The 288,358-nt window shown below is 42.9% G+C and overlaps 2 protein-coding genes and 2 long non-coding RNA genes across 23 annotated transcripts; 1 reads left to right on the top strand and 3 right to left on the bottom strand.

Moving 5' to 3' along the window:
- Positions 1 to 52,277: 52,277 nt before the first annotated feature.
- On the bottom strand, positions 52,278 to 69,274 carry LOC103347906 (uncharacterized). Of its 3 annotated transcripts, none has more exons than XR_007918985.2 (5): positions 68,952 to 69,274; positions 59,747 to 59,850; positions 59,099 to 59,132; positions 53,084 to 53,176; positions 52,278 to 52,760 (listed from the first exon to the last, which is right to left on the bottom strand). It is a non-coding gene; the product is annotated as an uncharacterized lncRNA (long non-coding RNA). The 3 variants fall into 3 exon arrangements; XR_001793222.3 differs by having other exon boundaries at positions 59,081 to 59,132; positions 68,952 to 69,273; XR_011389423.1 differs by lacking the exon at positions 59,099 to 59,132 and having other exon boundaries at positions 68,952 to 69,272.
- Positions 69,275 to 127,739: 58,465 nt separating this feature from the next.
- NR3C1 (nuclear receptor subfamily 3 group C member 1) lies at positions 127,740 to 261,346 on the top strand. Of its 17 annotated transcripts, none has more exons than XM_070074975.1 (9): positions 127,740 to 128,168; positions 161,226 to 162,413; positions 235,228 to 235,391; positions 241,335 to 241,451; positions 246,174 to 246,452; positions 247,187 to 247,331; positions 251,054 to 251,184; positions 256,878 to 257,035; positions 257,272 to 261,346. In XM_070074975.1, exons 2-9 carry the CDS (start codon positions 161,239 to 161,241, stop codon positions 257,422 to 257,424), a joined length of 2,322 nt encoding a protein of 773 aa, XP_069931076.1. In that variant the 5' UTR covers positions 127,740 to 128,168; positions 161,226 to 161,238; the 3' UTR covers positions 257,425 to 261,346.
- LOC127490646 (collagen, type I, alpha 1b-like) lies at positions 157,472 to 160,512 on the bottom strand. Its single transcript, XM_070075913.1, has 4 exons — positions 160,508 to 160,512; positions 159,507 to 160,311; positions 158,933 to 159,298; positions 157,472 to 158,845 (listed from the first exon to the last, which is right to left on the bottom strand). The coding sequence occupies exons 1-4, from the start codon at positions 160,510 to 160,512 to the stop codon at positions 157,472 to 157,474; spliced, it is 2,550 nt and encodes an 849-aa protein (XP_069932014.1).
- LOC138850174 (uncharacterized) lies at positions 199,832 to 287,995 on the bottom strand. Of its 2 annotated transcripts, XR_011389784.1 has the most exons (3): positions 287,508 to 287,995; positions 209,697 to 223,885; positions 199,832 to 208,594 (listed from the first exon to the last, which is right to left on the bottom strand). It is a non-coding gene; the product is annotated as an uncharacterized lncRNA (long non-coding RNA). The 2 variants fall into 2 exon arrangements; XR_011389783.1 differs by having other exon boundaries at positions 199,832 to 223,885.
- Between the last annotated feature and the right edge of the window lie 363 nt (positions 287,996 to 288,358).

Genomic DNA, 288,358 nt, shown 5'->3' with positions numbered 1-288,358 from the left:
CCACTTCCAAACTCAATAGGAACATTGGAGAGTTCATAGAAGTGACTCAAAACATTCTATCAAATGCTGTTTGGATTCAATCAAATGTAGGAGATGGTTCTCTAGGAGAAAAATGCTTTTTTAGTTTATGTTTCACCCCTGTCTTATTGTGTCTTCCTGCTTCTTTCTCTCATATGTCTAAACTAGCCAGTGCTTCTCAGGGTAGTCTCCGGACCATCAGAGCACCACCTCCGAACTCTTCAGAAATGCACATTCCCAGGCCCACCCTGGAACCCCCTGCGTCTCTCTGAGCAGTGCCCAGAAATCTGCTTTGGTCATCTGTGTAGGTGAATCTGATGCACACTCAAGTCTGAGAACCAGAGAACCCGTGGTTTAAAGAACTCGTCTTGTCCATGATCATTCTCTTTATCTCACAGGTTTCTATCCTCTATTATTTATATAACTGGACAGAGGTTTGGTGATCATACTAATAGATACATAGTCTTAAAACTAAAATCTTTGAGATGAAGTCAGAGAAAATGTCAGCCTCTGAAAATGCAGTCCAAAGTCACCAGTAAGACGTCATAAAGAGGGTATAGGATCAGTATCAGACAGCTGTGCCAGGTGTTCAAATGTACAATTTGCTGGTTGTGGGGTTTGGGGCTAATTCTTTACACCTTCTGGACATCATCCAGAAAGTGAGATGAAAAAAGATCAGTGCTGTGGGGTTGACACGATGATGAACCGAGGTAGCACATGTGAAGCACACACAGTAGGCCCCGAGGAAATCCATGTCTTCCTCATCACCCCATCTCCATCGAAAGACTAGGAAGGGCGAGATGAGAGGGGGCACCTCCCTTGTCTTTCTATTTTACCTCATCTTCTGGTGACTTATTAAAGAGGGAGGAAGGGGGTGTGAAACCTGGAAAAGGGAGATTTGGCGTTTACGAGTGGATTAGGATTCATCTCAAACCATCTAACGGGAAGAAAGTGACGCAGACTTTATCAGACAGATGCAGTGGTGTTAGCCTCTAAAGAGGAGCAGAGAAAGTTCAAAGATGTCTATGGTCCGGACAAAAAGAGTCCTCCACAGTGGCTCAGTCCTTTTGGACTCGGTCTACACTGAGAGCTGAGTGTGTGCTGACTGCTTCCTGGATGCCTGAGTCTGGGCTATGAAACGCTGTGCGCGCTTCAGTGCTGAGTCCTCCCAGGGCATTACCATCCCCCTCCTCTCATGGAAACAGGAGAAACTTCGAAGCTGAAAACAGCTTGCATGATATCACCAGGGCCTGGGTTCTCAGGCTCTACCCCAGGGTCTGTGCTCAGAGCCGCTGAACTCCTAACCGCTAATGCAGCTTCTCCCCAGCAGCTCATGCCGGGGAGTAGACCTTCCGGCAGAGTGCTGGCCAGGTTCCTACCTTTGGAAAGGTTCGCGCCCCTGTGACAGACCAGCCTGCTGACTTTCTAATTTATCAGTCTGCCTCCTGTTGGTTTCTGTATGACTCAGTGCCTGGGAGCTGGATAATAAACCTGGGGGGACAGCTGATGGAATGAAGTTTCCGAGAGCACAAATGGGGGATCTAGACCCTGTCCTGAGTTTACCTCCCCAAAGAATTGCTTCCCGGAAGAAACCTGCTGGAGCCGGCCGGCCAGCCTGCCTGCCAGTTGTCTTCTTTGATGCCACTTGAAATGCAATCTGATTCGATCACAGCGCACAGAATACAAGACAATTCACAGAAAAACTCAGGGTGATTATGTTGGCAGGAGCAGGATGTGAGGAGACTTAAGAATACAGGAGAGGTAAATGCAGCCAGAAATTCTAAATTAAGGATGGCTAATAGGTTTCATCGTTTGTGACAAATGGATCATTTTGTGGTAGCGAATGCCTCAGGCCCTGCATTGAGAAGGATTCTGCAGCCTCTTGAGGGTATTTAGTAGAGAATATCGTCATTGATTAGTAATGTCTGCCATGATCACAGTAGATGGGCGTGGAGCCCATCTGCCATATGTTTATCATCCCTTCCTGAGTGCTAGAATCTCAGATGACAGTGACAGTTGTATTCAATGTGCCGTCTAGTTGCAGTTGGGTAGAAAATAACATATTTTGAAAAATAGCTGTTAATCTTAAATTATATGAGACCACTGGACTATGAGAGGATTCCTGATGGTTCACGGACAAACTTAATTACTTTTTAAAGCATTTCTATCTACAAAGATCAGTTTCTACTTTCACATGATAAAAAGAAAAACTTTCAGTATAGGAAATTTGAGTTTTCACTTGGGAACCAGATTTTCTTATGACACACAAGTAGCTGTTGTTTTTGGGACATGGTCTGTTTATCCAACATAATCACAGAATCGTTAAGTTAAACATTTTAATGGAGTAAAAAGTCCTGTTTATTTTTGTTGTAATGGGAGACATGTCTGTTCCTGAAATTGAAATGTGATTCAAGTCCCTCCAAACTGCATTTGAACATCATTATTTACAGATGATTGTTCACAGAATTTTTTTTAAATTTGCAGATAGGTTAATAAAATTAATAGCTGAATTTAGCAGGACACAAAAAATTATATTTCTACATGTTCATGACAATTAGAAAGTAAACTTTTAAAAATACCATATGTAATAGCTTCGACCATAAATATACAAGCAAGGAAATATGTAGTGAAATATGTATAAAACTTTAACACTGAAAGCTACAAATCATTCCTAAAGATAATTAAGAATACATAAATAAATGAAGGTTCTACCACATCTATTGATTAAAAGACTCAGTATATGGGGCCCATGTTGTAGAGCAGCAAGTCAAGGTGCCACCTGCGATGCCAGCATTCCATATCACCATTGGTTTGTGTCCCAGCTTCTCCTCTTCCAATCCAGCTCCCTGCTAATGCACCTGGGAAAGCAACAGAAAATGACCCAAGTACATGTGTCCTTGCCACCGATGTGGGAGACCTGAATGAAGCTCCCAGCTTTGGCTGGGCCCAGCACTGGCCATCACAGCCAATCCCAGTGCTGGCCATTGCAGCCAGTTGGGAAGTGAACCAGCTAATGGAAGATCTTTTTCTCAGTCTCTAACTCTGCCTTTCAAATAAATAAATATTACAAGAAAACACCCAGTGTTTTCTTCCCCAAATTGATCTGTAGAATCAATACAATTTGAATCAAAATCTCAGCAGTGCTGTGTGTGTGTGTGTGTGTGCGCGCGCGCCCGCATGCATGCATGTGTAAAATCGGCACATTGTTAGTTAAAACGACCTTGCAAAACAGAAAGCTGTAAGATTTGCATGGCCAAACCCTGAGATTTATTATAAAGCTACAGTACCTAAGCATGTGCCATGATGGCGTGAAAACAGACTGGTAGCCCACTGGGTCAAAGCACAGAGAAGACTCCCATATACTTGGTCACCAGATTACTGACCATGCCATTACTCTGCCATGCGGAAAGAATGGCCTCTATCACAAATGGTGCTCAATCAACTGGATTCCCCTGTGTGGGGAAAAAACAGAATCATGACCCCCACCGTACGACATTCACAAAAATAAACTTCAGATGTAAAAAGAAAAACAATAATATTTTTAGAAGATAACAGGAAAGTTCCTTCATCACCTTGGGATAACAAGTGATTTCTTAGACAAGACATTAAAAGCACTAACCGTGAGAAAACAATGGAGACATTGAACTATTTCGAAATTAAAAACTTCTGGTCATCAAAAGATACTGTCAAGAAAATGAAAAGGCAAGCTACATAGTCAGGAAAATATTTGCATATATGTGAGTGCCTTCAAAACATTCATGGAAAGTTGAGTTAAAGGTAATGTACATTTCTATAAACTTTTTGAAGTAACCTCATATAGCTAGTACAGGTTGTTGTATCCAGAATATATTTTTTAAACTCATAGAAGAGAGCCCAATAGAGCCTAACATAAAAATGAGAAGATATTTCACAAGAGAGATGAAATAATAACTCAATGTCTTACTCATCAGAGAAATGTAAATTAAAACTACAATGAGATAACACAACACCCTCCAGACTAGCTAAATTTTTAAAAAGGAACTTGTGATCACAAGTGTTGGTGAGAAGGCAGGGGAGCTGTCATGGAAAGTGGTACGATTTGAAGCTCTAAGCCTCTAAGACAAAACACATATAGAATCTCAAATATGTAAAAAGCTATGTGTATACATGTTCACAAAAAATCTGCACACAGCAGTTTAGAGAGCATTATTTGTAATAGAAAAAGACTGGGGACACAAATATTCGTCAATAATCAAATGGACAAATATTTCATGGAGCATTCATATGGTGCTACACTGCGCAGGAATGAGAGGACAAGAGTGTCTGCTCCATACAGCAGCGTGGATGAATCATTGCACAGCAGATGTGAGACGAGAAGCCAAGCACACAAGGGCACACAGTGTCTGGTCTGTTTAATTCCATTCACGAAAATTCAAAAGCAAGATTTATGATAGTGAGTCTAAAGAGCAGTTCTTTGTCAGTTGAGTGGGAATCCAATTGGGTTCATTAAAATATTTTAAGAGCAGGTGTTCAGCCTGGTGGTTAAGACCCTGGCTGGTCTGCCTGAGTCCTGGGTTCAAGTCCTGATTCCTCTCTCAATTGCAGCTTCTTGCTAATGCAGACCCTGGGAGGCAGCAGGTGATGGCTCAATTAGTTGGTCGCCTGACACCCTCATGGGAGAAGAGGACTAAGTTTCCAACTCCTGGCTTCATCTGGCCCAGTCTGGCCATTCAGAGGATGGGTGTATGTTCACTCTCGCTCGCTCGCTCTCCACATCTCAAATACAGTTTACAAATGAATAAAATATTCAAAGGATTTGCTTGGTGGTTAGGATGATAATTTAGCTTAAAGGCCAGTCTGTGATGATGACCATGGGGGACAGAATGCAGTGTGGCGGGCTCACAGGGACTCCAGCTGAGCATTTTGGGCTGCCCAGAAATGGAGGCAGTGGTCAAATGGGCACGTCCACTCTGCGTGCTGTCATCAAACTCCCCACTTCTGCTCCTCTCGGCGTGGGTTTTGACCTCGTTGAAACTCATTTTTAGCAAAGCGCCGTATTTGAGGGAGAGACAGTCCTGCATAGTAGGGACTGAGCAGGTTCGCTGGTGGGGAAGATAGGAGAGAACTTTCAGTGCCCAGGGAGTGTGCATCAGGCACCGGCGGAAGCACGGGACGTGGACGATTTCACAGAGCCCTCACCTGCCCGGTGCAGAAGGGCCTGACGCCGAGCCCCCTTTACCCACGCGGGATCTGGGGCTCAGCAGCCTCCAGGGACTCGCCCAACCTGGGGCAGCTAACACATAAGTAGCAGAGCGGCTGGTGGGCGTCCAGTGCGAAGGTGGACTTCAGTTACTGCGCGGGAAAGAAAGAAGGGAGGAAGAAGAGGGGAGGCAGGGAGGAGTGTGACCGTGGCGCCTGGTCACCCGTGCCCGCAGGGGGCTGGCCGCCCGCTGTCCACCGCCCAGCCCCTCGGCCCCAGGCGAACTGGCTTTTCCTCCGCGCCGTCAGCCTCCAGGCCTGACGAGGGCTGGGAATGTTTGCCTTGGATCTCAGAGAAATCCTGCGGCCGCTGCTCGCTGGATTTCCTGTCACTGGAAAAGAGTGAGGTCATGGCGTTCAGGGAGGGTGGAACGCAGCCCTCGCGGGGAGCCGCCGTGCGTCGTGCCCGGCCTCAGGCCCTACCCCAGGAGTCCCTGGCGCAGGCGCCCCCTGCGACCGCCACGAGTGAGAACACTGACGCGGGCTCCTGAGCGAGCGCTGCCTCCACACTGCTCCTCCAGGAGCGATATTTTCCTGGTCTGAGCAGAGAGGTGCCGCGGGGCGCTTTCCCTGAAGCTCCGCGGGGCTGTTCTCAGGGACCTGGCAGTGCGTGACTGACAGCTGTCATGTTTTCAAGACCTGAATTCAAGCAAGGAGGACACAGCAGGGTTCCAGGGGCGTGGGCGGGGCTTGGTGTTCACAGATCAGGAACCTCTAAGTCCTCGGAAATAGGAAGGTGGGCGTGACCTTTGGGCAGCAGGAGAGACAGGGCCCGGACACCCCACCGTCCCCTACTGATCTTCTTCCCGGTGTCCTGGAATGACTCTCTGAGGTTCTGCTCTCCCTGCCTAGAAGGCCTAGTGCAGGTCTGCTCTCAATTTCTAGAAAAATCACCAAGACCCTTGGGGTCGGCGCCATGGCGCACTGGGTTAATCCTCCGACTGCGCTGCCGGCATCCCATGTGGATGCCGGTTCTAATCCCCGTTTCTCCTCTTCCAGGCCAGCTCTCTGTGTGGCCCGGGAGTGCAGTGGAGGAGGACCCAAGTGCTTGGGTTCCTGCACCAGCATGGGAGACCAGAAGGAAGCTCCTGGCTCCTGGCTTCGGATGGGCACAGCTCTGGGCTCAGCCACTGGGCGAGTGAACCAGTAGAAGGAAGACCTTTCTCTCTGTCTCTCTCTTTCTCTCAATGTCTGTAACTCTGCCTGTCAAATAAAATAAATAAAATCTTTAAAAAAAGAAAAAAGAAAAAAAAGAGAAATCACCAAGACCCTAGAGTCTCCTCAGCCACAGATTGGTCACTTGTTTCCTCTGCATGGACCCATTCTGGACAATGTAGGCACCCGCTCCTGTTCTGTCAGTTCATCCACTAGCTTACTCTCTCAGTCATTTAACGAACATTTGTTCAGCACCTACTGCGGGCTGTTGGGGAATCAGCTGTGAACAGGAGACACTTTTCTTCTCTTGGCGAAGTTGCACAGTCAAGTGTTTCCACCCTATTTTATATATAATTATCAATCTAGATGGCATTTTTAAGCACTTAGTATGAACCAGGCACTTTTCGAACCATTTTACACTTCTTATCTCATTAATCCCTACAATGCTTCCAGAGTATTTCTCTTTTATAGGTGAGGACATTGAGGCAGAGAAGCTACAACTGATTTGCCTTGGGCTCCACAGGCAGGCTGTCTTATTGCATGGTCCATGCTTTCAACCACTTCCTTTGTCTAGAAAAAGATCTAGAAGGCTACAGGCAAACAGCAATTGCAGTTGTTCTGTTATTTGGAGGTAAGGAAAGGGTTGAACAGCTAATGATCTTTATTGTGTTGTTTATCCTTGCTATTCTTGATTTTCTTCTTCTCTCCCAGTTCAATTTTACTTTTATCATCCTGAAGATTCAATCAAGTTACAAAAGCTTGTACACAGAGGATTTCTGGGAGTGACGGGCGGCCAAGGTCCGACAGGTCCTCTGTCCTGAGGAGCTGTGGAAATGCATCTGGCTCCTCTTGCCCAGCCTGGAAGCCTTTTCAGTGACATGGCCTGGTGTTTCTGAATCGGAGGGTTCTGAGACAGGTAGGATTTTCGTGACGGCGTTGGCTGTGTGAGAACAATGTGTGCTCGGGGGACAAACATGTTGCGTAATCGCTGGCCCAGAGAGGGTTAGCTGCACAAAAATACCTGCTGCAGATCGAGGCTTGATGTCAGCTCAGCCTCTGTGACAGCTTCCCAGTGACCGGCTGCAGGTGCCCCCGCGCCCCAGCCACTACCCTGCTGTGGAGTAAACAGTGATGGTGTTTTCATTCCAGTGACATTTTCTCCTGTTGCCATGTCAGCGCGCTTGTTTATTTATAGCAGTAAAGGATGAGTGCTGTCTGCTTTGCTCAGAGGGAAGAACGGCTAATGAAGCGTTTGTTTGGTCTCAGGTATCATGCTCTTCCGGTCACGTAGTCTCCGGAGCGATTGTTCGGTGTAAAATAAGATCATCCCCATTGTGCAGAGGAGAAGACTGAAGCTCAGGGAAGTCAGACAACTTGTCCACTGGCAGTTTTCCAAGTGATGACTTGATCATTGGAAGGAACTCGATCTTCTAAATTGTGCAGTAAACTCGAAAAAAGTGTTGGAACAAAACATCTCATCCGCCACAAATGTTGAAGAGGAAGGGTTTGGGGAGGGCACCTGTTCTTCTGAGAGTTCATTTGCTCTTCATAAAGTAGATCTGATATATTTCTGTTCACCTGGTGATGTTGGCAAACCAAAATGATGCCCTCTGAGGCTCAACGTGCTTAGGGTTACGTTCAGAGACCATTTTATGTTAAGCGAAAGGAAAAGCCACTGAAAGGTTCTCGGCTGACACCGATCTGGTCTGACCTGTGCTCGTAACCATTGCTGGGTGATAAGGGGACAATGGACTGGGCGTCTATCTGGCTTCCCAACTACACCGTAGACACTGTTAGTGTTGGCTGTTTATTCTCTTACATCTATCTGTGTCCATTCAAATGTCAGCTGCATGGAAATAAGGACCTTGCTTGCTTTTCTCACTACTGTGTCACTGATGGCTGAAACGGTATCTGGCCCAAAGTAGACCCCTGCTAATTACTCGATGAATGAATGAGTGGATGAATGAATTAAAGGACAAATGAAAGAAGTAAGCATACGTGTGAACGCTAGTGCAGTGAGTGCTGTGGAGGAAGAATGTGCCCAGAACACCCATCGCGGGGCTCCTTCACTGATGAGTGAGGGGTGACAGAGCTGGAGCTTGGACACAGAAGCAGCAGGAAATACATCACAGATATGTGCAGGACCTGAGGTGAGCAGGACTTGGTGATGCACCAGATGTGGGGCTGGAGGATTGCCTGAGAGACAGAGGGGAGCTGCTGGTAACTCTGTTCCCCAAGCTGGAGAACTGAGTTCCATTGAAGCTGTGTAAGTGGCTGTTTCCAAGTTGCTTGTTACTTATCCATACAGGAGAGCTCCAGGAGAGCAAGCCTAGTTTTTCCAAATAAGGCGATTCTCTCGCTGAAAACATAAAGATAAAAGGGATTGTTCTTACAGTGCCTGTGGGAATCAGGCGGTACAGGCTATGAGACTTTCTCCAACATTCCCCCTATTAACCTCCTCATATGTCTAGAAAGTTTCCATGGCCCAGTTTCCATGGCCCCAGAACAGTTTTGTCCAATCAAGAGAAGAAGGGACTTACTCTGTGCCTGTGTGAATGCACCTGCTGTCTCTCCCCCAGCACTCCCACACACTCATGCACAGACACTACTGCTCCTGATGGCACGAGGTGCACAGATATTTACAGCTCTCCATGGACTTGCCTACTTGGGTTAAAGTAGCTCTCATATCTTACAGACTTTTATGGACTACGTGATTAATATTCATAAAGAACAAGTTCAAAGTTAAGTGTTCTTCACTCCAGAGTGAAGACTATAAAAGTGATTCCCTTGAGATTAGTTGCTAAAGATGAACACTATTGTATTAGAAATTGCAAATAAAATTCCTTTCATCCTATTGTCCCCAAAGACCTCCTGTCACTTTTCAGTCCTGATTTCCAAAGCTCCAAAACAGGAGATGGTTTTCAGGTATGTATGTGAAGCGTGCATTTTCCTTCCCCCACGCCATTCTCCTGGTTTGCAATTTGTTGGTGAGCCAGCACTCCGGAGTTTGCCCCATGAAAGATTTTACTGGAGATTCCAATATCTTTGACACAGATGTTTGAGCTTACAGAAGATTCTTTCACAAGTTTTGGAAAGTCTTCACTTTGGGATACAAGTTGTGCTGGCCCTTCTGTGGTGCAGTAGTCAAGTGAACTCCTGCCATGGTGACTGCTAAATGCAGATAGATCTCCATCAGCATTTTCAAGGCATCAAGCTATGATGACACCAACAATAGGATGTGAACTCAAGCACAGCCTGCTTCCTCCTCTGACTGTAGCCTGCTGGCTTTCCTTGGGTGGAAGCATTTGTGCACAATGGACTACTCTTAGGAAAGCACTTGTGAGCCCTTGGTATCTGCTCAGGCCAAATGCAGTAGCTACTTAATACACATCCTAATCATCAAAACTCTTCATGAACCACACAAGAGGGGGAATGTCCACTGGGCTCTCTTTCACCACAGACTTTCCTGGGGATCTCAGGACAGTTCTCACTCAATGTGCAACACATCCATCTTCTATTGGCCTTCACATTTTTCTCCATAAATGTGTGGCTGCAGCATCTTTCGTAAACACACACAAAAAAGCCCAAACCAGGTCTGAGCTAGGGCAGTCTTGGTTTCCAGCTGGGAATTTTGCACCTACCTTCCTGGTATCTACAGGGTGGTGATATACATTTAATTATCTCAGTTCCACAAGGGACTCAATACTACAGTTCACAAAAATTAAGGAATGCTTCATTATTTTTTGTTTTAAAAATCTCTTTTGGAGTTGTTCTCCATAGTGGTCTCTGAATCAAAATATGAGGCAATGTTACTAGCCTGGCATTTAACATGTCACAGTTCCCCAGGGACTTTTGGACATGTGACTTGCACTGTGTATGATGTGTGTTAGGGAGGGGAGAAGAGGAACACATCCGATCAAGCTCCAGATGCTTCAAAGCCATCCCATTGCAGGTATTTCTTGCCATGGCTTCCGCTGTGCTGAGTGTCCCGGGCCCTGCTTTTCCTCGTTTCAAGCTTAATCACTCAACCCTGTCATTTTTTTGATTGCTTGACACCTTCCCTTTCTTCCCTCCTTGAAGCCTTCAAACACGTGCAGACCGCTACAAGGGAGTCACTCCGTGCACACCTGTGCACACACACTCACCAACCCCACACATTCATCAGTCCTTACCCTCTGCTGCCCACCCCTCCAGTCTCAACTCAAACGCCACCCTTGCAGGAAAGCCCATGCTGGGCCCCAGGTGAGATCAAGGTCTTACCTTAGGCTTTCTGGTAGGACCTCTTCAGAGCACTTGAACTTGGTTGCCAATTATATAATCATTTGGATAATTCTCTATCAATGGTAGTCTCCATCGTAAGTCTCGCAAACTGAGAAATTGGGCTGTGAGAAGGCTCTGGTTCTGCCCTCAGCCACACACGCAGAGCATGGCATCTACGTACCGGCTGAAAGAAAGAATGTATGCATGACTAGGTAAATGAACACACAGGAGTGTGACATGTGTGTGCATGTCTGTGTGTATCTGGGAATAGCAATGCTGCTAACGTAAGTTACAGAATCTATTTTCAGTTTCCGCTAATTCGGGCTGTTCAGATAAACAAAAAGTGGAGATGACAGTATTCTTCAGATGAATCCACTTTTTTGCGAAGTCTGCTGAAGGAATCAGCATTCATTCAGTCACATAAACATTATGAATGATTCATGTGCCTCTGCCTGGCATTCGAGAAAGAAAATCTATTTATGTAGCTTACAAATATCGTGTAAATACCATGTCTTGTTAACTGTGTATCTGTGTTTGTTTCAACTTCATCAGAGAAACAGCAATCATTTCTCTCTAACGCCATGAACAACCCCCTAATGTGCCAGAGAGGAATGACTCAAGCAACAGATGTTTAAATGCATTAACAGTGACCCACTGAGTGCTGGGTTGTGCACTCTGGTCATGGAGCACCAGTCACCTTCGTTATCTGCCCTTTCCCATTTCACCTGCCCACAGGAAGAGCCTGTGGAATTTGGGACGACTCCAGACAGACAGGATGAGCAGTACAGATACATACGCAGAAGCTTACAGAGAAACCATGGGAGAAGGCCCTGTTACCCACTGCTGACCGGTACAATACAGCTGGGAGTGCATTTTTGATCATGTACCAGATAATTCAAATACTTGTAGAATGGAGAAAGGTTGATAAGAAGCACATGGGGAATCAGAGAGCTTAAAATAGCCAAGATCGCATACCAAGGCCAGATTCGAGGGCTGGCTACTGGCAGTTCCTACCCATCCAGAAACTGGCTTGGGGAGAAATCATTAAAGCACATTTCTACTGATAAATATATTTAAACATAGAAACTCAGCTCTTTAAGAATTACCTTGGGGCCAGTGTTGTGGCATAGTGGGTAAAGCCACTGCCTGCAATACCAGCATCCTATATGGGCGCTGGTTCAAGACCCGACTGCTCCACTTCCCATCCAGCTCTCTGCTATGGTCTGGAAAAGCAGTGGAAGATGGCCCAAGTCCTTGGGCCCCTGCACGTACATGGGAGACCTGGAAGAAGCTCCAGGCTCCTGGTTTCAGATTGGCTCAGCTCCAGCCATTGCGGCCATTTGTGAAGTGAATCAGCAGATGGAAGACCTTTCTCTGTCTCTCTGCCTTTTCTTCTCTCTGTGTAACTCTTTCAAATAAATAAGTAAATAAATCTTTTTTAAAAATTACCTTATGCTTTGGGTTCCCGCTAGGTAGTCTGCGCTTTCCTCTAGAGCCCAACATGGAACCATGGGAAAGGCGCTGTGGTTCATGAGCAGCGCTCTCCTGCAGGACATGTTCTCTGAGGACCGTGGCTGTGACTCCGGGGAAATAAAAAGCAAATGTGCATGACACAGCCCTGCACTGCAGCTTCTAGTCTCCTTTAAAATCTGCCAAACTCAGAATGGTACTTCTTTACTTACTTATTTGAAAGGCAGAGTTACAGAAAAAGGAGAGAGAAAGAGAGAGAGATCAGTGTTTCATCTGCTGGTTCATTCCCCAAATAGTTGCAATGGCCAAGGCTGGGCCAAGCTGAAACCAGGAGCCAGGAGCTTTCTCTGTGTCTCAAATGTGGGTGCAGGGGCCCAAGCACTTGGGCCATCTTCCAGTGCTTTCCCAAGCACATTGGCAGGGATCTGGGTCAGAAATGGAGCAGCTGGGACTTGAATCAGCACCCCTTTGGGATGCCAACATGGGAGACAGCAGCTTTACCCACTGTACCACAGTGCCAGCCCCAGAATAATATTTGTAAAGACTATATGACTGTACGTGGACTTGCCATCAGTGAAATCATTCTCCTAAACTTATTGTTTTGGATTTTTTTAAAATAAAAACAATATATTCCCTTTGAAATGTTTATCAGTATTTACATATAGGTGTATAGATGTGAATATAAATATAGAAAGAGAACTACATACTTAGTATAAATATTTATAAATTTAAAAGTAAAGGTTTCTCATTTTCTTTTTATGATGCTTGTTGTACCTCATCCCCAGAAATATGTGTTGCTAACAATTTGATGTGTTTGCTTTAGTTTTCACAAACATAGAATCCTCCCATACACAAGAATGCTTCAAAAAGTTCATGGAAAATGGAAATAAAAGTTACATTTATCTTTATTACAAAAAAGTTTGAAATTCATGCACAGGATTTTGATGATGTATCTTTCCATGAACTTTTTGAAGATGCCCCCCATACCTTTCTGCATCCCACTCTTTTTAAGACTTTTTTTTGTTTTGATTTTTTTTTTATTTGAAAGGCAGAGGGATAGAGACACAGATGTCCCATTATCATTTCACTCTCCAAATACCTGCAACACTCAAGGGTAGACCAGGCTGAAGACAGGAGCCTGGAACTCACTTCCGGAACTCCCACATGGGTGGCATGGGCCCAATTACTTGAACCGTGACCTGCTGCCTCCCACACTGCACAGTAGCAGGAAACTAGAACCAGATGCAGAGCCAGGACTCAAACTCATCACCTGGATGTGGGATGTGGACGTTCCAAGTGATGTCTTAACTGGTTTGCAAAATGCTGGCCCCAGGATGCTTTCAGCACCATTGGAGGACAGAGCTGAAGCGTATAGGAAACTGTACTATTTTTTTCTATGTCTAATGAGTCCATAAGTTTTTTGACGTTTTTTATCCTTGAAATTTGGCGTTTTTGTCTTTTTATTTATTTATTTTTAAAAGATTTATTTATTTTATTTGAAAGGCAGAGTTACAGAGAGGCAGAGGCAGAGAGAGAAAGGTTCTCCATCTGCTGGCTCACTCCCCACGTGGCCGAACAGCCAGAGCTGCACCGATCCAAAGCCAGGAGTTGGGAACCTCCTCCAGGTCTCCCGCACGGGTTCAGGGGCCAAAGGACTTGGGCCATCTTCTACTGCTTTCCCAAGCCATAGCAGAGAGCTGGATCAGGACTTGAACCGGCGCCTGTGTGCAGGTGGCAGCTTTACCCACTATGCTATAGCGCCGGGCCCATCTTTTTATTTTTAAATACTTCAAATAATTCAGAAAATTATAAAGAAGAGTTCATTGAACACGCATATATTTAACTTTTTAACATTTTTCCATCTTCACTTCATGTGTAAATATATGTGTATACATACTGCTTTTTTTAAAAAAAAGATTTATTTATGTATTTGAAAGAATTACACAGAGAGAGAAGGAGAGGTAGAGAAAGAGAGCGAGAGAACAAGGTCTTCTTTCCACTGGTTCACTCCCCAGTTGGCCACAATGGCCGGAGCTGTGCCGATCCAAAGTCAGGAGCCAGGAGCTTCCTCCAGGTCTCCCACATGGGTGCAGGGGCCCAAGGACTTGGGCCATCTTCTACTGTTTTCCCAGGCCATAGCAGAGAGCTGGATGGGAAGTGGAGCAGCCGGGTCTCGAACCAGCACCCACATGGGATGCTGGCACTGCAAGCAGTGGCTTTACCAGCTACACCAGAGTGCCATCCCCATACATACTGCTTTTTTAAAAATGGATGGAAACATTAATACCACATAATGTGAAATTGATGACAAAGATCATGACATGAGGAAAGATGGGTAAATTATTATATAAGGCGTGTAATTCAGTGAAAGCAACATGATAAGTATCTACATGCCAAATAATATGGCACCTACAAGTTTTTACTAAACATATAGTAAAGTATGTACTAAATGGTGTGTGCACACATTCCAGAGAAAACCTTGTGGTTTTTACCTTTCTGTATGTGGTTTATTTCACTTAGCATAAAGATCTCCCATTCCATTCATTTTGTTGTGACTCAGGACTTCTTTTGTGTGTATATGTCACATTTTCTTCTGTTTCTTTTTCTTGGCTTCAGTTGTTTAAATATGCAACTGCAAACTGAAATAGAATTAAAACATTTGAAATGAACAGGAAGTATTTACTTTTTCTTTTTTAAATAAAGGTTAGTTAGTTAGAAAGGCAGAACTATAGAAAGGGAGAGACAAAGAGAGATCTTCCGTCCACTGGTTCATTCTCCATTTGGCCACAACGTCCAGGCCTGGGCCAAGTCAAAGCCAGGAGCCAGCAACTCCATCCTATTCCCCAACATGGGTGCCAGAGGTCGTCTTCCACTGCCTTCCCAAGCACAGCAGCTGGAAGCTGTATCATAAACAGAGTAGCCAAAGCACCCACTGACACTCTGGTGTAGGATGCCTGCGTCACAAGCTGAACTTAATTCACTGCACCACAGAGCTGGTCTCACGTTTTCTTTATCCATTCATTCATTGAATGACATCTAGGTTGATTCCGTATCTTTGCTATTGTCAATAGTGCTGCAATAAACATGGGAGTGCAGGTATCTCCTTCATACGTTGACTTCATTTCTTTTTGGATATACAAATATTTTTAAATATTTTCAAAACAATAAGCTATTTAATTTTTAAAATGTGTCGTAGAGGGGCTGGTGCTGTGGCACAGTGGGTTAACACTCTGGCCTGAAGCGCCGGCATCCCATGTGGGCACCGGTTCTAATCCCGGCTGCTCCTCTTCCAATCTGGCTCTCTGCTATGGCCTGGGAAAGCAATAGAAGATGGCCCAAGGCCTTGGGCCCCTGTGCCCGTGTAGGGGTCCTGGAAGAGGCTCCTGGCTCCTGGCTTCGGATGGGTACATCTCTGACCATTGCAGCCATCTGGGAAGTGAACCAGCAGACGGAAGACCTCTCTCTCTCTCTCTGCCTCTCCTCTCTCTGTGTAGCTCTGACTTTCAAATAAATAAATAAATCTTTAAAAAAAAATGTGTCGTAGCTTATAATACTGCATTAATATATTCCAACTACTTCATTCCATTAAATAGGTTACTATAGTATTTTATTGTTAAGGTATACAATAATTATTTTAATTAGTCTCCTACTGATGGACATGTAGGTTGTTTTACAGTCTTCCAATATGACAATAATAACAGAAGACAACTTTACACTTTTACATCCACTGTGACATAATTAGGTTTAAACTCCTCACCTGCCTTGATAATTATTATATAACAAAGCATGTATCTGAACTTAACAGTCAGAGCTGGTGCTGTGGCACGAGGGTTAAATCTACAGCCTGCAATGCCAGCATCCGATATGGGCACCAATTGAATTCCTGTCCGCTCTGCTTCTGATCCATCTCCCTATTAAGGTGCCTGGGAAAACAGCATAGGATGACCCAAGTGCTGCACCCACATAGGAGATCTGGAGGAAACTCCTGGCTCTTGTTTTTGACCTGGCCCAACCTTGGCTGTTGCAGCCAATTGGGAGTTAACCAGTGGAGAGAAGATTCTCTCTCTCCCTCCCTCCCTCCCTCCCTCCGTGTGTATGTGTGTTTGTGTGTCTTCTCTCCCTATAACTCTACATTTCAAATAAATAAATCTCAAAAAAAATAAAAAATAAAAAACTTTGCAATCTATGGTAATGGTGTCAGGAAAGTTTTAGTATTAGCAGATTTACATTTTTAAAAGAAACATCTAATTAGACTATACAGAAGCAAATTACTAAAAAGTTTGTAAAAGCAGGAGTTTAGCCTGGCTATTAAGAAATCCAAGTTCCACAGCCAAATGCCTGGGTTCAGTTCCTCGCTCCAGTTCCTTAGTCCAGCTTCCTGCCAGTGAAGGTCTGGGAAGGCAGTGATGGCTTTCCTGTCTCCCACGTGGGAGACCTGGATTATTTTCCTGGCTCCTGACTCCAGTCCCAGCCAGGTCCCTGCCATTGTGGGTGTTTGCGCAGTGACCGGGCAGATGACAGCGCTCATTCTGCCTCCTCCTCTCCCTTCCTCCAATCGTCTCCCCCTCTCAAGTAATTTTTTTTTTTTAAAAGGAAAGTCTGTGTCTACTCTTCCAAAGTTGCTTCTGCTTTGGAGCCACACTCTGTCCTGGAGGGTGCACAGGGTCACCAGATCCTTCCCACATGTTCAAAAGGCAATCTGAGGCCAGCGCCACGGCTCAATAGGCTAATCCTCCACCTTGCGGCGCCGGCACACTGGGTTCTAGTCCCAGTCGGGGCGCTGGATTCTGTCCCGGTTGCCCCTCTTCCAGGCCGGCTCTCTGCTGTGGCCCGGGAGTGCAGTGGAGGATGGCCCAGGTGCTTGGGCCCTGCACCCCATGGGAGACCAGAAGAAGCACCTGGCTCCTGCCATCAGATCAGCACAGTGCACTGGCCGTGGTGGCCATTGGAGGGTGAACCAACAGTAAAGGAAGACCTTTCTCTCTGTCTCTCTCACTGTCCACTCTGCTTGTCAAAAAAAAAAAAAAAAAAAAAAAGGGCAATCTGTGGGAGGCTTCCAGGACTGAGCAGTCTTGAACCTTGCCACAGTCAAACAGAATCATCTGTAAGTTCATCCCAGTGTGAAGCCAGACTTACTTTGAATGCTAATATTTGTCATTGTAACACATATCCATTTTGGTATTATTAATGTACTTAGGTGCCCTTATGTGCTGGACATTATGACATAAGTATTAGAATTTAGAGATAATTATCGTCACCTTGGTAGCTTCAAAGCACGCTCTAAACCAGTAGTTCTTCACTTCTTCTGCAGTCGTGGATCCCTTGAGAATCTAATGAAGACTAAGGAACTAGAAAAGTGTGCATTTGAAATTTTACAAATGATTTTAGCCGGCACCTAAAAGTTGGAAGCCAACTATTAATCCGTGGACCTAGGTGAAGACTCCTTGGTCTACCACAAGTGCAAGATGGGCACAGGAAAACTGCAAGCATCCAGTGGAAGCATCCACAGATGAGGAGAGTAGCCATGCCTCCCGGCGCTTCTCGTTTTACAGAGCTTTTTTCATACCGACATCCTGCAGTAACCTGCTCTGTTTCTCTGAGATGAGGCAGAATGGTGGCATGTTAGCCCCACGCACCCAACTAAAAGTAGGCACAACTCTGACCAGCGCCTAGGTCTCTGATGCGTACTCTGTTTTGCCAAATAGAATAGATGGCAAATATGATATACCGTCATCAAAGTTAAAAAAAAAAAAAAATGGGCCTGCTCCATGACACAGTAGGTTAATCCTCCGCCTGTGGTGCCGATATCCCATATGGGCGCCGGTTCAAGACCTGGATGCTCCACTTCCAATCCAGCTCTCTGTTGTGGCCTGGGAAAGCAGAAGAAGATGGCCCAAGTGCTTGGGCCCTGCACCCGTGTGGGAGACCCGGAAGAGGCACCTGGCTCCTGACTTCGGATCGGCACAGCTCTAGCCGTTGTAGCCATTTGTGGAGTGAACCAGCGGAAGGAAGACCTTTCTCACTGTCTCTCCCTCTCACTGTCTATAATTCAACCTCTCAAATAAATAAATAAAATATTAAAAAAAAAAAACCTAGTGAGAGGGAGTGGGAGAGGGGAGTGTTGTGGGTGGGAGGGAAGTTACGGTGGGGGAGGAAGCTATTGTAATCCATAAGCTGTACTTTGGAAATTTATGTTCATTAAATAAAAAAAAAAATACCTAGTGTCCATCAAAGGGAGATGACAGTTCTAACCAGTCGTCAGTACTTTGTGTATAGATTATTGTTAAAGTTTAGCAGCCATCTCTCTTTCCATGCTTTCTTATAGAATGAATCCTCTCCACTCAATTATATATACCTTGAAGACAGAAACTATAGCAACTTGGACTGAGGTCCAACTTGGACTATAGGTCCATTTCCAATTCTTCAGCACCTAGCAAAGGGCCTGGCATGTAGTTGACCTTCATTGTCTGCTGAAAAAATTGAAGTTTATTATTCAAAGAAAGAGACTTAGAAACAACTTCCCCTATATATGTGCCTCAGGTTGTGTTCTGCCTTCAGATTATCTCTACGACATGAAACTTGTCTTCTCTTCATTGCCATAAGTCTTTTTGTTTCTCCTACATTTTTTCATTCTCCTCCCCCTACTTTTTGTCACTATCTGCGGTATTTGATAAGTGGAACTAAGCTGGGTTGAGTCTACTTTAAACATTAATACTAAGCAGTCTTTCAGTTCACATAATGAAAAAATTTTCCACAATATTTGCCAAAATAGAAAAAAAAGTAAGCAATAATTTAATTATTTAAATTAGTTGCAGAATTTGAATGCTTTTAGCTGAAAGCTTATTGAAAAAAAAAAAAAAAAAACCGGAAAAAGCCAAACAGTAACTTACCACCCAACCCAAGCCAAATGACAACTTTGGAAAGCTATGTGGTTGCTAAAGCAATAAATGAGTGGCTTAGCCCCTTTTGGATCCTGGAAACTGTACCCACCCTTGCCAGGAAGGAATAAAGGAACAGGTCTGTGTTTCATTTAATTTCACTGAACTCCCTGAGGGCAGGGCCTATTCCTGATCCATCTTTGAATTCTAGAAAATTGTCTGATACATAATGAATACTCAGTAACTCTTATTAAACTTAACTGGAATTTTGCAAAATTTACATATATTTAAAATATAATTTTCTATGTGTGTAAATACTATATAAATATCCTCTGTAGGTGGGCATCCTAGTATGGCAAGCTATGATGGTATCTGCCCATAGGAATGTTGCAAAAAGCCCATAACACTCATTTCTTTGTGACCACAGGTAAACTCAGTTGCATTAGAGAATTTCACCTAGAATGTGCCTACTCTGGTTAAATAATTCCCATGCAGCAGAAATTCTTTTTCAGACTGTCTCTGAAATGTTTTTTAGAATAAATAGATAATGACCAACTTCTGTATATAACTAATGTATGCCTTTAAACTCCAGCCAGGACTGGAGAATGTACTCCCCAGGCTCAGCCAGTAAAGTTTCAGTGCAACACAGCCCACCTTCACAGTCACGTGGGCTCCACTGTGCCATGCCGAGCTGAGCGTGGTTCTACACCGCAGGTTGTCATCCCAAGTGAATGGCCTCTTCCTGTCATTCATTTTAGCCTTGGTCCCAGGGATGATGAAAGTGGCAGGTGGCAGAGCTGCCCTGACTGCAAGAAAGTAGAGGGAGGCTGTAACATGACGTGCAACACTCAGAACAGAGGACTGGGGCCAGCAGGTGACTGGGTATTACGGAAGGTACAGAGCAGAATCAAGAGCCTGAGAGGCCGGCACCGAGGCTCACTAGGCTAATCCTCCACCTTGCAGCACCGGCACACCAGGTTCTAGCCCTGGCTGGGGCGCTGGATTCTGTCCCGGTTGCCCCTCTTCCAGGCCAGCTCTCTGCTGTGGCCCAGGAGAGCAGTGGAGGATGGCCCAAGTGCTTGGGCCCTGCACCCCATAGGAAAACAGGATAAGCACCTGGCTTCTGCCTTCAGATCAGTGCAGTGGGCCGGCCACAGCACGCCGGCCACAGCGGCCATTGGAGGGTGAACCAACGGCAAAGGAAGACCTTTCTCTCTGTCTCTCTCTCTCACTGTCCACTCTGCCTGTCAAAAAAAAAAAAAAAAAAGTCTGAGAAACACTGCAGGAGCCTCGGAAGACAGCCTGCAGTAGAAACAAGTATGGCCCAAGGTGGGGCAGATCTCAGAGGAATTACAGGAACTGGGAGAGCATCTGTGAAAACCCAGTCCTGGGAACATACTGGAACAACTCCTTTTTGAGCCAGTTCAGTTGAAATTCCCACTTTCAGGAATACAAGGCATGCTTATAGGAGGACATTCCCTACAACTTGGAAATACCCAGTGGTTCAAGGAACAACAAGCTAGCCTGAGAGAAGGTTCTTCCTTTTTAATCTAAATTACCTTTGTGACAAGGAGAGCTGAAGTGAGGTGAACACTTGGGGTCATTGTCAAGACTCAATATGTAATAGTCCCACTTTCTCTAATAAAAATGCCCCCTTCCACCTAGGGAGTGAATCTCGAGGGCCTTCAGCAAAGGAGACCATACCAACTCCACATCTCTCTTCCACCTGCCCTCTCGACCCACACTGGCTGGACAAAATGTGGTCACTCTCTTCCAGCACCTAATTTAGCACCCTAGTACTTAATAAATATTTAGCTCTATCAAATGTACTTAGAGGAAACAGCTTGCAAATAAGTTGTCTCATTTTAAGCAGCTGCTTGAAAATTGTGCATTTTGCAAAAACTGACCTGACTTGTTCATAAAAATAAACGATTCCATGTGTTACTTGATATTCTTTTAGTGTCAGTTTCAAAGCCACATGCCCCAAAAGGTAGCTCCCTTAGTAAGAGAGAATCACTCAATTTTTAATTAAAATGGAAGTAAAATTCATTTATATAACCACAAATGTTTGAGCACCTATCATGTGTCCAATCTGCTATGAGCATTGAAAATGCAGCAATGAACAAGGCAGATGAGTTTCCATGATGACTGTGTTCTAGAAAGCAAAAGGAAATTCTCAAATAAGCAAATATATGCCTTTTATGCCATGTCCTATAAAGAAAAAGAAAGTACAGCAAAGGGATAAAGAATGATGAGAGATGCAATGTTACAAAAGGTAAAGAAGTAGAACAGGAGATGCTCAAACAAGAGAGCAGAATGGAATGAGAAGGCAAAGCCTATGGAATCTGGAGAGAGTTCCAGGTAAAGAGATGAGTTAGCACAAAGGCCTTGAGGCATGAACATGCAGGCTTGGCCACAGCCAAGGAATGGCAAGAAGCCACCATGTTTGGATAAGGGAGGAGGAAAAGGAGAGGAGAGGAGGTTGGAGAGGGAGCAGGAAGTCAGATTTTGCCAGACTTCACAGGCCGTGATGAGGACTTTGGATATTATCCTAACCAATCTGGAAAGTTACTGGAGGCATTTAAGTAAGGCAAGATCAGATGGAATACCCCCAACTACATTAAAATGATCCAAGTAAACACTTCTGTTTTGAGTCAAGAGTGGGTTAGATATCCAGAGAATCCCCTGAAGATACAACACCCCTCAAAATGTGGCACACACACACATGGACACACACAATGTATGTACCACGAGCTGGCAGAAATGTCAGAGGAGTCCTTGGAGGCTAACAATGTAAGTCCAGAGGGTTAAGCAAGCCCTGGAGTGGTATTTGTCATGGGATTATCTACCAATCCCTGGTGACCAAGAATCTGGATTCCTTTTTTTATTCTTTTATATAAGGTGAACAGAGTTCATGCATTTCCTATATGCAGATTTAGGAGCATAGTGATACCCCACCCCAGCCTTCCCTCCCTCTCCCCCACGCTCCCACCCTTCTTCTTACTTACTTTCTTATCTTTCTTTTACGTTTTACAATGACAAACTTTAAGTTTAGTTTATAATCATAAGATTAACCCTCCACTGAGTAAAAAAATTCAGCAAATAGTAAGAAGAGAAAAACACTGTTCCTCAATAGTAGAGGCAAGGGCTGTAAACAAAAATCACTTCTCCAAATGTCAATTTTGCTCATAGGCACTGCATTATTTCGTACTCTATTAGTTACCAAAGATCAGAGAAAATGTATTTGTCTTTTGGGAGCTGGCTTATTTCACTAAGTATTATAGTTTATTTTGCATCCATTTTGTTGCAAAAGACAGAATCCCATTCCTTTTTTATGGCTGAGTAGTATTTCATAGTGTATATATACCACATTTTATTAATCCAGTCATCAGTTGATGGGCATATGGGTTGATTCCTTAACTTAATGATGGTGAGCTGAGCTGCAATAAACATGGTGGTACAGACAACTTTTTCATATGCTGGTTTCATTTTTGGGGGGGTAAATTCTGAAAAATGGGATGGCTGGGTCATTCATTAGACCTGTTTTCAGCTTTCTGGGGAATCTCCATACTATTGTCTACAATGGCTATACTGGTTTACATTCCCACGAACAGTGGATCAGGGTACTTTTTTCCCCACATTCTCACCAGAATTTGTTGTTTTTTGCTTCTTGTATGAGAGCCATTCTAACTGGGATGAGGTCAACAATCCTTGTGGTTTTTATTTGAATTTCCCTGATGGCTAGGTCCTGTGCATTTTTTCATAATCTGTTGCTCATTCGAATTTGCTCTTGTGAAAAGTGCCAGTTCAAATCCTTGGCCCACTTCTTAACTGGATTTTGTTATTTACTTTCATGACCTCTTTAAAGATTCTGGATATTAATCCTTTATCAACTGCATAGTTTGAAAATATTTTCTCCTATTGTGTCAGTTGCCTCTTAACATTGCTGAGTGTTTGCTTTGCAGTTTGGAAGCTTCTCAGCTTGATGTAATCCCATTTGTCTATTTTTGCTTTGATTGTCTGTGATTCTGAGGCCTTTTCCAAGAGGTCTGCCTATGCCAATGTCTTGCAAAGTTGCCCCAGTGGTCTCCTCTCTTAATTTGATGCTATCAGGTCCTAGATTTAGATCCTAGATCCATTTTGAGTTGATTTTTGTATGAGTTGTAAACTAGAGGTCTTATTTCATCCATCTTCATGTGGAGATCCAATGTTCCTGGAACCATTTGTTGAAGAGACTATCCTATCTCCAGGGATTGAATTTAGCTTCCTTTTCAAAGATTAGTTGGTAGTAGAAGTGTGAATAAATTTCAGGGTTTTCTATTCTGTTTCATTGGTTGGTCTACATACCTGTTTTTGTGCCAGTACCAGGCTATTTAGGTTATAACTGTCCCCTGTAGTATGCCTTAAAACCTGGTATTGTGATGCCTCCAGCTTTGTTTTTAAGATTGCTTAAATGATTGAGTCAAATGTGTTTCCATATGAATTTTAGCATTATTTTTTCTACATCTGAGAAGAATGTCATTGGTATTTTGATCGGGATCATATTGAATCTATAAATTGTTCTGGGTAGAATGGACAGGTTGATGATATTAATTCTTCCAATCCACAAACATGGAATTTTTTTCCACTTTTTTGTGTCTTCTATTTCTTTCTTTAATATTTTGTCATTTTCATTGTAGACATCTTTCATATTCTTGATTAAATTTATTTGAAGGTATTTAAATTTCTTGTAGCTATTGTGAATAGGAGTGAACTTTTAAGTTCAGACAGTATAGAGATTCCTCAGAGATCCCATTCCTGGAAATTTACACAAATGAAATCAGCATATGAAAGAGTTATCTGGGGGCCATCACTATGGCTTAGTGGGTAAAGCTGCCTGCCACCTGCAGTACCAGCATCCTACGTGGGTGCTGGTTCAAGTCCTGGCTTCTCTGCTTCTGACCCAGCCTCCTGCTAATGCACCTGAGAAAGCAGCAGATGATCCAGGTGCCTGGGCCCCTGCATCCATGTGGGAGATCTGGAGAAGCTCCTGGCTCCTGGCTTCAGAGCAGTCCAGCTTCAGCAGTGCAGCCATTTGGGAAATGAACCAGTGGATGGAAATTCCTTGTCTCTTCCCCTCTCTCTCTCTGTAACTCTGCATTTCAAATAAATAAATAAATAAATCTTTCAAAAAAGAAAGAAGGAGTTAACTGCACCATCATGTTTATTTCACCTCAATTTACAATTGCTAATTTATGAAATCAACCCAGATGCCTGTCAGCTAATCGCTGGAAAAAGAAAATGTGGTATATATATGGCTACAGGGATTTTCTCTTCTTACTATTTGTTGAATTCTTTACTCAGTGGAGGGTTAATCTTATGATTATAAACTAAACTGAAAGTTTGTCATTGTAAAACTTAAAAGAAAAGGAGTAGGAGGAAGGGTGGGAGTGTGGGAGAGAGGGAGGGTAGGGGTGGGGTGGGGTATCACTGTGCTCCTAAATCTGTATATAGGAAATGCATGAACTCTGTTCACCTTATATACAGTTTTTTAAACAGAACAATAATTCAGGGTAGAACTAACACTGCTTAAAACAATAATATGTATGTCACAGCTACCAAAAGAGCAGTTAAAGGAAAATATTATGTTTATCTTAGAAAAAATAAAAGGGCTGTAAATCAGCTAAATATCTGTGTTTGTGTTTAGGGGAATGAAAGAAGGAAAGAAAACATAAAGATAGCAGTATTTTTCCATAGAATATATACAAATTGCCAACAGATACATGCAAAAGTGCTCAGAATCACTAATCATCAGGGAAATGCAAATCAAAACCACAGCGACATGTCACCTCATTCACTAGGATTCCTGTTATCAATATAAAATTACAAACGTTAAGGAGGATGTAGAGAAAAAAAGAAACTTTGTATACTGTGCAAATGTAAATTTTTACAGCCATTATGTAAAATAGTATAGTGCTTCCTCAAAAAATTAAAACTAGAACTACTTATAATGCAGCAATCATATTTCTGGATAACACAGGCCCTCTTCAACTTACAATGCTTAGACTTAAAATATTTTGACTTTATGATGGTATAAAAGTATACTCATACAATCATGTTGTTTTGCAATTTCAGTAAGCATTCACTAAATTATATAAGGTATTCAATACTATTTTAACATAAAATGCCCTTTGTGTTTGAATATTTTCCCCAAATGTAGCCTAAAGAAAGTGTTCTGAGTCCATTTAAAGTAGGCGAGGCTAAGCTTTGGTGTTTGGTAAGTTAGACATACTAAATGCATTATTAACTAAACAGATTTTTATTTTACAATGGATTTATTGGAATATAATTCTACCATAAGTAAAGAAACATCAATGCTTACATATCCAGAGGAAATATCAATTTCTTTTTTTAAAAAAATATTTATTTATTTGAAACACAGAGTTACAGAGAGGCAGAGGCAGAGAGAGAGAGATCTTCCATCCGCTGGTTCATTCCCCAAATGGCTGTGACAGGCAGAGCTGGGCTGATCCAAAACCAGGAGCCAGGAGTTTCTTCCAGATTTCCCACATGGTTCAGAGACCCAAGCACTTGGGCCATCTTCTACTGCTTTCCCAGGCCATAGCAGAGAGCCGGATTGGAAGTGGAGCAGCTGGGTCTTGAACTGGCACTCATATAGGATGCCAGGACTGTGAGTGGCAGCTTTACCCACTACACCACAACATCGGCCCCAGAAATATCAATTTCTTGAACAGATATCTGCACATCTGTTTGCACTGTGTTATTCACAATAGCCAAGATATGGAAACAGTCTAAGTACTTGTCAATAGATGAATAGATAAATAAAATGTAATACATCTATATGTACTATATATATGATTATATTAGAAAATATAAAATGGCTAAAAATGAATACTATATGTATATAACTATAATTGAATACTATTTAGCCACAAAAAGGAAGACCTTCCATTTGCAACAACACAAATGAGCCTGGACGATATTATGCTAAGTGAAATAAGCCATATGAAAAATATAAATACTATGAGGTATCACTTATATGTAGAATATGAAAAAAAGTTAAACTCATGCAGAGTAGATTAGTGATTACTAAGAATGGAAAAATGTTGGTCAAAAGGTACAAAATTATAGTTTTAAGATAAGTGGATTCTGAAGATCTGATGTACATCATAGTAACTGCAGTTAATATCGCTGTACTTCATTCTCAGAATTTGCTCCGCGTAGGCTTTAAATGTTCTCACCAAAAAAGAAAGAAATCAACAATGAGAGACAATGCTTAATTAGCTATGTTAATATAGAGTTAACCATATTAATTAACTTTATTTTAATCATCATTTCACAGTACATACATAGATCAAATCATCATGTTGTATACTTCAAATATACATAATTTTATTTGTTGCACTTCAGTAAAACTGGGAGGCAAGATGAGTGAAAAAAAAATAAAACAGCATTTATTAGAAATTACCAACAAGGGCCGGCGCCGCGGCTCACTAGGCTAATCCTCCGCCTAGTGGCGCCGGCACACTGGGTTCTAGTCCCGGTCGGGGCGCCGGATTCTGTCCCGGTTGCCCCTCTTCCAGGCCAGCTCTCTGCTGTGGCCAGGGAGTGCAGTGGAGGATGGCCCAGGTGCTTGGGCCCTGCACCCCATGGGAGACCAGGAAAAGCACCTGGCTCCTGGCTCCTGCCATCGGATCAGCGCGGTGCGCCGGCTGCAGTGCGCCGGCCGCGGCGGCCATTGGAGGGTGAACCAACGGCAAAGGAAGACCTTTCTCTCTGTCTCTCTCACTGTCCACTCTGCCTATCAAAAAAATAAAAATAAAAATAAATAAATAAATAAATAAATAAAAAGATTAAAAAAAAAGAAATTACCAACAAGACCAAACATTGGCTCTGTTAAAGGGACAAATAAAATTTCCAAAACTAATCTTAGAGCTGGCGCTGTGGCTCAGTGGGTTAAAGCCCTGGCCTGAAGCACCAGCATCCCATATGAGCGCCGGTTCGAGTCCCGGCTGCTCCTCTTCTGATCCAGCTCTCTGCTATGGCCTGGGATAGCAGTGGGAGATGGCTCAAGTCCCTGGGCCCCTGCACCCATGTGGGAGACCCAGAGGAAGCTCCTGGTCCTGGCTTCGGATCAGTGCAGCTCCAGCTGTTGCAGCCATCTGGGGAGTGAACCAGCAAATGGAAGACCTTTCTCTCTGTCTCTACGTCTCTCTGTAACTCTGTCTTTCAAATAAATAAAATTAACCTTTAAAAAAAATCTTAGAAAGACAGAAAACTTGATCACCCTATCACTATTATTGAAAATGAGTCAATTGTTAAAAATCTTCCTTTACGATAACTCAGGATCCAGTTTTAGAGACTTTGCTTTGACTGTTTTCCAGCATCAAGATTTAGCAAAGAGAAAACACTTCAAGTTTGGGATGACTCTGGAGTTTGCGTAAACTGTCTTTTGTGATGGTCAGTGTGCCTGATTCCTTCCCTGGAGATAACAGTAGGACTCTTGAATGAAGCTTTGTTTTCCCTTGGCTCGTGCCCCATGCATGTCCTTCAGACCCTGTGGCTCATCACCTGTCCCTTAGCCCCACCCATTAGTCTTACTTCCTTAGAAGCTAGCCAATGGTGAAATATGAAAACAGATTTTCAGGACAATGAGTGAGTAGATGAGCCACTGTTAGAACATGGATTTAAACAAGCAGCTGCTACTGGCATCCAATTAAAAGTCACAGACTGGCTGAATGGATTAAAAAACAAGATCCATCTATTTGCTGCCTACAAGAAACACACCTCACCAACAAAGATACACACAGTCTGAAAGTAAAAGGATGAAAAAAGATATACCATGCTAATGGAAAGCAAAAACAAGCAGGAATACCCATCCTAATATCAGACAAAATAGACTTTAACACAAAAACTGTGGGAAAAAAGGCAAAGAATGGCATTGTATAATGATTAAGAAAACAATTCAACAGGATGATGCAACTATAGTAAATGTATATGCACCCAATGCACCAGTGACTGGCTATATAAAACAAATGTTAGTGGATCTAAAGGGAGACATAGACTTCAATACATTAATAATGGGGGACTTCAACACCCCACTTTCATCAGTAGGCAGATCAACAAGGTGAAAAATTAACAAAGAAACATTTCATCCCACAGTTACAGAATACACATTCCTTTCATCAGTGCATGGAACTATCTCTAGGGTAGACCATATACTAGGCCATAAAACAAGTCTCAACAGGTTCAAAGAACTGAAATCACTCCTTGTATCTTTTCTGACCGCAATGGAATGAAGCTGGAAATTAACAACTTAAGAAACTCTAGAAAATATGCAACTACATGTTCACATCAGGCTGCTGAAAGAACAGGAGATCATAGAAGAATCAAAAAGGAAATAAAAAAATCCAAGAAGTGAATGGAGATGATAACACAATGTATCAAAACTTAAGAGATACAGCAAAAGCAGTGTTAAGATTGAAATTTATAGCAATTAGTGTCTACATCAAGAAATTGGAAAAGCATAAAATAAATGATCCATCTGTGCATCTCAAGGACCTAGAAAAACAAGAACAAACCAAATTCAAATTTTGTCGGAGGAAAGCAATAATTAAATTAGAGGAGAAACAAGCAAACAAAAAAAAACACATGCAGAAGATCAGTGAAATAAAGAGCTGTGGGTTTTTTTTTTTCTTTTTTAATAAGATAGGAGGTAGAGAATTGAAAGACTTTATTTTTTTTTTTTTTGACAGGCAGAGTGGACAGTGAGAGAGGGAGACAGAGAGAAAGGTCTTCCTTTTCTGTTGGTTCACCCCCACAGTGGCTGCTGCAGCCGGCGCACTGCGCTGATCCGAAGCCAGGAGCCAGGTGCTTCTCCTGGTCTCCCATGCGGGTGCAGGGCCCAAGCACTTGGGCCATCCTCCACTGCACTCCCGGGCCACAGCAGAGAGCTGGCCTGGAAGAGGAGCAACTGGGACAGAATCCGGCAGCTCAACCGGGACTAGAACCCAGGGTGTTGGCGCCGCAGGCAGAGGATTAGCCTAGTTAGCCGCATCGCTGGCCGACCTGTTTTTTTGAAAAAAAAAAAAAAAAAAAAAAAAAACTGATGTACCAGTGGCCCAACTAACCAAAAGGGGAGTGGGAGGCCCAAATTAATAAAATCAAAGATGAAAAAAGAGACATTACGACAGACACCACAGAAATAAAAAGAATAAGGAATTACTACAAACAACTATATGCCAACAGATAGGAAAATCTAGAAGAAATGGATAGATTTCTGGACACACACAACCTACCAAAATTGAGTCATGAATATACAGAAAACCTAAATAGATCAATAACCAAGAAGGAGATTGAATCAGTAATACAGACCCTCCTAATAAAGAAAAGCCCAGGACTTGACTTCAGTGCTGAATTCCACCAAACCTTTAAAGAAGAACTAATACTAATTCTTCTCAACCTATTCAAAACAATTGAAAAGGAGGGAATCCTGCCAAACATGCTTAGTGAAATGAGTCAGTCACAAAAAGGCAAATATCATATGTTTTATCTGATATGTGGCAGTTAATATAGAATACAAAAAAAAAAGTATACGAATGAAATGGACATCTTGTGATATGATTGCTTTTAGTCCTTGTTTATACTCCTGTGGAACTCTGGTCTTCCTACTTTTTACTTCTTGAATATTATGGTTAATAGTGAATTGAAATTATGTCTTTGCAGAAATTAAATAAAAAAAGAATGAGGGGGATTGAGGAAAGGAGATAAGGAGGAAGGGAAATATGATTATCTTCTTAGAACTATATCTATGAAATATACTAAATCTATTCTCTTTTTGTTAGTGAATTTTTTATCTTTTTAGCCTTTTTTAACTTTTAGCCTTTTATTTATGGTGTACAAACTTCATATATTTCATATATACAAATTTAGGAACATAGTGATTGTTCCCACCCTATCCTCACTCCTGCTCAGACTCTCACCCTTCTCCCTCCTCCCTCCCTATTCCCATTCTTATTTTTTACAAAGATCTATTTTCAGTTAACTTTATAAAAATTAACCCTGCACTAAGTAAAGAATTCAACAGATAGTATGAAAAAGAAACTGTTCATCAAATCATCATCTCAAAGTATCAGTTTCACTTGTATAGATTATCTTTTAGGTATTCTTTTAGTTACCACTGATCAGGGAGAACACAGGGTATTTGTCTTTTGGGGACTAGCTTATTTCACTAAGTATAACAGTTTCCAGCTGTATTCATTTTTTTGCAAATGACAGGATTTCTTTTAGTAAAGAAATTTTAAAAGAAGTTAAAATGCAGCACTTAGGAAAATGCCTGCTGAAAGAATTAGTGTACAGACCCAACAAATGTACATTCAAATAAATAAATCTGGCTGTTTTCATATTTTTTTTAAAAAAATTAGGAAAACCAACAGCCAGCAACACATTCAGTGGGGAATCTTGCAAGCACTCATATTTAAATCAGGAGTAAAACAATGATGTTCTTTATCACCATTTCTGTTGAATACTGTCTTGAAGATCCTAGCCAAAATAGCAAGAAGAGAAAAAGATATAAAACATGTAAGGAAATGAACATGCATTTACCAATTGCCCTGGCATTTTAGGATGTATTACGCTCTTTTGTTTGCAGCTGATTTGACCTTTTCTGTCAATCTGTGTCTTCCTGCTCACCATTCCCACTCATGCAGTCAGCTTTTCATTTTTACCTGCCTACTGTTGCAATGGTTTTTCAACCAACCTTCTTGTCTATACTCTCCCTGGCTCTAACATGTTCTTTCCATTCTAGATGGAGTAGTAATTCGACATGTAAATGTGACCATGCAGTTACTTTACAATGTAATTTGCATAAAACAAAGCATGCCAAAATATAGAAAAGAAAGAAGAGGGAAAAAATTCCCAATTGATCTAATTCTACATGGACAGCACAAAAGCATAGTCAGACAAATGTTAAAATTAATAAGGGGTGTTGGTGATATTTGGGGGTATGATTCATATGCCAAATTCAATTGCAAATCTAGTTACCCACCATAGCAGAGAGAAAATTTGTGTTTTAAAAACCTACCACTCTAACACTGAAAATATAAGGTGTTGAGGTACTAATCTTGTATGTAGAGAAGTATGAAAACTATTTGAAGATGCTGTGCTAGGTAAAAGCACTAGAAAGACAAAGGCTAGTAAGGCATGTCCCTTCTCTCCAGTGCTGACAGCCCAGCAGGAGAGACTGGTGCCCAAGCAATTTGAGACAAGTGCAATAAAAGTACTGTTGGATACAGAGCCATGCATGAGTTTTGTCTGAGAGGGTCAGAAAATGATTATACAAAATTGGAGTTACTTTTAACAACATTTAGAGTGTGTAAGAATTTTCCAGAACATCAACAAGGGACAGGGAGTAAGCAAACTTGCCAAGCGAAGGAAACAGGATGGGGTTAGGAAAAGGTGTGAGACAAAGAACTCTGCTCTCCATGGCCAGTCACCTGGGCTGTGTTGACGATGTACTAAGTTGCCTCAGCTGTGACCTTTTGGGTTGTCAGATGTGTCCCATCCTACTCGTTCCATCTGTGTCTAGTAGGCTCTCTCCTGGTCTTGCAGTGGAAGTCGAAATGCTTTCCCTATGTCTCCACTCCACCCCACCTTCCTCTCTATCTCTGCTCTGATATGATAGCACCTTGCACCTGTACTTTTACTTGAAGGCCAGAGCATTTTTTCTACTTACCAAACAGCAATTCAAGTATTTTTTTTTTTTACTATCTTTGCAAAATAGCAAGCAGATAATAGAGTGAGCAATCAGCAAATATGTTTTAAGAGGACTGTCATTGTTTACATAATGGGCTTCTTTAAAGCTGCTCCTTCCAGTAGATTGTGATCTGAAGGAAACCTGCCTTGTTGTTGGTTTTGTTTCATTACATGACGCCACAGTGAATGGCCATTGTCTAACCAACAGGAAGACCAAAAAACAAAATCTGTAAAATATAGTCTCTCAAGTAAGCGTCACCATGTGTCCGGCCAGACATTATGGAAATCCCACCTCCTCCCACCTCACTGTCCTCTTGAAGCAGAATTTGCAATACAGGAATGAAGCAGAATTCCTGAGTGGTGGGCTGCATGCTGCTGGGTAGACACTAGTTTGCTACAAAACAACTCATCAGAACTCTACAGAACAAGCTCATCTGGACATGCACAGGATACAGTGCTGGTGTTTCTGCTGTTCTTTCCTTTCTCTTGACATGAAAATCAATAGTTTTGTACAATTCCAAGTTAGTAATGTTGTACCCCTGCGGCGGTGGGGAAGCCTGGAGTGGGAGGAACAGCACTGAGTTGCAGTCCCCAGAAGATCTACTGTGAACTTGGGAAAGTTCCCTAAATCTTTAGAGCCTCACTTTCCTGTCCTCAAAGGAGGTGATAATACAACTTACTCCTCTGTCTCATTTGGCCATGGGGCCACCGGCTGTCCCAGCAGCGTGGGTGACATCAGTCTCCCTCCCGATGCTAGGTGCTGTCATTACTGGTAAGAGTCAGCCACACGAACTAATGAACATTTCCCTTCTCATGACCTTGGCGCCTTTGAAGCTGTTGTTTATTTCCTTGAGAAGGCTTCACTCTTATGAGACGTGAGCAGAAAGTTCACCGAGGACGTCACTGGTCTTAGGCTAAGACCAATCTACAAGTGAAATCTTTCATCTCCCTCAGCATCTTTCCACATCACCCCAAAGTCTTTTAAAAGACAACAGCTTTCTTAAACAAACACAGTCATGTTTGTGTCTGCTCCAGTATCTGGTGGCACTATTTGCAGTGCAACAAATCATCAGAATGTATCCTCTGCGTGTTTCCAGAGTTCGATCAAGGTGAAAGATTGTACAGTCAGCAGCTCTTGGTTTCTTCCCTGCTTGTCAGCAGTCCCTCCTCAGTGGGTGCGTGTCTGCAGAGGTGGGGCTTTTTTTTTTCATTGCAGGATACATTCTGGCCTTTGGAGACAGGCATTGTCTCTTGCCTCTGTATTACATTCTTCAGGCAGTGAAATACATTCATTCAGGTAGCCTTTTAAAGGATGATGGGAGCGTTTATGCTCATGGAGGGGAAGAGATTCGTCGTCTGGTTAGATGCTAAATGTTTTAAAATAGCGTGTTACGAAGCAGCAGTATGTTGTGATCCTGTTCTTGTCATTAGAAAGGTGAGCTTATCTCATCACATAGCTACAAGTGTGGATGGAGCCGACGTCAACTGGTGTTTAAGTGCGTGGACATTAGTTTCACGCCGACAGGAATTCAGACCCATTCTCTGCCTGAATGAGGACCTGGGACAGATTGTTTAATCTTTCTCAGCCACACTTTGCTCTTCTTTTAAAGGAAATAATAATGGAATTTGCTTCCTGAGGTGGTTATGAGGATCAAGTGGACAACGTGTGCTAAGTATTTAGCATAGTGCCAGGTCCACAATAGGAACCCATTAGCGGGGCTGTGATCATCATGATACATGAGAAGACACAAAAATGCCAGTTACTACACCCTCCGGCTGTACACCCAAGAACGACTTTTCTCTGCACAGCTCGGGGCTCCATTTCCATCTTTGTCAACCATTTTAATGAGTTATACACACCTATTGCAAAACAGGTGTTGTAATGTATTTTAATTACCTGAAATGATCTTAAATGTCATTGATACTTTTTTCACCCGGCACTATGTTTTTGAAAATCCATCATCCATCTGTGTTGCTGTGTGTACAGCCGACCCGATTCCTCCTACACACTGCCGGGTGCTCCTGCATGTGCGTCTGCACCATTTTACCTTCTCTCTCTGGTAGGCCTCCGGTTGCTTCCAAGTCCTAATCGCTGTAAGTCATGTTTTTAGTGAATATCCCCATGCTCATCTCCTTAAGAATCCATGAGGGATTCTGCTTTTGAAATACGTTATCTATTGGGGAGGGGAGGGTTGCTTTCTCATCTATAGAGTGCGTGTATTCTCAATTTGATTAAGTCGTGCAAGATTCTCTCCAGAAAGGCTACAGCAACTGTGAGGTTCCCAGAGCCCCATCTCTCCACCAACATTTGGCATTAACCGTCTTTCTAACTGTTGCCAATTGGATGAGTTTAATGAGATAACTCATCGTTGTGACTTGCACTTCTCAGATTACACATGATGTATGCCATTGCCTGTCTTCCTGCATTCACTGTAATTTCAGTCTCGCTCTCTTCTAAATCAACTGCTTGTATCCTTTGCCCACGGGATTGCTGCCTCCCTCTTAGTGATCTGCAGCAGCTTCTTGTGTTATTCATTGAGCCCTTGTGCGTGTGAGCCATTTCTAATATTTTCCCCGTATTGCCATCTGTGTGATAAATTTGCCCATGATGTCATCTTTGAATAGAAAACCTTAATATTTATGAATACAAAGTCATCAGTACTTTGTCTTGTGATTCGTGCTTTCTTAAATTTTATATGCAAAGGTGTATCCTGTTGTTGGGCTGCCAAGATCCTCTCCTACATCATGCTGCATTAACTGTGAAGTCGCCTCTCCCATCTTTGTGTGTCACGTGAAGCAAGGGTCCTGTGTATTCTCTGTACAGGGAGCCACTTAACCCAGTGTAACCTCTAGAAAATGCCTTGTGATATCCCTCTTTATCATATTTATATTTCCACCTGCACAAGCATCTTAAGACGTTCATAGACACAAATATTCTGAAAACTTTATGAAGCATTTAAAATTTTTATGCTAAAATAACTTTCTAATTCCATTATTCCATAAACTTTTCAAAGTCCTCTCATTGATACAGCTGCATCTGAGCTTGTTGTCCTTTTTTTATGGGTTCACTTTTCTGGTTTTTTTGTTTTGTTTTTTGCACCAGTCTACCACACTTCGCTACATGTTTCACTATCTAGTAGAACTAGCTTCCTCTCTATTCATGGTTTTTCAGCTTGAGTTACCCACTCATAAACTTTTTATTTCTAAAAATAAATTTTAAAGTAAGTTTTTTTCATGTTCTTCAAAATAACCTAAGTAGAATTTGTGTCAGATTTATGGATTAAATGGCAGAATGTATATCTTTCTAGTATAAAACTTTTTTCTGTCAGTACTCTGACATACATAAATAGATTTTCTACATTGCATCGTGTTTGTGCAAGGAAGACAAGGCTATAGAAAAATGAAATTAGGAGAAAGTTTATGTTGATGCAAAAATGAAATCCATGTATATTTTTTCAAAACACACATTTTCTATGAACTTCCTGAAGTGTTCTAGTTTGTCTGAGATAAATCCTACTTGATCCTGAGATGTTATTTTTAAATCTACAGTCAAGTTAGCTACTGTACTATCTATGATTTCTCATACATGTTAATAAGTGAAATTGGGCTGCTATTTTCTTGTGTTGTCCCTGCCTAATTCTGGAATAAGGTTATGCTTATTTTACATAAAATGTGTATAGACTGTGCCTGTTTTCTGTTTTCTAAAACAACCTGGATAATAGGAATTCACGTTCCTTCACAGTTCAGTGGAACTTTGTAATAAAACCATCTCGGCCTGGAGTCCTTGTGAAGGAATGGTCTCTCAAATTGTTTAATGCACATTGACGTATTCAAATTCCACATTTCTCTTTTATACTAGTTGGTGAACTTCATCTTTTTTTCCTAGGAAGTTGTCCAGTTTGGTCTTCCCCAGGTTTCAAGGGTGAAATCATAACTGCTATCTGACCCTGAAGTTCGCTGTGCACTTTCAATATCTCATAAATAATAATTAATAGGCACTGTGTAATGATAGAAATGTTCTGTAACTTTCAAGATTATCTCTAACTGTGACATCAAGGGTAACTTCTGTATTCCGTGTTCTTTCTGTTACAGTCTAACTGTTTTACAAGAGCAAGATACTGCTTTTATTTTTTTAAGATTCATTTTGTTTTTTTATTGTTTTTTTGTGTTTTTTTGTGTTTTTTTTTTTTTTTTTTTTTTGACAGAGTGGACAGTGAGAGAGAGAGACAGAGAGAAAGGTCTTCCTTTGCCGTTGGTTCACCCTCCAATGGCCGCCGCGGCCGGCACGCTGCGGCCGGCGCACCGCGCTGATCCGATGGCAGGAGCCAGGAGCCAGGTGCTTTTCCTGGTCTCCCATGGGGTGCAGGGCCCAAGCACTTGGGCCATCCTCCACTGCACTCCTGGGCCACAGCAGAGAGCTGGCCTGGAAGAGGGGCAACTGGAACAGAATCCGGTGCCCCGACCGGGACTAGAGCCCGGTGTGCCAGCGCCACAAGGCGGAGGATTAGCCTAGTGAGCCACGGCTGCGGCCCATTTTGTTTATTTTAAAGGCAGAGTTACAGAGAGGGAGGGAAGGAGGGGAGAGAGAGAGGGGAGGTGGGGAGAAAGAAAGAGAGAGAGAATTTTCTATCTTCTAGTTCACTCCCCAAATGGCTGCAATGGCTGGGACTAGGTCAGGCCAAAACCAGGAGCCAGGAGCTTCATCTGGCCTCCTATGTGGTGGCAGGGGCCCTAGGAATTAGGCCATCTTCCTCTGCTTTCCCAGGTGCATTAGCAGGGCACTGAGTGGGAAGTGGAGCAGCCTGAATTCGAACCAGTGCCTATGTGGGCTGCCGGTGCTACAGGTGGTGGCATAACCCATTTCCCCAGAACGCCGACCGCAAGATACTGCTTTCATAGAGACAAGAGCACCTTAAACTTTTTGTTTTGTGCTGACATTAATCGCAAAATCTGCCTAACTTCAGAAGTTATTTTCAGTCACGCAGGCCCCATGAGATGTATTAGCTGAATGTACCGGCAGACATGCATTCCTGGGTACTGAGTTGACCTGCAAACAAGTAGAGCATCAGGGAGGGAAATTATAAACTGCACTTGGCCTTGAAACTCCCTGTGCACTTTCAATATTGTGTAAATAATAGTAATTAACAGGCACTAGCTAGCCCTCTGGGATTTATACCAATTCATTTCAGCCTAAAGCACATTTAGCCAGATATGGGCACATTTTTATTTTCATTTGCGACTGAGCTCTGGGAACACGAGTTGCTTGTTCTGCCTTCCCTCTCCACTCAAGTGTGGGTTTTATTAAGCTGTGTGTATTTCACTTAAGGCTTCCAGAATGTACTTTTTGAGAAAAGGGCTTTTCTCGGTATTTGGTGGTGAGTGGTGCCTTGTTTCTGTTTGGTCTTTCACGTGTGCTGCGTGTGGGCCCGGAGGATCAGCGAAGCTCTTTTCTTGTGAAAAGCTGTCAGACAACACAAATCAAATCCAGTAATTGAACAGCCACAGCCGAACAAGTTCCGCTAGTTCACATACATCCGAAAGCAAATAGAGAGAGAGGGTAGGGAGCGGTTTTTTTTTTTTTTACCACGGTCCTCCTTCCTCTGCAGGTCTTCAATTCTCCAGGGAAATGTGCACAGCAGTTCATTGTGAGACTCAAATTAGCTCGAGGCTCTTACCACAGTTCTTGGCACGCGGTGGATGCTCAGGACAAATGAGCCATTACTACCTGGACACATCTGGGGTGGGGTTTTCACATATGTTTCCTTAGCTCCTTTCCCCTCTGGGTGAAGGGCAGGGCTCTAACCGTCTAACAGTTGGATGATCCTCTGCTTGGCATGCATGCCCTGGTGCCTACTCAGCCACCGCCCGACTGGCCGACCTTCCATGAGTCTAGATTTTCACTTCTTCCAATGCTGCTGCAACACCCTCGTCCCCTTCCGAACCGCAAGGGAGCCAGGCCTGCCCCTCCCCCTTTGCTCAGAAACTGCCCCCCTGCCCCCAAACAAGGATTTTCCTGTGCAGGTCACTTCACCTTCCCAAGCCCCAGCAAAAACTATGCAACCACAGCTGGCGGCTGTGCTGCCGAAGCCACAACTCCGGAGACCCGCCGTCCCGGGGGCAAGCTGGTGGTGGAGGAGTTAGGGCGAGGCAGGGGCAAACCTTCCAGGAAGGCATGTCCATGGCGATGAGGAGACAGGCAGTCAGCTTGACGATGTAACCCATGTGCTGTGACCCGGTACTACGGTAGCAGCTCCAGCCAGGGGACTCCTGGGAGCCACAGCTTCACTCTATTTTAGAAATTCACCACTAACACTGATACCTTGTATTGGCACAGCGACTTAGAATGTTCTCAGAAGATTGTCCTGGCTCTGCCAAATCATTATAGGTTTTTCTGCTGAGTTAAGTGACACCCTGGCTCAGATCAACCTTGCTGTGATTTGGCTGTGCTGTTGGGCGTACTGAAATCTTAGATCTAGCCGCCTCTTTGCCTGGTGCTTTGTCTTGGAAAGGCTGTTTCAATTGCTCCCTTGAAGTCCCCAGCTTATTTTACTCCCCTGGAACTGAATGTGTATGACTCACACGTGTGCCCGTTGCTGTTCATATGTTATCTGACACTCAGTCCTCCCAGAGGCTGGGCAGTTATCCTCGTTTGCAAAAAGAGGCCACAGAGACTTGGGGAGGCAAAGTAAATTGCCAGAAACCACTCACCTTGTCGAGAATACAGCTGGAATTCAAATCCAAGTTCACAGAGCCTACGTCCTCTCCCCTCCCCTGCACCCACAACACAGATAAACCCGGCAAGTCCGATGGTTTGAAAAATTCCAGCTGAAACTTTGTAACAGGAAAGGCACTATCTAACACTTCTAGTTGCCATTTAACAGTTCTATCAGAACTTCTAGATTCTATCTAGATTCTTTCTAGCTAGTTTTATGCACCTATCCATGCAGGCAATTATAAACACAAGGGTACTTTAAAAAAAATCCTTGGAAAATGGAATTAAAAGATATGCTTATTGGGGTGCAAACATTTTGAAATCTGTGCAGACTTCTTTCATAATATGAATTTTCCAAGTACTTTTGCATACCCCACCTTTGCATGGATTTAATTTTTTTGCAACAAAATGAACTTGTTTGTTACACTGCTGTTTTTCTGTGAGCTTTCTGATCCGCCCTTGTGTGACAGTAGTAGTGATGTGGTGATGATGACCGCGGCCGTGTACTGAGCTCTCCTTGCACTGAGCACCTGGCTTAGCACTCCGCCTTCTCACAGGGACCCTTCTCAGCTTACAAGAGGAATCTTGCCCAAGTGTCCAGATGTTCCCAGCTAGGATTCGACACTCATGCTGTGGCCTGAGGCCCTGCCTCCAAATCCAGGCCTCCTCGCTGTGGCACTGCCCTGCCGTGGCAGTGGAATCCTGCACACGCGAGATCGTCTAACACAGGGTTCTGATCAAAGAACACACGTATTGGAAATACTGTGCCAGCCCTGATAGCTCTGCCGGTCGCCCTTAAATGTACACAGTTTATTCTCCAAGATACAGAGGTATTTAGATACGTTAAGTTAATCATTACCTGTCCCAGTGTGTCTGAGCTGTCACCTGTCGGCAAGCACATGGAGACGTCAGGACCCAATCGCCCTCTGCTTCACATCACTTTTTTTCTTATTCTGCAGAAATAATATTAATTAATGAACTCTACTGCCAGGGGAAGGCCATTTTCTGTGGACGTGAAGGCTGTGCAGGTGCCTGACCTAAAGTAGCTGCATAAGGAATTGCCTCCGTCTTTGGTAAATCATCATCACAGGCTCCCACATTTGGATAGGGGTCGCTTGTGGCTGCTATGACGCTGTGTCCTCCAAGAAGAAACCAGGCAAGAGCAAAACCAAAACCTGCACAGGGCCCATCAATCCCTCAAACCTGAACTTGTAATCTTCCCCCCATGAATTGCCTCCCCCTGACTGGAGCAGAGCTGACAGCATGGTTACCCAACTCTTCACCTCTCTATCAAAGGTCATTATTATAGCGATGTGTGCCTGCTCTGTGCCAGTTGCTGTGGGAGCCAAGTTGGCAGCCGCAGCGCATACCGATGGCATGGCGTCTCCGCTTGGACTGACAGTAGCCTTTATATGAGGGAATTGTGGCTTCTTATAAGCTAAGCTACACACAGCCTGCTGCAGTCGGTGTGAGAACCCACTATCAATTCCAATCAGCATCACTTTTAGTTGGTGTGTGTTAGACAAGGCCCCTCAGAGAAACAGAACCAACAGGATATGGATGTACTTAAGATTCATTATAAAGAATTGGCTCAGTGAGTATGGAGGCTGAGAAGCCCCCAGATATGCCATCTGCAAGCTAGACACTGAGAAGAACCAGTGGTGTTGTTCCAGTGCCAGTGGGAAGACCTGAGAAACAGAAGCATTGATGAAGTTAGTGCTAGTGTGAGGGCATGTGCAGACCGATGCCCCAGTTCTAGTAGGCAGAGAAAGAGAATTCTCCCTCTTCCACCCTGTGAGATCACAGGCCCACACTGGGGAGGGTCATCTGCTCACCCAGAAACTTGCTCACAGACACATCCAGAAAAAATGTGTAGCCAACTCTCACAGCCTAGTCAAGTTGATGTACAAAATTAAGCATCACAGCTAGCAAGTTGAGAACTTCTCCTTCACTAAGGTAAGGTAGCGCTTGCTAATGCTACCTTTTACCAACGTATGTCCATGGGTGCTGTCTGCTGTAGGATCAGGTAAGCAGGAAGGAGGAAAAACTTCAAACGCAGGTGGAAAACCACTACGTACACCCTACTTTGGAGCATTACCATATGGATTAGCATATTAAATGCTCTGAAGAGTCTTGCAATAGGAGTACAGATCAACTTTGCTTTACTCAGAGTTTCCCAACCTTATCTTATCATCCAACTCTTTTTAAATTTTTATTTATTTATTATATTTGAAAGGAAGAGAGAGACCGGCAGAGAAAGATCTTCCATCTGCTGTTGCACTCCCTATATGCAACAGCTGGGGCTGGGCCAGAGCAAAATAAGGAGCCCAGAACTTAATCCAAATCTCCCACGAAGGTGGCAAGGACCCAGCTGCTCATGAACCATCACCTGCTTCCTCCAAAGGTCAACATTAGCAAAAAGCTGGAATTGAAAGTGGGGCCAGGGGCCGGCGCCGTGGCTCACTGGGCTAATCCTCTGCGTTGCAGCGCCGGCACACCAGGTTCTAGTCCCGGTCAGGGTGCCGGATTCTGTCCCAGTTGCCCCTCTTCCAGGCCAGCTCTCTGCTGTGGCCAGGGAGTGCAGTGGAGGATGGCCCAAGTGCTTGGGTCCTGCACCCCTCGGGAGACCAGGAGAAGCACCTGGCTCCTGCCATCGGATCAGTGCGGTGCGCCGGCCGCAGCACGCTGGCCGCGGCAGCCATTGGAGGGTGACCCAACGGCAAAGGAAGACCTTTCTCTCTGTTTCTCTCTCTCTCTCTCTGTCCACTCTGCCTGTCAAAAAGAAAAAAAAAGAAAGAAAGAAAAAGAAAGTGGAGCCGGGACTTGAACCCAGGCACTTGTGGTGGGTTTCGGAACTGGCATCCTAACAACTACACTAAATGTCTGCCTCCCTCACTCACCTCTTCTTGTGGAGGGGAGTACTATGATGGCACTAAAGTCGCATTATCACTACTAGCCATAGACTCTGCATTCTGATGTTAAAAAAAAAAATAGGAAATAGAGAATGCAGAGGTCCATAGGAAGTGAAGAGATTTCACTACCTTCATGGCATCCTGCCTTCTCCACCTTCAGAGTCCTGCAACAGCCCAACCCACAAAAGTTTTCACAAAGAATGTACAAACCTCCAAAACCAAAGCAATGGCCCAAGATCTCATCCAAGAATTCCAGCCTGCTCCTGGCGTACACTGTGCCTCCCGGTGTCATGGTGAAGCTGGGGAGAGGGCAGCGGAGCTGATCAAGGTGGCAGCAACCTGAGTGCTCAGAGATCTCATCTCTTCCTTTACTTCGGTCATTTGCTAAATCTCCAAACTCCAACGTTTAAAGACAAAGGACAGAAAGCATACATTATTTACCTTCTACCTATACCCTTATTTGCACAGGCCCAAAACAAAGTCTTAGAGATAAATCTAACAAAATAGAACATGATTAAAGGAGAGGGAGGCTGCTAGGGGACCCACTGGAACCATCCCTCCTTGTCAGCTCCCTGTTTGGGACTGAAGATAGGTGCAAAGTTCGTGAGGTTTCTGCTCCCTTGGAGAGGATGACTAATTCCATTTCAGTTTCTGGCTGATATAGGATTTTTTTTTTTTGAAGATTTATTTATTCACTTGAGAGACAGAGAGAGAGAGGTCTTCATCTGCTAGTTCACTCTCCAAATGGCCACAACAGCTGGAGCTGGGCCAATCTGAAGCCAGGATTCAGGAGCTTCTTCTGGGTCTCCCACATGGGTGCAAGGGCTTCAAGCGCCATCTTCCACCGCTTTCCTAGGCCATCAGCAGGGAGCTGGGTTAGAAGAGGACCAGCCAGGACTCCAACGGGTGCCTATAGGGTATGTTGGCTCCACTGGCAGAGGCTTTACCTGTTGGCGCTATCTCCTATCTAACTAACTGCTCTAGAACTCAACAGAGAACTCCTTGGAATTTGATCCAGCACTAGAATTCCACAGAACCCAGTTTGAGGACCATTATTTCACTTTACCTAGCCCCAAAGCTAAGAATTCTGTAGATATCTTAGTTTAGTCTTAGCTCTACAATAAGGTCCCCTGTGGCTAATGTCTTCCATCTCAACCCCTTGCACATCTTCCCAAAGATGATGAAGTTGATGACATTTCTAACATCTCCTCCTTTACATATACGTGACACACACATTAACAGTTCAGGTAAAATAGTTAACATGGATTGGGATTTTTTTTATGTTAATGTTATTGTACCTAAAACTTGAGCATTTTTTCAGCACTGATGTGTAGTTAGTCGTTCCTTTCAAATGCTCTGTGACATTTCCTTTTATGATTTTACCATCATCTGCTTCTCTATTTCCAATCCATTATATCTAAAGCTCATTTGCAGGATAGGCTTCTTAAAAGCACGATAAGTCTTTGTCCACAAGCCTCTTCAATTCACATGTAAGATATGACAAGGGGAGCTACCTATAGAAGGAACTGCTGGGACACAGGGTGGAATGTTATTTTCAATAGATGTTGCCAAGTTTTCGGCAAAGAGTTCTCATCTGCAAGAAAGCCAGAGGAAGCAATCTGCACAATGACTCCAGGAAGTCAAACAGGGAATGCAGGAGGTGGTTGTACCAGCTGCTTCCGAAAAGCCCCTGGGGTTCATTTTCGTGCCAGCAATCCCAAAGCCCATTCACTGCCAAGGCTAAAAGACATGGTTCCTTTTTTTTTTTTTTTTTTTTTTTGTAACCATTCCAAATGCCCAAATGCTCCCTTCTGCCTTTCATGTTTCTTCTCTTCTAGTCTGTCCTTGGTGTTGTGTTTAATGTGGTATTGTCAGCTTAACTGCTGTACAATGCATCTGGACACGAGTCGGGAGGACAGCCATTTTAACAGCCATTGTTTACCAGTGAGTTTTCTTACCTGGAAAACCAAAATGCTCTTGTAAGTGTCAGCCTATCCCTATCCTATAAGTACCTCACGCTACCAATTGCACCACTGGAGCGCTCCCTATCCCATTAAATGTGTAGAATGTATGCAATCCCATTTCGCGAAAGATAGGCAGCTTGTGAAACTTCAGTTGTAGTTTTTGAAACTTGGAGTCCTTGGCAAAAAGGAGTACAAAGAGAAATCTAGTTTTCGTTATCTATCTTCTGTGACTCTTCATCCTTTAAAATCTTGCCCATGTGTTACTTTTTAAATTACAGAAGAATACTAAACACCAGGAGGGTGTTTTTGCCAAGCTCTTAAGTAGTGAAGCTCGTGGTGGAAATTTCAGATGGTAACTTCTTGTCGTGGTTTGCTGTGTACTGCCCCTCAAATTACTCTGTGTGCCCTCCATGCTGGCTAGGTGTGCCAAAGCAAAGGCTGCAAACAACACCCTGGGTTAAAAGCTGAAGTCATAAACCATTGCTTCTACCTCCTCGACTTTTCTCTGAACTTCCCTTTCATACACTTTGCTCGTTGTGTTACTCTTCTATTTTGTGCAGGGAATGGAACAAGCTATCTGTGTATAAAGATAGCCTTTGTTATATGTGCAGCAAAGATTTTTTTCCTAGTTTATCATTTACATTTTTACTCGGTTTATGACATTTCTTAGAATACTGAGTTTTTAAGCATGAAGACAGATGAAGGTATAGTGCTCTCCTCTGTAACCACTGCAATCTAGTCACTGTAGTTAGAAATGTGTTCACCTCTTCTTCTGAGCTCTGCAGCACTCATGACTCCTACTGTGCATTGTGCTATTTGGTTCTTACTGAGTGCTCCTATGGACTCGTATTTAAGGTAACCTTCACGTGCGTGTGTATGTGTGAGTACATGTGTATGCATGTGTGTGCGTTAACCTCACCAACTCGATTAAAACTCCTTGAAAGGCTGGAGCAATCAAATGCTTCTTTATATTCCCCAATATGTTCAATATCCAGTAATGGAAATATTTGGAGCTGGGAGAATTCCGAGTGGAAGCACTTATTTTTTTAATGATTTATTTTATTTATTTTGAAAGTCAGGATTACAAAGAGAGAGGAAGATCTTCCATCTGCTGGTTCACTCCCCAGATGGCCACAATGGCCAAGGCTGGTCCAGGCAAAGACCAGGAGCCAGGAGCTTCTTTCAGTTCTCCCACATGGGTACAGGGGCCCAAGCACTTGGGCCATCCTCCATGCTTTCCCAGGTGCATTATCAGGGAGTTGGATCAGAAGTGGAGCAGCCAGGACTTGAACTGGTGCCCATATTGGATGCCGGTGCTGCAGGCAGTGGCTTTACCTGCTACATCACAGCACCACCCCATAAACAGAAGCACTTCTAAAAACAGTACTAGGAGAACCCAGAGAGGCATAGACCAATTGACAAACCGACCCAGACAAGGAGTAAAAGTCCCCAAAGAAGATGGGAAGGAGTTCTTGATCTTTGAGAAGTGGTGGTTGTTACTTTCTCATGTTGGTGCCCCTGCCACTCTCCAAGTTTGCAGTGTGCCAGTCTTTCCCTTGGTCTTTATATCCTGCGACCTTGGCCTTCTGTTTGTGGTTCAAATACATGCCAGGTTGGTTGTGACGCAGGCTTTTGCCTGCTGTCTTCCCCTTGATTTCACATTCCTAGCCCCGTTTTGTCATTCAGACTGCGGCATGTTGGGTTTTCTGAAGATGATTACACCGAATATATCCTATCCTATGTGCTCTTCTCCTGATGGAGGTGGAGCTTATAACCATGTTAACCAGCTGAGTGTGGCTGAAGTGACACTATGTGACTTTCAGAGTTAGGTCATAAAAATCAGTGGAACTTCCACCTGACACACTGTATCACACCCTGGGACACTCATCCTTGGAACCCAGGCACCAGGTCATGGGGAGAGACCCCACACAGGGCCTCACTGGCACTCTGTGCGATCCCTGGCAGCCAGCATCACCTACCAGAAACATAAGAGGGCAAACCCTCAAATGGTTCCATGCCCCTTCCTTCCTGTCTTCCAAGGTCCCAGACTCTGGAAGGCAGAGACAAACCACATGCACCCCACCCAGGTCTGAATTCCTGACCCAGAGAATCAAGAACATGGTAGTTTCACCCCACTGCAGTCAGGGCACGCAGCCACTGTAAGTAGAATGAGACTCGGCTTCAGGGTCCTCAGAGAAGTCTTCCCTGAACACTCATTCTCAAGCTGACACCCAACTGTCACATCACTTTCTTTAATTTTAGTTCCCTGCGTACTCCTGCTGATAGCTTCCTCATGTGTTTGTTTGATGGGCTTCTTGTCTTCCTTCTGCCGCTGGAAGTGAAGTACATGCCAACAATGACCTTGTCTGTCTCTCCTACCTCCAAGTCCTCAGCACTCGCAAGAATGTCCAGCACAGAGCAGGTGATCAACAAATACCTTCTGAATCCGTAAATGCATAAGTGAATGTTTCTACGCAATTAGGTTCTTCCATCACATCTTATTTTTGCTACTTAATATGTGAAAGTTACTTTTATTAGTATCTTCCTGGGTCTTTAAGGGATGTGTTGTACTTTGCTACACTGCGGCCATGTGTGTACTTCAAAGAAAAGCCATTTAATATAAATAGAATTAAAAATAATAAAAAAGAAATATATGTGATGATATTTTAATTGGGCTTAGAAATGGCAAAATAAAAAAAGTTGAGAAATAAGACAAACCCTTAAATATTAAAAATGAAAAAATTAGTTTGCTCTAGTAAGTGATTTTCAGTCTCAAACAAAAGTGAATTCTAGCACTGTGATTTAATTTGAACATTTTTTTAAAACAATACAATCTTCTTTATTTATTCAAAGAATACCACCATTTTGGTCAAAGAATGAATTAGATAATATGGGGAAAACCATCTCTTTGAAATATGATTCTTTATGTTTGGATAGAATGTTAAACCAAAAACCTTCCATTTTCCCCTATTTACGCTGCCTTTGTTGCCCCAAATGGGTTGGAATCAGTAACCAAACCAATGGAAGAATGAAAGAACCCACAGTGCGCAAATAGAACTGAGGTTTTTTAAAAACTTTGAAACTCATTGCTCTTAGAAATTACCCATGAAGTTAATCCGGTTGAGCCAGTTACCTGGGAAATTTCTTCCTGAGACAGTGGGGTTTTGCACAGCTATATATGTATGTCTCATTTCCTCCCTTGGACAAGCTCCATTTGCATTTTTGCTTTCAAAATCAGAACCATCCTTGCATTGTGTAAAATGCTGGAGCCAATTTAATGGTTCTATTGGCCTTCAAGAAAGCCTTAGAGTCTCAGAAAGGAGCACAGAAATAGAATATATAAAAAGTTGCTTGGGTCACTAGGCGTTTTTATGACATCCTTAGGAAAATAAATACCTAACAACCATGAACTTGCAACTTTATCGTGCCTGTTATAACTAACAGCTGAAAAAAAAATGTGCAACATTCTTTGGCCAGAAAAAGCATAGGAGATGAGGCATGACTTGTTTGAAGCTAACTATTCCTCTGGAAGAATAATACAGTACATAACAAATAATGTTTTCCAGAGGCTGCTGTGGTTAAACGAGAGATGCCAGTTCCTCTTCTCTTCCCTGCCACCCAGCGCTTAGATATTGTTCCACAGTCCTTCATTGCACCCACCAAAATGCCCGTGATGAGATGATTTGCAACCAGCCACACCTTTCCTTCCAACTTGACACCTATTCTGTAACTTTTACAGTGGATGTCAATGGAGTGAAAATTCCTGTAACCCTCGCCTTGGGTATGGGTTGGAAAATGTAAATATAACAACAGCTATAAAGTAGAACTGTTTGCCCCCTCAGTTGTCAAACATCACTGGTAGAGTCCAAAGACAACTGGAACACTGCCCTGACAACAGGCCTAGGACCCATCTTCATACCCTGTCTTTAAAAGACCAAAACAGTGTGTCCAAGTCTACAAATGGGTTAATTTTACATACATGTACAGCATGCTGGATAGCATTTCTGCAGTCTTCCTTCATGTCTTTGGTGGGAAGGTAGTTAAATGAGGGGGATATAAAAATTAGCAAAAACAAAAAAATAGCAAGTATCCTCTACAGACATATTAGAAACTTATGTTTCAACCTGCATTTGCTATATTAGATTATGGTAGCTTCCCATTCCCTCTTGTTAGGAGGATGTCAAACATGGTCCCTGGGTGGAGGCTACAAAGCCAGCTCTTGGCTTCCCCAGCCTGGCACCTGCCTTCTTGTAAGAGGAAGACTGAGAGGGAGCTAATTAGATGGTTTTTTGCTTAAAAACTCTGTTCACAAACTATGTTTTTTATCTGAAAATTTAATGTCCTTTATATGTGCCAATGCTTTTATCCCAACTACCACTGGCTACTTTCTTTCTCTTCCAGTTATTATGCCTGCTCTATTTTTGCCATCATAATTATTAGGAAAAAGTTAGTTCCAGGAGCAATCAGAAAATAACCCAAACCCAATCAGATGATTAACCACAATCATCAGCAAGCATCGGCATCAGTCATCAGCTTCATTATCATTATCCTTAAAGAAGAGTGGCAAAGGTCAACCTGGTTTTAAAAGAATAGATTCTAGCAAACTTAGAACACTTGCATGGCCTCTTTGTCAAGCTCAGACTGGAAGAATCTACCTTCTCTTTATTTCTTTGACCAAACTCCATATCCTAGCTCAAGAAAATAAGCTTTTGAGAGGTGGTTTTTTTTTTTTGGTTTTTTTTTTTGGAACAACTTAAATGGCAATTTGGAAATCAAATGGTTCTGACACAATAGGGGTTTTGATGAGTTAACTTCCAATGAATATAACATATGGATGAAATTCTTCCTGAAGTACATGTGGGTGTGTTTAAGGATAGAGCACATGGGGCAAAACACATTTCATGCTTTTCAAAGACCCATACATTTGCAAAATCATTTGATGCATTTTCTTTTTACTGGTTCCAAATCTGGCCTGTTTCAAAAATAAAGAGTTCCTGGTCTTTTCTAGGCACCTTCCCCCTTGGTTCCCATATGGACATGCTCCTGAGTTCTCTGAGAGAGAATATCCAACTCTAGAAGGAAGAGACATTCTAAAATTCAGTTGCCACAGAATGGTTAAGGTTGGGCTAGCCTGTTTAACTCTAGGAGGCCCCCAATGTTCTAGGATACGTTGTACCCACACCATCCTCTTGAATCATATGGAGCTTAGAGTCAAGTCATTTTTCATGAATTTCTATCACATCAAGTTTCCCCAATCCAAAAATGTAACCTATCACTGATTTATGAATTTAAATTCAGGAATACATAGTTATTATTAGTATTTATCTTTCATGTTTTGATTCATTGCTCTTGCATATCAAGATTATTTTTATCCTAATCCAATCAACAGTTGGAAAGTTACACAGAACAAGGAATTTGGATCCAACATCAGTATAGTTAGGGTTTAATCTGTTATCAGTGACATTCTAGATAAGTCTCAGGATCCCACTCAAATAGTGCTACAGCTTCGGCTGCCACTCTGTCTGAGTTGGTATTTGAGGTTAAATCTATTCACCGTGCCTGCTGGACATGTTCCCATTCCTCTTCCTTAGGTTTATTCATATGTGTGCAGTCGTAATTAGCATCTTGGGTGCCTAAATTTCTTTTTAGTTAGCTCTTAGAATTTCTGCACATAACAACCTTGTCTGAGTCATTTGAAAGCTATCTTCCCACACAGCTCATACCCAGGACCCCCAGCTTTATTCACCTGGGTTCTCACCCTTCCACATCACTCATCAATGGCCTGTGGCTCTTACGGAAAACAACAGTAAACTCACACCTCAAGAATTTATCAAGATAGAGAGGGAAAAGAAAAGGCAACAAAACATTAACAGTGTTTGCTATTGGTATCAGGCTGGGTGGAAAATGCTTTCCTAAAAACAGATTATGTAGCAAAGAAAAGAGAATATTGCTTCTACCATTTCATGTTCCAGCCAAGAATCTCATCCAACAGTGTGTCAACAATACCTGTACGAGTTCTTGTTTTCTTGGGCCTTAAGCTAAGCTGGGTTTTTTGGTTACCTCTGAGTATTTGTATGCATAGCATCAATTTAGTGGGGGAAGGGTTTTCAACTCATATTCTTCTGCACGCTCCCAGTGCTGAGCATGGTACCTACTATGTATGAGACATTCAATAAGAATTGATTTGCATGCAGGGCTCTTTACACTGCTCCTTCCATATCTCTCATGCCTAAGAATTGTTTTTGCTAGATGACCAGTGGTGTAGATGAGGTCTGCCAGTCAGTTCTGGAGTTCTTCAAGAGGAGCAAAGTGGCTCACATAAAAAACACAACCATCAAATTAGTGTTGCTGGCAGGGTACCAATCCAGCTAAGTATCCATTGGCAATCTCAAAACCTGCTGCCATGCATCCAAAACAATGCCTGATTCCAGAAGTAAGAAGAGAAAATGAAATATTTCTGCACCATTTACCTTTCAAACCCAAGATAACATGTAAGCTAGGATGCAGTATGAAATGCACAAGTTTAATAAGATCACAGTAGCTAAGTGACTTTGGGTACAAAGCGTATATTTTTTAGTGTACTTGGTACTTTCAAATTGAGACATTATAATAACAGAAAATGATAGGGCTGTGAAGGAGCCTCAAAGTTAACAGCACAGCTTTTGAAGTTATAGACCGGAGTTTGAGTTCCTGCCCTGTCACTCTCTTTCTGTGTACCTGGCGCAAATTATTTAATCTGTCCTCATGTTAATTTCCTCAGGTGCAAAGGAAGATGTTACGATTTCTATTTCACAGTGTTATTGTAAAAGTTAAATGAGCTAACCCATGTAAGGCATTCATGCAGTGTCTGGCATTGAAAAGACCTAATGAACATTTACTTTTAGTCATGAATCTTACAGGAACTTGAAAAAAATTAATTCGGCAGAAAGTTTGATGGATTGGAAGAAATAGCTCAGAAGTATCTTTTCACCAGACACAGCCTCTCTGAGAAAGTAGCCAACCAGCAAGCCCAGTAGCCAATTCCAGTTCACTCAGAAGGAAATGAGAACAAATATGTTATCCTCGAAGCAGGATAGAGAATTGCTGATGTGGACGGAAGCCATGATGAAGAAGAAAAGAGGGAGGTAGCAGTGAGAACCCTGGCCAGCAATCTTCTCAATGTCTCTGTGGCTCCACCTAAAAGCTGAATCAGAGCCCTGACAAGCTAAGGAACTGTCATGGGTCCACCCTTTGGTAGCCAACAAGACAGTGCATGGGGAGACAGAACTTCCGCTTGGGAACTGGCCAGGCTCCTCTGCAGGACACATAGGAGAAAGGATTGAACTTACAGCTGGGGTTCTCCAGGGTGCCTGAGAACAGGCCTCCAGTGTAGCAGGCAGGTGCGTGCTTTGTTCATTTCGTTCAGGTGAGCTCTTGTGGACCAGCGCACGACCATGTGGGGTGATGGGTACCCTGGCAGGAGTGTCATAGGGTATTTGTGGAACTCAAGACAGAAGCAGGTGGCTAGTCTTGAATAGGGTTAGAAAGGCAAGGGAGCTGGCATGGGGGAGATGCTCCAGTCCCAGGGAAGAGCAGGGCAAAAGGCCACCGGACGATCGCAAGGCCTGTGTGGAGCGGTGACAGGAGGCTGTGAGGCTTTGCAGCAGAGTGCAGGGGTGCGGGACATGTGACAAGCCCTGTGACAAGCAGGTCTCCCAGGAGAACTAAGTCACGAAGGCTGCACAGTAATCCCGAGAGCTGGGGACTATCGTTCACTGCATGTTAGACACACTGAAAGGTTAGGATTCAAGAGAGTTCCCAGTCTGCTGTCTGCCGCAATGCGCATGCGCTGGGATTTTGCTCCTGGTGGTGTGGTCCGAGGGCTCGCACTCTTAACCTTTCCTCCCCAAAGGTGTGGCTCGCACTTCCGTGGGGCAACTCGCCTGTGGGACTCGGGATTGGAAAGTGTTTTATGTAGCGCTTTATGTTTATGATTTGCCTAAAGTTACATCAGAAGAACCTTTCCATAAAGAGAAAAAGCAAAAACAAAAACAAAATCTCTCCAAATACATTTCTGAGTACTAGAAGGTGTGACCAGAAGTATTTACCTTTATGTGACTTTTATGTAGATTTCACCTAGACAGGCTCCAACTCGTGTAGTCTTGAAAATGTTTTGAAAGACTTTAAGTAGGAAAACTGCCCCATTTGAGAAGACCATTGCATCTCAGGCTTAGGCAAAGCTTCTGAGTGTGCCTGAGACTGGAATTCTACTCAAATACCAGAGGAAGGAAGATCTGAACCAAATCTCTGAGTTTTTTTTTTTTTTTTTTAAGATTTATTTATTTACTTGAAAGGCAGTGTTGCACAGAGAGAGGGGGAAAGAGGGAGAGATTGTCCATCTGCTGGTTCACTCCCCAAATGGCCGAAACAACCTGGACTGGGCCAGGCCAAAGCCAGAAGCCAGGAGCTTTCCCTGGGTCTCCCACATGGGTACAGGGGCCAAGGACTCAGGCCCCCACTGTCGCTGTCCCAGGCACACTAGCAGGGAGCTGGATGGGAAGAGGAGTAGCTGAGACTCAAACCAGCACCTGTATGGGATGCTGGCACCACAGATGGTGGTTTAACATGCTATACCACAGCACCGGCCCCACTCTGAGCTTTTAGGAGACCACTTGAGGAAGAGGAAAACTTACTATGTGTGTGTATACATATATGTCATCATATACCAATTTCTGTTACTGCAAAATTAATATGATGGCAAAGAGAAGAATTTGTATGTTCATGTTCATTGTAGCATTGCAGAATTATTCCCAATAACCAAAAGGTGGAAGCAACCCAGGTGCCCCCCCACTGGTGAATGAATGGATAAACAACACAATACTAATATTGAAGTTTTAATAAAATTTAAGGTGGTATATAACAGGGTACTTCAAAAAGATTTTGGAAAAATTGAATTAAAAGATATGTTACTTTTTGTGCAGAAAGGTGGAAATCCATGCAGTTTTTCATAATATACATTTCCTGTGAACTTCCTCAAGACCCCTCATATGCATGGACTTCAAAATATTTTTGCGCCAGGAGCCCTTTATTTGGTAATTCCATTTTCCACCAACACTTTGCGGGACAGGAGTGCTGACACGTGCTGCAGTATCAGTGACCATGAGGACATTATGCTAAGTGAAATGAGCCAGTCCCAGAAGGGCAAACAGTGTGCAATTCGGCTCCAGTGAGGTCCATAGAGCAGATAAAGCCGTCAGGACGAAGAGCAGAGTGATGGATGGTGGGGGCTGCAAAGGGGAGCTACTGTTGAATGGATTCAGAGTGGCACCAAATGAAGAGTTCTGGAGATGAGCGATGGGAACGACTGCAGGGCAGGACAGGAGCCGTGAGTGCTGTTGAATTACACACTTGACTGATGATGCTTTTCAGTATGTGATGTGTATTTTGCCAGAATTTTAGATCGTTTTTAAATGAAGAGAAAATAAAAACATTTTGAACAAAGAAGCCAACTGAGTTATTATAGTGGGATGATAATATGATATTAGCATGTTATATTAATTATATACTTGATGTAAAGTAATTAAAATGTACATGATGATCATAGTTAATATCTATACAATATATGATAATATAGCAATAACAAGAATACTGTCATGTGTTGCTTAGAGACAGGGGTACATTCTGAGAAAAAAATGGATTGTTAGGTGATTCTGTCATTATGCAAACATCATAGGGTGTACTTACACAGACCCAGGTGGTGTGGGTCAGGCACTCAGTGTGGCCGCTTGATGTAATTGTACAGCAGACGTGAGTCTGCTTCTGGAGTAACACGCGAGCCTGTGTTATAGTAAACATTTTTTAATAACTAAGAAGGCATACACTCTAAAATAATGATAAAAACTGTAGTACAGTAAATATACAACCCAGTAGCTTAGTGATTTGTCATCATTATGCAGCAGTGTTTACTGTACCTGGTAGTAAGTGCTATACTTTTACATGACTGGAAGCAAAAGAACATTATGAGTAACACATTACACAACAGCATTAAGGCTACGACAGCGTCACCCGGCAACAGGAATTTTTCAGCTCCATTATAATCTTAGGGGATCAATGTCGTATATGCAGTCCCTCATTACCTAAGGGTCATCCTCATGGCGCCTGACTGTCATTGTTCTTCTAGAGCGCGTACCACGTGCCCAACTCTGTTCTAATTACCTGACGCTTTCTGTGCTGATAGCAATAGTAGGCGGTAACTACTGTTTCCTGTTTACAGATCAGGAAAGTAAGGCACATGGGTGTTAAGTAACTCTCCAAGAGCACAAAGCTAATAAAGTAGAGAAAAGAAAGAGCCGCGAGGCATGGTGGTGTTGAGGACTCGCAGCTGCTGAGGCTGCTCGGTGAAACTGACTGGCATTCTGGATTAGTCAGACCAGAAATCCCAAAAGCTTCTACTGCTATGCCCACGCTGTCCAGCAGATCAGTAACAGTAGCAATACAGGGAACCTCAAGATAACGGCTGCTAGAATGAGGGCGTCGGAAGCATCATTTGTCCAGTCTTCCCAACGGTTCGAGAAGGTGGATGGTGCTCTAAGCTCTTTTTATAGAAGATGGAAGCTGGCACCATGAGGCTAAGACGCTTGCCCAGTCTTAAAGTGGTAGAGCCAGGATGTAAAACCAGGGGGTTTGAAGCTAAACTCAGTACACTGACCACAACACAATTATTTCTTGAACTCTGCTCTGATAGCTGACTTTTTTAGTTAGTTATGACAGCTGGAGTAAGAGTTAACACTTTCTGGGTACTCGGCGTCCACCGGGCTACATATATCCACTATATTATGTCCTGTGGGCACCCCAAAAAGGCCTTGTGAGGGAAGTAATGTCACTAGCCCTGCTTGACGAGGAAGAGCCCTGTTCAGTTCTCCCCACCAGCAAGGGGTGGAGGCAGGATTTCAGCACGGATGGTCTTGCAGGTGGAGACTCCCGGGGCGGGGGGGGGGGGGGGGGGCGGGATGCAGGCTTTTGCTCCCTACTCCAGACAGAATGAATACAGATCTGCATCTGAGCAAGCTCCCAGGTGATTTGTGTGCACACTGAGGTTTGACAGACGCCACGCTTAAAAACAAGGCTGTGGTAAGTCTCAGCATGGCACACATCCTGCCTCCTTCTGCCTCCAGACTGGTGGAGAAAGGGGAAAGCTGTCAAATAAAGAAATGATTCTAATAAAGGGTTAAATGGGGTGGGAGGTGCCTCGGCGGATGCCATTTCCTGGTCTTCCCCCTAGACTGACTAAGACTGGGTCTCTAGTGGAAATCCAACAAGGTGAGCCTTTTGCCATCTCAAGTGCAAGAACCACTTCTCTTAAGACTCACAGGAAGAACCAGAGGCGAACATGAGCCTCTTTCCTAGTCTTCTTACAGCCGGGGAGGTGGATTACAGGCAACCGCGCCAGGAGGCGGCCAACAGGCAGTCTGTGCATTGATTTAGAACGCTGAAGCCCAGAGAGCTATGCAACGCTACTTAATGTGGGGCACAAGGCTGCAGGCACTCACAGTTGAGCCTGAGGGAGATGGACTAGTCCCCATGGAAATGGACTCTGGCTTCTAAGCCTGCCCTGCAAAGACCATTGCCCCAGCACCCCTGGGACAAGTCTAACAAGACAGCAGCAGCCAGGACCTAACACGAGCACTAACCAATGCCACAGGCACATCCCAGCTGGAAATCGATTCTCATCTGAGAAGCTGGCCTGATGCCTGGCTCGTAGGGAGTCTCACACACAAATCATGTGTTAGCAGCTCTGATGTTCTCCTCTTACTGACAGCTGCTAACCAGGCCCAGCAGAAAGGACCAGGAAGAGAAATACAAGACTTGAGGTTTGGAAAGATAAAATCAAATGTATCAAGAGAAAGGGAATGAGATAGAGAATTTGCCTTTATCCAAATAAAATAATCATAACTAGCATGTAGAGTAAGCGCTTACTACACGCCAGGCACTGCTCTAAGGGATCGATGCATCTCATTTAGTACTCCCATCGGCCCTACAGAATAGGTATTTTAATTATTCCCATCTGCCGCAGCGATGGAAGGCTGTCAGTTCACAGGAAAACTGAGAGAGAGGACGGTGAGGGGAGAGGTGGGGCCAGGAGGCAGAGGGGAAGGAGGGAAGGAGGAATGAAACAGGAAGAGTGCCAGAGCTCAGCTTCCTTCTGGAATAGAAAGGACAATGCCTGTGGAAGGCCCTCAACAAAAGGAGCAGGAGTGATGTGAATGGAACCTGACGTTTACCTTCATTTGGAACAATTAAAATACTCAAGGGATTGACTTGTTTCGTGTTCTGTAAACTCAGATAAAAATAAGCAAGCTGAATTTTAACCACGCCTAAATAAAACACACACACACACACACACACACACACACACACAGTGTTTGTTTTTCCTAATTATGACTTCTTGGGAATGAATGGAAAATTTGGCAATCTGATTAACTGTAGCTTACAATAAAATAGCACTAAAGGGGGTTTTATATGCCTTTGTTCCTCATTTTCCTTGGAAGATTGTCAAGAGTTTAATGAAACTAATACTTTGGGCTTTAGATCTCACGTCGTCAGAAACCAGAGGCTCTCAAACACTACTAACTGAATGGAACCACGTTCCTGGAGCTGGTGGGCCGTGTGAGGCCCTAGGTTCTGTGCTGTATATGCATCGTCCCAAGGAATCCTCTCAGCAACCCTGCACTGAAGAAATGACTAGTGGTTCCATTTGACAGAAAGAGCTGAGATTCAGAGTGCTCGTTTACCTTTCCTAAGTGGTAGGTAAAGGAGCTAGAAGTGAAACCAGGCAGTGGGGCTCCAGTTTCTTCCCTCTAAAGTATTATTTTTAATTTCACTCATATAGATTACATTTCTTTCTTTCTTTCTTTTTTTTTTTTTTTTTTTTTTTGGACAGGCAGAGTGGACAGTGAGAAAGAGAGACAGAGAGAAAAAGGTCTTCCTTTTTCTCCATTGATTCACCCCCCCAAATGGCCGCTATGGCTGGTGCACTGTGCCAATCGAAACCAGGAGCCAGGTGCTTCCCCCTGGTCTCCCATTCGGGTGCAGAGCCCAAGCACTTGGGCCATCCTCCACTGCCTTCCCAGGCCACAGCAGAGAGCTGAACTGGAAGAGGAGCAACCAGGACAGAACCAGCACCCCAACTGGGACTAGAACCTGGGGTGCTGGCGCCACAGGCGGAGGATTAGCCAAGTGATTTCTCTCTCTTTTTTTTTTTTTTTTTTTTGACAGGCAGAGTGGACAGTGTGAGAGAGAGACAGAGAGAAAGGTCTTCCTTTTGCCGTTGGTTCACCCTCCAATGGCCGCCGCAGCTGATCCAATGGCAGGAGCCAGGTACTTATCCTGGTCTCCCATGGGGTGCACTTAAGCATCATTTTAAACACCAAGCCCTAGCAATGTAGGTTCACAAATCTATTCCTTATATCAGCCAAACCAGTTGCTTGGTATTCTGTGGAAATGCCAAAAAAATGCAGGTGGGCTAGCTGTTCTTAGTGGCTTTATGGAGAGAGCCTCAGGAAGATGTCATCCCTCCCTCCTCAAGGTGGGCACCCTCACTCAGGAGCTAGGGCAGTGTGAGGTTCCAGAATGTCAGCAGGGAGCCACTGTGCCCACTTCATTATCCCACCTTGGCTCCGAGCCTCCGTGAGAAGTGCACATTGGCCTCCTGGGTCCCTTGGGTGTGGCAGATTGCACGTTCATTCATTCTATAGATTTTAACCACCAGACTGTCATGTGCCAAACACCACCCCAGGCGCTTCAATGAGATTATTCCTTAACTCTCACAAAGTCCTGTGATATAGATGCCATTGTCATCCCCATTTTATGGGGGGGGGGGGGGGATTTACAAGGATGCAGAGTGGTTAAATATAGCTGGGATTCTCACTGTCTGTGGACTCTCGGGGCTTCTCTCTCAAGCCATGTATGATAGTGAGCAGCAAGATATAGGCATGGCACACACTACCACTCCAGTAATGGAGATGTACATTGAGCTACTAATTACCCAAGTAATTATCTCATTACATCATGGGTAGTCCTCCATAGCTGGAGTCTAGGGCCCCACACGTATTTAATAAGAGAAATGAAACTGAGGGATCAGGAAATCTTTCCTGAAAAAAAATGATGGTTCAGGGGAGAGCTGGAGAGAATAAAAGTGAATCAAGAGAGGAGAAAATGGAAAAGCATTTACGACAGAGAGAAGCAGCTTATTTGAAGGCTCTGGCATATTAATTTTGGCGTGTTGGAGGAGAAGAGTGACAGAAGAGGCAAGAATCTGTTCAAACAACCATTTCCTGTCCTTGTCCCTTCTGTGGTCCCTCCTTGTTTTATTTTGTCTACCAAGGACAGAGATGGCCTCAGGTTATACATCATCAAATTCCTCACTGTGTCTCCAGTTCTGCCTAATAAATATGAAACATATTGTTAATAAATGAATGACACAAGGGAAAAATTCACAAGAACTGTTTGATCCAAATTCAAACAATGACCTGGGGAAGAAGAAAAATCCATAGTGTCGATATTTTTTTAAAGATGTACTTACTTATTTGAAAGTCAGAGTTACACACAGAGAGAAGGAAAGGCAGAGAGAGAGAGAGAGAGAGAGAGAGAGAGAAGGGTCTTCCAGCCATAGTTTACTTCCCAGTTGGCCACAATGGCCGGAGCTACGCCGATCCAAAGTCAGGAGCCAGGAGTTTCCTCCAGGTCTCCCATGCGGGTGCAGGGGCCCAAGGACTGTGCCTTCTTCTACTGCTTTCCTAGGCCATAGCAGAGAGCTGAATCAGAAATGGAGTAGTCGGGTCTCGAACTGGCGCCCATATGGAATGCCAGCACTGCAGGTGGTGGCTTTACCAACTATGCCACAGCGCCGGCTCCAGTATCAATATTTGATATCACAAATATATGCACTTAGTAGCTGATTTTTCTCATAGTTATGTATGATTTTTAATATTGTGTGAGTTAGTAGAGGAAGAATAATATTTTCAACAATTATGCTAGAGAAACTGGATTTCTACACGCAAAAGAATAAGGTTTGACCCTTTCATTACATCATACACAAAATTAATTCAAAATACATTACAGACTTAAACAAAACAGTTATAACTCTAAAACTCTTGGGAGAAAACATAGTTATTAAATCGTTGAAAGACTGGCTTAGGCAATTGCTTCTCATGTACGGCAGCTAAACTAAAAGCAATTTAAAAAGAAACAAATTAGCCTTTGTCAAAATTAAAGAGCAGTTATGATTTAATGGGCACCATCACAAATGTGAAAAAAAAATCAGAAAGGAGAAATATTTGCAAAGCTTATATCTGACAATGAACTTGTATCCAGAATATACAAGAAATTTAACAACTCGATAGTGAAAAATAGTATATTCTTTAATTAGCAAAGAGATTAAATAGACATTTCTCCAAAGCCTTTATAGAAATTGCAAAGAAGTGCCTGAGTACATGCTTAACATCGTTAGGCATTAGGAACACGAAAGTCAAAAGCGCAATGAAATACCACTTCTCAACCATTAGCACGGCTGCAATAAAACAGATAGTAGATGTTGGGCATGTGAATAAAACCCTTACCTACCGCTGGTGAGAATGTCACATGATGCAACTACTTTCTGCTTGGCAGTTCCTCTGTGGCCTGGGTAATATGGTCAGTTACCACTCCTAAGTGTCCGTCCACCTAACAGATATAAAAACTTACCTCCACACGAAAACTTACACATCAGTGTTCATAGCCGCATTATTCACAATAGCTAAAAAGTGAGAACAATATGTATCTCATTGATGGATGAATGGATAAACAAAACACAGTGTATGTGTAGCAACGAGTATCATTCATCAAAGAAAGGAAGGATTGACCCATCCTGTAATATCACTGAAACTTGAAATTGTACTAAGTTAAAGAACCCGGGCCCCAGAGACCATATGTTGCCAGCTTCCATTTGCATGAACTGCCTACAACAGGCAAATGCATAGAGATGGGAATGGGCTTAGTGGCTGTCTGAGGTTGGGCCAGGAAGTGAGGTTTAGAAAGGGGAGTGGCTGCTTATGGGCACGGGTTTCTTTTGGGGGTGATGAATGTGTTCTGCAATTCGTTGTGATATTTGCACAACCCTGTGAATATACTAGGAACCTTCCATTGAGTCACGCACTGTAAATGGCATATTTTAGAATATGTGACTTATATATCAATTAAGGTATTACAAATTTTGAGATGAACTAGAGCTAGTGTCACAACCCTCAAATTTTCCAGAATCATATTGTTTTGTTTTACTTTGCATTGCTTCGGTTTTCACCGTCCCGAGGGAAGCCTTGGATATGGTCTTTCTACCCACCCCATAACAAGCACTATTTCCAAGATACGTACCTAGTGAAGAAACAGTAAGCCAGGTCTTCTCAGCTTCCTTCATCTACAGGCCTAACCACTTCCCATCATCTCTCTTCTGATGAGCTCTGAGGCCCTGGAGAGTCCTGGATTATTCAAAAAAGATGACAATATTTTCCCTCTACTGTATCACCAAGCCCTGCCCCCAGAAAAAGTCTCAGAGCAGAAAACTTGAAATAATTTTTCCCCTTAACAGAAACAACAATAAAACCAACCCATTCCTCAAGAATTCTAGTTATGTAGTTTTTTCCCTATAGTTGCAGCACCATCATTTAGACAGACTTTCGCTGCATTGTGAGGAATTTAGGTTACACAAAAGTCATTTTCTTAGGAACATAGCTGAACAATGGGCTATTGAGTAAACATGTGAGTTTCCCATCTCTGGACACTGGCATTTTTTTTCACTTTCTTTAAAGATGTTTATCTATGAGCTCCAAACGCTGGTAGGTTTAGTCTTCCCATAAAGCTAGAAAGCTAACAAGATTTCTTATAATCCTCCTCCGTTTCTACTACCTATAATAGTTAATGGTTTCCCTTCAACCCCATCAGCCCCTGTAATTCTTTCCCTGTTTTACTGTTGTTCCTTTTCAGCTTAATAACCACATCATTCTATGCATCATCTCTCTGAAAATTTCAGAGAATAGCCATGTAAGAGAAATGCACTCTTTGAATTTAGAACAGTACATTATGTGTATGCTCTTATATTATGTTCCATTTGTGCTACTCCAATGGCATTGGCCAAAGTCAATGGCAAACTGAAATGATTGCAATGTTTTCCATTTGGAAAGGCAGACCTATTTAGCAGCTACGTAATAGTGTTTATTTTCTTTACCATTAGACAGAGTTTGGTGTCTTTTGTCCCCCAGACCAGCTCTATGTACAAGCTACCAAGTCTGAGCTATTTGTTACAGCCAAGAAGATTATAACCTCAGTGGTTTTCTTTTTGTTTGTAATTTTTACTCATTTATTTGCAAGAAAGAGATAGAAGCTGAGATGGAGGGAGACAGACGAGCAGAGTTGGCATCCTCTGGTTGATGCCCCAGATGCCCTCAGTGGCAAGGATGGGGCCAGAACTGAAGCCGGAGCTGGGAACCCCAGCCATGTCTCCCACACAGCTGGCAAGAATCCAATTACTTAAGCAAAACCACTCCCTCCCAGGATCTGTGTTGGTGGGAAACTGACATCAGGAGCTAGAGCCAGGCAATCAAACCCAGGAACTCCAATATGGAACACACTCATCTTAGTAACTAGGCTAAACACCTGCTCTCTTACTTTATTTGCTTTCTTAAACTCTCTTATCAACACTAAAGACTCATAAATGTACCAGAAGAGTTTTTCCCTTACCCAAGTTTTGCAGAGCTGTTATTTGTAGTCTATCTGAGAGTAATAACAACAGCTAACATTTGTTGAATTCTTACGTTGTACCAGATGCTGTTCATCGATGTAGATATAAATGTAGCTACATGGAGAGAAATTCTTAGGCCCCAACAATGATCCTGTGAGACAGGTATTGCTATCCCTTTGTTACAGATGAGGAAACAGAGAAAGATTAGGAGAAAGAAACTTGCCCAAGATCACACGACTTGCAAGTAGAACTGGAATTTTAAACCCAAACAGTGGTTCCCAAGCCACCATGCTATGTTTCCTGGCAGCAGCCACTTAATAAATCTCTTTGAGTGAACAGTGGAGGATAGAGAGCAACAAAAGGAATCCATGACAGCAAAATTCCATGTACTCGTCTCCACCCATCTTTTCCAGGCATATGTCCTCCAGGAAGCCTCTCAAGACGTCTAGAATAGAAGGACATTGTTCTGTCATTCCTCCTCCCTGCAATTTTTCACCTCCTCCTCGATGTAGAGGGACCTTTATTCAGAATAAGTTTATGGAAAGAAATGTAAATTCACAAAGCAAGCCAGTTCCCAGGACCCAGACATAGATGTACAAGTACACAAAGTAAATCCAGTCTTTGACTCACTATGACCATAAGGAAAAAACAAGCAGTTTCTGGTAAAGCAGATACGGGTAGCAAAAATTCGGCAGAAAGAGCTGTTTTTGTAACTCAGAGTTCCAACACTGGATTTTAATCTCATCTGCTCTTAGCTTTGCTTGAGACCAAGTTTGCATGGTTAACATGCGACTTCATAAACAAATTTAAAACCCTCTCTTTGTTTCCTTGCTAATGAATTAGACAAATGAGCTCAGCTACCCTTTCTCAGTTTCCAAACTGAAGTCAGTACTTTCAAATCAAAAGCGTTTGGCACATCGAAAAGGTTTAGTAGTGACAGCATTCTTTGTTCACTGAACATGGCTGCCTCGGTCATTTCTTCACGGCTGTCAGTAGACACATGATACCTGCTGCTCCTAACATAATGGCTGCACCAACATTTTAAAAATATGAGGAGAGTGAGATCAGGTAAGAGGAGAAACACGAAGCCCAGCAAGCTTACCTCACCTGTTGGGAAATCTTAGCTACGCCTGGTTTCGAGCCACATCCCCTAAAGGGCCAACCAAGTCTGCCGAGTTTTAGTAAATGCTCTTTATTCTTCCCAAAAAGGCTTGTTAGGCTGTCTGGTTATCCTCTTCAGAGAGAAGGAAAGTAGCACCAATATGTGGACCCAGGTCTTTCATGGTCTAAAATCTGCATTTTAACCGTTACAACTCTCTGTCAGCACACATCTTGGCATGAGAACAAACTGTTAAAGAAACTGCCTCTTTTATAACCAATTCAGCTCATTTCAGCAATCTCCCCATTCAAGTTTTATCAATAGGAGAAACCCATGGATCCATCCATATTTCTCTCAAGAACCTGATTTTCTTCCAATCTATGCTTTGGGAGTGAGGAATCATTTCTAGAATGCCCCCTATTAAATGTACATAAACGGTAACAACATGTAGGCTCTAACAAGCAGAGGAGATGGGTGACAAATGGTTTTGTGTTCTTGTGGTGGTGGTGTTTTGCTACAGCTCTTTTTGTGTTATTATGCTTGGGAAATTCATTTTAGTTATTGATGTTCCATTGTTGCACAATATATCAGATTTCAAAATCTTTTCAGCAACATTATTTCATTTGATCATTATAAAAACTTTGTGAGGTGGATGGAAGACTGTTATCCCCACTGTACAGAACTGAAACTGAGATTTTGTATTCCCAGTGTTAATACTGCCTCAAAGCAGTAGAAATGGTACTGGAATCCACCCTTGTTTGACTTTCAGATCAGCATTCTTATCACCATTCCATGCTGTTTCCCACAAATGCACTGATACCCATTTTTTTGCACAAGCATAATGTGATTGCCACCTGTCTCCTATGTGGATTCCAGAGGTCCAGTACAGGGTATTTTTGACTGATGAATAATCCAACATAGTAGATACTTCAGTGTGATCTAAAGGAAGAAAAATATTGGAAATACAAGGAAATCTATGGCATTTTGTAACAGCAAAACTTGGAAAATGGCCCATCAACAAGAAAACAGATTAGTAGTGGAGTGCTCATACAAGGCAATGCTACACAGCAGTGAAAATAGTAACCTCTAGCTAAATGCAGCAGCATGAATGCCTCACACGAAGGCTGAAGGAGAAAGAAGGCAGCACAGTGTAACACTCGTGTAGAAACTATGAAGATAGGCAAAACAATACTAGAAGTTGGCATGTGTGTAGTAAAACTATTAAACAATGTATGGGAACAATCACAAGAAATTAGAGAGTGGTAAACAGAGACTTGAGAGCAGGTTGCTATTGCTTGTATTTCTTGATCTATAATCGACACTTGGGGGTTGTAATAGTTTTCTTTACAGATTTATGTATGTCTTAAGTATTTTATAATGCATTTTTTTAAAAGAGAAGTAAGAAGAAAGCCAGTCATTCTACAATGAATTGACCAAGGGCCGGCATTACGCCAGGCATTGTGCTGGGTGTTGGAAGATCGTGAGTGAACAAGTCAGACTCTGTACTTGTGCCCCAGGGACCTCTGATGAGCAGGGAAGATGGTAAAAGCATGTTTAGTGCAGGGAAGTGCATGGAGTCGTGGGGTCATGAGTCAAGGGGACCTCAGGGAGTTCAGGTGACCTAGGAACCCTTCCAAGAGAAAATACAGGTGAAGCTGAGACTGGACAATGAAAAGTTGTAGATTTTAGGAAAAGAAAAAGCCTACATTTGTACTATTCATGATTTTCATTTGTTAAACTGTGCTTTGGAACAAGCAAGGAAGCAGCACACAGCAAAGCTGGACAGAGACAGGAGCCAGCTCATGCAGAATTGCCCGTTCATTCCTTGCTCAAGTTTGACTGGACTGTCAGTGTCTGTGGCTGGAATACTGCTAAACCATGACAAGTGCAAGATGGGGTGGGGAGGGGAGGGAGGCAGGGTTTCCTAGGATGCTTCAGCGCCTCCACCCTCTTGTGAAATTCAGAAGAGTTCCCATACTCTGTGCTAGTGCAGAAGCAACTTCGGCAGCTGAGGGCAGAGAGGCAGAATGTGAGTGGGACCTAGCTAAGGCTCCCTCCAGTGCCTATGGAGGAACTACTCCAGCTGACTTCCACTTTTTAGGTATTTTAGCACTTGTCATTGGTAAGTTACACAACTGAGTTAGTGATTAAATTGCCAAGAGAAGCACTATTTGAATAGAGAAGGTTCAAGGTTGGTTCTTGCTCCTGCACTTTGGCTTAAGTGGAATTGGATTAATTCTTTCTTAATCTCCTTGTTTAGAAGAGAGAAAAATAAAAATTCTTTCTGGTGTCCAATAGACGGCATAAAAAGCAGCATTTGAGCTCATTCATCAACCACTAAGGGCCCCTGTGTCTAACCTTGGTCCCATGTTTAGATTTATAAAGTGTGAGATCATCGTCAGTTTCATTTATCTATGTTATTAAGTTTTCTGAATTTCCTTCAAATGACATTACCTTCCTATCTAATTCAAATAAATGTCTTACCCATGGCTAGGTTGTAGATGATGAGATATTGTTAACTCAATAATTGAGATAATCTCATTGTTTGGCTTCACTAGGAGAATCTTGAATTGATTGCTTATGCCTGGAATTCCACTCAGTCTCAAACTTGTCTTAAAACGACTTGAGCATTCTCCAAGTACCCGTGATTCTGCAAGGATGGAGCATTCGTGCCCTATTCTTTCATTTATCTTGGTTTGTTTATCTTATGAAACCTGTAAAAGTCTTCACTTGTGTTTGACATTTGTGTATATTTTAATTTGTTATGATTAAATATACTGATAGTGTAGCAGCTAAAGGGAGAGGTTCTGGAATAATTCCTAAGTTTGAACCCAAACTGTGACCTACAGTGAGTTAACCTCAGTGTACACATCTCTAAAATGAGGATACTTATAGCTGCCCAGTAAGGATGCTGTGGTAATCATCTGAGTTTGTTTTCAGTGCATAAGGATACTTCAAAAATTCCTGAAAAATGTAATTCAGAAAATAAGTTTATTTTGGTACAAAACTTTTGAAATCTCTGCATCTGTTTTCCATTCTACAAATTTTTACAGATCTCTTTTAAAGCAGGGGTTTCAAAAGTTTTTGCACCAAAAGTAATTTATCTTTCAATTACATTTTCCATGAACTATTTAAAATATTTTCATTATATCAGCGCTGGAAGGCTCTTACTAACAATTCAGATTTTAACCACATAAAAGAAAGTACTCTACTCTGTATTTAGTTTCATTGACAATCAGGCTTATCATTGAAAGGTATGAACCAACCTCCCAAATTGTGACTTGTGAATGGGATGCTCTTTCTGACTTATCCCTTTCTGCACGTAGAGGTTTTGTATCTAATGATCAGTGCTTCCTTTACCATGTAGATAGCCTAACATCTAAATTCATTCTGCTTGATTTGGTTCTGTTTTCGTGGTGAGTTTGCCAGTGATCAGAGGTGGAAGTCTTCTGGTAGGGGTGGCAGCCAACTGGCCTTCAACACCTGCTACAGGTGATTATTACAAAAGAGAACATTGCAAGTCCCGACTGTAGCAGCCCCAAGAACAGCAGCCTGCACAACTGGAGGAAACCAAGATAGCGGAAAGAGATGGGCACCCACACGGAGCCCGACACAGCCATGCTGCCACGCCAACAGCCCTACGTTCTCTTGCACTCAGGGCTTTGTGTGTCCTGTTCCTTGTGCCTGGAACATTTTCCCTACCATCACCCCTTCTCAAGGCTAATTCCTCCACATCTCTCAGGTCTCAGTTCACATGGCAGCCATCCCAGGGAACATCCTCTAGCTCCACGGGCCGGGAGGGGCGAGTCTCTACTATGCTTCCCCGTGGTGTTTCCGACTTAGCCCTATCATGTGCAGGCAGTCCTTATTTACACAGCTCTGGTGTGAGTGGATTTCAATGACCATGATTTGTTTAAATAATGCCAGTCCTCCAGCAGCAGAGTTCAAATTTCAGTTACCACAATCTATGGACTGAGTAATTATATAAACGGAGAGCCGCTTGCTCTTTGGCCCACATATCACTTTGTAAATAACAGGTTCACATCATGATCAGTAACTTCTTCCAAAGTCTATCGGTGGTGGTTTGTTACTGTGCGTTTGCTATTCAGTTCACACACAGCAAAGCCAGTAGCTATGTTGCTTCCTTGGTTTTTAGTGGTAAATCCATATGAGGGGGCCGACGCTCTGGCATGGTGGGCTAAGCCTCTGCCTGTGCCGCTGGCATCCCATATGGGCACAGATTAGGACCCCAGCTGCTCCACTTCTGATCTGACTCTCTGCTGTTACCTGGGAAAGCAGTGAAAGATGGCCCAGGTGCCTGGGCCCCTGCACCGGTGTGGGAGACCCGGAAAAAGCTCCTGGCTTTGGATCGGCTCAGCTCAGGGTATTGCAGCCGTTTGAGGGGTGAGCCAGTGGATGGAAGACTTCTCTCTCTCTCTCCCTCCCTCCCTCCCTCCCTCCCTCCCTCTGCCTCTGCCTCTGCCTCTGCCTCTTCTGTAACTCCTCCTTTCAAATAAATAAATAGATCTTTTTAAAAAAAAATTTACTCACCTTGTGGCCAGGTTATCTCCATGTTTGTTTAAAAAAAAATCCACATGACACTTGACAAATACAGTTAATCAAAAGAGACAAGTAGCAAGAAAATATGAAAGTATAAAAAGAATTGAAAACTGTTTTCCCTGAAGGTAAAATTCAAATCAAATGTAAGTAAAGGTAGTGAAGAAATAGCTGACCATGGACTGCTGACAGCTTTCACTGTTGGATATACTCTATGCAGCCAGAGGAACTTGGTGCAGGCAACCTTAGTAATAAAAATAAGCAATGTGGCTATGATAAAAAAAAATGAATATGTCCCATAGGAAGTAACAGCTCTTGGAGATATTTCACAATGACATAGTAAGAGCAAAGGGAAAATGTTAGAAGCTGATCCAAACTTCTACAGAAATATGATAACTTGGAAAAACATAGAAAAATGTTTATTCCATATCATAAGTTTTTTGATGAGAAGGCAAGCAATGTTTAAATTATTTGATAAGTATTTTACACTAATTCTCAATGTTTCTAATGTTTTAGATTACCATGTACCCAGTAAATAATAGTTTGTTTCATTACATTTTTCATTGCCCTGAACATTTATAATCAGCAATAAGAGTTTTTAAAGGTCATAATAGAATAATTATAATTTTCCCATTGTTTATGATGCTTCCTGGACAGTGTGGCTTAAGCAAAGTCAGGACTGCCTATACATGAACATCAGACTTGCACCTGCAACATTGTGCTTGGTTGCTAAACACACTCATGAAGAAGGATACAATTTTAGGTTTGGGTTAATGAGTAATTGGGAGAATAAGGAAATGAATTCAGCCGGCGCCGCGGCTCACTAGGCTAATCCTCTGCCTTGCAGCACCGGCACACGGGGTTCTAGTCCCGGTTGGGGTGCCGGATTCTGTCCCGGTTGCCCCTCTTCCAGGCCAGCTCTCTGCTGTGGCCAGGGAGTGCAGTGGAGGATGGCCCAAGTGCTTGGGCCCTGCACCCCATGGGAGACCAGGAGAAGCACCTGGCTCCTGCCTTCGGATCAGCGCGCTGCGCCAGCCGCAGCGTGCCGGCCTCGGCGGCCATTGGAGGGTGAACCAACGGCAAAGGAAGACCTTTTTCTCTGTCTCTCTCACTGTCCACTCTGCCTGTCAAAAAAAAAAAAAAAAAAAAAAAGGAAATGAATTCTAGGTGGACTGAACCTACAGGTGCACAGGGATAAGACACTAGAGTTAAAGGAGGGTACTTTCTTCCTCCCTGATGCGTATGATTGGCCATGATCCCTCCTCTACCTGGATACTTAGCACATATCCCAAGGAGTAGACCTGCTCTGTGGTCACATTCATTTGATAGCCCTAATAATTGCCCCAGCCCTAAAATGGAATCCCCAGCAAGCAGGCCCACACAGCAACTTCATTTGGTTCTGTTGGGCCCAGGCCCAAGGCCAGTCCCAGCTAGCCATATCACTCCCACTGTGCCTCCATCTGGAGTCAGGTGAATGAGTCAAATACTCCCAGTGTTAGACTATGGTTCGAGGCCACAAGGGTACTTTAAATAAATGAAAGTTAGTAAGGTAAATTTATCATAATACAAACTTTAGCCAAAACTTTTAAATCCTTTCCTCCAACATCTTTACTAGAACTGCTAACAAATATCAAGATTTCATACTCATTTCTTCACACTGAAGAGATGAAAAATGGCCATGATGTCAACATTGCCTTGACAACCCCTCAAAATCCATAAATATAATCTCAGGATAACTGGAAAGCTAACTCTTCTGATATTCTGCCCGTGATTTTATCATTACAATCCTATTGAAAATGCAACTGGGGAAAAAGCATAATATGAGGGACAATATTCTCACAGCTTTGGATGTCAGATGGGCGATCTCATTAAGACATTTCCAGGAAATACCACTAACCAACTTATTTATGTTCCCTTTCCTCCTGGGATTTTCTGAGGCTGTTTTAAAAATTGAATTATCCTCTTTCCAAAAGCCTTAATAATTTCTCATTCCATGGGTGTATTAAAATGTTCTTGCAGACACAAGCAAACTACTACCCAGGAAGCGCCTTGGTGGCCCAGTCATGCCTAGGGTTCAGCGCTCTTACGGCCATGACCCAAGTTCAATTCCAAATACGTTACCCTGGGCTTGACTGGGGTCCCATTCCTTCCTTTATTTATTCGGCAAACATTTACTGAACACCTACTCTGTTCCCGGCATTTTGCTCAGTCCTGAGGTTGCTCTAAGGGTCAGACACAGGCCCTTCTGGGCCTTGGAGAATGATGGCCGAAAGAGACAAGTTAAAATTATGGAAAGAACTTGGGATCGAACTCGCGCGCCGCATACTGTGACGACAACAGCGAGTGTGGAGGGAGGGACGGTACCTGGAAAGACTGTGCAGAGAAGAACTCTGAGCTGAGAAAGAAGTTCCCCCAAAGGAAAACCTGCCAATGGGCTTGGAGACAGGAAGAGCCTTCAGTGCTGACGGAAATGTACAGGAGGAAACCGGAAGTGGTGCTCCTTGTTGTATGGAATCGAGGTCCATTTAAGGCCGGAGTCGCTGGTGTGACTCTCCGAGCTGGCCTTCTGCCACCTGCGAGCCGCCGGCTCAGGCTGAAGGCGGGGCCGCTACAGAGCCTTCCGCAGGGAGCCCTAGCGTCCCGCGCATCTGTTTCCTATTTGCAGCAGGCCTGTCCGGATCACAAGTCACGCTCCAAGGCCCCATCCAAGCCTGCCTCTCTCAACTTGCTGACCTTGACTTGGGAATTGCACTAAGGTTCTTAGTGGCAGGCTGATCTCTCTGCAAGTGCCTCCTCTATTAACCACTTAAACACAGCAGTTTTCTTGTCTCTTCACCCCGCCCGCAGCAGGAGGCTGAACTCTGTCTCCTGGGCGGTGGCACTGACCTTGGCAAAGGGGCTCTCCTGGCGGGAGCCTTGCTGAGGCTGATGGAGGGGACATTGGCCCTGGGCCAGCTCCGCGTGGGAGGGGACTGTGCTTGGTAGGGGTGCAAGCAATCATCACGGCTACTTTTCTTGACTTCATGGCTTCAGGACTTCAAAGAAGAACAGCACTAAATTTTTAAATCCTGTGAAGGCACATAATCGAGAAAGCTTGTGATTTTGATCTGAGCCAGGGAACCCATCATCATGTCATCCAAGAAAAGCTGTAACCATATGTGGAGTAATGTTTCTGTAATCCATGGTAGGACTTTCTTGGCTGTTTAATCCAGCTATTCACAGTGACTTTGCAATATTTATCTCTGTTATTACCACATTTTGGGGGAAATGGTAACGGATAAACCAGCAAGTCCAAGAAATCACTCCTCTCTCTGATCCTGTTTCTGTATTAGTAAAAATGTGATAAATAGCACCACTGACCTCCTAGGACCATTGAGAGAGCTAACTAAACCGACATGTGTCAAGCTCACGGCCCAGGGCCTGAGTCTTGCTTAAGCTCATACATAGTAGCTATCATCATTTTATAATGAAACTCTCTCTCTCCTTAAAATAATCCTCTAAGTTTTTTACCACCCCATAAACTCTTCTATCAGCTAGGACCAAGCAATGCTTTAGTCCATGTGCTTGCTATCTTTCTGAATTTTTATTCTAAGTTTTATTAACAATTTCCATATTACAAATTGAGTCTTTATGCACTGGACAGCACAGTTCAGTCCCACCGAGGGCAAGTCTGAACCACATGGAGTCCAGCCCATTGCCAGTTAGAAACAACCCATGGCAGCAGTCTTGGCTGCCTTGAAGATAACAACACAGGACCTGTGCTGTATTTGATCCACTTCATGGGCAAGAAATACTTTGATTCTCATTACTCCCTAGAAGATTCATGATCTAGACAGAAGGGGCTAATCTTAAACATCGTCACTGCCTATTTTCTAGTTCTGCATGCATTCCTTCAACATCAGCCCTGTGCTGGCTTCATCCTCTACGATTTATAAGGCTCCTTCCATGTAACCATGTATTTGTGCGTGAACTATTCCCACCCTCTCCTGGCAGGTGAGAACTGTGAGGTTTGCAGCCATCGGCTGTGTTGTAGAAGATTACCCACCTCTTGGAGACTCAGGACAGAAAGTCAAGTGTCTGCTATCTTCCCACATTTTCTAGAGGAGAAATTGCTGCCATTCTTCGAGCTAAATGTGATGGACGACAGTACGGAGTCCCGGGCACACCACATCACCTCTCTGGGCATCGGTTTCCTTATTACTTAAAAAGGGAGCATAAGCGAACCTACCTCAGAGAGCTGTTGGGAGGATTAAATGAGATAATGGGTAGAAAGCCCTGAACCAGGAACAATTGACCTCACCCTTTGGGAATCTCCTTCCCCCGCTGGAAGATCACACTTGAGTTTATCAGAAAGAATTTCCGCAGATGGTCTGGCCTGACAGTCTGTTGTTCGTAGCCAAGGCCATGTTCCGTAACGCGCCCCACCGCCCTGTTTGGTTTCCTCGGATAGAAGGCTTACTTTTCATGCTCATTATTACAGCTTCCGAAATCAGGACCATTTGATCCCCAGTTCCCTAAGAAATAGATGTAGTCCCAAAGTTCTGCTCCTTTTCTGAGTAAGATTTGACAAAGCTCTGGAGTCGCATGATTCTCTGTTGCCAGCCTCCCTCATCATGGAAATAAAACCCCAAGGAATTATGTCAGGCCGGCAAGTCAATCACTGAAGGATATGCCTTGGAGGAGGATTGGGATCATGTCTCTGCTGTAGCCACACCATACGAATCAGGGGCTATGCACCATGCTATGCCCTCTCCCTCTCAGTCTCTCGATCTCCCTGGCCCCACCATTCTGTCACCCACCCAACTACCTACCTTCAGTCTCTCTGTCTCCCTCCCCGCACCAATCTGTCACCCACCCACCTATCTAACTGTCTTTTCATACAACTTCCCCCTGAGAAAGTGATTAAAATGTGGGCTCTAGAGCCAGCCTTCCTGAAGGGTAAATCTTGGTTTTCCACTTACCAATTGTGTAACCTTGGGCAAACAATAGCACCTCTCTGTGCCTAGTTCCCTCAGCTATAAGAGGGAATACTAACAGTACTCACTCACATCATAAGGCTGAGTCCAGCACCTCCAACTAGTACTGGTACATACCTAGCTGAATAAATTATTGTTATTGTTTCACCTAAATGTTGACGGCTTTGAAAAGTTAGATATTCACCCCAGATCACACAGGCCACAAACTGTAGACTTGAGACTGGCTGATTTCAGGGTGGCGCATGGCCCACAGTGCTACCTTGCTTCTTGGTTAGCATGCACCACATGTTCATCGCTCAGCTGAAGTTGTCTTGGCATTTGGGGATGCTCAAAAGAGGCCAAAATCCCCATTGAATCAACAGTCTCACTTCCAAGAATGTGAACCCACCTGGGGCAAGTATACCAAAGCATAGGTGCAAGGATGCCCATTGCAACGTCACTTGTGGTGGCACAAGGCCAGAGACAGCAACAACACCGAGCAGCTCGGGTCTCAGCAGTTAAACTCTCCTGCGTCCACAGCACGGTCTCCACATTGCTGTTTAACCGGTGAGGGAATGCAATATGCACTAACAGAGAAGATTGTCAAGTTCTGGATCTAGAAGAAACATCAGGTACCAAAATAAGGATATAGCCATCCACCAGGTTATAGCCAACATCAATCTAAGGAAGCATTACAGGAACTTCTGCAGTCGTGAGCCCTGGGGAGGAGAGCTGGATTCCTTGGAGTGGAGGTTTTTTAATCTTTTTTGGTTACTTGGACTTTTGACCTAAATACTCTTCAGTTAAAAAGACTAGAATATTAAAAGCCTAATTTTAAAAAGGATTAATTTTTTTAAACTTGTTTTCTTTTTTATTGGGAAGGCAGAAGAAGAGAGATGGAGACACACAGATAAAGTGAGATCTTCCATTCTCTGGTTCAGTTCCCAAATGCTGGCTATAGCAAGGAGTAGGCCAGGCTGAAGCCAGGAGCCCAGAACTCAATCCAGGTCTCCCACGTGGGTGCCAGGAACCCAAGCACAGCAGTCATCACCTGCTGCCAATCAAGGCACACACCTGCAAGGAGATCAGAAAAGCCAAGGCTCAAATGAGGCACTTGGCTACGGCATGTGAGCACCCCAAGTAGCATCTTAACTTGTGCCCCGAACACCCACCCCAAGGCTGTTCAATCTAATACTAACTAAATAATGACTGTTTCTCTATCTACAAGGAGTCTTCAGAAATTCATAGAAAACGTGTGTGGTGTGTGGAAAAATATGAGTGGAGTTCAAATCATTTTACACACAAAAAAACTTATCTTTTAATTCTATTTTCCAAAAAACTTTTTGAAGAATTTCATATGATCTTTTGAACACGAAGTTTAAGGGAAAATTTATAGTTGACTTTTTATTTTTTTTAACTTTTATTTAATGAATATAAATTTCCAAAGTACAGCTTATGGATTACAATGGCTTCCTCCCCCCCATAACTTCCCTCCCACCCACAACCCTCCCCTTTCCTGCTCCCTCTCCCCTTCCATTCACATCAAGATTCATTTTCAATTCTCTTTATATACAGAAGATCAGTTTAGCATATATTAAGTAAAGATTTCAACAGTTTGCGCACACACACAAAAAAAAGTGAAAAATACTGTTTGAGTACTAGTTATAGCATTAAATCACAATGTACAGCACATTAAGGACAGAGATCCTACATGAGGAGTAAGTGCACAGTGACTCCTGTTGTTGACTTAACAAATTGACATTCTTGTTTATGGCATCAGTAATCACCCTAGGCTCTTGTCATGAGTTGCCAAGGCTATGGAAGCCTTTTGAGTTCACCGACTCTGATCATATTTAGACAAGGTCATAGTCAAAGTGGAAGTTCTCTCCTCCCTTCAGAGAAAGGTACTTCCTTCTTTGATGACCTGTTCTTTCCACTGGGATCTCACTTGCGGAGATCTTTCATTTAGGTTTTGTTTTTTTGTTGTTTTGGTTTTTTGTGTGTGTTTTTTGTTTGTTTGTTTGTTTGTTTTCTTGCTAAAGTGTCTTGGCTTTCCATGCCTGAAATACTCTCATGGGTATAGTTGACTTTTTAAATATCTGGAGGAAATAGGCTCTTGGAAAACTTTCACTGATTAGACGAGAGAGAACCTGAACAATTTTGGAAATTCTTAGCAGGGCAGCAGTTGTAAATTGTTCACAATGGTGAGTTTGGAGCCTGACAAACAAAATGTTAAAGCTTGGGTCTACCTCTAATCTGCTCTGTGATCTTTGAGTATCCGTTTCCCCATCTGTAAAATGGGGTAATAGTGCCCATGTTGTAGTCTGAAGCAAAGACCAAATGAGACACAGCATTAGCAGAGAGTCTTGTAGAAGTGAGCATTTGTAACTGGATACAGCCTTCTGCAGGTAGATAGACGAGAGACAGAGATAGATGGATAATTGCTAAACATTTCTAAGTCCTCAATCGTTCAGTCCTTTCTTGGTCCTCTCCTTTCTGTCTTCCATCAGCCCAGGGAACTGCAATCCTCCCTCTGTTGGCCAGATAACATTGCCATCATGGTACTGGCAAGCTGGCAGCCCCACAAGCCGGGTTTGAATCCCTGTACTACCCCTAACTGGTGGTGACCTTTGGTAAGCTTTAAGCTCTCTGAGTCTTTGAAAAATCATAGTAGGAGCAGCTACCAATTAGGGATTTTGTAGACCAAAGCAAAATAGTCCTGGTATCTTAGTAGTATATTAGCACGGCTGTTCTATGAGCTTCCTCCAGAGACATTTGTAACTCTTCGTGCCAGTATCTCTCCAAGAAAGACACGTAAGTACTGTGGACTTTTTTTCTAAGTGACCGAGCTGCTCTTTTACCAAACTGTAGTAGCTTTGAAGTCCCAGGTGTACGCACTTGTCTTCAAACTACATCCATCACGTTCACGTCTCATTTGAGCAAATGACACAGCTAGAATCAGTGTTGCATTCCCGAGCTCTCATTCTCACGCCTCCCTCTCTGCTCTCTCCATAGTTATTCAGCTCAAACTATCAAAGTGCTGCTCAGGTCAGGTTCCACTCCGTGAAGGGGTTCAGCTCAGTTCCTGATGGGGAAGAAAGAGTGTTTCGCTCTTCCCTCCCAGCGTCACAACGAAAGGCTGCAGGGATGGTCTCTGATTGGCCAGACTGAGAGGGGCGGAGTGAGAAACGTGAGGCTGGGGAGCACGCAGGCAACTGCAGAAGAAACTGTTTCGCTCCACTCTCCCTTCCCAATTTGGCCCTTCCACTTAGAAAACAACCATCAGGATAGCCCACCAAAGGATTTGGCTTTTTCTTATTAAAAAAAAAAAAAAATTGTGGTGCAGCTTAAATTCACCTAGCGCATAGTGCACTTCCCTTTGCATGTGTAGACACAACCCTTTCTAAATCTGCAGTAAAAAATAGAATTGGCAGTGGCTTTTGCTCCCACTTGAGCTTGCCAAAAAGGTTGGAAATGAGCGTGCTTCTTCCTGCCGGTCTTGGCTGTGTTCCCTATTAGAAGTTAGTGGAGACGGAATCCTCGTCTTCCTCAACTTTCCCTCAAGCAGTAAGTGGACTAAGGGTGGGGTCTGGGAGAGGGCCTCCATCTTTCACAATCGAGGAGGTGGTGATGTAGAAATAGCAGGTGCTGGCAAAAAGGTTTGGAGCTTCTGATCAAGTTCCCATGCTGCTGCTTAATCCTTAATCATCTCTCTTGGCATACTGCCCGCTGCTACTGCTTGCATAAAATCGGAAGGGGCTAATTGCCTCAATCTGTATTTTCTGTACGGCTGTGCTTAATGCAGAACCCACAGGGGCTCCCTGTGTGTTCATTTTGACCTAATAGAAAGTTTTATTTGCTTCCAAGAAACCTGTCTATCTTCTTCTAACATTCTAAAATTTTCTTAGTCCCCAGTGACAGTCAGCAACATGGGAGAGATTTAAACATTTCCTGTAGAAAAACAAGATGTTAGTTGAATTCCATACCCAGCTCTGAATGGGGTTAATCATCAATGAGGGTTGTTGCTGTGCACAGAGGTCTTTATGGAAATTAACTATTTTGTTTTTCCATCCAGTGACAAAGAACAATCACTGCTCTTCGAAACTACTACACCAAGAAATAAAATGTCAGACCATTTCAGCTAATGAAAATTGATATTTGAGGGCTCTTGTGATCTAAAACTTGTCGCTCACTCAGAAGGCTCTCTCAGAAGAAAAAGTTCACTGCACTCTTTAGTAATGAAAGAAAGTGCAACATCCCTGCAGCCCATGCTGTGTGCAGGGGGTTAAGTTGCCACCTGCACTCCCAGCATCCCGTATCAGAGTGCAGTGCAAGTCCTGGCTGCTCCATTTCTGATCCAGCTCCCTACTAATGCTCCAGGGACAAGCAGAGGAAGACAGCCCAAATGCTTTGCTCCCTGCCACCCACTGGATGGGGTTCCAGGCTCCTGGCTTTGACTTGGCCCAGAACCAGTCACTTCAGCATTTGGGGAGTGAACTAATAGATGGAAGATCTCTATCTTTCCCTCCCTCTCTCTCTGCCTTTAAAATAAATAAAAATAAATGTTAAAGAATTACAACATCCACCTATTTTGTTCCATAAACTAAAATGCTGAAGACTAGCTCCATAAAGTGTTATAGCCGACACCTTGGGTATTGTCACTTTGCTACCAGAGAGGCACTTGCCCTAGAACCTTTCTCTCTAATGCTTGAATTCTACCATTCATGACAACTGCCTTAAAAACTCCAATATTCCCAAAAGGAAAAAATGTAACTAGTCCCTAATAGCTTGCAATCAACTTGTTTGTTAAATGTTTCTCTACCTTGGAATTTACAGTATTATCTTCCCATTGCTTTCGTTTTGTAGATCTTACAGATGCATAGACATGAGTATATGTTACTTAGGGAAAAAAAAAACACTTTGTCCATGGTAAGAGATGTGGTAGCACACCAGTCCTTCAAGGGAGGAAGGAAGAAGAACATTAGGTTGAATGCAGAGACAGAAACTTGACAGCATGGAGTGCTTGCTGCACAGTAGTGCGGGGCCAGGATGGGGCAGGTGAGGTGGCAGCGTGGCACGTGGTGGCCACAGCAATCTGCAGAAGCATGCTCCACTCTCATCCCTAACGACCTGTGCATACCAGCTCTATGAGATAAACAGGTCCCTGAAATAATATTTGGACTGAGTCTCATTCTACATCCATTGCAGTAAATTCTTTAGAAATCAGAGCCAGCTTCCAACTCTGAAAGCATTGAGCCAGTTTCTGATCTGGAAAGCACTGCAGAGAGAAAATGCGATTAGCCCAGCTCCAGACATGTATTCACACCTGGGCCCATCAGCTAGGAGCAAAACTGCAAACGTGGGTATAGGCTGGCCCCCCAAGGAGACTGAGTCCTTAGAGGCAAGAAAGGCCAAGGGAATCCTGGGGCTTGTTCAGCTTAGGGAAAGCAGGCTCCCCTCTGTGCACCTCTGCTTGTCCATAATGGATTATACATCCTACTTACCTACTGTAAGGGACGCCTCTTCATGAGCACTGACCTAGTAGCTAACAAGGCTGGGACCTGAGCTGACAGTAAGTTGAACATGAATCACCTGTGTTATATAAAGCTACCAAAGCAGCAAGTTGAATCTTGAAGCAGGGTCTCATGAATATGTACGTTAAAAATGAGAATGGTGATAACCTCTCTATACTTGATAAGAACCTGATTTCCCGGGAGTAGAGCCTTCAGTGTGAGGCACTTCACTGAGGGGATATTGACAAGCTGGAGCAGGATGTGGGGACTTAGTAAGGACTATCATGGTAGCGAGAGTGGTTTGTTTGTTTGTTTGACAGGCAGAGTGGACAGTGAGAGAGAGAGACAGAGAGAAAGGTCTTCCTTTGCCGTTGGTTCACCCTCCAATGGCCGCCGCAGCCGGCACACTGCAGCCGGCGCACCACGCTGATCCGATGGCAGGAGCCAGGTACTTTTCCTGGTCTCCCATGGGGTGCAGGGCCCAAGGACTTGGGCCATCCTCCACTGCACTCCTGGGCCACAGCAGAGAGCTGGCCTGGAAGAGGGGCAACCGGGACAGAATCTGGCACCCTGACCGGGACTAGAACCCGGTGTGCCGGCGCCGCAAGGCGGAGGATTAGCCTAGTGAGCCGTGGCGCCAGCCGAGAGTGGTTTTCACGATGGCAATCCATGTGATTGGAAATGGTGCTTACTGGTCTTTGTGTAGCACAGGCAGTTTCTGGCATTGAGTCAGTAGTGCCGTGATGTCAGCTGGCATCTCTGTGGCCCCCTTGGCCTTTTCCAAACCTCGGAGTTGCAAAGTGCCAGTCAGAACTCTAGACATCCCACCCAAGTTCTAAGCAGGAAGAGGAGGTAGAAGAGTGCAACCATGTTGCTCTGTCCATGGTGACAGGGAGAACACTATTTCTGAAAGAGCTCCTAGAAGACTTTGCTGACAGCTCATCCATTAGACCCATGTCTCCTAGCCATCTTCAACTGCATCTGAGGCTGGGAAGGGGCATATCAGGTAGCAGGTAGCCAGAAAGAAAGGGATCAGTCATCGTCACATTCAGGTCTACCACCATTGTCATTATTTCCTTTCCTTGGAAAATGGGATATTTCAGATAAAAATATATTTATTTATACATTTTAAAAATATTCATGTTCTGGGCAGCTTTATCAGAGTCCACCCACTCTCAATCCAAGCAATTTGGGCCCACATACAAACAAGGTTACGGGCGACTCATTAATATAAAAAACATTCATAACATGCTTCCATCTGACCACACCCAGCTGGAGTGCGGATGAAGCTCCCTGCAGCTCCCTGCTCTTGCACTTGCTTGCACTGGCCCTGTATTCGCTGTTGTGGATGCGACACCTTGCATCTCCATGCATATCTTCCCTTTCTGTGGTTATTTGCACAATATTTCCAAGGTAATTTCAAGACTTTATGAAAATAATACTGCAACTTAGCCCTTTTCAAGTTGCTTCTTTTACTTATGATTTTGACAGTTATTCTTATTTGATCTGGCTCATTCAATTTTATAGTGGGATAAGTATTACTGAGATGATTATAACACAATTTGTACATCTATTCTTTCATCAACAGACATTTAGATGTTTTCATGTTCCTTGCTATTAAAACATGGCACAAGGAACTTCTTGTACATTCCACTTTCTTCAGACAGAAAGTAACTGAGCTAAGGCATCCACCCAGAAGTGGAATGGCTGTGTCTAAGACCCTGAACTCTTCAGCTTTATAGAGTACTGTCGCATGGCTCTCCAGACTGATTTATCAATTACCCGCCACCGTGGTGCGTCACTGTTCTAACTGCTGCACATCATCTTTGACCCTTGGTGTAGTTAGACTTCTGAGATCTTGACAATGTCAGGGATGTGAACGGCATCCCATTGTCACTTTAACTTAACAGTTCCATGATTATTAGTGAAATTGAATTTTATCAGATGCTTTTGGCCATTTGGCTTTCATCTTCCATTAATTTCCTGTGCTATCATTTGCCTGTTTTGTAGTGGATTTGCTGCCTTTTCTGGATCATTCATTTCTTTTCATGTCTGATTCTCCCTACCAGATTGTGAGCATTCTAAGTTAAGAATCATGACCTCCCACGTTCATTCAATTAATATTCATTGAATGTCTAGCATGTGCCACATACTGTGGAGGCATCAAATATACAAGGAAAGGGCACTGGAGCTGTGATTATGTCTTATAATCTTTTTGAGTATGTCTAGCACATAAAGAGATTTGTTGAATGAATGAGCAACAAATAAACCCAGTTCTCAGAACTGTCACAGTTATTCTGAGTATCTTAGAGGGAAATTGAATATAAGCAGTTAAATGCTACATGAAAAGAGATGCTAACATAACAAAAACTTCCTAATTATCAGATGTCTTCAAAGATAAGGTGGTGAGTACCCTGTCAGTTGGGGCATTCAAGATTAGCCCCATTGACTAAGGCCTGCTGCATAGGGGATGGAACATTAGGTGAGGGGGTGGACTAGTTAAGTCCTCCTCTAGTTCCTGAGCTTTAATAGCGTATCATTTTAGTTAACTTAAGATCCCACTTTTTCAAAACCTCTCATTATTATGTATAAAATTCACATCTGCTCATCTGATGATTTTCACATTTAAAATGCCCATAATCGCTAACCAAATGCCATAAATCTGACTCTGTCTTATGTCTGTGGTTGGTTTCATAAATCATTTTGTTTATAGCCTTTTCATCTTCCATATGAAATCATTTTGTTTATAGCCGTACATCTTCACATTATGACAGGATGGACTCAACCTTCTATTTCATGCAAATGACCTTATTGCTATGCCATAATGCTTGAAAAACCAATGAAGACGTGGTGCTTCTTGTCCCAGGGCTACCCTATGAGGAACAAGAGTACTGAAGCCAGCCCCCCATTACCATATTTGCACGTGAAACTTAACTTAGAAGCTTACTGCTTGGAATTAGGGTCTCCATCAGTCTAAAAATGCGTGCATTTTCTAGGGTCACTTATTTATAAGCAAGAAGAGACCTTAAAATGCTTTACATTTACCGAAATCAGGCATCTGGTGTTGCACAGCACCAAAGAATCAAAGAGAGGTCCTCTTCCACCTTCTGACTATCTTGTTTGTACATGGTAGGTTACTATATAGCTACTTAAGCAATCAGTAAACATTTGTTGAGTGCCTGCTAGGAATGTGACACTATGCTAACGTCAGGGATTGGTGTGCTATGCAAAAGGTAGGGTCTCTACTTTCCAGGAACTTGGAATGTTATTGGGGGAAGAGATCCTGGTTACACAGAGAACTAAGACAACAGAAGTCACGTGAGTCAAGCCAGAGCAGGCATCAGAAAGTATCTCTGTAACAAAGACAGCCCAGGATGACCCCCAGAGTTCTGGCTCCTAGGCTTAGATGGTTAGTTGCAATGCCATTTACAGACAGAGAAACATGAGAAGGGGCAAGATTGAAAGTTGGGAAAGTATGGCCAGCACCGCGGCTCACTAGGCTAATCCTCCGCCTGCGGCACCAGGCACATCGGGTTCTAGTCCCAGTCAGGGCGCCAGATTCTGTCCCGGTTGCTCCTCTTCCAGGCCAGCTCTCTGCTGTGGCCTGGGAAGGCAGTGGAGGATGGCCCAAGTGCTTGGGCCCTGCACCCCATGGGAGACCAGGAGAAGCACCTGGCTCCTGGCTTTGGATCAGCATGGTGCACCGGTCGCAGCGGCCATTGGAGGGTGAACCAATGGAAAAGGAAGACCTTTCTCTCTTTCTCTCTCTCACTGTCCACTCTGCCTGTCAAAAAATAAAATAAAAAAAGAAAAACATTATAAAAAAAAGTTTGGAAAGTGACAAAGATGGGGAAAGATCATGAATATTGGGGGACATCAAGGAAGGAGGGAAGTGAGATATAGTTGTGAGTCCAAGAGGTAGACACAGGAGATTAGAACTCAGAGGAAAAGGCTGGGATGAAGCAAAAATTTGTGAGTCATTTGCACCCAAGTAAAGAATGAGTGGGGAGAGCCTAGGGCCCTGTTTATAGAAACACACACATTTAATGGCTGGATAGTGAAGGACAGGTGGGTGTCATGGAGACCAAGAAGACAGAGAGGTCAACAAAGGGACAATGCTGCTGGGGACGGAGAGAGGACTGTCGGCTTCCAGGAGGGCAGCTGGGGGGGATTTGGTGGAGAAGTCGAGATCGCGCTGATGGCAGAGGAATGGGGTAGAGGAAGGCGCTCAGCCTTGAAGATGAGGGAGAAAGGCAGCGGGGCTGGGGGAACAGCACTACCCAAAGCGCAGCCAGTGAAGTAGTGGGCACGGAATGCTGAGTGTCACGATAGAAAGTTCCTACCTCGTAGCTTTCTGGAAGAAGATATTGGAGGGGACGCCTGGGCCAGAAGTTTGGCAAAGAACTTGGATTTTCCTCTCCAACACTAAAGAGTTTCCTGTTGTCTCCTAGCCTAGAAATGATTGTGTGAGGCCATGAGCAAGGCCTTGCAGTTGCAGGAGCTGTGATCCTTCTAGCTAACTGCGTGGGGATCCACTTCAGAAACACAAATGGAAGCTGAGATTCCATAGCAAAGGATAAAAATATACTTTTGATCAGGCAGATTTGTTTTGCCCTCCTATAAGTTCACAGGTGAGAACCCTCCCCGGGGAGGAGGGGAGAACCACTATTTGAAAGTCAGAGTTTATGGGAGGAGAGCGGGGCGGGGGGGAGGTCTTCCATCCGCTAGTTCACTCCCCAGTTGGCCACAACAGCTGGAGCTGGGCCGATCCGAAGCCAGAAGCCAGGAGCTTCTTCCAGGTCTCCCATGCCGGTACAGGGACCCAAGGACTTGGGCCACCTTCTACTGCTTTCCCAGGCCATAGCAGAGAGCTGGATTGGAAGTGGAGCAGCCGGGACTTGAACCAGGGAACCCCTATTTAGAGGTGTTGTTACCATGCTAACGGTCACCCCAGGGCATGAGGAAAAAACCAGAACCTCCAGGCAGAAAGTGGGGAGGTAGCAACTCCTTCACTCCTAGCATTTCTGACTTGGGGAGTTACATAAGGATGAGCTGTACCAAGTCCAAGGAGTGGAGCTGCTCGTGTTCCCACGGCACAGACTCCGTCATTTCTGCCTCCAGAACCTGGGTGAATTTTACGAGTGTGAGGTCTCTGCTTGCTCTGATAGACTCATGGCCCTCCGGGCACTGGGGGCAGGGATTCACATGTGTGTGCTTTAGAGTCACTGTGACCTGACCCCTCTTCCTCCCACCTCCTGTCTCTGGCAGGAAAATCAAAGAGATGAGCGAGACAAAAAGTTTAGGAGGCTTTCTGCAGCTTTACCAGAAGGGGAGGTGAGAGTGCGAGGGAAGTGAACAGAATTAGCAGGACAAGAAGAAAAAGAGGGACAAGCAGTGACGCGGATTCCTCTCTGTGTGCCTCCCGTCCACTCCCGATGCCATTTCTTATTTCATTTATTGGTTGAGACTTCCCTAAGTGCTCAGCACCCCCTCAGCAGCAGGGGATGACCCAACGACCAGCCCCAGACAGAGGTTCTAGAAGCACTCCCACACCAGGACGTGTGTTTGCAAGCATGCTGAGTGCGGTGAGGGACAATTGCGGGAAACAAAAAAATAGGGGACCCCATCTGGACCCTGTCGATGAGCAGGGAAGGGCTGGGAGAGATGGAGTTGTCAGATGCTTAGGAATTCAAACAAGGACTGGGAGGAGAGTCAGGAAGAGACGAGAAAGAGGGCCCAGTGCCTGAAAGAGAGCAGAAACGAGGAAGAAAGGCCAGACACAGAGGGAGGCCCGGCCACTTTAACAGAGAACAAGCCACCCAGCCACACCCTTCTTGACACCCTTCCTGAAAGCAATGGGGAGAGTGTTTTTGAGCAAGGAGTCATTGATGAGACTAGATAGATGTGTCTTTGAATCATCACCTACAGCAAGACAAATAGTATGACTTTAGACTCTAATGTTGTGTACACATTAGGATTTAGGAAAGCGCTTCCCCACCCTCCCATCCCCAGGGTCCATCCGTGACCCTTGCCCTTGTACTTTTGCCGGGGTCATTGGATTATTTGGCTGATGCCGAAGGAGGAGGAAGAGGCAGCCGGCAGATGTTCCCTGGAGCAGTGTCCAAGAGAAAACTGCTCTCAGGCGGCTGGCAGGCACTGAGAAATGCAAGAGTCAGATAAGGGCATCTTGGAACCGTGCGGAGGTTAGTGTAGCCTACTTAGGAGTGATGGGCAAAGGGGAAATGCCCAGGATACACTGGGCAGTGGAAAAAGCCAGATAAAGCAGGGGAGGTGGACGCCAGCGCCCTGGGTTCCCTGTGTACATGAATACATCTACGTGGAGAAGAAGCCAGAAGTCCATCCACAGAACCTGTTAACAGTCATTAACCTGGCACAGTGGGACTAGGGCAACGTTTCCATTCTTCCTGCCTTGCCGAGTTTTCCCATTTTTCTCCTGTGACAGTTGGTGAGTGGGAAAGAAGGCAGCTTCGTGGCTGTGGCAGGTGCCGGTCTTGCATCTCCTGCGCTTCGTGTCCCCAAGCACCTGAGCTTAGCATCAGTTCTGCCTGTGGTGATCTGGACAAGGACACCTAGCCCCATTAGCCCATCTCCTCTCTGATCTCAGCTACAGTGGAGAGAGACCATGAAGGGGGCTCAGTTAGCCACGACCTCAACCAACCAATAACTACTGCCTGGCTCCCCCGGCCAGTAGCAGTAAGATAAGAAGAAAAAGAACCCAGGCTGCTGCTGTCCCCTTTGCCTCACCCTTCTGTGTTTTGCAGCCTGAGTATTGAAGCCGACCACTGAGCAAAACTAATAACCTATTTACATTTTCCTATTACCACAGTGAGTTGGTCCTGAAGGTCAGGGCTGGTTTTCTGAGTTGGCCCAGTAGAAAACAGTCATCCGTGAGATATATGTGCTCAAATGTGCTGCTCCACATAGCTGCCATGGAACTTGAAATCTCCATATGGATTAGGAAGCATTCAGAACTGTGTCTTGATGTACTGGTTAGAAATCTTCCAAGAGCTGATGATACTGGCCTAAGTAAAAAAAAAAAAAAAAAAAAAAAAAAAGGATTCCTACATATAACTAAAAAATCCAGGGCAGAGTGGAATCTCATTGGCCTGGCCTGGTCACATGCTCATCTCTCGCAGTCACTTTCCTAGGAGGAGAGAATATACTAATTAGCAAGGTCTGAGTGTGATACCAACCCTGGGGCTCAGAGAGGGGGCTGTCCTTCCTTGAAAGCTCCCATGGAGTGTGGGATAGGGAAGGTTCCCAGAAAAGGAAGTAGGAGTGGTGTGACCATCAGATAAAGGAGGAGATGCCTACCAGGCAGAAACAATAGATGGCCACAAAACAAAGGGCTTCTGTTAGGCTGTTCTGGAAGCATTTGCTTCCAGCTGTGTCCACAGAGGCAACGTGTGGTATAGTGGGTGGGGCCCTGGTTCACAAGGAAGAGACTGGGGTTTCGCTGCTCCTGGAGGACCCTCCAATCCACAGGGGCCCCCCCAGTGATGCAGCTCACATGCTAATCTAAGGCTTTCTCAGCTTGGAATTCCTGTGGCACCCCTTCCTCTGTGCCCCACCCCCGCTGCCAGCAGGATCCAATCCAAAGCCTTTCAGTGGCCCACAAAGCCTTCTGCCGCTTTCAAGCCTCCTGTCCCCTGAGCTCAGGCTGTGAGCCCAGCCACACCGAGCTACCGAGCTCCTTGTCATTCCTACTCAAGCACAAACATCAGGCTGAGTCTGCCTTCCGGCCTCTGCCCGTGCCCTTCCCTGGTCATCCCTTCCCTGGCCTTGCCCAGTTTTCACCAGGCTGAGTCCATGCCATCCCTTACAGCTTGGTAGACATCATCTGTCCCCACCCCACACTGTCCTGATAGCCCAATAATGCCCTCAGCCTGCCTGTATCTTTGTACTTGAAGTCTCCTAATCATCTACTTGTAATTACATCCCACAAAGTGATTATGGGGGTGGGGGTGGGGATTGTGTCTAAATTACATGTGCAGCCTCACCTCAAATGCTGGCACACTCCATGTCCCAAGTAATTTCTGCTTCAATGTTTGTGGAACTGAACATTTTAGGGCTCTGTTCCCTCAGATACGAGATGATGAAATCGGAAAAGACCCCCTAAAATTTACCCTGAAATGTGGCCCCTTAAAGTTCCATAGAAATGCTATCCGGGTTGCCACATGCACTACTGGAATTTGGGGTGCCTTACAATTTCACCACGGGCTTATTACTAAATCCCCAATATTAATAAGCCCGAGAGGGTTCTTGCCTAACATTTAGAGAAGAATTCTAAATACCGGCACAGATAAACGAGGCAGCATGGTACATTTTAAGCTTTTATTTAGTAAGAAAAGTGCATAAGAGAGTGAGAGGTAATTAAGGGTTCATACCAAGCACCAGGAACCAGCCACATGGAAGAGCATTTAGGCCAGGAAGCCTAGAGCACATGGCCCGGAGGCCATGTGCCCTGGAGGCTCCAGGCTACAGCAAGCCCCTTCCTAGCAAGAGGCCAGGGAAAAAGAGCAGGCCCAGGCACACTGTGCCCTAGGCTTTTAACCCACTCCAAAGAGGAGTGCTTACTTAACCTGATTGGCTGGTGGGCACCCCAGTGTGGCCAGGTAGGGGAATGAGGCCACATAGGGGCGTGGCAAAGGCATCAGGTAGGAGCATGAGGTCGCACAGGGGTGTGGTCTTCCAGTTCACAAATCTGATCAATTTTAACCTGTATGCCTGCCTACTTCATTGAGACTGTTGAACTTCAGGAGTTATGAGACCTAGAAGGTCATGGATCGGACTAGCTCTTGTCATTTGATAGCAATATCAGGAGGGAATGAGATGTTGAGATTGTAAATTTTGATTTGGGGAGTCACAAATTCAGAGCAAGTTCTAATGAAAGGGAGAAAACCTAGCCAAATTGGACAGCCCTAAGTTGAGTGTGATCAACAAAAAATTAATGGTGTCCATTTGGCCTAGCAATTTAGAGGCTGCTTAGGATGCCCATATCCTATATGGGGGTGCCTGGTTCTAGTCCTGGGCTCCACTTCTAATTCCAGCTTCCTGCTTGTGATCACACTGGGGGACAGCAGTGTTGGCTCAAATATTTGGGTCCCTGTCAACCTGGGAAACACAAATGGAGTCCCCAGCACCTGGATTCATCCTGGCCCAGCCCTGGCTGTGGCAAATATTTGGGGAAGAGTGAACCAGAGGATGGGGAATGGGAGTGTGTGTGTGTGTGTGTGTGTGTGCGCGTGTGTGTATGTGAGAAGTCCATTCAGATGACTCAAGCTTACTAGTACTGAAATAGTCCTTCCAGACAGGACTCCTTGAATACTCATAGGAAGACTCACTCATATAAGTTTTATCACCAACTTCTTCGGATTCCTCTGCTGTTCTTTTAACATCTGGTAGAGATTGATTTTAGAGACAGATTGGATTTATGGTTAGTGGAAAACACTGTGAAAAGAGGACAAAAACGTCAGAATTTCATCATTGTTAGGCAGAACAACTTTCCCAAGAGCTTTCCCATTTTTCAAAAATTGTAAGTCAGTTTTGAAAGAAGGGAGGAATATAAATTCAATTTTATGAAAATTGCATATTTTAGGATGAAGTCTAATAAAAAGTTTTCAGGATACATTTGCATAAAAATAAACTTAATTCTATCTGATCGACCCAGCATTGATTTCCTAACACTTAGGGGAGAGCTTATTTTGGGGAATGACCTCATCATTTGCATTGCCAGGGATTTTTTTGTAAGGCTCTGTGAATTTGTGCCAAGAGATGTGTTTTGTCTCATGACCCAGGTTTTGGTAATATAAATGCACTTTGCTTTAGATAATGTATTCATTTAATTTCTGCTTGGGTGATAGTTGTCTGTCTTTCCCCCTCTCCTAACTCAGACTTCCTGACAATTTTATGTAGAAAATTAAAGCAATAGTCTTTCCGAGCCTGATTTGATTTTGCCCAGGTCTTGTTTCAGAAATAATAGGAAAGAGAAATAATAGACTCAAAGACCTTGAATTTCTCAAATTCCTTCTTTGCTGTCTGGCCTGAAGCCATTATATGAAATCAGAGCATTTTTCCCTTCTGCTCTTCATCTCCCACATTTGAAGAGTAATCATTTGACTCGTGTCACTGGTTCGTAGGACTTTGTTGTTGCTGCTGAAAATAAATCAGCTCAAGGGCTGGCAATTAAATCATCTGCTTATATTTTTTTTTCCCCTTTAGGAATCACACAGAATTAGAAAAACTTGTCTCACCATGGTTCTGGGGGGCAGTGGAAAGTGATCTTGGACTTGGGGCTCTTGAGATTGGAGAGAACCCTGAAGGTCATTAAGTCCAACAAGATGGAGACAGTGGGAGGGGTGGCTGGCAGCGACTCAGCTACAGTCTCCATGTGACGGATTTATTTGGCCTCATTTATTCACATATTTGTCCTGTTCTTCCCTCTCTCTCCTTCCCTCCCTCCTTCCCTCTCTGTCTCCGTAGCACAGAGCAAAGTAGGTTGGTGAATTAGCCAGAATAAACAAGCACATTTGAGAAAGGAAGCCCATCCCCACCTCCACCCCTACCCTCCCACTCATGCTAGGAATTTGCTCATTTGTTCCCATAGATGACATCAGGCGAATGACGTCCAGGTCTCTATTCTAGGATATGTAAATGCAGCCTTAAACTTGGACGGTATTCCTCCAATACGGTGTTGATCCGAATGCTGTTGGACCGCACGATCCAGGGCCTGAGCATCTGTTTGAGGATTGGGATTTGGGAGAATGAAGTTTTAGATCTGCCACATTCTCTACCCAGCTGTGTGACGGGTGAAAGCCCTTAAATTGCATGGATCTCAGTTTCTAACCATGTAAATTTGACCTCAAAGCCTTTTGCAGTTCTAACATTCCAGCGTCTTTGATCTCCACTGACTATATTCTCTAAATCCCAGTATTCTGTTTGCAGCCTTTTTATGATACACAAGTTTAAACTATTCTTAAAATAAAGCAAAAGTGCATTAAAGAATGTTTTTTACTTTGATCACACATGCTTCCTCTATAATACCCATAGGAAACATGTGATAATATTTATGGATTCTGTCAGTTGCCAATGTAAAGGTCCTCCTAGTCAGGAGAGGGTAGGACGTGCTCTGTTAGAAGCAGCCTGAAAGGAGGCTTTCTGCAGCTGCGCACTGACTTGGGCTTCCCTCCTCAGCAACCACGCACATCAGGATGGGAGGGCTTGACTACCCAAAGGAAGAAGAGGATTTCTAAGCTACCCAGGAGGGCCCAAAGTCAAATCAGAACCCAAACTATCAAGTACTATCCCCAGAAGGCTCTCAAGCACCTGCAGTGGGAATTAAGAGTGTATATGTATAAATTACAGATAGATAGGTGGGTAGATAAATTTACATATGCATAAAATGTGCATCAACTTTCAAAGACTTGAGATGAAAACACACATGTAAAACATCTGAAAATCTTATAATGATCCTATATCAAAATGATAATACTTTGGATATATTTTATTCAATATAATTTTATCAAAACTCATTTACCTATTTTTAATTGTGTAATATGGCTATCAGAAATATTGAAATAACGTATGTGGCTCACATTCCAAAGAGACACAGAGGTTCCTCCTACTGTGGGTGGTAATGGCTGCCTGGATCATTCCATTGGCATATGTGGACACCTCATGTGAGAGGACCATGGTCAGTTAAAACATTCTACCATGGGTAAGTAGCCAGGCCCAAGGCCTGTGGCTAGTTAGACTCTAAGTGGTCACGTTTCTTTACACTAGGCAGAGAGAGGAGGCCCAACACCCCAAAAGGAGAAAAATGTTTCTCAAAGCCAAGTTACATAATTTCTTTCTTTTTTTTTAAGTTTGACAAATTCACACTGATTTCAGCACCAGGAACACTGCCAGTTTGGCAGTTCCATACTGAGTTTTCTCTCTGATCTGAGGTACAAAGTTCCTGGACTATGTAAGTTTTCCTTCCTGCTGTAGTACTTCTGACCTGTTTGGAAAGGTTACCATCAAGAACTTAAAACGACAGCAAGGAGATTGCATTATGATGTAGGAGAAAGTTTATGCAAGTGAAGAGAAAGCAGAACCAAAACAGGCTCATGCAAACAGGAAAAAAATATGTATACACACACACAGAGAGAGAGAGAGAGAGAGAGGGAGGGAGGGAGTGAGGGAGGGAGAGAGGGATTTCCTTTTACAAGTATCATTCTCTCTAAGGGGTAATGTCTTTTCAGCAACACATTTCAAGACTCTCCAACATGACATATGCTGTACAGCCATCTTAACTCCCTATCACCTACAATCTTCCCAGGCTACCTTCCCTACTAATCTCCCTTCCTCACTGCTGCAGCCCTACTAAGCCGCTCATGGTTTCTCAAGAGTTTCTCAGTTCCCTTGGTCTGAGTGCTTTTCTTTAATTCCCTCCCTCCACTTGGGAAAAACCAATATATCCTTCAAAACTTGGCTCAGCCTGTGTCTCTTTCTCATGCCTTGCCTAAACTGCAGGCCCTGCAGGTGTTTCTGGCCCCATGCGCTGAACTCTGCACCATTCTTTACGGTGATCACATACCTATCCTGCTTGGTAATCAGTGCTTGTGGAAGAATGAATGAATGAATGAATGAACAAATGAGTGGATGAACACTTAGTTCCTGTTGCTTCAGTATAAAAGATTGGAATTATTTTAGTAGCAAGATAAAATTTGTCATTCTGCAATGTTAGGATTAACGGTGTTCACTTTTGAACTCGAAGCCTATGCATGAAACAACTCCAAAAGACAGATAGAGATGACGAATTTCTCATTGTTTAATGTGTGCTTATTTCTGCTTTCCTAGCAAGCGTCCTGTGGCAGTGGGGAGAGATGGGCCATCTTGGATGCATTACCAACCAATCCTTAGGACGCACACTTTGACTTCTTGGTCCAGGGGTCAGAATGAGTATGGATTCATTCATCCACGTTCTCTTACTCAGGCCCCAAGTAATCAGTAAGCTGTGTTTTGCAGAAGGTTGGATTCGTGAGAAATCTATTTTTGTAAACCATAGAAAAACAGAATAAAATCAACTAATCCAGACCAAGGTGGAGGCCATGACTTTTGCCTTCTGACAAAGCCCCCCTCAAAAATATCCGCTACTCACTCATTCATTTCATATAAAGCAAATCATGATGTGTATTGGCAAGGACAGCCAGATAGAAGCATTCTTCTGCTTTTATTCTTTCTTTCTTAGACTATGTAAGGGAAGATAAATCTGTAATTTGATTCACTAAACAGTGATTACCACGAGAAAGTGGGGCGTAAATGTCTGTACCAGCGAGATGAAGAAAGACAATTCCCTGTGCAAAAGTACCCAAAGTACTCCCGGAACTGGGTGGTGCTGAGAAGAGCACGTGATTGTTAAATATATTCTCTTCTATAGACGAGATTGTTATGATGCTATTAACCTTTACTTTCTCCCCTGCACCATTCTTGGATGCAAAATTAAGACAGGCAGTCTTTTTTTTTTTTTTTTTTTTTTTTTTTTTTTTTTTTTTTTTTGACAGGCAGAGTGGACAGTGAGAGAGAGAGACAGAGAGAAAGGTCTTCCTTTTTTTTTGCCATTGGTTCACCCTCCAATGGCCGCCGCGGCCAGCGCGCTGCGGCCAGTGCACCGCACAGATGCAATGGCAGGAGCCAGGTACTTCTCCTGGTCTCCCATGGGGTGCAGGGCCCAAGCACTTGGGCCATCCTCCACTGCACTCCCTGGCCACAGCAGAGAGCTGGCCTGGAAGAGGGGCAACCGGGACAGAATTCGGTGCCCCGACCAGGACTAGAACCTGGTGTGCCGGCGCTGCAAGGCGGAGGATTAGCTTATTGAGCCGCAGCGCTGGCCAAGACAGGCAGTCTTTATCTCAAGAAGAAGCCAAATGATCATGGAAACAGTTTTCATTCCAAGAGCATCAAAACTAAACCTGGAAAACCGTGTTCCTGGGAAGTGACCACACTGGAGGTCTCTGCAGAGTCCATGAGATAAGAAAGAAGAGGCTGGTTTCAGTAGGGAGAAAGCAGCTGGGTCCTTGACCCGTGTGACTGGTTTCCTGTCTGTCTTTCCTACTGAGAAAAGAGAGTTCCAGAGAAGGTTATGCCAAGTTTCTTGCATTTCCAAGTTATTTGAACCTTTCAAAAGCACATTGAAACCAGAACTTCCCAGGGGCCAGGGGGCCAGGGGGCTATGGGGAGTGTTTCACAGAATGGAAAGTTACTGTCTTGGGGCCAGCACTGTGGTGTAGTGGGTAAAGCCACCGCCTGCAGTGCTGGCATCCCATATGTGTCCCGGCTGCTCCTCTTCTGATCCAGCTCTCTGCTGTGGCCTGGGAAAGTAGAAGATGGGCCAAGTCTTTGGGCCCCTGCACCCACATGGGAGACTTGGAAGAAGCTCCTGGCTCCTGCCTTCAGATCGGTGCAGCTCCAGCTATTGTGGCCAAATATGGGAGTGAACCAGCAGATGAAAGACCTCTCTCTCTCTCTCTCTCTCTGCCTCCCCTTCTGTCTCTGTGTAACTGTGACTTTCAAGTGGATGGATAAATCTTTAAAAAAATAAATAAATAAAATTTAAAAATAAGAAAGTTACTTCTTTTTTTTATTTAATGAACATAAATTTCCAAATTACAGCTTATGGATTACAATAGCTTCCCCCCCATAATTTCCCTCCCACCCACAACACTCCCCTCTCCCACTCCCTCTCCCCTTACATTCACATCAAGATTAATTTTTCAATTATCTTTATATACAGAAGATCAATTTAGCATATATTAAGTAAAAATTTCCACATTTTGCACCCACACTGAAACACAAAGTGTAAAACACTATTTGAGTACTAGTTATAGCATTAATTAAACACCTAAGAGTAATTGTGTATTAATTACAGAGTTCAACCAATAGTCTTAAGTAGAACATAAAATGCAACTTTTGTATTGTTGTGGCTTCCCCCCCCAACCTCCCTCCCTCCCATGGCCCTCCCCTCTCCCACTCCCTCTCCCATCCCGCACTTCATCACGTTTCATTTTCAATTACCTTCATATACTGAAGATCAACTTAGTATATACTAAGCAGGGATTTCAACAGGGTGCACTCACACAACCGAACCAGGGATAGGGTATTGTTCGACTAGTAGTGTTGTTTTTGAGTTTCATAGTTAAACACATTAAGGACAGAGATCCTATGTGGGGAGCATGAACCCAGTGACTCCCGTTGTTGATTTAACAATTGGCACTCTTATTTATGATGTCAGCAATCACCCGAGACTCTTGCTATGAGCTGTCTAGGCTATGGAAGCCCCTTGAGTTCACCGACTCTGAACTTGTTTAGTCAAGGCCGTATCACAGTGGAGGTTCCTTCCTCCCTTCAGAGAAAGGCGCCTCTCCCCTTGATGGCCTGTGCCTTCTGCTGGGGTCTTGTTCACCAGGATCTTTCATTTAGATTGCTTTTTGCCACCGTGTCATGGCTTTCCATGCCTGTGAGACTCTCATGGACCTTTTAGTCAGATCCGAATGTCCCAAGGGTTGATTCTGAGGCAGGAGTGCTGTTTTGGGCGTTTGCCATTCTATGAGTCTGCTGTGTGTCCTGCTTAACCCGCAGGATCATTCTCTCCCTTTTAATGCTGTCCTTCATTATTTGCTTACACTGGTCTTATTTGTGAAATCTCTTCGACACTTACCCTATCTTTTTGATCGGTTGTGTATTTATACTTATCACTTTACCAAGTGTGCTGGCATTGGTACCTGCCTCCTTGGTAAGATTGAGTTGAAATCCCCTAGCACATTTCTAGTTCCACCATTGGAGGTAAGTCTGAGTGAGCATGTGCTGTCCTATATATCTCCTCCCTCTCTTTTAAAAATAAGAAAGTTACTTCTTAAGGAGACCTGGTGCCAGGGTTGTGACTGGGTAGAAATAATGAGTTGGCAAAGAGCAGTAATTTTTTTTAAAAAAAAAGCTTTTATTTAATAAATATAAATTACATAGGTACAGCTTTTTGATTACAGCAGTTCTTCCCCCCATATCCACCCTCCTAACCCCAGACCATCCCACTTCCTACTCCCTTTCCCATCCCATTCTTCATTAAGATTCATTTTTAATTATCTTTATGTACAGAAGATCAACTCTATACTAGAGATTTCAACAGTTTGCAGACTCACAAAGTATAAAGTACTGTTTGAAGACTAGTTTTACCATTAAATTATCTTGTACAACACATTAAAGACAGAGGTCCTACATGGGGAGCAAGTGCACAGTGATTCCTATTGTTGATTTAACAATTGACAGTCTTCAGGGCCAGTGCTGTGGCGCAGCAGATTACGCCCTGGCCTGAGGTGCCGGTTCCAGACTCGTCAGCTCCACTTCCTATCCAGCTCTCTGCTATAGCCCGGGAAAGCAGGAGAAGATGGCCCAAGTCATTGGGCCCCTGCACCCTTGTGGGAGACCTAGAAGAAGCTACTAGCTCCTGGTTTCAGATCGGCACAGCTCTGGCTGTTGCAGCCAATTGGGGAGTGAGCCATCAGATGGAAGACCTCTCTCTCTCTTTCTCTCTCACCTCTCCTCTCTCTGTGTAACTCAGACTTTCAAATAAATAAATCTTTAAAAAAAATTGACACTCTTATTTATGACATCAGTGATCACTGAGGCTCTTGCCATGAGCTGCCAAGGTTATGGAAGTCTCATGAGTCCACAAACTCCGACATTCTGTAGACAGGGCCATAGTCAAAGTGGAAGTTCTCTGCTCCCGTCAGAGAAAGCTACCTCCTTCTATGATGGCCCCTTCTTTCCACCAGGATCTCACTCTCAGAGATCCTTCCTGTAGGTCATCTGTTGCCACAGTGTCTTGGCTTCCCATGCCTGAAATGTAGAGCAGTAATTTTTATCAAACTAACTATGCCTTTACTGTTATTCCAAAGTTAGCCTCATATGCAAGAAAAAAAGTAGGATCAGCACATTTTAATTAAATGTGAATATCCAAAAACTGAGGACATTTTGTAGAGAGGATGTCTCTCCTACCTTCAAAAAATCTATTTCCAGCCTTGTCCTCATCCTTGTACTCCTCCTCCTCCTCCTTCTCTGCTTCCTCCTCCTCCTCCTTTTCCATAGGTCTCCAGCACCTTTAGGAGTCACTGATTGCAGCTCCCAGCTAATGTGCACCCCAGGAGGCAGTGGTGAGGATTTAAGTATTTCCCGCTATCCACATGGGAGGCCTGGGTTGAGTTCCTGGCTCCTGGTTTCTGGCTTGGCTCAGCCCTGGCTATTGCAGGCATTTGAGGATTGAATTGGTGCTCATTCTCTCTGTCTCTCTCTCTCCCTCCTTTCACCTCTCAAATAAATTACAATGAAAATTAATTAAAAGTCTATTTTAAAAGTGTAGGAATGCTCATACCTGCTTGCCTGCCATGTGTGGTTGATAAGAATCTTAGACAACACACAAGTGTGAAAGCACCTTCTAAACTGCAATGTACACCACAAATGTAAAAGACTTTAAACGTTACTTTATAATAAGACTATTGCGATCTTTACTTTTTAAAAATTTTATTAATACATTTTAAAATATTTACAATCATTCTTGTTATGAGCATGCATGGAGGTGGATTAAGAGGCCCCAAGGCTGTGTTAAAAGTTTGGATTTGACTGTGACGTTAATGAACCATTAAAGATTTCTTAGCAAACAGGGGTGTGGTTAGATCTAAGCTTTAGGTCTGGCAGTGGGGGAAGCCTGGCACTGTGGGATTTGTTGACGTCTGGGCAGAGATCCCCAAGATGGGGCAGAACTGGTGCAGCGAAAACTCCTATAACAAAACCTGAGCCTCGAGCGAAACCCCCCAACCCTGACTTTCCAGGGGCAGTGCTACTTTGTTATTATTTTAGTGTTTTTCAGGAAGGAATGTTCATTAGTTAAATAAGCCAGTATATGTGAATATTCATACTTTATTAAAAGACATGCATAAAACGCACAAACCTTTTGTCATCGCACGGGTCTGCTCTGAGTTTGGACAGACTTTATGCTTGTGAAGCCGGCCTAGGAGAAATCAATTGTGACCTATTCATCCTCGGTTTCCTTCTCCGTAACAAGGGTGACCTCAGAGCTTACTTCCCAGGCTGTCGTGAGAGCAGAGGGAATGACACAGAAGCACGCAGCTCATCGCCTAGCGTGGAGCCAGCACATGGCACATGGTGGCTGGCATTGAATACAGGTGGTGGAAGAAGTGATGGCCTCCTTGACACAGCTCAGGAAAACTGCTCCGTGTAGTGAAATAGCTCAGTTCCCTGCTACTCTCCCTGGAGCACTGCTCCGGTGAGTAGCAGCTACATCAGTCCTAGGGAGTGTCCACAGTTGGGAGCATCTACTCTCAGTCACTTTCCTCTTGAGCCTCATATATAAAGGCACTGTTCACGTGCTCTGTGCACATCATCTTCATACATGCTAAGCACTCAGCACAGCAGATGTGCTCAATAGGATGTGCGGGCCAGGTTCCTGCAGTAAGGCGGTCCCGCGGTCTCAGCTGCCCTGGGGAGCCACAGCCCATCTCTTTGAATGCTCCCCCACCCAGGAGCCTCAATATATTCCAAAGAACCAACTTTTTATGGCAAATGACCCCTCTTATACCCTCCCAGCTTCAGAAAAGCCTATCCAGCTGTTTACCATGAGGGGACGACAGGCAGATTGACAGAAACTCCATCTTTGGAGCATCAGTTGAACAGATTCTCTGCACCTGCTCTTGTCTTCTTACTAGCCTGTCTGCAGATTCAGCACAGGCCCCTGACCCACCCACTGATTCTCAGAGCTCTGCCTCCAGCCCCAGGAAGCACCACCCCTCAACCTGGCCGCCCCTGGGCACGGGGGTACAGCACCACCACAGCAAACCTCCTGCCTCCCCAGTCTGACCTGGAGTTAACTCTCTCTGTGAAACTTAGCCGCCTCTCACAGTCCCATTTATTTTTTAAAAGAAATGAGGCTATTTTCTTCCCTACTCCACCATTCCAGGAATCTATCTGAAGTTTTTTTTTTTTTTTTTTTTTTAAGGTAAGAGCTATCTAATAATGAGTAATTTCACTGGTCTATATTTAGCAGCAAGAAGGGTTTTTTAAAAAAATTTTAATAGGTCATTGCAGGGAAGTTCTCATAAATGGCAAGTTTGGAAGAGCTGATGGAACTGAATGTCATATGGCACTTCATTTTCCTTCCAAGAAGTATTCGTCACCAAGAACCAGGCCCCACAGAACAGACAGCAGAGACTCAATTTGTCCATCAACAAAATGGGCATCACAGGACTTAGCCTGTAATGTTACCATGAGTAATACACAAGACAGTGTGAAAGCACTTAGCTCAGCGCTCCAGCACTGCTGGTCATCTCCATTTGTCCGTGTCCCCCTCAGCCATCATCCCTTTCCCTCCTCTGCTAGGCATCTCATAGGTGGTCCCCTGCTGCTTAAGGCTCTCTCTCTGATCCACCAGCTTGCCTTTCCCCTTCTAACGGCCAGAGAGGTCCTGTTTTCATCAAGCCTGTGTCTTGGTTTCCTCATCTATAAACTGTGGATAATGCACAATTGTGCACATTGAAAATGCACATTGTGAGACACCGAAACACACCTGGTTTAGTGAAAGAAGCCAAACAGAAAAGGCCCCATGTTCTCCAGTTCCTGCTACGTGACATTCTGAAAAAAAGGCAAAACTCGGGAGACAGTGAAATCATCGGTGACTGCCCAGAGCTGGGCCTGGGGGAGGGGGAGGCGGGAGAGCAGGGAGGAGTTTAGGGCCAAAAGAACGCCCCGCACGATCCTGTAACAGTGAACACACATCATTACAGGTTTTTTCAAACACACAGAATGTGCAACACCAAGAGGGAAGCCTCATGCCAACTGGCTGATTATGTCATGTCAGTGTAGGTTGACCAGTGTAACATCCGTCCCACGTTACGGGTGTGTTGATTACAGGGAGGCCATGCCCACGAGGGAGCTGCAAACAAGTGAGAAATCTCTGGCACCTGTGTCCACAAGCGCTTTCATGTTGTCTCCTTCAAAAGGTAGAGGCTTCATGTTCTCCCCTTGAGTGTGGCTGTACTCCCCGACTCACTTCTGACAAGCAGAAGGTAACAGGTGTGACACCGAGTGACTTCCTCCTCCTCTGTCCCTTGCTTCATCAGCTGCCATGTTGAGTGCACAAAAGCAATAGAGGGCAGTGTGTGGCCAACAACTGCATCCTCCAACAGATAGCCAGTTTATTTAGTGAGTGAATTTATATAACGCTATTAAATAGCACCACAGTAATATAGTAATAGGTATTGTGCTTGTTGTTTTGAAATCTTGTAAGTTTTAAAAAAAGTGTAGCACATAAAGTCACAAATGTCCATGCCTTGACATTCAACTTTATCAAATCACAGCTCTAAACCATATTGTTTTCATATATTTTAAAGATTTATTTATGGGGCCGGCACTGTGTGTAGCAAGTAAAGCCGCTGCCTGCAGTGTCGGCATCCCGTATGGGTGCTGGTTCAAGTCCTGGCTGCACTTCTTCTGATCCATCTCTCTGCTATGGTCTGGGAAAGCAGCAGAAAATGGCCCAAGTGCTTGGGCCCCTGCACTCATGTGGGAGACCCGGAAGAAGGTCCTGGCTCCGGCTGTCATGGCCAACTGGGGAGTGAACCAGCAGATGGAAGCCCCCCCCACCCCGTAACTCTAACTTTCAAATAAATAAATAAATCCAGATCTCCCACATGAGTACAGGGACCCAAGCACTTAGGCCATCTTCTGCTGCTTTCCCAGGCCATAGCAGAGAGCTGGATCAGAAGTGGAGTATCCAGGATTTGAACCAGTGTCCATAGGGGATGCCGGCACTGCAGGCAGCGGCTTTACCTGCTACATCACAGCACCAGCTCCTTTTTTCACATTTTTAAAGTCAAATGTTGTACATGAAGTTGAAGCCCCTTCCTCCACCCCATTACCATCCTTCTCTTTATAGCGTAGTTTCAATCCCAAGTTTTGTATTAAGTGTGGTTTTATTTCCTCTATGTTGTATCCTAAATTTTATTTAAGTGCTATAATAGGGCCCATAGTGCTTTTCACATGTCTTCCTGGTCCACATTATGTGTGTGAGATTTATCCATGTTGAGGCATCTAACCTTATTCACTCCCTTTCATTCCTATGTTGTGTTTGCAGTATACAAGTGTTCCTTTACATTTTCATTCCACACATAAGGAATATTGATATTGATTCCAATATCAGAGGTAGAAGAAAACTTAGAGATCATCATGCAGATGAGAGAAACGAGACTGACATGAAGGGAAGCGTCTTGGCCAACGTCATGCAGGAGATGGTGGGGCCAGGGCTTTAAGGGAGATGGCAGTGGCTCCTGCTGCCTGTGCAGTCTGCCCGCCCATTTGCTTTTCCCGGACACCTTTCAAGAACTCCTCCCTCCTCCCGCGAGGCCCTGTTGAGAAGATCAGCTACTCCCTAACCAACCAGCCAGAGAACCCACCGGGGCTTTGTCCTCACCGTGCAACATTCCTTAGGACGTAATGATTAGCTCAGGGAAGATTAGGTGACTTAAGCAGAGCTCGCATGATTTCACTGAGCTGAAAAAAATGTAAGAATGGGGTTTCCAGAAATTATGTTTCCTACCGTGTGGGGAGAGTGTACCTCCAGCAGAGAGAATGAAGCCAACACACAAAGGAAAGCAGCCACGGAGGAGGGGAGAGAGAAGATACAGCAAGACTTAGCAATATTGTGTGAGCGTCTGAGTGCAGTATCCCAAAGCTTCTCATTCATGAAATCTGCCTTTAGCTTTAGCTTTTTGCTCACTTGCAAGAACCCTGTCGCTAAGTTCACAGTTCTTTTTAACTCTGCCACAACTCCACCCACTAGATGCTAAGTGAGCTTTTAACTGCAAATGACTATCTCAACACAGCCACAGAACTTCTACTGACTTTGGACTTTAGGAGACACAAGATTAAGTGTGGTTGAAGTGGCACACCCCTTCTCTTAGGTATTTTACCCTGATGTATCATCCAGGCATTCAGCACATATGTATCATGTTTGTCCTGTGTTCCAGGAAGAGTGTATGTGACGAGAATATTACAAAGGATATGGAGGTAATGGAATGTTTTTTAGCTATTTTGTACAAAGTGGAACAATATTAATTTTAAACAGACTTTCATTGATAAATAGTACATATTTTATTTTAGTATCTAGAGACAAGACCAGAAAGCCAATAGAGAAATTAAATATAATATTCAAAAATATTTGATTAGCCCCAAAATAGGAAAGGACAAATAGATGAAGAGAGATACACAAATGGAAAATAAATGGCAAGATAATAGACAACCCCAATATTATCAGTAACTACATTAAAAATAAATAGACTAAGTCTCCTACAAAGAGACAGAAATTTCCAGAGTACATAAAAAGCAAGACCTAACCTATATGTTGTTTACAAGGCACATACTTTAAATTAAAAAAAAAAAAGTATTTTGAAAGAAAAAGGACAGGGGGAGAAAATACCACACAGACCGAAAACATGAGAGAGCTAGAGGGTCTATACTGGTATCAAACGAAGATAATTTAACAAGCAGTAGAAATAAAGACACATGTTTTATAATGAGGAAAGATTTGTTTCATTAGGAAGACAGGACGATGGTAAGTGTGTTAACCTAGAAATAGAAGTTCAAAATGTATGAAGCAAAAGCTGACAGAATTAAAGAGAGAATCAGACAAATTGACAATTATAGTGGGAGATCCTAACTTCTATCAGTAATGGGTAGATCAAGTAATTGTATATGATCTATGAACACTGTCAATCACCTGGACCTAAGCGATATTCATAGAACAAATGAGACCAAGCAAAAACATACTATATTCAAGTGTACATGAGCCAAGGTACTTCATATCTTAAGCTACAAAATCAGTTTCAATATTTTTTTTTTTATTTTACAGGTAGAGTTATAGACAGTGAGAGAGAGAGACAGAGAGAAAGGTCTTCCTTCTGCTGGTTCACTCCCCAATTGGCCACTACAGCCAGCACTGCGCCAATCTGAAGCCAGGAGCCAGGTGCCTCTTTCTGTCTCCCATGCGGGTGCAGGGACCCAAGCACTTGGGCCATCCTCCACTGCCTTCCTGGGCCACAGCAGAGAGCTGGACTGGAAGAGGAGCAACCGGGACTAGAACCCAGCGCCCATATGGGATGCTGGCACCACAGGCAGAGGATTAACCAAGTGAGCCATGGCGCCAACCCCCAGTTTCAATAAATTTTACAAGATTGAAATCATTCAGAATGTATTCTCTGACCATATGAAACCAAATTAGAACTTAATACTCTAGATCGAGACTTTCTAGATCTAGAAAATCTCTAATGATTTTACAACTGAACAAGCACCTATCAAATAGCACATATATCACAGAAGAAATTATTAGAGAAATTGGAAAATACTTCAAAGTAAATGGCAAAGGTGTGACAGCATGTCAAAATGTGTGTTATGCAATAAAACAATACTTAGAAGATTTATAAGTTCAAATGTTTGTATTAGAAAAAATGGAAAAGAGTAAAAAAAAAACCAGTGATCTCAGTTTCTATTTTAAGAAGCTAAAAAGAAGAAAACATTAATAACAAAATAAAGAAAAGTGAGAAAATTAATAGAATCAAATTCAAGTAAATGAGGAAAAACAAAAATTTAACAAAAAATGTATTCTTTGAAAACATTAATGATTGATAAGTTCTAGGAAGATTGATTAAGGAAGAAAGAATGAGAACACAAATTACCAACATTAAGAATCAAAAAGAGGATAGAACATTACTGCTCCTACAGACATCAAAATAATAAGGAAATATAAACAAGCTTTGGCCAATAAAACTTGATGCCTTATGTGAATTGGACAAATTCCTTGAGAGGGACAGATTCCTAAAATTGACACAGGAAGAAATAGAAAGTCAGAAAATACCCAATTAAGAATATATTCTACCAGAATCAAGTAGTCAGAACGTCCCCTACCATAATTTCAATGAAGACATTAAATTCATTGTCAAAACCTCCCTGCAAGGAAAACCCCAAGGCCAGATGGTCTCATGGGTGAATTCTATAAACTATTTCAGAATCAATCCTATTCCTAAATACACTATTTCAGAAAATATTTCCAAAATTCAGTGGGAGGGGATTCCCCACAATTCATTTTATAAGGCATAAGCCTGACAACAGAAGCTGGAAGAAAACACAAGAGGGGCAGGTATTTGTCACTGTAGTTAGGATGCTCTGGGCTGCCTGCATCCTGTGTCAGACTGCCTGCTTAGAGTCCTGCCAATCCCACTTCCAGTGCGGCTTCCTGCTAATGCGTACCCTCAGAGACAGCAGGTGATGGCTCAAGTTGCTGGGTCTCTGCCATCCACATAGCAAACGTGGTTTGAGTTCCAAAGTCCTGGCTTCAGGGTGCCACAGCCCAGGCTGTTGCAGGCATTTGGAGAATAAACCAGTGTATATGGAAAAATCTCTTTCTGTCTTGGTCTCTCTGCCTTTCAATTTTTTTTTGTTGTTCCAAGAAAACAAAACTATACAACAATATCTTTAATGGACCTAGATAAAAGAAAATCCTAAAGAAAAGATTAGCAAGTTGATTGAAATAACATTAAAAGATACTCAATATCACCATACATTAGAGACATATAAATAAAAACTATAATGAGATACAGCTATCTATTAGAATGACAAAAATTTTTAAATTGACAAATCCAAAAATGAGAAAAGATGTTGTTCAACTGGAGCTCTCCTACATCACTGATATGACGCAAGTTGGTCCATACATTGTGGAAAAGTTTGCCAGTTATAAAATTAAACATGGAGTTACCACATGACCCAATAAATCTGATGTTAGGTATTCAATCAAGAGAAACCAAAATTAATATTCATACAATTAGCTGCATGAATCATTATCTTCAAAAACTGGAATGTCCACCATCTGGTCAAAGGATAAGCAAATTGTGGTACCTTTATATAATAGAGCACAATTCAAAATAAGCAAGCTACTGATAATGAAAAACTGTGGGTGAATCTAAAGACATTAGGCCAGTTTAAAGAAGATACTTCATTTGGAAGACAGGCTGGATAAGGAAAGTCCATGGGAACAGAAATCACTACACTGTCCCTGTCCCTTCTCTTGCTCAGAACCTAGCTCCTTCACCTCCTGTTTTGGAACAGTCACCATCTTTCTAGCCCTCTCCCCCTGTTCCGGTGTTACAGTATGACATCACACACATGGCAAGTTCCTCGGGAGAGTCGCAGGTACCCAGGTGATAGTCCACAGGTGCTTCTCTGTACTCTTATTACTTAACTTGTGAGTATTTTAAAAAGGAGTTTCCAGTGATGCCTCTCCATCTTTCTTTTTCTGCCTTTCCCTCCCGCCTTCCCCTACCACTGCCCTTAAAGACAACCCCTGTTCCTCCTCTATCTCTCTGTAAAATCTATGTATATGCTAATTTCTCTCTGTCATATGAAACGTAGCTACTATAACTGTGTGCACTTTGGGGTTTTTTACCTGATAATATATCTTGAACCTCTTTACAAATCACTACTTAGAAATCAGTCACAGAGTTTCTCATTTATTAATGAGCGATAGGTCATTTCCAATCTTTTGCTGTGACAAACAATGCTACAATGAATAACTTTTTACATAGATCCTTCACACGTGCACTACTAGGGTAAAGGATAAACTTTTTAAGGATTTAGTTATTGACTTGAAAGGCAAAGTGACAGAGACAGGAGGAGATAGAAGAGAAAGCACTTCAGCTGCTGGTTCATTCCTGAAATGGCCACAACAAACAGCGCTGATCCGGGCCAATGCCCAGACCCAGGAGCTTCATCCACGTCTTCCACGTGAGTTGCAGGGACCCCAGCACTTGAGTGATCAGTCTGCTGCATCCCATATGCATTAGCATAGAGTGGAAGAGCCAGCAGCCTGACCCACTGTGCCACAGTGTCCACCCTAGGTTGAGTTCTTCAAAGTGGAATTGCAACAGTCCAGCTGTCCTCCTTAGGACTGTACCAACTTAGATCCATGAGTAGTCAATGATAGTGCCTGTTTCCCAACAGTCTCACCAACAAATGAGTGATCAAACTCACATTTCTCCCAATGCGATAAGAAGAAAATGGCATCTCCATGTAGTCTCTGCTATAAAGAGTGAGGCAGGGGGAAGGCATCTGGCCTGACAGCAAGACTCTGCTTGGGAAACCAACATCCCATATTAGAGTGCCTAAATTTAAGTCCCAGCTCCTGCTCGCAATTCCAGCTTCCTGCTAGTGTACACCCTGAGAGGCACTAGGTGATAATTCAAGTATTTGGGTCCTTGCCACCCATGTGAAAGGCTTGGATTAAGTTAAGGGCTCCTGGCTGCAGCCTTGCCCATTTAGGGAATGAACTAGCAGACAGCAGATGTTTTTCTTTCTTAACTCGCATTTGCTTTTGTTCAATGGAGTGGTTGTTCCTTCTTTTTTATCAATAAAAAGGCATTCCTGGGGCCGGCACTGTGACACAGTGGGTTAACGCCCTGGCCTGAAGTGCCAGCATGCCATATGGGCGCCGGTTCTAGTCCCAGCTGCTCCTCTTCCGATCCAGCTCTCTGCTGTGGTCTGGGATAGCAGTGGAGGGTGGCCAAAGTCCTTGGGCTCCTGCACCCACATGGGAGACCCGGAGGAAGCTCCTGGCTCCTGGCTTCGGATCAGTGCAGCTCCGCCGTTGCAGCCATCTGGGGAGTGAACCATCAGATGGAAAACCTCTCTCTTTCTCTGCCTCTCCTCTCTCTGTGTAACTCTGACTTTCGAATAAATAAATAAATCTTTAAAAAATAAATAAAAAATAAAAGCATCATGGTGATAACTACTTTCTAATATGAATCGCGATTATTTTTTCCCAAGTGCCATTTGTGTTTTGTCTCCATTGTGGTGTTTCTGCCTTATAAAATTGTTTTAATTGTGTATAATTTGCTAACTTTTTATGAATTTAGATTTTTGAGTCATTGTTAAAAATGACTCTGTACTTTTTTTTCTAAAAAAAAGTTGGCTGTTACATTGTACACCAGATCATATTCAAAAACTGTTAAAGATTTCAGTGTAAAAATTGAAACCTTGGGAGTATTAAAAGACAGCTGTGTCTCGATTTGAATTCAATCTAATTTAATTGACACATTTTGGATATTTGGAAAAACACTTAGCTCCACATTGGATTCATGGAAAGAATTTCACTTGTCTCTCTGAGGTCGTTACCTTTTCTTCATCCCATTTGCTGAGATATTTAACAGAAAGCCTCAACTATCTGGAGCACTAACCAGAAACTCAGGTCTCTAACTCTGGATGGGACCCAGACACTGTTTCATCGTAAGATGCTGTTGTTTTGTTTCTCACAAGCAGGAATGACAAGCTGTCAGCCACAATTATTCAGAAACCCTTGTAATTGCCTTTTTCTGTGTGTCACTAAGGGACAGGATAGGGGACTTAGATCATTCATTGATTCATCCAATAAATATATTTATTAAGCATCTGTTTATATACAAGCAGTGTGCTTAAAGCTGGAGCAGGGATGTTGGGGAAAAGCTCACAAAATCACTGCCCTCTTGACACTGATACTCTAGGAGGAAAACAGACCTTAAAGACCTAATTACCAAAGTTATTAGCAGAAGTGCCAGGAGAAGCATGGCATGTTGTGAGCATTTGTAAGAGCCTTTGACCTTATCTGAAAGATCAATGGTGAAGTCCTGAGGAAGTCACATTTCTAAAAGTTTGTTCCAGGGGTTGACCAGCACTGTGGTTCAGCAGGTTAAGCTGCCACCTGCAATGTAGGCATCAACCAGGGGCTACACTTCTGATACGTTGTGTGTCACTCTGCTTTTCAAATAAATGAAATAATCTTTTTTAAAAATTTTATTTCAGGGGTTGGTGCTGTAGCACAGAGGGTTAAAGCCCCAGCCTATAGCTCAGGTATCCCATATGGGCACTGGTTCAAGTCCCAGCTGCTCGGCTTCTGATCCAGATCCCTGCTAATGCTCCTGGGAAAGCAGCAGAGGGTGGCCCAGGTGCTTGGGCCCTTACACCCATGAGAAACCTGGAAGAAGGTCCTGGCTATGAGCTTTGGCCTGAACCAGCCCTGGTCATTGCAGTCATTTGGGGAATGAACCAGCAGATGGAAGATTCTCTCTCTCTCTTTCTCTCTCTCTCTCACTCACTCACACTCTCACACTCTCGCACTCTCGCGTAACTCTGCCTTTCAAATAAATGAAATAAATCTTTCCTAAAAAAATTTTATTTCAGGACAGAAAGAGAAAGTGCTCATATCTACTTGTTCATTCCCCAAATGCTAGCAACTGCTAGGTCTGGGCTTGGAATTAGGGACTCACTCTAGGTCTCCAGCATATATAGTAGGGACCCAAGCACTTGAGCCATCATCTCTGCTCCCAGAGTCTGCGTTGACATGAAGCTGAAATTAGGACCTGGAGCTGAGTACAAACCCAGGAACTCAGATGTGGGACATGGGAATTTAGCCAATGTCGTAACTACTAGGCTAAACCCCCACCCCCCAGAAAGTCACTTTTGAACTGAACTCTCAAGGATAAGAAGGAACTAACCAGGCTAAGAGCAGAAAGATTTCCAGATAGAGAGTAAAGATCAGAGCAACCGCTGTGAGGCCAGCAGGAGCACACACAGTACAGGAACTGAAGTGTGAAGGTCTGGGTTGGACAGCAGTGGTGTAAAGGTAGATAGAGGTTGCCGTCGCCATTGGGTTCCCTGGTTCTTGGGATCACCAACAATGGGGAAAAGGGAAGAATTAAGATTGAGCCAAGGCAGCAGCTGAACTAGAGAGCAGTCACAGCAAAATCTTAGTCAGTGCTGCAGGGAGCTCTGGACTAGAAGGCCCTTCATGGTTGTTCCAAGCTGAGACAAAGGGGCAGGGCACAGGCCTCATGTCCCCATATTGAACATCCACTGGACATGGGCTAAGCTAAGGCCAAGAGGCAGGAGCTGTCAGGCAGCAGCACGGCCACCAGGGGGTAAAATAAGTTTTTCAGTCCTGGCAGAGAACCTGGGCGGCAAGGCTCAGCGCCTACAGCATGAGTCAAATCGTTCTGGGCCTTGTAGGTCAGAAGGAATTTGAGTTTCATTCCAAGTGCAGGCAGAAGCTAAACAGAATTTTTGCAAGTGAAAGAAATTATCTAGTTGACCTTTCTTTCCTCCAGACAAGCATGGAAAAAGAGAAAACATTTAAGAGGCAATTGCATTAGTGGTATGGACTTAAGGGGCAGCAGAAGACTGCAGTGGGAGGCAGGAAATTGTTTGACACAGTTTGGACAGAGTGTCAACACAATCTGCTGATGGAGTGAAGGTGGGTTGGTGATGAAAAAGAGGGGAATGATAGATGATGCCTACGTTTTGACTTAAACAATCCATAGATGATGGTGCCGTTTAATGCGATAAGAAAAGTCAAAGAAGTGTGTTGTACACTATCTCATTGCACATCCCAGGACATGCACTTGATAATGAGATTGTCAGCTATCTGTGTCTCTGTGCTGTTCCTACACTCACAAGGTACATTGCCTATTCTTTGGGCTGTGATTTTCACTTGAGACTGTCATTCTTATCCTTCAATGTTCAGATTAAATACTACAGCCTCTGCAAAACTTTCCTTGATAAAACATTAGGAAAAATAACACACACACACACACGTGCATGGGGGAAAGAGAGATTAATTCTTATATTTTATAATTGTGGAAACTAGAGACAGGAGAGATTACCTGACTTGCTCAAGTCTATAGTCCTGAATATCAACAGAGCTTGAGACTAGATATCAAGTTTCCAGAATACCTACTTAGTGGCCAAGACTGAATTAAACCTGAGGAGAACAGAAGGCCAAAAAGATGGATAGAGTGAGTGCCATGGCAGTCAGGAGTTTATAATAGAAGTCCAGGGAATAGATTATTGTAGCTTGGGCTAGAGTGGGAGTAGAGAGATGACGTGGATGTTATCTAAGAGGTTTCTAGAAAGCGCAACTGCCAGGACTTTGTGCTGGTTATATACAGATGGAGGGAAGTGAAGAAGATAACTCCTTGGGTACCTTGATGTCACAGAGCTTCAGGGACCACACCCTGGATTAGAAATCAGAAAACTGAGTTCCATTCCAGCTGTGCCATCAGCCAGTAGTATGAACTTGTCACTTCATACCTCTGAGTCTCTCTCCTCCTTCTCCTGAAGGTTGTTTACGCTTAGATCCTTTCAGAACCCTTCCACAACACCATCCCTGCATGAGATTTGCTGCATCTCCTGTCGCTCACGTAAATTCCCCTTCTACTTTCTTTTTTGCCATGTCACCTTTTATTGAGAAATAACTCATAGATGTTTGAAAGCACAGATTTACATTTTCAGCTCACTGAGCCTTGACATTATATATGCCCTCGTAATAAGCAGTCCAAACAATACACTAAACGCTTCTTCCTAGAAAGTTTCCCTTCCCCCTTTCAAACAAAAATCCCATACGTGGAGCACATATTCTCCAATTTCCTGCTCTATAAATGAGATTTCCTTTCCTTGGGCTTTATACAAGTGTAACATGCAGCATGCATCCTTATTTTCTAGTTTTTCACATTTGTAAATGTACAGGAGTACTTCAAAATGTTCATAGAAAGTGGAATTAAAAGATATGTTGACTTTCGTGCCAAAAACATTGATATCCATGTATGTAAGATAACATAAAATTTTCCATTTCAACCATTAGTATACAATTACATAATACAATGACATTAAGCACATTCATAGTGTTGTATAATCATCACTACTGTTTGTCGTTTCATAGCACACTTCATTCTTCTAAACTACTGACCAGCGTGAATCATCCTACTGGGGGTTCAACTCAAGGTTTGAGGTTATATCATATCCCAGTAGTTATCATGTAGTAAAAATCAATATTTGTTGTTTGTTTGGCTGGTTGGTGGGTTGGGTGGATGAATGAATGTCTAAAGTCCCACTGAATGTCTCTTTCTATCTAGGAATTATAATAAAGTCATCAAACTCCTCATTTCTTCTCTTCTATTTCTTACAAGTTGACTGTATATCTGCAGGGTATCTGTGCTCACTCTAGAAATTGAAAGATGACCTATACAAAATTCCAGCCCACAAGTCCACATCCAAGATAGGGATTCAGACCAATAAGTGACACCTAATGAAACATGAATGCTTAGAAGAATGCTGGGGTAGGAGTTCCGGGTGCAGAACTGGGTTAAGCATTACGCTGCCTGCAGATATTGCAGATATCAAAGAGGCTTCCTGGAGCTGCACAAGCAGAGTTAGCATCGTTGGGTGGTGGATGGGAATGGAGAGATCTGGGGGAACCGCAGAATTCTTCAGGTCCAGAGCCTGCTTCCTTCCTGCTCCTGAACAGCCAGTTTCTGTGTTATCCCCTGAAACTGTGTTTGGCAAAGAACAAAGAGGGCTACACAGATTTTTGAAGCATGATGAGCTTTGTTTGCCTCCTCCCTTAACCCTACTTCTCTTAGATTCTTTCTTACTTCTCAGTGTTTCCCTTGAGGTCATTTCTCCTCTTTATGTATGCTCTTCTTTAATGAGCGGCTTTCATTACTTGTGACTTCTCTCTCAAAGAGTCCTTGTTAAAGACCCTGGGCTTATGCTAGAGAAATCCAAGTGAATCTGTAAGACAGCATTACACGTTTGTTAGTCTTCTGTTCCCACAGCAGCTGCTGGATGGATGTGTACCTCCTTGCTAATGTGCATACTCACATTCCCCCAAACTACCTCCCAAGTTCCTGTCCCCAGCTCAACACATGCCACCATCATTCTCCCACTTGCGTATAACATAAGAACTGAAGCCACCAAGAAGCAATTGTCTTTGATCAAAATGGTGATACTAGCCTTTAAATAACTTGATGACCAAGACTTCTATTCAGAGACCTGGATGTTTGGATGGATGGACAGACAGGCAGGTGGACAGACAGATGAATAACCATAACATTCAAGCTTCTAAAGTTTTCTAAGGCTACCCATGATAACAACCCTTGGTAGGAAACTCGAAAAGACCGACAATAATATTGACGACAGTGTAACCTGTCAAGTGGTATGACAGACAAATGAAAAAATGTAGAAGTGAAGGCTGTGAGATTCCAGCGAATTAGGCAGGGCTCAAGCTTCATGATTTCTGTCTTCCACTCATTAAACAAATAGCCACGGCACAGTCTTCCTGGGGATCCCCTTTCACTCAACCCCTGCTGTGCACTGTATAGTGAACACAAAAAAAGGACCCTTGGTACCCTCCGGCTTCAAGAGCAACTCATTTGTGGCCTAAAGTAAGGCCTTCCCTTCCTGTTGCTAACCCTAAGTTAAGTCATTTGTTCTTGTAAAAGGCATGGGTGAAAAGATCCTGAACTCCAAAAGACAGGCATCATCCAAAAGCATTTTTCCTTAAGATTTTTTTTTTAATTTTCTACTCAGTAAAATGCTAAGTAATGATAAGATATTACCCTCACTGTGTCTCTGCTCCCTGCTTGTAATTTCCTCCCACGGTTTGAGAGGCCCAGACAAGACTGTACCCTATTTTAGGAAGCACAGTCAGAGAGAACTGAAAGCCAAGCTCAGTGGAAATGGCAGGTGGGAGGGACAGCGGAAGGCTGGCCTACCTTTCTCCGTCACTCCCAAAATGATTGACAAAGAAGATCTTAAGTGCTCTTTCTTCTTTTTACTGTAACGAGGCTAAGTTATACCTGACAGTGGAATGGCCCAGGTGTTGCAGTATCATGCAATTCAAAACTCCACCTTTTTCCTTATGAGGGAGGGATCCTTATGTGTCAAAACGCAGCTTTCCAGAACATGCAAGGCCTTGGCTGAAGGCTTTCGCTCCTGCCCGAGATGTCTCTAGATGCAGCATTGAGAATAACTCTGCGGTGGGCATTTAGCCTGGGGTAAACACGCTAGTCAAAAGGCCTGAGTCTCAGATTAGGTATCCAGTGCAGTCTTCAGCTCCAGTCCCTGACCTCATCTCCCTACTAATGTAGATCCTGGGAGACAGCAGCGATACCTCAAGACCTGGATGGAGTTCCTGGCTCCAGTTCCAGCCAAATCCAATCCCAGCCATTGTGGGCATTTAGGGCATGCCCCAGTGCACGGGAGCCCACTTGCCCTCTCCTTCGCCTTCTCTCTCTCCCTCTGCCATCCCTCTCACACTAACAAAGAGGAACTCAGAAGTCTGCAAGCCTAGGTTTGAAAACTAAGCTTACGGGCTGGCGCCATGGCTCACTAGGCTAATCCTCCGCCTGTGGCACCGGTACCCAGGGTTCTAGTCCCGGTTGGGGCACTGGATTCTGTCCCGGTTGCTCCTCAAAGGAAAAAAAAAAAAAAGAAAAACTAAGCTTACCTAATTGCCTTTCCTCCTTATGAGTATGGAGGAGGAAATATTGGAGAATAAGGCTGCAAGTGGAGTAGCAGGAGCTGAAAACCCAGAAAGGCAAACACACAGGTGAATTTACACTTGAGCAGTGGAAGCCGTGAGCTCACTCACTGTCCCTGGAACTTATTTTCCCATGAGACTGAGTAATCCTTTGAGGTTCCTGAAGCAGCCCTGTCCGCACCCCACATTCCACACCTGCACCCCACTGAGGCAGGGTCTCCACCCAGATTCCTTGTTGTGAGCTCTTTTCACATCCCGAGTTCTTTTCCCCTTGCCCTTCACCACAGCTGTGATGAAACCGTCCTCATGAGACTTGGTGGCCTCTCTCCTCCATTCTGCTAGAAGCCCCGTGAAGACAGGGATGGACCCCCATTGCTATGACTGTCCAGTGCCTGTGTTATGTTAAAAACTAAGTGATTGCCTCCTGAGTAATGTGACAGGAAGGAGCATTTTCTTCTGCAGAGGGCCCAGGCTTGAGCTAAAGCCTGGGAGGAAGAGCCTGACCTCGGGGCATGGGTGGACTGACCTTGTGGGGCCCTTAGGTGCCACCCCCTCTCTGCACTAGAAGTCCTGGGTCTCAGGTGCCCAAAGCCCCGAGAAATAGTAAGGCTCTCATGTCTCAGTGTGTGTTTCCTGATATTTAAGAGCAAAAATAATGAATTCTTGGTTACCCACACATGTCCCCAAAACAAATAGCAGAGAGCGAGAAGCGCAGAATATGTGCACGTCAGCGGAATTCTCTCTAAATGGAATGCTTCTCAAAGCCTCGGAAAGATGTTGGTGAGTTAAAGCTTTCTATTAACCTCATTTCATACTTCTTTGTGTTTACAGGAAATTGGTTTAATTTTTGTGCCCATCTGTTTGATGTTCAGTCCACTGGCTGTGTTAAAGCTTAGCTACATCACTCCATTGGGCTCTAGGTTATTTATATAGAAGAAGGACTCCAATTGATATTTTATTAGTTGTGGTATAATCATTTGTTTCCAAAATACCATTTTTTTCATTTAGGATATTCTACAGGCCTTTCTTATCTGAAAGTGGGAAAATTATTTTTTAAGAACATCAAATTCAAATAAATAAATAGGCCAGCGCCGCGGCTCACTAGGCTAATAATCCTCTGCCTTGCGGCACTGGCCCACCTGGTTCTAGTCCCAGTCAGGGTGCCGGATTCTGTCCCGGTTGCCCCTCTTCCAGGCCAGCTCTCTGCTGTGGCCCAAGTCCTTGGGCCCTGCACCCCATGGGAGACCAGGAGAAGTACCTGGCTCCTGCCATGGGAACAGCGCGGTGCGCCGGCCGCAGCATGCCGGCCACGGCGGCCATTGGAGGGTGAACCAACAGCAAAGGAAGACCTTTCTCTCTGTCTCTCTCTCTCTCACTGTCCACTCTGCCTGTCAAATAAATAAATAAATAAATAAGTGAAACATCACTTCATTTCAGTGGTTCTACACATCTCATCTTGCTGTTTAGGATTGATTTAGATATCCTTGTTTTTAGCTGTGTTTTCTTTCTGGAAGAATACAGTTTTTTTGGACAACCATTACTTTGAAGCAAGATGTTTGGGACTGGGTAATTCTTGGCTATTGGGGATGCCCTATGCACCAAGAATACTTAATGGTGTTCCTGGGTTCTACCCACCTGTTGCCAGTAGCAGGCACCCAGCCCCAGTTATAAAAATTCTCTAGGCATTGCCAAATGTCCCGAGGGGGAAAACAAGCCCTGGCCTAGAGGGAGTTAGAGACTGGACAGCCAAGACTGCCTCCTTGTTTTTGAGGGTGAGGCAAGGCCATCACTGGCCATCTAAGTATTGTTGCTCTCCAGTCACCAGTTCGGTCTCCCTAAACCACTTTGGACCAGGTGCCCAAAAAGCTGCATCATCCTGGGGTGAAGCTATGGAACAGAATGCGTCTTTCTGGAATCCCTTAGACGGTTCTTTCCCTCCCTGTACGGTGGGGGATCCACTCAGAGCAGCAGCCTGCCCCTTATTACCTCCGTGACCTAGAAGGAGTCTCAAGTTCCTATTTTATACAGTAGAGAGACATTACTTGGCCTGCTATGTCAATGAACAGTTGGAAAAAATCAACTCAAAACATGCCCAGTTTTATTTTCAGTCAACGGGCAGAGTCATACCAACTAATACTTGCTCTTGTGTTGTCTTTTCCTGACAAATTGATTTTATCCTTACACAAGGAGTAGGAGGCAGAACAGAGCACGGTTACAAAGGTCTAGTCTTTGAATTCTAAAAACCAAGGCTCCAAGCAATTATTCCAACTTCCCAGCCGTGTAGGTGGTATACAAACTAGGGCAGATAATTTCTGAGTTTCTTTTTCCTCATGAATAAAATGATATATAACACCTACTGGGTGGAGGGTTCTGGGAATAATTTTATTGAATATATGTAAAGCATTTTGCAGTATGCAACATAAGGAAAGTACCCATTAATTGTGCTTGTAATTATTGTTATTGTTGTTAATAAACACAGAAAGCACTACATGTTCTTGGGCTGGTGGGAGAGCCATTTGGGAGCAAAGTTTACTATAGCATCCCCCAACCTGATCTTTGATGGGAACTTATATTTCTATTGCTTTGCTTATGGCCAATAGCACTGACAAACATGTTAGATTATCCAGGGTTCAGCAGCAAGAACTAGTCTCTTTCACATCTGCCTTCCAAACTCCTAGGACATTGGAGGCCGAAGCAGAAGCGTTCTCTCCGATGTCTGACAGATACAATACTGAGCATCTACTGTGTCCCAGAAACAGTTCTAGGCTCTTAAGGAAGTAGCAGTGATAAACATATAGAGGTAAGACCCTCAGACAGCTTACAGTTCTATTACAAAGACTGCAAATCAAAAAATGCACCGAGCACAAGCAGGTGCCAGCAAAGCCACATACCCTTTTTGATCTTTTTAATTTTTCCAACTATGATAGACATATAGTTATAGAGAAATAATTCCCCACTTTTGGGAAAGCAATATTAGAAGAATGATAGTAATTGGTAGGTGACATGGTCTCACTTTTGGAGAAAGGGTTAGGATGGGTGAAGCCAGAGAGAATGGCACTGCCGACATATGATAAAGGGATACATCCTCCAAGTAGTTGGGAATTTCTGACTCGTAAGAGGAGAGCTGATTTTTGACTGTGAATTGTTCACTTGCACAGGGGGTGGTGGGCGGATACAGCAGAGATGGGCAGGTACAACCAGGAGACTGGGCTGCAGGAGCCAGAGTCCCTGAGTCTCCTGTTCCAGACGAACACATGATAGTGGAGGTGATGTCACACAAGTAGCAGGTAGATAATGACAGCCTGGCTCTTTTTAAAGAACTTTTAAATATATATATATATATATAAAATATATGTATAGATGTGTGTGTATTTAAATATATATGTGTGTGTGTGTATATATATATACATATACACATATATATCTTGGAGATAGAGGGGGAGGGTGAATTACCTTTTTCATTACAGTATTTCCAGAAGAAAGAAGATTCCCTCTGGTTGATTTTAAGCACCTGTCCCTCCAGCAAGAGGCCAGTGGGATCAAGCATTACTCTGCTCCCATCAACTGCTAGTCCCATTAGAATGGTTCATTGATCACAGGACTTGGTAACCAGCTTGGGATGGTCTCATCCTCCTTGGTGCCCATGGCTTCAGTCTGGACCCTTTATGCTGTTCAGAAGGAGGATCACACGGGATGCCCAAAAGATATCAGGACCAGGCTGTACCCAGATTTTTTTTTTCTTTTTTAGGCCAAAGACTCTCTGGAATGCTGGAAAAGAGATGAGTAGAAGGAAAGAATTGTAGGGAAAGGCAAAAGGAGCTTAAGAGACATTGAGGAAGAAAATTTCAAAAGGGTTTTGGGATATGACAGTCTTCAAAATAAATACAAAACTGAATTCCCAAACACACATTTTTTTACTTCTTTTTGGAACAATAGCCAGGAGGTTTTTAATAAAAAGTCTGCAACATTTTACACATAAGCAATATACATTTTGTGGTCTTTATCACACAGGTTTCAGAGTTGTCTGCTTTTCTCTTGGCACACATACAAAAGCAAGTATAAATTGAATGCTATTTTAATAACCCCTATGGTACAGTATTATATATTGGAAGCAATTCATTGTTTCCTACCCCATATTTATTTCCCATGGCACACCACAGCTTCTATTAGACAGTCTACCCTGTAGGGAGAGAAATGGGTCTAAAACACAGCACAGAGCTAGCCCTTTCTTTCTGCAGACATCTTGTAATTAGCCGGAGTCTGCTTCTCTTCACAGCAAGCTCTTGCCGCGCAGAACAGTAAAGTTTTCTTTTCTCAACATGCTTCTGCCAGATGTTTCCACAAAAAAATGTAAAAGTTTTTTGTATGCGCTGGTGTAGATGACTTCATCCTTAATGACTGCTTCAGAAATACTCCTCCTCTTTAATTAAACTCATTAGCTCTCCCTCAGTCCCTTTGTGAAGAGCATCTACTGTTGCGTCTTCACAGTCTCAGCAGTTCAGCCATCGGGGTTGACCTGTGGCTTCAAGAGGAGCCAGCTTGTAGCTCGGTTCACATTTGTTCTATATTTCCTGCACAACAAACCCAAAAGAAGCACTTTAATTAACTTTTTTACCAAAGAAAACTCGATTTTTTTTTTTTTGACAGGCAGAGTGGACAGTGAGAGAGAGAGAGACAGAGAGAAAGGTCTTCCTTTGCCGTTGGTTCACCCTCCAATGGCCGCCGCGGCCGGCGCACCGTGCTGATCCGATGGCAAGAGCCAGGTACTTTTCCTGGTCTCCCATGGGGTGCAGGGCCCAAGCACTTGGGCCATCCTCCACTGCACTCCCTGGCCACAGCAGAGAGCTGGCCTGGAAGAGGGGCAACCGGGACAGAATCCGGCGCCCCGACCTGGACTAGAACCCGGTGTGCTGGCGCCGCAAGGTGAATTAGCCTAGTGAGCTGCTGCGCTGGCCCAGAAAACTCAATTATTGCCAAATTAACTTGCGAAACTCTTGGTGTAACTGAAATAATTTTACATTTTGGTCTCAGAGACAGTTTTTTGACTGGGTGTTGGAAATATTATTATAAATTTTTACCAGTATTAGCAACTAGCCTTTATCTCTATTTTATTTGAGAAATCAGTATTTCAACTTGGGTAGAGAGTTTTTTTTTTTTTTTTAATAATTTTCTCTTTCTCACAATCTCACCTATCTCTATCACCCACACAAAATTTTGTCGTGTAGGTACCAGAGATGGCCTTTGGGGATCTCATCTTATTCTGATACTTGGGGAAACATTGACCTAAGAACACACTTGATTAGTAAAGATTTCTTTTTTAAAAAGACTTGTTTATTTAAAAGGCAGAATGACAGAGAGAGGCAGAAAGACAGAGAGCCAAAGAGGTCTTGCATCCCCTGGTCCATTCCCCAAATGACCTCAATAGCCAGGATCAGTCCTGCCTGAAGCCAGGAGCTAGAAACTCCAACTGGTCTCCTGTGTGGTTAGCAGGGATCCCAATACTTGAGCCATCACCTGTTGCCTTCCCAGGCCAGCTGGATTAGAAGCAGAGCAGCCAATACTCGAACAAGCACTCTGATACGGGGCACGATCGTTGCTGGTAGCAGCTGAACCCACTGCACCACAGTGCTGCATTTCCTGGCCCCTTGCAGTTAAGCTGGGATTAGAGTAAGACCAGTGAGGTGCCATGGCTTAAAAAAAAATTAAGAAGTTCTTGTCTTAGACAAAGTCACATAAGTACCAACCATATACTTGCCCAACTCCACGAGCGAAGGCATCTTAAGCTTTCAAGCTCTGGGTACCTCATTCTTTCACCCTTGTCTCAACTCTGGGTGAGACTCTGACAAGGTCTTGCCCACCAGCTGTAACTCCAGGTGGCTCTCAAGGGACAGTATTCAAGGCTCCATGCTGCCTTCCATCCCCATAGCAACTAAGGAAGTTGAATGTTCTAGATGGTGGTGGCAGTGCTGCGTGAGGCAGGGGCCCTGCCAATCCACGAGGACAGCAAGCTAAGCCGCTGCTCAGGACACCTGCACCCTGTATCAGAGTGCCTGATGTGAGTCCTGGCTACCCCACACTTCTCATCCAGCTTCCTGCTAATGTGCCTTGGAAGCAGTGAATGATGACCCGAAGTCTTGGGTCCCTGCCCACCCACATGGGAGATCCAGAGTCTATTCCCCACTCTCTGCTGTGGCCTGGCCTAGTCCCAGCCATGGAGGGCATTCAGGGAGATGAACTAGCAGACAGGAGCTCCCTCTGCTTTCTCTCTCTCTGCCTCACTGCCTCTCTGTTTAAAGAAATGTATTTTTGTCATACAGAGCTACTACAATTTGGAGATTGTGTGTGATTACAGCAAAACCTATACGCTTGTTGTTATTATTGTTATTAGCATTACTCCCAAGCAAACTTAATCCATCTCTTCTTGCTCTCACAGTATCAGGCCACAGGGTTCCTGTGTGGGTAAAGTGGTATCCTAGTTTGTTGGGAATGGGCATGTCTACCCTTAGAGGCTTCACTGAGCGGGGAAGACCTCAGGCCCCCAAGGCCTGGCCCATTGTGTGGACATAGCACAGGTATTTCATAGGTGCTTGTTAGTTAAGTAAGAGAAGACTTTGGTTCCCAGTTATAGGAAATTTTCTACAAAGCAAAAGCTCTGAGCCAGCAGTGAACCAAGAAAATGGCCCAGTTTTTTTCCTGTTTCTCTCTGTGAGTCTTCTATTCTTTTGGGCCTGCATCAGCTGGGTTGTCAAGGTTACCTCTCATCATCTTTAGAATATTATTAGATTTTGACCCATATTGTGTCAAATTATACACAGACCTTGATGTGTGTTCACCTCCCCTACTGTTCTGACTCTTAGCACTCTCCTTTCTGATCTGTTTCCCTCATTCTGCTGTATTCAATTTGGTGAGAGAGTTTACAGTGCGGCTGTTATTGAGAATGAGATATCATTCTACATTGCGCTGACTCAGTGGGAGTGCAAAGAACTTAGAGATTCAAACCAGGAATAAGAACCCAGATTCTTTTCTTGGGACTAAGTGTAGTTTTTATCTCTTTGTTCTGAGTCCTCAGATACCACATGGAGCTCCCCTCACAACTCTGTTTAGTTTTCTTGCTTCCTTCAGCTTTTATCATCATCCCCACCATTGTTGCTATCACAAACTCTGTAGCTTAGCGATTTAGTCCTATTTTACAGATGAGAAGACTGAGGCTTAAAATAATAAATAACTTACCCCAAGGACACTAAATCCTAGGCATCAGAGGTAAGATGACTGTTGTATTAAGAGATACCAGTGAGGGGCCGGCTCCGTGGCTCACTTGGTTAATCCTCCACCTGTGGCACCAACATCCCATATGGGTGCTGGTTCTAGCCCCGGTTGCTCCTCTTCCAGGCCAGCTCTCTGCTGTGGCCCGGGAGTGCAGTGGAGGATGGCCCAAGTGCTTGGGCCCCTGCACCCGCATGGGAGACCAGGGGAAGCACCTGGCTCCTGGCTTCGGATTGGCACAGTTCCGGCCACAGTGGCCATTTGGGGAGTAAACCAGTGGAAGGAAGACCTTTCTCTCTGTCTCTCTCTCTCTCTCTCTCTCTCTCAAGGTCTATAACTCTATTTGTCAAATAAATTTTAAAAAAAGAGAGAGAGATACCAGTAAAAGAAACCCCAAAGTAGCCCAGTTTTTTCCAGGTTTATTTTGCTTTTGAAAAGAAGAATGAAAAAGAAAGAGGGAGGGACAGAGAGGAAGAGATCTGTTTACTTCACTTCCCTAAATGCCTGCAACAGCCTGGGAAGAGCCAGGCCAAAGTCAAGAATTCCAAGTGATCTCCCACAGGGGTGGCCGGAACCCAAGGCTGTGAGCCATCACTCACTGCCTCCCAGATGCGTCCGTCCGCAGAAACCAGCATCAGAAGCAGAGGCAGAGCTGGACCCCAGGCATCCTGGTACAAAATGCAGGCCTCTCCAGTGACCGCTGACCTGCTGCACTGCGCCACTCAGCCCTCCTGCCCGTGTTCAAACAAATCCTTGAACCAGGATAATGACACCTAGTATTTTGAACATTTCAATAAAAAAGGAGGGTAGAGGAAAATAGTTAGCAAATCAGTCTGGCAGAATTTGGCCTACATAAAACAGTACTCAGAAAATACCCTCAATTTCCTTACAAACTCGAGTTTTATGAGAACAGGGGGAGAGAGTTATTTGGCAAAAACTGTTTATTGAGAGAAAATATTTCTAAAGTCACTTTTAAGTATGCACAGCACAAAGTTAAGGAAGAGAAAATATATACTAATCTTGTTTTCTGGGGGCTGTTTGAAGCACTATATGTTGTTAAAAATGATAACCTTTCTATTTTTAAAATGACTCTAACTGAATTTCTTTAATTTTGGAGGTTGAGCATCTTGTATATGTTGACCATTTTTATTTCTTTCTGTGTGAATTATTTAGTCGAAAATTTTGCCCATTTTCTTTTGCATGTTATGGAAATTAGAACTTTTTTTATTTTAAAGATTTGTTTATTTGAAAGTCAGAGTTACACAGACAGAGAAGGAGAGGCAGAGAAGGAGAGAGAGAGGTCTTCCATCCCCTGGTTCACTCCCCAGTTGGCCACAACGGCGAGAGCTGCACCAATCTGAAGCCAGGAGCCAGGAACTTCTTCCCCGTCTACCATGTGGGTACAGGGGCTCAAGGCCTTGGGCCATCTTCCACTGCCTTCCCGGGCCACAGCAGAGAGCTGGATTGGAAGTGGAGCAGCCGGGACTCAAACCGGAACCCATAGGGATGCCGGCACTGCACAGAGCAGCTTTATCCACTAGGCCACAGCGCCAGCCCCGGAAATAAGAACTTTGATTATCATTAAGTTGTAAGCATTTTCTTGTTTGTCATTTATGCTTTCTTTGTTTATGGCATTTGCTGTTGAAAGACATTTTAATTTTTAGGTTTTCAAAAAGTAGCTTTGATGCTTCTTACAGTAGGCAAAGAATTTGGATGTGAAAACCTAGCTTCACAAATCTGTTTCATGCCAACAATGAATAATTTGTGAGGCAATTTGCAGAAGGCTTTCTGGTAGGCTCCAGGCATCATGAGAGAATGGCCGTGTGCTGATTTGGCAACTTTCCACGCAAGGCCTGAAGGTCATTCTATCAGCACTCCCATCAGTTGGTGATGCCTGGCTGGCTCTCACAGGTGCTAATGGCAGCCCGTAAAACTGCTACCCCTGGGTGGATTTGACATGTCGAGTGATTTGCTGCTGAGAGAAAGAGTGAAAGAAAGCTGGAAAGGAATGGCAGAAAAGATGAAGAGGGAAAGGAAAGGCAATGAAAGAGAGATGGGTAAGAAAGGCATTGAAAGAAAGAGGCAAAGTGAGGGAGCCGGAGAAAGAATTGAAGGGAAAATAGGGAGAAGAAAGCCAGATATAAGTAAGGGTGGAAGGAAGGATGAGAAAGGGAGAGAGGGAAGGAGGAAAAGAGAAGAGGAAGAAACAGAGGAAGATACGTCAGGCTGCATGCATTTCAACGTAGCAACAGATTACAGATCTAGCAATGAAAGAGGATACAGGGTGCCTTGTATCTGCTGTTCTCATTTTCCAGGTAGGAAGCCTGGAGCCCAGCAGTGGTGAGGAACTTGCCTGCAGCTCACACGGGTTTGTAGCAAGAGAACCAGATAGCAGCCAAGTCTCCCAACTCGCAGCCTAACCTACCCTGTCTCATGCAGCGGTTCTTCTGTCTCTCTGAAAGCCTGCTTTTGGTTTCAAGTGATGTCCAACATAAATAATATTTTATCCAAGAACAGCTTTCAGCTAGGCCAGAAAAATCTTACCTAGTTAGATTTTTTTTTTTATTATAGCACATTGCCATAACAGAATTTAACCTAGAATGTGTAAACTTTAAAAAAGTCAAATGAACTAGCCATTCTTTCCTAAAAAAAGAAAAAGAAAAGGAAAGCAAAGTTGTTAATTATAATAGCCAAATGTATTTCCCAGGGTAGATATGTTCCTGGCTTTCTGATGACCCTCCACACTCTTCTCCATGGTGGCTGCATTAATTTGCATGGCCACCAACAGCGTGCATGAGTTCCCTTTTCCCCACATCCTTGCCAGCAATTGTTATCATTTGTAGCCATTTTAACTGGGGTGAGGCCACATCTCATTATGGTTTTGAATTGCATTTCTCGGGTGACTTGTGGTACGGGACATCTTCTTCTTGTATGTACTTGCTGGCCATTTGTGTTTCCTCTTTTGCAATGCATCCAGATCCTTTAGTCGTGACCCAGATGTCCCATCTCTAGATATTTGCCTGAAAGACATGAAATCAGCATATCGAAGAGATACCTGCGCTGCCAGGCTCATTGCAGCATTTTCACAGCAGCCAAGAAATGGAATCAACCCAGCTGTGCGTCAGTGTGTGAACAGATAAAGCAAATGTGGCTGTTATACACGTCCCCTTCAACCCCCTCCCACACGCAATGGAATATAACTCAACCATAAAAAAGAACTAAATCCTGATGTTAGCAGCAACATGGATGGAACGCTAGGTCATTTTATTAAGTGAAATAAGCCAGGCACAGAAAAACAATTCCCACATGTCCTCTCTCATTATGGAAGTTTTAAAAAGTTCATCTGAACCTGGGAGAGCCATTACTAAAGGGTGGGAAGAGTGGAGGGAGAGTGACAGGGGAGATGGGACATGGAATACCAAAACACTGCTAGATAGGAACCTTCAGTTCTGGAACCTTCAGTTCAGGGTTCCCATTACGGTATTACACGCTTCCTGAAGAACTGGGAGAGAGAAGCTGGTAGGCTCTGAAGACAAAGGAAAGGAAAGGAAAGGAAAGTTCTGACTGCCTGATTGGATCCACTTGTGTTGGGTGCAGGTGTGGAAGTCTTGCACTGTAACCCATAATCACTTGGCTAACATAGCGAAGGGCTAGTCTTCAGTAGCGTTTGCTAGAAGTTCCATGCGTGGCCATAGACAACTGAGGAACTCAGTACTCTTTCCTATTCCTCTTTGGGGCCAGATAGTGAAAACAAAGAAGAGCAGGAGTTCTTGTAATTGCACTTGGCCTTTCATTTCTGTGGGCGTGATTTAAGGGAGCAAATGACTTTCCTAAGAAGAGAAGTGGGCGGCGAGTTGTTGTACATCAAAAGGGAAAGAAGTGAATGACCAGAAAACCAAGGCATTTCTCCTAAATGTCCTTAGCCACAGAAAGGACCCTCTGACCCTGGTTTGAATGTGCCCGCCCTCCTGTGCTCCAGCTCCAGGCAGAATAGAGCTCCCACGTCCCTGGATCTGTGTGATCCTATAGTACAGTAAGACAAACAGAAGGAACCTTTGCCCTGCTTAACTGGTTATTGCTTTCATTTTCTGTCTTGCTTTGGCAATGGGGGCCTTGCTTCACTGTATGAATTTATTTTGGATGACACCCTGCTTTATTAGCTTAGCTGTTTAGAATCAGTGCCAAAGAGGCAGGGGTATTTGGTTTCTTCCTTCCATTCAACAATATTTATCGAGCTAGCTACACCCCAGGTATGCTTTAAGGTGTCAGGCATACAGCACAAGCCATATGAACAGAACTTCACAGAGTTTGTTAACCTCGAGGCCAGGAGAGGAGAGGAGTTTATAGTCTCAAGCGGGATAAGCTGCAACTTAGGAGGTGGCAAGTGTTGTGAGAGAAACGGAGGAGGAAAGGGGGAAAGAGGGCAGAGCCAGGTGGGAGGAACAGGGAGTTACCTGGAATTGTCTGTCAGATGAGATCAGCATTCAGCAAAGACCTGAAGGAATTAAGGAGTAAGGGGCGGGGGGAGTGAGGAACTGAGCCCCCAACGGGACCATCCCTGAGCTCAGACATGAGGACATGAGGGAGGCCGAAACATGGTGAGCAAGCAAGGCTGAGAGACAAAGCAGGCCTTGTCAGGGCTTCTGCTGTACTGTTGTTGTAATTTCATTTGAGAAAGAGAGCAGGCAGAGGTCTTCCATCCACTGGTTCACTCCCCCAGATGCACGCTACAGCAAGGGCTGGGCCAGACTGACGCCAGGAGCCTAGAACTCAATCCAGCTCTCTCGCATGAGTGGCAGGAACTCAATCCCTTGGGCCATTACCTGCAGCCTTCTAGGTGCACATTAGCAGGAAGTGGAATCAAGAGCAGAGCCGTGGGGCTGGCACTGTGTTGTAATAGGCTAAGCAACTGCCTGCAGTGCCGGCATCCCTTACAGGTGCTGATTCATGTCATGGCTGCTCCACTTCCAATCCCGCTCTCTGCTGGTGGTCTGCAAAGGCAGTGGAGAATGGCCTAAGTGCATGGGTTCCTGTAGCTATGTGAGAGGCCTGGCTCCTGGCTTCGGATTGGCCCAACTCTGGCCAATGCAGCCATTTGGGGAGTGAACCAGCAGATGGAAGACCTTTCTCTCTGTCTCTCCCTCTATCTGTCTGTAACTCTACCTCTCAAGTAAATAAATAATCTTAAAAAAGAAAGAAACAGCACCATGACTGAAATGAACCCAGGTGTCTTAACCACTGTGCCAAATGCCCACCCCAGGATGTTGGCTTCAACCAAGTCAGGTGGGACATGGGAAGCCGTCTCTTTTCCACAGAGGTTGTACTTTCATGCAGTCCCATTGGCTGCTAGGTGCAGAAGGGCCAGCCCTGGAGGACATTGCTGGTCACAGGTAAGAGGTGACCATGCTTTGGGTCATACTAGTAGTGGAGGAGGAGGTATTTGTTGGATTCTGGGTATACTTTGAGGCTGGAAATAATAGGGTTTGTGGATGGATTTGATGTGAGAGGAGTCAAGACTGTTCCAGAACTTTAGGCCCACACAGTGGGGAGGATGGCACTGGAGAAATGAAGTGGAGACAGTCTCAGAAGGAGCCGCGCTGTTTGTTGTGAGTGGAGTTTAGGAGTTAGGTTTTGCAGTGGTGTGAATGCCTACTGGATACCAATCAGGACGTGAGGAGGCTGGAGTTTGGGAGAGACATGCTGATTCCTGATAGGAGGATTGGCCTTCAATGGGAAGATTCTAGCTAAAGCACTTGTGTAAGTGAGCTTCCCAAGCAGGGATTCATAGAGAAGAGACATGACCCGAGGACTGGGGCCTGATGCAGTCCTGTGTGATGGCATAGGATGCAGAGCCAGCTCAGGAGGTGGAGGAGCGGCTCGTGCAGTTGCTGGGCTAGCAAACCAGCATTGCCTGGAAGCTTATGAGAAATGAGAAATGCGGGTTACTTGGCGTCACTTCACTCCCGCTGAGTCAGAGGCGCCGTGTGGAACTCTGCAGTCTGTATTTTCACAAGGCCTTCCAGGTGATTCTGTGGCATACTACAGTTCAAGACCACTAGGCTAGGGGCTGGCGCTGTGGTTCACTTGGTTAATCCTCCACCTGCGGCGCCGGCATCCCATATGGGTGCTGGGTTCTAGCCCTGGTTGCTCCTCTTCCAGTCCAGCTCTCTGCTGTGGCCCAGGAGGGCAGTGGAGGATGGCCCAAGGGCTTGGGCCCCTGCACCTGCATGGGAGACCAGGAGGAAGCACCTGGCTCCTGGCTTCGGATCAGCACAATACCAGCCGTAGCAGCTATTTGGGGGGTGAACCAACAGAAGGAAGATCTTTCTCTCTCTCTCTCTCTATCTCTCATTGTCTGACTCTGTCAAATAAAAAAATAAAAAAGACCACTAGGCTAGAAACTGAAGGAAAAACAGGGTGTGGGGTACACTGGAATCCGAGGGAAGAAAGCGTTTCAAGAAACGGCAAGAATGAGCTCCATCAGATGCTGATGGTGGACAAACAAGATGAGGCCTGGGAGTGGGCCACTGAGCTAAGCAGCCTGTGTCACTAACCAGTCAATGGTGGTTTTGATAAAAGCAGTTCAGATGGAGTGATGGTGAGGATAGCGGGCAAAAGCCTGAATATAGTGGGTTCAAGAAAAGGCGTGAGCCAAGGAGTCAGAAACTCCAGATGCGGATAACTTGTGCTACAAGTCTGATTGTGATTTGGGTCTGTTTATCTCCATTCTGCTGTGTATGTTCAAATATTTCCCCAGCATCTCCTTTCATGCTCTTCTCCACCTGCACCTCACCCCAGGTCCAGTTGTCTTTACATCCAGTGCTAATACCAGTTTCTGCTGCTAGGGTTTATACAAGATTCACACCCAATTTATTCTGATTTTCCCCTTTACCTGAGTCAACAGGCATTCCAGATTGAGTTTAAGATTACAGTAATACCTAGGTTTTTTGTTGTATTTGTTTGTTCTTCCTTTTCTATTGTGTCCAAGGTTTTTTGTGTTCTAATGACCTTATTATATATCAGTTTTGGTTGTTACTTGTATGAAAATTTATTTATTTAGTATTTATTTGAAAGGCAGAGAGAGAACAAAAGAGAGATCTTCCATTCATTGGTTCACTCCCCCAAATGCCTGCAATACCTAGGGCTGGGCCAACCTAAAGTTAGAAGCAAGAAACTTGATCTGGGTATCCCGAGCATCGAGCCATCATCTGCTGCCTCCTAGGGTATGCTGGGATCAGAGGCAGAGCTGGGACTAAAACCCAGATTCTCTAATAAGAGATGTGGGTATTCCAAGCAGCTGCTTAACCGCTCTGCAAAACTCCTGCCCCTGTTGTTCCTTTGAAATTTTGGAAAGCGCATTTATGCAGGAAAGGGAGGTGGGAGCAGATGGAAGGAAAGCAGGAGAAAGAGAGGGGCAGAAAAAAGGGGGAGGAGAGAGTGAGACAGTGAAGAAAGGGCTGGCAGAGACAGGGAGGGGTAAAGAGAGAGACTACAAAGTAACCAGAAACATGAGGCGGAGTCTGGGCAGACAGAGATGATGGATCAGGACAGGGTAATCACCCCTCCTGGGACTGTCAAAAAACATCCGCACTCACAGTGAGGCAGTGGTGTCAGTTCCGAACCATGAGTACCAGAAGGGAAGGTCATTATGCATGTTTATTTCTTTTGAAGTAAAGGATTTTTAAAAAGCACAAAATACAAAAGTCTAAGAAGAAGTTCAGTACAGGGTAATTCAGAGAAAATTTGACTGTTTTTGAAACTTACAGCAGGAGGACAACATTGTTTTCATTGTTCAGAAAAGATAATGAGTTGGGATAAATCATGGAACCAGGGTGAAGATTCTGGATGTGTTACGCTTATCCCTTTGAGAACAAGCTTATTTATATGTGCATGTGTTATCTCTTTCCACGACAGCTTTTAAGAACACATAGAATGCAAAGGAAAAAAAATGTGAAAGGATCAGAGTGAAGAGAAGATACTGGGATGGATGGATGGATGGATGGATAGATGGATGGATAGATAGAGTGAGCTAGCGAGCGAGTGAGCCACAGACAAAAATGATAAACCCTACCCTCCCCCAAAAGGAAGAAATTGAAACATTAAGTTCTGTGAAGTCACTGGAGTTTGTCTGTAAATTGGGCTCTGAGCTTCCTACCAACCAAAGAGGCAAATACAATCGTCAGCAAACACCTACAGTTTATCAGAAGTTTGAAACAAACCAGCAGTGTTGTGGACACTGTCAGTAAAATCTAAAGAAACTATGCCCCATGGAGCCACATAGTAGGAATGAAGACCTTGACAATATTCTTCCAACAAATACAATAGCCAGTTTCTTACCCCAGTTTTTCTGCTCACCTTCTTAATGAGCTGTAAGTTTTGTCCACATCTAAGACAAAGCATCACCACTCAATCCTGGTAACTTTCATTTCGTTTTAACTTTTTTTTTTGCACGAATGCAAGTGTATCATAAAATGATCCTTGCCACCAGGGTAACAATTTAACCTGTTGCTTTGTACACACCAGTCATTAAGATAAAAAGGCAACTAATTTCTCCAAGTAACGTCTTCAGATACTTTATGTAAAACAGTGACATGCTTTGCAACATCTGCCATCTGAACCTGTCTTAAGCAAGCTTTCTGGGAAATAATCCATTGGAAAGATTCTGCTGTGATTAGAATTCAGTGTAACTGAATGCACTAGATGAAAATCTTGATTGGGGCCAATGAGGTCAAGAGTATTGGTTCTCCTGTGAGTGTTTTGCAGTCCAGATGTCTTGGGTTAGAACAATTCTGGAGGCCACCATCATTAATGCCAATTTGACCATGTAATGCAACTCTTACTCGCTCAACTGTTATAAATATGCTTAAAACTGAGCTCATTTACAATCTAAATACATGTGTAGGATGGTAATGAGGGCCCTGTACTAATTTAAGTATCATGTTTTAGGGGAAACAAAAGGTATGCTAACGTTTTATTCATCTTCAAATTAACTATAAATTGTGCATCCTTGTATAGATCCTTCTCAGGCAAATGAGGAAGTTCCCATTGTCAGAATGAAGGCACAAAATCAAAATTTAAAAAAAAAACCATTCTTCTTGGCACCTGCTTGATGACAGAGAATTCTAATCAACAACTAAATTACCCTTGAAGCCCAAGTTTCCATTTCCTTCCTCTGGGTGGTCAGAGTTTATGTAAGATTTCCTCCCACCCCTTTCAAAAGGTCCTTTGTCCTCTTCTCTTGCTGGCTCTCACCTTCTTTCTTGTGGTTGTGCACACATTTGCATGGAGCTAATCACTTTCACTTCTGCTGGGGAAATTACAACATACGTCTTTAAATGGTAGAGGGAAAGAGGCCACTTAGCTCTTCTGAGAATCAGTCGCTGGACCTTGGGGCATCAATCAGCTTTCAAGCCCAGCAGGACCATAAAGCACTCATGTATCCAAGAGAAGCGATTAGGACAGGAGTGGTGAGTGGGAAAGGAGCAGAAGTCAAGAAAGGACCAGGAGAAGAAAGGGAAAGTGGTAAAGATGTGTGTGTGTGTGTGTGTGTGTGAATATTCATGCATTTTTCTATTCTGCAAATCCTCATTGTGCACGTTAAAATGCCTGACACCAACCTCGTGTGTTGGTTTCCATATGGATCTGACCCAGGGAATATCTGCTGAATCAGTAGCTCTGAGTTAAATCAGGAAATTCACCAAAAGTAGGAATCACAGTATTAGTCAGGGTCTCGAAAAATAAAAAAAATAAAAATACAAAGTAAAAAGTGTGTCCCAAGGACAGGATCCTCTGATCTTCTCCCCTTGTGAAACGCTCTGCTCCATCTTCAAAGCTCAGAGCACACCAGCGGTAGCTGTTTGTTCCTTCAGCATGGTGCAGTCGGCTTCTTCAGGGAAAAAAAAAAAAAGAGTCTGCGTCATGTCATGTCGAAGTCCGATTCTGTTCTCCTGTGGCCCTCCACGTGGTTAGCCCAGAAAAGGGGCTGGCTCTGTGACAACCACGGCTGCTGCAGGGGCAGGTGTGTGTGGCTCCCACAGATGCGAACTTGGAAAAGCACTCTATGTGCAAGAGCGCAGAGGGAGGAAGCACAGCTCCTACCCTCCTGGGGCTTTCCTTGTACCCCAGCCATGAGAATCTTGATCTGTGTGGCTCCTTTCCTTGGAGAGCGAAGACTACATTTCAGAATCTGTTGTATCCAAGTATCTGGGAAAGAAGGTAGGTGGCATTTCTCTTCCCATTCTGCAGCTGGGCACAGCGAATCCTAAGGAAGTGACCTGCTGAAGGGCACACAGAAGTCAGAGCATCAGAAAATGAAATGATCACAGATTGTTGTTGTGTGCCGGGCAGTTTAAACTGCAAAGGAAGAAAACATTTTTGTGGGCTTACGTAAAAAGAAGTGCGTCGCTGAGTTTCTCAGTTTCATCTATTCAGCAAGTGTGTGCCAGGCGCTATTCTAGGCAATGAGGAGAGAGCAGCGAACAAAACAAAACTGCCTAGGAGCTTACATCTAGGGAGGAGAGCCAGACAATACATTTAAAAAAAAATATGAAATGGGTTTGGTGAAAAGAGCTATGAAGAAAATGAAAACATAGTCGGGGGATGGAGAGTACCGGGAGGGGACGGTTCTGAGGAGGTGATCTTTGAATAGAATTCTGGATAAAGCAAAAGATCGAGGTCTGTGGCCACATCCGGGACTCCGAGGAGGGAGCAACGAGAAGAAAGGGCCTGTGCTAAGAAGGTGCTTGGCGAGGGTGAGGATTAGCACATGGAGTAGCGTGACTGAAGCTAAGAGACTGGGGCAGAGTCGGGGAGCTGTGGCCAGCAAGGCAGCCAGGAGCCCGGATGTGGACTTTGGCTTTGAACTGAGGGAGACAGGGAGCTGTTTGTGGGTTTCAAATAAAGGACTGCCATGCCCTGGCATCAGTGTTAATAGGATCCCTGGGCTGGTGTGGAGGAGCAAGTACAAAATCCAGGGAGCAGTCAGGAAACTGTTGCAATCTTCTGAATGAGTCCTGGGAGACTGAGATGTGGGTAGTGGTGGAGGTGCGGCCGGGGCGTCAGAGCCAGCATTTGTTTTGAATGTGAAGTCAACAGGACTTGCTGAAAGACTGCATGTGGGGAATTAGAGAAGGAGAGGCTTACTAATCAGATCATGGGAGGGAGTCTCAAGTCCCCTGCAGCTTATTATTTATTATTCCAGGATACCCGTCAGGGCCGAGGAAAACCCCCTTGTCTTGGACACTCTGCCTTTGCCTGCCCTGCACAAGGTGACTGTCTCTGGAGCGCCAGTGCTGCCAGTGAACAGATAGGGCAGATGAGGGGCCACCTCTAACCCTCAGTGTCTCAGCTGTGAGTTAGAGATGATCACTGGGCTCTGCCCACCTCAAACGTGTTGAATAAAACTGTGGTGTCTGGGCAGTGCAGGCATGGGACTGACAGTAACACCCTCAACACCTCTGGAGTGAAGGTGATGAGTCAGTGCAGTTGCTGTTGGGTGTATCATTAACAGACTCCGGGAATCTCCCCACTTAACAATCTCCCCTCAGTGACTTGTCATGGCGAAAGAATTTCACAGTCAACCTGATTCCTTTCTGTTAAGGCTCTGTAGACCCCAGATGTACACCCTTCTTTAAAACAGAAGCTAAATTGAGCTACTGTCAATCATTGGTCGCTGTGGGTGATCTTACGATTGCTTCCCTACCATGTGCGAACTGAAGTCTGAAAGGGAAGGATGACTGGGGGGCACGGAAGGCAGCAGTCGAGGGGTGGCTCAGGAAGCTGTGCATAGACCGGAGAGGACCCCTGGGGATCCTCCAGCCATCAACTGTCTGCTGCAGGCACTGGCCAGCTGGACCGCAGGTCATGGTGTGTTTCTCACCCCTAATAAAAAGGAGGTTCTAAGGGAAGCGCCTTGATACCGTGGGAGCCAGTAGCCACAGTCAGACGCTTCAGAAAAAGACTGTGCCCGTGGGGACTCACAGACCTCTGGGCCTCTCTGGCTTGCTGTGGTTAAACAACATCATCCCGAGCTCATCCCACACTGGACTAACTGTGGGTGTCCCTGCCTCAACTCTGCCTTTTAAAGAGTCCCTTTCCCCCGATATATTCCTTGAAGCACCTAGAGGGCTGATGTGTGGCTGGAGATAATTCTGTTGAGAGTGTCCCCACAGCAGCAGGAGCCTCGGAACCAGACTTCCACAAAGATGCCCTCAGGGTGGAGCTCTGTCCCCGTCCGCATTGCCACCCTAGTCCCTACCACCTGGAGGTCCTCCAGGCCAATGCTGGTGAATGTGGAACACCTGCATGTTATCCTCAGCTGGACACGCAGAGCAGGATGGGAACATTCAGCTAGTGCCCCAGAGGAGCCGTGCTCCATCTCAGGTGACCCAGTGACTCCTGGAAGGGCTTCCTCCTGGAGGCATGGGCCTCCAAGCAGGGCGAATGTCGTCCTGATGTGAGCACCCTACACATGCAATACTCCCCCCACACCCACCAAGGACAATTCTGTCGTCTTCGCAGCCATCATCACCACCTCGAGGAGAGTCCTCTGTGCACCCATGCCAGCATAACCGTGCGTCAAAGTCAGAGGACTTAATTCCTAGAGTAACGGCCATGGTCCCCTCAGCTCAAGGTCCCATTGTGGAGCTGTTTGAGCCCCAGTGAGTTACTTCCTCAGATAGGGGTTTGCAGTGCGCTGCATGGCACGATTTCCATCTTTCCTCTGGAGGTTCCTAAACCCTGTTGAAAATCAGGAGGTACAAATGGCTGCCCTGGGGAGCTGTGGGGCTGGAGCTGCCACAGTCACTTTGATATCCTACACCGTGTCTGAGCCTTTTCCCTCCCCTACCCGTGAAGGGAACCAAGAATACATTCACAGAGATCAAACCTTCTGCCCTCATGACTTCACAGCTCTACCCAAGTAACATTTGTGGCTGATTGAATGCAAGAAGTGTTAGGCTGGTCGTGCTGGTTAACTGGGCGTTCCTAAGTAGCATTCAAAATTCCTGCTCTTGTACACCCTGACGGGCAGCAGTTGATGGCTCCCTTTTACCCACATCAGAGACCCCGACTGAGTTTCCAGTCGTGACTGCATCCTGGTTGTTAAGAGACCCCTGCCTGTGCTCTTACCGTGGAATGTGTTTCCAGTGCTGCACGGGGAGGCTCACACTCCCAGCCAGGGGAGGGCCTCGCTGAGGAGGCAGGCTGTGGACGGCAGGGCCCAGTGCCTTTCCCTATGTAACACGGGTCTCAGCCTGTGTGGGCTGCCATGCGGAAGTGCCCTAGCCTGGCTGACATGGATGTGCTGATGTGTTACCCACAGTACAGGAGACTGGAGAGACCACGGTCAAGGTGCTGGCAGATGTAGGGGGGAAGGGTAGTCTGCTTCACAGCCAGCTGGCTTCTTGCCACGTCCTCAGGTGACAAGAGAAGTCACGGGGCTCTGCGGAGTCTCTCTCACAAGGGCGCTAATCCTGTTCAGGGGCCTCCACCCTCCTGACCTGATTGCCCACCAGAGGCCCCACTTTCTAACATGTAGTTTTGGGGAGACATGTACAGTCTATAGCAACACACGTTGTGAGACACTTCTCTGGAAAAGTCATTTCTCTTCACCAGAGAAAATAGAAAAGTATAGAAAAATAAGTAGAAAAAAAATTCACCATCACCCTCTTCCCATAAATAGCCACAGTCAATATTTTAATGCATTCTCTGTGCTGCTCTTAAACATAAATTAATAAAGTAACAATTTAATACAAAAGCAGTAAATTCATGAAGATGTACTAAAAATGAAGTCAACATTACTATGTGTATGCATATGTGTTTATATATATAAATGCAGAAAAAACACATTTTGTATATGTTTTCCTATACTGATAGAAAATCATGGTTTTTGATGGCAGCATTCTATCTTATGAATTGAATATAATTAATTTAACCATTCTGCTAATTAAAAGTAAAGTAGCTTGCAATTCTTATTATTACTACATTGCTTCTCATTTCCTTAGGACATTCCTAGGGGTAGAAAATCTTTCATAAGAGATACACACACACATACACACGGGAACTTCAAAAGTAATATTGGAGTATGCATATTATGAAAATGCAAAAGATGCAAAATATGGAAATGCATATTATGAAGTAATGCATATTATGAAATGCATATTATGAAGTTATGCATATTATGTATTTCAAATATTTTGCACCAAAATAAACATCATTTAATTTCATTTTCCTAGAAGCTTTTTCTGAAGCCAGTGTGCACATGTGTGTGTGTGTGTGCGCGCGTGTGCATTGGCATTGTTATTGTTTGAATGTGTGAAGTAGCCAGAGCCCATCCAGATAGCTTGTATAGTTTGGAACGCACCATGTTCCAGGTGCATGGCTGTGTCGTGGCAGAGGAAGGTGCTTCCGGTTCCACTGCAGCTCTTGCTTGTGAGAGGAGGAACCCAGAGACCCAGTTCCTAATATTTTTTGCCTTAAAACTGCTGCTTAACCTTGCCAAGGCAGTGAACCTTTTCATGTCTGGGTTACTTGTCTGCAAAATGAGGATGCTGTCGTCTGCTTTGTAAACTATAAAGCACTATGCAAAGGTGATGCGGTTACGCAGCTCAAGTGAATTAATTGGTGCTTTGGTGTCAGGCTTCTGGCCTTAAATCCAGGGTCTCTCATTCATTTCTTATTATGGCATAACTTGGGCAAATTATTTGCCTTCTCTTTTCCTTAGCTTCCTCATCTATAAAATGAATAGCAAAAGCAGCCACCTCACCTGTGAGAACTAGACAAGGTGGTGCTACATAGGAGGAGCATGTTACTATTATTATCATTGCTACTCATTATTAAGCAGTGCACTCAGACTTGGTGTGACATGGTTGAGAAGTCACTGACTTCCTGTTGAGTGTTCTTAAAGCACCAATGGTATCAGCATGTCTCTATCATGTCAGTGTAACTTTAATCAAAATACCAAAGTAGTTTTAATCAAAACGCCAAATCAAATTAGTGAAGTCAGCATTTTGCAAGGTCTGTCAAGTTCAAGAGTCAAGGTCTGCAGGGTGTGCCCCAGGGACCTTTGCTGGGAGGTAGGCTGCCAGTAGGAGCAGTGAGGACCAGAGGAAGTGTCAGAGCCCCAACACAAATACCTTTGCTTTTATAGCAAGAATTGTCAGCTGAAAAACTAAACCATTCCTTCTTCCTGGGTACACAGGAGATGTCCTTTCTCAGGTCCAGGCAGTTAACTGTTACTGTGTGGTTGCTTCTGGGCTATATGGTATCTATTCCAGCCACCAGACTGTGCCGTGCAACCTGAAAGCAACCATGGGCAACGCTTAAGCAAACAGGTATGATGTATTCCAATAAAACCCTGCAAATCCATGCCGTAGCCAACCCCGGACGAGAGCGCGGTGTGACAAGGGACAGTTGTATGATGTGGCTGGAAGGCAGAAGAGAGCCCAGTGGGAAGGGCCTTGTGGATCTGAGCACCAAGCGTGGATTCGCCCAGCAGCAGAGGAAGCTGACAGGGCTTTCAGAAAGGGGTGTGGTTTGTTCTCCATGAGCCCACTTCTCAGAAGATCGGTATTTCAGCTTTCACTTGCCAGCTGAACCACTGATGCATCTTATTACTTCCGCTAGAAATTCTCCTCCTCGGGAAATGAAAAGCAAGCCCCTGACTGCGACAGCGTCATCAGGGACAGAGTGGCAGGCAGACCCCAGGGGGCTTCACTACGTGCCGTTTGCAACTTTGGTGAATTTGCCGTGGCCTTGGCTGTAAACCACAGCCTAGCCAGATCAGAAACCCGAATCTGTCAGCTCACCATCCTGCTCTTCCTGTTCAGGTGATTAACATATTCAGTCAAAAGCTCAACTTAGCCATTTTCAGCAAAATATCATTGCTACATGCAAGCAGCCTGTTCTAGCCTCATAGACAAACTTAACCCTGGAACCACACTAACAGGGACGTAAATGCTTAGCGTTTACCAACAGCAATGTCGAGCCACGGTGTGAAGCATTTAATCCTCACGGCAAGCCTAGCGCGGAGGAACTGCTTTATAGATCAAGTCAGAGGTTATGTGAGTGATGGAGATGAGGGCTGAGCCTACATGACCTGGACCGGAACCTGAGCTCCTAACCTCCACATAAAACACAAAACCTATTCAGAAGGTTGCTGGTCCACCTCGTGTCCAGAGAAAAGGAAGGCAAGTGAATCTGTGATGTCATCGGGCTGGCCTGGCACAGCCGTCTCACAGCAGAACAGTTCACCAGTAAGCACTCAGCTCATAAAGGCTTTTGCTTGCAGCTCTATCTCCCTCCATCCTGGTGCTGGCTTGTCCCGCTAGGTTAGGAACTCCCGAATGCTGTTATCGCCTGGGTGGTGTGGAAAAGGCCCCACCTAGGTTCGTTTGGCCAGCTCTTTTCTTCTGCTTCTTACCCTATTTGCCATTCTGCCCTGTGGAGATGACTAGATGGCTGTTGATCCATTCTGTGTGAATTTCATCATTAACCTCTGAGGGTAATTCCCTGTGTACCCACCCCCATGCACACACACGCCGCCAGGGTCAGGGCAGTCCCCAGCATGGCTGCTGACTGATGCACACTGCTACAGCCGAGTGCTTCCGAATCTGTGTTTCTTCACTGGCAGAAAGCACGCTGATCTGGGAGTGCTGTGGTCAGGAAGAAGGCAGTTTGTCCCACCGAGTAATGAAATCCTAGCCTCTTACTGACCGTGGGAGCCTGGCTCTTCCCTGAGCATTCAAACATGGGAGTGATGGCTCAAGTACCAGGGGCCCCACCATCCTGTAGGAGACCTGTGAGTTCTAGGCTCCTGGCTTCAGCACGGCCCAGCCCGGGCTGTTCTGTGCATTTGGGAAGTGAACCAGTAGATGGAAGGTCAGTCTCTCCTTCTCCCTCTCCCCCTCCCTCTCTCTCTCCCTTTCCTTTTCCATCTCCCACCTCTCTCAAATAGAGGTTTTTTGAAAATAGAACTTGACTAATTTATATCTGTGAGACAGGATTTGACACTAAATATCATACCATATAGTCTTAATAAAAATTGTTTTTTCCAAAAGTGATGTTTAGATGATCAGAAGAGTTACCATGTGGGAGTTTAAAAAGGAATCAGTGGAACCTTGACAACCAAATCCTTTGAACTTGACCTTCCCTTGGCCTCTGACTACCCTTGACACAATCTGAATAACCTTTACCTTCTTACCTAGAATGAAGCTTATGTGTTCTTTATAAAACAAACATTAAGGATATAACTCATACTTTATTATTTTAGCTGATTTTCATTAATGTATCAATGTTCCAAAGAAAATAGAAAGCATATGTTGGTTGTTGATGTATTTTTATAATTACTATCAACATATAATTCACATGAAATAGACTTTACCATTTTAAAAAGTACAATTCAGTGGGTTTTCATATATTCTTGATTTTTTACAACCATCCCCACTAATTCCAGAGCATGTCAATCATCCGAACAATATACCCTGTGCTTTTTTTTTTTTTTTTTTTTTTTTGACAGGCAGAGTTAGACAGAGAGAGACACACACAGAGAAAGGTCTTCCTTCCATTGGTTCACCCCCCAAATGGCTGCTACGACCGGCGCACTGCACCAATCCGAAGCCAGGAGCCAAGTGCTTCCTCCTGGTCTCCCATACGGGTGCAGGGCCCAAGGACTTGGGCCATCCTCCACTGCCTTCCTGGGCCACAGCAAAGAGCTAGACTGGAAGAGGAGCAACCGGGACAGAACCGGTGCTCCAACTGGGACTAGAACCCAGGGTGCCAGCACCGCAGGCAGAAGATTAGCCTAGTAAGCCGGGGCGCCAGCCTACCCTGTGCTTCTTAGTAATTACTCTGAATTCCCCTTTCTCCCAACCCTCTGACAGCCATTAATCAACTTTTTATCTCTAAGGATTTGCCAGTTGTGGATATTTCTATTTTTTAAAGATTTATTTATTTATTTATTTCAAAGCCATAATTGGAGGAAGAGACAGCAAGATCTTCTATCTGCTGGTTCACTCCCCAAATGGCCACTTCTAGGGCTGGGCCAGGCTGAAGCCAGGAGCCAGGAGCTTCTTCCAGGTCTCCCACCCAAGGACGTGGGCCATCCTCCACTGCTTTCCCAGGCTCATTAGCAGGGAGCTGGATTGGAAGTGGAGCAGCTGGTAATCAAACCAGTGCCCATAGGGGATGCTAGCACTAAAGATGGCAGCTTAACCCACTGTGCCACAGCACTACCCCCAGATATTTCATACAAATGGAGTCACACAACACGTGGTCTTTTGTGTCTGGCTTCTTTCATATAACAATTTGTTAAAGGTTTGCCTACGTTGTAGCACAAGGCAGTTGGTACTTGCTATGGCTGAGTAATATTCCTGTGCCAGGATCTATCATGTTTCATTTAGCTATGCATCCACTGATGCACATTTAGGTTGAAGCCAACTGGGGGCTATTATGGAAAATGCTATTATGGACATGGATGTATAAGTTTTTGTGTGGACCAATGTTTCACTTAAATGTATATCTGTTTCCAATAGTTAAATTATTGGGTCACAAAATAACTGTTTAACTTTTTTAAGAAATAGCCAAATTGTTGGGTTTGTTTTTTTTTTTTTGACAGGCAGAGTGGACAGTGAGAGAGAGAGACAGAGAGAAAGGTCTTCCTTTGCCGTTGGTTCACCCTCCAATGGCCACCACGGCCAGCGTGCTGCGGCCGGCGCACCACGCTGATCCAAAAGCAGGAGCCAGGTGCTTCTCCTGGTCTCCCATGGGGTGCAGAGCCCAAGCACTTGGGCCATCCTCCACTGCACTCCCGGGCCACAGCAGAGAGCTGGCCTGGAAGAGGGACAACCGGGACAGAATCCGGTGCCCTGACCGGGACTAGAACCCCGTGTACCAGCGCCGCAAGGCGGAGGATTAGCCTAGTGAGCCAAGGCGCCGGCCGAAATAGCCAAATTGTTTTCCACAGTGGCTGAACTATTTCATAATTGCATCAGCAATGTGAGAGTTCTAGTTTCTCCACATCGTCATCAATACTTGTTGTTTTCCTTTTTAAAAAAATTCTAGTTGTCCCAGTATATGTGAAACGCTACTGCCTACATTTTTTATTTGTATTTCCCTAATGACATGGAACATCTTTTATGTGTATATTTTATTTTTTTAAAAAAAGATTTATTTATTTATTTGAAAGGCAAAGTTACAAAGAGAGAAAGAGGGAGAGAAGTTTGTAATTTTGATGAAGTCTGGTTTATTTTTGCCCTAGTTCCTTGTGCCTTTGGTATCATATCCAAAAAACTATTGCCTGACCCAAGGTTATAGAGACTTACAAGTATGTTTTCTTCTAAGATTTTTGTAATTTTAGTTGTTTATTAATGTATATTTGTTTGTTTGAAAGGCAGAGTGGCGTAGAAAGAGGGAGTGAAAGAGAAAGAGATGCTATCCACAGGTCACTACACCTAATGACTGCAATAGCCAAGGCTGGGCCAGGCTGATGCTAGAAGTCAGGATCTCCATCTGGGGCTCCCACATGGTGGCATGAACCCAAGCACTTGAGCCATCATCTGCTGCCTCCAAGGCACATTGGCAGAGAGCTGAATTGGAAGCAGAGTAGCCGGGACTTCTACTGGCATTCTGACATGGGACGCTGGTGTCACAAGCAGCATTTCTAACAGGATGTACCACAATGCCCACAGCTCTCAGATTTAAGTTTTTAATCCAGTTGTGTTCATTTTTAAATAATCTGTTGCATGTGGCTGTCCAGTTGTCCCATAACCATTTGTCTTGACATTCTTGTGGAAAATCATAGAGGGGGTCTACACTCTCAATTCTAGTCCATTGAGCTAAACACATATCCTTCAGCAAGTTCATATTGTCTTGCACACTGCAGTTTTGAAGCAAGTTTTGAAATTGAGAAGTCTGGGTCCTCCAACTTCATTCTTTCTAAATATTGTTTTGTTATTTTGAGTTGATAACCTTTAAAAAATCAAGTTGAAAATAAAGCAACAAGTCTAGAGGAATACAATTCCAAGAGAGCCCTGTGACTTGTGCTTGGTGTATAGGAGGTGCTTTTGAAAATGTTTATTGCATGAAACGGGTTGATTTCATCTCTAGTCTAACTGTGAATGCCAAAGTCATTTTTCCTTTGGAGCCTTTCTTCACTCTTTTCTCCTTTTTAAGAAAACCAGTAACTCCCTCATTCACAACTTGCCTGTCCATCAGAGTACCTGCAACACAGGTTTGTGTGTGTAGACACCATTGGACTCTAATGCCGTAAAGGACTGGCAATAATTCTGATTCAGCTCTGGATCCCCAAAGCCATGTCCTCAAAGGACCAATACTCATACATTTTTGTTGGAGAGAGAGAAGAGAGTAATAGAGACAGCATATGGTAAAGAAAAGGGAAAGAGAAGGATAGAAGAAACTCTGAAGGCTTATCATGCGTTTACAATGTTGCCAGCATTGTCTCAGAGACATGTCATCGCTCCCTCCGCACCTTCCTGTGTATTCCAACATTCTCCTGTTTCAGTCCTTCTGGGGCTGCTTTTCAACAACAGATTTTTTTTTCTCATGGTTCTAGAGATCAGGATGTCCAGGATGAAGGCACTGGCATGATTCATTGCCTAGTGAAGGCCTGATTTCTGGTTTATAGACAGACAGACAGACAACTCTCTTCTTGCTGTGGCTGGAGCCACTGCAAGCTTCTTTTTGATGGCACTGATCTCATTCACAAGGGCTCTTCTGGAAGGTCACACCTCCCAACGCCCTCACAGGGGATTCAGATTTCAACATATGAATTGGAGGGGGGATAGTCATCTTGACTACTGCACCCTCATTTTATGGGGGAGGAAGGTGAGACACAGAGAGTGAAAGGATGTGCCCACCATCACACAACAGGCAGGTAGCCCGGGCAGCTGTCTCCTGGTGCTGTTCTCAAACACTTGCCATAATGTCTCTCAAATAGACTAAAACACATGTCTTTGTGTTCTACCCTGAGAACTTGATTCAGGAGGTTTGAGGTGGGGCCCAGATATCTATACTTGAAGCAAATTCCCAGATAATTTGATGGACAGCTCAGATGGAAATCATTGCTATAAATAATGGCCACATAAAGCAAATTGGGGGGAGACCCTGGGGAGATGTCAGACTTTGGAGGGACAGCCAGCGAAAGAAAGCGAAAACCGAGTACCAGCAAAGATGAGGATACTGGGAGGATAACCAAGAAGTGGGGATGACTGAGTAATGACACCTGCTACCATGGCCCAGCCAGCCCTGGCCATGTTACACATTCCACATCAACAAACACCTTCCACCAACTCCAAATCATCCCTAAAGTCTCTGCACTCTGAGCGAATGAACAGACCACAAAAGTGAGTAGGAAGGAGTAATTAGAGAAACAACTATCGTTTATTTGTTGCTTAGTGTGTATATGCCAGGCTCTATTCCTAGAGCTTTACACATAAGAACTCAATTAATTCTCACAACTATCCCACAGGTAGGAGGTATTGTCTTCTTCCACCTGCCAGGTAAAGAAGCGGAGGCGCACAAAGGCTAAGAGGCTTAACAGAACCAGATGCAAACCCAGATAGTCTTGCCCCGGAGCTCAAAGCTCTTAACCACTATGTTGCTTCTGCAGGAAAGAAAAAAATGAAGGATGAAAAATGAGACCCATCAACATTTCCATTTAGAAAAGCTAATTGGAGCAAATACCCATGTGAGAAAAATAAACACACAGCCCCACTGTGGATGCCCCAGCTCTGGCAGGAGTGTCCCGAATACTGAGACTGTGAGAGCTCAGAGGGCATGGAGCCCTGCCTCCCAGGGGCTGCAGAGGCTGCCACTGGGGGTCCAGTCCATGCATCTGTGCAGGTGCATAGCAAGCCAAGGTCACTGTCACTTTCTCTCCTGAAGTCTCCCCAACAAGGTTAATCCAGCCTTGTTTTGGTGAATTTCATAGAAAGTATCATCTTGAAAGAGAAGGTATCTGTCCTGAGTTATCCATGTCTGGGAAAAGGGTAGAAAAAAGTCTTTCCCCAAGAATTTGGTAAAATACAAAAAAAATTCAGTTCCACCAGGTGCTCTGAAAGACTTTCATTCTTCAAAGGAGATGTTGAAATGTGTAAAATGCCCATAGAATTCACTTCCATGGCTGAACCTAGGATCTGCAGGAACTCTGTCCTTGAGGACAGGTTTTTCAGCCTCAGCACTCCTGACATTTGGGGCTAAATAATTCCTAATTGTGGGAGGCTGTCCTGTGCTTTTGTGGATGCCTAGGAAGACCCCTGACCTCTATCTGTTACACACCAATGAGAGCCCCTCCCCGTTCTGGGAAAGTCACAGATGACTCCACTCACTGCCAGATATACCCTGGGACCCAAATCAGCCCCGACTAAGAACTGCAAGTCTAGGGAAAACAAAGACAGGTAACGACACCACTGGGATCTCCTCGGAGAATTGTATGGAATGCCACTTTTTTTTAAAAAGTGTAGTAATTCGGCCGGCGCCGCGGCTCACTAGGCTAATCCTCCGCCTAGCGGCGCCGGCACACCGGGTTCTAGTCCCGGTCGGGGCACCGGATCCTGTCCCGGTTGCCCCTCTTCCAGGCCAGCCCTCTGCTGTGGCCCGGGAGTGCAGTGGAGGATGGCCCAGGTGCTTGGGCCCTGCACCCCATGGGAGACCAGGAAAAGCACCTGGCTCCTGGCTCCTGCCATCGGATCAGCGCGGTGCGCCGGCCGCAGCGCGCCAGCCGCGGCGGCCATTGGAGGGTGAACCAACGGCAAAAGGAAGACCTTTCTCTCTGTCTCTCTCTCACTGTCCACTCTGCCTGTCACAAAAAAAAAAAAAAAAAAAAAAAGTGTAGTAATTCAAATAGTTGGTTGGGTGTTATTAAAACTTTATCAATAAAATACGTTTCCTAGTAGGATATAAATCTATGTGTGTCCATGGGAGAGGGATGGAGGAGGTAGCACAGTGGGTTGGAAGTGAAAGTAAATTGGCAATAATTCCGCTGTTACTATTGCAGATGAGTTTAAAGTGCTGTGCTGTACTTGGCATAGGTCGTCTCGCTGAGCCCTCACGGCAGCCCTCAGAGGGGATCTCATCACGTGGCTACTGGCACCACTGTGCGCTTCTCAAAGGCTTCTAGGGAATGCCACTTTTACTAAAATCACACGAATTCAAATAGTTGGTCCATCATGTCTATTGATTAGATGGGGAAACTGAGGTAACCAGGCAAGATCACACAACAAGGAGCCTCGGAACCTGGATTCTTTCCAATTCTGCCCTCATCTAAGCCACTTCTTTGACAATTCTTCCTCTGAGGGAGACCTTTGTCATCCCCCAAGGCTCAGACTATATCCAGCTGTTCCCCATCCAACACCAGCAATTGCTCATCCTTCAACCCCATTCTGCTTCCCCCAGAAGCCTTCCTCGATCCCTGCCTTCACCCTTAACCTCCTGTTTGTTCATCACTCGCTGGGCACCTGCCACAGGCTGTGTACATCTCTGTTGCTGCGTTTGTTTACTGCATCATTTGTTGCTGTTTCCATCTTCTCACAGCTGGGAGCACCTTGAGGGTCTGTCTCACTTTTCTCTAGCTCCAGCACCCAGCATAGAGATATACAGCAGCCACCCAATGAATATGGGTATCTAGCCAAGCCTTCGGATCAAAGTAACCAGAGGAATAAAATCACAAGAAGCCCTCTGCATCTGTGAGTTCCATCAAAAATATTCAGGGAAATAAGTGTCCTGTGCCAAGCATGTAAATATTTATTTTTCTTTTTGTCGTTTCCTAAATAATGCAGTAGAACAACTCTGCACATTGCAGTTGCATTGTGTGGAGTATTCTAAGTAATCTAGACATGATTTAAAGTATATGGGAGGATGTGCGTAGGTTATATGCAAATACTACCCCATTTTACATAAAACACTTGAGATTCTGCAGATTTTTGTATCTGCAATCAGCCCTGGAACCAACCCTTTGCAGATACCAAGGCATGACTGTATTTCTGTGTGGGTGGACAGAGCTGGGAAGGGAAAGTCCAGAGACCTAAGCAAAGAAAGGCAAATAGCCAGAAAGAGAAGCACCATACTCAGGATCATGCAGTTGGAGGCTGAGGCAAAAAAGGGACACAAGACCAAGACTGAAACCCTGTTTGTGCTCCTGCAGCCCAGTGCTTTGTCCACGAGCTTATACAAACTTTAATCATGCAGTCAGAGTTCTTGATGGAATTGATATAAGCAAACAAAGGAATCTGTGGATTGACACATGACCAGCAATAAATCCATAAAGGTAAATATTGATGTCTAAAGATTATATACCACTGTGTGCAGTGTGTAGATAACCAGAGTTAGAACTTGCAGGTTCATGTTGGTGCCCAAGCAAACCCTTGAGTCTCTAGACAAATCATCCGGTTTCCCTGTGTTTTTACTTCTTTCGGCCGTGGTATTTTGCTAGTCACAGAGCATGTGATCGACTTCTGTGCTTTGATTTGAGTACGCTCAGCTGGATGCGAAAATCTCCAATTCTCCTGTGTTCCCTGAAGATCACATCCCACAGTGATCTGTAATTTGTGTGGTTTATAGAATTATAGGCCCCTGAAGCTGTGAGGAGCCTGATAAATCATGTAGTGAGAATTTCCAGCCAAGGCCTGGATTTCTTCTTCAGAATCCCTGGCAGATGCTCAGTGAGCTTCACCTCACAGCGCAACATGCAGGGAGGAAAAGGGCTCAGTGTGAGGAAAGCCAGAGGAGTGTGTGTGACCTTTCCGCCCCACGGGCGGTCTCACTTTATGCAGAATACCGACAGCTCTCACTTTACCACGCACGTCCTACATGTCAGAGATGGTACTAACTGCTTTTAAAAATCTTTCAATTATTTATCCCTTTTCATCTTATTTGAGAAGCAGAGATGTGTGTGTGTGTGTGTGTGTGTGTGTGTGTGAGAGAGAGAGAGAGAGAGAGAGAGAGAGAGGGAGAGAGAGAGAGAGAGATCTTTCATTTGCTGGTTTCCTTCCCTGATGCCTGTATCAGACAGGGCTAGGCCAGGCCACAGCCAGGAGTGCGGAACCCAACCCACGTCCCCCACGTGGACAGCAGGGCCCCGCGTACTTGAGCCATCACCTGCTGCCTTCTAGGGTGTGTGTCAGAAAGAAGCTGGGATCAGAAGCAGAGTCGGAACCAGTACTGTGCCCTGCATTATGGGATGCAGTTGTCTGACACGGCATTTTAATTACTGTCAGATGTTCACCCTACAGGTAATATCTTTTAACCTATGTAAGAACATCATGAGGCAAATACTTGTATGAAATGACCTTTATTTTTCAGATAAGGAAACTAAGACTCAGAGAAATTAACCAACTTGAAAAAATACATATCTACTAAGAGGTAGAATCTCAAGTCTATTCCAATACAGAAATGTTTATTGAATCTAATAATGTTCCTATGTACCATCATGTCTCATCATTACAGGTGAGGCAGAGTATAAAGTTCATGTTCATACAACAGGAGCAGTACTTAAGGATTGTGGATGTAATTCAGCTATAGGTCTGACTTTTTCATATCAATGAAGTTTTTTCTTTAGCTATCAGGCTTTAAGAACATAAATGTTAAGAAGGTATTAAAATTTTTTAAAACATAATTCTACAGGACCACATGTACAGATGCTGTCTTTACAGTAATATATTATCAAGTCTACTACAAACAAAGCAATAAAATATAAGACTGGATCAATATGTAAAACAGTAATAATTTAGGCTGTCTAAAGAGAAACTGAGTGAGACATTTCTCTTGGAGGACTGCTACATTATTTTTCTTTTTTGAAAAAACAGCCTAAAATAGAGGAGCAATTTCTATATTAATAAAAAATGGAAATCTGAGGCAGATGGAGCCAGAATCAGCGAATTCACTGGAGGCTGATATTCTCACTTGCGTATGTATATCTTAAATAAAGAAGGAGTTTGACCATTTCACCTAGTTAATCATTAAGAGGAAACTCTAGCCTGTGAAGCAGGTAAAATTTATTTTTAGGCATTGAACCAGTTTCTCTTTCAGGCTTCCCTTTTTCTCTTAGGGTCACCCGGAATGCCCAGTTACCTTAGCCTGCCCCTCTCTCCCAGAAGCAGTGCCCGTGGTTTCAGACCTTTTTGGAATGAAATGATACAGGAGTATCGCAGACACAGTGTTAGAGAGCTAACTCCAATTCGCTGGAGCAAAGAGGGGGAGGCGGAGGAGAACCACTTAGTGTGGCGCGTGGTAGTGAGGTCTGGTGCAGCCCGAGCCTCAGGATCTAGATGTTCATATTATATAATTGAGAATCTGTCTATCTCCAGATTTCTGTGCTTTTTCTTTTTTGTCAACTTCACTCTGAAGGCAGCTCTAAGTGGTAGCTACAGCTGCTCTAAGCTTGCATCTTATCAGCTTAGCTATTCTTGTTGGAAAGGGACAAGCTTCTGAATAGCTCCAGCAGGCCTACAATTATGGCTCATTTGTACGTGTCATGTGCTCATCTCTGAACAAATGTTCTGACAGGTCAGGCAGGGCCCATTCCACAGAGCCGGAGATGGGATTAACACCACCACAAACCTACGGGCCATAGTTAGGGAAAGGGTAGTTTTCCAAAGGAAATTTTGGTTGCCAGTCCCATGTGTGGTGAGTGAATGCTTGGTCCCAACACAGTATCCACCCACCATGCCGATTTGACAAAGGGCATAACAGCTAGCTTGATGGGTGGAGGTTGATCATCAAAAGCAGTAGAGTGTCCTAAATGATCCCTTGTGGGTAGCTAATTGGCTCACAGAAAGACCATCCCTCTTGAATTTACGGTTAATATAAAGACAGATTCAGCAAAACTGTCCATAAGCAAGACACAGTTGTACCTTGTACTGCATAGTCATCCATGACTCTTGCTCTAATTGAATTTTTCTAGAATGCCTAAAGGAAGATTAAAGTTGAAAATGCACAAATATTTTAAAAATAAGTCCATTAATGTGGCATCTTTAAGTGCTTAGCAATTGGTATGCATCAGGGGCTGGTGCCATGGCTCACTTGGTTAATTCTCTGCCTGTGGTGCTGGCATCCCATATGGGCACCAGGTTCTAGTCCCGGTTGCTCCTCTTCCAGTCCAGCTCTCTGCTATGGCCCAGGAGGGCAGTGGAGGATGGCCCAAGTGCTTGGGCCCCAGTATCTGCATGGGAGACAGGAAGAAGCACCTGGATCCTGGCTTCAGATCGGCGCAGCACTGGCCATAGCAGCCATTTGGGGGGGTGAACCAGCGGAAAGGAAGACCTTTCTCTCTGTCTCTCTCTCACTGTCTATAACTCTACCTGTCAAATAAAAAAAAAAATGGTTTGGATCACACTTGCCTGAGAAATTCCAGTGCTACCCTCTTTGAACAATGGTGTGAAGCTATAGATACAAATATATATTGCAGCATGAGTTACAATAGTAAAGAATTGGGGAAAAAACTAAATATTAATAAGGGAAAGATTAAATAAATTATAATACAGTACAACAATACAACAATGTATTCCTATTATCTGAAAACCCTGATGAAAAGGCATCCAAAAAATTTGACAAAGCTGAAAAAAAAACACAGTAGTAGAATCCAAATTTTGTTTCTAAAAAGCTGTATGTTTGTATGCATGAAATCAAGCATGCACACATCCATGTATAGGAAAAAGGAATCCGGATGCACACATCCCAGCCCTAAAATATGGTGACATCTATAAAAGGGGTTCATGGGGAGAGAGTTTATTCTTGATTTGTTTCTGATTTCATATGCTTGGATGTTTATAAGAGACGTGCATCATTTTCTGGCAATCTGTTATTTCTGAAGTTTTTTTTTTTTTTTTTTTTTTTTTTACAGGCAGAGTGGACAGTGAGAGAGAAAGACAGAGAAAGGTCTTCCTTTGCCGTTGGTTCACCCTCCAATGGCCGCTGCGGCCGGCGTGCTGCAGCTGGCGCACAGCGCTGATCCGAAGCCAGGAGCCAGGTGCTTATCCTGGTCTCCCATGGGGTGCAGGGCCCAAGCACTTGGGCCATCCTCCACTGCACTCCCTGGCCACAGCAGAGAGCTGGCCTGGAAGAGGGGCAACCGGGACAGAATCCAGCGCCCCGACTGGGACTAGAACCCAGTGTGCCGGCACCACAGGTGGAGGATTAGCCTATTGAGCCGCGGTGCCGGCCTCTGAAGATTTTTTTAAAGCAGCATTATTATTGAAAGTTGTGCTTCATCCCTCTAGTGCTGTCCACATGAAGGTGACCATTTCTCTTGGACATCTCCCTTCCATCAAACCTCACATTTCATTTGACATATCAATAACTCATGCCTGGGCCAGCGCAGTGGCTCACTTGGTTAATCCTCCGCCTGCAGTGCTGTCATGCCATATGGGCACCAGGTTCTGGTCCCGGTTGCTCCTCTTCCAGTCCAGCTCTCTGCTGTGGCCCGGGAGGGCAGTGGAGGATGGCCCAAGTGCTTGGGCTCTGCACCCACATGGGAGACCAGGAGGAAGCACCGGACTCCTGGCTTCGGATCAGCGCAGTGCCGGCCATAGCGGCCATTTGAGGGGTGAACCAATGGCAGGAAGACCTTTCTCTTTGTCTCTCTCTCTCACTGTCTAACTCTGCCTGTCAAAATTAAAAAAAAAAAAAAGTAACAAAAAAACCTCATTCTCTCACCTCTCACAGCTCTCTGTTGGCTCTTCTGAATGAGCCAAATGAGGACTTATAGCCTTGTTAAACCTTACTTCCAATAGGAAAGACTGACTTATAAAGCAAATGTGGAATGTACTGATATGCATCAAGCACAGAATAGCCATTCAGTAACCTGTATTAGTCCCTTTTTTTCAGTTTATCCTCTCGTTCCAGAGAGGACTTGAACGAGTTCATGATAAAGACAAATTTAAATGTTGATTATAGATAGATAGACAGGCAGACAGAAATCTCTCAGGAGGGGCGAAATTGAGTAGTTAGAAATTCATCACGGGAGGTTCTGTAGGTCTTAGATGATCAACAGAAACAAATGTGATGAAATCACAGAGAGGTAAAATAGAAAATGAAAATCAGGACCCAGGAAAGAGGAATAAAAATATGCTGGACATCATTCAATAACTATTTGCTGATGGTAATTATAGGGATGGAAAACCCATCAGGCCTATGGAGCTAAAATTAATCAGCAAGTATTCATGGAGTGCCTCCCGCTTCTATTATGGGTCCTGGCTTCCTGCCTGCCCAGTGCCCAGGCTGGAGACATTTGCGTGACATTCAGCTTGTCAAGACAGAAGGAGCAAAATAGGCAGACAGTGGCTCACAGGCGCTCACAGCAGCCGTCTGTACCCGTCATGTTTGTGGGAATCACAGTCAAGCGAGGTAAATCTGTCCTGCACAAGAGCATAAAGCTAGTTTAAGTGCTGTAACATCACTACATCACCTGGAAAGAGTTCATTTAAGTGGCAATACTATTTTTCCAAAGCCATAGTTAATTCATTCTTGTCTCATCTGAAATTTCAAAGTACAAATGCACATTCTATTTCTATTAAACTCAGGAAGTGAAACCACCAGGACTTGTAATGACTATATTTCTTATTCAGGGTTCTTTCTATTGCTGACAGACATTTTAGCTCATGACGAATCCCCTTAAAATGTAAAATAAGATGTTTATGTCATTGTTAACATTTTGATGAAATGCTATTGTAGTGGGCATCTGCACATCCAGCATCTCTTTCTCCTAAAATAAAATTCTCAATATTTTGAGGAACGTCTCTTTATCTCTCCCTCCCTCCCTCCCCCCCCCCCCACCTCTCATATGTACCCCAGTCTTAGGTGTCAGTGGTGCACAACTGACCTAGTCTTTGCCAAGTGGAGTAGACCATAGTACTTCAAAAAGTCTGTAGAAAATGGAATTTTAAAAAATAAGTTTATTTTGGTGTAAAAAATGTTTGAGATCTGTGTATATGAGGCCTTCAAAAACTTCATAAAAAATTCATAATATGGAAGAATCATGCCAGAATTTAAAATTATTTTTGCACCAAAAATAAGCTTATCTTTAAATTCCATTTTCCATAAATTTTTAAAATTGTTTTAAGAGTTATTTATTTATTTGAAAGGCAGAGTTATAGTGAGGCCGAGGTAGAGGGAGAGGTCTTCCAACCACTGGTTCACTCCCCAGTTGGCTGCAATGGCCAGAGCTGGGCCAATCCAAAGCCAGCAGCCAGGAGCTTCCTTTGGGTCTCCCACATGGGTGCAGAAGCCCAAGGGTTTGGGCCATCGTCTACTGTTTTCCCAGGTCATAGCAGAGAGCTGGATCAGAAGTGGAGCGGCTGGGACACAAACCAGCGCCCATGTAGGATGCTGGCATTGCGGGTGGTGGCTTTTCCCTTCTACACCACATCACCGGCCCCTCCATAAATTTTTGTCTCTTCATACAACTCATACATCCCTTGGCTACAGTCCTGTTTCAAGGATAAGCTTGTGATCTAACCTGACCAATGAGGCCCCCTCCCCCCCGGAATACCTACTGAAATTATTAGAGAAGAACTATCTTTCGACTGAAGTTACTAAGCTGAGTGGATGTCTTGTATCCAGCTGCCTCAGGCTCTCTGGTAGAGATAGCCTTACCAGGAATAAACCAAAGCAGGAAAATAAGCTCAGATGATTCAAGCCCTTTTGATGTGATTGGACCCAGTGCATCCAGTCATGCCTGAAATTAAACTTCCTCTGTACTTATAGGGAAACCAATAAAGTCTCCTTTTGCTTTAACAGTTGGTTATCTATTAAATGCACCAAAATCCAAATGTCCTTATAGAATAATATTGATAAGCTTCCATTAAAAGAGTTACCTCGATAAGAAATAACCAAAGAACCTGAAAGAGACCCTTGGTAATTCAACTTAGTCATGCTTCCCCCAGATAACCCTCCCTGACCAGCATCTCCATATGCACCGCCACACACATACATGACTTCTGTGTGTGCATAGAGTACCACATGCCTATCCTCACATTTCTGAAGTTTGCACTGTTTGATAGACTTACTGCTGTAACTATCTCCACTTCCTCCAGGGTATGGACAGCATCACAATAATTTTTAAGTGATTTATTTATTTGATAGAGAGAAACAGGAAAAAATAACTCCATCTGCTTTTTCACTCCCCAAGTGTCTGCAAGGAGCAGGACAGGGCCAGGTGAAAACCAGGAGCCCAGAATTCAATCCAGATCTCCCAAGTGGTTTCCAGGAAGCCAATCACTGGAGACATCACCTGCTGCCTCCCAGGGTACACATTAGGAGGAAGCAGGAATTGGAAGCAGGCCTGAGACTAGATCGTAGTTACTTTGATATGGGATGCAATGTCCCAGTCAGTGTTTTAACCACTAAGTAAAACACCCTCATACTCACTTTTGTAGCCCTGTAGTCCTATATTGGGACCTAACAGAATAGTTGCTATTTTGTTGAAGGCATTTTTTGTTGTTGAAAGCATGAATGAATGGGTGAGAAAATTAGTCCCTTCCATTAATAAATATTCTATGATTAATTGAAACCATCTCTAAATTATCAGAAAACCAAAGTAAACCAAATTGATTAAAGAACGCTACATTCTGAAAGTGTCAGGCACTGCTAGCTGGGATAGTTGAGAATTTTTCCTTTCTCTGATCACTGAGATTGAGGGGACTAGTGAATGGAAGAGGTAGTTCTTTATTTTGCAAAACACTTACTATTTTTCAAATACCATGAAATTGAATAACTTCTCTTGTGAAATATTAAAAGCAAAACATGTAACATATAAGATCCTGAGATTGTAGGTTGTAATGGAGGGAGCAGAGAGAGCCATAGCTGTCAGAGGTTTGCAGTAGGGTTGCTTATGGTATGGCCCATCTTTATGGCAGAGCAAACGAAAACTAGGAATGATGTGGTGAGAAGTGTCAGGAGAGGCAGCACTGTGTCGCACAGCATGACTGAGAGAGAACAAGTTTTACAATTAAAGTGGGCAAATGCTAGGCGGAAAATACACTGTCAATTAGGATAGGATCAAGGCTTTGGCATGAACAAACAAGCCCTTTATGAAGGCAAATATCAATAAAACCTCTAGAGGAGTGAGAAAACTTCTGGAAGCGGGAATTTAGCCTACTGGTTAAAATGTGCATATCCCACATCAGAGAGCCTGGGTTTGATTTCCAGCTCCAACTCCTGATTCCAGATTTCTGTTCATGTGTGGTGATGGCTCGAGCAATCAGGTTTCTGCCACCCCCAAGGGAGACCTGGATTATTTCCCCAAGCCCCAGGGCCCTGCCCCTGTCCACCCCTAGTCATTGTAGGCATTTGGAGAGTGAGACAGCAGAGGAGGGTTCTATCTGCCAGTTTCTTTCTCTCTCTGCCTCACAAATAAATAATAAATAAAAGAAAAAAAGTTAAGTGAAAACTTCTGAGTATGTGAGTACTCCTTAGGACTTTAGGAGTATTCAGGGTTTCCCTTCTCCCTCTATACGTCCAGGCAATTAGATAGTTCACTAAGAATCAAGCCTCACTTCCTCCATGCGCTTCAATGGTATTTATGTAGAAACCCTACAGCTTCCATTCCCCCACTGAGTTTTGCCAGATGATCTCTGCCTAGGAATGGCAGTTCTTGAGAGGCCCTGCTGCCATGGGGCTGTTGGGTGACGGGTGTGCCTCCCCTGTGCAACCACAGCTCCCCACATTAACTGCCACCTCCACTGCCATCGCCCAGTACAAATCTCATCATCTTTTCACGGACCGGCATTTGTCCGACTCACTGCTCTCTCTGCTTCTCCTCTTAGTCCGTTCAACCCATACTCCACATCACAGGCAGAATGGTCTTTTCATACAATAAAGCAGATTGTGTCCACTTGTAGATGTTTAACAGCCACCAGGAGGACGGCAGTATCTGGTATAAATTTTAATGATCTCAAGGATGGACAGCACACAGTTTAGAAAAAGTCATGCAGTCTGTGACACTGCTTACTAGCAAGCTCTGCATAGCCCATTTTCACAAAATGGTTTCGGTGACTTTTGCTGCACTCTGCACCCAACCGACAACTGTAATTCAATGTTTGGCAATACCAGACTACAAATAAAGATGAGATTAGTATTCGGTTCAGCAAAGAAGTCAGTCATGTTTCTGACGTTCCAACACAAATATTGGTTGATCTTTTTACGTTGATGAGCGGGATGAAAGTGAAGCAACAAAATGTGTGTTGGCACTTGATGCTTAGTAATGACATGAATGACTTCTACTGAATCTGGTAACAAGTTTCACATAATGGGAAAATCGTTCCTCAGCTTTTTGTAGAAACAACTTTTAGAGCATAGATAACAGTAAAATGTAGTAAGATAACCAGGAAGTGAAGTTTTGAGTAGTTACTATATTTCATTACAAAATTATGAAGAATTACCAATCAGCTCTTGCAAGCCGGGATGGCTGATGCTAACATACTACTGAATTGTCAGTGTCCTGTCAGAAATTCTAGATCGCTCATTGCACTGGTAATCCGGGAAATATTGAACCTGCTGGAATAGCTCACAGAACATTTCATGTGCATTTCATGTGCTTTACAGTTTTGTTGTGGTGAATTGATTATGCAAAACTTCTATAAGCCTATCCCTGTTTTCCAGACAAACCCTAGTGTGTAAAATCCACTTTTGAACATGATCCCATTTGACCCATCCCTGTGAGATATATGGGGCAGGTACCAGTATCCTTCCTTTACCGACAGAAAAATAAGGCTCAGAAAAATTACATGACTGGTCCAAGCTCTTCCAGTAAGTAAATGACAGACCATGGTATGAAACCCAGGTCTTATATCGAGCATTTAAAAAGAGGCTTGAGAAAATTTAATAGACTCATACATGTTTTAAAAATTGTACCAAACGAACTTTGTAATATTTTCAGAGTCTGAATTGATAGATTTATAAGCACCTCTGTTTTTTACCTGGTTTAAAACAATACAAACAAAAACCAGCATGACAGAAGTAACTAAGGAATAAATACCTAAATGAAAATGTAGTTTCTCAAAAATGAGCTGACAGATTCCACCTAGGAATGGGGAAGATTGAAACACTCTCTACCTAAGGTGCAAGCGATACAAAAGGAGATTAATTCAGAAAAGGGAGAGAGCCAATGACATGATGGTGAGCCACAAATGCCACAAATGAAAAACAATGTTCACTGTGCTTGCTACAATTATTCGCTTGCTCTCACATCTCCAAACATGGAAAACACTAGGTTCCTGCTTATGGCAACATTCATCTCTTTCAGATATTTCCTTCATTATTGAATCATGCATTGCATAAACTAAGTTCTGCCAGCATAAAGAATATTGAACCCACTGGAATAGCCCACAGAGCATTTCATGTGCATAAGCACAAACTGTGATATTTTAGGTTGCTTGTGATGAAATCTTTGAAAGCATCATGAGAAGCAACAAAACACTGGGGAGGCTGGTAACAATTTAGCATTTCCCAGTTCATGTGGCAATCTTAGATCCAATTACAAAAAGAAGTACTGAAGTGGAATTAATTAAGGACTTGATGTACTAGTGTGAATTATTTATTTTTAATTTATTTTCATCTACTTGAAAGGCAGTGAAGGGGAGAGAGAAAGAGAGAGAGAAACAAACACTTCCATCTGCTGATTCACTCTCCAAATGCTCACAACAGCCAGGGCTGGGCCAGGTGGAAGTGCACTTCCATCTGGCTATGCCACGTGGGCAACAGGGACCAGGGGCCCAAGCAATTGATCCATCCTTCTGTGCCTCCTGGGATGCATGAGCAGGCAGCTGGATCAGAAGCAGAGGCCCATACTATACATGGCACTCTGAGAGAATAGAAGTGCTTCCCCAAGTGGAGATATTACTGTACAGCCATCTTTTCTGATAGCTACAGAACCTTAAGCAGGTTCAGACAAAAAGCAACAGCTGTTTGTGTTGGCTCAATATAAGATTAGCATATTCAAAATTAAGGCATACACCCCAAATTTATTTGATTCCAATTTATGTTTAAAATCATGGATTTAAAATGGGCAAAGAATCATGGGCTACAAGAAATTAGGTCACAAAGATATATCCTTCTGGAAGACAAAATCTGCCTGTCAAACACCAGCAGTGGTAGGGAGGAATGTGCATACTGTGCCCTCTCCTTAACGGACACTTGTCTACATGTTTACCTCAGCTGAGCCCGATTCTGCACTCTCTCTGGAAAACACAGACTGACTTCCAGAGCACACAGAATACTGGTGCCAAAGGCGCTTCCTGTGCTCCCCACATGTCTGCTTCCCCCAGCTGAGCTACTAACAGTTCCTCATGCTTTTCTTCCCCTAAACATGTTGATGCCATTTGTGCTTGTGGTGGTCATGACTTAATTAACTATGAAGTAAAAGGATGAAGTGAGTATAAAAAGAAATCATTGTTGTTCTCTAAAATCTAAGTAAAAGAACCCATGCAAACAATGGCAATCAAGTAAGAGGATGTCAAACAATTTTATAAGATTGGGGTGGGGGCAGGAAGGAGGAATCATAAAAATTTGGAAATCTCCACTCATTATTTTGTAAGTGCCTTTAATTTCTTGCTCCATTTAAAAAAACACACTAGGGAAAATAGCAATACTAGAGATGAATAATAATTGCTCATGATGATGGAACACTTTAGATGTCTCAGGAATCAGTCTACTTCATATATTTCAAAAATGTTTAATCTTTGTAATAACAAGTTATACTCTTATTACTCCCATCATGCAGATGGTGAAGACTGAGGCACAGAGAGAGGGCGCTTGCCCAAGGTTACCTTCCTCAGAGCAGTGGAGACTGGGTTCGGCCCCAATTGCCTGGCCATGCCATATCCATGCTCTGTAAGTTTAGCCTGCACATGAAAGAGGACGTGGAACTCCAGTCAGTGGGTTTCTAGAAGCTTTAGAACTTCTTTAAAAGATTAGCAAATAAGCATTCAATTATAGTTTTAGGTTTCATAAAATGTGACGTTTGCAAGTTAAGTTAAAAAAAAAATTCCCCTTGCTTTAAATCACTTAAATACTAGTCCAATCACATCAGCTAGCAGGCTTCATCTTCTAGAAAGGGGCAAGTGAAAGACTGACTTCAACATCAGGCTGGAAATTGGGATCTGGATGCCATTGGAATAGGAGTTACTATATGGACTTAAGCAGCATCTTGTGGAGAGCTAGTCTGGCAGTGTGGCTTAGGACCATTTTAATGGGAAAGGAGATGACAAAAGGAGATGAAGAGAATGGGAGATCTCACTTGGATGACACAAGTATACCTCAGAAAGTTCACAGAAAATGGAATTTCAAGGTACGTTTATTTGCATGCAAACATATTTGAGATCTATGCATAGTTTTTTGTAATATGCATTTTCTAGGAACTTTTTGAAGTACCCTTGTGCATCACTTGTGTAAATGTCAAAGATGGTTTGTTTACTATTCAGCCTCAAGGTTTTCTTGGCCTTGGGAAAGTATCTAAGACCATATTCATGCATTCAATAGACACCAATGGAGCCCACATCATATACTAGTCAGGCACTGAACAGACATACATACGCCCTGCATTCATGGAACTTGTGTTCTAGTGAGGCAGACAGAACTTAAGCAAATGAACACAAAAATAATGGACTATCATTGAAATGTGCTGTGAAAGCAAAAATATGTAAGACGCTATGAATACACAAAGGGTTTAACCTTTTTCTTTTTCTTTTTTTTTTTTTTTTTTTTTTTTTGAGGGAAGCACAAGGTGTTTAAAACCATCACAATAAAAACAAAAGATCTTCACAAATATTTTCAAACTTTTTATTACCTCATTTGGTAATGGCAACAACCCCGGAAAACTGATACTGTGTAGCTATTTGAGTCAATGTTGTTATTCTAACATTGTTAAATATTTGCCAAGTGCCTACTATGTAAGGTGTCTGTTTCAGGAGTAGAACAGAAAGCTATGAGCAAGACAGGGAAAGCGTTTGCCTCAGAGTTTGAATTCATCATCTTCAGTCCCACCTATGCTCCTGGGGGCAATAGGATACACTTCTCAGATAGGGATTTAGCCTCTCTCTTATCTCGCAATCATGATAACCTCCCAGAGTTGTAGATCAGTAAATGTCATAGTTAAAGATTGGAGATACGGTGCACAGAACATGTTTAGCCCTGCTTGGCAGACAGTAGATGCTCAATGAATGTTAACTCTTGCTAGAAACGTGTTCTTATAATGCTTGATCTCTTCTTTTCCAAAACATTGGATTTCTTCCTTAAATTTTACACTCATTATTGTAAATCGAAAGGGTTGATAGACTACTCTGGAAGTTATTAGATCCTTGAGGAAAACGTCTTTAATACTAATTCCAGCCTCAGTCCTCAGGACAAGCATCAATCCCTGTAAGCCTCAGTTTCCTGATATTGAAAAATCAATAGTAATATCCATCTCATCAACTGTTGCCAGCAACAGTAGCCAGCAGAACAGAAGTGGGGATCAACAAATGTTAGCCACAGATCAGAAGACTCTTATTCCTCTGAAGAGCAGGTATGAGTTAATCGATAGTTTATGTTTTACAAAGGAATGTGAACAAGAAATGAGAATCTTTTCCAACCAAAGAAATAACTGACATTTAAATGACTCAGAAAACTTTGTTTCTGCTCAATTAAAAGTGTTTTCATGGCAACTTTTAAACTTGAAATTAGGTGAGTATGCCTCAGTACCTGCAGCACCCGCAGAAAGAAACAGGGAGAAACATTGGGCAGTCTTGTAACATCACTTATTATATACAAGCAAAGAGTACCTAGCATTTAGAATTTGGACATAGATAAGAAATGAGATGGATTCTTACAGCAGAGATTGAACTGTGAAACAGTCATGTTCTATTACATAACTGTTACTGTATACACACACAGAGCTATGTATATATAACAGATCTTTTAAGCAGGCCTATAAGGATAATCATACTGGCGTGAGTTATTTAAATCAGTTTTTTAAAAAAGTGGTGTTTTTTTTTTTGAAAGGCAGAGTTACAGAGGGAGGGAGGGAGAGAGAGAGATGGTGAACAAGAATGCTAGATCTTCCATCTGCTGGTTCACTCCTCAAATGGGGGCAATGCTGTGGCTTCTTCTGGGTCTCCCACATGGGTACAGGGGCCCAACTTGGGCCATCTGCCACTGCTTTCCTAGGAGCATTAAAAGGGAGCTCGATTGGTACTCGAACCAGCGCCCATATGGGATGCCAGGGTTGCAGGTCTTAACTTACTTTAATTACGTATGACATTGTTGTGAGCTTGGATCTTGACTTTTTTGTAATGAAAATGGGTATTTGGGGACTTAATTCAAGAAAAACACTTGATTCTAATGCTCGGCTGAGAAAAAGTAGCAAGTGTGCAAAGTAGCGCTCTTGGAGTAAATTCTGATTTCAAGACTGTCCAAGTATCCTGGTGGGCGTGCAACCAGGGCCCAAAAGCGGGCCCTGCCAACAACGGGTGGCTCTGCGCCCTTCCTGAAAGTTAGGGCTGAGCCTTCTGCCTTGGCTCCAGAGCGGGTTCCCTGTGCTCTTCGCAAAGCGCAGCGACTCTTCCTTTGCCAAGATGGCTGCTCCCCACTCTTCTGGAGGCGGTCTCGGTAGATCGTGTCCAGACAAGGGACTTAACTGAAAGCCTGGTTCTTCCCTTTCCTATGAGATACCGCATCGGGCGACGCCGGCAGTCTGGAACCGAGGAACGGCGGCCTGGGCTACGCGCCACCGAGAACCTTTGCCAAGATGGTGGCCGCGGGGCCCGGCTGGCGTCACCACCCTTTACCAAGATGGCGGCGGGCGGCTTCCGGCACGCGCTTCCCAGGCTCGTCCAAGATGTCACAGCAGAGGCTGCCGCCGTCAGACTGTGAGCGCGGCCGCGGCGAGCGAGCGCGGCTGCGGCCGAGCGCCGGGGCCAGGACCAAGTGGAGCGGCGGCAGCGTCCGCTCTCGTCAGCAGCCGGCGAGCGCTGTCACCCGAGGGTGCAAAAGTTACCCCTGCAAATCCGAAAGCAGCCCGGCAGCATCTCTGAGTCACAAAACCCACACTGTGCGCCGCGCAAGGTAGGGGGCTTCGGTCCCGGTGCGCCGGAGCCTGCGCCGGGGCGGGGGACACCCCGCGCCAGCAGCCCTGGTCCCAAGCACGCCCCTCACTCCTCGCCGCTCCTCGGGGACGGGCCACGTGTTTCCCTCAGCCCGAGGGCGGGGGGAGCGGCGCGTAACGGGAACAGCTGGAAGGAGTTGAACGCTGACATTTTAAAGCTGCGTGTGTTTTGTTTTATGTGGAGGGGCAGAGGTTCCCTGAACGCGAGAGGGTGAGCGGTGCCCGGGCTAGAGGGCGGCAAATGTCAGGATTCGGGGGAGGGGCCTCCGCGGGGAACTTGGCCGTGGGCCCCGGAGGGGGCGGAAGGAGAGGTCAGGAGTTTGGGATGGGGCGAGGGGCGCCCTCGGCCAGCAACTTGCTGTTTGGGTTGCGACTTGCTTTTTTGGGTCTGCCACTCCCTGCTTTTTTTTTTTTTCTTCATCATGATTTTTTAAAAAGTGCAGAGAGAAACCCAGCTCGCCGGAGGTTTTGCATTTGGCGTGCAACTTCCTTCGAGTGTGAGCGCGCCGGGAGGGAGGCCCGGAGGGAGGGCTGGGGGTTGAACTTGGCAGGCGGCGCCTCCTTCTGCCGCCGCCGCCGCCGCCGCCGCCGCCTCGCAGACTCCGGGAGGAGGGTGGGGGACGGCCGGGGCGCGGGGGAGGGTGGGTTCTGCTTTGCAACTTCTCTCCCGGTGCGAGAGCGCGGCGGCTGCAGACCGTGCCGCCCGGACGATGCGGGGGTGGGACACCCGCAGCCACGCGACACCCCCGGGCCCAGAGTACGTATGCACTGAGCCCCTCTGCCCTCCCCTCCGCTGTCCACAGCCTCCCGGAGGGTGTGTCCGGCCCCCCGGCCCCGAGCGCGGCCGAGACGCTGCGGCACGGTTCCCGCGCAGCCTCGGAGCCCCTCTCCAAGTGACAGACTTTGCCCACCCCGGCCGGGGGCGGCGAGCGGCGCTCCCCGCGGCCCCGCTGCGGGCCGCGCCCTGGCCCTCCCCGACCGCCGCTGTCACCCGCAGGGGCGCTGGCCGCCCGGGGACGGGGACGAGCTCCACGAGTGGGTCCGGAGGCGCGGCGCTGCGCGGGGGCGGGCGGCAGGCAGCGAGAAGAGAAACTAGAGGAACTCGGTTTCCCCCCTCAGCCCGCCCGGCAGAGATCAGGTCGGCCGCCGCCGCCGCCGCTGCACTTCTTCCTGGGTGGGGGCGCCGAGAAGCCCGCAAGGCTCCGGGTGGCGCGGGCCGCTCTCGCGGGGTCATGCGGGGGGCCGCGGGCGTGCAGGCGCCGTCGGGCCGGGCGGCGGGGCGTGGGGGCGGGAGCTGCGGGCGCCCCTGCAGTTGCCGAGCGTCGCCAACAGGTTGCACCGTTCCCCGCGGCGGCCGCGCGGCCCCTCGGGCGGGGAGCGGCCGGGGGCGGAGTGGGAGCGCGTGTGTGCGAGTGTGTGCGCGCTGTGGCGCCGCCTCCGCCCGCCCCCCGCTCGGTCCCGCTCGCCCGCCGCGGCCGGGCGGCCCTTCGCGAGTCCGCGCTCCCTCCCCTCCTCCTCCCACTCCTCCTCCTCCTCCTCCTCCTCCTCCTCCTCCATTTTGCGAGCTCGAATCTGTGACTGGAGCCCGAGTCACCGCCCGCCCGTCGGGGACGGTTTCTAAGTGGGAGCGACGAGACGCCGCCGCCGGAGCGGCCGCCGCGGCGGGGCGCCGGGGACTGGGGGCACGCGCGCGCGCGCGCGCGGGGGCTCGGAGCCGCGGAGCCCGGAGCGGGGCGGGCAGCCGGCCTGTCAGCGAGGGGAAATGGGAGACTTTCTCAAATAGGGGCTCTCCCCTCCCCTCCCCCTATGGAGAAGGGGGCGGCTGTTTACTTGCATTTTTTAGAAGAAAAAAAAAACACACAAATTGCTCCTGCTCCTCCGGCTTTCACACGCTAAGTTGTTTATCTGGGCTGCGGCGGGAGCTGCGATCGGCGGCGGGAGAGCGGCGCCGCTGCCCGAGGTAAGAAGCGGGCGGCCGGGCGGCCGGGGTGGGGGCTGGGGCGGCGCGAGCGCTCGCTCCCCGAGGTGCCACCCGCCGCGGACCCGGGCCCGAGTCCGGGGGCCGCCGCGGGCGCCCGCAAACTTTTATTAGCCCGGGCAGCGGGGGTGGGGGCTGGCGAGGGCCAGGCGACGGTGACGAAAGGGCAGCGCGCGGGTGACAGCGCTGGCCTCTTCCTCTCCCTCCGTCGCCGTCGCCCGGCCGGGCCGAGGGGGAGGAACCGGAGCGGTGGCAGCGAGGGGAGCCTCCTCGAGCGGCCTAGGGTTGACAAGCCGGTGGCTCCCCGGCGGGAATCCCGGCCTTTTTTCGTGCCCCTTCTCCTCCCCCGCACCCCAGTCTCGTTGGCTTTTCCCCCCAAAGGGGCCGCCTCGACACCCCGGTTTTGTGTGTTTTTTATTTATTTATTTATTTATTTAAAAAAATTTTTGTTGAGGTGAGCGCCGAGCCGCGCTTGGGCTCTGCTCGCCCGCGGGTTCTCCTCGCCCGCAGGTTTCCCCTCCGGTCCCGGTGCGCAGCGTTTGTGGCGGGCGTGCGGGGCTGAGCGCGCGGGGGCGAGGGCGAGCGCGCCCGCAACCGCCGAGACTTCGGCCGGGCTGGTGTTATCGGAGCGAGTGGGCGTGTCGGGGAGCACGCAACAGGTCTGGACGCGTCGCGCTCGGCTCGCGCCGCGGCGCGGGGGCCCCCTGTGGGAAGAGAGACCCTCCCCGCCCGGGCCGAGGTGGGTGCTGCGGTTTGTGGCAAGTGCTGGCTCGGCGCGGGGGGCTCCGCAGCCCCCGGCGAGAGACGCCCCCTCGGCGTGGTTCGCGCGGGCCCCCGGAGCGTGGCGGGGCTGTTTGCGGTCTTCGCGCGGGGGGTTCGGGTCTCGCTGGAGGGGGCGTTTCGCCGCCTGAGGTATTGTTTTGGTTTCGGGTTGGAAGGCAGCTGTCAGGGAAGCGGCGGGGAAATTCATTAGGCTGCGATCGGCGCGCGGTGTTGGGAGATCGCTGCCCGAGGAAGGCGGGCGGGCGGGGAAGCCGCGGCCCGCGGGAGGTGTGCGGGCCCCCACCCAGCTCTGCATCCGCGCTGACGTCCGCGTGCGGGGAAAAAGTTTTCTTGGGTTGCACGGGATTGGCCCGCCGTGTCCCCGGAGCGCTCGGGGCAGCCCTGGCGTCCCGAGCACGGACTGCGCGCCGGTCTGGCTGCGCCCCTGCCTGGGGACTGCCGCTCCTGGGGTCCGGCGTGATCCTGCAGCTCTGCGCTCTTCTGTTTCTCGGTGTTTGGAAAGGCGGACTCTTGAGAGAAGAAATCGGGGTTCGTACTGAGGGTCTTAAGCAAATTTTTTTTAAAAAAAACGATAAGGTTTCATCTAGATGTTGGGAAGTTATAAGGACCAGATAACTATAAACTACAGTGTCGTGGGAAGCTACAACACATTTTGTTGAGCTTTTTTTTAAATCTTAAGTTTTAGTTGGCCCGTATACAACTTACCTCATTTTATATATTTAAAATGTGGAGGTGGGCACTATTAGATGTAGCAGGTCAGGAATACGCATTTAAAAATAGGAGCTTTTTGCCAGCCCGTAGACGATAAGGAGCACGTCAGCGTTGTTTGTTTTTTAATAAAACGTGCCTGGTTCACCAGTAGATTGTACTGAAAAGGGCTGGAGCTGTGAGTAGCTGGTAGGGGAGGTTGAATTTGGGGGAAATTAGGGGCTAGAGAATTCGAGCTTAGTGTTCACCAAATGTTAGCTGTGTTGGTGCTCAGAAAAGCAAACCACCTTGATTGAGAGGAGAGGAATTTTGATGGGAACACACTGTTTAAATGAAATACTTTGACATCAATCTGAACCTTCAGAATACTCAGCTGTAGTGAGTTAGAATGTCGGCGATGCGCAAGGCAGCACGTTCAGGGAGTGGCAGGCTGAATAGCCCAGCTTCGTCCCATTCAATTCTGCCCTTGCCTGTGCGGTGGACTGCACTGCACTTTGGAATGGGGTGCACTGAGTGGGAGCAGGGACGGGGCTTTCTGTTCTGCGGGGTAGAAACTTCTCTGCTGGTAACGAAGAATTTGTTCCAGAGTTAACTAAAAGGTTCATTTAACAAGCTGTTACTAATCGGATCGCGGAGACAATGTGAGGTTATAGCTTACCATGTCCCAACCCCCACCCCACCCCACCCTTTTTTTTTTTTTTTTTTTTTTTTGTAGCTAATATTCACTGATGGACTCCAAAGAATCATTAAGTCCCCCGGGTAGAGAGGAGGTCCCCAGCAGTGTGCTCAGGCCGGCGGAGCGCGGGAATGTGATGGACTTGTACAAAACCCTAAGGGGAGGAGCTCCTGTGAGGGTGCCTGCATCTTCTCCCTCACTGGCTCCTGCTGCGCAGCCGGACTCCAAGCAGCAGAGACTCGCGGTGGACTTTCCGAAAGGCTCAGCCAGCAATGCCCAGCAGCCGGATCTGTCCAGAGCAGTGTCACTCTCGATGGGATTGTATATGGGCGAGACAGAAACCAAAGTGATGGGCAGTGACCTGGCTTTCCCGCAGCAGGGCCAAACCAGCCTTTCCTCTGGGGAAACGGACTTCCGGCTTCTGGAAGAAAGCATCGCGAGCCTCAACAGGTCGGCTAGTGCTGCAGACAACCCCAGGAGCACAGCGCCTGCTGCTGGGTCTGCCGCCCCCACAGAGGGGTTTCCAAAAACTCACTCTGACCTGGCCTCCGAACGGCAGAATCCGAAGGGCCAGACTGGCAGCAGCGCCGGCAGTGCCAAGTTGCACCCCACAGACCAAAGCACCTTTGACATTTTGCAGGATTTGGAGTTTTCTTCTGGGTCCCCAAGTAAAGACAGGAGCGAGAGCCCTTGGAGGTCAGACCTGTTGGTGGACGAGAACTGTCTGCTTTCTCCTTTGGCGGGAGAAGATGATCCATTCCTTTTGGAAGGGAATTCGAGCGAGGACTGTAAGCCTCTTATTTTACCGGACACGAAACCTAAAATTAAGGATAATGGAGATCTGATCTTATCAAACTCCAACAATGTACCACTGCCCCAAGTGAAAACCGAGAAGGAAGATTTCATCGAACTCTGCACCCCTGGGGTAATTAAGCAAGAGAAACTGGGCCCAGTGTACTGTCAGGCAAGCTTTTCTGGGGCAAATATAATTGGTAATAAAATATCTGCCATTTCTGTTCATGGCGTGAGTACCTCCGGAGGACAGATGTACCACTATGACATGAACGCACAGCAGCAGGAGCAGAAGCCTCTTTTTAATGTCATTCCGCCAATTCCTGTTGGTTCAGAAAATTGGAATCGCTGCCAAGGGTCTGGAGATGACAACTTGACTTCCCTGGGGACTATGAACTTCCCTGGCCGGTCGGTGTTTTCCAACGGCTATTCAAGGTGAGTCGGAGGATTTTCTGTTTCTTAAGAGTGGTGCACTTGAGATCGATTGATGGCTGTAAGTGTTCACCTATTTGTATTTGTTCTCCAGAGATTCAGGGGCTTTTTCGTATGTGTAAGTTGAAGTGGCCTTTTGAAAGTAGGCATGGTAGATAACTAAAAGGTTTATCAGTACAGAACCATTTGTTTTTTTTTTTTTTTTTTAAGGTGCTGTTTGTTATCCGTTTGGACAGTGGTTGAAGATTTTATTTAAAAACTTAATACCCCCCTTTAATAGATGTTTAAAAATTATATAAATTTCAGGAAATATAATGAATTTACTATGTACCCTTGGCTGCTTCAGAGTGTACAATTAAAAGTATGCTAAGTGCTTACATAATCAAAAGTTGTGCTATAGTATTTGCATGTGTGTGGAGATTAAAGGGTTACAGATTATTACAGTTGCCAACTGTGAGCCCTGTTCTTGCAGCTCAGTGTTCTTAGAGGAACTTGTGTGTTGAGATTGTTAAAGCAGTGCAGTGAACGGTGTATACGAGACCCTAGTGTGAGCTGTGGCTGTGGCCAGCAGGGCTCCTGCCCGGTGGTGTGTGCTGAGTCTCTTGAAGAAGGGAATTGGCGGCAGCATCCTGCAGAATTCTGCTTTGAGATCTCTGCATTTCTGCCATCTCAAGTAGATGACTGGCAGCCGGAAGTGTTAAGCTTTAATTCTCAGCTGTCCTCTGATTGCTTTCTCTCCCTCCTTTTTCTTCAGTCTTTTGTAAGTATATTGACGATTCAGTCAGATCTCAAAAGAAATGGCGTCATCAGAAAAAAAAGTTCTGTGTTTAAATGTAGGTGTTGGTAGGGGTAACTTTCTGTGCCTCATACCTTCATCCTGAATTCAGACAAAAGCTAAATTGTATAATTTTAAGTGTGAAGGAAAATATTAAAATGTGTAGTACAGTGATTGTGTCTTTTTGTTGAAACATAGTAATTTATTTTTATGTAACCATTTCAGATTTTTTCTTACCTGTTGGGGGTATTCTGTGTTTCCATTAACTATGCACTAAGGATTTTGTGTAAATGTCTTTTAAAATAGTTTTTCCATGCTTATTTAGATGATTCAGGCTATGTTCTTCCAAAAGGCTTGGTTTTTACACACATACGTAGTTTCTCTTGCTCTTGCTTACTCGCTCGCTCTCTCCCCCTCTCCCACCCACCCTTTGGTTCTTAGGTGTCTTAATGCAAACCCCCTACCAATCTACTGTCTAGAAAACAGCCATCTTTTATTTAGAATATGAAAACTTTCTATTGATGTCTTTCTGAATTAAAGGTTTAAAACGTTTTCAGTAAGGAGGCAGGAGATTCAGTGCATGAAGCTGCTTTACTCTAAGTGTTAAAAGGAGTGCTGCGTCTTTGATGGTTCAGTCAGATGTTTGGCAGTGTGGTTCCTGTGCTTGGTTTTCTTTAAGCACTGTTCATTTGACTGGGCTGTCTGAAGGAAACCATGAAATAGATCTGTAGAACACGAAATTGCACAAAGAACTGTAATACATTCTATGAAACTTTTGGGAGCTATTAATGCATTTTGTCATGATAGCATGGTATTGTTTTCATTTTCTTACTATTAAAGAGGTATGGAACAAGATTTCCTTCCTATTCACTATGAACTTTCTTTAAGCCCTATCAAATCTGGGATTTTGTAAGTCTAGGATGAACATGGTAATTCTTAAATCGCCAGAGATTCTTTTAAAACTTTTTTATAGTGTAAAATGACCTCATGTATTGTGTATTTGAGCCTTGTAACTACCATGTGGGGAGGTGTGCAAGGCAGTGCTGATGTGACTCTTAAGAATTTCGTTAGTATCCCGTGAAATGCTTGCTTTTATGCCAGTGTGTGATTTGGACATAGAATCTGTAGACTTTATGTCCTAACAGGAAGGAGTATTACTTTACACAGGGTCATTTAGTAATGTTTAAAAACTGTATACCTTATAGTATTAGCACTGGGAACAATGATTACCCAGAACTCAGCTTCATCCAAATAAATGGAAACAATGTTTCTTTTCTAGTTGCGGTTGAATTGGTCTATTGTTTGCAAACAACTACAGTGATACAACTAAAATTGTTTACTGTCTCTTCTCTATATGTTACATAGCTCTTGCCAAACATCAGCTATGATCAGTGACACAGAGTGATCAGGAAATGAATCCTCATGTGCAGACCACAACTGGATTGCATGCTAACTTCATGGATTTATTTATAAAAATACAAAAGGTCACTGATAGATTGCCATGCATTCCTTTGACATTTTTTTAAAAGCATAAATTGTAATTTGACCTTAAAATGCCGCTTAAAATTGCTTTTTCTCAGAATGCTTAAAAACTATAGTTTGGGGGAGAAGGGAATTTCTTCAGATGTTAGCACAATTAAATTATAAAATTATTACTATTGTGATTGAGCATAGTAAAGGATTTTCCTTTTAAGGTTTAAGTTCATTGACAGTACAACAAGAGAAGCTTTACTGATGCAGAAATCCATTCTTAAGTAAAGCGAACTAGTCTTTCTAACTTAATAAGCTCTTTTAAATAGTATAACTGAGTAAGTTTAGCATCAACTTAGAACATTGCTAAAGGCACATTTCTGTAATTTGATTTTCAACATTGTTTCACTTCAGCATTAGTGGTGGAACTGCTGGAAAGAGGCAGAAGTAAATGATTTGGGACAGAATGAGAGCTTCTATATTAGGATTACATTGAATTTTTAATATTAAAAAAAGTTGTCCCTTTATTGAGAGAAAATAATGATACAGGATGAATTTGTAAGTCTTGGTGGAGTCTGGGCTCTGCACACTGGAACGCAATGAAGCTACTAAAATTTAGGTGGGTTTGAACATCGCACATTTGTGTCTAATTTTACAAAAGTGATGCAATTGAAGACTTGTACGGACAGAGTGGGGAGGCAAATTCTGGCCCTTTCTCATTCTCATTGTTAATATCGTGTTGTGCGTGTGCTCAAGAACAGGAGGAAGTCAGGGAGACTTGGTTTTGCCCATGATTTACCACCCTTTTACTGGGTGCTGTCCTTCCTACCTTCCATTTCTGCTCTTTCCAAATCGTTCTGCTGGTGGATGTTTCAGTGTCTTTTAAACTAAACAGGATTCTCCTTCCTATGAAGCAGCTTTTTAGATTTGCTATTGAGTATATTTGTTTGCTTGCTTTTGGCTTTATGATAAGAATCTTGTGTTTCAAAATCTGTGCCTTGTAACTGGCTGTATGGTGAGTAAAAGAGATGCGCCTCTTAAAACAGGTGTGAGGAGTACATGATCAGATTTTACTGACATGGCATCTCGGGAAGTCTGTTAGGCTGTTCTCCTTAAGCTTTTTAATTGATAAACACGGTTTGTATTCATAATGCTGTTTTTGGTTTTGTGTTTCTATGCTGCTATTTTCTTAGTCTGACTACTTTGAATATATTTTTGAAAAACTTACACTGAAAATTACCTAGCATAAATGTAGGTTAAGTGTGAAACGGTATTAATAGTGAAACTGTATGTGGGCAGAGATCACTGCAGGGGCCTTCTGAGATTTTAGTGAAGGAGAGAGTGGGTCAAAAAGGTTTCTTTTAGCATGGGTGCCTCATATAAATGATGTGCATTAATGGTTATATAGTTGTTAATCTGCCCTGGCTGCAGGTGAGTGAAATAGCCTAGTTGTGTGAGGAAATCCTAATTTGTATTGGATTTAGACTAGGTTATGGCACAGTTCTTCAGATACATATTTTTCTCTTTAAAGATTATACCTAACTTCAGTTAGCAGTGCCTCTTGTTATGCTCCCACTACTTAGGAGAGCAAATCAAGTAAGCAAAATGGGTTTGTGCTGAATGGTGTTTACCTTTCTGAAGACATCCCAGTAATATGTTCACTACAGATTAACTGTGTCATTGCAGAATGTACAGCTACTTGCCAATTATTGAGCCTTCTGTATTTTTGAGTCTTCGAAAGTATATGTTGGTGAATCTGTAGCATAAAAGGTTTTCAAGAAATATTTTGTTGTATTAAACTGTAATTGAGAAAGAAACTACTTGTGGACCCTTACAGGAGGAAAGATTTGTTACAGCCCATGTTCTCCTTAGTTTCATAGCTTCAGGGAGCCAGCTGATGTCAACTTCTCCTGGCTTGTTCTTGGTTTTGTATTTTTTAAATAAACATTCCTGTCGGAAATTCATATTTTCAAAAAGAAAAGATCCATTAAGTGTACCCTTCCCTTTGGTCATTTTTTTTTTTTTTTTTTTTTTTTTTTGACAGGCAGAGTGGATAGTGAGAGAGAGAGACAGAGAGAAAGGTCTTCCTTTTGCCGTTGGTTCACCCTCCAATGGCCGCCGCGGCCGGCGCGCTGCGGCCGGCGCACCGCGCTGATCCGATGGCAGGAGCCAGGAGCCAGGTGCTTTTCCTGGTCTCCCATGGGGTGCAGGGCCCAAGCACCTGGGCCATCCTCCACTGCACTCCCGGGCCACAGCAGAGGGCTGGCCTGGAAGAGGGGCAACCGGGACAGAATCCGGCGCCCCGACCGGGACTAGAACCCGGTGTGCCGGCGCCGCTAGGCGGAGGATTAGCCTATTGAGCCGCGGCGCCGGCCCCCCTTTGGTCATTTTTATGGTAAAAATTTTAAGCACACAAGTTTTTGTGTTTTTTTTTTTTTTTCATTTTACATATTAAGACAGAACAGTTTTCCAGCAATGCAGAACGAGTTGCAGATGGTGGTGTCACATGCAGATGTCTCTATCAATAGGGTATCCGATGGAGTCTTGGGAAGTAAATTTTGTGGGGTGGAGAGGGTAGTGAGCAGGGAGGAATCCCAGAGGTAGGGAATGATGGAGGTAAGTTGATAAATACCATGAAAGATGCTGGAAACCAACAGTTTGAGTACCTGTCAGGAATCAAGAGAGACGTTTGGGGCTGAGTTCACCGATCAGCACTACTATTTAATTTCTTTCATTTGAGGTAGAAATCTGAAGCCGAGTGTGGTGATGAAACCCTAGTTGTTTGTACAGGTATGTTGTTGTCTTGTGGTGTGCTTTACTGTCGACAAAAGATAGAGGACAGAATCTACTCTTAGAGCTCTTTTTACCTTATTTTAGCTGAGATTACGTTCACATTTATCCCGGTTTTTCAGGCTCCTCTTAAAATAATGAGAATTATACTGATTTGAATGTAGTTTAAGAAATACCGTATGTTAATATACCGCTGTATATACTGTAGTTCTGTGTACCTTGTCCACTGAGTGTGACGTGCAGCCCTTGTCTCTGGTAATGTGTTTCCATGGTTTATGTATTTTCTGCTAGAATATTGAGGAAATTAAAGGCTTAATTAATAGTAAACATGCCAAATAAATTATGGGGTTCTGCAAGTGCTAGACAGTTAGACTATTTATATTGCAGTACAGTCCTTAAAGCCAATTATTTTGAATGAAAGTGTGTCATCCCTTAATTTTATCCCTGATCCAGTTTAAATATTAATAACTCAGCCTGGTAGAGCTTCATGCTTACACATTTTCAGAGTAACTCATGTATTAATTTTGAGTGTTTTTGAATGTTTTCTTTTTGGCAAGTTTCAACAAGATTGCTAGTGTCTATAATATAGCAAGTTTAGTCAGAGTATGTCTTAGTTTATGATTATTAAGGATAAGGGGAGCAAAAGGTTTAATGATATGACTAGTTGTACATGTTTATTATCTTGCCTTGAATTACTTTTGTAGCTAGTATTTTCGGAGTTCATCTTAAGTATGCAGTGTTTAAGACATAGCTGGTTGCAGTAATTGTGAACTTTTATTATTTTTTCTGTTTGTAATAAAAGTAGCCTTTATTCTAGTTGATTTCATAATTGTCCATAATAATATTTAGTACTGGCTATTATGAAAGTATATTTGGTAGCCAAATTTTGAAAGCTCTTGTGAAATGACATCCAATTCAGTACGTGCTTTATTATTTTTTGTTGGATGGGCAGTGCTATGACTTATGACCTTATGATAGTCACGTGTTGAAAGTTACAGCTCCACTGCCTTGTTAGGGACCCTGTTTCACTTTATGTCGTTACTGTTGTAATGTTTTCTGATTATTGGAGAAAAGGGATTCCTTAAGCTGTGAAATTTGGTACTTTTTTTTTTTTAACCCTTGGGTCCCTTCAGACTATTTGGTTTCATTATTTAATTGTAGAAATACGTAGTAAAAAAAACCATAGATGAAAAATCCAAAGACCTGGGTCCCTAAGGCTAAGCTCTGTGAATCCGTGAACTTGGGTAATTCACACGTTTGGAGTAAGAATTCCTTCCTTTACAACTATATCTTGAGTTCTTTTCAGAATGTGTGTGTGTGTATGTGTGTGTGTGTGGTGTCTGTGTCTAAAACTCTGCTATCCCTTTAACCTATCAGTTTGATGTGGGAAAGAATTGAAGTGGATAATGATATACTGAAGTTGTATCTTTGACATTTTCTTCATACATTTTCGAGTACATGACTGAGAATGGACCAGGATGAGGTATTTTTTAAGGACTTAAGATCACAGAGTAGGTGGTACATAAATGACAGAATGTCAGTGTTGCTGTCGGGACCAGGGGAGGCTCTTGGGTTCTGCAAGTTGTCTTGTGTGTTAGATGCAGTGGTGCCCTGTTTTTTGTCATTTGAGAGATTGAGACCCTGAGGAAGAGTTCAGGAAAAGATTACAGAATTCCTTAGTGTGCAGTCAGGTGGAATAACTCAGTTCTTAGTTATTGAAGCTCCTCACGAGACTTCCCTTAACGACTAGCCCTCTGCCTTCTAGAGATCTTAAGTAGTCTATGGAGCACTGAGTACTAGCAAGGAGGTTTATGGAAGCTCCTTGGACGAGTTTCAGTTTTAAATATATGCAGTGTACATCTGTATGCCTTTCTCCTCCCAGTAGTGATTGAGCGCTTATAACATGTCAGGACTGTGCTTAGCACTCTGTGTGTTCATCTCACTTAATCCTGCGAGAGTTTTCCGTATTCAGTTCTACAGTGTACGTGCACAACAGAGGAAGCCATTATTTGCCCTAATTTTACAGGTGGGAAAACCTGCGACATTTAAAATGCAAAGAATAGACGGGAAACCTTAATACTGATTTGAGCGGCAGTATTTGATGTGTTGGAGATTCCTCATGGATCTCTAATAAATTTTGTTTTCAGTAAAGGCTGTATATGAAAAAGAATTGGGACCAAGCCCCTGACAGACAAGCCTGTCTCTGCATCATCGAGTAGGGCTCTCTAGCAGTTACAACTTTTTCGAAACACTGAGAATGGCCAGCATTCTTGCCTGACTGGATTTCTGTATGTGTGTTTACTTTGAGAATGGAAAAGCATTATAAAAATGTAAGGGGAACTGTTTAAAGCTCTGCCAAGTCCGCTTGACTGAAATCAGCCTGACCTTCATTGGTGGAGTACATTATGCAGCTGTGACTCTAGTGCAGGTATTTCCCTATGATCAAGCACTAAGAATTTCTTCAGAATGCTTTAGCATTTACCATGTGCCGTCCCTAAAGGCTAATGGGTCTCAGTTTCATAAGGAGTGTTGTATTCAAAGAATTCAAGTGCCAAGATAATCATTGTGACAATGATTTTTACATTTCACTTTAGCATTTTTGATAGCTCCTTCAACAAAGCTTTCCTGTGGATTTTGTTCCATGTTAGGTATTCCATCTGAATTGAATAGCCATATTGATAACTTTGACTATATTGTTTTTTCTTTATTAATAAATAGTAGAATTTCCCTTTTCTCATTTTTTTTTTATTGTCTAGTATTCTTAGAAAATCAAGTATGCAGGGGCCGGTGCTGTGGTGCAGTGGGCTAACCCTCCGCCTGCAGTGCTGGCGTCCAGTGTGGGTGCTGGTTCTGGTCCCGACTGTTCTTCTTCTGATCCAGCTCTTTGCTATGGCCTGGGAAAGCAATGGAAGATGGTTCAAGTGCTTGTGCCCCTGCACCCATGTGGGAGACCTGAGGAAGCGCCTGGCTTTGGATTGGCCCAGCTCTGGCTGTAGTGGTTCTTTGGAGAGTGAACCAGCAGATCAAAGACGTTTTTCCTGTCTCTCCCTCTCTCTGTCTGTAACTCTACCTCTCAAGTAAATAAATAAAATCGGAAGAAAAAGAAAATCAAATATGCAGAGGTTGTCATTAAGAAAGTTTAATTTGTCTCAAAATGAAGTTATTGACTGTAAATTTTTTCATGTTTATTAAAATAGTGAAGCTGTGTGCAGAAAAGCTTCTGGGAATATTAAATACTGAAATCCATCAGTTCATAAGTTTGGGAGGATTATAAAGTTTGCTTGATGACATTTACTAACTTTATTGATCTAGTAATTGGCAAAAACTTCAGAAAAACAAATTTGATAGCTTAAGTGAAATAACTTTTTAAATATATACATAGTCGAGCTAAGTGCAGAAACTGTTTAATTGGCAGTTGAGATTGGTACACATAACAGTGTAAAATGTTACATTTGTAGGTAGCTTTTTTAGACAGAAATTTGTCATCTGGGTTTATTAAGGACAGTCTGACTATAAAACACAGGTATTTGAAAAAGAAGGAAAAACAGAAAACCCAAAATGAGTGGTGTTTCTGAGCCTCCACCTTGGAAGACTGCACATGGTTTTTCTTTTGCAACTACCTTCAGAGCCAGCTTGCAAGCCCTGAAAGAAAACTGGCCTCATTGCAGTAGATAGCATCTGAATGTCCTTGCTTAATCAGAGAATGTATTTATTACTTAGCTTCATCACGTATCCTAGTTCTTTGTCTACAGATGACAAGAGTATTTCCAGAAATGTAGGAATAGAATTCTCCCTCAAATTATAACATTGGTTTTCACTGAGGGCATTTAAAAGAACCCACGTAGGTTTTCTGTGGAAAAGCCTTCATTGTGTTTTGAATGTGCCTGGATGCAGTGTGTGCCTTCCCTAGGTGTAGGACGCAGGCTACTCTGTGCTTCAGTTGTTTCTGTTTTCAAGAAACTGAATGCTCACACTTTACCCCAGTATTCCCTTTTCTTGACAAAGGACAGAAAAAATAGAGATTACTTGCTGTACTTCTGCTGTTTTTTCCTAAGTGTTTAATATTCCACCAAGAGGGGCCTGGCTTTGATTTGGACTTGAAGAACATTTGCTGATAGGAAATCTCATCAAGTTTATTCTATTTTCTAAGCACTCTTGAAAACAGCTTCCCTTCTCACTGCAGCTCCTGGGAGGGGGAGGGGTGTCTGAGGCGCTGCTGGCAGGGGTAAGTCAGGTGCACTGACATTCACACCAGGAAATGAGAACAGGGTCGCAGCTTCAGCACAAAATGCATTCCTCTTCTGCTTTCATCCCTCATTACTTGACAAGAAAGTCTTTTACAGTTCTTTCAAAAATTAAGAATATTTCCTACAATTCGTCACATTCATTCAAAAAATGCCAGGGTAGAACTGGATCCTTTGGAATCATGAAGGTATACGCAGTGGTATCAGAAGAAGGATACAGTGTCTGTAAGCCTCTGTCAGTGCTGGAATTCTTGGAGATAATTTCTTTATGTCACGTTTAGGTTTCCTATATTGATAAAACAACTTGTTTTCTGAAGCACTTTTCCTCCCTTCCAAAAATGACTTCTAAATATTCAGTGGATAAGAAAAAGATTCCAGAAAGAACCATCCTAGCATGACACACATGCTTTACTGCTAACTTTGGTTTTGGTTTTTAATTCTGTTTTGTTGACTTTGGGTCTTCTAGCTTATTCTGCAAGGAAGTTGGGAGATTTTTCTGTTAGGTAGCAAATGCCTCTTACAATGAAACATAACATAGGATTTTGTTAGTACAGTCTAGATGCCAGATTTTTAATAAAATCTAAAAAGATACTTTAAAGGAAATGTAAGAAAAATGGGTGTAGTTACTTCTAATTCAGTATAGTAGGGATGACTGACCTTTTCATTAATGTCATTTAGCAGATATGCACAGTGCCTTAGGGGTACCACAGATACCAACTTTTGTTTTATTTTGTTTTGTTTTGTTTTGTTTAAGGTTTATGTATATAATTGAAAGGCAAAGTTATAGAGAACGAGAGACAGAGTAAGTGAGGGAGCTTCTGTCTGTTGGTTCATACCCCAAATGGCTGCAGTGGCTGGGGCTGGGCCATGCCAAAGCCAGGAGCTTCTTCCAAGTCTCCCATGTGGGTACAAAGGTCCAAGGACTTGGGCCAGCCTCTGCTACTGTCCCAGGGATTTGAACTGGCGCCCATGTTGGATGCTGGCCCCCCAGAGACATCTTACAAGTGAGAATAGGTAAGAAAGTCACAGGGAGAATTTAGAAACCCATCAGAAAAGAAAAACTGAATGTTGAGTTCATTTCCAGTGAGTGACTAATGCCAAAGTGTTTCTGTGTGGACATTGAGAACTGTGAAGGCGTCCCAACCACATTGTTCTGTTAACCCTGGAAGCACTACAAAGACACGTTCTAGGAACAGAATTCTTGGGATGGGTGGAGTGGGAGGTTACTGGGTGATCCAAAGGTCCTTCCGCTCGCCCTTGGAGCAGCAGGCATGTATTGAGCTTGGTACTGAGCGCTGAGAGATGAAGGGGAGGTTCAAGTCCCCAGCCTCGGGGAGAGTGTTCTGGAGGGTGGTCTCTGTAGCACCCTGCCCTCCCGCGGTCTGCTGCTCCAAGTAAATGTGCACTTAGAGGATGTCGGGCTCCTTCCTGGGAAGGCACAACTGAGAATTAATGGAGGAAACTGCGTGGATGAATGGGAAGTGAGTTGATTTCACTCAGAGTAAGAAAACGGAGCAATAAGGAGTCTGGGGCAGCGGAAGGATGGGTTGACTGACAAGGATGGAGTAGTTGGGAGTGAGCCGGCAGGAGGGTGAAGTGGATGGAGGACAGTGGGATGTGCCAGGCTTCACCCAGAGCAGGTGCTGTGATGCAAGAAGACAAGACTGGCACCCCCCCCCCCCTCAGGTTATGCCCTTGGAGTAAGACTTTATTTCCTAGTTACATAGCTTTGTCTCCTTACAGTCTAGGAGAAACACTCCATTTTCTTTTCTTTTCTTTTTTTTTTAAAGATTTATTTATTTATTTGAAAGAGTTACAGAGAAATGTAGACAGAGAGGTCTTCCATCCATGGGTTCACTCCCCCAGTGGCCACAACAGCTGGAGCTGAGCTGATCTGAAGGCAGGAGCTTCTTTTAGGTCTTCCATGTGCGTGCAGGGGCCCAAGCACTTGGGCCATCCTCTGCTGCTTTCCCAGGTGCATTAGCAGGGAGTTGGATCAGAAGTGGAGCAGCTGGGACTCAAACCAGTGCCCATATGGGATGCTGGCGCTGCAAGCTGGGGCTTTTTCTAGATTCCCCAGTGTGAGAGCCCAAACCAGAGGAAGTTTTGCTTGGGATGTTCTTTTCCCAGAAAACAGCATGAGCCACCCTCATGTTATTTACAGCTCCACTTCAGTGTTGGCTCCGTAACACAGACTTCTGACTGCTCTATCTGGAGCAGGGGCATCTTGCACAGTGTTTCCTTCCCCTTGATAGCTTCTCTCTCAGTTTTTATTTTATTTTTTATTTGAAAGGCAAAGTTTCAGAGAGGCAGATAGGGAGATGGAGGGGGCTGGAGAGAGAGAGAAAGAGAGAGATCAGTAGGTCGGTCGGTTGGTTGGTCTTCGATCTGCTGGTTTATTCCCAAATGGCTGCATTGACGTGGGCTGGGCCAGCTGAAGCCAGGAGCTTCTACCGGATCTGCCATGTGGTTACAGGAGCTCAAGCGGATTGGGCCATCCTCCACTACTATCCCAGGCCATTTGCTGGGAGCTAGATCGGAAGTGGAGCAGCTGGGACTCTAACTGGTGCCCATATGGGATGCTGGCTCTACAAGTGGCAACTTTTACCCACTCTGCCACAGCGCAGGCCCCGTCCCTCTCATTGTTGGTGTCTTGTTTGCTCACCTGCCATATTGTAAGACTGAAGACTTAATCCTGTATCTCAGCTTCTAGAAGAGTGTCTAGCAAGTAGGAAGAGTTAAGTATGTTGAATAAGTGAATAGACAAAGCTTGCCATATAAACCAAGAGGATGAGGAACACATTATCCTTCCTGTCTTTCCCAAGGAAAATGTCAGCATGTAGGGAATATCACCACGAGGGCTGGCAGCCCGGCTGGTCTTCCCCAGACAGGAAGTCAGCCTTAGCCCCAGCGGGAGCTTATGTGTACGGAGAGGAAGTATACATCACAGTAAGTGTGTTTTCAGTCGGTGTCGGTCTCTAGATTTGCTCTGAGACTTTTAAATGGATTGCTTTTCAGTTTGTTAAGACAACTCTGGTATTTACCACCGAACAAGTGAGTGTAGCCAGAGCTTAGAAATGATGGGTTTTGTTTGTTTTGTTATTTTTTTAAATCTTTCTAAAGATAGTAACTTGCAGTGATTTTTTTAATATAAAACCTTTTGTAGCAGAAGCTTACTTTATGTTTCCCACTTGGGTAAGAACTGAGATTATTGTAGCAAACGAGTCTGTGCAGATGTTTGGTGACTTACCTAGAAGGACAGGCAAGAAGTGGATGTGCCCATTTTTTCAGATAAATGCAATGCTGAATATTCCAAGAGAATTGTTTTATTTTTGCTTGAATTTCTGCATTTCATTGGCCCATCTGCTTTAGATTTGAGTTACTCTCTATCATTTTGTTTTATTCCTTCTATAGAATACAGAGCAATTCAGTAGGTTAGGAGGTGTAGGGTAAGTTTAAAGTCTTTCCTGAGAGTTATAGGAAAGGTCAACCCAAGACAGTACAGTCAGAGAGGAGAGAAAACTGCTGAGCGAGGAGGTATTAGCTAAAGTGGGAAAAGCAGATGAGGTCACTTAGGAATGAACTGCTTCAGTGTTCAGGGAAGGAAAGAGGGGAGCACCAAGGACAGGGCTCTGGAAGGCGTCCAGGAAGAGCAGCCACAAAAGATCCTGAATGACTTGCTGGAGGATTAGGAGAGGGCAGTCTTGGATTGGGGTGGGGAGAGAGCAGTGCATGCTGTCAGAAGAGAGCCGTCTCATACACACATGTGATTGTTGTTGAAGCCATTCCTTCCAACGCGTGAGCATCCTCCAAAGCTGAAGTCAGAGAAGTTTGTATACTCTTAAATGGTACCGCATAGTGATAAGTTATAATTTAAAAAGAAAACTTGAATTTCTAATTTACAGTAAAGTGTCAGAGCAGATAATAAGGCATAGTTCTAAGATCAGGTTAGGAGTAAGGGACAAAGGCTGGAAGCAGGAGGGAACTTAGGTTCTGTTCCTGGTGAAGCCAGCACAACAGGAAGAAACTGGACACACCCTGGTTCAAACTCTGACTACTCTTATCAGTAGTGTCCTAATTGTTTTCCCTCTCCCTTCTTAATCCATTCCGCAGTCCTCTGCCTGCTTAATCTTCCTAGAACACTGCTTTCAGCATTAGTCCTCTGATCCAAAATGTCTGTGGCTGTTTCTCCTAACGTAGTGGTTCCTGTCCTTTCTGTCACAGCCCAATAGCTGTGTGATACAGGTAGGCAGCCCAAGGAACTCCTCTGCACGCTTGGAGGACTGGGGTTATGCACAATTACATGCCACTCAACCCTGGTCTGTCTTACCCAAGACAGCATTTCTGAATGCAAAGAGAGCATGATAGCAGTAGTCTGTGAGTTGGCTTTTTATTTGTTATTTTATTATTATTATTAAAGATAGAGTTACAGAGAGAGGTAGAGACAGAGAGAGGGGTCTTCCATCCTCTGGTTCACTCCCCAGATGGCCACATCAGCCAGAGCTGAGCTGATCCAAAGCCAGGAGCCAGGAGCTTCTTCCAGGCCTCCCACATGAGTGCAGGGGCCCAAGGACATGGGCCATCTTCTACTACTTTCCCAGGCCATAGCAGAGAGCTAGATCGGAAGAGGAGCACCTGGGACTAGAACTGGTGCCCATATGGGATACCGGCGCTTCAGGCCAGGGCTTTAACCCACTGCACCATAGCACCGGCCCCTATTTGTTATTTTTGCAACTGCATCTTAAAAATTTATAAAAATAATATGAATATTCCCTTCAATAAAATTATGCCAATAAGATTATCGACTCATTCCCATTACCTCTCCTTTATTTATTTTTAAGGTTTATTTATTTTTTGAAAGAGTTAAACAGAGAGAGGAGAGGCAGAGAGAGAGAGAGAGAGAGAGAGAGAGGTGTCTTCCATCTGATGGTTTACTCCCCAGCTGGCCGCAACGGCCGGAGCTGTGCTGATCAGAAGCCAGGAGCCAGAAGCTTCTTCTGGGTCTCCCACGTGTGTCCAGGGGCCCAAGGATTTGGACCATCTTCTGCTTTCCCAGGCCAGAGAGCTGGATTGGAAGTAGAGCAGCTGAGTCTCGAACCAGCGCCCATATGGGATGCCGGCACTTCAGGACAGGGCGTTAACCTGCTGTACTAAAGCACCAGCACCAGCCCCAACCTCTCCTTTCTTTTCCCCTTCCCTCCTACCTGTCTCCTTTAACCTTGCACATTTCTCTGGAATTATAGAAGCATCATAGACACATTCGGGTTGTTTGTCTTTAAATAAGAACGAGATCTAGTAATACCAGTTTGTCTTCAGCTTGCTCCTTTCTTTAACCTAATAATTGCATCCAGAATATACTTCCATATGAACAGATGTCGACCCCATTCAGTAGTTGTGAAATATTCTATTCAGGTTGTTCTATATTTGCAATAAAACCTGATTTCAGTTAGCACCCTTTTTTGTGTATCCTTACAAATAGCAACTTTTTTTAAGGCTTATTTTATATTTGTAAGGCAGAATTAGAGACAGATGGACAGACCGACTGCCTGAGATCTTCCATCTGCTTGTTCACTCCCCAAATGGCACCAGCAGTTGGGGCTGGGTAAGGCCAAAGCCAGGAACCTGGAACTCCATCCAGGTCTCCCACTTGGGTGGCAGGAGCCCAAGTGCTTGGACCATCTTCTGCTGCTTTGTCAGGCAGAGTAGCAGGGAGCTGGATGGGAAGTGGAGCTTCTGGGAGCTGTGCCACAGTGCTAGCCTCTGCAACTTTATTTCTTAGCATACATTCACTAAGTATAATTGCTGAGTCATGGGAATGTGTATTTGAAAAAAAAATTTAAAGATTTATTTATTTGAAAGACAGAGAGAGAGAAGCTTACATCTGCTGGTTCATTCACCTAATGGCAGCAACACCTAAGGTGGGGCCAGGCTGACCCCAGGAGCCGAGAGCTGCTTCCAGATTTCCCATGTGGGTGCAGGGGCTCTAAGCTCTTGGGCCATTTTCCAGTGCTTTTTCAGGTGCATTAGCGGGGAGCTGGATTGGAAGTGGAGCAGCTGGGACTTGAACCAACACCCCTGTGGGGGAGCATAGATGCCAGCACTGCAGGCGGTGGCTTCACCCTCCATGCCACAGTGCTGGCCCCTAAAATTTTAACAGCTAATTCCTAATTGCTTTCCACAAAATCTTACCTGATAGTGTTAGTTGTTTTCTTTACAATAAAAATACTTAATTCTTTGTTCGTAACAGACCTTGCCAAAGTCCTGAAATTGTCGTATTGTAGCAGTGTGCCATATGATATGGCTGAGGACTATTGCAGTCTCAGATCTAGGCACTTTGTCTCTGCCTTTTACACTGTGTGGCCTTCCAGTCCAGCTTGATGCCACATATTCTGTGCATTTACCTTTTTGTAGCCCAGCTCACAGCACCCTCTCCATCATCTTGTGTCCTGTGGCCATTACTGACCCCACAGTTCTTTTCACATAACTTAGTAATTAACACGTAGTAGGTGCCCCGCAAATGTTGTATTAATACTGTTAGATAATTTATGGCTTCAACTAGATCCAGTTTCCTAAAGCACTAAGCATGTTGTTCCTGTTACAATACCTAGCACTTCAGGTACTCAGTATAGGTTGAGTGTCTGAACATAGAACCACAGAGAAGAGGAACTCACCTATAACACACATACTGTGCTCACTTTAGGGAAAACTGGAACTGTAAGAATTCAATACAAGAATGGCACTTGGGCTGAGAAGTTAACACATGCAAGACACAATTCAGTCTGCAAAGGACAAAGCCGTGAACAAGACCAGTGTTTCTGCCTTTGGGAGGCTTCTGGTCAATCAGTGTTACATTTAAAATATTTGTGGGATATTTCAGGCAGTTTCCAGGAGAGGTTGTGGAATATTTATCCATCATTTCACATTTATTTAGTGCCTAGTCAGCCAGGAATCCTGAAGACAGCTCAGTGACAGCCATGCTTTTCCTGGGAGGTGGCAAACTGACCAGAATGATTGGTTATGGGCAGTGGATTGATTTACCAAAGTTGCCTCACTTTCTCTGTATCTGCTTGTAGAAGCTAAGGAATAGATGAGAGATAAGGGTTAGCACGTGCCCCAGGGGCATTCGTTTTTAGGGAAAGGTATTGCTCCTTACGGTGGCTGTACCCAGTACATAAACCACTAGGGAATATGCTCCTACCGCTCACAGAATCTCAGAATTCTAGCTGGAGTTAGTCTAGATGTCCAGTCCTCGCTTTCCCTATCAGCAAATGAAGACTCAGTGCACGTAGTGCGGTACTGTGAGTGAGAATTAATACTCAGACCCTCTGGGTATCAGTCTGAGTGTTGAACAGCTGTGTGACCCTGATGAAACTTACAACCCTGTAAACTCTCAGTTTCTTCATTTGGAAAATGGGTATGCTGAGGTAACACATACAAACTGCATAGCCCGATATCTGGCACTGAGAACGTACTCATGAAACATTAGCTATTTTTAGTGACCTGGTTTAAGGTTAGATGGCTCCTTCCTGTCAAAGGCCCCTGCTTCAGAACCCTGTTCAGTTCCCCATTCCACAGTATTCCTGAACCTTTTCTGTTGATTGACATTTCTCAAAGTCGCTTCATGATGATTTTAATTTTCAAACTAAGTAATAATGGTTGGGCAGTGGTGCCCTTAACCTCAAGTACTGTAACCAGATTGATGTTTTGGCTGTAACTTTGCAGAGGAACTGAAAACTGCACATGTGATGGATGTTTGGCTAAATTACGTGCTTCCCGTGTGGCCTTTTGCCCTGCTCTGTCACTCTCTTCACGAGTTTGTCTACTGAGTGCTAGTAATCAGCTCCTCTGACCTCTTAGGAACTGGAGGTTTAGGTAAATGGGATCTCTTTATATTTGGCTTCTTACAGAGAATATTAACTCCTGGAAAATCATGACACTAAGGTTCTAACTCTTCAAATGACTTTTAAAAAGTAGTTTTTCTGTAATTCAATTTGAATTGTCTCACTATGTAAAGGACTTTCTTTTCAAAAAATTTTATGCATTCATTTATTTCTAAGGCAAAAGGACATAGAGAAAGAGGGAGATCCTCCGTCTGCTGCTCACAAAACCCAGATGCCACACACCTGTGGCTAGGTCAAGCCAAAGCCAGGGTTCCAGAGCACCATCAGGGTTGCTTACGTGGGTGGCAGGGACCAAGCTCTTGAATCAAAATTTTGTTAGATATATTTATTTATGAAAGGCAGAGTTTAGAGAGAGAGAGAGATCTCCCATTCCCCAAATACAAAATACATTCCTCAAATGGCTACAACAGCCAGAGCTGGGCCAGTCCAGAGTCATGAGCCAGGAGCTTCTTCCTGGTCTCTCACACGGGTGCAGGGCCCCAGTGTTTGGGCCATCTTCTGCTTTCCCAGGCTCCATAGCCGGGAGCTGGATTCAAAGTGGAGCAGCTGGGACCCCAACCGGGGTCCACATGGGATGCCAGCATCTCAAGTGGCAGTTTTACCAGCTATGCCACAACCCCGGCCACTTGAATCAAATAATTAAGAATTTATGGAACTGGTGCTATGGCCGGAGCAGGTAAAGCTCCTGGCTTCCATCCGGCCTGGCTCTGGCCATTGCGGCCATTTGGGGAGTGAACCAGCAGACAGAAGATCTCTATGTCTTTCCTCTATTTGTAACTCTACCTTTCAAATAAACAAATTTTTAATAAAATTATTTTAATATCAGTAAGCTTTTCCATTTTAGGGACCACCTTTTAGAACCAACCTTTTGTTTGATCTTTGTTTACTCAAAGTGAATTTGCTTGATAGTTACCTCGGTTGGTATTTATTCGATAATAAACTGCCTAAAATTAGTGGCTTTAAAAATAACTGTTTCTGTCTCCTCAGTCGCAGGTCAGCTGGGCATTGGTGCTGATCTGGCCAGGCTCTCCCAAGATCTCCGTGAGCTCATTCAGAGTACCTTCCCCTAGCCGACTAGTTTGCTGTAGCAATAAAGAGTGGCAGTGGGGTCTCACCATCTGGCAGGTTTTTTCGAGCAGCGGAGTTCTGAAATAACGGGCAGAAGCATGCATAAATCTTGAGATGCAGATTGGGGACAGCTCTATTTCTACCACTTTCTAGTGGTCAGAGCCAGTCACAGGTTCCAGATTCAGGAGATGGAGGCGCTGCAAAGTTAGATTGTAAAAGTCAGGACAAATATGCAAGGGGGTGGGGGGTTTGCAGTTTGCAAGAACAGTTATGGGAATCAGGTGTGTTTGAAAACTTATGACATACTAATTGTCGATGCACCTTGCCTGAGTAGAATAGCAGAATCATTGTAATCAAAAGGATAAACACTTGGAGCTAACAGACTGAGGTTCAGATTCCACCTCTATCACTTACTTATGCAGTCTTGTACAAGTTACTTAATCTTCCTGGTAGGTACTCAGTAGTGGCTGGTTCACCTGAACCTTAGATTCTGTATGTATTCTAAAGGAAGGGCTAAGTATCTACTAAGTATGTACCTAATTGCTTTGATTCTTGCAGACCTGTCTCCCACACTTCATTGAAGGTGCAAGGCTCAGTCACTTCCTTGAATTAAAAAGGAAGAGAATGTGTGTTAGGGAAGCAAAAAGGAATATTTGACTAATTAAAGCCTCAGAATGAAGTGGCAACTGACTGGAATATTTTCTTTGAGGAAGAGAATGTCTGAGATGCATGGTTGAGAGGTCCAGAGGTCTCCATAGGGTAGAACTTCTTGTGATTTACAGTGTGAGAGTTACAACATTATACACAGTCCAAATCTACAGCTTTTCTCTTTTCAAAATTCTTGTCCCATTTAGACATAATGGGTGTCTTAACACTAGATTTGGGAATTACCACTCCTAGAAATTAAAGTTTATACATGATAGGAAAAAAACCCACATTCACAACTGAAAGCTTTAAAAAATTTAAAAAGGTCGCCTAGAAATAAAATCACATGGATTTCTTCACTTCTGTTAAAAATAGTTGTCATGTGCAAAGGACTAAACACGTAAATCGTCCCATCCTACTAGCAGGAACAGGAAATATGAAACACAGATAAACAGGGTGACACTGGATTAGTGTATTTCACACCGCGTGCTAGGTGTCTCAAAATCCAGACTGTCAGCAGTGGTAACTGGTGTTTTTAATGCGTCTCAGGAGAAGCACCAGGTAAGTGTTCTCACAGACCTGGAAAGTGAGATTGAGCCTTCTTTGGCATTAGCAGTCTGTGTTAACACAAGAAAGTGAAGTTGATTGTTCTGCACTGTGGCTACCTTCAGTGTTAGATAATTACAGCTTATTCTCAGAGAAGAAAGTTTGGGTGCAGTTCTTTGATTACTAAGAAATTATTTTATTGTAGGCAATAAAAGTGTTTGGCACAAGAGTCTTTAGTCAGTATTTTTGAAAATTAAACTACAGTGGTCATTCTTAATATTTATTTCGTATATACCTGTAGAGTTATGGAGAAAGAGAGAAGGAGGGAGAGAGATACGGGGCCTCCATGTGCTGGTTCACTCTCCAAATCACCACAGGAGGCAGGAATGGACCTGCCCAAAGCCGGGAACCTAGAACTACATCGAAGTCTCTCTTGGGGCTTACAGGGATCCATGCACTTGAGCCATCAATTGCTACCTCCCAAGATGCCTTAGGAAGCTGGATGGGAAGTGGAGTAACCTGGGCTGGAACTGGCGATTCCAGTATGGAAAGTGGATGTCCCAAATGGCAACTTAACCTGCTGCATCACAATGCCCGCCCACCGATTTCATTGTTTACAAAGAGCATTTTTACCCATAAATCAAGGGAAACTCCAGCTTCCCCAAATGTATTTGGAATCCATGGATATTTCCCCTCAAACGTTCAGTGCTAATTTCTTGTCAATCCATTCTTGGAAAACCAACAAAAATAGACTGCTGACAGAAGACTGTTACTTTGGGAAAGAAAATCAACTGAAAAGAAGGAGAACTGGAGAAGCACATAGGATTTGGTGCTCAGAATCGGGTGACATGAAGTGATAACGGTGGTAAAACTTCTCCCCGTTATTATGTGCTGATAAGACGCATCGGTGAGTGCGTGCCTGAGGACCTTCACCTGGTCCGTGCTGCACGAGGTGCTGGGGAAGGAAGAGAAATCAGTTCTTCCTGATGCCAAAGGCACTTAGCATGCGGCTGGGGAGGCATGATGCAGGCACACGACGTAGTTAAGACACAGTGCTGATGAGTGTGCGAGTAACCCAGAGTGCAAAAGCTAGTCTGGGAGAAGGGAGAGTCCAGCTGCCCTCAGGGTTCTTCCTCAGGCGGGCACATGTTTCCTGTGGGGCTGTTCTCATCCGGGACACACGGGAGCACCACAGATGCTGCCCCGCCTGGCCTGAAGCTGAGCTGGGCCCGTCCTGACCCCGTGGCATTTGCTTCCCTCCTGACAGAACCAGGGCCATGAGGCTCCGTGTACACCTGCTTTGTTTTACTAGTCCCCTAAAAGTAAGCCTGTGAATTGATGCGTTACCTGGGAAACCTGGTGCGTTATTTTTCTTTTAAGAAATGATACAACCTTAAGGAAGAAATGAAACTAGTAACAGGAATTTCAAGCATTAGCAGAAATTTAGAGACACTTGGAGGCAGTAGAGCCTTCATTCAGCACAGCTTCCCCCAGAGCACGTCGCTCACATAGGCAGGGAGCCAGTCCTGCCTGTCTCCCCCGAGGAGCTGCGGGACGTGCTTTCTCCCCTCTCCGCCCTGCCCAGTGATTCTTCATCTCCGTTCCCAAACTGCACCCTCGACACAGTCATGGTGGGTGGGTCCCACTGGTGTTACTGAACTCTTCTGGGATGATTTAAAGAAGAAGAGTTTTATACACCAGGTGCTCTGCTTATTACTCTTGCCTCCACTTAAGAGTTGTAGGAGTAGGGCCCAAGAATATGTTCTGAACAACTCTGGAAATCACCTAAATTTCAAACTATTTCATTAAGAACAGCAAGAAGTCAGTAAACTTTGTTGCCAAGGAAGTGACCATGGAACTGGGGGCCCGAATAATGTGAGAAGCCCCTCACAGTCAGAGTCTGGCACCCCAGAACCCTAACAGTACAGGAAGAACAGCAGCATACAGGCCTGCTGTGTCCATTCCTGACTGTCTCCAGAGTTCTGTGGTGAGCTTAGTAGGGGACCCTGGGCACGTAAAGAGGTGGCTCTAGACGCAGAAGGAAAATGGGTGTGATGGAAAGAGGCACATGCGAGAGCTCGAGACTCCCCGAGTGTCCTGGTGCCACAGCAGCTTCTGTGGGCTTAGTGAGAATGCACCCAAGCTTTTTTCCTACCCTGTGAGGCTGAGAAAAGCTTTATTCTTTGATTTTTCTTTTTATTTTTTTTAAGATTTATTTTATTTATTTGAAAGACAGAGTCGCAGAGAGAGGCAGAGACAGAGAGAGAGGGCTTCCGTCCACTGGTTCACTCTCCAGATGGCTGCAATGGCCAGAGCTGCGCTGATCTGAAGCCAGGAGCCAGGAGTTTCTTCTTCCAGGTCTCCCACATGGATGCAGGGGCCCAAGTGCTTGGGCCATCTTTCACTGCTTTCCCAGGCCATAGCAGAGAGCTGGATTGGAAGGGGAGCAACCAGGACTAGAACTGGCGCCCATATGGGATGCCGGCGCCTCAGGCAGAGGATTAACCTGCTGCGCCACAGCGCCGGCCCCTCTTTTGTTTTTCAGTTCTCTCAATTTATCCCATTACTCTTGTGTATCACATATGAGAAAATTATTTTTGCTTCCTGTGATCGTCCAAGTTTACTCAATTTTTTTTCTTCCACACCCTTCAACTTCTTGATGGGTCATAATTTTCCTTGTTTCACCCTAGAAAAATTCCAGTTGGTACAGAATTGCAGGGATCCTCCCTTGAAAGGTAAATAACAGTGAGAGTTCATGAAAATACAGTAAGGTTTTATGCTTCAGTTAAAAAGGGAGAAGTGACAAAAAGTTGTAAAATACCAAGCCTTCTTCTGTGTTTTGTATTTTGCCAGTACTCATCCCGATCTATTAAAAAACGGTGAGTTTGAAACAAGGAGTTTTTTTCTCTTTTTTTTTAACACAGCACTTAATAGTTTAACTGGTGGTTTCCTCTTGTTAATTAATTGTACTAGTAGTGCAAACAGAGATAGTTCTTAGGAAGCAGTTTCTTAACAGAAGTTGTCAGATCAGAATGCTGTAAGAATAGGTGCCAATTGTTGGCTTTCTATTGATATTCTTTATACTCTCTGGAAGTAGACAGTGGTAAATACAAGAACGTAATCTTTTATTCTTTAAACAAACTTTTGAGTATCATAATTTGTAAAATGTGAGTGTTGTACATATTATAGCTCTTAAAAATGTATCATAGACATCTTTATACTTCAAAACAAATCATACCTCCCTCCTTCAATAAGCTAAATGGATATACTACAGTATGTTTCACCACACTTTGACTAAGATAAATTTGTTGCTATTAAAATGTTGCAGTGGACAGCTGTGTATATATCTGTGTGTATGTGTTCATGTGTGATTATACATATATTTTTGCCCTGTTTCAAGTCTTTGTGTAGGTTTTTATCTTAGAAAAATTCTTGAAATTGGTTTAAATATCATAAGCAGCAGTGAATCATAGCCATGTGTTTTTCCTAAAAAAATTTTGTGTCATCTATATGAATTGCTTTCATTAGCATGCTCTGCATAAAATTCTTAAAACCTGCAATTTAGGAATAGGTGAGATGACTAAACCGGAGAGGCTGTGCACAAATACAGTCTGCCACAGCAGTGTTGAAAGTGGCATCTGCCTCAGCACCAGCGTCCCATTCCTGAGATTTGTAGTTGCTGTCAAGTTACGGTAACCTCACCTTAAAAGATGGTGTCTCTGGAAAATAGAATATAGTGTCCTAAGTGTGCGGAGAAAAAGCAGTGTAACGGTTAAGATGCAGCTTTGAATGCCCACTGCCCACGTCTCACAGCAGAGGACCTGGGCTTAATCCCCGACTCCAGCTCCTGGCTACTTCCCACCAGTTTACATCCCTGAAGGCAGATGTGATGACGCAAGTAGCAGGACCCCTGCCACCCACACTGGAGACCTGGGCTGAGTTCCTGACTGCTGTTGTAGGTACTGGGGGAGTGAACCAGCAGATGGGAGTTTTCTGTGTGTGTGTGTGTGTCTGTTGATCTGTGTCTCCTTTTTCGATAATAATATTCAGGGTTCAAGAGTTCATTCCAAGTCCTAAATTTAGCTCTCTTCTCTTCTCTGTTTTCTACTCCTTGTGTATGTAATCCCTTTGTTTCATTTACTGCCTTTTTTTTTTTTTTTTTTTTTTTTTTGACAGGCAGAGTGGACAGTGAGAGAGAGAGACAGAAAGGTCTTCCTTTGCCGTTGGTTCACTCTCCAATGGCCGCCGCAGCCGGCGCGCTGCAGCCGGTGCACCACGCTGATCCGAAGGCAGGAGCCAGGTACTTATCCTGGTCTCCCATGGGGTGCAGGGCCCAAGCACTTGGGCCATCCTCCACTGCACTCCCTGGCCACAGCAGAGAGCTGGCCTGGACGAGGGGCAACCGGGACAGAATCCGACGCCCCGACCGGGACTAGAACCCGGTGTGCCGGCGCTGCTAGGCGGAGGATTAGCCTATTGAGCCGCGGCGCCGGCTCATTTACTGCTTGGTAAAACACTCGCAGGCCAGTCTGAGAATGAGAGGTTATTAATGATATAGAATGTGGAAAAGTTACACAAGTATGTATCGAAATAGTTAAAATCCCAAAAATGCAATGAAGGTAGTAGATGTTAAAAGTGACAAGATGTGGAAGCTGAAGGACAACAGCTATCTTGGAAAACATTTTTCTGTGTTTTAGCATAGGCACTATGTTTTGTTATTTCATACTTGTAGAAAAAAATCTACATTTTAGGTATGGTTTAAAGAATAATAAATGCCTCTTTGTACCTGCCACACATGGTTATTATTTCTGTATGTCCCTTCCTAATCACATCCTCCTCCCTGTAGTACTATCACACTGAATTCTGTTTGTTTTGTGTGTATGTGTGTGTGTGTGTTCTTTGGTGGCTTTTTTTAAAAAACATTAACTGACCATAAAAACTCCATGTATTCATGGTTTTGCCAGGTGATATTTCAATACCTGTACACATTGTGTCGTGTTCAAATGAGGTGAAGCACATGTGTCTCCTCATTTCTTTCACTTTATGATTTTACTATTTCTCTCATATACTCTTATCCCTATATAGTAAGTTATTTAGTTTTATGTGGTGTTATAACTTCATGTAATGCTGCATGTAGTCTTTTACAGCCTATTGTTTGTTTTTTACTCAACATTATGTTTATAAAGTTGATCTTTGTAAGCTTATGCTTATATGTGGATATATGCTGTGCCTTTTAATAAATATAGTATACAGATCTGTCTGTACTCTTATCAGTGGATGCTTGGATTGTTTTCGTATTTTTGCTGTTTTGAACAGTACTGCTGTGACCGCCCCCCTGCATATTATACCTAGAAATGGAATAATAAGGTCATGCAGTAAGCACAACTTCTAGATACTAACGATCGTTCCTTTTGTTTCATATCCTCACTAACCTATAGTAGTGCTAGTTGGAGCTCTTGTGCCTGACTGAATGAAACTAGCATGTCACATTATACACATGCGGTAATTATGCTTGTTGATCAGAATGACAATAAGTAGATTCTGTGTGACTGGACAAGGGATACTTGCTGAGTCAGTCTGACCCTCTTCAACTCTTTTTTTTTTTTTTTAATTTATTGGAGGGGCAGAGTTAGAGGGAGACATACAAAGCGATCTTCGAAGCAGCACTCTTATGGGAAGCCGATGTCACAGGAGGCAGCTTAACTTGCTGCACCACAGTGCAGCTACAAATATTCTGTACAGTTTTTTTTTTTAAGATTTACTTACATATTTGAAAGTCAGAGTTACACAGAGAGAGGAGGAGAGTCAGAGTTCATTCCCCAGTTGGCTGCAACGGCCAGAGCTGCACCGATCAGAGGCCAGGAGCTTCTTCCAGGTCTCCCACATGGGTGCAGAGGCCCAAGCACTCGGGCCATCTTTTACTTCTTTCCCAGGCCATAGCAGAGAGCTAGAACGAAGTGGAGCAGCTGGGACTTGAACCAGTGCCCATGTGGAATGCCGACACTGCAGGCAGTGGCTTTACCCACTATGCCACAGCGCCAGCCCCTCCCCAACTTGTGTACCCTGAAAGTTGCCGTAGAGTTTAAGGACTCCTCTTAGGCAACCGTGAAGACCTGATTTAATAAAACAGGGGAACTTTGCATGGAATTAAGAAATGTACTGTTTATTATTAAATGAGGACTGAGGAACAGAAGTGGGGAAAAAGTTGAAGAGGATCAGTTCAGCTGTTGAGGTGTAGGCACACAACTTTATGGGAAAGAAAAATACCATGTGATTAGTATTTGAGCTGAGCAGCTGTGGTGTGGTGTAGCTAATGGCAGATTACAGTCACACAGAACTCTGGGAGTTCACAGGATGCTCACATTGATGCTCACAATGATGAGAGCCCTGAAAGAAAGGTAGCTTGGACCATTGCTTTCGTGATAGAGACAAAAAGGGAAAACAGTTGCCCAGAGATACCCATCAGCCAAATGACAGAGGTGGATGTGACCTCAGGGCTCTTCTGTCATGCCCAGGGTTCTCTGGCTTCCTGCCTTCCTGCCCTCTGAGGATGACAGCTGTGCTTTCTGCTGTAGTGAAGTCCATCAACAATCAGCAATCCTCTGCCTTCTGGGCACTCTTGTGTCACTCTCGTGTCCTCATAAGCTCTAAAAAGAAAGGCCATATCCTTGACAAGATCCCGCAGTCCACTGGAGCCACAAAAAGACTTCTAAGAAATACAGAGAGGATGAAGTGGGTTTTTAAAAAAATATTTATATATTCATTTGTAAGAGTTTTATATGGAGAGACAGAGTGAGTGAGCTCTTCCATGCACTCCCTAAATGCTTGCAACCACCTGGGGCTGGGCAAGGCCAAAGCCAAGAGTCTGGAATTCTATCTGGGTCTCCCACATGGGTGTAGGAGCCCAAGCACTTGGGCCATCTTCCACTCATTTCGCAGGCACATTAGCAGAGAGCTGGAGAGGAAGTGGAGAAACTGGGACTAGAACCAGCACACATATGGGTTGCTGGCATTGCAGGCAGCAGTCTAACCTGCTGTGCCACAGTGCAGGGTCCTGAAATGGGTTTAATAAGTACAAGACTCTGTAGTACAAATCTGCATTATCTGTAAGTCAAAAACAAGAACCCTTATGGAACGGAATAAAAATGTGGAAATTGAAATTCAAAGAATTTATCTATTTTTGAATTTGCTCAGGAGAAGAACGCTTGTCTTTCTGATAATTATGGTATTACTGGTTTGTCTGGGAACCTCATGTAGCCTCCTAATGTAGCAGATGTATGTGTGATAAGTCCTCTGCCTCATTTAAAAATGTTTCCATTTCTGGTCTTTGGTCAGTGAAGAACTCATTTCAGTATTAGGATGAGATTCATAGGAAACATTTAGTGTATATATTTTTAAATTAAGTAATAGTCCTCTGTGTCTTGCACTTGGTGTTTCATTTCGCTGTGGTCTAGATAATCCATGGAAATGTACAGGGCAGTGCAAAGAGTGAATTTTAAGTTTTATCCTAAAGTGATCTCTGAAGTCACATTGCCTTCACTGTAGTTTCCAAACACTTACATGTTCCTGATTACTTGTTTTTTCTGTTGACCCAAGTTCACTCTCAAAACACAAAACAAAACAAAAACCAAAAACAAAAAAAAAAACTTAAGGTTTTTTCCTTGCTGTATCATTGAATTTTTGAGAGTCAGTAAAAACTTTTAAATGGGAGCTTTTGTGCTTCTTCATCTGTGGGCTGCTTAGTATATATATGAGTTTAATTCTGAACATACAACCCCAGCAGAGTAATTCTAAAGGCTGGGCACACTTGGTTGTGGTAAAATACAAAAGTCTGTAGCCAGTGTCCTTAAAATAGTGGCTTTATGTCTCCTGATTCCCTTTTGTGAGTATGCAGTTGAAGAATCAGTAACTTATGGCTTCACAAGAGATACTCTCAAATTAGCTTATCCTCTCATATAGAGTTGAGTTGGCTAAACAGTGAAGACATTAATAGTTCTGAGAAGGCGATGATGACGCACGTTGTTTCTCAGAGGTAACGTTTTCCTGATGGTTAAAAAATGAAATGGTGATTGGGTTCCTTCTGTCTCAAGGCTGTGTGTGGAATACCATGTTGTTCTTGACTCCTTCTGCCTGTCCATGGTGACAGAAAGTCACCTGAAGAGAGTGCTGTTCTTAACATTGATAAGGTCATTCAGCATGTTTCCAAGCCATCTGGGAATTTAGATTTTGAAAACCATCTTGAGGTCTGGTGCTGTGGTACAGGGGGCTAAAGCCCTGGCCTGAAGTGCCAGCATCCCATATGGGCGCCGGTTCTAGTCCTGCCTGTTCCTCTTCCAATCCAGCTCTCTGCTATGGCCTGGGAAAGCAGTGGAAGATGACCCAAGTGCTTGGGCCCTTGCACCCACGTGGGAGACCTGGAAGAAGCTCCTGGCTCCTGGCTTCAGATTGGCACAGCTCCGGCTGTTGCAGCCATCTGGGGAGTAAACCAGCAGATGGAAGACATCTTTCTCTGTCTCTACCTCTCTCTGTAACTCTTTCAAATAAATAAAATATATCTTAAAAAAAAAAAAAAAAAAAAGACCATCTTGCGCCGCCACTGTGGTACAGCAGGTAAAGTTTCTGCTTGCAGTGCCAGCATCCTAATGTAGGTGCTGGTTCGACAACTGGCTGCCCTGCTTCCGATCCAGCTCCCTGCTAATGTGTCTGGGAACGTAACGGCAGATGGCCCAATTTCTTGGGTCCCTCCCTGCACCTATGAGAGACCTGGAAGAAGCTCCTTACTCCTGACTTCGGTCTGGGCCAGCCTGGGCTGTTGAAGCCATTTTGGAAGCAAGCTGTGGATGGAAGATCTCTCTTTCTCTCTCTCTCTCTCTCTTCTTTTTCCCTCTCTCTCTCTAACACTGGTACTCTCATTCTCTCTGTGTATATGTGCATGTGTGTAGCTCTTCCAAATAAATAAATACGTACAAAAATAAAAAACAGGCATAGAGGCAGAGGGGCTGGAGTGACTATTATGACAATTTGTTGACTTGGTTTAATATTATATCATAAGCCAACAGCCAAAAAAGGAGCTAATTCTAATTTAACCTGTTTTTCTTCACAATTTAACTTGGTTAATTAAAGAAAAATCAAAAAAAATTTCTCCATTGAAACACATTATTTGCTAGACAAGTGATTATTGTACTGTCGTCCACAAATGATATTTCAATTTATCCTTATGATCTGTGGTAAAGTCCTTGGAGCAAATATAAAATTACTCCAACTTTTTGAACAAGGAAACAGGTGCAGAGATAGACTTGGATGAGGTTATTACAACAGAGCCAGAATTTGAAACTAGGTCACTACTTCTAGTTCTGTGCCTTCTCCCACTACAGGTCAGTGCTTTCTGCTGCACAGAATTATATGTGAATGTTTACTTTGCATGTTTTTCATATCATCTGTAACAGTTTTGTACATTACGGCATTACTTGTTTGTGGCCTTTAAACAATCTCATCCACAAGGAGTTCTGTTTGTGAAAGCTTTTTGAGCATCTTTTATTTAAAGAGAAATGCGGTAGGTGCTTGATGAAGCCATGAAGCCACTGCTTGCGTTGTCTGCATTCCATGTTGGAGTGCTTGGGTTTGAGTCTCAGCTTTGCTAATGTGCACCCTAGGAGGCAGCTCAAGTATTTGGTTTCTGCAACCCATGTGAGAGACAGGGATGGAGTTTCCAGCTCCTGGTTTTGGCCTGGCCTGACCCTGACTGTTGCGGGCATCTGGGAGTGAACCAGCAGATGGGAGATAATCTCCTCCTTCCCCACCTTTCAAATAAAATAAAGATTGTTCAAAAAATAAAAAGCCTACCAGTTGGGCAGCTATTGTTTGCAGGGAAGTGATACAAATGGGAGAACAACTGTTTTCTTACAGTTGCACACATGTTGTCCAGCGCCCCTCCAGCAAGCTGCACATGTAACCATGTATCTCTTGAAGCCAGCTTTGGAGTCCTAGGTCCCAACTTCATAAACCCATGAACTCATTTCCTCCAGTGATTAGAACTGAAAAGCACAAAAGAAACACTGATGGCATTCAAATTGCCACTCAAAACTTCCCATTATCTACATGATTGCACTCCTAGAAAAAGAAATTCATTTGAGGTGAAAGATCTTGAAGTCTTCTTCAAATAGGTGACCTTTGAGGTGTGCTTTAAACTTGAGACTGATCCTTGAAGACTTCTTCACGTTCTTATTTGAGGTTGTCAAAATAAGTGAGGAATGAGCACTCTAACACGTTTGGAGTCCTCTGTCAGACTATTATTAATGTAATTTCACATTATTGATTTTTTTCCTGTTTAATGGATTAAAACCTTAGATCAGAATTTCTTAACCTCAGCACTACTGACATTTTGGATTCATTAATTCTTTTAGTGGGGTTCTGTCCATTCTAAGATGTTAATAACATCCCTAGCAATCACAAATCTTACTTTCCATCTCTGGAGTTGCCTATTCTGGACATTTCATATAAATGGAGTTGCATTTACATGACCTTTTGTGTCTGGTTTCTCGGCTTAGCACGCCTCCAAGGTTCTTCCACATTGAAGTACATAACGTATTTCATTTCTTTTTATGGTTGAATAATATCACATATGTGAACAGACTACATCTTAGATACTCCTCAGCTGATGGACATTTACATTGTTTTCAGTTTTTGCCCATTATGAATTATTCTGCTATGAACAATTGTGTATTAGCTTTTCTGTAGATAGACGTTTGTGTTTCCTCTTACATTGGTATGTGGAGTGGAATTACTTGGACATTCAGTTTCTCAAAAGGCTAAATATACTTACTGTAACTTTTCCACAATGATTGTACCATTTTACAGTCTGACCAGTGATGTATGAGAGTTCCAGTTTCCTATACTTGTTATTGTCTTTCCTGTTATAGCTGTCCTAGGGAGTATGGATGTCTCATTGCTTTTGATTGGCATTTTCTAAATAGCTAATGATGTTCATCATCTTCTCATGTGCTTCTTGGCCATTCATATATTCTTTGGGGGGAATGTCTATTCAAATTCTTTGCCTACTTTTAAAGAAGACTTTATTTGTTGATAAGGTCATATATGTGTTGTGGATACTAGACCCTTCCCAAGTTCATGATATGCAGACAGATCATTTATTTGAAAAGCAGAGTTAGAGGGAGACAGAGAAAGAGCTCTTCCATCTGCTGGTTCACTTCCCAAATGGCCGCAACACCCAAGGCTGGGCCAGGCCGAAACCAGGAGCCAGGTCTCCCATGAAGACACATGAGCGCAAACACTTGGGTCATCCTCTGCTGCTTTCCCAAGTGCCTTAGCAGAAAGCTGGCTCATAAGTGAAGCAGCTGGGGCACAAACCAGTGCCCATATGGGATACCAGAATTGCAGGCAGTGGCTTTACCTGCTGTACCACAAGGCTGGCCCCTGTAGACGAATTTATCCTTACAGCCATCTTACCACTTTCTTGGTAGTGTAATTTGACTCAGAACGTTTTGAATTTTGAGAAAGCCCAATTTTCTTTTGATTACTTGTATCATAAGCATATCTTTATTTTATTATATGAAGCTTTTATTTAATAAATATAAATTTCGTAAGTATAACTTGTGAATTATAGCAGTTCTTCCCCTATACCTGCCCTCCCACCCCCAAACCATACCAGCTGCTACTCTCTCTCCCATCCCATTGTTCATTAAGATTCATTTTTAATTATATACAGAAGATCAACTCTATACCAAGTAAAGATTTCAATAGTTTGCACCCACACACACAAAATATAAAATATTGTTTGAAGACTAGCTATACCATTAATTCTCATAGTACAACACATTAAGGACAGAGGTCCTACATGGGGAGCAAGTGCACAGTGATTCCTGTTGTTGATTTAACTCTAAGCCTATCTTTCCATGGTTGTCGAATCCAAGGTCATAAAAATTTTTCACCTGTGTTTCCTTCTAAGAATTTTACAGTTTAGGCACTTATATTTAGGCCATTGGTTTTGTTGTTAAATTTGGATGTGGTTTAAAGTAGGGATGTAATTTGATTCTTTGAAGATAGTTACCCTACAAGCATTTTTTGTAAAGACAACTCTTTCCCTCTGGAATGATCTTGATATTTGTTGAAATCAGCTGGCCATAAATGTACAGGTTTGTTTGTGTAGTCCCACTTCTAGTCCATTAGCCTATATATCTGATCTTATGCCAGTACCACACTATTTTAGTTGCTGTATCTTTGTACTGTACTCTGAAAATGGGAAATTGAGTCTATTCTTTTTAAAGATTGTTTTGCCAATTCTGTGTTCTTGCAAATCATATAAATCTTAGGATCAGCTTGTCTATTCCCGCCCCCTCAAAAATCAGTTGGAATTCTGATAAGGATTATGTTAAACCTGTAGGTCAGTTTGCTAATACTGCCATCATAAAAATGTTAAGTCTTCCAACCTATGAACATAAGGTATCTTACCATGTCTGTTGATATTTATTTTAACAGTTTTTAGTTAATCTTGCACTTCTTTGGCTAAATTTATCCCTAAGTAATTTGCTCCTCTTTTTAATGCTATTATGAATTTGTTTTCTTAAAATTATTTTCAGATTGCTCACTGCAGCTATACAGTAATACAGCTGATGTCTGTGTGCTGACTTTACTGTTCTCTCCTCTCTAAATCTGTCTTTCAAATAAAAATAAATAAATAAAAAGGTGGCACATCCAGGACTTGAACCAGCATTCAGATATGATGCTGGCGTTGCATGTTGTAGCCTAACCGCTGTGGAGTTTTCATTGATGCCTTTCATCACACTGAGAAAGTTCCCTTCTATTCCTAGATAATCAAGTGGTTTTTGTCCGTTGTTGTATTTATATAATTTACCACATTAACTGATTTCAACCAAGCTAGTGTTCCTTGGTTTAATCCCACCTGGTAATGGTTTGTAACCTTCTTATAATCTTCTAAATTCAGTTTGCTGGTATTTTCTTGAGGATTTTTATATTTATTCTATTCAACACAGATACTAATCTGTAGTTCAGCTGTGAGATTTTTCACATAACTTTCAGGGCAACATAAGCCTCATCAACTGGATTAGGCAAGGCTGCCTCTTTTGTTTTTTGGAAGACTTTGAGCAGGATTATTGGTAATTCTTTTTTAAACATTTGGTAGGATATCCTACAAAAGTCATCAATCTTTGTAGTTGTGATAGGCCTGTGTAAGATTTTTAGTTTTTCCTTGAGAAATTTCTGTTTGTGTGTTTCTAGTAATTTGTTCATTTCATATAGATTATCTGACTGGTTGGCTTACAATTTTTCACAGTATTTCTTAAGAATCCTTTTGGTTTCTGTAAGGTCAGAATTTTTTGCAGTAATTTAAGTCTGTGGTCAATTAAGCTGAAGTTTTATCAGTTTTCAATGAAGCAAATTTGGCCTTTGTTGATCTTCTTTATTATTTTTCTACTCTCTATTCCATTTTTGCCACTGTAGTCTTTATTATTTCCTTCTTGTTGCTTTGGATTTAGTTTGCTGTTTTTTCTGCTAGCCTCTTAAATAACAGCTGTGAATTATTTCCTCTTTTTAAGGTAATCAATTAATTATAGCTATAAATTTTTCTCTCAGCACTGCTTCCACTGCATCCCATCCATTTTGGTATATTTTATTTATGCTTGCATTTGTCTCAAGGTATCCTCTGATTTCCCCTTTGATTTTTCTGTAAACTAACCCCTTAGTTATTTAGAAATTTATGTCTAAATATTTGTGAATTTTCAAATTTCCTTCAGTTATTAATTTCCAACTTTATTGTGGTTAGAGAATATACTTTGTATGATTTCAGTATTTTCAAATTTATTTGACTTGTTTTGTGGCCTAATGTATCATCCATCATGGAGAATGTTCCATGTGCACTTGGGAAGAATGCATATTCTGCATTTTTAGGGTGGAGTGTCTGATAGATATCTCAGGTCTAGATGATACACAGTAGTTGGTGTTCAGATCATCTCTTTGATACTCTATTTTTTTTATATTAGTGAAAGTACAGTACTAAAGTCTTGAATGTTTAAGTCTGTTCATTTTTGCTTCTGGTTTGGATTAATACCAACTTAATAGCAAATGAAAACTTCTATCTGTGTATTTTACGCTATTGTCACAGATTCTCTCTTTCCACAATGTGTGCCTGTGAACATAGATTAATAATTATTGCTTACCGAGTTGTCCTTCGGATCAAATAGGGAAAGACGTTAAAATAAAGATTTATTTATTTATATGAAAGTCAGAGTTACACAGAGGAGGAGAGGCAAAGCGGATTAACGCCCTCGCCTAAAGCGCCAGCATCCCATATGGGTGCCGGTTCGAGACCCAGCTTCTTCACTTCCAATCCAGCTCTCTGCTATGGCCTGGGAAAGCAGTAGAAGATTGCCCAAGTGCTTGGGCCCCTGCATCCGCATGGGAGACCCAGAAGAGGCTCCTGGCTTCGGATTGGCGCAGTTCTGGCTGTTGTGGCCAATTGTGGAGTGAACCAGTGGATGGAAGACCTCTCTCTATCTCTCTCTGCCTCTCCTCTCTCTGTGTAACTCTTTCAAATAATTAAATAAATCTTTTAAAAAAATCTTCATGAGGATCACTTTTGTGGGATGGGTTGCTTCTCTCTTGTTACTTTCAAAATTGTTTGCCTTTAGATTTTTGATAGTTCATGAAGTGACTAGTTGTAGCTACATTTGAGTCTGTTCTATTTGGAGTTTATTGGACTTGCTAAATTTTTTTCATCAAAATGGCAAATTTTTTGCCATGGCTTTTTCCTTTTTTTTCAGATTTCATTTATTTATTTGAGAGGTAGAGTTACAGAGAGAGGGAGAGGGAGAGAGAGACGTCTTCCATCCACTGGTTCACTTCTCAAATGGCCACACGGCCAGAGCTGAGCCCATCTAAAGCCAGGAGCCAGACCTTGTGGCAGGTCTCCCATGCAGGTGCAAGGGCCCAAGCATTTGGGTCATCCTCTACTGCTTTCCCAGCCTGTAGCAGAGAGCTGGATCGGAAGCGGATCAGCCGGGACCTGAGCTGGCACCCATAGGGGATGCCAGCACTGCAGGTGCAAGCCCAGCCCACTACTCCGCAGTGATGGCCCATATTGCTTTTTTGCAAAAAACTTTCTGTCCCTTTCTTCCCCTTCCTGTTAATCTGATTATGTGTGCATTGGTATATTCCATGGTGTCCTACAAGTCAGTTTGACTTTGCTCAGTTTTTTATTTTGAAAGAAAAAATAATCTCAGTAGACCTAAGTTCAAGTTTACGATTCTTTGTGCTACCTGCTGGCATCTGCTATTGAGCCTCTCTAGTGAATTTTTCATTTTACTTACTCTACTGAATGTTAACAGTTATTCGAATATTGCAGTGAAGCACCTCTGCAGAGAACTCGGGTTCTCTTCCCCCTCAGTATTGTTGATGAGTGTAGTAGACCTTGTTTGTAGAAATAGTTTATATTTTTCTGTTGTGGATACATTGAAGTCTCTCTTCTCTGAGTTTTCTGGTCAGCTAATGACTGGACTAAGAATTCATGAAATACCGATAAACAAAATACCTTCCTGTCTTTACCCCTAGGGTTCTTTCTACATGTATTGGGGCAGGCCTTTAACTCTCACCCTTGGAGTTCACAACCCTGCGTTAGCTTTGCTTCTAGCTTCTGTGAAGTCTCAGCGGCAATAAGACGTGACCATGTAGGGCCTGGCCGGGTCTTGCCAGAACGTGTGTGTGGCCCTGCTCATGCATGTGGTCTTACAGATCCCCCAGAATATGCCAGGCCTTTTCAAAGCCCTTAAGGACTCTGTAACTTTTCCTCCTTTTTAAAATATTTTTTCCTAGTCTGTTAATTCTGTTACCTGTCACACCTGCAGCAGCAAACTAAGACATTAACAGTGTTTCCAACAAACCTCCACTCCCAGAAGCACAGCATAATCTAGGCCTCCCGTGTGGGTGGCAGGGCCGCAGTTGCTGGAGACCTCACCACTGTCTCCAAGGATCTGCGTTTGCGGGAAGTTGGAGTCCAGAGCTGGCGCTGAGTATCAGATCCAGGTGTGGTGGTATGGGACATGGCTGTCTCAATTGGCATCTTGCTTGTTAGGCCAATTTCCCACCCTGCTGAGCCAGACTGGAATTAGTGAAAGAAAGACAGTCCTTTACAGGTGGTCTTCCTGGAGCTGCTAAACAGGTCAGGGCAAATCATTATAATTCTTTGTGAATGAGGCCCATTCTGTTGCCTCCCATCCCAGGAATGTGGGCTGTTATGTTCATGGCTACTACTGAGTTGGCAATCACAGGATGGGACTGGGTAAGTTAAAACATTATCAAGTTTGTTGTTTTTACCAAGAATTAGCTGAAGTTTGTTTGTTTGTTTGTTTGTTTTTGACTAAGTATTCCATGGGCTTTTGCAAGCCTTTGGTTAATTTTCAAAGAGGTAAAAAAGTGGTATCTGGTAGTTCTTGCCTTCTTTTGGTTTTGGGTCTTTGCTTTTATAGAGAGGCAGAACTTGAGTTCCTTACTCCATGGATTTTGCTGACATCACTTTCTTATAATTGCTTTAAAAGCATTTTTTGTAAAACTCAAGTGTTTCTCTCTCAAGTCTCTCCCAATTCTGAATAATTAAAAATACCATTACCCTTCTTTGGTTTAAGTCCTATTCATTTATTGATGGCCTTTCCACCAAATGGTGTTTCATAAGAAATCTGGAAATTTCTTAAAGCAGCTGACAAACATTTTAAACTAGTGTAGGGTGGTACTGCCCACTGGGTAGTAGTTTGAGTAGTAATGCCGTCTTTTCCTGTATGGTAGTGTTTGCGCAATTGATTGTTTTATTACAGTGTTTTGCAGACAACTCTGAAGAACTCTCAGGAATTATGATGGTTGCTAAGGGAGGTGGACGCAAGGACAGGGAAGTCCGCGCAACTTTTCTTAAATACCTTGTTTTCAGAGGTTCCTTTGAAGAAAGGATTCTAGTGTTTAAATTTTTTTTTTCAAATGCCACTTACATTAATTTATACATTTAGAGAAATCAATGGGAAATAGAAAAATTGTGGTACTGACAGTATGCTTAATAAAATCAAGGGAGAGGTAGAAATACTAGGTAATCACAAAATAGTTCATCTTTGGCTTTACCTGTATTCTTAAGTTATATGTATGTGTGTGTATTTTTTAATTTATTGTCAATGAAAACAAATTTCATAAGTACATTAGGAATAAAGTGTTTCTTCCCACTATTCCCACCCTTTGCCAGTCCCATTCTCCATTAAGATTCATTTTCAATCAATTTTGTACACAGAAGACCAAATCTATACTAAGTAAAGATTTCAACAATTTGTATGCACACGTGTGTGTTTCTTTAACTAGATTCACGTGTTCTTTATTCATTTATCTATTAGTGCACATTTACGTTATTTCCATGTCTTGTATATTGTGAATTATGATGCAGCGAACACAGGAGTGTAGATATCTTTGTTATAAAAGATGTATTCATTTATTTGAAAGTCAGAATTAGAGAGGGAAAGACAGAGAGAACTTCCATCTGCATGTGGTTCACTCCCCACATGGCCACAATGGCCAAGGCTGGGCCAGGTTTAAGCCAGGAGTTAGGAACCCCATGCAGATCTCCCACGTGGCCAAGTACCTGGGCCATCTTCCACTACTTTCCCAGGTACATTAGCCAGGAGCTGGATTAGAAGTGAAGTAGCTGGGACTTGAACCAGATCCCATATGGGATGCCAGCGCTACAGAGAACAACTTAAACTGCTATGCCACAGTACCGGCAGAATGCAGCTATCTTTCTGAAGTGTAGACTTCATCTCCACTGGATATATATGCCCAGTGAAGGAGGACTGCTAGGTCATTTGGTAGTCTATTTTTAATTTCTTTGGGAAACTCCACAGTGTTTTCTGTAATGGTTGTTCCAGTGTACATTTCTACCACAGTGTACTCAGGTTCCTTGTACTACGTACATTTGCCTCTAGTTATCTTTTTTTTTTTTTTTTCAATTTTCAAGGTTTTATTTAAACACAAATAAAACGCACCTGAGCTGTCTATTCATTTTCCTCACTGTGCAGCCTGGCATTAGGGTTGGTGACTGATGGCCAGCTGGGCAGCTCTTTCCATGGTGGCTTTGGGGTTTTTAAAGGAAAGACTGTGAGCACTCTGTGCGCAGCAGGATTTGCTGCACATCAGCAGCACTTCAGCTCCTTGACATGGTGGACCAGAAACTTCTGGGAGCCACTGGGCAGCATGTGTTTTGTTTTCTTGTTGCTCCCATAACCAATGTTGAGCATCAAGATCTGACCATTGAATCTTCTCTTCACCCTATTGTCAATACCTCTGGGTTTCTGCCAGTTATGCTTAATATTGACATGTCTGGTGCCGGATGAACTTCCTGTTCTCTTTTTGATAATCTTGGCCTTCATCAGGGGTCTGAGGGTGGCCATGGTGCCGAGAGGAAAGCAGCCAACTCGATAGGTGGCGCCAAGGAGGAGTAGCTGGGGATTATCTCTTACCTACTTGGTAGTAGCCATCCTCGCACGTGTGAGGTGATACTCTGCAATGATTTTAGTTTGTGTTTCCCCAAGCATCACTGTTTCCTGGCCATTTTTTTTTTTATCTTCTTTGGAGATATGTCTATGTGGGTCCTTTTCTACTTTTAAAATATTTTTTTCAGTTGATTTACAACAGTTCTTTTTAAATTTTGGTTATTAACCCCATATCAGATACATGGTTTATGAATTTTTTTTCCCAGCCCACATGTTGACTTGTCATTTTTTGCCTGTATCCTTTGGTGTATAGAAATTACTTAACTTGGTATGATCTTTATTATTTTTTCTTACTTCGCCTGAGTTTATTGGTGTGATATCCAAAATAATCACTACAAAGCCAGTGTTGAAGCTTTCCTCCCATGTTCTTTTCTGAGAGTTTTATGGTTTCAGGTCTAACCTGTAGGTCTTTATTTATTTTGACTCTTGTGTATGATGAAAGGTCATGATCAAGTTTCATTCTTTGGCATGTGGGAATTCTTTCCCCAGCACTTGATATTAAAGAGACTGTTGTTTCTCTATTGTGTCCCTGTAGTGCTGTAGTCAATAATTAGCTACCATATAGTTTGTGGATTTATTTTGGGGCTTTCTATTCCTTTGGTCTATGTCTTTATGCCAGTAACATTTTCCTTTGACTCTAGGTCTGTAATATAATTTTAAATCATTAAATATAGGGCCTCCAACTTGTTTTTCTTCCTTGTTATTGCTTCAGCTTTTGGGAGGTTTGTTTTTCCTGTGTTTGTTTTGTGGTTCCCTGTCAGTTTCAGGGTTTTTTTTTTTTTTTTTTTTTTTTTCCCTTCTGTAAAGTATCATTGGAGTTTGAGATTGCATTACATCTGTATGTTGCTTTGGATAATATAGACATTTTAATATTCTTGCTGTCTATGAACATGGGATATCTTTCCACTTGAATCATCTTTAGTTTCTTTAATCAGTGTTACACATTGTAGTGTGGATATCTAGGACATCCTTTATAAAATGTACTCCTTGTTTTTAATGCTGTGATAAATCATTTTCTCTGATTTATTTTTCAGCTGTGTCATTACTTAAATTTTAAAATGATACTTTAAAATCTTAATTTTTATTTGTGAAAGCTACAAGTGACAGGCATAGAGGGAGAAGCTTGCATCCACTGGTTCCCTCCCCAAATGTGTGTAGCCGCCGCGGATGTGCCAGGCACATCAGCTGGGAGCTGGATGGGTAGTGGAACAGTCAGGCCTCAAGAGAAGCTCTGATATAGGCTTAACTTGCTGTACCACAGTGCTGGCCCCTGGTGCTGATTTTTGTATGCTGATTTTGTAACCTGCAACTTTACAGAATTCTTACTTTTTGGTGTGAGCTAGCACCCTGCCCTGACTTGGTTTTAGTGGAAGAGCTTTGACTTGTTTCCCAGTCTGATTATGATGTTAGCTGTAGGTGTTTCAAATGGCTTCTATTATATTGAGGAGTTTTCCTTCTATACTGAAACTATTAAAATACTGTTTATCCAAGAATGCTGAAGTTTGTCACATGCTTTGTCTACATCCATAGAGATGGCTGTGTGGTATTTATCCTTCATTCTGTTAAGAGGAGGTAACACACTGGTTGGCTTGCGTATGTTAAACCAGCCTTCCACCCCAAAGGTAAATCCTCCTTTTGATGTGTTGTTGAGTTACATTTTCAAATATTTTATTTGGGATTTTTGCATCAGTCTTCTTTGGAGATATTGGTCCATGGTTCTTTTTATTTGTCTGACTTATGTATTAAGTTGATGTTAGACTCATGGAATGTGTCTGGAAGTATGCCCTTTAGCTCTAAATGTTCTGAAGAGGTTAAGCCGTATTGATAATAATTGTTTTTTGAAAGTTTGGTGGAATTCAGTCATGAGTCCCTCTGGTTCTAAGTTTCTCTTTATTGGAAGGTTTTTAATTATTCTTGTGTGTGTGTTTGTGTGTGTGTAAAGCATAGTTTAAGTTAGAAACTTCCTGATGCAGCAGCCAGGAGGGCTCCAAGAGGGGAAGACCCATAATCTGTTTGTTACTAGTCTGTTCATTCTTTCTGTTTTCGATCTGATTCAATCTTGGTAGAGTATGTTTTTGTAAGAATGTATCCATTGCCTGCAGGTTTCCAGTATCTTGGTATATAATTGTGGTGTAGTAGGTAAAGCTGCTGTCTGCAGTGCCGGCACCCCATATGGGCACCGGTTCTAGTCCTGGCTGCTCCACTTCCTGTCCAGCTCTCTGCTATGGCCTGGGAAGCAGTAGAAAATGGCCCAAGTGCTTGGGCCCCTGCTCCCTCCATGGGAGACCTGGAAGAAGCTCCTGGCTCCTGGCTCCTGGCTTCGGATTGACTTGGGGAGTAAACCAGCAGATGGAAAACTTCTCTCTCTCTCCCTCGCTGCCTCTCCTCCTCTCTCTGTGTAACTCTTTCAAATAAATAAATCTTGCTGCCTCTCCTCCTCTCTCTGTGTAACTCTTTCAAATAAATAAATCTTTTTAAAAAAATTGTTCAAACTGGTCGCTTATTAGCTATTTATTTCTAAGGGTATTTGTTGGAATGGTTACACATTCATTTCTGATTTCATTTACTTGAGTCTTAACTCTTAGTCTAGCTTGCACTTCGTGACATTTTTTTTCAGGAACTAATTATTTAGTTTTTACTGACTTTTTTCCTCTCTCATGGTTTTCCTGTTTTCTGTTTGATTAATTTCTGTCCTGATTTGTATTACTTCCTTCCTTCTGGTAACTTGTATTTAGTGTGATGTTTTTCTAGTTCCTTGAGGTGTAATGTTAGGCTATTTATATTTATTTTATATCTTCTTTATAATATAGGCATTTGTTGCTATAAACTTCTCTCTTAGAACAACTGTTGCTGCATCCCATTGATTTTGATAGGTTGTGTTTCCATTGTCTTTTGTCCCAAAGTCTTTCTGAATTTGTCTTCTAATTGCTCCTTTCTCCCAGCTCTCCCCCGCTGGTTGCTTAGGAGCATATTGTTTCACTGCCACTTGTCAGTTTCCCAAGATTATTTCTGTTGCTGACTTCTCAGTTCATACTTTTGTGTGTGTCTTTGTTTTGTTTTGTTCAGCTAACATACAATCTTATCCTACAGAATGTTCTATTCTGATTATTTTATGTGTTCAAAGACTTCAGCAATGATCTAATAAGCTATTCCTAAAGAAATATAATTAATAACATTCTCATTTAAATACCTGTTTGAATTTTACAAATCTGTTAAACCTGCCTCAGATTCTTTGTGATACAGACATCTTTCATGCATTAAAAATGAGCTTAATACTGCATAAAGTGGCAAAGAAATAACTGAAATATATGAGAATTTTAAAAGTGAATTGTAAACATAAAGCCACTGGGTACAGTCATGGATCACTTAACAATGGGATACACTTAAACAAACTAGATCATACAGCTAACCACATACCTAGGTGTTTGTTACAGCCATATATGTGATCTGTCACTGACCTAGCATTGCTGTGTAGCACATGACTGTGTTATTAATTTTACAGATACTGGCAGAGATCAGAATTCACACATTTAGCGTATTTAAAACTTTTGGTCAACTAGTGTGTGGTGAAAAGCATTTTAGATAATTATTCTTGAATGATGTATGTGGGAAATGTGGCTTTTCCTTTACAATGCAGTTCCATTTCTGCATGCCAAACTAGCTTTTCAACTTTTACTCAACTGTGTAGGCTGAAACATACTCAAATAAAGTTGGTATGCATTCATACATGTCTCTCCTGTAAAATATACAGGTCTTGAATCCTCATTTTTGAAATTAAGAAAGGGGTTTTTTATCATCTTCAGCAATAATGAAAACTTGGATTTTAAAGCTCCAAACCAATAAAGGGTTGTGCACTGTAGTACATTTCTCCACAAGCAGTCCTGACTGCATACCTTGTCATTCTTTATCATGTAGGCAGCCATTAATACAGGCAAATGTTTCAGCATTCATGTGTAGCACAGGTGACCAATTGAGTGCTCTGGGAAATACAAGAGAAAGCTTTTGTTGCAGTTGGTTGAGGCAGACTCGCAGGCAGTAATGAACAAAATGAGTAAAAATCTAGAGCTTGTAGTAGGCACTGAATTACATAATTGTTACATGAAGGAATGGCTGAACTTGGCATTTTGAGGAACGCTGAGGAAACTATTCTCACTGGGAGACAGTTCCTGCAGGAAGCTGGTGAGAAGTATGTCACAGTCCAGATTTCACTAGGCCTTGTTAAAGTTGGATTTTACATAAATAACGGAAGGAAAATCTGATAGAGGTTTGGAAAAGAGGCTTGGAGACTTTAAGGCAGTGATTTTTAAACTGTTTAAATGTTGAAAGAATATTTAAAGCTAGTTCAAGGTAACTATTGTCTGTTGTCATTTGGGTGGTATTGTTTTTATTAAAACAACTTCATTGATCTTGCTGCTGGCTTTCTAAGTAGATTGGTACTATGCATTTGAATGTATAATCAGTAAATACCAGTTTTTTACCTGTTTTATATATTAGAGGTTCTTTGTTTATGTTTTTAACTTAAACTAAACTCTTAGGAATAGATTACAGTGTTGCTTAAAACTTAGAGTTGAAGGCTCTTCTGTTCGAAATTCTTTGCTAATATTTACACAGCAGAATTCTTTCCATCTGTATTTAATTTTACCAGATACTTGATGGTTATAAGGTATCCAAAGGATGCTACCATATTCATGGCTGGTGATTAAAATGACATTAAAGTTATCCCTTACCAGAATTAAGTCTTTAACTCCTATGGAATATTGGCTTTTAGAAGATGCCCCCAAACTTTCTTTTTTTCTTTCTAGTGTCCTCCAGTGACATGTACACTGCTGAGCTAACCTGGGTCTCACTGAATATTACTAAGAAATAACATCTTAAGTGGAGAATTCCCCATATAGTTAAGTGCTATTTTAAATAATGTCTATTTTGAAATGGCAGAGAAACATTTGAGAAGGTGAATAAAGACGAAGGAAGAACAACACCTTTAAGTGTCTACAAGTTTAATTTATTGGCATAGTGAATGGGAAGAGCCGCTGGCTAGAGAGGGTACGAAAAACCTGCCCAAATCCTAACATGCTTCATCGGAAATAAATTTCCCGTTCAATCGCACACCGTAACCTACAGAGAATCTTTACTGGGCTGTTTATTCATTTGGCTTGATTGGACATTTGTTGAATAAGGCTTCTGCTAAAGTTTTCTGCTATTTATCTCGGGGTGTTCAGTTAGATATTAACTAAAAATTGTTGCTTCTAGTTCTGGAAGTCTAACAACTGTACCAGGGAAAGTGAGGGGTGAAGACTAGTAATGGATCATGAACTTCGGGTAGCCAAACCACCTTAGACGAACAGTGAAATGATACTAGCATTATGAAGGTCTGTATTTTTCAGTGAAGCACAGAATTTTGTTGTTGTTAGAAATGTTATTTTGAAGGCACTACTGTGTAGAACTAAAAAAGAAAAAAGCATGGGCGGTGACGGACAGGAGAAAAAATGCAGCGCCACATTCCCTAATGCTCCTGAGAGAGGCTTGAATTGCTCTCCGCCATTCAGCTGCAAGCCGAGGATTTAGAATCCTTTCTAAATTGTTTACAGAATTCTTTTTCACTAGCTAATTTCAACTTTTGCATGCTTTGTTCATGTTATACAGAATGAAATATATAATTAGTGTGTTAAAGTAGCAAAGGAGATCTTTAAAAAATTATGTATTGGAGAGAGAGAGCAAGAGCAAGCTCTCCCATCGACTAGTTCACTCGCCAGATCCCTGCCATGGCCCATGCTGAGGCTGAAGCCAGGAACCAGGAACTGGGTCCAGGTTTCCCTTGTGGGTGGCAAGGACCCAATTACTTGAGCCATTACCTACCACCTGCAGGGTCTGCATTTAGCAGGAAGCTGGAGTCAGGAGCCCAGGAATGGAACTCTGTGGCTGAAATATGGGATGCAGGTATGCTAATGGTATCTTAACCCCTGGGCCAAATGCCCACTGTGTTTTTGTTTTTTTCACTGCTTAAGCTGGAAAGGAAAAAACAAAAGCTGGAAATTTATTTGTGGAAAGCAACTAGGGACTTGCATTGAGGCATAGCAGTTTAAGACACTGTCTGTGACACCAGCACCCCATATGGGCACCAGTTAGTGAGCCAGCCTGGGAAAACCAGCAGAAGATCAAGTGTCTGGACCCCTGGCTTTGGCCTTGCAAAAACCCAACTGCTGCAGCCATCTGGGGAATGAACCAGCAGATGGAAGATCTATGTCTGCCTTTCCCTCTTCATCTCCAACTGTGACTTTCAAATAAATAAATGAATCATTTTTTTAAAGATTTATTTATTTGAAAGTTAGAGTTACACAGAGAGAGGAGAGGCAGAGAGAGAGAGAGGTCTCCATCCACTGGTTCACTCCCCAGTTGGCCGCAACGGCTGGAGCTGTGCCATTCCGGAGCCAGGAGCTTCCTCCAGTTCTTCCACACGGGTGCAGGGGCCCAAGGACTTGGGCCATCTTGTACTGCTTTCCCAGGACATAGCTGGATTGGAAGAGGAGCAGCCGGGACTATAACCGGCAGCCATATGGGATGCCGGCGCTTCAGGCCAGGGCGTTAACCCGCTGTGCCACAGTGTCGGCCCCTAAATAAATGAATCTTTAAAAAAAAAAAAAAAAAATGGCAGCGGCCATTGGAGAGTGAACCAACGGCAAAGGAAGACCTTTCTCTCTGTCTCTCTCTCTCACTGTCCACTCTGCCTGTCAAAAAAAAGCCTGTTCCTATAATTAGTAACCTGAATTTGCGATTTCTTTGCACTTAATGGTATTTGAAATTGCTTACCACTGTGTTGGTAAAGCAGCTGGCTTTCTTCTAGCAAATAGACTAACCATACACTGTAAATATGAAACTTTTCACCTGCTTATTGACTAGTTGAACAGTTTTAGTGAGGAAGTCCCACTGCTGCCTCAGCATTATTTTGAAATCCTGTTTATAAACTATACAATTTCCAAGGCCACAAATCTGGGCACCTTTCCAGATATTAACTACTGGAACAAAGATAGAACTTGATTTATTTACTGACTGAAGTCTAATTTAGATGTTACATCCCAGGGTGGTCACAGAGACAATGTGTGTACTCGGACCCCGTTTATGCATGTATTTCTTCTTGTTTGCATGCTGAGAAAGAAAATTAACCTCAGTATTATGATCGCTAGCACTAAGCTTTTTCAGAAAAAAATGAATGTTTAGCAAATAAGATAGGATAATATAATACTTTAATTCAATGAAAATTTTCTTATGGAAATTATGAAGGACACAGAAAAATAGAACAAGTAGCAGAAGATACATTCGACCAAAAGATTGTGGGAACTGAAATTCCAAAAAAGATGGGGTAAAATGAACAAAAAAAAAAATGGGGTTTCTGGGGAACAATCTAAACTAGCTCGGAATGTTTGAAAGTCTTAAAATCCACAACGTGGACTGGTAATAAGATGGTTTGCTCTGACACTTGGGCCTGAGATTTAAATGAAATTGTTGACATACTAGAAAATGACTGTAATGAAATGATTTATTTAGGGTACTGTAACAGTGAAAGATGAGAGTTTCTAGACCTACTGAAAAATCCGCTCAGGAAGCACCTAAGGAAGCCGCCACACAGCAGTGCTTTTTGTCTGCTGTATACTATCTAGTTCTGGGTGATTCTCTGGGGTTGTATGCTCCTCCTGCTATACGGAGTGCTGTTTAAGGGATCGGTCATTTCTGTCCTTGGTCTTCTTTCTGCTATAGATGAGTATCTTCGAAAGTTATTTTGGTTCCTTAAGGTCCTTTGGGCTGGATGTTGTTCAGAATCATTGCCTTTTTATGCAGACACATTTTTATTGGAGAGGTGCAAAGAGAGCACACTACATCTGCTGGGTCACTCTCCAAATGCCTGCCACAGCTCGGCCTAGGCCCAGCTGAAGCCAGGACTGGGGAAGTCTGTCTGGGTGTTCCTCGTGTAGCAGGGACCATGTACTTGAGCTGTCACCTGCTGCCTGCCAGGGTCTTTATTCGCAAGAAGGCAGAATCAGGAGTGGATCCAGGACTCAGATCCCCCAGTAGGGGATGCAGGAGTCCAAGCGGGGGCTTAATTGCTAGGTCCAATGCCGACTCCTTTTCATGCAGATATTGTAACATTAATTGAATACTCGATGTAAGATGCATACTGAAGATTTCAGTGGCATCACGTGGCCTGGGGAAGACATTGTAGGGATTAGTTATCAGGGACAAGCATGGTCGAAGAGAAGAACGGTTCTTAAACCTCCTTCTCCCTGATCTGAACCAGTCAGTGCGGGTAGGAGAAGTGGCTTGCCAAGGGCTAAACACCAGTGTGACTTCTGGGAGCTGGCCAGGAAATGGTAACTAAAATCATTATGTTTTTCTTGTCTCTAGATAATAAGGATTCTTGGTGGGTTCTCCCCCTTCTCTGCTTATTAAGTAGATATTCCATTTCTTAGTAATCTCAATCTTCATGCTAGATACTGCTCATGTAAAGCAGTTTTAATCTATTTCAGTCTAACTGATGCAAGTTCAAATACATTATATTAAAAAGTACGTAAAGTGATGAGGACACTACCCATTGTTTTACTTGAAGATTGTCTGTTGAGGCATGATTATTTGATTTAGAAATGCTGAGGTTATGAAAAGTAGATTAGAATATTTGGGGGCCATATTAAAAATAATATCTGTAAAGATTTAATAAAGCTTATAAACCCCTTTTGCTTTGTTGATCTGTTTTGAAAAGACACTCTGACTGTGCCTGTAGGCATTCCTTCTCTGTGGTGTGATTGGTAGACAGGGAGTAAACAACTTACTGTAAATGGGCACCATGCCAGCTGGCTTCAGGCAGCACCAAGCTTGTGACTTGCAGTCAGGGCTGGGAAAATGCCTTTTAACTTGTTCATTTCTACTTCTGTATGCATGGAAAAAATGCCTAACTGTACTAATGTATTAAATAGCTTTATCAAATCTGTTAGGGCTTAGAAATCTTTCACAAGTGTCCTGGAATTTGTTGGTACTGTTTGATTGGATCTAAGAACCTCTAATATAATTATAAGAAGTTTTAAAAAGATAGTTTCAATAATTAAAAGGATTTTCTGAAATTGGCTTGCTCCTCAACTTGTTAGATTTAATTGGGGTAATATTTTGTAATATCTCTAATCTGTTGTCAACATACTTAATTTGCTATCCACCACTGTTTGGGGGGTAGGTGTTACCTGATACAGAAAACTGAAGGCATTTTTGCCAATTAACCTGACAGCTTAGCAAAGAGGAAATGGTGTTAACTGTCTTACCAAAGATGACCTACACTGACAGCATTCGTTTGGAGCTGGCTGGTGAACCATTCCATCGCTGAAGCCGGCTGAGCGTCTTCCCTGTGTGAAAAGTGAAGGCTGCAGAATTCTGTACAATTGGTAACTGAAAGTAGTTAAGACCTAGCAACTCAACAAATGCTTCTGTTTAATTTTTTATTAACATTGGAGTGGCTGGGTAGAATCACATTACTAACTCGCAGTTTTCTAAAAGATTAATTGTGGATTTCTATTTAAAGAAATAGCAACTAAGAGCAAACATAACTTGTTAATTGTATGAAGATAGGGTTTTTATCTACATTAAAATTTACTTTCAAAATTCTAAGAAAAACAGATATTTTAAAGTCATGTATACTTAAAACTGTTAATTAAGAATACAGTAATGTAGCTTGTGTCATAACTCTTGGATCTTTAACACCTTAACATCTCTACTGTATCTGACAGAGTTATTTAGTGTAAGGATTCACTGTATGTAAAATCAGACTATTAAAACAAATTAGGCCAGCGCCGCGGCTCATTAGGCTAATCCTCCACCTGTGGCGCCGGCACACCGGGTTCTAGTCCCGGTCGGGGTGCCGGATTCTGTCCCAGTTGCCCCTCTTCCAGGCCAGCTCTCTGCTGTGGCCCGGGAGTGCAGTGGAGGATGGCCCAAGTGCTTGGGCCCTGCACCCACATGGGAGACCAGGAGGAAGCATCTGGCTCCTGGCTTCAGATCGGTGCAGCATGCGGGCCGCAGCGTGCCAGCCACAGCGGCCATTGAGGGTTGAACCAACAGAAAAAGGAAGACCTTTCTCTCTCTTTCTCTCCCACTGTCTAACTCTGCCTGTCAAAAAAAAAAATTTTTTTTTTAGTTTTCTTTGAAAAAGGCATTTACTGAGCTGGCTTCTTTTTCCATTTATAAGAGCACTTACTGAATTTAAAGTTCACTTTTTTTTTTTTAATTTCATTTTTGTGTGAACTTTCTGAAGTACCCTCATAGGTTGCCAGCTGGAAATGGAAGGCCATTTGACTTGTCAAAGTGTGAAAGTCAGAGTATGTAGTGCATTTTAGTGAACTTTTCACTTCTCGGTGAATCAGTATTCTTAGGCTTCTTTGGGCCATAAACCCCTCCGAGAATCTGATGAAAGTAATTGACCTTCTTCTCAAAGAAATCCATGAAACAGGCATACGTAAAATAGCTCAGTGTTAGAATTTCAGGAACTTCTTAGACCTGGCTGCTGCTCATTCATGAAGCCCAGATTGCCGAGTCCTGTGGTTTTGTGTGTACTGCGGACAGAAGAGGATCTGAAAGACTTGAGCATGAACATCTCTACTGTTTGCAATCTTTTAGGAATTCTAATAATGTGAAACTTTTTTCTTGAAAACCAGAAGAACAAGTCAAAACTGGATTAGCATTTGCCATTTCATACAGCAATGCTTCCATTAAAATCACAGCAGTGGACTAAACAGTATGAAAGTTGATGACATAAGCAATACTAAGAAATTGGTCATTATCTCTGAAAAGTATCCCTGACAGTTTAACTAGTCTAAGTACTAAGTCAAGACACTGATCTTTACTTGAATACACTATACAGGTAGCATGTGGCAAAGTACCTGATAGAAATTCTTTTAATTGTCTTTCCAAATATATAATGTGTAAATTTCAGGTTGGGTCACCTCTAAATGCTACAAAGAATATGATTAGCTATTTGGCAAATTAGAATCATCTGGGAGATTCTCAGGATGTCACCAGACTTACTAACGCAGAATCCAGGGATTGGTTACCTGTGTTTTGGTAAACTTCTTCATATTCTGATAATACTGCTTCTGAGAACCACTGGTGATGTTCTAGCAGTCGCTGTTATGAGGGTAGTCTGTCATATTTACATAATAATACTTTGTGACTGAAAAACCCAGGATGTGGAGAAAATCTCCACAAAAACATATTAAAGATGACATTAAAACTGCTGCAATGTAAATGAACATATTTTGCTGTAATTGAGAACATGATAATTGTTAATTAGGTATTCCTCTATAAACCAAGAAGATAGAGCTGAGATAGTTTGTGCTATTAGTTGAAATTTTAAGTTCACAATGGCAAAATTTCATTGTACCAGTCTAAGTTTTCATAAAATGTTTAGAATATAGGATTTATAAACTGCAGAGTAGTCTCATGATGATCGAACCTAGGATCACTGTAACCTATTTCACCTTGTGGTATATGATGTACTAAGACAAGCAGAGTAAATTACAGAAAATTAACCTTTTGAAAAAAAAATTTATTTGAGGGGCAGAGCTAGAGAGGGAGGGAGAGACAGAGAGAGAGGTCTTCCACCCACTGGGTCACTTCCTAAATGGCCACTGTGGCCAGAGCTGAGCCGATCCCAAGCCAGGAGCTTCTTCATGTCTCCCATGTTGGTGCAGGGGCCTAAACAGTTGGTCCATTCTCTGCTGCTTTCCCAGGCCGTAAGCAGAGAGCTGGATTGGAAGAGATGCAGCCAGGGCATAAACCAGTGCCCATATGGGATGCCAGTGCCACAGGCCAGAGGCTTAACTTACTGACACCACAGTGTCGGCCCCCAGAAAATTACCTTTGCAAAGCATGTTTTTTCATCACTGCATTATGTCTGTACAACTGTGTGTGGTTGTATGAAATCATAGAAAGCTACAAAAAAAGAAATGGGAATTACTGAGAGACTAAGTAAGCTATTGATAATTACCTGTCAAAACCTTCTTGATCTATGAGGTCCTAAGTTTGTTACAGGCACCTCTGACCTGTTTGGATTAAAATTGATCTGAAAGTCTAAAATGGCTTTTTACCCATATAATTAGTTCTGAATAAGCATTTGGTACAACTGGAAAGCTGTGAGAGTTGCGAGTTTAATTCAATTTGAGTATGTGCCAACTATCATCTTCCAAAGAGGAACCATAGACTACTTCTGCAAGATTGTTAGGGGAGGAAACTACAGAAAGAAAGGTGCTAGGTCTTTTAACAAGTTCTCTTGCCATTTTACGTAGCTGAGAAAATGGAATGAATCAGCTGATAACAGTGTGGCAGTGTTTTCTGTAACAGATTAATATTTATAAAATGCATGATAAAATATTAAAGTGCCATTATATCCTCCTTTGTAAGCCATGTGTTTTGTGCCACAATAAAGGAGAATCTATATTTTTTTAAACAATTCAGCTCTGTCAGATGTTGTTTATTCATTTTGGTAGAATAAAAAGAGCTCCAGATACATACTTTAAAAAAAAGGAAAATTCTCCTCTGCATGCTTATAATTTAAATCTTGACTCTATAAATCAGCATTTTTTATAAAGTCAGGTGTTTGGCATGTAGACAGTATGGCTGGATACGTAGACTGGGACCAAACACTGGAAGACTTTGAATGTCACACTAAGGGGCTTGGGTTTTATTTTGGAGTTGACGTTGATATTTTGAGCAGAATTTATTTGCTGTAAGCTGTAAATCAGAAATACTGACATAGCGATGTGCAAAGAATGTGTGACGTATCCCTTTATTTTTTGAGAGTTTGCCGGAGGTATGGAAACAGTAAAAGCATAAGCTTGGAGTGAGGCAGTGGAGCAGGAAGCAAAGGGACAGATGTGAGAGACACCAGGAAGGAAGACTGTTGATGCTGGAGGATCACGGGTTCTTACAGATACAAGGCTGACATTGACTCAGCTGACATTGACCTTTCCAAGGTCACCAGAGGCTTTCTTGTTATTCAGTTTAGTGTACACTTCCAAGTAACCTATTGTGCACCAGCCCTGTGCTAGACACCAGTATTCCATTTATGAAAGCTGCTTCCCAAGATTTGTGACACAGTTCTGTTCTTCACTTGTCTTCCTCGTACCTCTCTGGCCATGTATTTCAAGTTCCTCCTCCTTTTGGAGTTTCTCTGGGCTCTATCCTAGGCCCTCTTCTCACTTTCTTGTTCTGCCTGTGTGATCTCATCCTCATCTGTTGGGTCAGTTTCCATCTGTCCACATACGCAGTGGATACCCATGTCGGTGTATGCTCAGCTCAGGGGGATTCTCTTTACCCCTGACCTGTATTGCTACTGCATTATGGGTGTCTTTTCCTGGATGAATTACAGCCCTATCAAATTCAAGAAGTTCAAAATAATTAATCAGCATAAAGGCCTGCTTCTTCGTGCTTCTGTATCCTTTATCTCAGGAAGTATGTGGTACACTGATAGCTCCCCCCCTCCCTTTATCACCTCAGTTAGCAAGCCTCTTCTATTTGGCTGACGACATACCTCGCAAATCCCTCTGCTTCTTATCTTAATTGCTTCTACCTTAAATCATGCTACCATAATTTTGTAGCCGTGTTAATGTGACATCATTTTGACTGGGCTACCCTTGTCATCTTCAGTCTACATACTGCTGTTGCAGCTTTCAGACATACAGATCTGATGACCTCATTCTCCTGTTGTATCAGTGCCCTCAGGTAATCTGACAGCTTTTAAGGTCATCTGTTATTTGGTAAGCTTTTTAATGGATATCAACTAATTTAAGAGGCTTTCAAATCTCTTATTCTCGCCTCTATATCTTAGCATAATGTTCTTTCTTACAATTCACCCCACCTCTAACCGCTGCCTTTTTTCCACTCTTCCTCATCCTCCAAAACCCAGCTGAAACACCATTTTCTGAAGCCAGTGGTTTCCTGATCCCCCTTGCATCCAAGATAGATATTCCTTCATAGTAGCAGGCACTTCGCATATCCCGGCATTTGTCAGGTTGATTACAACTGCTCTTCCCTCATCTGTACCTCCCACTAGTCTCACAGTTCTGAGAGGACTGTGTTTGTTTTATTTCATGGTGATAAAATATACACTTTCTGGTGTATAAATGATAGGCTCTCAATAAATATTAGCTAAATTTATAAATAAAAATGAGCAGAAAGAGAATATATTTTAAGATTAGGGGAAAAGAACAAGAAGTAGGAAAGGAACAGGTTAGGAGATACTAGAATTGACCTTATTTTAGGAAATATGATATTTTAGATCTCTAAGATTGAGATAAAGAACTGAAGTCTGAGTGTGGACAGAATCATTAAATAATGAATACTGATGCGTGACGGGATAGAAAAGAAGGTAGCCAGATTCCAGAGGAGACCCAGAAGAATGGGTAGGATCCTTTGAGAAGACAGATGAGAGTAAGGGTTAGGGGATGGGAATACGAGCCTGCTCTACTCAGATCTCAGCCGTCAGAGATAGGTGCCGTGGTGACCAGCCTGATGAAGGCAGTGTTGTGGTAAAGGAGAAGAATGCTGGTCCCTCTAAGCTTGAATTCTCTCAGATTGAAGTGCAGTTGCCTGCCCCTGGAAGTCAGGACTGCATCCTGTGAAATGTGTCATAGGAACTTCACAGGGTATACTTAGACAAATCTAGATGGTATGCATCCTCCCCCCCCCCCCCAGCGGGCTTCTCCATGCACTCAGGAAACAGAGATGGCAGCTGGTGGGGGTACTGTGGGATGCTCTTGGCCAGAAAACGTTTTCAGTGAGAAGTATACTCTAACAATACCAAGTGTAGTATGGTAAACACACCAACCAAATAAAGCATATTTATTCAATGGTATTAGAAATTGGTATAAAATTTTACTAGGTTGGCAAGATTTTTCAGTTACGAATCTAAAGAGTATTTGTTGGAAAATACTTAGAAATGCTTCCTTTGCTTACATAAAATTTTCGTATTGAACACTTAGAGCCTTTGTAAAAAGGAAAAGCTGTCAGTCTGACAAAAATTAAATGTACATCATCTTTGAGTGAAGGAACAGATGGATGTGTGAATACATGTGCAGACAGACAGATGAGCTTAAGGACAAAGTCTGCACTGAACTCACAGCTTTTAACATTTTGGAGGTAAGTTTACCACCTCCTTTAAAAGTGTGAAAAAGGAGATTATATGTTAAATGTAGAAGACATCAAAAATCGAATACCCCACTTTTAATGTTTTATTAACCCTATTGATATTTTTGCTGTGTATCTTCCTAGACAGTTTTTATTTCTTTACACTGATGAATCATCCTACCCACAAGTTTTACGTAATCTTTGTGTTTTGCCTTTAGACCTGCTGTTTTCAGTTAAAATTTAGTGGCAATTCACTAGGGTTATGCCCTTAGATCTGCTGTAGGAGTTTGTGAGCTCTGGCCCAGCAGCCAAATCCAGCTCTGCAGAAATCATGGGCTAAGAATGGTTTTGACATAATGAAAGGTTTGTGAAAACAAGTAATGTCACACGATCTGCTACAAAGTCTGAAATATGTACTCTTTGGGCCATTACTGTGAAAGTTTGTTGATCCCTGATCTACATCATCCTTTTTAGTGAATGCATATTTCATCATATCAATACATAGTCTGTTTTCAATACTGACAGTGTGGCCTACAAAGTGTCCAGGAACACTGAATTAAGGAATGTGGACCCATTGTTCCTTGGGGGAATACAGAACCTCTGCAACATTAGTGTAGACCTGCCAATACATAGCCTCGTTTTAAGTGTCTTTCTATTAAAAGGCACCTTATTTAATATCTCATTGATTCATAAAAATCGAACTCAGGGCCAGCAGGCATTGTAAGTCAGTTCTGGCCAGAGTTTATATGATGCATGTACTTTGCCTAAGTTGTTGCTTAGTCTTGTACTTAGGAGCACGATGCAGCATTTGAGCACTGTGTGCCGGCTGTTTTAAACAAAGTCACCAACGAAAAGCACAGGGCTAAAAAAATACGGCCCTAAATATATCAGGAAAAGAACATGGGTTTACAGTTTACCTCATTTGGGAACAGGCATACATGAGTGGACTCAAGAGTCTCACTATGCTGTGCTTATCTACACATGGCCAGAAAAAGTACTGTTGATTTGGGGAGTACAAATAAATTTTAGCATCTACAGATAATTATAATCAACTCTGCCAGCTTATTTGGTCATTAAATAGGTTTTAAAAGTAGAGTTATAGTACATTATAACTTTGCTCACTCACTGAGTGTTACATGTATAGTTTAGGTGGGCATTTTCAGTAGTTTTTAAAAGCCAGACTCCAGAGTCTGCCTTCAGAACAGCTGAGTTGCTGCTGTGAGGCAAAGCCAACAGTTCATCTGCCTTAGTAACTGTGGGCTAGAAATATAACAAAACCTCGGAGATTCGAGATGAACACTAAAGAACTGTAAGCAGGGTAACTGTCTTAAGCTACCCCTAGTTTTTAAACTATTTTTCTTGGCGAGGTAGTGAACCAGAGAGGGAAAGACAGATCTGTTCATTTCCCAGAAGTTCTCAACAGGAGGGATGGGTCCAACCAGAATCCTGGGACTCAACCTGGGTCTCCCACATGGGTGGCAGGGACCCAAGTACTTCAGCTGTCACATGCTGCCTCCTCAGTACACCCTGGTAGGTAGTGGGAATCAGACACAGAGCCTGGACTTGAACTTAGACACTCCAGTATAGGATGTAGACGTCCCATGTGGTATCTTAACTGCTGCACCAAACTCATGGCCCTAGCCCAGACCAGAAATACAGCAGTGGGCAGGAATTCAGAGAGCCTCACTGGGGCACAGTGATGGAAAGCTCATACCAGAGTGTGTACTTCAAAGAATCAGAACTCATTCTGGAAAGACATGCTGGGCACAGGCTGAGAAGAGCTGCTTTTGCTACCTGAACAAATTTGGACTTTGTCATCCACATAGGAGCATGTTTGATAGATCTGTTACCTGCCTCAAACTATCAGTTATTTCACACAAATGATGGCTATTCCTTGGTGTTGTTTGGTCTAAATTGGTACAGTAGAAATACAACTGAATGTTCTTTAGAAAATTTTGATGATTTTCATCTTATTGGAAAAGTGGAGAGACAGAAGATAGTGATTTTCCATCCCCTGGTTCACTTGCCAAATGTCCACAACAGCCAAGGGTGGGCCAAGCTGAAGCCAGGAGGCTGGAACTCCATCTGACCAAGTACTTGAGCCATCACTGCTCTCCTCATGGGTGCATGTTAGCAAGAAGTGATATCGGAAGTGGAGGAACCAGGCAACACAGGATAGGATGTGGGCCACCAAAACAGTGTCTTAACCACTGTGCCAAGTACACATTCTTGATTGGGAGAAGGGCGTGGCCTTTTAGGCTGAAATTCTTTTTTTAAGGTTATTCATTTATAGAGTTACAGTGATAAAGGAAGAGAGAAAGAGGAGAGAGAGCCTTTATCAACTCCTCAAATGGCCACAACGACCAGGAGTGGAGCAGGCCGGAGCCAGGAGCTTCATCTGGGTATCCCACATGGGTGCAGGGGCCCAAGAACTTGGGCCATCCTCTGCTGCTTTCCCAGGCACACTAGCAGGGAGCTGGACCAGAAGCGGAACAGCCAGGACTTGAACTGGTGCCCCTAGGGGATGCTGGTGCAGTAGGCAGCAGTTTTAACCAGCTTGTGCCACAGTGCCGGCCCAGGCTGAATTTCTTGAGTAGCAGTGAATAACACCTAAGTTAGGAGCCGGCACTGCAGTGTAGTGGGTAAGGATGCTGCCTGCAGTGCAGCATCCCATGTGGGCGCTGGTTCGAGTCCCAGCCACTCCACTTCCAATCCAGCTCTCTGCTATGGCCTGAGAAAGCAGTGGAGAATGGCCCATGTGCTTGGGCCCCTGTAGCCACATGGGGGATCTCTCTCTCTCTCTTTCTCTTTCTCTCTCTCTGCCTCTCTGTAACCCTGCCTTTCAAATGAATAAATAAATCCGAAAAAAAAAAAACCTAACAGCTGTTGGCAACCTCTAGTTCTATGCCTGTAATAAAATTAATTTTCCAAAATACAACCATTTATGCACTTGAATTGATACTAGAAATGGTTCATTTAAATGGGATTCATGTGTTAGGAAAAATTTAATTATTTAATAGTATCATACCTTGTAAAAATAATGAACCTAAAAGTGAGGCAGAGAAGTAGTGGTACTGGCTTAAGGTACAAGTTTTCAGGTCTGTCTCTCTCTCTTTTTTTTTTTTTTTTTTTTTTTTTTTTTTTGTAAAAACTGTAAGCTTTTTTAAAAAAATAGAAGTGGGGGGATGCTAGTATAACTGAAGCTATAAAAATGAAACATTGTGTTTGCCTGTATAATGTAAGAAAATTTTGAAACTCAGTCTTTTTTATTTTTTTATTTTATTTTGGACAGGCAGAGTTAGACAGTGGGAGAGAAAGAGAGAGAGACGGAGAGAAAGGTCTTCCTTTTTCCATTGGTTCACCCCGCAAGTGGCTGCTATGGCCGGCACGTTGCAGCCAGCGCACTGCGCTTATCTGAAGCCAGGAGCCAGGTGCTTCCTCCTGGTCTCCCATGCGGGTGCAGGGCCCAAGGACCTGGGCCATCCTCCACTGCACTCCCGGGCCACAGCAAAGAGCAGGAATGGAAGAGGAGCAACCGGGACAGAATCCGGCACCCTAACCGGGACTAGAACCCAAGATGCTGGTGCCGCAGGTGGAGGATTAGCCTAGTGAGCCATGGTGCCAGCAAAAACTCAGTCTTTGCTTTGATTTAGGTAAGATAATTTGAAGAAATGTAAGATAATTGCAAAATATTTTTTGTGTATGGATATTTGACTTTTTCTGTATTAAATGTTTTACTGGCTTGTAGCTTCCAACATTCAGAAAAAGATTTCCCTTACAGTGCTTTTTATTAAAACCTTTACTGTAAATTTATTTTAAAATTTACTGTAAATTTATTAAAATACTTACTGTAAAAAACCATGCACACAAAAGTCATCCTCTTACTTCTACTTTGGTAATAATAAAACTCAATTTTAAATACCCTTGTTAAAAAAAATTCTCTTTTTGCCAAGCCATCTTGAACTATAAAAGAATCTTATTTTTCTGATTCTAATTGTTTTTTGCAGTCTGTTACTCCTTCTCCTAAATTGAACAGCTGCTTGCTGTGTTTCTAGTTGTTTTTGTTTGTAATTTATTTTAAATATTTAGAGGTAAAGAGAGCGACAGGGAGACAGACTGAGTAAGTTCCCAGCTGGGGTGCTCCCCATAGGTTGTAATGGTCAGGGCTGGGCGCGGCTCAGGGGCGGAGGCAGGTTCTCCCTCCAGGCCTTCCATGTGTGTAGGAAGAACTCACTTACTTGAGGCATCCCGAGCTGCTGGAGCCAGGAGGTGAACCCAGGCACTCTGATGTGGCTGTCTTAACCACTAGGCCACATCCTTATGTCCCCTTTAGAGTTTTCAAAACTGCTAACATCTGAGGAGAAATGTCATTTCCATTTTAGCCACAACTGAGATCTGAAAACTGTTTTGGTAATGGTCTTTTGTCTTATAATCCAGAGATTATCCAAACTTGGGAAACATTGGCTAGATTTGCAGTTTTTGAAATATATATATGTGTGTGTGTGTGTGTGTGTGTGTATATATACATACATACATAAGCTATATATGTCCTCTATGTATGTGTCAAATTACTTTAATGATAAAAGAAAAATATATGCAAGTGCAAAATGATGCTGACTTCATTACATCGCTGGATAGAAACTTATTTTCCTCCTCCAACCTGACCCACTCTGCTTCTGAAGACCCCAGTGTCTGAACTGACGGTTTTCAGTCTGAAAGGCCCTATGCTAGAACAGAAGAGGAGGCTGTGCCGTGTTTTAAATGGCAGATCTGCAAGTCTAAGAAAATAGAGCAGCAGTGGAACACTGAACATTGCAGCTGTCTCAATCAAGTGGATATCCATTTGCTTGCTAATTGTGTAAACTTTGTAGGAATTTACTTTGATAACCTGAATTGAGGGTTCTGACAGAAGACAAGGTATGCCTGACAATAACCTCGAGTGGTCTGCTTCATTTAGGATCCAGATACAGCTGTTGTCTAGTGGTGCAACTTAGGATGAGAAAGGTTAAGTTTGTTCATTCATAAATGGGACTACTAATGATGTGTTCCCTCTTAAGGCTTTTGTAAGGATTAGAGTGAAGAAATATTTTAACATAGTAATTAAACTGTGTGCTACATACCAGTCTTGGTACAGAATTAGTATTTGTTACCTTTTTTTTTAATTGTGATATAGTTTGCTTCACTTATGTGCTATCAGGACCTAGTGAAATAAAGTTTAAGAACCAATATGTTATAGAAAAGCAAATTTTAATACAGGTTTGGAAGACTATGCTGGTCGTCCATTTTCACGGTACTTAAAATAGTTCTTTTAAAGCTTCAATTCCCAAACTAGATGTAGGAAAACAAAGCAACTTGAAGACTGCTGCCTATTATACAGCCATATGAGAACTTAAAATTCTACAGAAAGAAAATGCTGGTTATGCTGCTTTGTAAAAAATGTTTTACTAATCAACTCTTTATCAATTAACCAGAAAAAACTGAGTAACATTTTAGATGTTTAATTACGTTCTAGAATATAGGCTTATTTAATTTCCAACATGTGGAAGAACACAGACATGGCAGTCATGTGAGATCTTCGTCACTGGGCGTCGACTCCCTCATCTCTACATGGAATAGTCGTACTTGCTGGGCAATGCTGCCACTTGCTCATTGTGCTGCTCTGATACCCGTCACTTCACCTTCCCTAACCCAGCCGCTGACTGAATTTGCACCTTGGGACTAGGACTGCATTAGTCAGTGGGAACCTAGATTGGGCAGTATTTTCTAGTATTCCTTCAGTATTTTTGTTTGTTGTCTTCTGTTAGCTTTTTGTTTAATTTTTATTGATTTGAGAGCCAGAGCTCTAATTCAAGTTGTTCACTTTTTAAATGCTCAAAATGGCTGGGCTTGGACCAAGCTGAAGTGAGTACCTAATCCAGATCTCCCAAGTGGGTGGAGAAAACCCCAATAGTTGAGCCATTACCTGCTGCCACCCATGGTGTGTGTTAACAGGAAGCCAGAGTCAGGAGCTGAGCTGGAACTCGGGTGAACCACCCACCCCAGTCTTGTTGCCAGCTCCCCCACCCCACATGTATGGTGGACTTGTGTGCACACTTTGCTCTCTTCCTGGACCCCCCTGCTCTGCTTAGCTTGCTGGCTCTTAATGCCCTGTGCTCCAGGAAGGCTTCCCTGACACTGCTGCAAGTGAAGGTCCTTCTGTAACCCCCATGGCAGCATGAATCACAGTATATCACAACTACCCAGTTCATTGTGTCTCCTACAGAAAGCCATGGAAGTCTATCTTCCTGGTTGAAATTAGGATTTCAGTACACAGCACATTCTCATAGCTCCTGATGAAGAGTGTAAATATTTTTCCTTGTATCCTTGTGAATGTATCTAAAATTTTTTAGGCATCTCATCCACTTGGTTTTTGGTACTACTTTATTGAATTGCTGTGAAGGCTCTTTTCTCTTAAAAGCTGATTTGTTAAATATGTGTCATGGAAATGGGCAGACTATAGTGGAGCACAGTGATGCAGTACCTCAGCTGGAGTCCTGGATTCTAGTTCCCACAAAGCTACCACCTTGGTGGCCCTGAACCTCTGAGCTTCCGTGTCTTTATCACTTACAGTGAGGATATTAATAGAACCTATTTAAGGAGATGTTGTGAGGATTAAAACAATGAGAGAATTCTTGTAGAGCACTTGGCACAGTGCCTGCTGCGCAGTAAGTGAGAGCATCAGTTCTTTGTAGTATTATCATTAAAAATTGACAGACCAAGTCAGGTAACCAAAAGGAAAGAACTTCTGAAACTCTTAAAATACATTTGTAGATTTTTTTCTGTGAAACACCTGCATAGTACATTTTTGTTACCCACGCTGTTTTGCCTGGCTATCCTGAATTCCTGTTACAGGTCTGAGGGACCAATCTGTCATTTTAAATATGGCTTCAGGGGAACCACTTAGGATTCAAGAATTGCATCATCGTGGCCGGCTAATCCTCCGCCTAGCGGCGCCGGCACACCGGGTTCTAGTCCCGGTCGGGGCGCCAGATTCTGTCCCGGTTGCCCCTCTTCCTAGGCCAGCTCTCTGCTGTGGCCAGGGAGTGCAGGGGAGGATGGCCCAGGTGCTTGGGCCCTGCACCCGCATGGGAGACCAGGAGGAAGCATCTGGCTCCTGGCTTCAGATCAGTGCAGCATGCGGGCCGCAGCGCGCTGGCCGCGGCGGCCATTGGAGGGTGAACCAATGGCAAAGGAAGACCTTTCTCTCTGTCTCTCTCTCTCACTGTCCACTCTGCCTGTCAAAAAATAAAAAAAAATAAAAAAAAAAAGAATTGCATCATCGTGGACAAGCATCAACGAGATGTGAGCTAGGGCATCATACTATAAAATTCTATTGATGTCAAGCTCTTAGCACTATATAGTAGGTTTTTAATTAAACAGTTCTGAACCCAGCCACAACTTACTCAAAATAGGTGTTTTCTTTTCCAGTGACACTCCAGTGGCTCACCATACATCTGAAAGAAAGGTTCTATGTGTGCTCATAAGGAAGAACTGATTGTTGACTGGCTGAGCCATCTTCAATGTTTATATTTCATATCTGGTACTCAAACACTGGGTAAAGAATGAATGTATATTTTAAAATTAGTATCTGTTTGAAGAGATAATTAGCCCTCCCTCTAGAGGAAGGGCCAAGGTTTAGGTGCTTTTGGAGCCTTTGCATTTCCATGTAAATTTTATAATCAGCTTGTCAGTTTCTCCATCTGCAGACATAAAAGACCTCCCGGGATTGTTTGATAATGCCTTTAGTTATCAGTTTCAGAAAGAGACATAACTATATTCAGTTGAATCTTTTTTTCTTTGAGCAGTGTTTTCTGCTTTTTCCCGTAGAGCTTGTGCACATCTTTTGACTCCGATTTTTGTCTATGTATTGTAAAATTTTATTTTCCAATTGTTTGTAGAAAATAGGATTTATTTTAGTATGTTTTGGTGTTTTATGTGTTGACCATGCTAAATTCCTCCACGAGTCCTAATTTCTTTATAGCCACTATTTCTTCATGTATTTCTCCTCTTCATGTTTTTGTCCCCTCCATTCTCCTTGCTTTCTCCTCCTGGGATTTCATTTGTGTGCCTGTTAGGCCCTATGATATGGCATCTCTGGTCGCTGAGGTACTGCAACATTTTCTATAAATGTTTTTTCTCTGTTCTACAGCAAGTATAAATCCCATTGATATTGAAAATGTAACAGGTTACTTAAGCCTCCAGTTCTTTGTAAGATAATTCTGTCCTTGATTGTGCTGGAATTCTTAGGTTCAGAGTACGTCTGTTTCAAGGTACAGAGAAACTTTCAATCTTCCACCTAGAAAAGGACGATGGACAGGATTGAAAAGAAGGACACCTTGTATAAGAAAAATCCATCTTAGAGAAAACATCTAGGTCGACATGAGTGCAGAGGCCGAAGGACTTCGGCCATCTTGTGCTGTTTTCCCAGGTACGTTAAAAGAGAGCTGTATCAGAGGCTGGCGCTGTGGGACAGCAGATTAAAGCCCTGGCCAGAAGCAGCAGCATTCCATAGGGGCACCAGTTCTAGTCCTGGCTGCTCCACTTCCAATGCAGCTCTCTGCTGTAGCCTGGGAAAGCAGTAGAAGATGGCCCAAGTCCTTGGGCCCCTGCACCCATATGGGAGACCCGGAAGAAGCTCCGGGCTTCGGATCAGCACAGCTCCAGCCATTGCAGCCATCTGGGGAGTGAACCAACGGATGGAAGACCTCTCTCTGTAACTCTCTTTCAAATAAATAAATCTGGATGAGAAGTGAAGCAGCCAGGACTCGAACCTGTACCCAAATGGGATGCTGGCATTGCATGTGGCCACAACTTTCGACTTTGATTTCTGATTTCTCCCACACTTCCTAAAGTACCCTTGTAGACTCACACAGTAATTTGAACTGCCAGCTAGACTGTCAGGAAGGAGCGAGCCACTCATGTTTCCCACTGTGTGTTTCTCTAGGTCACTATTTCTCAGTCTTCAGGTTTAGAGTTTATGCTACATTTCAGAAATAAAAATAACTTTTCCTTAATATTATTTTATCTCTATTTAGCATTGTGAAAAACAAAATTTCAAATGGAATGCTTCTCAGATATGACTAAAGACCTTTTGTCCCTTTGTTGGCACACTAGAGCCAGAGGTAAATTTCCTCCTCGGACTGAAGAGTGCAGCTGTTACTCACCAACTTCCACTGTAATTTTAAAATATTTTCCTCTTTTTTTAAGAATCGTTGATGGATTTGAGAGAGTGACAGAAATTTCATTGCTCATATCAGATACTGGCTATGCTTCAACACCAGGCCCATCCCTAGTTTAAAACAGAATAGAGGCCGGTGCCGCAGCTCACTAGGCTAATCGTCCACCTTGCGGCACCGGCACACCGGGTTCTAGTCCCGGTCGGGGCGCCGGATTCTGTCCTGGTTGCCCCTCTTCCAGGCCAGCTCTCTGCTGTGGCCCGGGAGTGCAGTGGAGGATGGCCCAAGTGCTTGGGCCCTGCACCCCATGGGAGACCAGGAGAAGCACCTGGCTCCTGGCTTCGGATCAGCACAATGTGCCGGCCGCAGCGGCCATTGGAGGATGAACCAACGGCAAAGGAGACCTTTCTCTCTCTCTCTCTCACTGTCCACTCTGCCTGTCAAAAAGAAAAAAACAGAATAGAAATATCTACCACTTGGCTTTTCCTTCTGGATTCCTGTTTTACCATTAATTTGTAGCATATATAGGTGACAACTCTAAACATTATTGATAAATGATTCTTAGATAATACTAATAGCCAAAAAGCGTTCAGAAGATTAAAACAGTATCTTCCAAAGGTTCAAGGAAAGCACAGATTACTCATGACCCTTTGGCAGTATGCTTAGTGGGGACAGTCAGCACATATGCTTGTTACCTATACTCAGGTTATTGTAAGACAGTCTGGATGCTTGAGTGTTCATTTTGATCTGGTTTCTGTCCAGTTGCTGTGCTTGGTCCAGCTCCCCTGCTAACATGCCTGGAAAGGCAGCAGAGGATGGCTCAAGTTCTATGTGGGTGTCTGTCATCCATGTGAGAGACCAGGAAGGAGCTCCTGCCTGCTGGGTTCAGCTTTGCTCAACCTTGCTGTGGGCATTTGAGTGAAGAAACCAACAGAGGGAAGATCTATCTTTCTCTTTGTCTCTGTAACTCTCTGAAGTAAATAAATAACTTTTTTTTTAATTTCATTGGTTCCTTTTTTGTGCCTGTCCCTCCTCGGTCCCTACCCATCCCCACCAAAGAAACCCTGCAATTGTCCATGTAACTTGGACAACTCTTCTGAGATATGGTTCTTAAAAGTGATTTTGTTGGAAGTAACAAGTCTAAAAATTCCTTTGGCAATACTTAAAACTTATTCTCAGAAATTCCAGTTGGCATGGACCTTGGCAGCGGCAGTGTCTAATCCACAGTGGGGGGCCTTAGGTTCTGCTTCCTGCTTGCAGAAGTGTAAGTGCTTCCATGAGCACACAGGTGCAAATCACTGTCTCATGACTGACAGACGTCAGTCACGTCTTCAGGAAGAGATACAGTGTACTTAATGATAACTTTATGGAAATACAAACCTTGAAAGAGCTTTTAAAATATAAGCTATTTGAGAGACTATTTTACTTCTTTTACTTATTAGGAAAGAGTCATAGAGAAAGAGGGAGAAACACAGAAAGATCTTCCATCTGCTGGTTCACTCCCCCACATGGTCACAATGGCCAGGGACGGGCCAGGCTGAAGCTAAGAGCTTCGTCGGGGTCTTCCACATGGGAAGCAGGGTCTCAAAGCACTTGGGCCATGTGCTGCTGCTTCTCCCAGGCCATTAGCAGGGAGCTGGATCAGAAGTGGAGGAACTGGGACACAAACCTTTGATTAAGAATTCTTATCAATTTGAGATATCCAGAACTGCATACTTCCCGTTACAACAGTAGCTAGCATTAACCCTTTCCCAAAAAAGTGTTGCCTGTAGCCTTTGAAATTTTTTGCATTGTGCAGAATATCCCCTAAACTGAAGCAAAAACTGTTTTAGAAGACACACAAGTAATTATTTAGAAGACACACTACAGTAATTATTAATAATTTGGACTGAAACAAATCCTAAACTTCCTATTGCTAAATTTGCAGACATGAAAGAATAAAGCTTGTATTGCTTATCACCATTACAAATTACTGAGAAAATGGTATGTGGCTAAAATATGAAAAATTAGTCATCATACAGTGCTCCAGTACATTATGTCTCAGTATTTCAACTGGTATTTAGATATGTGACTTAAAAGGGGAGCTTAGCAGAATGCAGGAAATTGATTTTTTTTTCTTAGAATAATTCACATATTAAAAAAAAAAATGGCAGGGGCCAGTGATGTGGTACAGTGGGTTAAAGCTGCGGCCTGCAGTGCTGGCATCCCATATGGGCGCCGGTTCTAGTCCTGGCTGCTGCACTTCCGACCCAGCTCTCTGTTATGGCCTGGGAAATTAGTACAAGATGGCCCAAGTCCTTGGGCCCCTGTACCCACATGGGAGACCCAGAAGAAGCTCCTGGCTCCTGGCTTCCAATCAGCTCAGCTCTGGCCATTGTGGTCATTTCGGGAGTGAACCAGTGGATGGAAGACCTTTCTCTCTCTCTAGGTGTACCAATTGTGTAACTTTGTCTTTCAAATAAATAAAAATAAATATTAAAAAAATGCAGTCACTCCTTGAATTTCTCTGCAAAATAAATGGGTATTAGTAAAAATACTAATTTGTTACCTATAGTAACTATTACTTAGGATATCATTTAAGCTTAATTTCAGTGAAATAGAAGAATTCTAAAATCCTGTAGTTATACTGTTTTATTATTTTTAAGTTGTCATTTACTTCTTTACAGAGAAAGGGGGAGAAGTGGGGGGACGGAGTGTAAGAGCAGGTTTTCATATTGGTAGCTCAGTCCCCAAATGCCTACAAGGCCTGGGCTTGGCTAGAGCTGAAGATAGGAACTCAAAATAGGTCTTCCATGTGGTCAGCAGCAAGCCAATTAGTTGAATCAACTCCACTGCCACCCAGGGTCTACATTGGTAGGGAGCTAGAGTTAAAGCTAACAGACTAAGATGTGGGTCCTGGACATCTTAACTTAATCATCTGATAGCCAAAAGTTTCATGTCAGCATGCCAGAAATAACAGAATCTTGCATTCAAACAAAGAGCTTGCCTCTTGATAGATGTAGTATATAGTATGGGAATAGTTCTTCAGTATATTTGAGTCTTAGTTTCTGCATCTGGTAACTAGAATTAGTGACAACTGCTTTCAGGATGGTAATGGGGATAACAGAAAATTTCCAGAATATGAAAACGAAGTAAATGTTAGCTGTTGTCTAGAGTCCAAGTTGAATATATAAATTATCTGCACTTGATGGTACAGAAGCAAAGACAGTGATCATTGTGTTCACTGCCAAGCACTCAGAGTTAAGACACCTTGAGGAAGAGCAACTGATTGTGTTCAGTCTTGACTCTTGGATACATGTGTGTTAATACCTGTGTCAAAATGGAAAGATGCTGCATAAACCATCTGATAGTTGTCTCAAAGAAAAGCCTATGTAGTAAAACTGTAAATTTGTGAGTTGAACAAGTTATTTTGCGTCATGTAATATCATGAGTCAGAATATAGCTTGCATTCCTGAGTACTGGACACAAGTTTCCCAGAGATGAAGAAAGTGAACCTGTCACTCTAATGAAAACAACCGATTATTTTTGTTGCCAGTTGATAAAACATGGATTACAAGCAAACCAAAAACCCCAGAATTTTGGAAGATTTGTATCGGCCCCTGTCGACATCATAAACATCACCTTTTTATACTGTATATTTTCCAAATAAATATGTATGATTATAAAAACTTGGATCAGTGAACGGTTCATTAAAGTGCAAGACAGATGAGTGGATTGTGATAACATACTAAAAGCTCAGTGATATGGTATTAGATTCCACATTGTTACACCGTTTAAAAAAACTAAACTGTGGAATTCAGATGTATTACCAAAAGAAGATTATAATTAGTTACCTGAACTTAAGCTTCTTGAAACCATTAACCTTCCCTGGCTCCAGGGAGGACCATAGAACTTACTTCCTGGGATCTTCCTTAAGAGAAGGAGGAGGTGAAGGAATTAAAACTCGAGGTTGGCAGTGCAGTGTAGCATGTCTAAACCATGGCCTGCATTGCCGGCATCCCATGTGGGTTCCACTTAAGTCCTGGCTGCTGCCCTTTGTGCCTGGGAAAGCAGTGGACAGTGACCCAATTCCTTGGGTCCCTGCACCCCCACTTGAGACCCCAAGAAGCTCCTGGCCTGACGGTTCATTGCGGCCATTTGGAGAGTCAACCAATTGATGGAAGATCTTCCATCTCTCTTCTCTCACTCACTTCTTCCTTGTCTGTGTAACTGCCTTTCAAATACATGAGTCTTCAAAGCCCTAGGGGTACAGCATAGACTCCGCTTGATAATTACCAAGTACATAGCAGTGCTTCATAAAACTCTAATATTATAAAACTCACATAAAAACTACTTCTATGGTATGAATAGGGAACATAGTCAAAGTGGTTATGCCAGCAACGCACTGTCACATAGCCATCAAAGCAGTGGACCTAGGATTTGAAATTTCTCTTACTAGATTAAAGTTGCACTGAACGCATGATACAACTTAATGTACCTTCACAGTGCCTGGAATTCAGGTGCCAGGAGGTATCTGCTGAATAAATGGGTCTCGTAAACTTGCCCATTTGTGATGCTTCTCAAGGTGTGTGATTTTCTTCATGCACCCATGACTTTGGTCCATAATTCTCCTTTAATCAGTTGCTTTTCTTGACTAGAAAAACTTAGCCTTCTGCCTGCTTTTCTTCCTGATGTTAACTCAGTAGCCTCATCAATGACTTGGTGTGTAACATGGTTGCCAGTATGACTAGGAAGCAAGCCCACTGGAGTGTTCAGGTGAAACAAGGTATTTTGTTCCTGTGGCTATTCGTGCACCCTGAATAGCCAGTGTAATGGAACCTATGACCATCTTCAGGATGTTTGGCACAGTTGTAAATACACATTGAACAGCTGGTACAGATGATGATGGCTTTAAGACTATGACATTTTTGCTTTCCCATTCACAGGGGTCACATACACTCTCACTATGGTGTATTTTGATTTCATCTGCTCCTGTATCCTCATGAAAAGAAGGCAATTCTGTATGGGTTTCCCTTGAGTTCTGTTGTACCCTTGCCGCTGAGTAACATTCAGTTGTACCCTAGTCCTTTGAGTAACGTTAAGGTCACATTTGAAACTAGATACCATTGTTGCATTTATCTGCTTTTTCCTACTGTCAGTAATGGGTTGTCACAGTCTTCATATTTGTGTGGCAAAGCCTGATTTTCTTCCCACTGATGCCTGTGCTACTTCTGGCAGCTTTCCATTACTCAGTTCTTCTCTGATGGAGCCTAGAATGACTGCCTAAAGGGATGCCAAAAGCCTGATTTAGGTTCCCGATTCTCTGCTACTGTCCCATCTAACCTTTTGTTCATTTAGCTTTAAATTTGCCTATTCTCATCCATAGCTAACAGTTGAGTGGCTAGAACATGTTTTCACGTAATGACATTTACCTTCTGCAGTGTTTGTTTATAAAATCTTTAGCGTCCCAGGAGAAAAAAAAAAATAGGTATCAAATACCTGTTATGTGCAGGAAGTATGCACTAGACTTCTCTGTGTCATTTTCACAAATAAGTGTCTTTCCCGGTTTACTGATGTGTAAAAGTAAGACAGCTCCCCAGAATCCCATGGTAGAACAGGGACCTACAAATAGGATCGTGGATCCACCACAGGTTTGGGTGATGACATCCTTTCCATAGGGTTAAAGAAAAGATAAATTAGATCCCCCTACTCAAGAAAGCATTCTAAAATTCTAAAGTACTAGGACATTCACACATATACAGGTATATGTGCATATACCTGTCTGTACATGGCTTCTTTAAGAAAGTCTTGGAAAATGCATATTACAAAAAAACATGAATTTCAAAATTTTTGGACCAAAGTCAACATCTTTTGAGTCCATGTTCCACAGAGTTTTTGAGCTACCTTTTATATATACATACAGGTTAAATACACACTATATAAAATTGGTTCAGGAAACATTACAGAATTACTCCTTCACAGCTTTAAGCAAGGTGTTCATATTCTATAAATGAAATATACAACTGGTGGAACCCTAAAAGCAGATGTCAGATGGCAAAGATGGACCTAGCAGGAACAGGAGCATCTTGAGAATAGCAGCAAGGAGGTTTTCCTTTCCCGACCCATTGCTGCTCTGTTCATCCACTCCAGGACCTTCCCCATTAGGCCCTGTAAACGGGTGCCTTTTGCCAGACTGTCTGCAGAGTCATTTCAGGAGATTCTCTCTTATTTTAAGCTTCCAGTATGTAGTAGCCATTCTACTTGCCCAGATCCAGCAGAGAACCAATACCTTGTGATACAGAAGCACCCAGAAATGCTTCTTGACAGTGTTCAGAGAACAACATGAAACCCGGAGGGCTATTCCCAGAAATGGAGTAGCAGGAACACTCTCTTGTTGACTTGCAGGAAGCCGGAGTCTGGCGAGGGGCAGGAAACTTAACATTTAAGCATAGAAGTTAGGGGGAAGTTTTAAGTTTTGTGGTTTAATTACTTAATGTAACATTTATAAAACAAATTGTCATCGTACAGTCATTACCTTTTAACCTTTATTCCTAGCCAGAAAAAAAAGTCACAAAAAAGGTACTACTTGATAAGTGTAATTTCTCACCAGACTGTTCTGTGAATGTTTAAGCTTATATATAACTGAGATTTAGTGTTATTGGCTGAAATATTTTTAATTTGGTTCTAAAAATACATAATTTTCAGAATGCACATTTTTCACAAGATCTAGGAGCCTACAGAAAGTTCAGGGTTTGCTTGTTTTCATCAAAATAAGCTTTTTTAAAAAAGATTTATTTATTTATTTGAAAGGCAGAGTTACAGAAAAGCAGAGATGAAAGAGAGAGAGTGAAAAAGAGAGAGAGAGGTCTTCCATCCACTGGTTCAGTTCCCAAATGGTTGAAACAGTCAGAGATGCATCAACTAGAAGCCAGGAGCCAGGAGCTTCCTCTGGGTCTCCCACGTGGGTGCTGGGCCCAAGGACCTGGGCCGTCATCTACTGCTTTCCTGGGCCATAGCAGGGAGCTGGATCAGAAGTGGAGCAGGACTTGAACCCATATGGGATGCCGGCACTGCAAGCGACAGCTTTACCTGCTATGCTACAGCAGTGGTCCCAAAATAAGCTTACTTATAATTTTGTTTTTGCACACACTTTTTGAAGTATCCTTGAAGCAAAAAGCAAGTAATAATAAAGGATGAGAGAGACAAAAGAAACCAATGAAGAAAGGGTCTCATAGATTGATTTTTTTGTATTTGGAAGAGTTACAAAGAGGGGCCAGCGCTGTGGCGCTCTAGGTTAACGCCCTGGCCTGAAGCACCAGTTAGAGACCCGGCTGCTCCACTTCTGATCGAGCTCTCTGCTATGGCCTGGGAAAGCAGTAGAAGATGGCCCAAGTCCTTGGGTCCCTGCACCCACGTGGGGGACCAGAAGCTCCTGGCTTCGGATCAATGGTCTCTCTCTCTCTCTCTCTCTGTGCCTCTCTGCCTCTTCTCTCTCTGTGTAACTCTTTCAAATAAATAAATAAATCTTTTTTTAAAAAAAAAAAAAGTTACACAGAGAAAGTCAGAGAGGTGTTCGATCAGTGGTTCATTCTCCAAATGGCCGTAACAGCCAGAGCTGGTGGCAAGGCCAAAGCCAGGAGTTTCATCTGGGTCTCCCATGTGGGTGCGGGGACCAAGCATTTCCACCATCTCCCACCGCCTTCCCAGACACATTAGCAGAGAGCCGGAATGGAACTGGAGCAGCCAGAACTTGAATCGGAGCCCATATGGGATGCCTGTGATGCAGACTGCAGCTTTGCCAGCTATGCCACACTCGCCAGACTCCACTTTGTTCTCAAAATGCCATCTCTTTCAGAGAACCAGCAAATTAAGAAAAATTCAGCAAGAAATAATGGCATCTTTATGAACTTCCTTGTAAAGGTGCTAAACACTCTGTTTTCATATGTGGAGTTTCAAAGCAGTCCCCTCATTACAAGCTGAAGGACAGAAATTGTTTTTGGCTACTTAATATAGTTTTTTTGTTCCCCAAAGTGAGATGAAAACCTAAGATACACCAGTGGAAGTTCGTGTATCATTTCATGTGAAAATCATTGTTTTATAAAAATCCATCTGTAGGAGTTGGCGTTTGGTGCAGTAGTAGGATGCCCACATCATACGCTGAAGTGCCTGGATTCAGATTCTGGCTGCACTTCCAATTGCAGGTCCCTGCTAGTACAGACCCTGGGAGGGAGCAGATGATGGTTCTCATACTTGGGTGCCTGTCACCTATGTAGGAGATCCACAGTGAATTCCTGGTTCCTCCTTTTCAAATAATATAAATAATAAATAAGGAGGTTGAGAGATTTACTTGCAGTGATGAGCAACTTAGTAATGGGGACCTTATTGCTCATTCCGATGCTTTCCAATATATCATCATAACATGAATTTAATATGCACCTGGCCAGATCTGGGCTAAGTACATTACATGAATCCTCTTAACAACGAGAGATACGCTGTGCTTCCTGCCTGTAGCCTCCCACTAATGTAGACCCTGATGGGTCCCTGCCACCCATGTGGAATACTCAGATTGAGTTCTTAGCTCCTGGCTTTGGGCTGCTGGGCCGAGCTCTAGTTATTGGAGGCATTTGGTGGGGGAGTGAAATAGTACATGGAAATTCTGTGTCTATTTGGCTTTCAAATCAATAAAAGCAACTTTTTGAAAGTTTTAAATGAATAAAAGACAGCTATTTAGAAAACACTTGTTTTAAGCAAGGATGGCAAAATGGTAAGAATTGGTAAATTGAGATAAAAGGTATGTATTTCTTGTATAGTTCTTTAAATAGTTCTGAGTTAGAAAATTTTCAGCCCTTTAAACAGCAGACCTATAGGTAGCAAGCAGTTAGCATTTGCACAGTAACTTAAATCACCGGTTGAGATGCCCACATCAGACCATCTGCTGTGAGTCCCAGTTATTCCACTTCTCATCTAGCTTCCTGCTAATGCAAACCTGGGACGCAGCAGATGATGGCTCACATACTTGAGACAGTGACGAGAGGTCCAGGATCCTGGGTGCAGACTGCCCTCCCTCCACATTGTGGGCATTTGGCGAGTGAACTAGCTGTGTCTCTGCCTTTCAAATTAAAGAGAAAAGCAAAATGAGATCTAGCAATTAAGTTCACACTTTTCATTTTAGGACTTGAATATTTTCAGATTCTTCTTCAAGGTAGAATGGGCCTCGGTGTTGTAAGACTGTTGCTTGTCCTAGTATTACTGGAAAACAAGGTTATGAAAGTAGTAGTTCTAGGGGCCGGTGCTGTGGCGCAGTGGGTTAAAGCCCCAGCCTGAAGCACCGGCATCCCATATGGGCACCAGTTCTAGTCCCGGCTGCTCCTCTTCCGATCCAGCTCTCTGATGTTGCCTGGCTAAGCAGTATAAGATGGCCCAAGTCCTTGGGCCCCTGCACCTGCATGGGAGACCTGGAAGAAGCTCCTGGCTCCTGGCTTCAGAATGGTGCAGCTCCAGCCATTGCGGCCATCTGGGGAGTGAACCAGCGGATGGAAGACCTTTCTCTCTGTCTCTACCTCTCTCTCTAACTCTCTTTCAAGTAAATAAAATAAATTTAAAAAAAAAAAAAAAGAAGAAGAAGAAGAAGACGACCATCTTATGTAAGTCATGAGAAACTGGAGATTGAGTTGCTGTGACTTTGGGAATGGGAGACATAGGCCCAAACCCTAATAGAAAATATCACTATAGCTGTAATGAGATTTGATTGAATTCAGAAAAATGCCTGTGTAGGATGTTAAAAGCAAGGGCAAAAAAATCACATCCTAAGCAACTGAAAGCACTGGAGGCATCTTTTTGAGAAGATGGAAATGGCCCATGTTTTGACTGTACTAGGGGTTACCTGAGTATATACATAACAGAATGCATAAAACATACACTTAGAAAATGACATCCTAATAAAGGTGATTATAAGTAAATCAATCCTATGCACTAATAATTTAGGGCCAGCACTCAGGCACAGCATGTTAAGCTGTTGGTGGCACCAAGTCTCATTTGCTCCACTTCCAATACAGCTAGCTTCTGTTGTACCTGGGAAAGCAGCAAAATATGGCCCAAGTACTTGGGCCCCTGCACCCATCTGGGAGGCCTGGATAGAGTTTCTGGCTCCTTGCTTTGGCCTGGTGTTAGCCAGTGGATGGAAGATTTCTTTTGCTCTGTGTCTCCTGCTCTCATGCTGCCCCAAAAATAATACATAAATAAAAAATTCAACTTTAAGTGAACCGCAGCCTTACCATTCTGTTTTGAAGATACTTCAAAAGATAAGTTTTATTCTGCAAAAAAGAACAGATCTGAATATATTTAGCTGAGGGGTATATTCGTGCTTGCTAATAGCCAAAATAAAGTTCCATATGACTATGGAGAAAGCAGCTTAGGGAATGGTATTTTGATGCTCCCTTGACACTCATGATGAAATCCTAAAACTGTTTTGTTTCTCCTTTAGTCCAGGAATGAGACCAGATGTGAGCTCTCCTCCATCTAACTCCACGACAGCAGCAGGACCACCTCCCAAACTCTGCTTGGTGTGCTCTGATGAAGCCTCAGGATGTCACTACGGGGTCTTGACTTGTGGAAGCTGCAAAGTATTCTTCAAAAGGGCAGTGGAAGGTAGTGTGTGTTTTGAAGAGTTTCATTTTTCTTCTATTTTGTTCCTGTTTCTTACAGATTTTAAAATTCCCATTATATGCAAAGCCCATTTGGCGGAAAGGGGAGGGTAATTCCCAGGTTTTTCAGTGGTCAAGAAATGCGTTGAACAACAAGCAGAATTAGAATGAAATAGAAAAGCATGAATTAATACGAAGGGGTGGGGCTGGCGCTGTGGTGCAGTGGGTTAACGCTCTGGCCTGAAGCACTGGCATCCCATATGGGCATGGGTTCGAGACCCGGCTGCTCCACTTCCCCATCCAGCTCTCTGCTATGGCCTGGGAAAGCAGTAGAGATGGCCCAAGTCCTTGGGCCCCTTCACCCGTGTGGGAGACCCAGAAGAAGCTCCTGGATCCTGGCTGCGGATCGGCGCAGCTCCACCCGTCGCGGCCAATTGGGGAGTGAACCAGCGGATGGAAAACCTCTCTCTGTCTTCTTTCTGTGTAACTGTGACTTTCAAATAAATAAATGTTTAAAAAAAATAATAATATGTGGGTCTGCTAAAGGAGCAGGTTGACAGTGTTAGAAAGTGCTATCCAGGGTGTTTGGTCTAGTGTGAAGATAGCCCCATCAGATTGCCTGGGTTCAAATCCCAGCTCCCTGCTAATACACAACCCAAGTAGTTGGGTCCCTGCCACCCAGATAGGAGACCTGAGTTGAATTCCTAGATTCCTTGCTCAGCTGTGGTCTTTGAGATATTTAGGGAATGAACCAGTGCATGGGAACTCTGTATGTCTCTAATACATAAAGTTTGGGAGCAACATAATGCTCTTTATATCCCATAAGCTAGTTCATTTCAAAGTTGTCAGCTGTTACCAGTCTGGCAAAAATGAGTGACAGTGAGAGCTGCGAGACATTCATTTCGTTCCCTATTTAGTTTCCCTATTAAGCCAGGGCACAATGCTAAGCACCGTAAATGCCATTGAGACCTGATCCCTGCCCTCCATGAGGTCACAGTCTGCTCAAGCCAAAGGAGAATTAATTATCACAAGCTACAGATAGAGTGATAAAGTCTGCCTGAGGAAGTCAGCTGATTGCTCTGTATGAATGCTGGATTATTATAAACTGTACCCTTCATGAAAACACCCTAAGGAAGGAGAAATTCATTCTATAGCCATTGATTACTATAGGAAAACTAAATCTCTGTTATTACTACTGAATCTTCTATGAAAAACAGTTGTATGGTATTTTAATAGTGAAGCAGTTTTAAGGCACAGTAGCCGGAAGGGGTGATGGACTTCTCAATTTGAAGAAATGCAGTTATTCATTTGCCATGTGAAGATGGTTTGGTGAGAGTTGTGTTCGGATTAACTGTTAATATACTAGCAAACTACAAAGTTACTCCTGCTCTCCTGAATAGATCACAAGGATGCACACTTCAGCCAGTGTAGTAGCTCCCACCTACAGAGAGTCATCCGTAAGGCAGACCTCTGTGTGGTGCAGAGTCCCTGACTGAGTGACTGTTATTTAACATACACCCAGAAGTAGTAGGGCACTTAGGGTTCCCACTTCACTTTCTTAATCTGTTAAGTATTTCCATTACAGCAATGCAATGGTAACAGACATGAAGATTTAAAACATGAGAGTTAGTATTTTTAACTTTCATTTTAAAATTATTCTAAAGACAGAGTACAACTTAAATGCCTTCAGGGACCAACTGTATTACTCTATACACATATAATGTAGTAACACAGGAGAAGGAGAGCAGGTATTGGTTTTTCTGGGTGCATACATGTGTTAGCTGAAAGTATCACAGAAACAACAAGAACAAACTAAACATACTTCCCAAATACAAAAGCATTGCAGACCGTATATTTTGTGTGCTTTAAAGTATTGAGTAAAATGTGAAGGTTCAAATACATGGTTAATAAAAGGTTAATGTGGAATATTTTAAATAAATCACTTGCTGTTTTCTCCATTGAAATTTTAATGTTCTTAAAAGGCCCTTTACAGCTCTGAAATTCTAGAATCCTTTGATACCCATGTTTCATATCTAAACACAATGAAAATGTTTTAAAACCCAGATTTTGGAGCACTTTCTTAATAAAGATGCTGCTTCTATTTTGCATTATATACTTAACACGCCCTTTTTAACACCTGCTAGGACTTGCAGGTTTCTCCCTCGAAAGTGCCACAATACTCAAACATTACACTGTTCATAGAAAACCCCCAGAAGTTTTATTTACTGTCTGTACAGACAGATGCAGGATACATATTTTCTCATTTTTACTTAATACTTTGGGGTTGCTTTTTTTTCATTAATGGCTCTGTGAACTCTTGGATGATATTATCATTTGTACTCAAAGACTAGGAAATTGAGTGGCAGAGCAGGGATTCAAACACAGCTGTCTCCAAACAAAGTCTTAACCTCAATAGTACCCAGACTCCCTAAGAGGTATATTATAAACCCTGTCACCTGGCAGTTTGTAATCTCGTTAGATCCTGAGATAAAAGTAATCACAGGGAAACTAATAGCAACCATTGATTGAGTGCTTGGAACTACTGTTAAGAATCATCTACATAATTGCTTCTAACCTTTGCCAAAAGCAAAGCAAGGCAGGTGCTAATGTTCTAGCTTAGTTGTGGAGAAACAGCAAAGTTTATAAAGTGTTACTGAGATCACATAGCTAGGAAATGGAACTGAGGTTGACATGGGGGCTTGTTAGAACTGCAGCAGTTCACTTGCTACTCTCCTAGCCTGCTGTGGACAACAGTGATAGTGCAGTTTACACTGACTTCCAACATAGTCACTATGCGTGACATGTCCTGTGCTATGGTGCCCATATTTCTTGACTTACCTTTTTTCAACACTTCGAGAAACAAAAACTTCTTGTCCCTACTAAAGGTACTGTTGTATATAAAAAAAGACTCCTCAAATTAGGAAGCAGCTTAGCTGCGCAGTCCTAGGACTCTTTGAGGCTACATTTAGGTTTATTGGGGGCAGGTGAGGTTTGTCATCTGAAGGCTTGACAATGGCTACAGGATCCACTTCCAAGCTCTTGCACGTGGCTTTTGGCAAGAAGTTTGAGTTCCTTTTTTATAGAGGCATATTCTCAAATTACTGTTAACACAGCAGCTGGCTTCCCCCTGAATATATGACCAATGTGAAAACATGTCTTTTTTTAAATGATTCATTTATTTAAAAGGCCATGAGAGAAAAGAGATCTTCTGTCCTCTGATTCACTTCTCAAATGGAAGCAACGAACAGTGTGGAGCCGGGCTGAAGCCAGGAGCCTGGGACGCCATCTGAGTCTGCCAAATGGGTGGCAGTGGCCCAAGCACATGGGCCATCGTGTGTTCCTTTCCCAGGCACATTAGCAGGCAGCTGGATCGGAAGTAGAGCAGCCAGGTCTTGAACGGATGCTCCAGGAGGAATGCATCCTTTGGCAAGCAGTGGCTTAATGTGGTGCTCCACAGCACCGATCCCCATAAAGTCTTCTACAATGTAATTTCAGGTGCAGAATATATCACTTCAGCCAAATTTTATTGGTCATGCCACATTTTATTGGGCTTAATCCTGTAGTCGTATGGAAAGGGACTATACGAAAGCACGAATACGAGGGCAGGTGTTGTGTTGCAGTAGGTTAAGTCACTGCTTGGGACACCCACACTGGACATCAGAGTGAAGGCTGGAGTCTCTTCGTATTTCTTAAAGTGTAATTATTTGAGAGCTAGAGAGAGGGAGAGACAGAGAGGTTTTCCACCTGCTAGTTCACTCCCCAAATGGCCGCAGCGGCCAGAGCTGAGCCAGTCTGAAGCCAGGAGCCAGAAGCTTCTTCCACCTCTCCCACGTGGGTACAGGGGCTCAAGCCCTTGGGCCATCCTTCAGTGTTTTCCAGGGTGCATTAGCAGGGAATTGGATTAGAAGTAGAACAGCCAGGACTTGAACTGGCACCTATATGGGATGCCCGCACTGCAGGTAGAGGCTTAAGTTACGTTGCCACACCACTGTCCCCATTTGTGCTCTGTTAATGTGAACCTAGGAGGCACCAGATCATGGTTCAAGTTTCTGGGTTCCTGCTACCCAGGTCAGAGAACCAGAATGTGTTGCAGGCTCCTGATTTTTGACCTGGCCTATCCCTGGCTGTTGTGGGCATTTGGGGAGTGAACCAACTGATGAAAATCTCTCTCCCTATCACTCTGCCTCTCAAGAGGATGAAATGAGCATTTTTTTAAGAGTTAGAAGAAATAAGAAGTATGCATACCAGGAGGTGGGGATCACTGGGGACCATGTTGGAGGCTGGCTACCATATATACCATACATCGAAAACCAGTATCAATTTTAAGAAATATATTTTAACTGAAAATAGAACCATGCTGGGAGAGCTAACCGGAAGACTAACATTTATTATTTGTCAGTGGTAGAAAATACAAAAGAAGATCTCCAATTATCTTCTCAAAAGCCTTGACAGGAAATGACTATCGGTGTACACAGCCATGCTATGTGAAACAGAGACCAGGATTTTAAACTCCTTTTATAGATTAGGAATTCAGTCAGATTGCCAAACTTCATACTAATAAGCAAATAAGACCTATCTCCCATTCACTGGTTCCCTCTTCAAATGCCCACAACAGTCAGGGATCAGCCAGGCCAAAGCTGGGACCTCGGAATGCAGATTGGGTCTCCAAACTGAGTAGGTGGTAGGGATGCAAATACTTCAGCCGTCAGCTGCTGCCTCTCAGAGTGTGTATTAGCAAAAAGCTAGAACAGGGAGCAGAACTGGGACCAAACACAGGCATAAGGACAGCCCAAGTGGTGTCTTAACTATTGCACCTAACCCTCCCCTCTCCCCAGTGAGTCATCTGTTCTTCCTATTTTTGCTTTACAGAGGATAGTGTTACTGAGTTAGTGGTTCCCTTTTGTGTCCACTTACAAAATACAAAGGAATTGAAACAACTGATGTCGATACTGAACTTTAGAGCCATTCCCTTGAATAAAGCTGAAATCGCTGTCCATTTAGTTAGCTCTCCTCTTGCCAAAGAATTGAACCTGATTCAGCTAACCATCTGGCCCAAACTAGTATGTGGAGGGCACTGTGATAGCCAGATTTAAAAAAAGACTATAGAATGTGTATCTGGGACTTAGGCAGACAATTTTTTTTCCTTGAATATTTCCCCAGAAATTTTTTTGCCAGGAGAGAATTCTAGTTCTTCTTCGTAACATGTTATTTAGCACTGGGTACAGATTTTATGAAGACCAGCAGTCTTCAACATTTGGGGGCAAAGATGAGTTCAGACAGCTTTATATACTGAAAGCATGTGAAATAATGATCTCTGTAAGACGGGTATATAGTAGTTCAGTTCGCCAAGTCTGTGTATTCTCCTAGCCAGATGCTGGCAGCTGTAATGTTGAAGACTAAATATTGATGTTTCCTTATCACTTCATTTAAAATTGGAAAGAGGGACACATCTTATTTGCATGTGGTTGCATAAAATTAAAGTTATTTTCCCTTTGGGCCTCCCACAGTACTTTTCTCTTTTTTGGTCCTGTTTTTAGCATGAGGTCAGAAGTCAAAATAGTGATTATTGACATCTTCTGTATAGAGCACAATTTATTTTTAAGAAAGTGGTTACCTTGGATGGGTAATGATGGTGTTTGGGCACAGAAGGGGTTAGTTTGTAGGTGCTGTTCTATTTTGAGATCTCAGAGCTAATGACATGGAAGTTCTCAGTATGAAAATTTAAGGAGCAGACTAATGGGTGCACTTTTATGTATCCTAGAGTCACAGTTTTTTTTGTTTTTTTTTTTTTAAAGCTGTTTTCAATTTTTGGAACATGGTAAGACTTTGGTAATGGTGTATTGACAAACTTGACCATCTGCCCAAAAGAAACACACAAAGATGCTTTGCATAAAAATAAATTTGTTAGGACCTCTGGGATTTTAATGGTGACTTTTATCCCATATAGGACAGCACAATTATCTTTGTGCTGGAAGAAATGACTGTATCATTGATAAAATTCGAAGAAAAAATTGCCCAGCATGCCGATACAGAAAATGTCTTCAAGCTGGAATGAACTTGGAAGGTAATGTCACTATCCAACAAGGAACATCTATCTCTGTATCTTAAACTACCATTTTTAAGATGTAAGTAAGCAGGTATAATTTTTTCAACTCAGGGTATGTATGCAGTGAACAATGAGAACTTTTTACATGAACATTTATTGTCAGTTGTCTCAACAAACTACATACTGACACAAGATTATGTAATGATGAAACTGACATAACTTGAAGAAACTTTACATTCATCTTTCTTAATCTGTTTTTCAGCCTCAAAACTATAGAGTTCGAGATATTTCTGTATCAGATGTATTTACATGTCCTTTTTTGTGCCTGTTACAAACACATTTTTTAAGAGATAAATACAATGTTATTACAGATCTGCAAGGAACACCATGAGGCGTAGGGTAGGTTTTGCTTGGTTTTTCAAGTAAAAAAGAAACCTGAAACTAGTTACAATACTTTAATTATAGAACTTACATTATAAACAGGTATATTGACTTGAACATTGAAGAAAGTTTGCATTTCTGCTTTAGTTGCAATTGCACCTTCTGCGAAGGTGGTGATCAGGTAACTCGTGCTTCCTATTTGTTGTGATACTTGACAGAGCAGGATTCATGAACAAGGCGGTCACAAGATGTTAAAACAGTGCCTAGGTTGAAGGAGTGTATAGTCCAGTTAGCTGGCAGAGTGAATCATAGAATTGTGGCACCACGGGATCAACACAGTCACCTAATTCTGCCCTAGGAGTCAAGGACAGCTTCTTTGGAAGAATAATGGTGAGGTTTAAATCCAGAAGCTGAGTAGGAATTGGTGAAAAATTAGGGTCGAGACACGATCAGATCTGTGTTTTAGAGTAATCTGGTATTGAGAGACCAATTAAATCACCATGGCAGTAAGTCAGATAAAAAAAAAAAAAAGCATCAACCGTCAGAATCACCTATCTAACACATACTGAGTTTGTGTTATTAAATATAAAGTAGGTGTATGGGTATGACTATCAACAGCCTAAGTATGACCAAGTTGTTCAAGAGTGGCAAGGTATTAAACACTGCCTTGAAGAATTGCTGCCCATTTTCTTACGGGTGATCCACAACTCACAGACACTAATTGCATATTTGCATAGTTCTCTTTCCATTGCACAGGGGTAGTTTGGATAAAATCTGGGCATAGATTTTATAATCAAGTTTGATTTGCTGCTCTCTATTTTGGAAGTTCCTTATTTTTGACAAATTCAGTATAAAAGCACTTGAGATATTAGCGATTGGTCTGTTTTCTTCCATGTCAGTTTCTCTGTCCCTAGTCTTCATGCCTTCATCTGCCCTTTTTTATATTTAAAAATGTAAACAAAGCTCAAAGGACAAACCCTAATGAAATTATATCAAATGGGGCGGTGATGTGGCACTGCAGGTTAAGCTGCCTTCCGTGTTTGTGTCCCAGCTATTCCACTTCTGCTCCAGCCTCCCTGCAGGCGATGATCCATCTAGGGAGACCTGGATGAAGCTTCTGTCTTTGGTCTGGCTTTACCTTTGCCTTGGTTGCAGACTTCTTGGAGTGAAACAGCGAATGGATGATCTTTCTTGCTCTCTGTCTTCATACCTCTAACTTTCCCATTAGCAGGGAGCCGCATCAGAGGTGCAACACTAGGGACTCAAAAGGCACCCATATGGGATGCCAGCATCACTGGTACAGCACAATGCTGGCGATGAAATAAATCTTTAAAAAAAAAAAAAAAAAAACCTCTCATCTTACCATACTGTATGGTTTCTTTCCCATAATGTGTCAAGCACATGATCTTTGGATCTTTTTCATGTATAGTGTTTCCCTGGTAGTTCCTTCCCTAAGAGATATTAAGCTATTAAGTCATCATGGTGATAAACTAGGGTCCTGTGCTTGTCCTAGGTTTGCTCCTTGCTAGAAGGCAAGCACGGCAAACTTTGTGTCCTCAGTTCTATCCTCACTGCCATTTAAAACTGGTTTATTGGTTGGAAGTCATACTTTCTTTCGTAAATGAGTGGAATTTAAGCACAGTTTTATCTGAGGTGTAGTTTCTGAAAACAAAATAAAACCACCATTTGTACCTTTGTATAAAGTGTCAGTGTGTCAGTATAAGATATCAGAAGAGTGGGGACATTAGCATTTGTTATATGTCACTCTTCTAAGAGGTTATGTTGGACCATCCTATTATTAAAAACACCTTACAGCAGATCCAAGATTAATCTTATATCCACTTTTATAACATAGTATTTATTTGGAATAAATAATGGTGAGGTTTAAATCCAGAAGATTTAAACAAGTTTAGCAAGAATGAAATGGTAAGTAGGCAAATTGAAGGAAAATAGGTTTAAATCCAAGTTCATAGGGTTTGTTTGTATTTGTAGTGTTTTGGTATGAAAGTCTCACTTTTTAAGTTCCAGTTTATTTAAAAGCTTTATTTATAGGGAGTATTATACAGATGAGTCACATGTGTAACACTTTTCAATATCCAGAAATTTTCTCTGTGTATGCACTACTTTCCCCAAGCTCATTCCCATGATGGCTATAAGAGCTGTCGGCTCTTTCAGATCTCAGTTCTCTCCATAAATGTAATTTAGTACTGCAAGTGATGTATTCTGATACTCTTGCCCTATATTCAGTAAATCTCAAAATTGCTTTTAAGGCAGTCCTGTTCACTACTGAAAGGGTCCAGCATTTAAGTATAGGTAGGTTATTTAATGGTGATTCTAAATATAGTCTGTTTTATATTGTACTTATTCCAAAGTACAGCTTTATTTTTAGTAGCATCTGTCACATGGGACTTACAGAGAAGTAGGCTAATAACATTATCAGGTCAACTAAACTCCAAAATTGCTCTTTCTTAAGGAGGGTTGGTGTTATCACAGATCTTGACCACCTCTGTAGAGGTTTCTCATACTATCACTATTATATATGCTCCAATGGATTGGGAACTCAGATCGAGTAGAATTACATTAATGAAATTGCTCCAAACTCACGAATGCTTAAATGATTTATTCAGTTTAAACCCCTTGCTTGAGATATTTTGAAAAATGTTATGCACTATTTCTTGCTGTAGTTAGTACAACACACTTGGGTTCATGACACATTTTAATCTTTATTTTGAACATCAATTCTCTAACAGAAAATCATTTTTAAAAATTCTTCCAGGTTGTTATTTTTTGCTTTTTGTTCTAATGTGGCATAAGGAAATATGCACTGCCTACCATTTAAAGTTATGGTGTATCTGCTACATTGTCAACCAAGTATATTCCATGATTCTGGATCTGGGTATTAGTGACATATTCTCGGTTGCTTAAAGGGTCTCCATGCCACTCGGGATACCTTCATTCCACATTGGGGACTATAGATTCAAATCCTGGTTCCCATTCCAGCTGCAGCTTCCTGCTAACATATACGCTGGGAAGCAATGGAGACAGTTCAGTTATTTGGGTCCCTACCACCCATGGTGGAGATTAAGTTCTGGGCTCCTGGCCTTCTCAGGATCGAGCTGAACCAGTAGATGAGAGCTCCATTTGTCTCTATATGAAAATGAATACCAATCAGTCGTCAGCTTGTATTTAGGCACTCTTCTGTGTTTACAAAGTGCACCATCTGAATTTAAAGATCCTAAAAACTTATTTCTTAAGCATTTTACATGAGGACTCTAAGGTCCACAGAGCTACACAACGACAGAACCAGGATTTGAATCCAGAAATGATGGCTTCATTTTGATGCTCTTTACTGCTGTAGCATATACTAGTACTTCAGAAGTCCATGCAGAGTGGTTACCCGGATCTCGAGTTTTTGCACCTGTGAAGCGCTGCAGTCCCTGAGTCAGAGCTCCCTCTGCCATATTTGTGCTCCAGCAACTGTATGTTGTATGATTTGAGAGACAGAGGAGCTAATAACTACTTTAAAATGCAGTCTGAATTCCCAGCAACTTGAGGCAGCTTCATGTCTCCTTTCATATAGATTGCATCCCTTACAGCTCTGAGTACTTTCTCATTAAAAGAAAACAAGGGAATTCTTTTAAGTCCACTACCAAATTTATAGAACCCATCTGCTAATTTTGACTGTACTATTCCGATTGAAGCTAACTTTACATATAATGTGAAAATAAACATTTATGTTTATAGAGGCATCAAAAGAGTTCTTTCCTTCTAGAAAGAAATTTCCACTGGTAATTTATATGCAGAAATGTTTTGTTACCGACTGCCACATGTTTTAGCCAAGTACTCCCAATCATGGAAACGTGCAAAGTGGAGTTTTCTGTTGTTGGAGCTAATGTTATTTTGAGTATGTGGTTTGCTATGTCATCTTACGTACATACGTCTAAGGACTATAGCACTCCTCATTGAGGATAGTACCAGAATTTCAATAAACCCTGAACTACGTTTCTAATCAGCTGTTACAAATTTACACACATTATTTCTTTCAACTAACAGTAAAAGTAACTTACCATTGAGAGTAAAAGTGGGGAAAAATTTACTTATGGACAAAATCTAACGAGGTGATTTGGTCAGACTGTTTAGTGAAGAAGTGGCTTACTGATAGGGAAAACACATACAGAAACAGGTTCCTATGGATCCTTTACTTTCAGAAAAAAACTTTTCACTTCATCATTTCATCACAATTGCAGAATAATTCTTTCAGTATCAATCACTGTAGAAATTACAAATTCCTCGTGAATATATTGTATGGTGCCAACTTTACCATTACATTTCATTTCTCTGTGTTTCTAATACCCACAGCACGAAAAACAAAGAAAAAAATAAAAGGAATTCAGCAGACCAGCACAGGAGTTTCGCAAGAAACTTCTGAAAATCCTTCTAACAGAACAGTAGTTCCTGCAGCATTACCACAACTCACCCCAACACTGGTGTCACTGCTGGAGGTCATTGAACCTGAAGTGTTGTATGCAGGGTATGACAGCTCGGTTCCAGACTCTACTTGGAGGATCATGACCACACTCAACATGTTAGGTGGGCGGCAAGTGATTGCAGCAGTGAAATGGGCAAAGGCAATACCAGGTAAGATGCACAGAGTGACAGCCACACAGTAAACCTTTATTTCTTGAATAAAAACACTGGCTCATTATAGTCCTCATTTCACAGCTTATTTTGATTGTTTCACTCAGAGCTATGGACTAAGAAGGGGAGCAGCTATCATAAATCCTATACACTGCTCTTGCTTTTCAGAGTATTACTCCCTCAGTGTTCACACAGGATGACATAATGTTAGAACTAGAGGAAGGAAGTTAGGGGAAGAAATGTAAAATGTCGAAGATTTCTGCTTGTTTTCCTACAGATTATTTGTAAAACTGGAAAACAGATCATTGACTGTATCAGCATGTCCTAGTAACTTGAACTCATCACAAATGAGAAGTTAAACACTGATGCAAAAGATTCCCTAAGGGAACTTGTATGTCAACCATGACCTTATAGAGCCAAAGGAATTGATAAGGTATGTTCACACAAGACAGGACAAGAGTGACAACCCTCTTCTAACAAAGGGAGAAAGAGGCATGACTATCAAGGAAAAGTATTCTAAATCCATTGAGTATACACTAGAGTCCCAACTTCAGATTCTTGGCTGTCTGTCTTGCACTACTCAGTTGTGTACTTAAATAGGCAAACAATGACCAAAAAATTGCTAATCTTATTTTCTTATATTGGATGATAAGTGTGCCCCCAACAAAAGTGAACTGATCTAGTTACTCTCTGACAACTCCAGTGGTGTAGTGTACCTTTATTTCTCATGGCAGGATTCAGGAACTTGCACCTGGATGACCAAATGACCCTCCTGCAATACTCATGGATGTTTCTCATGGCATTTGCCCTGGGGTGGAGATCATATAAACAATCCAGTGGAAACATGCTATGTTTTGCTCCTGATCTGGTTATTAATGAGTAAGTAGTATGTGAGTCATTTTCACTGTATTCATTCATAAGGTATTTTTAACCAGTTGCTGTTTTCCTATAGACAGCTACTGTAATAAATCAGAATTGAATTCCACCCAGTATCTAGATATTGGCAAAATTTGAAATGGAGTTGTTTATCTGTGCTTGGGGCAGATCGTCAGTGCCAGTATTACTGCCCTTGAACATGCTCAAGGATTTTTTTCAAATAGTGGGCATTTCTGGAACCAGTGAATTCAATCACACTACTACTGAAAGGGGAAAGGAGGACGATTACAGATGAGTATCTCGGCTGAAGCAGTGGGAGGTGTGCAACCCAAGACGAGAGGGATGGATGTCTTTGTAACGCAAGGCTTAGTCGTGTCTGTGGCTTTGAAAGTACACGGGGACAATCTGTTGTTGTGTTGCTGTTGTATAATTTAGAAGGCTGATCAAGCCTTACAGTTTCATAAATTACCTCTTATCCTTTAGGCCTAGGCCTCTACCAGTGAACTAGTTGAAGTCTGCATTGCTACTTAGCTCACTACACTTGGTTCCTCACTGCTTGTCTGCCTCCTGTGGCTCCCCATCATGTTAACTAAATGATTCGTACCTCAGCACAGGCTCCATCCTCTAAACAGATCTCTTCATTGTCATCTCACTGACCAATCAGTGCATACACTGCATGGTTTCAGGCCTTCCAGAACCTGGCCTCACTTTTGCTTCCATTTTTCTCCTTTACACACTCTTTGGCCCTAACTCTGCTCATGGTGTTCATAATGAATTCTCTTCCCTTAGCTCCTGTCGTTTTCTACCTGATACTAGAGCTTTCTGTACCCATAGCTTATCTCCTTCATTAGGATAGAAAAGTCACACCACCCCCCACAAACAGATGAGATTTGTATTTGAGGGAAAAGATGGGTATTTCCTTAAGACAGGGCCCCAGAAAAATTAATAGAATCTTAAGCTACTTTTAGAGTGCAGTCTGACCATTATACTAGAGTAGTCATGAAAATCTGAAATGTGTCCATACTGGCAAGGAGTTTGACAATGCTTGGAGCCAAGAGACTTGAGATCAGTGAAGATAGCTTACTCCATGAACATAAAGCAAACATATTTGGTGTTGAATGGGTCAGGTAGAAAAATAGGTAGAAGTACAGAAAAGCATCAATTTGAGCTGAATGTTAAATAGGAGAGCCTGAGAGGAAGTTGATGATGCAGGCCCCAGATATTTCAAGAGCAGCATAATAAGTATGCAGGGGGAATCCTCTGTCCAAGACTCCTCTTCCTTACACCACTACTATTCCAAGGCCCCCATTCTGGCAGGAGACAGGAGAACCCACCTGAAGCTGAGATCTTAGGTTTCTGCTGCTGGGCTAGTGTTGCATAAAAATCTTGGCTGCAGTGTTACGTTACACTTGATGGTGTTTCTCTACTGGTTTTTCCAGCAGTGCATTCATTCAGTAATATGTCAGAACTTAAAGACTGTCACTAGAGGTGATGCAGTGATCTGTTCTACATTTCATTCCCAATGTGGGCCGCCGGTGAGCCATGAGGAACCAGCTGTGTAGGAGGTCAGGGCATTCCAGGAACAACTGTAAAGAGTTCAAACAAGCTGGTCCTTGCGGAGAATTGAGGGAAGGGTCCTGAGGCTGTCCTTTGAGTTCACAGAGGGAAACAGGCGCAATAAGGAGTTAAATAGAAGCAAATAATGTTCATCACACTCTTCATCTGTGCCCAGGAGGAGAGGGTACTTCACAAAGTTCTGCACTGCAGATCTTTTAGGTACTAAACAAGTATTTGCATAATATGCATTGGCCAGTAACTTTCTGAAGGCCCTCAGTAGATGACTAGAGCACAGAGTACAAACAAGACTCCTGGCCTTCAGTTGGTTACATGTTAGTGAGAGACACACAGATAACCACTACATCTGTCGCTTCTTGGAGGAGGTATCATTGGAGTTGTGAGACCTTAAGGAGAAAGACTAGCCTTCGCAGTGGGAAGCAACTTGATGAGGCAGGTGAAATGGATACTCTGTATTCAGTTGCTTTTTATGTCAGCACGGCTGGGTCTTCAACTAGGAGATAGTACCTTGGCCAGACCACACCTGCATGCAGCCATACAATCAAGTGTCAGTGAGGAAGTCACCTTGACTCTATTGGCCAAACCCATCATATCACAGCATAACAAGATGAGATCGTTCCAATTTTAAATTAACTGGGAAATGTATGCAGCTTCTGTGGAAACTCAAGACATCATTACTTCAGCATCCAACCATGCTTTTTGCAAAATCTCCTGTTCGCAGTGTTAATAGTCACTTTCTAAGGGGCAATTCAAAGTCATTTGATTGAAATTTCAACTCATTTATTCAACTGAAGTAATCTAATTTAGATTTAAGCAAGCACACCATAATCTGATCATGCCAAATACATTCCTTACATAATTCCTGGGAATTATAACAATTTATTTCCTTAGTGTGTAACTTCATTTCCTTTAATGAAGAAGAGTGGGGTTTTTTTTGACGACATCATACACTGTCACAGGGTTGTCTTTACTCATTTTTAGCTCTTCTGAAGAGGTCATTCTCATCTCCTGCTCTATGTCCTTAAGCTGCTGAGCATCTGCTGGGCAGGCCTGTGGTCCACTGTATTTCCATAATGCTCTCCATCTAACACAGGCCGGTTTTGGGTGTCAGTTTATAGGGCCTACCCTGTGGCAAAGCGAGTAAAACCACCATGTGCCAGGCCAGCACAAGATGGCCCAAGTACTTGGAATCCCACACCTATGTGGGAGACCCAGATGCAGCTCCTGGCTTTGGCCTGATGGGGCTTGGCCATTGCAGCCATTTGGGAAGTGAACCAGCAGATGGAAGATTTCTCTTCTCTCCCTAGGATTTTCAAAATAAATTTAAAAACTCAAAATACAAATGCCGGTTCTGACGTCACCTTCTGTGTAACTAACTGTCAAGCAGTCTCATGGCTGCTCTTTAAAAAAGAGTTTTTACGCTATGTGCTATACTACACTGGAAATCTGGTGCAATTTCAATTATATGAGAGGTATAACCACGTATAAGAAACTAAAGAAGGAAAGATTACTCCCGGAAAAGTGCATAATTACTATGAAGGCATTGGGAGGTGCCTCTGGTAAGAGTACATACATTTTATATTTAAAACACCACGGGAGCTCCTCCACGATTACTTGGGCAACATAAAATGCATTTATCACAAAGTCCAAGATCATTCTGCCAGATATGTCCCACACACTTTGTTGAGTACTTTAAAAGCCATGAACTGGTCACAGATTTCAAAACTCAGGAAGCCTCAGTGATCTATTTTTAGTGCCTTTACTCTGTACAGTGAAAAGAATATTCATTACAGGTCAGAAACAGATTGGGCCTATCAGAACAATAGAGGACAGTTCTAGTTCCGGCCCTCCATATAATCATCCACAGTTCCACGTGGTTTTATTCAGGATGCAGTGCTGTGGAAAAAATACCCTTTGACTTTGTTTGAATTCAAATGTTAAGCCTTGATTTAAATGGAAACTCAAAATAAATGCTGTAGGAATAAATACATGGCAGGTTTGAGGAACACACTACGAAACTTTGGATGTACAGGGAATTAGCATTAATAGTAATAGTTACATTTTTCTTTAAACAAAATATAAGAAATGTATGTTTTGGGGAACTACACCTATTTCTTTCTAAATCCAACACTGATATTTGTCTTTGACAGGCAGAGAATGACTCTACCCTACATGTATGACCAATGTAAACATATGCTGTTTGTTTCCTCTGAGTTAAAACGGCTTCAGGTGTCTTACGAAGAATATCTCTGTATGAAAACCTTACTGCTTCTCTCTACAGGTTGGTAGAACATTTCAATTATAAAACTCACCTGTAAATAAGACTGAACTATGAAGCTCAAGAAACAACCATTCATTTACTTCGTAATAGTAATTATACCCACTCCACTACTATGTCCTGCTGAGTATGTGATTTTCATAAACGTCTGATTATAGAAAAGAACAGTGACATCAAGATTAATAAGACAGCTAAGGATAATACAAAACCAAGAGGTACATGAGCTGCCCAAAAGTCTCTCTTGATTCAAATTTGTGTAGACCTCTCTTCGGCTCTTTTGATCCTTGATACCATCACTGTAAGACATGAAGAAAGCAAGCTCACTACAATAACTTGTTTATCTATTGCACTATTTGTATTTCTATAATAAATACCACCATATACATGAAGGTAATGTCCATTATTGTTGAATGACTGGTTCATGGAGTAGGGAGCCTAGACTGTTGGACAGATTTTAGATAAGGCTATAGGTACATAAACTTTTAGTTAGCAAAGGCATTAATAAAAGTTAAATTTATTAAACTTCTGATGTTGTGAAGCATTAAGCCCCTACTATAATGTAAATTTAAAATGTGATCTCAAAAACGAAAGCAACCAAGTGGGAAAGGTCTGGACATATCTGATAAAGACTACTATCCAACATATACAAAGAACTATTAAAACTCAAGAAGAAGAAAACATTAAAAAATGGGCCAAAAGACCTCAACAGAAATGTCAAAGAATATATATATACACAGATGGTAAATTAGTAAGTGATGAGACGGACCATGTATGAAAATGAAAACATTTTCCGCAACCTGTCAGGATGGCCAAAGTCCAGAACCCTGACAACCCCAAGTGCTGACAAGGATATGGAGCAACAGAAATCTTCATTCACTGTTGGTGGAAATAGTCAAGTTCAAAGAGGTTTCTTATGAAGCTGAACATAATCTAACCCTATCATCTAGCACTTGTATCTGTTGCTGTTACCCAGAGAAGTAGAAAAGTTACATCCACATGAAATATCAAAACATCCATGTGGATATTTAACAGTTTATTCCTGACTGCCAAAACTTAAGAGGCAACTAAAATGTCCATCAGTAAATGAACGGTTGATCAAAAATATGGTATATCCAAATGGTGGAATAATATTGAGCACTAAATCAAATAAGGTATCCAGTGATGAAAAAAACGGAGGAGCCCTAACTTTTTTTGGGGAGGGGGGGCCAGGCAGAGTTAGAGAGACAGAGAAAGGTCTTATTTTTCCGTTGGTTCACCCCACAAATGGCTGCTATGGCCGGCACATTGCGCCGATAGAAAGCCAGGAGCCAGGTGCAGGGCCCAAGCACGTGGGCCATCCTCCACTGCCCTCCTGGGCCACAGCAGAGAGCTGGACTGGAAGAGGAGCAACCGGCACAGAATCCGGCACCCCAACCGGGACTAGAACCCGGGGTGCTGGCGCTGCAGACAGAGGATTAGCCTAGTGAGCCGCGGTGCCGGCCAGCCTTAACTCTGAAAAGCAAGATAATGAGTGAGCAGATAAGTGGGTGCCAGGACAGGGGGAGGAATGAACAGGATGAGCACAGAGGATTTTAAGGGACTGTGAACACTCCATCTGCTGCAGTATGTGAGAAATCTCAGTACCTTCTTCCCAGTTTTGCTAGGAACATCTGATAAGTTATAGTTATAAAAAAGAAAGGTTCATTTTTGGAGAGGATACCTCTATGATACCTGCGTTTATTAAAAAATTTAAGATTTCAAAGGCAGAGAGAGAGAATGAACTATTTTCCCTCTGCTGGTTCACCTCCTCAAAGAGCCACTATAGCTAGGGCTGGGCCACCAAAGCCAGAGTTTTATCCACGTCTCCCACGTGGGTACAGGGGCCCAGATACTTGGGCCATTTTATGCTGCTTTCCCAGGCTGATTGGAAGTGGAACAGACAGTACTCAAACCAGTGTGCCCATATGGGATGCCATCTGCAGCTGGTGACTTCACCCACTACGCCATACCGCCAGTCCCAAGCGATAAAGCCTTTTTCTTGGCAGAGGCCCAAAGCAGCATGGGGCATCACAAGAGTAGAGACAGCCACCACTGTTCAGTCATGGGTTTTCCACCTTGACAATTGTATCTTGATAACCTCTGAAAAGAGGCCACCTCTAAATACTGTAGTTGGACCAATACCTCCTCCATGGTTTTGCAAGGGAAAGAGCACACAGCACTGTTGGCCATGCTGGTACAAATTACAGATCAGGTTAATGTTTATAAATAACATAGGGAATCGGTGGCTAAATAACTTTTTCAAAGACTAATTTTAAGTCCATTTTGCAGTGCTTTAAAAAAAGTCTTTATTGCATCAGCAACTGTGGTTTCATAGTTGGAGCTATGGATGTTGCACACGGCTAGTTTCCAAGGCACACATTAGTCTATTCTACTTTTGCTCTACAAAATGTTATTTTAATGAACTGAATATTAACAGTATCTCAAAAAGAATTTTCCATAGCCTACTTAAATATCTAAAGGTAAAAGGTACAAACTTGTTTAATCTTACTGTAGCAGTGCACCTATTAACTGCTTGCTCAAATAACAACAAGCTTTCTTTAACAAAGTGGATGCTTAAATTTTATCCAAACCAGACTCAATCAACGATATGTATTTTTTTTTTACTATGCATCACAACAAAACGCAAATTAATCCACTATAGGTTTGGTTTTTTTTTTAGTAGAAAGGACTTTTTCAAAAATGTAGACCTCTCTGTGGAATATGAGAATAGGAACCCCAACCTCAGACTGAAACTACTGGACTAGGAAACCACAGAACCAGATGAAGACAGGAATGAGAAGGGGGAAGGTATATTCTCAAGCTGGCTTTCTTGAGGGCCTCTGCAGGGCCTGGTAAATTTAGTGTATTCAGTAAGTTTAAAGGCAAAAGTTGTAAGTGAAATTAAACAAGCAAGGCATGGATCTAAAAGCACATTAAGCACCTGTGAAGAAGAAATACTTGAACTGTGTCTGAGAAAATCATCAACAATGCACTTTTTAAAACCTGTTTGGAGGGCTATGTCTGAATAAACCCGGGATCCTTAGAAAGTTTGTGGAAAAATGGAAGTGAAGGGTAAGTTTCTCTTGGTGCAACACTGAATAAATCCTGTGTGGGTTTCAATATTTCTTTGTTCCATAATAAACTTAGCCTTCAGAAATTCCATTTTTCAATGAACTCCCAGAGCTGAACTTAAGATACAAAAATTTGGATGGGTATTTTTACATCTAAATCTGAGTTCCACACCTTTCTTACAAAGTGTTCCCACAGGTTTGTGATGACTTGGTGTTCTTTCTTTCTTAACTGTCTGGTTAAAATTGCCAGTGCAAGCATCTTCTCTGAAGAGTAAGCTTTGTTGGTTTGCCTATTTCAAGAAATAACTGAATTTATTGGCATGAGGTTATTTATATGCTTCCTTAATACTTTTCTTAGGACTCTTCTAGCTGTAGCGTCATCCCCTTCAATCCTGACAATGGTGCTTTAGATACAGTTTTCTTGCATTTTGCAGCTGTATTGATGTTTTCATAGCAACAGCTTTATATTGATTCCTTGGACTAAAGTACATGCATGCTATTAATGGTTTTTCCTTTTTATTCTTACCATTTTTCTATTTGATGTTTAGTTTGCTATTTCTTAGTTAAGGTGGAAGCTTAGAAAATTGACAGTATTGAACTTTCAAAGCTATAGGTTTCCTTCTCAGCACTCATCTGACCCATTTTTTTTTTAATAGAAACTGAACATATTTATGGGATACCACCTGATGTCTGGAGAAGTGCATACATTGTAGCATGTTCAAATCCTAGTAAACGTATCTGTCTCTTGATTTGTCATGCCTTTATGGAAACCTTAAAAAAATCCTCTGGTCCAGCTATTTTTAATGTCTACTACATTATTCTCATCTGTATTCACCCTACACTAGAACTGCTTTGCCATCTCTAATTAACGCAGTGCCTTCCATCAACTTTTTCCCATTCCCTACCACCCACTTTGGCATTCAGAATGTCTTGTTTCATATATTGCTTAAAAGCATATTGTTTAATTTGAAACACTTGATTTTTCCAAATATATTGGCTACTGATTCCCAACTTAATTACTTTCGATAGAGAGCATTTCATCCTCTTGCATTTATTCCAGCTTGTTTTATGTCCTAGTCGTTGAGATGTTCTGGTAACTGTCCCGTATACACTTTTTTTTATATGGTGTTTAGTTTTGCTCTTACGGATTATGGGAGGAAAAGGTACTCACAGCTGCAACTAATTGTGTATTTTGAAACTTATCAGATGTAAACACATTTTAAAATGTTGTCATCTTGATAAGGAGAGTAACAACCAAGGATCTCTAGTATTGCCAGGTATCCCCCTTGAGAGTAAAACTTCTCACTTCTACCCTAGAGTAATTTCTGTTCAAGGGCTCAGTGAGCCTTGCCTCTGGTCTCTACCAAATGCTCTGCGCCCTCCCAGCAATCTCTCTGTTCTGGCCTCACAACGATTCCCATTTCAGGGTGAGCTCGGGAAGACAGTTTCCTTACTTCTCCCTAGTCATTTTTTTCTCAGAATCTGTTAGGTGGTATCACAGGACTTCACCTTAAGCACACACACAAAAGTCGTTTTCAGCCAGTGACTCATGATTTCTGCACAGCCAGGAACTACATATTTCTAGAGCCCCTTCTTTGTGGGTCCCCACTAATAATAGCTGCTCTGACATCAGCAAACTTTATTCTTTCTTCCCCCAGCCCAGCAAGATTGCCTGACTCTGAGTTCCCATACCTTGTAACACAGCAGCATAACAATTCCTTTTCATGCCCTCTACCTGATTAGTTTGGCTTTTCCCAGGAGTTGTCATCAGGTACAGCGTGTTATTACTTCACTTTGATTACTTTTAGAATTAGGACTAACCAGCAGGAAAAATCCTAAGGAATTATTTTAACATTTTCCAAAAGATTGTACTAATTGGTAACATTAACCCATTTTTAATATTACTATACTCTTACAACTCCTGCTTGAGTGGTCTTCATTTTTACATTAATACTGACAGAAATGCCAATACTTATGGAATCTAATACATATTCACTGATCCAATTCTAATTACAATCCAGTGAGAAAGAACAGGAAACAGAGGCTCATGGAAGTTATACTCATATCCACCCAGCAAGTAATAAACTTCTTTTGCTCCTAAATCCACTTTTTCCTCTGTATTGACATCTTACTTATTTGAAAGGCAGCATGATAGCTGCTTACAACACTTCAAAGTATTAGATGGCAGGCACTTGCTTCCTAGTAAGGCATATCTAGAAGCGGCACACACAAAATTAACTTTCTAGACAACATTTAAAAAATTCTATAGCATGCTGACTTCCAAGTTCTAATTAACTGGTGATTTCACAGATACTCGGAGAGTTGACTGATGGGACAGCTACTATCATTGAAGCTTTCTATTTCAATTCAAAACTTAAAAAAAAAAAAAATTACGGCTGCTACTTCGCTTGGTCATCACCAGCTCTGTTGTATAGATTAGAAGCCAACTGGTTTACCCAAGGCTCAGTTCTCTCATGCTCTATTACCCTAACTTCTTTTGGTTATAATTTCAAGAAATGCAGTGTTAAAACTTTTCATATACTTGAGTACAGCATTCACATGACTTAACAAGAAGCTTTCTCAATTGACTATCTTATTTTTTTTTAGTTCCTAAAGAAGGTTTGAAGAGCCAAGAGCTATTTGATGAAATCCGAATGACGTACATCAAAGAGCTAGGAAAAGCCATTGTCAAGAGGGAAGGAAACTCCAGTCAGAACTGGCAGCGCTTTTATCAACTGACAAAACTTTTGGACTCTATGCATGAAGTAGGTGTCAGACAAATATAAGAATAATTATATTCTAGCAGCTTTCCCACTCATATTTAAGGGCATTCTTTTTAAAAAGTTCCGTGTATTTTTACATACAATTGAAGAAATTTAATATGTTATTTGTACCTAAGTGCTTATTTCACTCAACTAAATTTCATTGTCACCTGGGGAATTCCAGTAGAGAGTAGTAATATTCTAGGTCAGCCTAGTCATTACCGTTTCTTCTCTTGCAGGTGGTTGAAAATCTCCTTCACTATTGCTTCCAAACATTTTTGGATAAGACGATGAGTATTGAATTCCCAGAGATGCTAGCTGAAATCATCACCAATCAGATACCAAAATATTCAAATGGAAATATCAAAAAACTTCTGTTTCATCAAAAGTGACTGCCTTACCAAGAAAGGTTGCCTTAAAGAAAGTTGAATATAGCTTTTATTGTACAAACTATCAATTCATCCTGTAGAGGTTTTGTTTTTTTCCTTTTCCGTTTGTGTCCTTTTTTGTTTTGTGTAGTTTTCAATACGCACTACACGTGGTTTATAGAGGGCCAAGACTTGGCAACAGAAGCAGGTGAGTCATCACTTTTTCAGTGATGGGAAAGTAGACAGCAAAACTCATATTGGCGTCCCCTGGAAAGTAGAAACCGAAATGTGGGGTAACCTCCACTTTCAGAGTAGATGGCACCTAATCCACCAGTGCCCGAAGTCTGTGTGGTGAACCTTCTCCTCCTACTTTTCACAGCTGGCTGGATAAAACTTTCTCAACTTTTTGTTTGTGTATTTTTCCTGTATAGTTAGAATAGCATTTTTGATTTATGCATGGAACCCTGAAAAAAGTTTACAAGTGTATATCAGAAAAGGGAAGTTGTGCCTTTTATAGCTATTACTGTCTGGTTTTAACACTTTCCTTTATATTCAGTGAACTACGCTTGCTCATTTTTTTCTTACATAATTTTTGTATTCAAGTTATTGTACAGCTGTTTAAGATGGGCAGCTAGTTCATAGCTTTCCTAAATAAACTAAACGTTAATCTTCTGTGTGAAAATGGGTTGGTGCTTCTAACCTGATGGCACTGAGCTATCAGAAGACCACAAAAATTGACTCAAATCTCCAGTATTCTTGTCGAAAAAGCTCATACTTTGTATATATCTGCTTCAGTGGAGAATTACATAGATTGTGCAAATTAACCGTCCTAACTGGTATAGAGCACCTAGTCCAGTGACCTGCCAGGTAAACTGTGGATGATGGTTGCAAAAGACTAATTAAAAAAATAAATAAATAACTACCACGAGCCCCTGTTTGTACCTAATGCCCTATCTCTGCAAATGGTTAGATGGCAAGAAACTTGGTAAATTAGCAAACTGTCATCTGGGACCTTTTATAGTAGCTTGTATAACTCTTGAAGTTGTAATTCCAGAAAGGGAGCTGTAACATGGCTACAAGAGTTTCCCTCGGTCCAAGGAACTCCTCTCACTAAACTCTACCCAAAAACTCAATCTCTCATACGGCAAAAGTGGCGAGACACCCATTTTCACATTCCCATCTGTCGTCATTTGGTTCATATTTCCTGGTGGTACAGGAAAGCTCAGCTACTGATCTTTGTGATTTAGAAGTGTCTATTAGACATCCATGTTTGTAAAACCACTCATCCCTCCTGTGCCATATCGTCTAACACAAGTCTTGTGGATTTCTTCATTCTTCACTGTTGAGAATTATCATTTTAAACAGTAGACGCTGTAGTAGCCCTTTCTGTGTACACCTTACCAACTTTCTGTAAACTCAGAACTTAACGTATTTACTAAGCCACAAGAAATTTGATTTCTATTCATGGTGGCCAAATTATTTGTGTAATAGGAAACTGAAAAGCTAATATTGAAAATATGAAACTTCTAATATATTTTTATATTTAGTTATAGTTTCAGATATATATCATATTGGTATTCACTAATCTGGGAAGGGAAGGGCTACTGCAGCTTTACATGCAATTTATTAAAATGATTGTAAAATAGCTTGTATAGTGTAAAATAAGAATGATTTTTAGATGAGATTGTTTTATCACGACATGTTATATATTTTTTGTAGGGGTCAAAGAAACGTTGATGGATAACCTATATGATTTATAGTGTGTGCAAGCATTCATACAGGCAGCAGTGGTCCCAGAAAACAAATGGGTTAGCTCTAGGGCAAGTGGGGGATGGAGACACCCCATATGTAGTGAAGGCTGCTGAGGCTGCAACCCAGTCAAATCCCAGAGGCAGGAATACTCTGCCTCCCATTCTGACAGCCCTTCCCATTCCAGCAGTGCGGCTGTGTGTGCAGGTCGAGTTTCCCAGGCGCAAGAGTATAAAAGGGACAGAAAGGTGGTGTGCGCATCACACATACAGCCACCGTCGACAGCAGTCTAATCGAAACGGAGGCTTTAGCAGTTTGGCAATAATACACATAGAGGTACCAGCCATATGTAAATAGTTCAGAGTCTCAGAGGATGCCAATACTACACTAATTCCTTTCCTTCCTACAAGAGTTCATTTGCAAATAAAATGAGGACATGTTTGTTTTCTTGGAATGTTTTTTGAATGTTACATTATTTCAGTATTTGAGACATTATTTAATAAAAAAAAAAGTAATCATCTGCTTTTTGAACACTCTCTAAAAGGGAGGGTTCCTTTTAGAATGGTTTAAATTGGTTTCCCAGATTCTTCAGTTTGTAACCCAGATGGATGTGAAATGTACAGTGCCTATGGAATACTGCTTGACTATTTTCAATGACAGTGTTAAGTCTCAAACAGTATCTGGAAAGTAGATTATTGTTCCTTTACAGAACAATATGTGGTTAAAACCACGAAGCACATCACACACCTTAGTCTCACTTTAGTCCTTACAACCTTGGCTCAAAAACTAGAATGCACTTTGGTGTCGATAACAACTCAGCTGCCAGTCACTAAACAACTAGAGAAGGCTTTTGATTAAGTGGGGAAAAACAACAACAACAACAACAACAAAGCTATGTGTGGGAAAGGTGGAAGTTGCCTTTACTATATTTGAGTGTAGCTATGAATCAAATAAAAAAAGATATGGTACTATTTTTAATCAGCTTCATTTTCTATGTATGGAGCATCTTGCCGTCCCAAACTATTTAAGTGTGTAGTAGCGTCACTGAGTTGTTAACAAGCCTACGAGACGCAAGACAAATCCTGACGAGTACTTTTAATGACTGATGGCAAACTGTGCCCCTCTCAGAGTTTGTAGGGTTGTCGTGCACTACTTTACAAGCAGAACTGAGCAGAGAAGGACATAATCTTTGGGATTATCTAGCCAGTTGTCCAAAACTACGGGAAGTTACTAAAAAAAGCACATGCCTTCTCTGGAAAACTGCACCATCCAAAAAGGAAACTGTAACAGGGTTAGGGGTCAACACAGAGTTTGGTAATTAGCACAGTATGGAGCCTGCACACAAGAGCTAATCAGCCTCACTTCAGAACTGAGGAGGAGGAAAGAACAATTCCAATTTTACTTCAGTCTTATCATTCTAGTTACCTCTTAAACACACCAAGACTGCATTGTCGTGGGATGAACAATATTATTATACTTTGATTTGTCAAAGTCCAAGAACTGTGGCAGCCTTCAGTGAGATTTCAGTGTTGCTTCGTTACCCCAATGACTAGCTGTAGATGAATGTGTTTCTATGTGCCTGGAAAGCTAAAGTGTAAGGGACACTTTAAATCACTTTGTATGGAAGTTTCATCATTTTCTAGACTATTTTCAGTCAACCTGGTCCACCCAGAATTAGTGACCTGGTTTTCAGGAATGGATTAATTGGAAAGAAGGAATTTATTTTCTGATGTAAGGCTGTCTGAAAACACCCTCCAATAACTCGCTTAACTACATAGAGATTCAAGTGTGTCAATATTCTATTTTGTATATTAAACAAATGCTATATAATGGGGATAAATCTATATTATACTGTGTATGGCATTATTAAGAAGCTTTTTCATTATTTTTTATCACAGTAATTTTAAAATGTGTAAAAATTAAAACCAGTGACTCCTGTTTAAAAATAAAAGTTGTAGTTTTTTATTCATGCTGAATAATCTGTAGTAAAAAAAAAATGTCTTTTTACCTACACAGTGACATGTCAGACTGTAAAATCTTGTGTGGAAATGTTTAACTTTTATTTTTCATTTAAATTTGCTGTTCTGTTATTACCCAACCACACATTTGTACTGAATTGGCAGTAAATGTTAGTTAGCCATTTCCAGCAGCGCCCAATATGGAGAAATATCCTAATAAAAAATCTGCTTTTTCAGTATGTGACTCCAACATACTTTGGTAGAAGTTGCACAGTTTCAATTTTCCGTCCCCCCCCCCTTTTTTCTACTGATGGTTGAATTACTGTGGACATTTAAATATGACCAAGGCGATGTGTGCATGCTGATGTTGCATAAATGGAAAAAGAGCTTAACCCTGGTGCCAAAGATCCCAAGATATTCTTGTCCACGTCTCCAATGGTGGTATGCCAGTTACTGCAAAGGGTACTGTATGAGGGAAGCAAAAACTCACCCCTGAGACTCCTGCAAACTTAACACAGTCATTCCCACCACAGATATATTGTATGTAGACAGATGTCACATAGTCATTTAAGAACATGGAATGAACATTAAACAGAAATAGAGCAATGGGAACAATACACAAGATACAAGCGGAGGAGTGGTAAGGCTGCTGTTCAGTACAGTACTTTCCAAAACAGGTCATCCATTTCATACATGAGAACTGAAAACCTAACAAACTTGTAAATACTCTTTCCCAAAAGAGACCTTATCATTAACGGAAGGAAAAAAAAATGTGATTCAAAAAAGCAAATTTCCCTTACCCATCACATCAGTACCAGGTATTTTGATAAAGATACATTAGTAAAAACAACAGGCTACCTTCAGTCATTTAAGAGTACAGGACTGCCAGAGTGGGTAACAAACTTCTTCTCAGTGATGTAACTGTGCTACCATTAGCTTCAAGAGTTAATCCTGTGTTTTTATAGAACACCTTCAGATACACAGTACTAGTCAGTTCTCACCCAATGAATGAAATGTGAAGAGGATATTAACTCTTAGAAACACAGACACAGGTTCAGTAACTGAGCGTTACTGACATTCTAATGTGAAGCCTCTGTGGAGAGGCCATTTATCTCTCAGGTGTCAAAGAGTCTATCTCATGCTTCTTAGGGAACTTACTATGTGTGAAGCACTGTGTTTCAATACAGTATCTCGTCCAGCACACGCTAAAGTCCCACCGTGTAGCAGTACTGGGACCTCATGGTACTTCTGTCATGAAACCGCAGCTTTCAGAAAGGGTAATTTTCCTAAGGTCATAAAGATTGGAAGTGGCTAGGTAGGACTTTCAAAAAATATATTAAATAAATAAATGTAGCACGCTGGCACAGACGAACCCATATTGAGCATGATGTGGTGGGGACTTCTGACATTATCTCAGTTAATGTAATCCTGGGTTTTCACTCAGACTTTTAAAAATGCTATTTCCTTCTATTATAAACATGTGGCTTGCCCCTAGGGAGGTTAATGGTAAAACACAGGAGTTGCCCAGAGACTACTTCTGTATTTGACGACCAATCTCATTTACCAGTGCCCACCGAACATCAAGATGTAACATCTCCTCAAGTGAGATGGAACAAAAGGCCACAAACTAGGAAGGAAAACTGTTTATAGACTATCATAAAAGTCAAAACTTTGGTTGAAGAAAAGAAGTTAGAAATACAGAGGCATCTATACTTTTTTCCCACCTTTAACCAATCTCTATACATATTAGTAACTTTGTAGCATTTTCTTTCTAGGGAAAGTACCTTCCTCCCTTCTTAACCAAGCTTCTGTTTCCTAGTTAAGATGAGGCACTGCTTTAGTAGGGAAGTATCTGTACTTTGCTGGTTTAGAGACATTAATCTCCAGACCAAAGAGTTCATTAGATACCTAAACATTTTTTCACTCTATGTGGTCCTCTGAGTATCAGACAGTTTATACTCATTTGTCTCATATACCCTTATGAGAAAACAGCCAATGGACATACTCGTGTGTATACAGTGTCAATACAACATAAGCTTTTCTCACTAGGCTAATCCTCCGCCTGCAGTGCCGGCATTCCAGGATCTCGTTCTGGTTGGGGCACCATTCTGTCCCGGATGATCCTCTTCCAGTCCAGCTCTCTGCTGTGGCCCAGGAAAGCAGTGGAGGATGGCCCAAGTGCTTGGGTCTCTGCACCCGCATGGGAGACCAGTAGGAAGCACCTGGTTCCTGGCTTCAGATCAGCACAACGCGCTGGCCGTAGCAGCCATTTTGGGGGGGTGAACCAACAGAGGGAGGACCTTTCTCTCTGTCTCTAACTCTGCCTGTCAAGAAAAAAAAAAAAAAAAAAGAAAAGAAAGAAAGAAATGGTGCCCAGAAAAGGCAAATTTATACAGCAAGAAAGCATGGATGGCATCAGGGCTTAAGTACAAATGGACAGTGATGGAAACTTGGGGGTGATGCATATGTTCTAAAACTGGACTACAGTGATGGCTGCACAGATCGGCAATTTGAACAAAATTAGGTGAATTCAAAATATTTTAAGAGTAGAAATAGTTAAGTGGGTATCTAAATTATATCTCAATAAATACCCGATGGCAGAATTACACAAAAATGTCAAGAAACCTACAATATCCCTCATGGACATAAGATGGAAAAATTCAAGAAAATTTAACTAAATGAATATAATAATTTATTGAAAGGACACATCATGACTAAGGAGTTATCCCAGGAACACAAGGTTGGATTAACCTTTTTTGAAAAAGCCATTATGATTCATAATAGTAAAAAAAAAAAAGAAAACCCCGTGTTATTGAATAAATACAGACAAGGCTGACAAAACCCAACATCTACTCTTGATTAAAAATAATCAAGTACAGCAAACAAGGAACAGAATGAATCTCTTCAACTTAATAAAGAAGACCAACAACAATAACAAAAACCACCATCTTCCAACATCATATTTAGTCGAACAGGACTGAATACCTTCTTCCTAAAATCAACAGCAAAAGATGTGTGCTTTCACCTTCCACTCGACGCTATAATGGAGGTGTTATCTATGCAACAAGAATGAATCAGACATCCAGATCACAAATTTGCCACTTGCAAGTCCCAGCTTCTCTCTGCTTCTGATCAAGCTTCCTGCTAATGCACACCCTGAGAGGTAGCAGATGGTAGCTCCAAGAGTTGAACCCTTGCCACCTACATGGGAGACCTCAATGGTGTTCCAGTTTCCTCGCTTCAGCTTGGCCCACCCCTAGCTGTTCCTGCATTTAAGGAGTGAGCCAGTGGATGGAAGCTGTCTATCCATCTATCTCTTTCAAACTTAAAAAATAAATAAAATTTTCTAACTCTATTCAGAGATGGCATAGTCATCTATGTAATAAGTCTGAGAGAGTCTTGGGGGGAGGTGGGACATAATTACCATATGACTTGACAGTTCCACATATAGAACTGAAAACACATACTCAAGAAAGTACCTACACACATATGCTCATATCAGCATGCTTCATAGTAGCAACAGGAAAGAACAAGTCAAATAGCCACTGAGGGATAAATGGATAAAGAAAGTATAGCATACATAAACACAAAAAGACCCCCTCCCTCCCTCCCTCCCTCCCTGCACCCCATGGGAGACCAGGAGAAGCACCTGGCTCCTGCCTTCGGATCAGCGCAGTGCGCTGGCCGCAGCGCACCAGCCGTGGCGGCCATTGGAGGGTGAACCAATGGCAAAAGGAAGACCTTTCTCTCTGTCTCTCTCTCTCACTATCCACTCTGCCTGTCAAAAATAATAATAATAATAATAATAAAACTACAAGTCATCACAGTAGCATGGTATTGGTAGAAAGAAAAATACATTATCTTTTTCAGAAGACACAATCAGAGACAATCCTTTCTAACTCACTCACTACTCCTTTCCCACACTGTAGTAAAGGTTATATCACACTCTAAATATATAAAAACTAATCACTTTTCTATATATCAACAATGAACAAGTGGCATTCCAAAACCATTTATATTACCACCCCATAAATCAAGTGTAAGTCTAACAAAACATACACAGTGTCTATGAAATGAAATATATAGAACTCTAATCAAAGAAAGCAAACAAATAATGGAGATGTATTCCATGTTAATACACAGGAAGACAACACTGTCAGGATTTCAGATTCCCAAAATGATAAACACTCAATGTAATTAGAAAATCTCAAAAGTTAATTTGTGGATATTGATAAACCCCCTCTATAGTTAGTATGGGGAGAGAAAAAAGACCCATAACAGGTAACAATACAGAAAGAGAATAACAAAATTGGAGGAGTGGCACTACCTGAATTCAAGACTTACCATGAGGCTACACTAATCAAGATAGTGTGTTCCTGGCAAAGTAACAAACAGAAATCAAACAGGCTCGAGAGTCCAGAGATAATACAGCAAAATATAGCCAACTGATCTTTGACTAAAGAGCAAAGGCAATAGAACTGGACAAACAAAACATTAATGTGCACAGAGATCTTACCCTGAACAAAATAAACTCAAAACCTATCAGAGATATCCATGTAAACTGCAAAACTATAACAATCCTAGATATTGCTGGGAAATCTGAACTTACACTTTGTGTGGTCTTTGGGACAGAGTGCACGAGTATTATATCCACTGGGGCTAGCACTCAGGCACTGGTCTCCATTGAGTCAGGAGCTCAAATGAGCAGAATAAATTTCCTTTCTGATTAAAAAAAGAGAGAAAGAGAAGATTTACCATACCAAACCTGGGCGTGTCACCTTAAACATGCCCTTAATCCTGGAGAACTGAACAGAGCTCTCTGGCCACACCCACTACAAGCCTCTAGAGATTCACTGAGAGCAGACAGTTCACTTATCCACAGAGTCATAATACAAAGACAAAAGCCACCACAGGGGGAAAAAAAAAAAAAAAGAAACAAACAAATGAGTATCTCCACAACTGCTGAACAAAAAACACACCAATTCAAGAAAAAATAATCAGGACAGCATGATGTCCCCAAAAGAACACGACACCTCAATACTAGAATGTAAAGACGATAAGATAGAAAAACTTCAAGTGGAATTCAAAAAGTTGATCATAAGATTACATAGAAGTAATCAGAAGCAAATGCACAAACTATTGAAAACTGTATAGGACATGAAAAAAAATTCTCCCATGAAAATGAAATCTTAGAGAAATCAAAATTAAATGAAGAATTCAACAGAACAAATTTTAAAAAAATGCAGTGGAGAGCCTCAGACTCTGAAGTAGAAAAAAGACAAGAAGAGGAAATTAGAAAACTAAAAAACACTGTTGGGAATCTACAGGATAGTGTAAAAAGACCCAACATACAGGTTCTAGGAGGTCTGGAACGCATGGCAAGAGACAAAGGAGTAGAATGCCTTTTTAGAAAAAATAGTAGCAGAAAACTTCCCTGTTTTGGAGTAAGAAAGGGACATCCAAGTACAAGAAGCACACAAAACTCCCAATAGACATAAGCAGAAAAGATCCTTACCACAACACACTGTAATCAAACTCACCACAGTAAAACAGAAAGAGATTCTAAAATGTGCACGAGAGAAATGCCACATTACTTTCAGAGGATCTCCAATTAGACTCATAGACTTCTCATCAGAAACCCTACAGGCGAGGAGAGAATGGCGAGATATAGCCTAAGGCTTAAGAGAAAAAAACTGTCATCCCAGAATATTATACCCTGCAAAGATCTCATTTCTGATGAAGGTAAAATAAAGACCTTCCATAACAAACAGCAATTCAAAGAATTTGTCACCACCCGTCCAGCCCTAAAAAAGATGTTTAAGGTTGTGTTGCATACAGAAATACAGAAACATGGTCATCACTATCAAAGAAGGTAAAGAAAAAAAATTCTCTAAGTAAAATTCAAAGGAAATTCAAAGTAAAACATAGGAATATTTTTGGAAAAATGGCAGGGCAAAGTCGTTACTTAAAATAGTCACCTTAAATGTAAATGGCTTCAACTCTATAGTTAAAAGACACAGACTGGCTGAATGGATTAAAAAACAAAACCCATCTGTTCACTGCCTATAAGAAACACATCTCACCAACAAAGATGAAGGCAGACTTAAAGTGAAAGGATAGAAAAAGATATTCCATGCCAATAGAAACCAAAAAAGAGCTGGTGTAGCCATCTTAACATCAGACAAAATAGACTTCAACACAAAATCTGTTAAGAGAGACAAAGAAAGGCACTATATAATGATTAAAAGATCAATTCAACAGGAAGATATAACTATTATAAACATATATGCACCTAATTACAGAGCACCTGGCTATTTAAAAGAACTGTTAAGGGATTGGAGACTTAGACTCCAATACAATAGTGTTAGGGAACTTCAATACTCCACTTTCAGCCATGGACAGATCAACCAGACAGAAAATCAACAACAAAACAGCAAATTTAATCTACAGGATAGACCAAATAGACCTAACAGGTATCTACAGAACTTTCCATCCTACAGTTGCACAATACACATTCTTCTCAGCAGTGCATCAAACTTTCTCTAGGATTGACCACATACTAGGCCATAAAGCAAGGTTCAGCAAATTCAAAAAAATCAAATTTATACCTCCTGTCTTTTCAGACCACAATGCAAAGAAGCAGGAAAGCAGCAACTCAGGAATCTCTAGAGCATATGCAAACACATGGAGACAGAACAAAATGCTCTTGAATGAACAGTGGGTCATAGAAGAAATCAAAACAGAAATAAATTTCTGGAAACAAATGAAGATGACAACACAACATATCAAAACTTATGGGATACAGCAAAAGCAGTGTTAAAAGGAAAGGTTGTAGCAACATGTGCTCCCATCAAGAAATTGGAAAAACACCAAATAAATGAGCTATCAATGCATCTCAGCAATCTGGAAAAAGAGCAAACCAAACCCAAAACTAGGAGTAGAAAAGAAATTAAAATTAGATATCAAATCAACAAAATGGAATAAAAAAATAAAAAAGATCAGCAAAATGAAGAGTTGTTTTTTTTGAAAATAAATAAAGAGTTGTATGTCAACTAGGAAACCTAGAAGAAATGGCTAGATTTCCGGACACATACAACCTACCTAAATTGAACCATTGAAGACACAGAAAACCTAAACAAACCCATAACCAAGGCAGAAATTCAATCAGTAATAAAGACCCTCCCAAGAAAGCAAAGTCCAGGACTCTATGGCTTCCCTGCTAAATTCTACAAGACATTTAAAGAAGAACTAACTCCAATCCTCCCAAATTCTTTTTACCAAGCCAGCATCACCTTAATTCCTAAAAGTGAAAAAGATGCCACAGAAAAAGAGAATTTCAGGCCAATTTCCCTGATGAACATAGAAGCAAAAATCCTCAACAAAATTCTAGCCAATAGAATCCAACAACACATCAGAAAGATCACAATCCGCCCCCCCTCGCCCTGAACAAGTGAGATTTATCCCTGAAATGCAGGGAAGGTTCAACATTCCCAAATCTATCAATGTGATACACCACATTAACAAACTTCTGAACAAAAACCATATAATTATCTCAAAAGATACAGGAAAGCATTTGATAAAATACAAACACCCTTTAATGATGAAAACTCTAAGCAAATTGGGTTTAGAAGGAACATTCCTCAACACAATCAAGGCAATTTATGACAAACCCATGGCCAGCATCCTATTGAATGGGAAAAGTTGGAAGCATTCCCACTGAGATCCAGTACCAGACAGGGATGCCCACTCTCTCCATTGCTATTCAATATAGTCCTGAAAGTTTTAGCCAGAGCCATTAGCAAGAAAAAGAAATCAAAGGGATACAAACTGGGTAGGAGAAAGTCAAACTATCCCTATTTGCAGATGACATGATTCTATACATAGGGGATCCAAAGGACTCCACTAAGAAACTATTGGAACTCATAGAAGAGTTTGGTAAACTAGCAGGATATAAAATCAATACCTAAAAATCAACAGCCTTTGTATACACAGAAAGTTCCACAGCTGATAAAGACTTCACTAAGAAACTACCAAACTCATTGAAGAGTTTGGTCATGTAGCAGGATATAAAATGAATACACAACAATCAACAGCCTTTGTGAGCACAGAAAATGCCATGGATGAGAAAGAACTTCTAAGATCAATATCTTTCACAATAGCTACAAAAAAAATAATCAAATACCTTGGAACAAATTTAACCAAGATGTCAAAGATCTCTACAATGAGAATTACAAAACAATAAACAAAGAAATAGAAGGTAAAAAAAAAAAAAAAGCAAAATCTGCCATGTTCATGGATTGGAAGAATCAATACCATCAAAATGTCCAGTCTTCCAAAAGCAATTTATAGATTCAACGTGATACCAATTAAAATACCAAAGACATTCTTCTCAGATCTAGAAAAAATGATGCTGAAATTCATAAGGAGGCACAGGAGATGTTAAATAGCTAAAGCCAGCCAGCGCCATGGCTCACTAGGCTAATCTGCCTGCGGCACCGGCACCCTGGGTTCTAGTCCCAGTTGGGGTGCTGGATTCTGTCCCGGTTGCTCCTCTTCCGGTCCAGCTCTCTGCTGTGGCCCGGGGAAGGCAGTGGAGGATGGCCCAAGTGCTTGCGCCCTGCACCCACACCTGGAAGCAGCTGGCTCCTGGCTTCGGATCAGTGCAGCATACCGGCCGTGGTGGCCATTTGGGGGATGAACCAACAGAGGGAAGACCTTTTTCTCTCTCTCACTGTCTAACTCTGCCTGTCAAAAAAAAAAAAAATAGCTAAAGCCATCTTATTCAACAAAAACAAAGCCGGAGGCATCACAATACCAGATTTTAAGACATACTACAGGACAGTTATAATCAAAACAGCCTGGTACTGGTACAATAACAGATGGATAGACCAATGGAACAGAATACAAACCCCAGAAATCAATCCTAATATCTATAAGCAACTTACATTTGATCAAGGAGCTAAAACCAATCCCTGGAGCAAGGACAGTCTCTTCAACAAATGGTGCTGGGAAAACTGGATGTCCACATGCACAAGTATGAAGCAAGACCCCTACCTTTCACCTTACACAAAAATCCACTCAACATGGGTTCAAGATCTAATTCTATGACCTGATACCATCAAATTAATTAAGAACATTAGGAAACTCTGAAAGACACTGACACAGGCAAAGAACTCCTGGAAGAGACTCCAGAGGCATAGGCAGGCAAAGCCAAAATTAACAAATGAGATTACTTCAAATTGAGAAGTTTCTGTATGGCAACAAACAGTCAGGAAAGTGAAGAGGTGACCGACAGAATGGGAGAAATTATTTGCAAACTATGCAACTGACAGAGGATTAATAACCAGAATCTACTAAGAGATCAAGAAACTCCACAACAACAAAACAAACAACCCAGTTAAGAGATGGGCCAAGGACCTAAATCGACATTTTTCAAAAGAGGAAATCCAAATGGCCAACCAACACATGAAAAAATGTTCAGGATAACTAGCTGTCAAGGAAATGCAAATCAAAACCACAATGAGGTTTCACCTCACTCCAGTTAGAATGGCTTTCATATAGAAATCAACAAACAACAAATGCTGGTGAGGATGTGGGGGAAAAAGTATCCTAATCTACTCTTGGTGGGAACGCAAACTGGTAAAGCCACTACGGAGGACAGTTTGGAGATACCTCAGAAATCTGAATATAGCACTACCATACGATCCAGCCATCCCACTCCTTGGAATTTACCCAAGGGAAATGAAAGCATCTAATAAAAGAGCTATCTGCACCCCCATGTTTAGCACAGCTCAATTCACAATGGTAAGACATGGAATCAACCTAAATGCCCACCAACAGAAGACTGGATATAGAAACTATGGGATATGTACTCTATGGAATACTACACAGCGGTAAAAGAAAAAGAAAAAAACGGAAATCCGGTCATTTGCAACAAAGAGATGAATCTGGAAAACCTCATACTTAATGAAAGGATCCAGTCCCAAAGGGAGAAATACCATATGTTCTCCCTTATCTGTGACAACTAACAAATCACTTAAAAGGAAACCTATAGAAGTGAAATTGACACTATGAGAGGCAATGACTTGAATAGCCCTTGTCCTGACTGCCAAGGAACAGGTTATTATTTTTTAATATTTTTTCTACTGAATACCATTGGTTGAACTCTTAACACAGAATTATACTTAGGTATTGAAATCCAATTGAAAATTGATCCCTGTTAAAAACAAGAGTGGTGTGTTTTACCAAACTAAACATTCTCTTACCACATTACCTGGCACTTGTATTCCTTGGAATTTACTCAAAGGAGTTGAAAACTCACCTCCACAAGGATATTTATAACAGCTTATTCATAACTGACACAACTTGAAAGAAACAAAAATGCCCTGAAGAGTGATCCCTGTTAGGAATTTGGAAAACATTATGTTGAGTGAAATAAGCCAATCCCAAAGGGACAAATACCACTTGTTCTCCTTGATAGGTGACAACTAACTGAGCACCAAAAAGGAAACCTGTTAAAGTGAAATGAACACTATGAGAAACGGTGACTTGATCAGCCCTCACCCTGACTGTTGATGAGCAGCTTAATATGTTATCCCTCTTAGTATTTTTTTTTGTTCTACTTAATACTTTTGGTTGAATACTGTAATCAATACACAATTCTTCTTAAGTGCTGAAACTTAACTGAAAAGTGATCGCTGTTAAATGTAAGAGTGGGAATAAGAGAGGGAAGAGATGTGCAATTTGGGACATGCTCAAGCTGACTTACCTCAAACGGTAGACTTAGAAACATATCAGGGGATTCGAATTCAATCCCATCGAGGTGGCATGTACCAATGCCATCTCACTAGTCCCAGTGATCAATTTCTGTTCACAACTGATCATAATGATAGGACTAAGAACCAAAGGGATCACATAAACAAGAATAGTGTCTGCAAATACTAGCTGATAGAATAACAAAGGGAGAGAATGATCCAACATGGTAAGTGAGATACACAGCAGACCCATAGAATGGCAAATGTCCTAACAGCACTCTGGCCTCAGAATCAGCCCTTAAGGCATGCGGATCTGGCTGAAATGCCCATGAGAGTATTTCAGGCATGGAAAGCCAAGACACTCTGGGGGAAAAAAAAAACCTAAATGAAAGATCTCCACGAGTGAGATCCCAGTGGAAAGAATGGGTCATCAAAGAAGGAGGTAACTTTCTCTGAAGGGAGGAGAGAACTTCCACTTTGACCATGGCCTTGTCTAAATATGATCAGAGTCAGTGAACTCAGGGGGCTTCCATAGCTTTGGCAGCTCATGACAAGAGCCTAGGGTGATTACTGAGGCCATAAACAAGAGTGTCAATTTGTTAAGTCAACAACAGGAGTCACTGTGCACTTACTCCTCATGTAGGATCTTTGTCCTTAGTGTGCTGTACATTGAGATTTAATGCTATAACTAGTACTCAAACAGTATTTTTCACTTTATGTTTCTGTGTGGGAGCAAACTGTTGAAATCTTTACTTAATGTATGCTAAACTGATCTTCTGTATATAAAGAGAATTGAAAATGAATCTTGATGTGAATGGATGGGGAGAGGGAGTGGATAAAGGGAGGGTTGCGGGTGGGAGGGACATTATGGAGGGGAAAGCCATTGTAATCCATATTCTGTACTTTGGAAATTTATATTCATTAAATAAAAGTAAAAAAAAAAAAAGAAAAGAAAAGAAACAAAAATGCCCTTTAGTAGGTAAATGGATAAACCAACGGTGGTATAGCCACAAAATGGAGTGTTACTGAGAATTAAAAGAAAGGAAAGATCAAGCTATGAAAGACATAGGGAAACCTTCCATGTATTTGGCTATGTGGAGCAAACTCACCCAAGGAAACTACACACGTAATTCCAGAGATATGGCATTCAAAGCAATAGCTACCAGGGATTAGGAGGGAAGCATGGCTGAACAGAAAGAGAACAGAAGATTTTTTTAAGGTAGTGAAAATACTCTGTGTGATAGCATAATGGCGCGGGCCATGGCACAACAGGTGACTGTTAACACCGGCACCCCAGATTCCTGGACACATACAACCTACCTGTATTTAGCCATGAAGACACAGAAAACAAATACTGTATGTTCTCCGTGATCTGTAAGAATACAGCACCTTATATGAAAGTTGTAGAAGTGAAATTGACACTTTGAGAAACAATAGCCCTCCTCTTGACTGTCGAAGTTTTTTTTATTTTTTCTCTTCTTCATACTTTATGTTGAACTCTTTACTTAACATAGTTAATAATATGTATATAAAGTCAATTGAAAATAGATCCCCATAAAAACTAAGAGGGGGAGTAGCAGAGTTAGACAGTGAGAGAGAGAGAGAGAGAGAGAGAGAGAGAGAGAGAGAGAGAGAGAAAGGTCTTCGTTCTGTTGGTTCACCCCCCAAATGGCCTCCACGGCCAGCGTGCTGCACTGATCCAGAGCCAGGAGCCAGGTGCTTCCTCCTGGTCTCCCCTGTGGTTGCAGGGCAAAACACTTGGGCCATCCTGCACTGCCTTCCTGGGCCACAGCAGAGAGCTGGACTGGAAGAGGAGCAACCAAGACAGAATCCAGCACCTCAAATGAGACTAGAACCTGGGTGCCAGTGCCACAGGTGGAGAATTAGCCAAGTGGGCCACAGCACCGGCCCCCAAACAGTACTTTATAGTTTGTGTGTTTGTGTGGATGCAAACTATTGAAATCTTTACTTAGTATTGAGTTGATCTTCTGCATATAAAGATAATTAAAAATGAATCTTAGTGAAGAATGGGATGGGAGAGAGAGTAGGAGGTAGGATGGTCTGGAAGTGGGAGGGCAGCTAGGGGGGGAAGAACCGCTATAATCCGAAAGTTGTACTTACAAAATTTATGTTTGTTAAATAAAAGCTTTCTATTAAAAAAAAAAAAAGAATCAACCCTTAAGGCTTCCTGGACTGACTGAAAGGCCTGTGAGAGCATTTCAGGCATAGAAAGTCAAGATACTTTGGCAAAAAATGTCCTATATGAAGGATCTCTGTGAGTGAGACCCCCGTGGAAAGAACGGGCCATCAAAGATGATGTACTTTTCTCTGAGGGGAGGACAGAACTTCCACTTTGCTTATCGGCCTTGTCCAAATACCGACAAAGTCTGTGGTCACAAAAAGCTTCCATAGCCTTGGCAGCTCAGGGAAAGAGCCTCGGGTCATCACTGATGTCCTAAGTAAGAGTGTTAATTGTTAAATGAACAATAAAAGTCACTGTGCACTCACTTCCCACGGAGGACCTCTGCCTTTAATGAGTTGTACTATGAGAATTAACTACAAATCTTGTTCTCAAACTATACCCGATGTTGTGTGTGAGTGCAAACTGTTGAAATCTGTACTTAGCATAGAGTTGGTTCTCTGTGTATAAACTAAAAATGAATCTTGGGGTTCTCTCTTGGAAGCCCCCCTCCATGCCACTAAGGCTGGAGGTCCTTGATTCTTTTTTTTTTTTTTTTTTTTTTTTTTTTTTTTTTTTTTTTTTTTTTTTACAGGCAGAGTGGATAGTGAGAGAGAGAGACAGAGAGAAAGGTCTTCCTTTGCCGTTGGTTCACCCTCCAATGGCCGCCGCGGCTGGCGCACCACGCTGATCCGATGGCAGGAGCCAGGAGCCAGGTGCTTTTCCTGGTCTCCCAGAGGGTGCAGGGCCCAAGCACCTGGGCCATCCTCCACTGCACTCCCTGGCCACAGCAGAGGGCTGGCCTGGAAGAGGGGCAACCTGGACAGAATCTGGCGCCCCGACCGGGACTAGAACCTGGTGTGCCGGCGCCGCTAGGCAGAGGATTAGCCTAGTGAGCCACGGCGCCGGCCGGAGGTCCTTGATTCTAATAAATACTTTTAAATCTCTGACATCTGCTTGGAAATGATTCTTCCATGTGAGACAAAGAACCGAGGTAACCATCATTTCTCTGCCACCATTTTCCTAGAACATTTTTGGTGCCATGACTCGGATAGCAACTCCAACGTGATATCGATCCAACATCAGATCATCCAGCAGGACTGGTGAGCATGCACACTGCTGTCATTTTTTTTTTGGGAGAGCCTTTGTCTGCTTCATAGTAACTCACATTTTTCTCAAAACACCAAGTCCCTGTCAGCAAGTTAAAAGTGATTAGCACAGTTGCCAGTCTCCAGACTCAGGGGCAAGGCTTGGCTGACTAAAGCCAGATCAATACCCTGGAGCTGGGACTCTATCCTAACATTTCTCCTCTCTCTTGCATGGATTAGCCCTTCATGTGGTACTGGAAGAAGGCCTAGAGACAACTGATGGATTTTGGCTGGTGCTATACTCCAGCGTGTTCAGAAGGTCTTGTGGCTGGGCACCAGACTCCCACTGCTGGAATGGTGTTGGGCCGGGAAACAGTTTCCAACAGGGAGCCAGTCGCCTGCCCTTTGGAGTCCTCACAAGCTGGAAAGCCAGAGACTCCACTCTTCTTGCTTCTCATCTCAGCTCTGGGAATGTTGGTCTGACCCAACTCAGCTTCCTTTCATGGGGATCAGCCTGACACACGGGAATGGGAGAAAGGTTTGAAGCAACCTTGAAATTCAGGGTTACTCTCTGGCGTTTTTCAAGGACTCCCTGACTGGACACCAGATCCCAATGGCCCATTCAGATGTCGGCTGAAAACTGCATTCTGTTCTTCCTTCCTGGAGATTAATCTGTCGGTGAGGCTGGGTACAGCCTGGAGTGATGCCATGGGCTCCCGGCTCCATGCCTTGTCGAGTTTTTCCTTTACTCCAGATCTCGGCAAGATCTCCATCTCTCTTTCTCTCTGCCCCTATAAATGTTTTCCATACCTCATCAAATCTATAATTCCGACAAACTCAATTTCCTGGTCTCATTAGTGGGTATTTCCTAGATATTTCATTCCTTAGTTCTGAGTTAAAGTCTAATTATCTCGTTTGCAGATGTGCAGTCTCTCGATCTAGTCTCCCATTAGCTGCAGTCCCCACGTGGCATAGATGAGTCTCAGCATGTCTCTGGTACCCCCACTTTCCTTCTCCAGTCTGCTCTTTTGGGTCCCCACTCTCCGCTAACTCAGAGGAGTTTTACTGGGGAGAATTACATTCCCCCACTCTGCTTCTTTGTGACTTCACCTGTGTAGTCACCAACGTAGGTGGTAGCCAGTGCTGACACTCTAGCTTACAAGCATCTCTGCTAAGGCTCTGGCCATGAAAGCTCATTGTCAAAATCAGGCCTATTACTCTTGACTCAAGGAGAGGAACAGAACTACTCTTTGTCCTTATGCATATGAACAAAGTGACAGGATATATTTGATCAGGCAGAGGCCCAGTCTAGCACATTGCCAGTAAGGGAGCTGATCACTCCCTGCATGTGCTATTCTGACAAATATATATCTAGGCTACAGGCCCGTGGAAGGCTGAGCCAAAGTGGGTGATACGTTCTAATCCCATCCTCACCATCCTCTCTTCCCTGTGGGCTTCAGTGCACGTCTGGATGCCACATGCAGTGAGACAGTTTTGAGAGATGCCTCAAACTCAGGGGACTTAAGACCTGAAGTACACTTCTGTTTCTATGTTCTCATTCCAGCCAGGAGGCAAACCATCTACTTTTATTTCTTTGGCCCCTAAGCTTACAGAAAAATGCCAAATCATTTTCCACACCACTACCTGGCCTGCTTACACGGTAGAGGATGGAAAAGTTAACTTAAGTGAGTTACAAAAATTGCCAGCCCCTCTACTCTGACTTCCCACCTCGGAACTATGTCTCCTAACAGACTCCTTGCCTATGTTTCCCTGTGTGTGCTTGATATGCATCAAATTCTTTTGCAGAGTGTCACAGAGTCCTTCCGAATTCAGTGAGCCACGAGGGTTCTTTTGTTATTGCTTGTAACTGATTTGAATCCTAGTCAAGTTTTTTTTTAATTAAGTGATAATTGCCCCCATTGTTTTAATTTGGCCTGGGAACTTCTAGACATATATCTAAGCCCAATAACTTCAGATGCTACTGAATGCATATCGATTAATCCACATGATAACTTCTTTTTTTTTTTATCTTTTATTTAATGAATATAAATTTCCAAAGTACGACTCATGGGTTACAATGGCTTCCCCCCCCCCGTACCGTCCCTCCCACCCACAACCCTCCCCTTTCCCACTCCCTCTCCCCTTCCATTCACATCAAGATTCATTTTCGATTATCTTAATATACAGAAGATCAGCTTAGTATACCTTAAGTAAGGATTTCAACAGTTTGCTCCCACACAGAAACATAAAGTGAAAAATAATAGATGATTTTTTTAAATGATGATGAAATCAGATCAGACCTATTGTCATGTTTAATCCCAGTGAGAGTCAAGTTGGGAATTGATAATTTCTTTTCTTTTTTTTTTTTTTTTTACAGAAGATCAGTTTAGTGTACATTAAGTAAAGATTTCAATCGTTTGCACCCCCATAGAAACACAAAGTGAAATATACTGTTTGAGTACTCGTTATAGCATTAAGCCTCAGTGTACAGCACATTAAGGACAGAGATCCTACATGAGGAGTAAGTGCACAGTGACTCCTGTTGTTGACTTTACAAATTGACACTCCTGTTTATGGCATCAGTAATCTCCCTATGTACCAGTCATGAGTTTCCAAGGCTATGGAAGCCCCTTGAGTTCTCCGACTCTTATCTTGTTTAGACACGGTCATAGTCAAAGTGGAGGTTCTCTCCTCCCTTCAGAGAAAGGCACCTCCCTCTTTGAAGACCTGTTCTTTCCACTGGGATCTCACTCACAGAGATCTTTTTGCCAGAGTGTCTTGGCTTTCCATGCCTGAAATACTCTCATGGGCTTTTCAGCCAGATCCGAGTGCCTTTAGGGCTGATTCTGAGGCCAGAGTGCTGTTTAGGACATCCGCCATTCTATAAGTCTGCTGAGTATCTCACTTCCCATGTTGGATCACTCTCCCCTTTATTTATTCTATCGGTTAGTGTTAGCAGATACTAGACTTGTTTATGTGCTCCCTTTGACTCTTAGTCCTTTCATTATGATCAATTGTGAACTGAAATTGATCACTTGGAATAGTGAGATGGCATTGGCACATGCCACCTTGATGGGATTGAATTGGAATCCCCTGGTAACCACATGATAACTTCTTGAGACACCTCCTGACCTGACTCCTCATCCCTGAGACTGCCTCACTATTAATAGTGACAGCCTCACTATTAAACATGTCCAGTATTGGCTTTTGGTTTTAGAGTATAACGTTATTGTCTCTATGCAGGACCTCCAGTTTTTCTCTACCCTGCCCCTTCACAGGCTCTTATAAGAGCCTGCTTATAGTAACTGCCCTCTTCTACCACTTAGCAGATTTCCCCTTAGGAATCTTGGGAGGGGTGCCCACCTGCTCTGGTGGATGCCCTTTCCCATTAAAACCTAACAATGGTGAGCAATCTCCAGTGGATTTCTTGTCCCTGGCACATGGCTCCCTAGTCTACAGTAACCCTTGAGACCCATCTCACAGCTGCACCAGACTGCTGATTAGGCATCAATGGCCTAAGGTATTTTTTTGAGTAAAAGGAAAATTAGTCTCAAATTCAATTAGAATCTAAAATGATGTCTTTGGTAAATAGAATTTGATATAAATCTAACTTTAACCTTAATTCAGGTAAGAGGTATGATATAATATCGGCATCTTCAGTCATCTAGGTGTAACCACTAAATGTAAATCGGGTAAAGCAAATGATATAAATCTACCTAAATGTAAACTTTGGTACTCTTAGCACCTTATATATTATGGAGAAGCTATTTGGGTTTAACAAATATGTTTTCATAAATTGTCCATATGAAAATAGTTCAACTCCACTTGAAAGTAACTAAGGCTGAAATTTGATGTGTTATATTAAAGGTACTGTCAAGATGTGAAGCAGTGTTAAATTCTGTTATGATGATGTAAAATGCTACTGATATAAATGTCCAAAATTCTAATATCAGATATGATGATTATCTTAATGAAAAAGGCCCAGAGGCCTAAAAGGGTTAAATGCTTTATAAAATCCTACAGGTGCTTTGAATACTAGTGTGTGGAATAAGCAAGTGCCTATTTTTGTTGATTAATGAGTTTATCATTTTAAATATGGCTATCTAAAGCCTTTGTCATCCAGTTTTGTATTCTCCAAACCTTAAAAATCTGATTAACTGCTCATGAAGTTAAAACATTGTTGGTTCTGTGTTTAAATGTGTCCTTTCAGATTCCAAAGGACCTCTTTTTCCCTGACCTCTATTGTGCTCAATACTGTGGGACAGTTCTGTAAGCAGATAAAGCCAATGATGTTCTACAGGTTCCAACTTAAAGTATGGTTAATTCAGATTACTAAGGACAGAAAGTAATTCTAATTGCTTGATGGTAATAAAGAAATCAGCTATAGATTTTAGAAAACTGTTAGTGAAGCTGCTCTATAGTTCTAACTTACATGTTATGCTACACATGTGCCCATATTTTGTGTCTACATGGGAAATGGGTTCTGTTTTAATTGGCTTATAGATAAAATATCGCTCATAAGTTCAAACTGCTAAATTAATCAAGGATACCTTTTTGGCTTGTGTGACCTAAATTTCTGTATCAGATGTTATAAATTTGTTGACATGTTTGCACTTGGGTTTGCTGGTCAAACAAGTTACACTTGTGTTAGATATTTAAGCAATGTTTCCAAATAATGTACACTACTGTCTTTGAAAATTATAGAAGGCATTGGCCCTTCACATAAATGTTTTCTTAAGTTGTCGCTTAACAGTTAACATTGTTTGCTAGTTTTCATTTGAAATTGTTACTGTCAGTAAGCAATCTGAGAAGCCTAACCTTCCTTCCTTTCTCAGTTCTCTTCAACACAGGAAGCTAATTCTACTCTGAAGAACTCTCTAAAATGTACAATTTGATCTTTAGACCTTATAAAAGGGATGGCTAATATTTTTCTGTAATAATAGCATAGCTGAAATGAGAGGTTAAATTATGATTCCACAGCTAGATTTACTTTGCCATGGGCACACTAAACAGGCAAAACCTCCCTTTTTTTCAACCAAAGGGAGAAAGTTTTACTAATGACTTAATATTTAATAAATAAGGTGTTCATCATTTTTGACATAGCTTTCCTCATGGGCATTGTCTACTTCAAAGAAAAACCACTCAGATCTTGCCTGTGACTACAAATTTCTAGTTTAGGCCACCAAATATTAGGGTCGGAGCACCCCTTGACTTGCATTCTCTTGAAGGTTTCCTCTGGTCTCCATTAACAAAAACTAGGAGGAAAAGGAAGCTAGGCTGCAAAAAGCAATGTAAAGAGAGGTGGCAGGCCAATTAATGGCTGCTTTACAGTGATCTGCCATCAAAGAGAACCAATAGGCCAGTCCACTGCATTGGTTTTCTATATAGAAAGCCAGGGCTTCAGCAGAAGTCAGCTCATGAAGAGCCCTGGCAGCTATGCCAGCCAAGAGTTGGGACACTGGAAATGGACCTGCAATGAGTCAAAGGGCCCCAGGTCAGAGCCACAGGCCTTGTTTGCTCTAAGCTGAAAAGCCAAGCCCTTCACTCACCCCAGCTTCTAAAGTAACCACTATTATCAAGGGGATGGCCAAGTAGGGTCAACAGCATAGCAGGCAGAACTATCTATTAACTAATAAATGTTTTCCCTTTAGAAATGCCACCTACCTTCTCTTCAAGCCAGCTCTCCTCCCAGACCAGCTAGATAATCGAAGTGAACAGGGTGCCTCCCTTATGATGTACCACATGTGACAAGATCTGGATTGGTTTAAGCCTCATAACTGACGAGGCCTTACGCCCACCTGATTATTTTCAAGCCACCCTTTCTGTCACTTTGTATTTGCCTCTCCATGGGGGAAGGGGACAACTTGCTCATGATTTAGACACTTTTCTTAGGGCCTCTAGTAATGACTCTGTACTTGGTTCTAGATTCTGTGATTTTAGATCCTGTGAGTTTAAACTGCTTGCTAAATTCATTTTCTCCAGACTTAAAAAAGTAAAATTCTAGGTGGCCATGGACATGAAACCTCCGATGGAAGCAGTTTCTGCAAGCTGGCACTGCATCCCCCTGGAGAAGCCACCTCCTGCTGCAACCCTGTCTTGACTACCCTTCCCAAAAATGCCCCTTTTCAGCATGAAGCAGGTAGAGCTATCATCTGCCCAGTTCCCACTAACAGAAGTTAGGGCTTCCATCTCCAGCAGGAGGGCTTGTGAGGAGTCAGATGGGTTAATAGATAGGGGGATCCCAATGGAATTTGGGGTATAAAATACTTGCTTCCTTTCCCAAAACTTTATCTTTAGCAAGAACTAACAGAATGCCCTCCTGCCTTTCGGAATCTCTAAATTTACCTTGAGAATAGCAAGGAAACTCCTGCAAAACTCACAGCTTATTGTGAAAACAAACTATCTACACCCCTTTAGCAGGCCAGACAGGATGGAGAATTTTAAATGAGGTCTTTTGATGGTTTTCTTTTGGTCCCTACCTGGTAAGTGAATGCCAATCTAATTGTCAAACTTTTTTTCTTTGAAATTGTACTTAAAGCTGACTGCTACCAGTCCCCTTTGGGTTTTCATCTCTTGGAAGCCTCCCCTCTATGCCGCTCCGGCTGGAGGTCCTTGATTCTAATAAATACTTTTAAATCACACACACAAAAAAAGATGAATCTTAATGAAGAATGGGATGGGAGAGGGAGTAGGAGATAGGAGATGGGATGGGAGTGGGGGTGGCTGGGCGTGTATGGAGGAAAGAACTGCTACATTCCTAAAGCTGTACCTATGAAATTTGCATTAAGTAAAGGCTTGAAAAAAAAAAAAAAACAGCATCCCTTATAGGCACTGGTTCATGTCCTGGCTGCTCCACTTCCAATCTACCTCCCTGTTAATGCACCTGGGGTGTGCAGCTGAAGATGGCTCAAGTGCTTCAGTCCCTGCTACTCACGGCAGAACTGGATGAGGCTCCTGGTTCCTGGCTTGGCCTTGGCTGTTTCAGACATCTGAGGAGTGAATCAACAGAAGATTCTGTGTCTCTCCCTCTCTCTCTGTAGTTCTTTCAAGTAAATAAAAAAATAAACATAGTATAATACTGAATTCATGTCATCATGTATTATACATTTAACCCCTGGAACGTCCAATACCAAGAGTTAACACAAAAGTAAACTATGGACTCCGGGTGTTAATGATGTGTCAACATAGGTTCCTCAGTTGTAATAAGCGTACTTCTCTGCTTCGGGGATACTGATATTGGGGAGGCCATCCATGTGTGGGGTCAGAGATCATAGGGGAAAGCTCTATCCCTTCTCAATTTTCCTCTAAGTCTAAAACTGCTTTTAAAAAAATAAACCTTAAAAATACATAAGACCTTAACAAAATAAATCTTTTTAAACATTCAGTGGTAACAGAAACAACTTTTTCAACAAATAAGCTCTAACTATTGGCTAAATGTATTTAAAATCTGATTTTGGCTCCATACCTCATACCAAATACAGAATTTAAACCAAAATGGGACACAGACATTTACAAAAAGAAAATATAGGAGAAAATGTTTATGACCCTAGGTTAGGCAAAGATTTTTTAAGACAGAATACCAAAAGCACAATCTGTAACAAACCAAATTTATATATTTGTTTTCTTCAAAATTCAAAATGCTTACTCTTTAAAAGATGATTTTAATAAAATGAAAAGCCCAAAAATGAGAGAAAAACCATTGCAAAGTGCAAATCTGCTAGCTTGCATCCAGAATATGTAAAGAACTCATTGTACAACAGCAACAAAAAAATTAATGCTCACCCTCCCCAAAATGAGGAAAACAGACTGATACACAAAGAAGAAACACAGATGAAGAACAGAAAGATAATGTCTAGTGATCAAGAAAATAGACCATATCCAGTGAGATGCTACTACCTGTCTATTATCATGCTAAATTTCAAAGACTGACGGCATCAAATGACAGTGAGGATGTGGAGGAACTGGAACTCTAACACGCTGCTAATGGGAATGTACAATGGTGAACCACTATGCAAAACAAGAAAGCAATCTCAAAGCTAAACAGGTATCTCCCATATGATCTAGACATCCAACTTCTCGTTACTAAGCCAACATAAATGAATCTATGTTCAAAACATTGTGCTTATTTGTACATGAACGTTTACAGCAATTTTACTTGCTGTAATCAAACACTGGACACAATAAAAATGTCCTTCAACAAATGAAGGTAAATTGTGATTTATTCATATACTCAAGTAATACTCAGCAATAAAAATGAATGAACTGATGTATTGATTACCAAGAGGTTTTAACACTGTATGACTACAGTAATATGCATTACATAAAGGCAAATCCACAGGAACAGACATCAGGTCATCAGGCACAAAGCAGAGCAGCGAATTTTATGGTGTGATACTTTGCGGTGGTGGTTACGTACATATGCAGGCCTGTGTCTGTCAAAAACTCCAAACTGTATACTACACAGGGTAACTTTTACTGTACATAAACTAGAGTTCAATAGCCTTGAAGTATGAAGCAAAAACAAAACCTACCACTTGCAGAACCTGATCTCCCCGAAAGGCAATTTATAACTAACCACCATAAGCTGACAAACACATCTTAGAAAAGCAATCAGTAAGATCAAGACTTAAATGTCCTTATTTCTCAAAGAACATCAAGCACTAGAAAAGAGCTGAAATAAAGGTTCCTAAATTACGTATTATGGCCACCACCAGCATATGCAAAGTCTACTTTCCAACCCAAGAATCTGGAATATTTGTCAATTTTTAAAGTCCCACCAGCCCTAATACAGGTCATTATTCCTCACGTGAATTACACCAAAAAATCTTCCAGTGTGTTTCCCTGCACCACAAACCATCCACACTTCCCTCAGTTTTCTTCCTACACCAAGCCTGACCTTGCAGGCCTCCTACTCAAAAACCTCTGATCCTTCTCCATAGACAGGATTAAAAAAAAAACAAAAAAACAAAAAAAGGGCTGGAAAGGTCCTTAGGTCCTTCTCAAATTAGTCTTAAGCTCTCTCTTTAAGCCTATCTCCTATTCTGCCTTCCCCAACAGAAATTTAAAAAAAAAAAAAAAAGATTTATTCACGGGGTCAACATTGTGGCTAAGCTGTAGGTTAGTAGGCCAAGCTGCCACCTTTCCCACTGGCTTCCCAAATGAGTACCATTTCAAGTCCCTGCTGCTCCGCTTCCAATCCACTTTCAATCCAGGTCCCCACAGCTTTCCACTGCGGTTGGAAAAGCAGTGGAAGCTGGCCTGAGCGTTTGGGCCCCTGCACCTGTGTAGGAGACTCAGATGGAATTCCAGGTTCCTGGCTTCAACCTGGCCCAGCCCTGGCCTTTGCAGCTGAGGGAAGCAGGGGGATGTAGGTAGTGACTGACAACAGGCATAAGGTATGTTTTTGTTTTTTAACAAAGAGGAAAATGTTCTAGAAATAGATAATGGTGACAGTTGCACAACTTTGTAAATATCCTAAAAGTCAACAAACTGCCCACTTTGAAAGGCTAAATCATAGCTCAATTTTTAAATAACACTTTCTCAGAACAGAAAGATGCATAGCTCAACTTTTAAAAAACACTATGTCAGAGCAGCAAGCTGCATTTCATGAAACGAGGCCTAACTTTGTGAGCTGGGGGTCATGCAGTTTAGCTGTTTCCTATTTATTTAGATCACAGATGACACACCTCCCTGTGGCCAAGGGTCCAAGACAGGCACCGGCAAACCACAAATGTAAGCCAGAAAGCTGATATCACACCATCTCTCACAAACAAAACCACAAGCAACTCAGCTGAATGGCTGGACCTGCCAAAACCACGTTCTTATGTATCCCAAAAATTCATAAAAAAAAAAAAAGGCAGTACAGAGCCAAGATTTATTTTTCACAATCACCCCCTGTTTCACTCAGATCATTCAGTACCAAGGGGTAAGGTCTCAGCATTATTTTGCACCCTGAATACAACTTTATCCCAAATGTTCTGAATTTTTCTGTCAGAGTAAGCTGTTAAATAAGACCTCTATGTAACAAGGCAATAAACCACTGTAAAAAAATATGATTCTAAAAGTCTGAGTTTCCCCTGTCAATTTCGGGGAGCTAAGAGGAAATCCATCACAAGGACACTCAAGAATATCATCAATGCTGTTCAACTGTCTGGCGAAAGGTCAAACGACTAATCAACCAAAACACTAAAATCCGCTGGCAGCAGTTTTTAGCCTTCCACCTTGGGAAAAAAAAAGGGGGAGAGAAGCAGTATGTCTTTACTGGTCACACTGCAAATCCATAATTGTACGATGTTAACAGATGCTCCTATGGTCAATACACACTCAAATCAAATCTGTGTCACTATATATTATGTGCCCTTCAAAGCCAAGGCCATATCTGTGCTGTTCTGGCCTAAGAACTTAGTACAGTGATTAGCATTTACCGGTAATAAGTTTATGTTTGATGAATGTAATCATTATGGGAAACATCATGGAGGTATGTCAAGAAATTACACACATAACTACCATCTGACTTAGCAATCCTGCTTACAGTTATATACCCAAAGCAAACAAAATCAGTGTCTCAAAGAGACGCCTGCACTCTCGAGCTCATTGCCACATCGTTCACAACAGGTAAGATGTGAAATCAACTTAAGTTTCGGGGGATGGGTGAATGGATAAAGAAAACGGTGCATATTTTACAGGCTATTATTCAGTCAGAAAATGAAGGAAATCCTGACCACGTGCAACAGCATCAAGGAACCTGAAGAATATTATGCTAAGTGAAATAAGTCAGGCACAGAAAGATAACACATGATCACATTTCTATGTGGAATCCAAAAAAGTCTAACTTGAAGACTGTTTTCTGATGACTATGAAAAATAAGCAACTGCTGGTCAAAGGTTAAGGGCTTTTAGTTTTAAGATGGGCAAATTACGAGGATCTCATTACAGCCTGGTGGATCTAAGGGATGACACTGCATTGCATGCCTGAGAAAACAGATCCTGAATGTTCTTCATACCCACACAAAGAGACACTTACGTGATGTGATGGACTGCTCAAGTACCTTGATTATGGTAATCAAGTACTTTAAGTGTGTCTCAAGGCATCACATAGTACAAATTAAACAATTTTATTTGTTAGTTATGCCTTGATAAAGCTGGGAAAAATTTGGTTTGTTGTGAGCCAAGAATAACCAAAGTTGGACAAAAACCACAGTCTGAAATAATGACCCAAAGCCACTGGTAAAACTAGAACTAAAGGAAATGCTTGGAGCAGCGCCGTGGCTCACTTGGTTAATTCTCCGCCTGCGCCACCAGCATCCCATATGGGCACCATGGTCTAGTCCCAGGTGCTCCTCTTCCAGTCCAGCACTCTGCTGTGGCGCGCGAGGGCAGTGGAGGATGGCCTAAGTGCTTGGGCCCTGCACCCGCATGGGAGACCAGGAGGAAGCACCTGGCTCCTGGCTTCGGATCAGCGCAGCTCCGGGCATTGGGGCCATTTGGGGAGTGGGTGGAAGATCCACTCTTCCTCTTTCTCTCTCTCTCTTTCTCTGTAACTCTGTCAAATAAATAAAAAATAAAATAAAATGCTACCTCCCTACCTCACACACCTATTCACAAAAACAGCAGAGGGAGAGAATCCTTCAAGCCATTTTTTTTTTTTAACGTTTTCTAGAGAGATCTTTCATTTGCTGGTTCACTCCCCAAATGGCCTCAAAAAGCCAGGAGCGCAGACCTGCCTCCGGGTCTCCCACGTGAGTGCGGGCTGAGCACTTGGGCCATCCTGGCTGCCTGATGCTGCACATTAACAGGAAGCTGCACGGGGAGTGAAGCGGCCAGGACTCCAACAGCAGCTCAACCCCTGTGCCACAACACGGACCCTTCGAGAATGTCCAAGCTCCATTCCCTGACACGCCTGCTAGTACGACCTCGTCCTCTGTAAACAATCAGCTCCCAGCCCGGCTCTGGGGACTGTGGCGAAGAACACATTAATTTACGTACGTGGAAGACACCTGGCACACCGAGTGTCAGTCACTTCCCCGAACCCTTCGCGCTCTCAGAGGAAACACACAAGGCCTCACGGTGGTTCGCTTTATCCACTGCAGTGTCCCGTCCGCGCTTCCGGCTCCGTTAGCCTGAGGAAACCCAAAATGAACCAGGAGACGACCTGGCCCACGGGGTGCTTATAACCAAGCACAGGAGCTGCGCAGTGCAAGCGGCTGTGACGAGCACCACGAGGCAGGCCCAGGTGCTGCTGAGCCCCTGCCTCCCCGAGGCCACACAAGGAAGCCCCATCGCACCTGCGCAGGAGAGTCATCCAGGAGAAACCCCAAACATCGTGCCCAAAGTACCCGAAACTCGATTCAAACCAGCTGAAATAAAAAAATACACTGTACCTCATGCTACCGGAGACGCAGAAGGTAAAACTGAGCCTTGTTCTTACAGCCTTCCACGACAGACACCTCAGCCTTGGGCCAAGGTCGCTCGGCCTCAGGCAACAACATGGCCGAGCAGCATTTACCCGACAGAAGTGGGGAAGCGGGGCTTCTTCCGGAAAGGGTGGGAGTCAAGAACCCTGTACTCACATTTCATTGGCCTAAAGCAGATGGGCCCGCCCAACTCTCAACCAATCAGTGACGAGGGAGAGCAGATTTGTCATTGACTAAAATCCTCATCACCTGGAAGTGCAAAGAGTTTTCAAGTCAGTCACAGCGGTTCCTACAGGGCAGTCACAAAATATCTGGTGAAGGCATGGATGGAGTGAGGCATGGCTAGCTCGACAATACAATTGAATCTGAGCTCGCATAGAAAATCTCTACTTCCGGTCCAGCTCCCTGCTAATGTGCCTGGGAAAGCTGCCGAGGATGGCCCAAGTGCTTGAACCCCTGCGCGCAGGTCGGAAGAAGCTCTTGGCTTCAGCCTGGCTCAGCCCTGGCCTTGCGGCCATTTGGGTTGTGAACCAGCGAATGGAAGACTGAGCTCGCTCGCTCGCTCTCTCTCTCTCTCTCTCTCTGCGTCTGCTTCTCTATAACTCTGCCTTTCAAATGAATAAATCTTAAAAAGTGTAAAGGATCACAGAGAGACTCTCATTCTATCCATTTTGTCCATAACAAACTGTGACTTAGCGAGAAGGGAGTACTCAGGCATATGGCTGAAGTCTGACTTAAACTGGCCCAGGGGGCAGTGAGAATCAGAGTGCCAGGGTAACCATGATACAGACAGCCAAGACGATCCAAACCCTTAGTGG

Source organism: Oryctolagus cuniculus, chromosome 6 (genome assembly GCF_964237555.1).
Source record: "Oryctolagus cuniculus chromosome 6, mOryCun1.1, whole genome shotgun sequence".
Taxonomy (NCBI): Eukaryota; Metazoa; Chordata; class Mammalia; order Lagomorpha; family Leporidae; genus Oryctolagus; species Oryctolagus cuniculus.
This window is presented reverse-complemented; position numbering and strand designations above follow the sequence as displayed.

What these genes read in the sequence shown, in the direction of transcription:
- LOC127490646 (XM_070075913.1), bottom strand. An exon ending in CGGGCGAGGAGAACCCGCGG is followed by an intron (nt 159,299 to 159,506) that starts GCGAGCAGAGCC and finishes TGTCAACCCTAG; the next exon opens with GCCGCTCGAGGAGGCTCCCC. An exon ending in GCCCAGATAAACAACTTAGC is followed by an intron (nt 158,846 to 158,932) that starts GTGTGAAAGCCG and finishes CCTTCTCCATAG; the next exon opens with GGGGAGGGGAGGGGAGAGCC.
- NR3C1 (XM_070074969.1), top strand. Translation starts at nt 161,239, where the DNA reads ATGGACTCCAAAGAATCATTAAGTCCCCCGGGTAGAGAGGAGGTCCCC. An exon ending in ATGGGCAAAGGCAATACCAG is followed by an intron (nt 246,453 to 247,186) that starts GTAAGATGCACA and finishes TTCTCATGGCAG; the next exon opens with GATTCAGGAACTTGCACCTG. An exon ending in TTTTGGACTCTATGCATGAA is followed by an intron (nt 257,036 to 257,271) that starts GTAGGTGTCAGA and finishes CTTCTCTTGCAG; the next exon opens with GTGGTTGAAAATCTCCTTCA.